This window comes from Tenrec ecaudatus, chromosome 18 (genome assembly GCF_050624435.1).
Source record: "Tenrec ecaudatus isolate mTenEca1 chromosome 18, mTenEca1.hap1, whole genome shotgun sequence".
In the NCBI taxonomy this organism is placed as follows: Eukaryota; Metazoa; Chordata; class Mammalia; order Afrosoricida; family Tenrecidae; genus Tenrec; species Tenrec ecaudatus.
Genome location: NC_134547.1, coordinates 18,616,346 through 18,847,611, shown reverse-complemented (window position 1 = coordinate 18,847,611; position 231,266 = coordinate 18,616,346). Strand labels below are relative to the sequence as shown.

Genomic DNA, 231,266 nt, shown 5'->3' with positions numbered 1-231,266 from the left:
CTCGCAAACTCAAGCACCTTCACCTTTCAGAATCCGGGTGGGGTCTGCGCTCAAAGCCTGGGTTCAAATCCTGCCGCCCGGGTCACTCGATGTGTGGCTTTGGCAGAAGGCTTGACCTCTGAGTCGCGCACAGTTGCTAAGAGGGACTTGTCCCGCCTGCCTCCTGGACTAAACTAGGGCTTAATTTGCAAACGCACTGGAGCCCTGAGCTCCAATCGGCGAGGACCTGTGTGGCCTTGAGCAACCATTTTAATTCCTCAGCGTCAGTTTCTTCCTCTGTGAAACGGGAGGAAAGGACAGCGTCTGGCTCCTAAGAGGGTTCAACTGTGGATGGAACAACTCGTGGCAAATGCCCCGAGTGACATGCAACATGTCCTCTGAGTATGTTTATTTTCCCTCCGCTGCTGGGGAGTGGATGCCCACTCAGTGACCCTGTCGGACAGGGTGGAACTGCCCCTGTGGATTTCCGAGAATGTCACTCTTGGCTGGAGTAGAAAGCCCTCCGTTTCCTCCTGCCGAGCGGCGGGTGGTTTCGAACTGCTGCCCTGGCAAACCTTGCAAATCGCAGCGCAAAGGGGTCACCACCATCACGCCACCAGGGCGGTGGGCTGTTCACCGAAAGGTCCTCCGGGATTCAAATCTATCAGCTTCTCTGGGGGAGAAAGATGAGGGAGTTGGCTTCCAGAAAGATGAGAGCCTTGGAAACTCCGTGGGGCTGTTTTCCGTCTGGCGACGCGGTTGCTGAAGAGAGTTGCGTTTTTCCTTTTGGATTTTCAACTTAGCACTGTGATTCGGATGAAAGTTTTGCAAACCACACCCCATAGCGTGTTTCTTCTCATCCATTGTGCCCCCGCCCCCACCCCATGATGTGCCTTCCCCGACTCCGCTTCCTCCCTGTTTCCTGTTTCGATTCTTCCTCCTTTCCTGTCCTCCGTCTTGTACTCTGTACTTTGCCCTTGGGTCAACGCTGCCCTTGTCACCTTAAATGGCTGATTATTCTGACACAGGTGAGTTTGGTTCAACCCTGAAAGGGGTTCCACCAGTCTCTATGCAAATCAGGAAGCCTGGTCTCTTTTTTATGACTTTGAATATTCTCCTACAGTTTTTCTGCAACTCTTCCCCAGAGCTGCTACTGGGTGCCTTTTCAGAGCTGGGCACCATCTACTGCTTCTGGTTTCAGGATGGTGGGAACTGATGTTTAGTGGTCTGTTAACTCATTAGACTATTTCCATATGTCTTTCGATTTTCTTCCTTGTTCTTTCCCACGGACGGCGAGACATCAGTAGGTGCACCTTTTACGTGGCTGCTCCAGAACTTCAAGACTCTAGCCACACCAAAGTAGGATGTAGAAGAGTGCGTTTTTGTTTGTTTGTTTGTTGTATCATTATATATATATAATGAATTTTTTGTCATTAAAGACTCCAAGTCCGCTTCAGTTTTACTTTTCCTCCTTTTAAAAATTTCAGCCTCCCACATATGGACAAATGTGCTTGACACAATGGGTGGATGTGTGGATTGTGATAAGAGATGTAAGAGCCCCCAATAAAATGATTTATAAATTATTTTTTAATTTTAGTCACCCAGACTAATCATTAGGTTTGAGAGGTTAGGAACCCGGAAGGATTTTTGTTTTGTTTTAAGAGGGATACACTATATATTTACTTAATCTATCTCAAGAAGTGAAATCAACAGGCATATCCTGTTAAACCCTCCATGTATGTGGCTTGGTTTCTACCCCTCCCAGCTTCCCCGCCTCCTCAATATCCTATTTCCCTCCTGCCTCCCTGTTCCTGCCCCTCTCCCTGGGCTCCTCACAGCCATCAAAGTCTTGTCTTTGCGTGCACAACCCACGTTTCATTATACTAATGGTGAGAGAACATTCTCTTTATGAACTGCTTTGCCAGTTGACCTTGGGACCCCCAGAGCCTATGGTCCTGAGACCCCAGGTAGAGCGACTCATTTCGTCAAGGTGTTTCATTATGCCAAAGATGTTTTCTTAGGCATTGTTATGCCTAAGATGTTCTCGTGACTGCACCTGCTGTTTGCTCCCTCACATTCATGGGTATATGTACAGCAGAGGGAAATAAACGCATGCGGATGTGCTCGGTCACACCTAGACATATTGATGAGTAGGCTCCCATTCGCGTCTCCTATGCCCATCAACTTGCTGGTCCATTCCAGCACCAGCTGGATGGATCCCCACTACTGCAGGAGTGTGTGGGTAATAGTATTGGCCTCTGTTGCCTTTGACTCTCGCCCTCCTCCTAGGGTCTCTCCCTGCCTCTGCCACTTTTGCCTACACTCCTCATACTGTATACGGCTTTCTCCTTCACCCAAGTTAACATTTGGCCAACCTGTAGTCCATGACTTCCCTCCCTCCCTCCCTCCTTTCCCCCTACCACCTCTGATACCCATCAAGAAATGGGTCTTTTCGTTTGAAGATCTTGTCTTGACTTTTGACGATAGTGGTCTCATACAATACGGCCACAGAGAGCCTCATCTTCTCCCCACAGAGCGCCTGGTGGGTTCGAACTGCCGACCTCATGGTTAGCAGTTCAATGCGTATGTAGCCCACCGTGCTACCAGGACTCCAATTTGCTAGACGTTTCCCTGTAATCTTAAGATACGGATAGCACATGTAAATAGTCTACTTGTACTATATTTTTTCACCTATTAGTTTACTGTGATGGAATTGGATGGGGTCTGTATGGTGTGGTACAGGCAGGGCGGGTCCATGGTGGGGTGGTGGTGACGCTGGGTAACCACATTGGGTAACACCAACCCTAGGGATGCCACTGCCTTCATCCCATGCTGAAACTCGGCATCCCTGCTAATGGGACACGTGAAGCTGGGTACCACCTGAGTGGATGCACCAGGGAGCCCGTAGCATCCTCTGTGAAGCCTCCTTGCTGCATTGAATTGTATGCATTGCATCTTAGTCTCTAGCTCCCACTTCCAACTTATAGAAATACAGCTCACTGCCATCGAGTTGATTCCAACCCAGAGAGAGGACCAAATGGAGCACAGGCCCAATCGAACCGAGCTAGACTCTGGGGTGTCCTACAGAACAAGGGGCTGCTCTGCCTATCATTTATAGTCAAGAAGACCCAACAAGGCAGTGGTGAGATTGTTCTAGGATAAAAGGAAGATAATATTTACTTTCGTTTTTAAAGATCATTTCTTTGGGGGCTCTTACAACTTTTATAACAATCCATACATCAGTCGCCTCAAGCACATTTGTACATATGTTGCCATCGTCATTTTCAAAATGTGTTCTTTCTACTTGAGCCCTGACACTGGCTCCTCTTTTTATACCCGCCCCCATATGTACTTTCCTTCCTCCCTCCCTCCCTCCCTTCTCTCTTCCCTTTCACCCTTCCTTGTTTCTTCCCTTCCTTCCATTGTTGAGAATATAAACAGCAAAACGTACACCGGTCCAGCAGTTTCTACCCGGGCGATCCAGTGACAGTGCCGAGAGTATCTGTGTTGTGCCGCCTTTCCCACCTTCCTGGTCTTTCCTTTTCTCAGCAGTTTTAAAAATCATTTTATTGGGGCCTCACACAGCTCTTACCACAGTCCATCCATCCACTGTGTCAAGCACACTTGTACCCCTGCTGCCATCATGCGTTCTCAAAACACCTTCCCTCTACGTGAGCCCTTGGTGGTAGCTCCTCCTTTGTTTCCCCTCCCTCCTGAACCCTTGAAAACTTATAAATTGTTACTACTTGTTCATGTCTTAATGACCGATGTCTCCCTTCATCCCCTTTTCTCAACAGTTTTATTGGCGTATAAATCACATGTCATATAATCCAATAGTTCATTCGCACCTAAGAGTTGTACAATCATGACTACTATCAGTTCGTGAACATTTTCTTCATCCTTCTCTCTCTCTCTCTCGTTTATTTTTCATTTTCTTCATTCTTGTACTCATCGTTATTAACTCCTCACTTCCCCCGACCTTCCCTGCATCCCCACAGGGAACCCAGAAATCATCCAGTTACTGTCCCCATAGAGGTGCCTATCCTGAGTGCCTTCCTATCTCTTCCCATCATTTCATGGAGAAATCATTCACATATCGCATGCTTTCTTAGTCCACTTGTAGACCCACCCACTTTTCTGAGTCGTTCCCCATCACCTCTGTAACATAGACTCCCTGTGCCCTAACATTTCTATCTACTCATTGGAGATACCCCAAATTGTGGACTGCATTCCTACATGCCCCACGGTGAGTTGCCTGTGAGTCCGTTCCGACTCCTAGCAACCCTGTGTGCAACACGACGACGTACCACTCCACCTTCACAGTCATTGTCAGGCTCCAGCCCACTGTTGCAGCCACTGGGTCAGTCCACCGAGTCCAGGCCTTCATCTGTTTCCCTGCCCCTCCAGTTTACCAAGCGTGATGTCCTTCTCCAGGGACTCGACTCTCCTGATAACCATCGAAGAAGTCTCTCCATCCTGGTCTCTGAAGAGCATTCTGGCTGGACTTCTTCCAAGAGAGATCTCTTTTTTCCTTTGGCCGTCCGTGGTACTTCCAATAGTTTTTTCACCAACACCCTAGTTCAAAGGCATCGATTTTCCTTGTATCTCCCCTAGTCAACCTCCAACTTTCCCATGCAGGTGAGGCGAGTGAAAATACTGTGGCTTGGGTCAGGCACACCCTAGTCCTCAAAGTAGCATCCTTGCCTCTCGATGCCTTAAAGCGGTCTTGTGCAGCAGGTTGACCTAATGCAATGCGTTGCTTGATCTCTTGAATGCGGCTTTCAATGACATTGATGGTGCAGCCAAACAAGAGGAAATCCTGAACAACTTCAGTCTCTTCTCCATTTATCAGGATGTTGTCCACTTACGAGGATTTGGGTTTTCTTTGCATTGAGTTGTGATCCACACAGAAGGCTGCAGTCTTTGATCTTCGTCAGCAAGGGCTTCAAGCCCTCCTCACTTTCGGCAAGCAAGGTTGTAGCATCTGCACATCCCAGGTTGTTAACAAGCCTTCCTCCAATCCTGATGCCGCGTTCTTCTTCAAATAAGCCCGCTTCTCTGATTATTTGCTCGGCACACAGATTGAATAAGTACGGTGAGAGGATACAACCCTGACTCATGCCTTCCCTGAGTTTAAACTGTGCTTTACTTCCTTGTTCTGTTCGTGCAGCTGCCTCTTGATCCATATACAGGTTGTGCACAATGAAGTGTTCTGAAATCCTCTCACTTTAGAGCTTTAGTGGCCCTTCATCCACATATCATACAATTCAGTAGTTCAACCACACCAAGAAGATTGTACAATCTTCACCACAATCAATTTTAGAACATTTTCTTTCCCCTCATACTCATTGTTATTCGTGTTATTTTTTTCAATTTTGGCAAAAATATACACAACAGACCATTCTCCAGTTCACCAGTTTCTGCATGTATAATTCAGTGCCATTGATCACTCTCTTCGTTTTGTACAATCAATATGGATATCCCTCTCCAAATTGTTCCAACATTAAAATCAGTTCAATGCCCCTCCCGCCCCCCAAACCAAAAACTCTTCCTCCTTCGTCCGTGGTAATCATAGGTCAAGTTTGATTTCTTTCTCTCTTCTTTTTAGTAGTTTTCTTGATATCGAAAGATGGAATATCCAAAATAATAATAATTTATAACTTATCAAGGGTTCATGAGGGAGGGGGGATCAGGGATGGAGGGGAAAAATGAGGAGGTGATACCAAGGGCTCAAGTAGAAAGAAAATGTTTTGAGAATGATGATGGCCACAAATATACAAATGTGTTCAACAAATATACACATGTGCTTGACATAATGGATGGATGGATGGATTGCGATAAGCGTTGTACGAACCCCCAATAAAATGATTTTCAGAAGAAAACAAAGATGGAATAGTTCATACTTGCACAGGGCCCGTGCTAATCTTCCAGGTATCACTTCAATGTTAGCGTATGCGCTGCCAAAGCAAGCACGGAAATTCTCATTTTCCACAAGGTTGTCCATAGTTTGTCATGACCCACACAGTCGAATGCTTTGGCGTAGTCTGTCAAACACAAGTAAACATCTTTCAGGTATTCTGTGCTTTCAGCCAGGCTCCCTCTGACGTCACCATTCCTTTTCTAAATTGGCCTGAACCTCTGGCAGCTCCCTGTCAATGCACTGCTGCGATCATTACTGGGTGTTCTTCAGCAAACGTTTGCGAGTGTGTGATATCAATGATACTGCTCTATAATCTTCACATGCTGTTGGGTCACCTCTCTTTGGAATGGGTACACATATGGATCTCTTGCCGTCAGTTGGCCGAGTAGCTGGCTTCCAAATTTCTTGGCATAGACAAGGGAAGAAATCCAGTGCTTCATTGTTTGTTGAAACATTTAAATTAGTGGTCCATCAATTCCTGGAGTCTTGCTTTCAACTCTCTTAAGGACTTACGGTCTTGGAAACCCACAAGGGCAATTCTACGCTTGTCCACTAGGGTCGCCGTGAGTAGAATGGAATCGATGGCAGTGAGTTTAGTTTTGTTGAGTTTGGTTTTGGGCTAATGTTTTCAGAGTTTTGACCCCATGGGTCACTCTTAACTGGAGTAGAAAGCCTCACCTCTCTCCCTCAGAGCAGCTGGTGGTTTCGAACTGCTAACCTGCAATTAGCAGCCTGTGGTAGTTATATAATCGTTTGTCAATTTGAGGATTAAGAGTGTAAGGGTAGAATATAGACTGTCAATCAGATCATAGCCAATGAGGCCTCTGTGTGGGCATGACCTTCCCCTGAGCATTCTGGGAAATCCGGTATTTCTTCCTTAGACGTGGGAGACACTTCTCTCTCTCTCTCTCTCTCTCTCTCTCTCTCTCTCTCTCTCTCTCTCTCTCTCTCTCTCTCTCTCTCTCTCTCTCTCTCTCGGCTCACTCTGTGTGAGACACTCTACTGACAAGGCTGACTCCCTTCGAGACATCCCTGAGGAGAAGCCACGTGGACCCACCCTGATGCAGCCCTGGAAGCTAGAGAAGCCACGTGGAGACCCCAGCGCTGAGATACTTACAAAGCCACTGGATACAAAGACCTTCTAGCCACTGGCCTGTGATCATCCTGCATTCAACGTCATTGCATGTGTTTTGTGAGTCTGAAGAGGACTTTATGAATGGGTATCAGACATATGGGCTAATATCGGACTTACTGGCTTGGATTGGACTCAGTTGGGATGCTTTCTGAATGTACAATTACCCTTTATATAAAACTCTCTCCTATACACATGAGTTTTTATGGTTTTGTTTCTCTGGTCTACCCGGACTAACACATTATGGTGCCTCGGGAATGGGGTACTAGAGATACAAATCATAAAAGATGGAGAGTAGATGTTTGTTTGACTTCTCCCTTGTGGTAGTGTTCCGTCTTTGGTGAGCCAGAGGTCAGATGTCAGCATGCAGTTTACTGGGCTGTTTTCTGGAAAGAATATGGGAAGTTAAAGTTTTGATTATTTTGTTCGGTTGTAGTCTTTGGTTATTCCTGTGTGAAACGGTAAAAATGAATGTTGATAATGTATATTTTGAGCTCAGGTGTAGAAATCGCCATTTGAATTTCTCAGAAACTGCTGCTTCAGGAAGTGGAGAATCCTTAAGGGCAGGGGCCTGAAATGACAGAAAGCTTGGCTCTGGTTTGGTGCCCTCAGAGGCCTAATCCCATTCTTTGTATCAATAGAATAGTTTAGATAAGGATTTAGATAAGCTAAATAAGGATTGACCTTGACTGTTTCAAGAATTGAGTTGAGTATCTGATTCTACTTTTTTTATATACTGATTTCTGCTTATTCTTGATATAAAAATTGGTAGAAATGTTTATTGGGAAGTATGAAAATAGAGAGCTTGTAAGCCCACTGGCCTCAAACCATTAATTTGATCATTAGATGTGTTTGGGACACACCTGGAAAGAAGGCTCTGAAGGTAAGCCCCACCCAATGCTTTGGAGTACTCAGGACATTTGCATTCCAAGAGATTTGCCTGGGGGCAAGATTGACAGCTTCAAGAAAGAGGAACTCTCTGGAAGGTTGAGAACCACTGGTCTAAGGCAAGGCGACCACTGGAAACCCTGGCAAGGTGAAGTGTGGCAACCCACACAGAGTTGCCCAGAACCCAACCAGATGAAGAGCTTTTTGAGCCTGTGAACCGATGCATATTGTTGCTGACTTCATGGGTGGCCTGTCCGGATTTGACTTTGCTTATGGATGTGGACTTCACAAGGTTCCAACTGGAATGAGGACTCTTCACGTTGAAAAATATGGCCAAATAAGAGCTGTATGAGCCCCCAATAAAATGACAAAAAAAAAAAAAAGAAAAATATGGCCAAATCCTCAGAGCACTGGGTTGATGTAAGTAGGCAGTATAGCAATTAGATACCCAAAATTGGGGGGATAAAGGCATGAAGTAGTTGGGTTACCCACTTTTATAGGTCGGGGAATATTATTCATAGGATTATAGGATTCAGGTGTAGGTGCTACTTAACTGCAGTTGTTAGGCATAGGATATTTTTGTTTTGTTCCCTTATAAAATGTGATGTTTACATGAGGGTGGCACATATTGAACTGTGTGCATTTTAGTTTTATCCTGTTAGGTACAGATATGATTGCATTATTGTGTGTTTGAAAATTAATTATGTATGAATACAGAGTCATGTGAAAGTATCAAATTGACGAGGGGTGGCCTGTGGTGGCTTTATAATTGTTTGTCAATTTGAGGATTAAGAGTGTAGGGGTGGAGTCTAGCCTGTCAATCAGATCATAGCCAATGAGGCTTCTGTGTGGGCGTGGCCTTCTCTTGAGGATTCTGGGAACTCCTGGATTTTCCTCCTTGGAGTCAGGAGACACTCAGGAGTCTCTCTCTCTCTCTCTCCCCCCCTCCCCCCGCCTCTCCCCACTCCCTGCAAGACACTATTTACGAAGCTGACTCCCTTTGAGACATCCCTGAGGAGAAGCCACGTGGACCCACCCTGATGCAGCCCTGGAAGTTGGAGAAGCCACGTGGAGACCCTTGCCAGTGCTGAGATGCTTACAAAGCCACTGGATACAAAGACTTTCTAGCCACTGGCTTGTGATCCTCCTGCATTCAGAGTTATTACATGTGTTTCACGAGTCTGCAGAGGACTTTATAGATGGGTATCAGACATATGGGCTAATATCGGGCTTATGGGCTTGGACTGGACTGGGTTGGGATGCTTTCTGAATGTACAATTACCCTTTGTATAAAACTCTCTCTTATACACATATGAGGTTCTATGGTTTTGTTTCTCTGGTTTACCTGGACTAACACACAACCCAATGTGTAACCATTACATCACCAGGTCGTCTTATAATTAAATTAGTGTGTGGTTTATTGGATCCTGGTTCATGGTGTAGGGGGTGGATGCCACATGTTGTAGGGGGTGGGTGCTCTGGTGCCACAGTGGGCTCCAACCGCAAGATCAACAGTTTGAAACCACCAGTTGCTATAGAGGAGAAAGGTGAGGCTTTCCACTCCCATAGAGAGTTACAGTCTTGGAAACCCACAGGGGCAGTTCTACCTTGTTTTACAGGGTCACTGTGAGTTGGCATGGACTCAATAGCAGTGAATTTTGTTTTTGGTGTGGGGGACAGGGAGTGGGGGAAACCAGCAAAGATTATTGGAATAACTGGTGACATTTGGATAGGTACTGATTGATACGTGAGTGACTTCATGGAGTTGCTAGTTTTCTTGTTCTTGTTGTCAGGTGACGGTACGTCAGAGCTGACTCATGGTGATGCTCTCTACAACAGAACCAAGCATTGCCCAGGTCCCAGCCACTACTGTGATTTGTTGGTAAATGTCCTTGCGCTTAAGAACTGCCTTGCCTGTTGATCTCTCTCGGGCAGGCCATGGGGGTATCTAACATGTACTGTCCCATGGTTCAGCTAAAACAAAAAAATGACACAGACCTACGGATACATTTGTAGCTCAAGCCGACATCCAAATGTTACCCAGGATCGCATCTAGGGAGGAGGGTCACTGATTAATTGATTTATTCAGGCGCCCAGTCTATTCACACACTCCCATCCTCTCTCCCACCTTTTATTTGGGCTTGAGTACTTGTTTTAAAAATCACATTTAATTGTATTGTTGGTGAACTGTTGACACAGCAAATTAGATTTCCATTTAACCAGTTGTGCAGTGAAGTTGGTTACATTTTTTAAAGAATGTATCAACATTCTCCTTCATTCCATTCTAGATGTCTTATCTCCAATAATCTGGTTTCTTTGTCCCCTTCCCTAGTCATCTTTGCTTTAGAGTCTGTTGCTGACCATTTAGTCTCAGGTAGGTGATTTTTTTAAGGTTGTACTTGAAAATTCTCATCATAATCATAATTTTATATATATATATACATATACTTTTAAGTGTAAAATATTCATTAGAACCAGGTCTCTGCTAGTTAAACTCACAAAATCCCTCAAATCCATTTTTTACAACCTAGGTAAAGGAAACAGAGACTTTCCAAGTGGCTTCTTTCAAGGCATGGCGGTCATTTGCGCAACATATATTTATTGATCCCTTTCCTGTATTTTGGGCAGTTGTCTGGGGAGACCAGTCACTGGAGAAGGACCCAGTGCTTGGTGAAGTAGAGGAGTCCTCGGCACGGTGAATCAATACCATGCTCCAATACTGGGTGAGGATGATGTAGGACCGGGCAGTGTGCCCCTTTCGTTTTATTGTGAGTTGGAACCATCTCAAAGGCACCTGACAACAACTACATCTGGGCAGGAAGGAGGTCTGATAACCTGGTAGGTTAGGCGTTGGGCTGCTAACCCAAAGTTTGGTGGTTCAAACCCACTGTGGTAGTGATCGAATCTGTTGTCAATTTGAGAGGATTAAGAGTGATGGGGGCGGGGGGAGGTTTACCTGTCAATCAGGTCACAGCTTGATGACCTCATTTGGAGGCACAAAGGAGATAAATAGCTCGCTGGAGGCGGGACACTTACTCAGTCCCTGCTAGGCATTCTTGTTGACAAGCCACATGGAGACAGGCTGATGGCAGCCAGAGCATCAAAGCTGGAGAAGCCACGTGGTGACCCCTGCCAGCGCTGAGATACTTACAAGGCCACTGGATCCACAAGACTTCCCTCCCAGTGGCCAGTGATCTTGCTGCCCTTAGTGTCATTGCATGTGTTTTGTGAGTCTGAAGAGGAATTTATTGATTGGTATTGGACATATGGGCTAATATTAGACTTGATCTGGACTGGCCTGGGATGTTTTCTCAATAGTCAATTGCTCTTGTATATAAACCTCTTTCTTTTTTTATACACATATGAGTGTTTCTATGAATTTGTTTCTCTAGTCTACCCAGACTAATACACCCGTCATCAGCTCTGTTGGAGAAAGATGAGGCTTTCTGCTTCTTTAAAGATTTACAGCGTCAGAAACCCACAGGGACAGTTCTACTTTGTGGCCGTGGTCAGAGCTGAGGGTCCGGAGGGAGGGAGTGACTATGTGCTGGTATTAATGTAGACCATGGGGGGAGAGTCTGGCCTCTGTGGGCCTCTCTCCCTCCCTCTCTCTCAACATCTCGCAATAGAGTGCAGAAAGGGAAAGCGGATATGATAGGCAAAATCCAGGCACACTCACTGCTTCCCAGGAGATTCTAACTCATAGTGACCCTGTTAAAAAAAATATAACTGCCCCATAGGATTTTTCAAGGCTGTACATTTTTACGGAAGTCATCGCTTTCCCCTGAAGATGACTGCAGATGTATTCATGTATTCCCCAATTATTCATGGATTAGGTACCTACAGTATTAGAGATCCCTTGGTATGCTGAGAAAGGGGTGGGAGCTGGATAAAGATGTGTCAATCTGCAACTTTAAAGATGCCAACACACACACACACACACACACACACACACACACAAAATCCAACCAACTGACCCCACTGCCATTGAGTCTCTCCCAACTATCCTGTAAGACAGAGGGCAGAAATTCCCTTTTGGTTTCTCAGGCTGTAACTATGGAGGTCCAAAAGTCTCATCTTTCTACTGCTTAGCAGCTGTTGGGTTTGAACTACAGACCTTGTGCTTGGCACCCACCTCCTAATAGACTCTGCCGCCTGGGCTCTCGGCCTCAGAAATGTGGCCTTGGAAACCCCCAGGGCTAAGAGTGGGCATGGACTGAACCCAGGTTTGGGAGTGTCAGGCACTGTTCTTGGGAGTTGAGGATAGGAGCGAGAAGTCCCGGGGAGAGAGCACAGCCTTTAGAAGGTGGTTCCTTGGAGCCCAAAGCCAAGAGTACAGGAGAGGAGAGGAAAGGGAGGGAGGAGAGGGGGTGAGTGTGTGTGTGTGTGTGTGTGTGTGTGTGCAGGTTTGCAAGGGTTGGTGGTCCTTGGTGGGATTCTCTGCGGTGACACTTGAGACCTAAGGAAAGGACAGAGGTCGCTGGGCTCAGGAGGAGGCTGCCCCGAGGTGACACCGTGACTGCCGAAGGTGGGGCTCCGAGGTTTTAATTCTGAGGACCTGCGCTCCCCACCCCCACCCGTCCCCCCCCAAAGCACGAGAAGACCCTGGAAGCTGAACAAACGTGGCGGGGTGGCGGGGCGGAGATCATTTCTGCCTCTGGAGAAATGGGGGCTCAGGACACAATAAGTGGGCACGGGCTGGGAGACGGAGGCTCGGGGAGAGGGCCCTGTGGCCAGGCTGGTGCGGGAGGGGCTCCCCGAGGGCCTGACATTAAAGATGAAACCGGAGCGAGGGAGCCAGGAATTGGAAGGGCTGGGGGAGGAGCGGCCAGCCTGGGAGAAACGAAAGCGGAGGTAGCCGGCAGGCCCGGCCGGCCCGGGGCGGAGCTCCGTCCGCTGGGGCGGGGGCCGGGGGCAGCGGGGTGGGGGTGAGGGTGCGGGCGCCCCGCCCCGGGGGAGGGCAGAGGCGCCGGGCAGACTCCGGGCTCCGGCCGCGCTCCTGCAGGTCCGCACCCCGAGCGGAGGGTGGGCAGGTGGGCGTGGCCAGTCCGGCCACGCCCCTCGAGGCCTGCGAGCCAATCGCCCGGCGCAGGTCCGCGGAGGCGGCCAGGTTGGGGAACTGGACTCTGCCCGTAGGGGCCCCGAGCTCCCGTGTGAGCGCAGGCCTGTCCACTTTCCGGGCTAGTTCTTCCAACAGGTGCCGGCGCTCGCCGCACCTTGGGGCGCTCCGGTGGCGCAGCGGGCTACCAGTTGGGCTGCCCACGGCAAGATCGGTAGTTCAAACCCACCCGCCCGGCGCCCCGCGGTACAAAGAAGCACTCCTAAGAGGAGCAGCTCTACTCTGGGGTCCGTGTCAGTGGGGGGTGGCCCTGGAAAGTAGGGGTGCCTACTGGGGCTCATGTGGCACCAGCAAGCTATCCTCAGAGCAGCCAATGTTGCGTCAGGTCATGTTCCTCCTCTGCCCCATACCCTCCCTCTCAGCTCACTCAGGACAAAGCTGAAGGCCCCCAGACCCTGCCCGCCCCCCATCCTTCACCTCAAGTCCAGCCACAGACCTTCCTGGAACACTCTGCTCGACCCCCAACCTCAGGGAAGCTGGCACAATTTGCTTATTTCTTATGTTTCTTTCAGCCCAGACCCCTCCGCCCTCACCCCATGATACTTCCTAAGTACAGGAGTTATCTATTTCACAGGACACACAGTAGCCAAAAGCACACTCTGCCATGGTCACTCCTAGGGACCCTGTGGACCTCTCTCTCTCTCTCCCTCTCTCTCTAACAGTTTTATGGGCACTTACTTTCTCCACCTATATCACTCCATAGTCCATTCATATCCAGAAGAGAGCTCCATCTTTCTACAGAGTGGATGGTGGATTTGAACTGGTGCCTTATGGTGAGTAGCTCATTGGGGGGCCACTGTGCCACCCGAGCTTGGTTTCCTTGCAGTAGGAGCTCAATAAATTCGTGATGCCTAACCCCCCTGGTTTGTACCAAACTCCAGTTGCTCCAAGAGACTGATTTACTGTGGTGGTTGAGAAATACAGCAGAATCATCGTGTTGGCTGGAGCATCCCCGTGAGCAGGGGGAGGGGGGAATTCAGAGAGGTGGGTGGGATGCCTGTGATTGCAAGGTTTGGAGTTCATTGTGGTTTTTTTTTTAATCAAGAAATATTTTGGGAGCTCCTACCTGGAACACGCACTGTGCTAGCCAGGGTAGGGAGACAGCTGGGCGAAGTTAAATACCACCTCTCTCTTAAGAGTTTCCAGGCAAGCAGGAGGCCAGAGATAAACAAGTATCGTCCACATTGGATGGGTGCTATGAAGAAAAGCAAACAGAATGTGATGGAATGTAGGGGTGGAGGGGCCGGTGTACCTGGGGGGAGGGTCTCGTGGATGGCGTCGTCATTAGCAAGTGTAGAGGACTTACCTGAGGTGGAGTGAGTTTGAGGGACGTAAGCTTGGTGCTATCAGAGGGCTCTGACCTTGTCTTCCTTCAAGGTCAAAGGCCCCAGGCTGGTGTCTGGATGGAGGTCTGACATGCACACAGATCTCACAGCCCACGCTCAGCGTTATGGAGTTTATTAGGGAAGCAACCAGGTTACATGCAGGATCAGGAACAACTCAGAATACAGTTCTCTCATCGGGTGCTCAATTCTCCTGCTCTGTGGGTCAGAAGCCCCCTCCTAGGGTCCAAATGAAGCGCTCTGATCCTGTCTCTCCTTGGTGGTCCTCAGTCCCCTCTACTCTGAGGTTGACTCTCTGTTAAACTTAGAAGCATGGCAACAGTGCCCAATTTCTTCATTGGTGTGTTAGTCCGGGTAGACTAGAGAACCGAATCCAAGGAGACCAGGTTACGTAATCACCACAATTAGGATGTTGTGCACCTCATTTGTTTGATCCTGCCAGCACAAGGGGGCCACACACCTTACTTTTGACATGAGCAAGCCATTCAATCTCCTTGGGGGCCACAAGCACCTATTTGCATAGTCCCACACAAGGACTTGGTGGTGCTTTAAGACCACCCAAAAGGAGCCCATCCTACCAAGTGCTGAGGAGGCCAAGGTCACTGGAGTTGAGTGAGAGAGGGGGACAGCGGAAGGCAGGTCTCTCAAGCTGGAGCGGACTTTGATTTTGAATGTGATTAGAAGCCACTGAACTCTTCCAGAAGGAAGACATGATCCAATTTGCCTTCTATATTTTCTTGAGGTGCCCTGGACAACTCCCCCACCTCTCTCTCTCTCTCTCTCTCTCTCTTTCTGGATGGGTGTACCATGCGAATTCTCTCTGTAAGCCGTCCTGAGGTTTCCAAGACTACAGAAACTCACCTGCCACCCCGGCAAAGGTCTTTGTACGGACAGAGCCTGTACAGTAGCATTGAACTTTGTATCAATTGCATTGAACCTGGTTGCCCTGCCTCCCCTCCCCCCCCCCATTCCCTCCTGCTAGCCAGGTTTGTATCTTCCAAATAAAACATTCGGCTCTGCTTCTTAAGCCAACCTAGCCTCCTACAAAGATCTTTGAGTCCTGGGAGTCTCTGGGCATGTGGCTTCCCCTCTAGTCTCAGCAGAGCATTGTGTGGCATAAGAAACGGACAAATTCTTAAGTGCCAGTGAGTCAGACTCTATGACCCTCCATGTGACAGTTTCTCCCTCAGGTGGGCCTGTGGGCCTCCGTCAGGAGCCCAGGTGCCTTAGTGGTTGGTTATATGTTGGGCTGCTAACTGCAAGGTCATCAGTTCAAACCACCACCAGCTCCACAGGAAATGATGAATCTCTCTACCCTCTGTAAGGAGTTACGGCTTCGGAAACCTATAGGGTCAGTTCTTCCCTGTCCTATAAGTTGCTGTGAGTCAGAATTGACTCCACAGCAGCGAGTGTATGGGGTCAACCTAGGAGCCCTGGTGAGGTACATATTTGAACTGCTAACTGCCAAAGTCAGTGGTTTGAAACCACCACCTGCTTGGAAGACTAAAAAACCCAAAAAAAACTTGCTTCCATGGAGTCAATGCTGACTCCTAGTGACCTCCTGTGGGTTTCTCAAACTGTTTCCAGAAGTAAAAAGCCAAGTCTTTTTCCTGCAGAGATGGTAGTGGTTTTGACCTGCTGACCTTGCAACTCTCAGCCCATCTTATATTAACCACTGTCCCTCCAGGGTGTGGTGAAAAGGTTTCCTACTCCCCATATATACTCTTGGAAACCCAGAGGGCAATTCTCTTTTCTATAGGGTCACTGTGAGTCAGAATTGAGTCAGCGTGTTTGTTTTGTTTTAATATGGGCTCAATACAGTTGGCTTGGGAGTCCAGATCCACCACGACACAGCACACGTACATTCCTTAGACATGTACGCTCTGGAGACAGGCTCGAGTTGAGCCCTGGCTCCCTGTGAGGCAGTGACTTGGCCTCTGTGAACCTCAGGCTCCTTCACTACCAATCTTGTCCTGTAGTTAGAATGCTCCTTAGAAGGCCTAATGGTGAGACTTGGTCTCACGTACTTTGGTCATGTCGAGAGGCCAGTCCTTGGGAAAGGTCACCTTACGCAGTAGCCACGGTCAAGGAGGAGGCGCATGAGATGGAGAGACCCCATGGGTGCCCACAATGGGCTCAGACGCTCACAACTCTTAAGGAGGACTGGGGTGGGACACTGTTTCCGTCTCTGGTGACGTGGGGCTTGCTATGATTTGGAGCCAAATGGACGATGCCTACCACCACCACTTCTGCCCATGGAGAACAAACGGGCTTCATTCGTATCTGGTGGTTGGGACAGCCGGGGTCAGAATGAACACAACTGGACATCTCATGTTTCAGCTTGGTGGGGCAAGTGTGCAGGTGTCCAGAGAATGGACCAGGCCCCTCCGGTTTGCCCAGGAATATTTACAGACTTCAGGTAGCAACACCACTGCCAAAAAGAAACTTTTATTAAAAAATAAAATTACAAACCATCAAAAAAAAAAAAAAGCCACCACAAAACCCGCCTTTTCTGTTAAATACCGCGGCATGGGACAGTTTGGTTTCCACCTATTGCACGTGATCCGGCCTGGTTTTAGGAACAGAGGTCCTGCCCAGGAAGTGGGATTCTGTCTGTAGGGAGGAGGCCAGCCTCTTCTGAGTCCCTTCTTGTGGAGGTGCAAGAGGCCGAGCTTGGGTTTCCATAGCAACCAGGTGGCACGGTCAGGCCATCTGACCCTGGGCCACATTTCTCTTCCCTGAGGCCCCAGTGGTCACAGGAGGAGGGAAAGGCAGAAAAATATGGGGAAGGAGCAATGAGACACCCCTCCCCCGAAACAGTCTTGTTAAGGCATTTGGAAGAGATAAATTAATTCCAGAAGACCCACCTTCACAGAAGGCTGGGGTCACCAGACACACACACACATGCAAAACGGTTGGTGGAACCCTGAAATTGGGGGGAGGGGAGCCTTGGTCTATGGCATGCCCCTCCCAACAAACACAGAGGAGCACCCGGGGAGCCAGCCAACCAAGGCCGAGATGAGAAGGGTCCCCCGCGCCACCCCCAGAGTTTTAGGACCCAAGAATGATCTCCATGATGTGATCTAGTTCATTCCACTCCCAGGATCCGGGGGCACAGAAGAGGTTGTGAGGGGCCTCTGGAGGGGCCACCAAGGGCTCCTTCTCAACTGCTGACGTGTCAATGTCCGGAAAGAAGTCATCCAGGCCAGAGTCACTGGAATCGCCCAGGTACCTGGAACTCAGGGACTCCAGGAAGACAGGATCGACCTGGGGCAGTGCTTCAGCCTGCGGGACTGGCAGGACCGCTGGGCTGGGAGGGCACTCAGTCTCGTCCATGGAAGTTTCCAGTTCTCTGAGGATGGAGCCGATGGTGGCCGACAGGGAAAAGTCTTCTTCCCCCAAGAAGAGGGGCTCTGGGGGCAGGGCAGGGGCCGGAGTGAGGCGCAGAGCAGCCTGGAGCTGCTGCAGGGTGTTGTGGATGAGGACATGTCTGCGGAGGCTGGGTGCGCGGGGGCCTGGGCTGTGCTGGACCTTGTCTAGGGAAATTCGGAGAAGGGCTTGCTGATAGCTCCTAGGGCCAGCCGGGCCCCAGCCCCACTCCTCTTCTTCCTCCTCCTCTTCAAAGTCCGGGTGTTTCCTTTTCAAGCCTCCCATGATGCTCTGTGGAGAGGAGAGAGGGCAAGTCAGACCCAGCGGGCCAGTTCAGACCCACTTTCTCGCTGTCAGCTTGTTGATGCCTTTAATGAGCTCACGTTTCCTCATCAGTAAAACGGAGCTCGTGTGAACCTCACAGGGCTGGGGAGAGGAAAGATCTGCACATGGTGGGGGCTGAATCTTAACCTACTTGCCTGAGTGGCCTCAAAAAAGTGGCTTTACCTCTCTGAGACTGGTTTCCATCTGCAAAACATGGCTCCTAACTCTGAGTCTTACAATCTGTTCTTCCCACGACATTCAGTGCTCTAGAGACCTGGACTGGAAGCAGAGAATCCTGGGTATGAATCCTGCCTTTGGACACTGCTCAGCTGTGAGATGGAAGTGATATGACGTCACCCCTGTGGGCCTCAGTTTCCTCATCTGAAAAACGGGGATTGGAAAAATACTTTTCATCACCTTGTCAAGGACATTGTACACGGAGTATGCACACAGCCTACTAGCCCTTTATTCCCTTCAGTTCCCTTTGGGTCAAGAACTTTTAGAAGCTCCCTCGGACCGAGGTTGCAGAAAGCCCTGCCGGTGCACAGGAATCTCTTTTTTCGTGCCCTCTTCCTTAACTCACTGGGAACGCTCCCCCAAACTAGAAGAGGCCGCCTTCTGCCCAGCCCCCGCCTGAATTCCGCCCTGGAGGAAAACTGGTTAGAACGAAAGTCACGCCAAGCCCCACCCACTCGGACACACCCAACCAGACCTCGCCCCGCCCCGCCCGCCCCGTGGGCTTCTGGGAATGTGGACCTTTCGCCAGCAGGCACAGGGAGTGACGTGGAGCGCGCACTACAATCCCCAGAGGGCTCGCGGAGGAAACGCCCCCGCCCTCCCGCAGGACATGCGCACACGGACCTCGGGTGGGTGGGGGAAGGGAACCCGGACGTCCAGCTGCTGGGCGCCCCGCCCCGCCCTCCACCACTGCCTCCCGGGCGGCGGGTCGGAACTCACGCCCGGAACACCCATCCCCCACCCGAGCTCCCAAGCTGCTTTCTCTCGGCTCCTCCGACCCCAGCAGGTACAGATCGCTTCTCAAAACTCGCTCTCAGATTCGGAGACACCCCCCCCTCACGCACTTTATCTGCAAGACTATCGATGCTCTTTGGTCCACTCCGTAGGGAGAATAGGTGTTCCAAGTGGGAAACCTCCCCCCTTAACTTTTGCCCCGACAGCCAGAAGCCCCCTAGACTTCACCTCCAAACTACCCCGCCGGCCCGGAGACCCGAAGTGCTGATGCTCCCGGCCACTGCGTCGGGAAGACCGAGATTCATTACCCTGAGGTCGGAATGCCTGGGATCCCAGCTCCTAAATCCCCCAGTCCCAAACACCTCGCACCGTTTTCCGAATAGTAGGTTCCCTAATTCCACCCGACCAGGAGTCACCAATTGCCCTAATCTCCAGATGACTTGGGCGCAAAGTTCCTTCCCGCAAGTTTTCTCACTTCGCCCCAAATCCCCGTGACCCCTGCTAGAGACTCCTTCCATTTGAAGATCCCGCTCCAACTTTGCCCGCCGTTCCGGATCTCGAACTCCGTTCCCTGTGCGCAGATCTCCCAAACCACTGTTACTCTGCGCCCCCACGCCCGCCCAGACCCCGTCACCCCAATTCCAGGGCCACGCTTCCACCTCCCTCGACCCTCGGTTGGCCTGCAGCCGGGCACCTGACCCCTCACCTGAACTGCCTTGCTGCGCAGGGACCACCTCTCGGAACGTCGGCAGCGTTGGGACCCACCAGTACAGGGCTGGTGCCTCGCTCACCTCCCGGGGGCCTCTCTGTCTGGCCTTGGGCCCAGCCAGCTCCGCCCCAGAGCGGAGCCACGGGCTTGATTGGCTGGAGCATTGCCTGCCGCGAGGCGCCGATTGGCTGGGCGGAGACTCCCGCCCCGCCTTCCCGTCCCCGGCGCTCGGAACCATGTAAAGGATTCCGACTCGCTAGGGGCGTGGCTTCGCATCCACAGTGGAGCGCGAGAGCATTTAAAACGACTTTCTGCAACTTATTTATCCTTCTCTCGCCCGGGTCATCAGCTTTGCTTTCGGAGGCCCCTTTATGCCAGGCCAGGATCGCATCGGGAGAGAAGACCCGCTGGCACCCCATCCCGCTTCCAGGTGGGCGGGGCCGCTCGCTCTCGGAGACCTCGCCCCCGGGGTTCCGAGGGTTGGCAACGCTCGGCGGGGAGGATGACGCAACTGAGCGCTAGCCAATGGGATGCCGCGACCCGTTGCCTGGGTGACCGAAGTCCCGCCCCCTCATCGCCTTCACTCTCCGGCTCCCCCTCGCTTTACGGAGCGTCCAACCCCCCCCGTTTTTTTTTTAATCTTTGGGACTTCTCGGCACGCCCCCTGAACCTCCTTCCTGGATTCCCCTGCCGCCCCATCTTTTCTCAGAGCGGTTCCTTTGCTGCTGAAAACCCGTTCGTGGCTCCCTCCTGCCCCGGGGACAAAGTGCAAACTCTGCTTTCGCCACCAGTCCCCTGCTGTCCTGGCCGGAGGCGCTCTCCTCCCACGCTGTCACAGTGATTCAGTTTTTCTAAAACGCCCGTCAGCGCCCTCCCCCCACCACGGACGCAGGCGTTTTGTCTTTTCTTCGACGGTCTCAGCCCCACTGCCGACTTTAATGCCGGGCACGTCATCCATCGGATTCCGACTCACAGTGACCCGAGAGGGTAGTGTTGAACTGCCCCACAACCTTTCCAAAGACCTGAGCCTCACGGGGCGGTGGGGGGGGGGGGGTTGCCGGCGGCGGAGCGGTGATGCGTTGGGTCAGCGGTTCGAAACCACCAGCAGCTAGCAGCTAGCGGCGCGGGAGAAAGACAGGGCTTCGTGCTAGAGTTACAGTCCGGTCTCGGAAACGCACGCAGCAGTTCAGACCTCCCCTATGGGGCCGCAGCTCACCACGACCATGGCCACGGCCATCAAGAAAAGTTTCTTTGGTTTGAAGTTGTACTGAAAAGCCGACTGCCCGATCTTTCTCCCTCCGAGCTCTCGGCCAGCGCTCAATCCCGGTCACCAGGGCTTCCCCATATCCGCACACCCTCCATTCTGCTTCATTCACCCCAGAGGTTCCCGCCTCGACACCCCAGACTGGGTGAACAACCCGTCCAGGACCCCACAGCTTCCTGCACCCCTGGCCGCACCTCATCAGTCACTGGCTGGAGCGTGGGTCCCCTAAGGACAAGGATCAGGGTGCTCTCAGCCCCTCCCTGGGCACCCACCCCGCAGAGGGCTGGTCACAGATCATCCTGTGCAAAAAGTGCGTTGCGTGTGCGCAGGCTGCGAGGCACAAAGAGGGAAAAACCGAGCCGCCCGGCCCCACCCGCAGAGCAAGGCGAAATCTCACCCGGGATGGGGGCGGGGGCGGGTTTTCTCCAGTTCACCTTTGGGAGCCGGAGCTTTCCAGCGCCTCAGACCGGTTCCCACCAGTTGGAATTTGTCAACCTGCTATTTGCATACGCAGCATTGGGCTGTAATGGGTTTTTCAGGGGCGGTGGGATGGAGGTGGGGGCGGGTGCCTCCGGCCGGCCTGGAAAACGGCGTCCCCTGGGAAAAAAGCCAGAGGACAACGGATTCCAGGGAAAACATGCTTGGAAAGAGAGGCAATGTACACCCCCCCCCCTTTTTTTTTCCCCTTCCAAACTTGTCCCTCTTCGTGGGCGGGGGGCACTGTAAACCTGTCACCAGATCACAGCAGGAGGCCTCTCCCAAGCTGCCTGCCACCCCTCCTCCACAGGCTACGTGCTCAGGCTCCTCCCTGGCGGCCTCCCCTCCTCTCCCTGCAGCCCGTGCCCTCAGGCGATCTCAGCCGCTCCTTCCAGTTCTGACCCCTCAGGTGCCCCTAACACCATAGTAACCAGAGGGAAAACAAACAAACAAACAAACAAACAAAACACGAAATCTCACTACCATCTAGTGGTGGTATGCACCTACCCAGTAGGACAGGGCAGAACTGTCCCTTGAGTGTCCAAGATGGTGGTAGCTCTTTACAGGAGCAAAAAGCCTCATGTTTCTCCCAAAGAGCGGCTGGGGGTTTCTAACTGCTGGCCTTGCAGTTAGCAGCCAAACACCTAACCCAGGATGCCACCAGAAGCGACCCCAGGGGACTGAAAAAAAAGGAGGTACTCAGCTTATTTTGGATTGTGGGCTTCCTAGCTGCCATGAAGTTTGACGCTGACTCGCAGAGAGCCTATAGGATAGGATAGAACTGCCCCTGTGGGTTTCCAAAGCCATAACTCTTTACAGGAGTAGAAAGCCCTGTCTCCGGGGGAGTGGCTGGTGGTTTTGATCCTCTAGCCTTGCAGATGACAGCCCAACACACAACCACTATGCTACTGAAATACCCACCCCTAACTCCTGCCTCCACTTGGGGCCCCTCCTTTCATAAAATCCGATTTAAGCTCATTTAAAAAATTACTATAAATGATGCTACACAACTTGAGCTCCCTGTCACCCCCACCCCCCAAATCAGTGGTTGACAACCCCTACTTGAGTACAAGTATTAACTGTCCACCCTTTATCATAAACTCCATTCTACTCTGGAAACTCTATAGGACAGGGTAGAACTGCCCCAGGGGGTTCCCAAGGTTGTGGTCATTCCAGAAGCAGATGGGTTGGTGGGGGTACACCCTTCTGTTAGCAGCTGAGAGCTTAACCACTGTGCCACCAGTGCTCCTGGTATTAATGATAGGGCATCGATTTTTAGTTCTTCAAAGGCCCACCTGGTCTTAGCTTCTGTGGGTTCACGGTCAAGAGTGCTACCTACCTAACCCTTCCCTGTGCTCATGGCCCAACCTCTAGGCTTCTGCTCAGACATGCCCCTCTTCCAGAAAGCCCTCTTTGTTCCTCAAGCTGGGTAAGGATCCCCCTTCCATGGGGTTCCCAGCTCCACTGTGGTTTCCCCAGTAGCTCCCTGGCCTCCCTGGAAGGCTAGACTTGTCTCTTCAACAGAACTCTGGGGTCCCTAGTTCAGGGCCAGACAAAACAAACAAACACTAATCCCCCGTGTTTGTCAAAATGGAACTGAGCTCCACTGGGTTGTTGGTGGCTGGTTTTTCAGGAGTGGATTGCCAGGCCTTTCTTTCCTGGTGCCTCTGAGTAGACTTGAACGACCAAACTTAGCAGCCAACCGAGTATGTAACCCTCTGAGCCACCCGGGGATTCTGACACAGAGAACCAAAATCCCAAACTCACTGCCATTGATTCGATGCTGACTCCTAGCAGGCCTCTAGGGCAAGGTAGAACTGCCCCTGTGGGTTTCTGAGACTGTAGCTTTTTATGGGAGTAGAACACCTCCTCTTTCTCCTGAGGAGTGGCTACTGGTTTTGAACTGCTGACCGTTAGGATCCCAGCTCAACAAGCAAACACTATGCTACCAGGGTTCCTCTGACACACAGAGGAAGACAGTGAGTGAGTGAGTGAGTGAGTGAGTGAGTGAGTGAGTGAGTGAGTGAGTGAGTGAGTGAGTGAGTGAAGACCCAGCAATTTTAACAGAGGCAGAGACACCCAGAGTTACTAGAAAAAGAAAGCATCACAGAGTGAGGTCTTTTTTTTTTTTTTTAATAATTTGAAGCTTTTGGCTCAAGATGTATTGCTCCTGGACTCTCTGGCGGGTGTTACCCATTTTCCAGCATGCCCTCCTGCTCGATGGGGTACAGCCCTATTCGTACTGGTGGGAGGGGTAGGTGTTGTGCCCATCATACTTGTCGGTGGTGAGGCAGCTCAGCATGAAGTGGCCCAGATCATGTTTGGAGATGACCCGAGAGGGGCCTCGTCCATCTAGGGTCACTGAGTAGGCTCCCGTCAGAGGCTGGTCCCCTGTGAGGCAAAGACACAAGGGCCAAGTGAAACAAATTGTTCTTCCCACCTCCCGAGATGCGTGATGAACTTCGTGACCCTCCCAGGATGCCACCTGTGTGGCCGGCTGTCGTTACAACACCCAGCCATGGATGAGCCCCTTCCCATGTGCAGGGTGCTTGCATGATCCCTTCACACCATTCATTCAACACGTTCTTATTGGTCACCTACCAGCTGCAGGTGCTGGGCACAAAGCAAGGGACAACAGAGACAGGAATCCCTGCCTGCAGGAAGCAGATAGCAAACCCAAAGATGCTCACTACCACCAAGGTGATTCTGAAACATAGCAACCCCACAGAGGGTTTCTGAGACCATGAATCTTTATATGAGAGCAGACAGCCGTGGAGCACCACTAGGTCTTTCCGAGACAGTGGGTATAGCAGAATGTTGAGAGGGCATCTCATGGACTGCTAACATCAGGGACAGCAGTTCGAACCCACCGGCTGCTCCTCGGGACGCAGACGGAGCTTTCTCCTCCTGTGAAGAGTTACAGCCTCGGAATCAACCCGAAGGCAGTGAGTTTGGTTTTTGAGAGTTTCTCTTCATTCCTGGGAGCTGTTTATTGAGCAGAGTGAGGTGATATCTGCAACCGCTCCGACACTGATCAGAAACAGACGTCCACCTATCTGTATGTCGTATACGAGGAGGCTATGGTGCAGCGGATTCTTTGACATGGCTCTTCTAACCATAGCCGCTGTTACTGCCACCTTTGTTTTCCTGATGGATCTGGGTGAGAAGGTGGGGGAAGATACTGATTGGGTTCTACGATTCAGCTGTGAGTGATCCTTAACGGGGTTCATTGTGATTGCCGTTTAGCTAGGTATAAAACGAGCCACCTGGGAAGCAAGAGAAGGGGCTTTTTGCTCCCAGGAAAAGAGAAACATCAGAATGGAACGCATCCCATGAGCCCCGAGATCCCCAGGCAATAAAGCTCCTTGATCCAGCAGCCAGCTTTGACTCTACAGGAGAGCCAGGAGTCAGAGCAGGCAGCAGAATGGCTCACAGAAGTCAAGCTGAGTGCTTTGGGGCAGGAGGCTGACTTGTGGAGTGGGGGTGCCTCTGCGCACTGAATTGGGGGAGCTGGGTTTGCCGGCCCACAGTGTTGGAGCTGAGTGCCTTCCTGCTGAGGCTTCCGGAGGAACGGCCTGACCTTTGGGCCTTCGTTGGCAGCCCCAAAGAACTGAATCTGGAGCATTTCTCAGCTGAACTGTAACCTGTAAATCCTCTCAATCAACCCTGATCAGTGCCTCTGAGTTCTGTGTAGCCACCTGAAGTGACTTCTAGATGGAACACCTGAAGTGCTGACATGCTCCTGTCAGAGGCCCCACAAGGTAGAGAGCGAAGCAGAATGTTCTTCCAGCGAGCAAAAAAAAATGCAGAAAAGATGCAAGCATGTGCCTCAGGGCCTTTGCACTGTTACTCCCTCTGTCCAGCCTTCCCTCCCCTCAACAGTCACCTGATTGGTCCCTCACAAACAGACTGCACCCTGCCGTCTCTCTGGCCATCCTTTATGGTTGCATTTGGCTCATCACTAGCTAACATTAATACGATAGTTCCAACGCTTGCCTCTTCACTAGCAAGGTCAGCCTCCTGTGAGCACAGGCTAGAACATCAGTGTGTACACAGTGGGACTTGTGATTTCTGGGACTGCAGCAATTCTGTACCTCTGTTTCTATCAACATGGCTGGGCCACGATTTCCAGTGGTTTGGCAGTTAAGACCTAGAAGTCACCTACAATGATTTCCTCCTTGAAGGTGTGGCCTGCTTCCAATATCAGTGGATGCTGTGGAGAAGCTTGCTTGCTTCTTGTTTGGGACTGGATCATGCATCTCTCTGGCCCATCCTCTGACCTTTGCATCTTTGGACTTGAGCCAGTAGCCTGCTTTATAGCCTGTCGATCTTGGGGGTCATCAACCGCCTGCCCTTTTAGCTGCCCACCTTGTATCCATTTGCCTCTGCAGCCGGAAGCCTGCTATCTGATCTGCCAGATCTTGGTTTCATCAGCCCCTGCAGCTAGATATGGGTCAGGAGAAATCTCCAGCCTGGTATCTGACCCACGGACTTGGATCTCGCCCATCTCTACAACTGTGAACAACCATGTCTTTCATATCAACTTCTATTTACATAGATACGGGAAAAATGTTTTAGAAATAAAGGGAAAAAAAGTTTTCCACTTTGACAGGGTACAGTCTTACCATGTTCCTATCACTCCCTGCAGAGCAGGAAATCCCTGTATTTTCCTGCTCTGACAAGTTTTCGCCTTAGCCAGGTCTGGCTTTCACAGGTTGTGCTGTCAGGGCAACGGCCAGGATGCACCTTCGAAACGAGGGTGACAAGACTTCGCCTCACATGCTTTGGACACATAACCTGGAAGGAAGAGCCCCTGGCATCACCTCGGTAAAGCCAAGCATCAGCAAAGGAGAAAGACAGATTGGCGGCGGCTGCAACCATGGGCTGACAGAGCTCGCTGTGAGGCTGGCACAGGTGCCCGGGGGTACTTTCTTCTATGGGCTGTGGGTTCGCTGTGAGCTGGAAGTGACTCTGATGGCACTTTACAGCAACAGCAACTGTGATGCTGCACACCTACACCGCTGACGTGTAAGAAACACTCGCCGAGTGAATGATGCTCTCCCTGGGTCTGATGCATTGAGAGGGAGTCTAAGTGTGGTTTCCTGGTGCCCTCCAAAACACCTTTGCAAGGGATGTTTGCAGGTATTAGTTCACCCAGCAAACACACACTGAGCACCTACTACACTTGTTAGCACCAGCGTCTAATAAATAAGGGTATAAGCCAGAAAAGCCACATTCACTGCCAGGGACTGGGTGATGACTCATCACGATGCTACAGGACCTGCTCCTGACGGCTTCCAAGACTCACTGTTTACCGGAGTAGAAAGCCCTGTCTTTCTCCCTTGGAGCAGCTGATGGTTTTGAACTGTTGACCTCGCAGATTGCTGCCCAACCCATAGCCACTTCACCACCAGGGCTCCTTGTGTCTCCTGAAGACAAGACACAGATCATACAGCTTCCACAAGGTTCTTCTCCCCCCCCCCCCCCGGAGTCTGCTCCTTGGAACCCAGCGCCAGCCGCTCCACGGGAGAAAGATGAGGCTTTCTAGTCCCATAAAGAGTGACAGTCTTGGAATCCCACAGGGACACTTTTACCCTGTCCTGTAGGGTCGCTCTGAGTCGGCATCGACTCGATGGCAGAGAGTGTTACATAGATACAACTGGGTAGTATGTTAGAAAGCAGGGGAACATGGGGAGTTGTAGGGGGGAGGTTTGCAAGTTTAGGATGACCAGGGAAGGTCTTGTGGGTCTCCTCAGAGAGCCAGGCTGGTGGCACCTGGGCCTCCGGATCCCTGCCCGACTCACCTATGTGGGGTGGCATCACAGCGACATACTTCAGGCCTGACTCCTGCAACACCTTGTGCATCCGAATGTGGTCATCGGTCACGTCCTGCAGCCGTGCGGGCACCTTGGTTGGGTCCCACAGCAGGAAGGCTGAGGGGGACAGGGCAGGGTCAGCTGATTTCAGAACGAGCTGGACAGGCCCACAGCTTCCTGGCCCTAGCTTCCTGCCAGCCTTTCCTGTCCTGGGTCATGACAAAACTACCATGCGGTAGCTCCCCAAGGCCTTCTGGGTACTCAGGCTAACAGGAGGCATCTTCCCAGACTCCCCCCTTTCTCTCCCACCCCACACACATCAGTAAAAGCATGCTGATTCCAAATCTGACCACAGGCCATCTGGTCTTCTCCATGGTTACAGAAGCCTCTCCCCCTGCCCCTTCATCATCACCATACACACAGCCAGAGGGACCTCGTGGAAACCTCAGTGAGACCACCGTCCTTGGGCTCCATCTCATTCAGGAGAAAAGCGAAACTCTCATCATGACCCCCTCACCCCAGGACTCTGACATCACCTCGCACCGTGCCTTCCACTCCACTTTGGCCTCAGTTTTCCCACGGCCAGTCCTCTGCCCACTCAGCTCTTCTCACTCAGTCTCATCTGCTCACCAGCTTTGCTTAAAGCAGCGGTTCTCAACCTGTGGGTCTCGACCCCTTTGGGGGGGTCGAACGACCCTTTCGCGGGTGGCGGGGGGTTGCCTGACTCGGAACAGTAGCCAAGTGACAGTGATGAAGTAGCAGGAACATAATTTGATGGCTGGGGTGGGGGGGGGGGTCACCAGCACATGAGGAAGTGTATGAAAGGGCCTGGGCACGAGGAGGGTGGAGGACCGCTGAAGAAAGGTTGCCCTCGAGCAGGGTCCTCCTCCCCATGTGAAATACAGACACGCTATCTTTGGGCACCAACACTCATTCTCCCACTGAAACAAAACAGACCCAACATCCCAGGCCGGTTGCCATCGTTGACTCCAGCTGAGGGTGATCCCATTTTTGTCCCAGCGGGACGAGGTGGTGCCCACTGATAGGCCGGCTCAGCTGCCAACCGAAAGGTGGGCAGTCTGCCTGCTCCCAGAGGCTTCTGGGAAGAAAGGCCTACAGACCCAATTCCGAAGAATCAGGCACAGCCAACCCCGTGGAGCTAAGTTCTCCATGGACACTCATGGGGTGGCTGGGCTTCCGCGTGGGAATGTCATCTCTCTGACTCCTCAGGCCAATCCCAGGAGGTAGAGAGCAGTGTTCTCTTTACAGAGCACGAACCAGAGCCTCAGAACCCCACTTCCATGCCTTCTAATTCCACACTCACCAGCAGAAACGTCCCTGTGGGTTTGGGGAGCGTAACTCTCTAAGTAGAAACCGCATTCTTTCTCCCTCGGAGCAAGGTGGCTTCGAGTTGGACTTGACTCGATGGCCATGAGTAATCCCACATGGTTAGAAGATCCTGTCTCCAATTTGCTCTGGGTTCCAATCTAATTCTTTTGGGCATCTCCTTAAAATCAACCCTCCTCTGGCTCTTAAGATCAACTCCAAGCTCCTTAGAGAACAAAGATCTAATCCTTTCTGTGAAATTTGAATGTGGAAGGAATAGTATACGCTAATGATTACAGGATAGAAGGGAATAGGGCTTATTTTCTCAGGTGTCATAAGGATATTGTACTTCCAGAAGAGGAAATTCAGTTCCTTTCTTTAAAAACAAAACAAAGCCCAAACCCCATCGAGTCGACACCACCTCCCAGAGACTCTGGGGGACAGAGTAGAGCTGTCATGGTGGGCTTCCAAGAGGTACCTCTTGATTGGAGTAGAAAGCCTCCTCTCTCTCCCAAGGAGTGGCTATAGCAGCCCATATTCCCATATGGAGGGAATAGGATACCCTAATGAACAGAACTGTCCCACAGGGGAGGCTGGACATCTTCACCGAAGCCGGCCCACGGCTTCCCCTTCAGGTGCAGCTGGTGGGTTTGCGCCCACTGACCTTCTGCTTGGCGCTCCTCCACCGACCCAGCAAGGCTCCCTCTGTTTCTTTACTGTCTTATTGTGATCTGGGCCAGAGGTCACAGGGCAACCTGGTCTCTCAGTCAACAGCTTGTACACTTGTGTTTGGTGACTTTGATTGCAATCCCACAATGCAACACTTCCTCTGGGCTTCTGGTTCCCATTCCTCCTCCTCCTGCTTCCTGCAACCCTCCCCCCACCTCAACTTGAACTTTCTTCCTGGACAAATGCTGCCTTTGGGATTTCGGTTCCTTTTTCTTTTTTCAGGAAAAACCAAGGGGTTACAATGTCCTGGGGGGTGGGTGGGTGGAGTTAGAAGCATAAATGTCCAAATACGTTTGCAAAATAAAAACCAAAAACCATTGTGTGTGTGTGTGTGTTCATAGATAAAACACTTGTGAGCCGAAAACGCCAAGTTTTGAGTGGGCATCGAGGGAATATGAGTTGTTACTACTCGTTCAACTTTTCGGCTTGAAAGTGTCAATAATAAATTGATTAGAAATGTACGTTAGCCAAGTGCACCTTGAAGAGAAAGGCCACAAGGGATGACAACACAAGCTCTTTGTCCTCTAGCCAATTCTGACTCCTCAGGACCCCAGGCCTCAGAGTAAACGGCACCAGTGGGTGGTTGTTGGCTGGGTTTAAATTGCTCACTTTCAGGGTTTGTAGACAAGCACACACCTGCTGTACCACGCAGGGTCCCTCAGAGGAGCCGGTGAATTCTATTTTATGTGTGCCAGAAAAATCAGGATGAACCATGATTGTTCAGGAGACTAAGCATTGGGTTACTAAACACAAGGTTTGGGGTTCAAATCCACCAGCTCCTCTGAGGGAGAAAGAGGAGGCTTTCTACTCCTGTACAAATGGACAATCTCGGACACCCACGGGGCAGTTCAACTCTGGTTTGTAGGACTGCTATACATCATGTTGGAATTGACGTGATGGCAGTGATGTCTTTTTTCTTAAATTTTAATACAGAGAAAGAGGAAGATGGATAGAGTGAGGGAAATGGAATAATTTAGGACTACTTAGTGAATCTGAGTGAACGAGATGGGCATTCTTACAACTTTTCTGTAAGCGTGAAATAATTTCCAAATCACAAGTTGTTTTTGTTTTAAATGAGAAAAAGAAACAAACCCTGACACACAGAACTCAATTATTTTAAAACAAAACACAAAACCTCAACAAAAATGTGAAAGAGAATCACAAAAGATTCGATTACCAGTACAGTCCCTATCATAAAGGGAGGAGACCTGGTGGGGTAGTGGATCTCGAGTTGGAACGCTAACCAAAAGATCGGAAGTTCAAGCCCACTGACCGTACCGAGGGAGAAAGTTGAGGTTTGGGGGTGCTAACTGCATGCATGGTGGTGTAGCCCCTCCAGCCTGTCCTAGGGAGAGTGGTGAGGCTGTCTGCTTCCATAAAGATGTGCGGCCTCGGGAACTCTAAGGAGCACTGGTCTACTCCGTCCCGGAGGGTTGCTATGAGTCAGGACGGGGTTCGGGCTTTAGCAGAGAAGCAAACATTGTTTTTACCTCTCAAACTGGCCTTCAAGATAGAGATAGAAGCTATGTAGAATCACGTGCAGATCACTCCCAAACAGCAGGTTCTGTCCTGTTCCGCTCACTGCGGAGCCGTGAGAGAACATCCCTAACTCACTCTGCTTCCTTCCCCGCAGCCGCTGACTGGCAGCCAGGCCTTTCCACTTGGGCTCTGCCTGGGGCCTGGCCCCTCTCAGGGAGGCAGGTTGAGAAAACAGAAATGAGACATGGGAGCCCCGGCGGAGCCAGTCTGGGGTCACCCAGCTTTGGCAGCCACACGCTTTGTTTCCCTTAGCTGCACAAAACCCAAACTCCCGGCCATGAGCCCCTTCTGACTGACAGCAACCCTACAGGGCAGAGCAGATCCGCCCCGTGGGTTCCTGAGCCCTCACTGTAGCATAGGGGCGCTAGGAGGCAGGATCAGCTTGATGGCAGCGAGCTGTTTTGGTGTCCCCGTGGGATGCAAGGCGCCCGAGTGGCACCGTGGTTAAAGTGCCCTGTTGCTAGCAGAAAGATCAGTGATTCAAACCCACCAGCTGCGCCTGGAGAGAGAGAGGTGGCACTCTGCTCCCATCACGTGACAGCGTGGGAAACCGCCGGAGCAGGTGCAGCCTGAACTGGAGCTTGTTCTTGGCACTGAGTCGACCAAGAGTCACAACCCCCCTAGGTGAGATTTCCGGGATTCCCGGTAGTGTCGTGGTGTATGCGTTGGGCTGCTAACGGAAAGGTCAGCAATTCAAAGCCACTAGCTGCTCTGTGGGAGAAAGAGGAGGTTCTCTGCCCCTGTAAAGAGTTAGAAAGCCACCGGGGGGTGGGGGGGGCAATTGAATCGCATCGCCTCAATGCAGTGAGAAAGTTACAGCCTGGGAAAGCCACAGGGGCAGTCCCACCCCATCCTGTAGTGTTGCTGTAAGAATCAACTCACTGGAGCGAGCGAGTTTCCAAGAAGCTTCAGCCCTCTCCCCAAGAGGGAGAAAGGGCTGTGTGTGGGGTGTGTGTGTGTGTGTGTGTGTGTGTATAACCACCGAAGTCCTTGTTAGCAGCCCAGGGCCAAATCCACAGGGCTGCTATTTGCTGGGATCCCTTTTGATGGTGGCGGTTTGGGTTGCGTAGAATCCAATAGGAACGCTGAAGGCACTGTGGGTTAAAGTCCTTTCTACTCTGACCTATAGGGTCTCCAGAGTTCAAAGGTCACGATGGCAGGGTTGGTTTTTTTTGGGGGGTGTGTGTAGGATTCTAAACTGCCTCTGGGAGCTCCCTGAAAATTAAGTAGCAACCACCCCTAAGGCGCTTTTGCCGGTAGAACTGCCTCTTGGCACCTGTCTCCTTCCTGTGGGGTGACTGGGGCACTCGTTTAACGCCCACCGCCCCACAAACTGGCAGACACCTCGTCGGTCGTGTTTTTTAGCGCTATCATTTTCATCCAAGAGGCCAACCGCGACCTCTTTGCAGAAAGGGCTTCCAACCTCCTCCGGGGTCCCAGAGGCCTTTCCACTTCCCATCACCGGGTCCCCCTGCAATCCCTGCCCTGCAGGTTCCTCCCTGGCCACGCCCTCCCCTGGTCCAGCCCGAGCCCTCCCGGGCTGTCAGTGTCTGCAGCTGCGTCCACCTCCCTCCCATTGGACCACCACCAAGCCCCCAGCCAAGTGCAGGCACAGTCAGTGCTCAATAAATGCCCAGCAACGTGGAGTGGCTCCGGAGGCCCTGGGCGTCAGAACTCGGCCTTTCCAGCATCCACCCGCGCCCGGCGTGGTGCCCCCCGCGGACCCCGCCACCCACCCGAGGTGCAGGCCACGACCTTGTCCACGCCGTGAGCCTTCATGGCTGCCACAATGTTCTGGGCGCCCTCGGACATCACTGTGGTGGGACCTTAGAGAGGGCAGAGAAGGGCTGTCACTCGTGGGAGGTGGGGGAGGCTGGGGTGGTAGGGGCGGGGCGGGGGGCGGGGGCGGCGCTGGGGGCCTGGGTGCAGGGGGAGGCCGCGGGCAGAGGGGGGGCTCAGTACTGAGGTCATTGCCAGTGCCCAGCAGTACGACAATGGCGTCCTGCCCAGCCACGGCCTTGTCCACGTCGGCCGCCTTCCGAACGTCGCCCACAATCACGTGGGCCGGCTGGGGCCCCTCGGTGGGCAGCCTGGAGGAGTCTCGCACCAGCACGGTCACTTCGTAACCTGTGGGCAGAGAAGGGCAGAGAGGCGTCAGTGGGCGTGGGTGCCGGCATCCCACGGACAGCTGACATCCAGCTGGTGGTTAACAGGGCAGAGTTTTCATGCCGGCAGGTAAACAGGATGCAAGGGCACCCCTCCAAAGGTCGCCCCAGAATTCCCCCATCACCTACAACTAAATGACATAAACACCTGGCAGCGCACCGCAACCGGGTCCCCTGCACTGCACAGAATGTGTCCTCCTCCCAACCACCCCCTCCAAATCCGGAAAAATGAAGAGTATATTGAAGACCTAAACCCAGGACCTGTGAGGGTCTTTGCGGATGCCCTTGTTTCCATGGAAACACGGCCAACAAAAGCAAACACAGCGTGGTCCTGCGCCTCCATCACCATTGTTCTTAGACCTGCACACATTGTTGCAGCGACCGTGTCAATCCACCCTGTTTTTCGCTGCCCCTCCACTGCATGATGTCCTTCTCCAGGGACTGGTCTCTCTGGACAATTATGGCCAAAGTATGTAAGACAAAGTCTCGCCATCCCTGCCTCTAAGGAGCTCTCTGGCTACAGTTCTTCCAAGACAGATGGGTGTGTCTTCTTAGCTGTCCATGGTACTTTCAACAGTCTTCTCCAGCACCGCAATTCCAATCCATCAATTCTTCCTCAGTCTTCCTTATTCAATGTCCAACTTTCTCATGCATCGGAGGCACCGGGAAGACCATGGCTTGAGTCGAGCACACCTTAATCCTCAAAGTAACATCCTTGAATTTCAATACACCAAAGGGGTTTGGCGCAGCAGATTTACCTAATGCAACATGTCTTTTTTAAAAAAAGTTTTATTAACACGGTATTCACATGTCATACAATTCAGTAATTCAATCATATCAAGAAGAGATGTAAAATTGTCATCCTATTCAATTCTTGAACATTTTCTTCTTCCTTGTAGTCATTGTTGTTCTTGTAATTATTTCTTCTAATTGTGGCAAAAATATACACAACAGAACGTTCTCCAATTCGACAACTTCTACTTGCAAAACTCAGCGTCTTTGATTATACTTATTCTGCTGTACAGCCAACTATTGATATTTTTTCCAAATTATTCTACCACTACTGAGATAAACGCAATGCGCCCTACGCAACCACTCTTTCCCCTTCACCTATGTCAAGTTTGGTTTCTTTTCTTATGGTTTTCTTGATATGGCATTCACCTATGTGGTAGTTACATCATCCGGTGTCAATTTGGGACTTGAGAGGATTAAGCGTGAAGGGGTGGAGTCTAGTCTGCCAATCAGGTCACAGCCAATGAGGCCTCTATGTGAGCATGGCCTTCTCCTGAGGATTCTGGGAGCTCCTGGATTTCTTTCTTGGAGGCGGAAGACACACTCCCTCACTGCTCATTCCCTGAGAGACTCTACTGAGAAGACACATGGCACTATGCTGATAGACCCCGTGCCCTGGGAACTGGAGGACCCATGTGGAGACCCCTGCCAGCGCTGAGATACTTCTACTGCCACTGGATCCACACAACTCTGTACCCACTGGCCTGTGGTTGTGGGATGCAAAAGGGTTTTTCCCCAGGTTGTGTCCCCCAAATATATGCCAAACCTAAGACGCTGCTTGTTACACATGGCGAAGACTGTACACTTGGAGGTCAACGCAAGCTAATTAGAGGTTATTCTCCTTCAGGGTTTATCAGCCATCTGGAGCAATCAGACTGTATAGTCTGTCCCACCTAAGTAGGGCCCCCTCCCTTCTGATAAGGGTAGTGGATGGTTTCCTTGAAGGAGAGCCTAGAGGCAAGGTCAAGCCCAAGGATGGCTCAATGACCAAGGTTAGGCTGCCATCTTGAGTCTAGGGTCCACCCATCTTATCACATGTGTACCCCAAGTCCCTCCCCTTCCAATGCGTGTGAACCCCTAGATCATCCCCTTCCTGTGACGCATCTGCCTATTGCACAACCCCTTCCTGTGATGTATGTGGTTGCCTGTAATCAGGGGGCTTGCACGCCCCTACATATATATAGGCCTTGGTCAGAAATAAGAACATACACACTCTCTCCCCTCTTCTTCCCCCAGCTCTCTGCTCAGACCTTGCTGAGATCATGGCCTTCTTGGAGGTGAGCGTGCTACAATGAAATGTGTCAGACTCCTTTATTTTATCTTCTTTCCAATCTTTTATGACTTTACTATTATCTTTCTAGCTTATAACCGTACAATTGCTCCTATGGACCAGTGATATTGTCAGGGGCTGGTTTACCCTAACATGTCATTGTCCTGCATGTGTCACCTGAGTCAGAAGAGGACTTTATCGATTGGTATCGGGCATATTGGCTAATATCGGACTTATGGACTTGATCTGGACTGGGCTGGGATTTTTTTCTTTTTTTACATTTTATTAGGGACTCATACAACTCTTATCACAATCCATACATATACATACATCAATTGTATAAAGCACATCCATACATTCCCTGCCCCAATCATTCTCAAAGCATTTGCTCTCCACTTAAGCCCTTTGCATCAGGTCCTCTTTTTTTTCCCCCTCCCTCCGGGATGTTTTTTCAATGTTCAACTGCTCATGTATATAAACCTCTTTCTTATACAGGTGAGTGTCTATGAATTTGTTTCTCCAGTCTCTTTGAACTAACACAACATATCATATACTAACATGGTTAGTTCGCTCTTAAAATGAGTCGTATAATCACAATCAATTCTAGTTATCCCTCCTCACTCCGGCACTCATTATTTGCTCCCCAAGTCCCCTCACCCTCCCTATGTCCCACAGCCTATCCCTCCATCCCCTATAAACCTTTGCATCAGTTATCTCTATGTATCCACTCCTTCTGTGCTTCACACACTGGGAAAACCAACAGAAACAATAAAAAACAAAAACAAGATAATGTCGTAAGATAAAAATACAAACACAAGAAAGAAAAGACCACCATTAATATTTAAAAAGCTAGGGAAGAGTTACAGCTCTTTTAGAAGCTGTCTAGCAGGTTTTCTGGTGTTTTTTAATTCCTGGAACCCCTCCCCCCAAAAAAGAAAAGAAACTTTTGTCATGGAACAAGCAAGGCATACTTGTGACTAGAACAAATTCAGGTTGGGTTAAAAGGGAGGTCAACCGATGCAGTATTAGGTTCGATCCAGCATAATCAAGTCCATAGTAACCTAAATCTGACAGTAAAACTGTTGGAGACCCTTGCCTGTGTCTAGAGGGGATCTGCCAGCGGCTTCATCGGACTAGATCCTCTGCAGATGGGTTTTGGCCTCCTGTTGTCCTCCATAACTGTCTACAAATTGGGTGTTCACAATAGCAGCTTTCCCCTTCGTCACACTTGGATTTTGTTATTGTCGCCTTTGGATCACACAAGCTGGTGTTTCTGCCAAGTGGACTTAGCTCACTCTTACATTCAGACGGCTGCTCGTTTGAATACAAGCCTTTAAGACCCCAGACACTATTCTGATTGACAGCCGAGCACCATCTGCGTTCTTCACCACACGGTGCTGCAGCACCCTCATCTTCAGTGATCTGTTCGCGAAGGTGAGCTTCGAGCACTCTCATGCTATCAAATTGGATCGGGTCAAGACTTCAGTGGGAGCCCAGAATCCATCTGCTTGTCCTTGGGATATGTATGACTCAGGTTTACTTTGGCAGTCGAATTATGACAAAAATCAAAAGCCTGACAGGGCCAGCTACACCATTGGTTCTCAACTTGTGGATCTCGACCCCTTTGGGGGGGTCGAATGACCCTTTCACAGGGGTTTCCCGATTCATAACAGTAGCAAAATGAGTGATGAACTAGCAATGAAAATAATTTTACAGATGGGGGAGAGGGGTTCACCACAACATGGGAACTGTCTAAAGGGTTGTGGCATTAGGAAGGATGAAAACCACCGGGAACCTTAAATACACGTTGTTATGGAAAAGATCAAGGATTGCAGTCTTCAATTTGGATTGCGCCTCAACGTAATGAGGAATCAAATCCGCACAACTGGACCAGTAGGTTCAAGTTGTCAAGGATGCTGTCTTGCTCGGGTCCACAATCAGTGCTCATGGAAACACCAGTCAAGAGACCCAAAAATGTATTTCATCAGGTAAATCTGCTGCACAAAACCTTTAGGGTGGAAAAGCAAGGACTAAGATGCACCTGCCCCAAGCCATGGTATTTTCCATTGTTCCTTAGGCTTGAGTTAGGTTTCAGCTCCGGACAGGAAGGGGTGGTACACCTAGGTGGGCGTTACACATGGATTGGCCCATCTAGGCCAGGTGAATTTCATTCAGCCAATGGGATCAACCAGTATCATAGACCACGCCTCCCAACGTGGGCTGGGGCGGGGCTGAAAAAGACAGAAGTTTCGTCTCTGGTTCTCTCTCCTAGCGGCTGCTATACAATGCAGCACGGAAGGGCTGCGGTCCCACAACCATGCCTTGGACTGTCTGGCTTGAGTTCCATTTACTGTAAAACCTGAAACTGCTTCTAACTTTCATCAAACTCACTTGGATCACAACCTGAGCTTTGGCGTGAATTCTTTCTCTCCCGAAGCCAAGGACTGAGGTCTGTCTCTCCCAGGAGAGATCTAATACTTGTGAGAATTGGACACTGATTGGTTGAAGGGAGACGTCAGACAGTGTAAGACATGACAAAATAATAACAATGTATTAATTATCAAGGGTTCATGAGGGAGGGTGGGGAGAAAAATGAGGAGCTGATACCAAGGGCTCAAGTAGAAAGCAAATATTTTGAGGATGATGGGGGCAACAAATGTACAAATGTGCTTGACGCAATGGATGAATGGATGGTGATAAGAGTTATCTGAGCCCCCAATAAAATTATCTTAAAAAATAAATGAATATATATTGATTAAAAAAGAAAACTGGACATTGAATAAAGAAGACCTAAGAAGAATGGATGCATTTGAACTGTGGTGCTGGAGAAGAATTTTGGAAATGCCAAGGTCTGCTAAAGGACAAACTGATGTGGTGTGGGGAGATGTGCAGCCAGAGGGCTCCTTCGAGACAGGAGGGCCAGGCTTTGTCTTACCTTCTTTGGACATTGTCAGGAGAGACCCGTCCGTGGAGAAAGGACATCATGTTTGGTCAAGTGGAGGGGCAGCGACAAATAGGAAGGCCCTCAACCAGATGGATGGACACCGTGGCCCCAACAATCGGCAGACGCACGGACAACTGTGAGGAGGGGCAGGACGGCGCAGTGGTTTGTTCAGTGGCGCATGGGGTGGCCCTGGGTCGGAACCGGCTCAATGGTGCACCACAACATGGGAAAGAACCAGTCCAAAAAGGCTCCCTAAGGCACGAGTCCAGCGATACAACGTTCTGGCAAAGCCAAGGCCACAGAGGCAGTACAAAGATCAGCGACCGGCAGAGATTTGGCGTGAGTGGGAGCGGGATGAAGGGGTGGGGCATGGGGTTGTGTAGGGCAGTGGAAAGATTGGGTGCACACAAACACAGCAGCACAGCCAACAAAAACCCAAGAACAAATCACAAAACCCAAGCCAAATAAAAGCAGGCCAACAAAACCCAGAGAAACAAAAAAAGTCAAACCTTGTCAATCATGCCCCAGGGGTCTGAGGTGACTGCAGAGACACAGCCCTCCAGGCATGTTGGTGTGGACAGTTACAGGTCCCACCCTGAGCTTTGAACTCCTGGCGATTGGTGCCAGGAGGAGAGCGACAAGTCTTCTGATCTCGACTGCTACTTTCACGAGCTTGTTGGAAAGTGGTGACATGTGTAGCTCTTTCCCTCCCCCCGCACTGCAAAATATATTTTTTATTCCGCATTAAACAAAACTGTAAACTCCAAACAAGCTCGGCTCGTAAGCTCCAAGGGCGTGATTTTTCACAATTCTGTGTGCTCAATAGCTGCAGGCAGGTCTGAGTGACCTTACCTTTGTCAGTACGTCTGGCACGTGCTCAGGAGAACGACAATGTTGTCACAACAGGTGACGGCTATGTGACTAATGTGTGCACCTGACAGCACCCGGATCCTAAAGCGCCCCCCCTCATAAAAGCACCAGTAGCGCTTTCTGGAGACAAAGAAAATATGGATGCAGAGTCTCAAGACAAACTCAGGTCCAATGAGGTTCAAATCAGAGACTCAGGTCAAATACAGCTGGTGGAAGCGGAAATCCAGTCAGGCATTTTCATGAAACATCTACCCTGCTCGAGGGACGCTTTTAAGAGTCTACCAGGTGAAACCTGTCCCGCCTCCCCACTTTGGCTTTGTCCTCCCCGCCCCCACACCTCGTTTTTCCGCTCTTTGCCTTCACCTTTTTTCTCTGGCTTGGGTTCATCCACCCTGGGTACTGTGCGCTGCTCTGAAGGCTCTTTGTGTTGATCTTAACATCAGTCTCCATTGTCCTGCCATCTTCCCCCCTTTCTTTACTCCCCTCACATTGCCTTTTCTCTTAGCCATGCTTGGGTATCACCCCAGTTGCTCTCTCTTAAATATGTTTCTGTAAAAAAAAGTCAATTTATTGGGGGGCATGTACAACTCTTATCACAATCCATATATCCATCCATTGTGTCCAGCACATTTGTACATTTGTTACCATCATCATTCTCAAAACATTTGCTTTCTACTTGAGCCCATGGTGTGAGCTCATTTTTCCTCTCCCTCCCTGCCAGCCCCTCCCAAATGAACCCTTGATAATTTATACATTATTATTTTGTCATGTCTTACACTGTCTGACGTCTCCCTTCACCCACTTCTCTGTTGTCCGTCCCCCAGGGAGGAGGTTATATGTAGAACCTTGTGATCGGCCCCCCCTTTGCATCCCCCCCTTCCCCTCTTGAACATCTTTCATGAAAACATCACCCTTTACTTTGAAAATGTTTTTAGGTGTGTGGAGCTCTTTGGAGGCATTTTTTTTCCTTTTTCATCTTTTCAGCACGTATTTTCCCTTACCTCATACTGTCAGCTTTGAGCCCTGTTTCACCCGGGCAAGCATTCTGTCTGATCGCACGGGGCACGGCCAGTAGACCCTGTGTACCTTTCTAGAGGAGTAGAAAGTCTCATCCCTCCCCCTTGGAGCGGCTGGTGGTATTGAACTCCGGACCTTGCGGTTAGCAGCCCAAGGCCTAACCCACGACACCACCAGGGCTCAATATGTGCATCCAAACTCCAACCAGAACAACGGCCATGCGTTGAAATGCGTAAAAGATGTACAGAGACCTGTTGGGGTCCTGATGATGGGAAAATAGGAATAGCCTCACTGGTCATCAGGGCCAACGCCCAGAGAAACACAGCGAAGGAAAGGGAAAAACACCATCTTTGGGGGGAGGGGCGTAAAGGGGAGCAGATATCAAGGAGTTCCAGAAGGGAGGGAGTGCTGTGAAACGGATCGGGTGGAACTGTGGACCGGTACGTCTGATCTGTGCATTAGCTCCCAATAAAATGGTTTTGGAAAACGTAACAAACCAAAAACAAAAAAAGCACACCACCTTTGTACACTTAGTCCCAGCCGTCGCGAGAATGCAGCCGCTTCTCAGCAACCAGACTGTCCACATTCCAGAGAAAGCTCATGTCTCTCTAAAGGGAGCCATGGGCGATCATCGGGAGGTGACTGGCCCCACAGATGCCTTGGCCTCCCTAGAGGGGGGGGGAGTCATCTTTGAGCTGACAAGGGGTGGGGAGATGGAAAGGTGCTATCGCTGACATGACCGTGGTCACGTAGCGTTCATAGTCAAGGGCATTCCGCCGGGTTTCCTGCATAAGGTCAGGTCTGTGTGCTCGCTGAGTCTTGCCCCTCGATTTCAGGAGTCAGGATTTCACGTTGAAATCCCAAGTGTCTTGGGTGAAGCACAGTCCCGCAGGGTTTGGATGAGGCCAGGCCTTGCTTGTTCAGTAGCTCAAGTGCAGGAAATCTCACAAGCCACTGCCATCGAGTCGATGCCCACTCACAGGGCATAGCGACCCAACAGGACAGGGCAGAACTGCCCCGCGGTTTCTGAGAGGTGTTTAAAAATATATATTATTAATTGGGAGTTAATACATTCCGTCGTTCCATCACGTCCGGCAGAATTGTACAATCGCTACCACAATCAGTTCCCATGCAGCTGTTTTAATTCAGGGAGCTACCAGAGTTCCAAACAAGGGTCTCCAATTATTTTTGGACAGTACCTATGTCTCCTGAAAAAGCGGTGCACAGGCTGACACGTCTGGCCTAAGGGTTGTCCAGCTATGGAAACGAGGCTGGTTGACAACAAAGACCGATGGGCAGTGTTTTTTAAAAAGACAATAAACTCCTACCTTAAAAAAGGAAAGCACCCAAGTAGATAGTGTAATATAGTATCCACCATCTATTTCAAAAGCCATGGGCATGTGTTTCATCTTCACCTGTACTCGAAAAATAAACCTTAAATGACAGCTTGTCACACTCTGGATCAATGACAATGAGGATAAAAAACGTTAGAGCCCCCCTCCCCCAAATTAAAACAAAACAAAAACGTTTAGAGCAAATAAATAAATAAACAAAACAAACAAACAAAAATCCCCGTTTAGAGCACCTCAGCCTTGTGGGGTGATGGTTATAGGTTGGGCTGCTAACCAACGAGGTCAGCAGTTCGAATCCACCAGCCGCTCCATGGAAGATGGGGCTTTCCCTTAAAAAAAAAAAAAAAGATGGGGCTTTCCCGTTAAGCGTGACAGTCTCAGAAGTCCCCGGGGTGTTCTCCCCTGTCCGAGCGGGTCGCTGTGAGTCGGTGACGGGGAGTTTAACTTTGGCACTCTGCACCTTCGTGTTCAAAGCGGCCTCGGATTGCATCCCGCGGCTGTCATTTGCTGAGACAATTCCTGAACCTCTCTCTCTGCGCCCCCTCGCTGAGTGGTGGCCTGGAGTTGGCTGGTGGCCGGGGAGCAAGTGGGGGATATCTGGAAGCTTCTTTTTCAGTGATGAAAACCGCCCAAAGCTGATGGTAGTGATGGCGGCACAACTCTGAAGGCGTTCCAAACTCTGGAGCTCGAAATGCAAATGGTGGGAGCGCTAGAAGAACACAGAAGATGGACTGGGGGACGCTTGCGCGGCGCTGCTGATGAGCATGGGCCCCCTGAGAATCGTGTGCCTATCGGACAGTTTAAAGGGAATAACCCGATGCCTGCCTTGTATTGGTATGTGAATGTGACCTTCAGGAAGCTGGTCTAAGAGATGTGAAGACAACAACAAAACCCATCAGGGAATGAAAAGCGAGGGCGAGGCCAGGCGCAGGGATACGCAGCCTGGTGCAGGGGGGCTCTGCTTTGAGCTGTCTTTGCATCAGCCCTGCCTCTGGTCCACTCAGTGCTCTCTTTCCCGCCTTGGCCCTGGCTCCTGCTTCCCTATCCCCACCCCTCTGGCCCATTTCCCACAATCCATGGTCCGTGGTCATTTTTCAGCACCCTGGCTCAGGACCCCTGGTGCCAATGAAACCCCAGTCTCTTCACTCTAGCTTTCTAAGCCCCTCCCTTGCCTGCCTGCAGCCCCTGCTGGTGCCACGACCCCCCCTCCCCGCCCTGCCCCTGGTCTAGTTCCTCCTGGCACCAGGCTGGTTCCTGCCCTTTGGCCTTTGCACAGTCTGCTGAGCCTGCAACACCCTTTCCCTCCAGTGCCCCCCAGCCCTTGTGCTTCCTGTCACGGGCTTTGTCGTGCTGACCTGGAAGAAACCAGGTGCCCTGCGTGCCCAGGGATGGGCAGATTCCTCACCATCGCCCTGGCCCTTTGGACGTGGAAAACCAAGGCCCGAAAGCCTGAGGGGGCCCGGCTTTCAGTCTTCGCTCAGCCACGCAAGCACTGGCTTGAAGCTCCTCCTGCAAACACTTTCTGTTTCTGCATCCAAGCCTCTGCCCAGACGCAGGCTTTGCTCCCATTCCAGGGGGGTTAGCTTTTCACGCACAAACATTTTTAATTTTTGCAGCAGCCGCTGCCTCTCTTAACATGCACATCACCATCCCGAGCACGCCCTCATCTGTGATGCCTTTGGATAAGGGAATGGCACATGGGTGCAGGTGGGGAAGGCAAGGGTGGCCAAGGAACCCATGCAGACACTCGTTGGCACCTGCCACCCCAAACCAGACCCACGGCCCTCGAGTCTGTTCAGAGGCCACAGAGGGTTCCCGTGGCTGCACATCTTGACGGAAGCAGACAGCCTCAGCTTCCTACCCGGGAGCCGCTGGCGCTTTTGAACTGCTGACCTTGCGGTTAGCCTTCCAACTCCTAACCCCCCTCGCGCCCTCAGGACGCCTCGGCATCTGCCAGGGGTGCTGATGAAAGCGGACTCGTATCTCTTTCTTGTGCATAGGACTTGAGGTCCCTGGGTGGGCGCAGGCTGTTCGGGGCGCGGCTAATGGGCCCTGTGGTAAGCCTCCCCGGCAGGTGTCAAAGAACTGGGCTCACAGGGGTTCCAATGGCGGGGTTTTCAGAGGCGGATCCCTAGGCCTTTCTCCCGAGGCACCCCTGGGTGGACTTGAGCCCCCAACCTTTTGGTCAACAGCCAAGAATGTGAACTATTTACACAACCATCACCCACGAACCTCCATCTTTCCGAAGGAGGCTCCAGGAAGTTTCTGGAAGGATTCATTGATCTTTAAATCCCACGTTGCCATGAACTTTTGGCAGTCCTCTCATAGACACTATTTGACCCACAAGTTTCATAAAAGCAGTATTTAGCATGTTGCTAAATTCTGATACCATTGGAACTAATTAAATATAGCTAGAGCTTGTTATGACTCCCAGTTTGAAAGGAGCCAGATTCAAAGAGTGTACCGATGTGCTTTATACAATTGATGTAAGTATGGATTGTGATAAGAGTTACATGATCCCCTAATAAAATGTTTAAAAAAAAAAAGAAAAGAGCCAGATTGCCCGACAAGGTATGTAATATTCTTTTTTTTTTTTTTGGAGGCTTCCAAGAACAGACATTTATTTTTCCAACAGTTCTGGATGTTAAAATCAGTGTCTTAGCTCTCTCAATTCCTTCCTTCATTTGTCTCTTCATCTGTGCTGTTCTTTTGTTTAAAACATTTTATTAGGGACTCATACAACTCTTATCACAATCCATACATATACATACATCAATTGTATAAAGCACATCTGTACATTCTTTGCCCTAATCATTCTCAAAGCATTTGCTCTCCACTTAAGCCCTTTGCATCAGGTCCTCTTTTTTTCCCCTCCCTCATGAGCCCTTGATAATTTACAGATTATTATTTTGTCATAAGGTATGTAATATTCTTATGACACACCCTACCCCCTGCCGCCAGGTCAACAGTTCTAAACCACCAGCTGCTCCATGGGAGAGGATGGGTGTTCTACTCCCTTTAACAGCTTCGGAAATGCACAGGGGCCGGTCTATCCTGCCCTATACGGTTGTTGTGAGTTGGCATCGACTCACTGGCAGTGAGTTTAGAAATCCAACAGAGCCCTGGCAGTATAATGGCCTACGCATGACGCTGTTGACCGCAATGTCAGCAGTTCAAATGCACCAGCCACTCTTCAGGAGAAAGATGAGGCTTTCTGCTCCCATAAGAATGTCCAGCCTTGGAAACTGTCCTACTCTGTCCCCACCAGACCCGGTTCTGAGCGCATAAATCAAGTGCACTTAATCGTTCCTTACTAGAGCCCCCCCAGGGTCGGCGCTATGAGCTCCATCCCCATCTTTCAGAGAGCCCAGGCATCCTGTTTCATTCTGCTGTGCATAGGGTCGCTATGGGTTGGAACCTACTATGGGTTGGACACCCACCTCCACCACCAAGGCACCCTGGAGAAGAGCATGGCACTTGGTAAGGTGGAGGTGCAGCGCCGAAGAGGAGGAACACCAAATGGGCGGATAGACACTGCGGTGGCAACACTGTGAGGATGGGGCAGGGGCAGGCAGGATTTGGGTCTGTTTGTACGTAAGGTCCCTGTGAGTCGGAACCAACTGGACAACGCCTGATGAGAACAGGATGCCAACAATGGCAAATTAGAATCCTGGCTATTTCCGGACCTCACGGAACCACGGAGGCAGCTAGAGCCCCAGCTCGGTCAGGGTCAAGCCCTTCCTTCCGGGGAGAGTCACAGACCAGGAGGAGATGAGTGAAGGCCTGGCTCCCTTTTCCAGGGGCGTGCAGTTCCAGGGGTGACCAGCAGGGTGGACAAATGGAATTCTGGGTGGGTAGAAACCAGATTCTGAAATCCCAGGGTGACTCAGCACCTTTCAATTTCCCTTTTTCCCTTTCTTCTCCCCCAGACATGCTTATCAGCAAATCTGCTGTCCCCTTTCTCCTAGTCAACACCCTCCAGAGAGCTGCTGGGGGGGGGGGCCTGAGCCGTGGACCTAGGGTGGGGACTTTCAGGCAGGGCTTCTCCAAAGGAGGGCTTTTGGGGTGCCTAGATAGTCTTTATCTCTAGAGTCACCACGGAGGCCAACAGGGGTGGAGCCCGTATCTGCAAAGCCCAGGCCTACAAAAGGTTAGTGAAGTCTGAGCCGTTGGAGTGGGGGGCGGGGGTGTTGGGTGTTTAGCCGGTAGGGACTTTTCCCTTGCCCTGTCCCCTCTCCTGTGGCTGATCCAAATTTTCACCCCTCTTCAGGGGCCCCAAACTCATTCTGGAATTCACAACAGACGTCCCCTCCCCCTTTAGTTTTCAACCCCCACCTCCCCACTCCAAGAGTCAAACCAAAACTCCAACACACTGCCATAGAGTTGATACCAACGCATAGCTGAGTTCAAATCCCAGGGCTGGCATTTGTTTGTTTGTGAGGAATAGCTACTCTCTGGGCCTCAGTGTTTCCATCCAAGGGGGTGGTGTGGTGTGTGTAAGCTCATCCAAGGGGTGTGTGTGTGTGTGTGTGTAAGCCTAGGGACCCTGAGAGCACTCACGTGAAGGGCTCTTCTCTCACCGCGGGGGGGAGGGCTGAGCCAATTCCGACTCATAGTAACTTCATTAGGATGGGGTAGAACTGATCCCGTGGGTGAAAACACCGGCACTGAGTCCATGCAGACTCATAGCCACCCTACAGGACCGGGTAGAACTGCGCCTGTGAGTTTCTGAGACTGTCCTTCTTGACCGGAGCAGAAAGCCCCGTCTTTTCCCCAAGGAGTGGCTGGTGGTTTTCAACTACTGACCTTGCGACTGAAGTGGTAACCCCGCCGGCCCCTAGTGGGAGTAGTACACAAAAGATTGGTGGCTCATGCCCACCAGCAGCACGGCGGGAGAAAGACCAGGCAATCTGGTAAAGATGACACCTTCTGGGGCAGTTTAATCCTCCACAGGGGATCACACCGAGCTGGAAGCGTCTGGACCAGCAGCAGCAGCCCCCCCTGCGAGCGCTCCAGAAGAAAGGGCGGTAGGAGGCGGTGCTGGTCTAGTAAGCCCTCTCTGGGGTGCTAATAAGAGAGGCTAAGCGTGGGGCTGCTAACGGCAATGTCTGAGGGTCAAGCCCACCTGCTGTCCGTGGGAGAAAGATGAGGCTCTATATACATGCTCCCGTAAGGATTTTCAGCATCGGACACCCTAGTATACAGACTAGCAACTAGTTGGAACCGAGAGTTGGCAGCTGCAACAATGTTTCACAACGGTCTCTAGCCTCCCCGGGACGATGGCTAGGCCATGGGCTCAAGAAGTTGGGTGTCCTGGTCTCCCTCGTGGCCACTCGCTTTGCTCCTTAGGCCCTCAAAACCAGCACAGCTCCGCTACATCCCTCCGTAGGGCTCTGCGAGACCCCCCACCCCAACCCTGGCTCATACCAGCTTGCACCGCCTGCGCCAGGGTGGTGAGCCCAGTCCGGCCGGTGGCGCCGAAGATCGCGATCTTCTTGATGGCCATGCTGCGGGGTGGTGGAACGGCGAGCCCGGGAGTCGCAGGACGCGCGGGAAACGACTGGGTGCGGGCGACGCTCTCAGCTCTTCTCTAACCGGAGGCCCGGGGCGGGGCCGGGCGCGGGGAGGGGCGTGTCGTGTCGAGTGGGCGGGGCAAGCGTCCGCCCGGATTCGCGGGCTCCTGGTCCCTGCCCACTCCTGGAGCCACTGAGAACGGGAGGCGGAGCCAGACGCGGTCACGCCTACACCAAGGGCGGGGCGGGAGGTGGGCGGGACTAAGGGAGCTATTTGCCTAGTACCCCGCCCCCTCCTCACCTGCTCACGCAGCACTGGGCGGAGCGAGTGCGGGCCACGCCCACTGGCCTCCCGCTCTTGCTTGGTCTCCCAGGGCACGGAGGCTGACCTGTGACTCACGGGGGATGGCGGGGGTGGGGGGTGGAGGGGGTTAAGGCCGCCTTGTAGCTCAAGGGCACCAAGTGAGGGAAGAGGGTGGAGGGGCGTGCGTGTCACTGTGTAATTGCGTGTCTGTGTCTCCGTGTGACTCTGCCAGTAGCCCCAAAGAAGAGCAGGGCTGTGGGTGACCCCAGGTGTCGTGCTGTATGGAACACCGTGTGACAGTGTGGGACTACAGGACACCACGTGTGGGGGACACTCATGCTGACCTTGCGGTAACACTGACACGGGACAGTCTGTGGTCCTGGAGGCATCGCTGTGACGCCGTGTGATACGGTGTGCGTGACCCGTGTGGGTGCGCTATGTGGGCCCGCGTGGCTCCATTAGACGGTGACAGTGGACGGTATCGCGCGTGTCACGTACGTGTGGGACGCCGTGCCCCTGTCTGGGGATGTTGCTGTGGGTGCTAGGTTACTGGGATGCTGCTTGGGACCCAGTGTGGTGGGAGGGCGTGTGCTAGTGCTGAATGTGTGGCCCCCGTGCGTGTGGCTGGCGAGGGCGTGTGAGCGGGTTTGACAATGCGATTGCGAGACTGTATGTGGGAGTGTGGCAAGCACGTGACACGCGTGTGGTTGCGTGACAGCGCGTGGATGCTGGTGACGCTAGGGGAGGATGTCGCCGTGAGAGCCCCTCGGGCTGCTTCAATGAAGGACACGTGAGCGAGTGTGACTGCGTGTGACAGCTTGGATGTTCGACTCTGACCCTGTACGAGTGTGTGCACGTGGGTGTTTGCGACGCCGGGTGACCCCGCGGGCGCGAGTGTGTGCACGCGCGCGCGCGTGTGTGTGTGGCAGTGTGGGAGAGCGGGGCTGCGTGGGATGCAGCCTCCGGCGCCCGCGGGTGCCGCTGCGTGGGTCGCGCCGGGGCCCGGTGGGTGACGGTGGCCACGCGTGGGCCCGCGCGCGAGCGGCAGGGCGGGAGGGGGGTCCCGGGGGCGCGCGGAGCGCGGCGGCCGCGCGGGCGGGGGGAGGCGCGGCGGCGGCGGCGGCGGCGGTGGCGGCGCATGCGGATCTGGCCGAGCCGCGGGGCCGGTGGGGCCGAGCCGAGCCGGGCCGGGCCGGGCCGCGGTCGCTCACAGGGAGGGTGGCCGGCGCGGCGAGCAGCAGGGACAGCGGCCCCGGCGCCCGCGGGCCCAGGTGAGCGGCCTTCGCGCGGACAGCCCCTCCCCGCAGCATCCCCCGCCCCACCTGCCTGAGCATCCCTGCCTGGCGGGCTCGGGGTGCAGGCTGAACCCCGGGGCCCCCTAGGCTGTGGGGGAGGCGGAGAGTCGAGGGCAAAGCGAATGCCCCCGCCAAACCCAGTGCAGCCCCCGCACCTTGCACATAGCGTCACAGCGTGGGTCCTTCCGCCAGGCCTTGTCCTTCATAGGCCCCCTCCTTGGGAACCGTGACTGGACTGAGGGGCAGAGGCTGGGCGGGCCGGCCTCCCAAGGGTTAAAGCTTCTGGTCCTGCATCCCAGTCCTCCATATCCCCCCACCCCCCAAGCCGGCCACCTTTCCTCAGCCTCCCCACCCTCTGCACCACTTTAGTTCCCTACCTCTGCTTCGGGCCTGAGCTGCACCCTGGCCCGAGGAGCCCTCACGAAGTGCCAAGAGCCTTCACTTCCTCAGCGCCTTCCATTGATAAAGCAATCGTGATCCCCACAGAGCAGGGGGAAGCCGAGGCCCAAAGAAGCCAAGTTAAATGTCCTAGGCCAAAGGTTGAGAATCACAGCAGGACCACACAATCGGAGAGATGAGAAGGGAGGTTTGCTGGATTATAGGGACCACTTTAGCATCCTTATACGCTCACTTAATTGTCAGGCACCCCTAGGAAGCCCCGGTACCCAATAATTCCCTCTTTACAGATAAACAAACCGAGGCAAGCCAGAGTGGACCGCAGTCACACAGCACCCCGGTCACGTGTACCCGCAGGGGAGAGGGAAACTAGCTTTTGTCTTCTCCCCGAAGACCCGGGCCCTGCCCGGGGAACATCCAGTGGGTTGAGAAAGGGCCATATTGATCTCCAATGTTTTTCTTTCTTAGTTTCAAAATGAGGTGTGGGCTGAGTGGGGGAGCCCAGGAGCTGTACCGGATGTCACCCACTTCCTTAAGTTCACAATCTAGTAGTGCCCTAGGGGGAAGAAGACGAGGCTCTCCACACCCCTAAAGCGTGGCAGTCTGGAACTCTGTGCTATAGGGTTGCTAGGAGTCGCAGGGCTTTGGTTCGGCTTTGAGGGCTCGAGAGGAACCCCTTGGTGACTCAGATGGTTAAGCACTCCCCTACAATTGGGGGGTTGGTGTCTGGAAGCCACCCAGAGGTGCCTTGCAAGAAAGGCCTGGTGACACGCTTCTGAAAAGACTCGTCCGGAAAGCCTGATGCGGGCCAGTTCTTGTCTACACTCCTGGGGTTGCCCTGCATAGGAATGGCTGTGACTCTGGAGGGAGCTGCTGGCACACAAAGGCTGCAAAACAGACAGACACCCCCACCCCCAAACTCAGCATCTTCTCTTAAGACCCAAAGCGTTGATTTAACCCCTGAGCCTGAGGTTTAGGCTGGGCCCAGCTGGGCAGTTCTGTTTCTTCCAAGCTCGCTCAGATCTGGGGAGTCGCGTGGGGACTGTGGGCTGCCCCACTGGCCTTGGCGGGAATGGCTGGGTCTTGGGCTCGGGCGCACCCAGGCAAGGGTCTCTCCTGGCCATAGTTGAGTCCGAGCAGCAACGTGCGAAGCCTCCTGAGTCTCAGCCTAAGGCGGAGCACACCGTCATGCTTATGAGTCTAGGACATGTCCCCACCACTCCTGCGCCCTCTCCAACTTCCCTGTAAAAATGAACTTGACAATGACCTGTACTTGGGAACTTAGATTTGTGGGGATTGAGATAAAAGGAAGTCCTTAGTGCAGTGCAGGTGTTATGTCCACCAAAGTTCATTCTCGCGATGACTGCACTGGCGAGGCCTAGTGACATCACTGTGTAATGATAATACCAGTGACCCTCTGCGCGAACAGGGCAGGGTGACTCTCCCTACAACGCACACTCACTGCCATTGAGTCCATTCGGACCCGTAGTGACCCTCTAGGACAGTGGTTCTCAACGTGTGGGTCGAGACCCCTTTGGGGGTCGAATGATCCTTACACAGGGGTCATCACCTAAGACCACCGGAAAACATGGTCTTAGGAACCGAGACACTGCTCCTCTACCCTCCACCAGGCAGGTCCGTCACATGCAGATACGCCCACATACAAGTGCATCCCGCCAACCCCATCACATGCACCCACTACAAATACAGGTGTATGTGACAGGGTTGGCGCCGTCATGGACTTATGCGGACCAGTCACACATGCAGCAAAATGACAGTGATGAAGTAGCAACGAAAATAATTTTATGGTTGGGGGTCACCACACATGAGGAACCGTATGAAAGGGTCACGGCATCAGGAAGGTGGAGAACCACTGCTATCGGGCAAGGCAGAACTGCCCCTGTGCATTTCCGAGCTTGTAACGCTACATAAATAGCAAGCCGTATCTTTCGGCCAAGGAACTGCTTGCTGGTGGTTTTGAACTGCTAACCTTTCGGTTAGCAAACCCAGTTGGTAACCACAATGCCATCCTAACTCTTAGGTCCTTTTTAAAGGCAGGGAAACCAACGCTCAGAAAGACAAAGTCAAGCGGAGGGCCTCTGAGCTAACGGGCTTCTCTCCCCTAGGCCGAACCTTCCTCGATGGCGCAGGTACCAGGGGAAGTGGACAACATGGAGGACCTGCCCGCCCCCAACAACAACAACCCCTCGGCCCGCTGGGAGAGCCCGGATCGGGGCTGGGAGCGGGAGCAGCCTGCTGCTGCAGCAACTGCGGCCGCCTCGCTCTTTGAGTGCTCTCGGATCAAGGCCTTGGCAGGTACCCGGGAGGCGAGGGCTGGACAGGGAGTCGGGAGACAAGAGTAAACAGGGTGGGGGGGGGTCTTCTGGGATGACGCCTGTGTCCCTTAGTGCCACAGAAATTTGGTGGCCTGGAGGGTGGGCATAGACGTTGCATCTCTAATCCCGCCTTGCCCAAAAGTACCTTCTGCGCTGTCGGGACTCAGGAGCTGTGGTGTCTGATGTGGTAAGCGCTAAGCACATGTGGCGGGTGAGCCTTTGAAATGTGGTCAGTGCATCTGAGGTTTCAGACCATTCCTTTGATTTCATTTGGGCTCATTTACATTTAAATGGACTCCCAAGTCTTGTGGCTGCTATATTGGGCAGTGCAGCCTTGACCAAACTAAACTCACTGCCATCGAGTCAGTGCTGACTCGTAGTGACCTCCTGTGTGTTTCCGAGACGGTAGCTGTTGATGGGAGCAGAAAGCCCAGTCCTTCTCCCTCGGAGCTGCTGGTGGTTCCGAACGGCCAACCATGTGGATCGCAGCCCAATATGTAACCACTGCACCACCAGGGGTCTTAAGAAATATAATCTCCGATGTGAGACTTCATATGTATTAAAATCCACTGCCATCCTGCCAATTCTGGCTCTCAGGCCAATGGTTTTTTAACAGTATAGAGAGGGGAGGGGAGGGGAGAGAATGACAAGGGGCTGGGGTTAGTCCTGTGCAGGGCTGAGGTCTCGCTGCCCCCCGACCCCCCAGTAGTTGTAGACCTTGGTGCTTATGCTTCTTGTTGGTTGTAGCCTTTGGAATTCAACTGAATGTCAGTGGAAATGATCAGGTCAATCCACGTCCCTCCTTTCCCCCGGATTATTTTTCAGACAAGACAAGTTCCAGCAGTTAGTTAGGACTCATTCTTTTTTTGGTAATAATTTTATTGGGGGCTCATACAACTCATATCACACTCCATACATATATCCATTGTGTCAAGCACATTTGTTGCCCTCATTCTTAAAACATTTGCTTTCTCTTGAGCCCTTGGTACCAGCTCCTCAAGGACTCATTCTTACCCTGGGGGCCCTCTACGGACTTTCTGAGGCTGCAGATTTTTGCAGAAACTAGACAGCCTCACTTTTCTCCCGAAGAGCTGCTGGTGGGTTTGAACCGCAACCTGGCGGTTGGTGGGCAGTCCAATAAGCATTCCCACCGATGCCACCCAGCCTCCTAAATGAAAAACATTTTGAACGTAGGACCTCGGACCATTCTGCTCCGACAGTCTTCGGACCCGAGACTTTGAGAAACGGAGACCCTCGGAACACATAGATGTGTACGATCATCCACAAAACACAGATTCTACAAACTCCTTTTAATGTGCTTGAACTGCCGAATTGCGTGATGTGAATTATATGCCAATAAACCTTGTATTTCTATGTGAGCATATAAAAATTATGTGTTCCAAAGGGGGGAGAGAGAGAGAGAGAGAGAGAGAGAGAGAGAGAGAGAGAGAGAGAGAGAGAGAGAAAGGAAACACATAAACCATCCAACCCATTCCCATTGAGGGAGTCTCACTCACAGTAATCCTGTAACCCAGAGGAGGATTTCTGCATAGGGTTTGCCAGGCTGGAATGTGTATGGAAGCCGGCTCCCACATCTTCCTCCCGTGGAGCAGCTGGCGGGTTCGAACTACTGACCTTTTGGTTTGACGGCCGAGGACTGGGCCACCAGGGCTCCTTATGAAAATCGTCGTACCATGGGGCTGATGCTGACTCAGTGGGTTGCTGAGGCTGAAATCTAGGGGAGCAGACAGCCTTACCTGTTCTTCTGAGGAGCTGCTGGTGAATGAGAGCCACCGACCTTGTGGTCCACCCTGCAGTGTTGACCCAACAGCACCACCTCCGGTGTTTCTGAGAAACTGTACTCTTTGGCCGTTCCCATCTTTAGTCCTCAGAAACCTCAACTCTAATCTACAGAGATCCTCACGGATGCCCTTCGCTCCCACGCAGTCTGAAGCCTTGGTGATGACCACATGCCCAGCCGAATGCAACACGACACACAACACACACGCAACAAGCTCCTTCCAGGCAGTCTCATATTTTTTGTTATACATTATTTTCATTAGCAAACGATCACATGACAATGGATCATGTAGAGAAGAGCATTAAGAGAAGGAATTATAGTGAGGATTTTTTCTCCTCTAGTTCTTTTAATATTTGTTGCTTTTTCATTTGTTTGTTTTATTCATTTTATTGGGGCTCATACAACTCTTATCACAATCCATTGTGTAAAGCACATTTGTACATTCATTGCCCTCATCATTCTCAAAACATTTGCTCTCCACTTAAGCCCCTGGCATCAGCTCCTCATTTTTTCCCCCTCCCTCCCCGCTCCCCCCTCCCTCATGAACCCTTGATAATTTATAAATTATTATTTTGTCTTACATCTCTCTTCATCCACTTTTCTGTTGTCTGTCCCCCAGGGAGGAGGTCACATGTAGATCCTTATAATCGGTTCCCTCTTTCCAACCGACTCACCCTCTACCCTCCCAGTATTGCCCCTCACACCCCTGGTCCTTAAGGGATCATCTGTCCTGGATTCCCTGTGTTTCCAGTTCCTATCTGTACCAGTGTGCATCCTCGGCTAGACTCCTCCCTGAAACCCTTCTGTAAGGGGATGTCCAGTGGCCTACAAATGGGCTTTGGTTCTCCACTCCGCACTCCTCCTCTCGTTCACTATGATATGATTTTTTTGTTCTGATGATGCCTGATACCTGATCCCTTCGACACCTCGTGATCACACAGTCTGGTGTGCATCTTCCATGTGGGCTTTGTTACTTCTGAACTAGATGGCCACTTGTTTACCTTTAAGACCCCAGACGCTATATCTTTTGATGGTTGGGCACCATCAGCTTTCTTCACCACATTTGCTTATTCATCCGCTTTGTCTTCAGCGGTTGGTTGTGTCGAGAAGGTGCGCATCATAGAATGCCAGTTTAATAGAAGAAAGTATTCTTCATTGAGGGAGTACTTGAGTGGAGGCTCAATGTTCATCTGCTACCTTAGTACTAAACCTATAAATATATGCACATAGATCTATTTCCTCATCCTCATATAAATATATTAACACATGTACATGCCTTTGTTTAGATCTCTACAAATGCCCTTTGCCTTCTAGCTCTTTCCTCTATTTCCTTTGATTTTCCTCTTGTCCCACTATCATGCTCAGTATTCATTTGAGTTTCAGTAATTCCTCTTGGTTACACTGCCCTTGATCAAACCCTACCAGGCCTCCTATACCCTCCTTGCCATCAGTTTTGGATCACTTGTTGTTCCCTTGCCCCTGGGTTTGTTAACATCACTACCTTTCCCCCCACCTCCCCTTCTCCCATGTCCCCCGAACTGTAGGCCCCGTTGTTTTTTCCTCCAGATTGTTCATGCAGCCTATCTTATTTAGACAAACCTGTGGAGATAATAACATGCACAACAACAAGACAGAGCAAAACCAAGCAACAGTATACAACAAAACAACAGCAACAAATCAATGACAAAAAAACCCAAAACATAACAAGAAAGAAAAGCTTGTAGTTAGTTCTAGGATTGTTTGTTGGCCTTTAGGAGTGTTTTCCAGTCCAGTCTGTTGGGGCACCACACCCTGGCACCGAAGTCCACCTTCACATTCCCTGGGGACCTTGCCACTCCATTCCCTTGCTGTTCTGTTGCACCTCCTTAGTGTTTTGCCTCGGTGTGACGGGATCAGATCGGGCGCAATTCCCACACTGTGTCTCCGGTGTTGTCCCCTGTAGGGTGATGGGTCAGTGAGGGGCGTCATGTCTCATAGTGGGGCCAGCCATGTGGTCTTCTCTGGACTGGCTGTTCTAATTGGGAACATCATCCTCAAGGCCTGGAGGGCCAGGATGTGCTCCACTCTCTCCTCCTCCCCCTTCATCTGCTCCCGTGTGCTCCAATCAGACATGTCCCTCTCCCGGAGCTGTAGATTCATGCTGTCTTTTGAAATAAATTATTCTGCGGGCAGGGACAGGAGTCCACATAGTTGGAATTGAGGCCGGCCCCTCAGACCTCTCCACTGGTTCCCTACTCCACGCCGGCATGTTGCATTCACATCTTGGAGCACTGGGTTGAAGTCTGGTCCCTCTTTCCCTGGAGATATAAACAATGCCCTCCCCTTGGGTGGGTTAGTGCCCTGTGCCCCCGCTACCCATTTCTTTTTTATTATTTCTTTTTCCTTTCCCCCCTCATTTTTAGTTGTCTACCATGTGTATCCCTGTGTTTGGTCTGGCACAGTCATACATTTTTAAACTTAATTTCCCCCAAACTTTCCCTGCCCACCACCACAGAGGGATCTCTTTTAAAAAAATATATTTTACTGGGGGCTCTTACAGCTCTTTATCACAACACATACACACATCTGTTGTGTCAAGCACATTTGTACATCTGTTGCCATCATCATTTTCAAAACATTCTCTTTCTACTTGAGCCCTTGGTATCAGTTCCTCCTTTTCACGAACCCTTGATAATTTATAGTTATTTTTTCATGTCTTACATTGACTGATGTCTCCCTTCACTCACTTTTCTGTTGTCTGTCCCCCTGGGAGTGGGGGGCATATGTTGATAATTGTGACCGGTTCCCCCTTGTTCCCCCTTCCCCTTCCCTTACTACCTTCCCAGTATCGCTACTCCCCTTATTGGTCATGAGGGTTTATCTGTTCTGGATCCCTGTGTTGCAGGCTCTTATCTGTACCAGTGTCCATGCTCTGGTCTAGCCAGATTTGTAAGGTAGAATTGAGGTTATCATAGTGGGGGTGGGGGGGAAGCATTAAAGAACCAGAGGAAGGTTGTGTGTTTCGTCGGTGATACACTACACCCTGACTGGCTTGTCTCTTCCTTGTGACCCCTCTGAGAGGGGATGTCCAATTAACTATGGATGGCCTGTGAGTTTCCACTCTGCCCTCCCCCTCATTCACATCGATATGATTTTTTTGTTTTGTTTTGTGTCTTTGTTGCCTGATACCTGATCCCATTGACACCTCATGATCACACAGGCTGGAGTGCTTCTTCCATATGGGCTTTGTTACTTCTCAGCTAGTTGGCCACTTATTTATTGTTAAGCCTTTAAGACCCCAGATGCTTTATCTTTTGATAACTGGGCACCATCAGCTTTCTTCACATTTGCTTATGCGCCTGTTTTGTCTTCAGTGATCCTGTCAGGGAAGGTGAGCATCATAGAATGACAGGTTATTAAAACAAAGTGTTCTTGAGTTGAGGGAGTACTTGAATGGAGGCCCAATGTCCATCTGCTACCGTAATACTTTATAAATAAATATATGTACATAGCTCTATTCCCCTGTCATTGTATGTAAATGTATTCACATATATTACATGCCTGTATTTAGACCTCTATCAATGTCCTGTGCCTCCCAGTTCTTTCCTCTATTTCCTTTTACTTTCCTCTTGTCCCACTATCATGTTCGGCCTTCATTTGGGTTTTGGGAATTCCTCTTGGTTACATTGCCCTTGATTGAGCCCCCAAGCATCCCATACCCTCCCCACCATCAATTTTAGATCACTTGTTCTTCCCTTGTCCCTGGGTTTGTTGGTATGCCCCTCCTTTCCCCATCTCTCCCTCTCCCGTGTCACTCCGGAACCATTGGTCCCATTGTTCACTCCTCCAGATTGTTCATCCCACCTATCGTGTCCAGACAGACATACACAGACAATAATACACGCAAAAGCAAAGCAAAGCAAAACTTAACAAAAATTAATAAATAAAACGGCAACAGCAAACACAGAGAAGCCCTCCAACAGTTCCAGACTGTCCGTGACCTTCATGAGTGTTTTTCAGTACAGTCTGCTGGGAGGCCACGCCCCGGCTCCAAAGTCCACCTTTGGCATTGCTTTGCTTCCTCTGCTGCTCCGCGCAGCTCGTCCTTAGTGTTTCACACCTGTGCGGTGGGATCGGATTGGGCACATCAACCGCACCGTACCCCCAGTGCGGCCCCCCATAGCGCTGTGTGTCTGTGAGGGATGTTGTGTCTGGTGGTGGGTCCAGCCCTAGCTGGACTATTGCCCTCAGGGCTTGGTGGGCCGGGATGGGTTCCACTCTCTCTCCTGCCTTCTTCGTTTGCTCCTGCTCAGAGGCAGCCCTCTTCCTGAGCTGCAGCTTCAGTGCTGAACTCTGCAGTGGGGGTACCCACGTAGTGGGGATTGGGGGCCGGCCCTACATGCCTCTCGACTGGATCCCTCCTTCATGCCTGGATGTTGCGTTCATGTCTTGGGGCACTTGGGTGGAGTTGGGTCCATTTCTCTCTCTCCCGTGGAGATATAAACAATATCCTCCCTTTGGGTGGGTTAGTGCCCGGTGCCCCCGCTACTCCTGTCTCTTTTTGTTATTCTTGTGTCCTCCTGTTTAGTTGGCTGCCAAAGGTATCCCTAGGTTTCTCCCCAAAACTTTTCACGGTGGATTTTTTGCGAATCTGATGTTGTATCAGATCATTGATTTTTTTTTTTTTACATTCAACAACTGACTGTATCAAACCTCCCAATGTCTTAGTCTGCCTCCTGCCCCACCCCCTCGGTCTCATTTTTGTTGCGTCTTATCTCCCCCTTCACCGTGGCTGCAGGGAAGCTCGTGTGGTGTAGTGGTTATGAGTGGGGCTGCTAACTGAAAGGTCGGAGTCTGGGAAACCAGCCCCCACAACTCATCACGGGTTTGGTAGGCGCAATTGTACAGTTAAGATATAGTAAAGTCATCGAGAGATGGGAGAAATAGAGTAAAATGCAGAAATCAGACACATTTCATGGTAGCATACTCTCCTCCTGGACGGCCATGATCTCAACAGCCAGGTCCACGCACAGCGAGGCCTGAGAGGGCAGAGAGTCTCCCTTTATTTCTGCCCAAGGTCCACATATACTTAGGGGGCGTGATTACAGGTAACTGTCACAGTAAGGGGCTGTACAATGGGCATAAGTGTAACAGGAAGGGGTTGAGCTAGCGGTGTACATGTAATAAGAAGGGGAGGGACTAAGGGTATACACATGACAAGATGGGCGGACCCTAGGTTCATGATGGTGGCCTAACCTTGGTCAACTTAAAAAATTTTTTTTCTATTATTTATTTTAAATCATTTTATTGGGGGCTCATACAATTCTTATCACAATCCATCCATCCATTGTGTCAAGCACATTTGTACATTTGTTGCCATCATCATTCTCGAAACATTTGCTTTCTACTTGAGCCCTTAATATCTGCTGCTCATTTCCCCCCTCCCCATTCCCACTTGCTCATGCACCTTTCATAATTCATAAATTATTATTATTTTGTCATATGTTACACTGTCCGATGTCTCCACCCGCCTTCTTCTCTGCTGTCCATCCCCCAGGGAGGAGCTATACATAGATTTTTGTAATCAGTTCCCCCTTTCTACCCTACATTCTCTCCAGCCTCCAGGCATCGCCACTCTCACCACTGGTCCTGGAGGAGTCATCTGTCCTGGATTCCCTGTTTCCAGTTCTTATCTGTACCAGTGCACATCCTCTGGTCTAGCCAGATTTGTAAATAGAATTGGGATCATGATAGTGGGGGAGAGGAACCTTGGTCCCCCTTGAGTGGACTTGACCTCTCTGGGCTCTCCTACAAGGAAATAGTCTACTACTATCTGTCAGGGGAAGCCAGCTCCTAACGCATCATTACGGGTCCGGTAGGCGCAATTGTACAGTGATAATAAGTAAAGATCATAGTAAAGTTATAGAGAGCATGAGAGATAGAAGTGAAGTATTGAAGTAAATGGGAGTCAGACACGTTTCATAGTAGCATGCTCACCCTAGCCCCGCATGATGGTCCACGTGGAGGGAGAGATTTTAATGCTAGCCCAGGCCTTTTATCTTCTCTGAGAACATGCAAGCCCCCTAATTACAGGTGAGGACATACGTCACAGGAAGGGGTTGTGCTATAGGTAATACAGTAATGAGAGGGGGTGGTCTAGGGACATACATGCAATAGGAAGAAGAGGGTTTGGGGGTATACATGTGACAAGATGGGTGGATCCTAGATTCAAGATGGCCGCCTAACCTTGGTCATCCTTGGGCAGGTTTGACCTCTCTGGGGTCTCCTACAAGGAAACAGACAACTACTATCCTTATCAGAAGGGAGTGGGCCCTACTTGTTGTGGGATAAACAGTGGTGCCTGCTTGCTCTAGATGGTTGGTAGCTCTCAGGGGGACTAACCCCTGACCTACTTCTGATGACCTCCAAGTATAGTCATTCCCAAGCAGCTGTCTGGCATATATTTGGGGGAAACAGCTTGGGAGAAATCCTTCTGTATCCCACAACTATCCTTATCAGTAGGGAGTGGGCCCTACTTAGGATGGGGCAGACTAAACAGTCTGATTGATCTAGATGATTGATAACCCTTAGGGAGAATAACCTCTGACCTACTTCTTTTGACCTCCAAGTATATAAACATTCTATCGCTTCTCGGCCTTTTGGCTAAGATCAAGTGTAGTGTATAATCAATCATTCACTATGTGTAGCAAACAGCTAGGCTTGGCACATATTGGGGAGACAACTTGAGAGAAATCTTTCCATTTCCCACAGGTCCGAAGTTCAAAACCACCAGCCACTTCTCATGAGAAAGACAGGGCTTTCTACTCCTGTAAAGAGTTACAGTCAGTCTCAGCAACTCACAGGCGGCAGTCCTACCCTGTCCTGTAGGGTCACTGTGAGCTGGTGTCAACCTGAAGGCAGTGAGTTTGTTTTCTTGTCACTAAAGTTAAGAACTCTCTACTTTCTTGCTCGCTGTTTCCCAAAGTGGGCGACAGCACCCCCTGGGAGTGCTGGAACCACACGGGAGCGGGTGGAACTGCAAAAGCAGATGCCTCCGCTTTATGCGGGGTTCTGGGCTATGGTACAAATGTTTTCGGTGGCCAGTGTTTTAACGGCCAGTGGGTAGTATTTTTTTTCTGCAAAGGGGGTGGCAGGCTAAGGTGTGGGAAGCTATGCTCTAGCTTATTGCTTCCATGCCCCTCTCCCTCCTTCCCGCCCCTGATGACCTTTCACGTCTGTTTCTGTGAGCAGGGAAACATCTTTTCTTCCGTTTTAAAAAAGTAAGGCTTTGCCCTTTTGTACTGGATTAACTTCACTCGGAAGAATGTCCTCCAAGTCTGACCATGCCTTGAGGTGTTTCACAGTTTCTTCCTGATTTTTAGCACACCATTGGCAGGAGACCTGGTGGCTTTGCAGTTACACATTGGGCTGCTAACCACAAGGCCGACAGTTCAAACCCGCCTGATGTGTAGCAAGCAGCTAGGTTTGGGCATATATTTTGGGGAGACAGCTTTTCTGTTTCCCACAGGTCCGAAGTTCAAAACCACCAGCCACTTCTCATGAGAAAGACTTGGCTTTCGACTCCTGGAAAGGGTCATAGTCTCAGAAACCCACAGGGGCAGTTCTACTCTGTCCTGCGGGGTTATCATGAGTCACCAGGGACTCGCAGGTCTGGTTTTTGAGCATCCCATTGTGTGATTGTGCTGGAATTCTTCCACCGATGGGCCTTTCGGCTGTCCTCATCTTCTGCCCTACTGCGAGGAGCCTGGGGGTGCTGCTGGCCTGTTGGTGCTAAGCATCATGCACTTTAGAAGCTCAGATGAGAGAGAGAGAGAGACTGATAACTTGGACCTGCGTTGCCTGGGACTGCCCAGGTCTCCTCAGATTTAAAGCAGGGGCAGGCGGAGATGGAGTGAGTCTCATGGACATTTCCAACCTGCCAACCACTGATTCCTTGACTCAGAATCAGTGCTGTGGGCCTCAAAAGACGCCGCAGGCGTAGACAGACCGGACTGGTTGGTCGCTCAGCTTTGATGTCTTAAGACGGTAGAGCACCCTGCCAGATGTGAAATGCAGCCCCCAGACAGGCCACTGGCCATGTGCACAGCACAGCAAGACGCAATGGGCCCCACTCCAGTATCAAACACCCCCCCCCCCGCCCCCGACGGCTGTGCTCTCACTTCTAGGAACTAGGCAAGTGTAGGAAAGTGGACGGTTATCTGTGGTTACTAGGAGTGCCGATAGTGTAGTGGGTTACGTGTTGGGCTGCAATCCTGAGGGTTAGCAGTTCAAAACTACCAGCCAACCCGAAGGAGAAAGATGAGACTCTCTATTCCTCGTCGTGGAAACCCACAGGGCCAGTTCTTCCCTGTCCTAGAGAGTCCCGGCAGTGTGTTTGGGTTTTTTTCTTTTCCCACACCATCAGCCTTACATCATTTATTGTTAAACTTGATTAGGAAGCAAAAAACCAAGGAATAAACCAGATTATTTGCCAATAGAAGTTCAAGTCATCAGATGGGGACAAAATTTGAGCCTGGGAAAATGCGGCCATGCATGCTGCCCTTCAGGGGGCTCCTTACAGCCCCAGCCTGGTTCTTCTCCAATGTCTTCTCTTGGAGTTGTACCTGATTTTATTACCGGTTTTCATTCGAATCCATTGGGGAATGGGCCGATTCTGCTTCTGTTTCTTGGCCAGGAAACTCTTGATCCTGAAAGTCTTATGAGACGACATGGTGAAGTCGGAGCACCACCGCACTCGGGGTGGCAGAGAAACGGAGAGAGGGTGTTTGGGTTTTTGAGGCAGTTCAGAAAGGTATCTTTTGCCTAAGGGCCGTGGTTGAGTTGGTCTTGGTGGTGGTGGGAGGCTTAGGAAAAGGTTGTGAAGTACTGGAGAACTAGAGGAAAGTTGTAAGTTTCATCGGTGCTACACTGCACCCTGACTGGCTCGTCTCCTCCCTGTGACTCTTCTGTAAGGGGATGTCCAGTTGCCTACAGATGGACTTTGGGGTCTTTAATGCCCCCCCCCAACTATCATCATCCCATTTCTGCCTTACAAATCTGGCTAGACCAGAGGATGTACACTAGTACAGGTCGGAGCTGGAAACACAGGGAATCCAGGACAGATAAATCTCTCAGGACTAATAATGAGAGTAGAGATACCAGGAGGGGAAGGGGAAGGTAGGGGAGAAAGGGGGAACCAATCACAATAATCTATATATCATCCCTTCCTTGGGGGATGGACAACAGAAAAGTGGGTGAAGGGAGACATCGGGGTGTAAGACATGACAGAATAATAATAATTTATAAAATATCAAGGGTTCATGAGGAAGGGGGATGGGGGAGGGAGGGGAATAAATGAGGAACTGATACCAAGGGCTCAGTGGAAGGAAAATGTTTTGAGAACGACGATGGCAACAAATGTACACATGTGCTCGACACCATGGATGGACGGACGGATGGTGATAAGAGTTGTACACGCCCCCAATAAAATGATTTGGAAAAGAAAAAGAAAACAGGTCAGTGAGCCTGGTAGCCTCACTGGGACCTGGGAGAAGGCAGCAGTGCCGTGGAGCGGGACATGGGGACACTGTGCGTGGATGCTCTGCTTTGTGAGGCATGTCTTCCCCAGAGTTGAGGGGAACGGCCTAGGACAGGCCGGAGCACCTCACTGTCACATGTGCTCTGCGGGCGCCCAAATCCTGGATGTGGACGGTAGCCCTGTGGCTTTGAGCACTTTTCGACTCACGGGACTTTAACCAGCGGCGTGAAAACTTTCTCACCATAAACCTCAAGAACCTTAGTCCCTCAGAGTCTGATTAAAGCGTCATGATCAGAGGCTGGTAAAGCAGTAGACCTGGAGCCTCTTGGGACCCTAGAAGGTGAGAAAGATGGAGCCCAAGAATGGTAACATGTGGAGACTTAGAACCGTGAAATCAATTAAAAAAAAATTTTTTAAACGGTGGGAAATGATACATCCCACCAGGAGTCTGGTACCGCAAGAGTTAAGCACATGGCAGTTAGCAGGAAGGTTGCCGTCTCCACCCCCACAGCTGCTCCGGGAAGAAAATCCTGTGGGGCAGCTCTGCTCTGTCCAGTGGGGCCCCCGTGTGGCACCAGCCGCAGAACAGCACACTGCGCGCAGCATGAAGCGCTTCGGCCATTTCCAAGGCTGCAGGACCGTGGGAGGAAGTCGCTGCAGGATGTTCCAGAAAACTTTACTCAGGCTAGACAGAAACTTGGTTCCCATTCCACAGCTGCTCCCATGTCCCCCTCCCAGGAGGAGCCAGTGGCTTTATGTCTCTTATGTATTTGCCTCGTGGTAGTCTGGGAACTTTAGAGAAACAACCCCACAGAAACTCATGTGTTAGAGAGAGTTTTATATAAAGGTTAAGCGCGCATCAAGTAAACATCCCAACCCAGTGCTGCCCAAGCCCACAAGTCCAACGTTAACCCATTGATCCATATGTCCAACACCAATCCACAAAGTCCTCCTTCATCTCACAAAACACACGCAATGATGCCAAATGAAGCTGAGTCAGTGAATGTGTAAGCATCTCAGCGCTGGCAGGGGTCTCCACATGGCTGCTCCAGTACCCAGGGCTGCATCGGGGTAGGTCCATGTGGCTTCTCCTCGGGGATGTCTTGCAAGAAGCGAGCCTTGCCAGCTGAAGCAGGGAACTGGCTAAGGCAGCTGCACCCTGGTCCGACCATCAGAAAGCAAGAGACTCGAGAGGCGAGGCTCACCAAGCCATTTATCCCTCCGCCCTTCAATTAACCCCACATGCGTTTATTGGCCAGGTTGGCACAATAACCTAACTACCTCAGCCTCATCCAGCAGCTCCCATCCAGGTGGTGTGCCTCGTGGTGATTCATGGCAACCCCCCCCCCCTGCCCTCTGACCCATGGGCCAGACTAGAACTATTTCGATGTGCTTCCAAGAGTGGATTTTTACGGAACACGATTTCCAGGTACCCTCAAAGGAACCCGTCAGTAAGCAGGTGAGCCCTTCCCTGTTTGCCTCCCTTCCGTCATTGATTTAAGCACCCATTTGGGCTCCTGGGCACCCTCGAGGACAAGTTAGACCTGCCCCCTGGGGGTTTCTGAGGCTGTGGCTCTTGGTGGGAGTAGCAAGACCCTCATCTTCGTCTTCGAGGGGTCCTCTCTGGGTGCAGAAGCCCTGGAGGCGTGGTGAGAACACGCGGGCGGTCATCACCAGCAGCTGCCCCTCGGCAGAGAGGCGGCCTTCCCACTCCAGCAAAGAGCTGCAGTCTCGGAAACCCACGGGGCAGGTCCACCCTGTCCTGGAGGGTCGCCCCGACTCTGTGGCAGTGAGGGGTTTTGCTTCAGGCGTGGGTGTCTGCTGGCTGATTTCACGTCGCCCCGTCTTTTCAAGGCTCGTCCACACTGTGGCAGATGACAGGACCGCGTTCTCTTTCCTGGTGAATCATAGTCCACTGTGAGGAAATGGCCTCTGATTGGGAATCTCGCTTTCAGTTCTTTCCATCATGGGCGTGGCACATTTTTAAAAAAGGCTTTTTGTTGTGAATGAGGTGTGGGTGTGGGGGGTGTTTGCATTTCAGAAGATCATGTTTTGTATTCAACCATGTAAACAACTTATCAAGTCTCCCAATAGCTTACCTGGTACACGTTTCTATGGCTTTGTGGACCTTGAAAAGAAGACAATCTTCTCGTACCCCCACTTTTTTCTTCTCCCTTTTACCTGTCACCCAACTTAACACCTGTCTAACCCTCGAGCCCATTCCCCCTACTCCACCTCCATCCCCAGTTCTGGTGCCAAGACTGCTTCTTTTGGTATATGTGTTAGTCCGGGTAGACTAAAGAAACAAATCCATGGAAACCCATATGTGTATGAGAGAGAGTTTACAATAAAGGGTAATTGTACATGAAGAAAGCACCCAGATCAAGTCCATACGTCTGATATTAGCCTGTCTGTCCGATACCAATCTATAAAGGCCTCTTCAGATTCACGAAACACACACAGCACGACCAGAGACCAGTGGGCAGAAAGTCTTTGGATCCAGTGGCACTGTAAGCATCTCAGCGCCAGTCTCCTCGTGGCTTCTCCAGCACCCAGGGCTACATCAGAGTAGGTCCATGTGGCTTCTCCTCAGGGATGTTTTGCAGGAAGTGAGCCGACAGTCTCTCCAGCCTCCAAGGAGGAAATACCGGAATTCCCAGAATCCTCAGGAGAAGGCCATGCTCCCACAGGTCATTGGTTGTGACCCGAGATTGACAGACTAGACTCCACCCCTTCACTCTTAATCCTCTCAAGCCCCAAATGGACACCAGCTTATGGAGCTACCACAGTATGGAAACCTGTCTCTTAACTTTTTTTACAACAATACGTTCATACAGTTTGGGTCCTTTGTGATTGATGAACCGTGGCCCGCACAAAGTCTTCCAAATCCACCCCCGCCATGCGGTGTTTCCCAGCCCCATCACAATTGCGGGGCGGTGCATCGTGTCCATTGTGTGTGTGTGTACCGGGGACTGTTCCTCCGTTCTTCCACGGACGGACAGTGGTGCTGGAGAATACTGACAATCCAGGACCCGTTAAGAGCACAAATCCATCTTGGAAGAGGTACAATCAGAGAGCTCCTTAGAGGCAAGGATGGCAAGACTTGTCTCAGAGACGTCGGACATGCTGTCGGGAGAGACCAGGCCCTGCAGACACCATGCTTGGTCAAGGTGAAGGGCAGCGAAAGAGGAAGGCCCTTGAGGAGGTGGATGGACGCCGAGGCTACCACAAGGGGCCCCAGCCTCCAGCACGAGGACGGCGCAGGGCTGGGAGCGTCTCCTTCCGTGGTGCTTAAATAAGGTCGCGATGGGTCAGAACCGACCCGATGGCCCTGAAGGACCGCACCACCGCCGTGGTTTGTATGGCCATTTTCCCGCTGACGGGCATTTAGAATGTTTCCATCTTCTTCCTTTTGCAAGTGGCGCCGTGATGGACGCGGGTGTGCAGCGACCTGCTCGTGCGTCGCCGGTCTGCAGGGTGCGCCCTGCGGGAGGGATTGCGGGGTCACGGGGCAGTTCTGTTCTCCGTTCTTTGAGAGGGTGGCACGCCGCTTTACATGCTGGTTGTGCAGTTTTCTGGTCCCACCAGCGTTGTATGAGGCGCCCAAGCCAGCTACACCAGCGGTTCTCAACCTGTGGGTCGCGACCCCTTTGGGGGGGTTCCAACGACCCTTTCACAGGGGTCACCTAAGGCCATCTGGAAACACATCTTTCTGACTGGCTTAGGAACCTGGACACTGCTCCTCTATCTGTCTCCACATGCAGGTCCGCCCACCTACGCGTACCCAGCATGAAGACTTACCCATGCTACACCATGCTTCAGGACAAAATTTCATTGATTTGCCATTAGAAATAAAGATCTTGTTTAGCAAGTGCCATGAAATGAGAGGGGGCTGAGGCCTTGGCTCCTTAATGCCTAAAAGATGGGTCGAGGGGACAGGTGGGCTTACAAAAAAAAAATAAAGAACTTAAGCTCTCACAATAGATAATGACATTGTTTTAGTGATGAATCACAATGCTTTAATGATGTTCAATTTGTCACAATGAAAATACATCCTGCCTGTCAGCTACTGACATGACAATTCATCACAGTAGCAAAATGACAGTGATGAAGTAGCAAGGGAAATAATGGGATGGTTCGGGGGTTGCCACCACATGAGGACCTGTACGAAAGGGTCGCGGCGTGAGGAAGGTGGAGAGCCCCTGCTGTACACCCTCCCCAGAAGCAGTCATGTGCTGATGTTACTTTGACTTTGCTTTTGGTGCTGGTGTGAGGTGTGTCTCACTGCAGTGTGGCCGGGCATGACACCAGTGCTCAGTGAGCCTGGGCGAGCCTTCACGTGTTGACCTGGCTGTCTTCTTTGGCGAACTGCCTGTTCGTGTGCTCTGCCCATTTCTTGGATGGATTGTTGGTCTTTTTTGGGGGGAGGTGTTGGAGATTTCTGTAGATTCGAGAGACGAGTCCCAGGGGGGATAATCCAAAGCTGGTTGGTCTATTTCTCCTTCATGGGCAACTTGTGTTATTTCCAGCTGAAAATCCTCAAGTCAGACTCAGTTTCCACGGAATCTCAGAACATGACTCATTTGGCATTTTGAAGTCCAAAATTCTTCGATACTAAGATTTTTTTTTCCAATTTCGACACAGTCATAGAAATATTTATCAGACAAAAATCTCAGAATGTGAAGTTACTGTTTTTTTAAAAATATATTTTATTGAGAGCTCTGACAGCTCTTGTAATAATCAGTTACATCAGTTGTATCAAGCACATCTGTACGAATGTTGCCATCATCATTTTCCAGACTTGTATTTTCTGCTGAGCCCTTGGTGCCAGCTCTTCCCCCTCTTCCCCCCCCCCCCCAGACCCTCAAGTTATTGGTTCTTGAGCTGTCTTCTCTCTAGCATGACACACTCCTGAGGACAGTGTTTTCATCTCTCGAATCCGCCCCAAAGAATCCGCAGTGTTCATTTTATACTATGTCCAAAGAACACTCTCCAGGGACCTTAATGATGCCCTTATGAATATTCATTGAGTTCGGGAACAGGAGTGTAGCATGGATGGAATCAAGTTTCCCAGTAAAATACCTGCAGGATCGCCCTTGTGACACTTACAGACTGAGCAGTGCCTTGTCCTGTCAGCAAACACTCCCCGGTGCTACCTTCCTGGCCTTTTTTCTCACCAATGCAGTGTCCCATGTCCTTAAAACTTCTTCACAATAAGCCCCCGTGATCCCGCCGTGTCCTCTTGGGGGAACAAACATCGAAGAATTCCTTCTGGGATCCTAAAAGTCAGTCACCCTAGATACTGAGATTCTTAAAACTTTCTACCTCTTCGCTGCCGAGCAGGGTGTCCCACTTGATTGTCTCTGGCCCGGCAGATGATGTGGGTGAGGACCTTGACCGTGGACTTTGTTGGATCAGAGAACAACCCCTCGGTCTCCAGCCCCGGCTACAGGGGGCTGTGCACCCAGAGGGACGAGTTCTGATTTTCATTGGAAGTGTTCTAATTGAGACAGAAAAGGATCGGGATGTATCACAAAGCATGAGGCAGATGAATACCCAGTGTTCACTGATCTAGAGACTTCGAATCAGATACATGTACATTTACAGAATTACGGAACCTTAAAAATGCAAGGATGCTTAGCATTCTAGAAATTCTGATTTTATCCGCAACCAAGTCCCTGCTTGGTGCCTGGTCTTACTGAACAGGGTGGGAGACAGGAGGGTGACAGATCAGCCCTTGGTCTGCCTCTAAGGGCCTCCCGTTCCAGGGAAGAGTCAGACCCAATAGACAATCATGATCTACAGGGGTTAGGGAGGGGACAGGGATGGAAGGGGGAGACACAGGTAGAGGGGTTGAGCCAAGACCCTGAAGCATGTCTGACCCAGCGTGGGGCATTGGCCGAGAGCTCCAGAGAGGGGTGATGCCCACGCTGAGGTCTAAGGGAGGACGGGGAGTGAACCATGAGGGGAGAGAATGGAATATTCTAGGTTTGGGCAAAGACGGCAGCCTCACTGGAGTTGTGGTGTCTCCCTCAGCCCTGCCCCCTTCCCTCTGGACCTCCTCCTGTCTCAGCCCATGCTCATGATGAAATTTAACCATAGATAACATGGCAGAATATGTATAAATTAACATGTATTACAATGTTAACACTTACATGTTAATATGCACGAATGCACACACATATATATGTTCATACACACTAATATGTCTATTGATATGTTCATACACATTAATATGTCTATTTATATGTTCATGCACAATATGTCTGTTAATATGTTCGCACATATTAATGTGTCTGTTGATATGTTCATACATATTAATATGTTGATCCCCCCCCCCTCTGATGCATGTGGGACCTGATTTGATTTTCAACATTTTCTGTAATTTTGTTGTTTGTTCGTATTAGGGTCTATCTTAGAGGTGTTATGTCACTGGGCGTCACCCTCTTGAAGTGTGGGATCTGCTTTTCTGTGTTTCGGTCTATGACACACAGGAGTGGTGAACCTATAGAGACAGCAAGGAGACTACGGGTATCAGGAGTATGTGGGGGGTAGAGTGGTGGTGGTTGGAGGCAGGGTAAAGGGGGGACGATGTCAAGGAGTCCAGAAAGAACAAGAATGTTTGGAAACTGACTGTGGTAGCAACTGTACAAGTCCGCTTGATACGATTGAACTATGGAATGATATATGTATTAACTCCCAATTAGTATAAATGTTTAAACTAGGGGGGGGAACCTAATACATAGTAACATACACTAATAATCACAATAACATGATTGTAGGAACATTACCAACAAAAATTGTTTTGAAAAATCTTTCTAGAATCGATATTGCATTACATCATTAGTTATGACTTGATTAGTCCCTGAATGGAGGGCTTTGAAATTTTGTTGTCCTTTTTTCCTTTTAATTGATACTTCATTCTCAAAAAAAAAAAAAGTCCTTGGTGTGTGTCTGTCAGTACAAATGCCACAGCATTGTAGCCAGAACATCGGCAGCAGATTTGGCAAATGTCAGTGACTGTGGCAAACACCACCAGCAAGGAAAGCAGCCGCACATGCTCCTCACATGTGCGACGACACCACGTGACCCGAAGGGACCTCGTCATTGGGTAACCGTGGCAGCTCCAACTGGAGTACATCGGACATTCACAAAGTGAAATAACATGGAGCTTTAGCCATATCGGTGTATTGATACATGTAGGCTGGGTTTGTGTGTATTGAGGTTTTGCGTGTTTCATACACCTACACGATGGAATGTTGCGAGACCAATGACTTCTTCAAGGCAAACCTCCGTTTTCAACGACATGGGGGGGGTGAGTCTGCATGGGGACCTCATCTCCAAGTTCAATCTCACCAGTCAGGACAAGACCGTCAGTTGCTCGTATGCACATTCAGGTTGAAGCTAAAGAAAATGAACAGAAGTCCATACGAGCCAAACTAGAGCCCTGAGCACACCCCACCTCAAGATCTGAGTCACTGAAAGGAAGGTAATGGCAGTGGCAGACCAGACGAGTTGTGAGAAGACATCAAAGACATCTTGCGTGAAGAATGTGAAAGGCCATCAAAAAACTGAAAGAAAGAAAAGACCAAGATGGAGGTCAGAAGAGACCCTGAAATTTGCTCTTGAACTAACTAACGCAAACAGAATAACTAACGCAAACAGAATAACTAACGCAAACAGAGAGAAGGAATAAAGAAGGAAATTTCCAAGGGCAGCTCTAGATGATGAAGTATTGTCATTAAATGCACAAAGACATGGGATTTAAAAGCCAAAAGGGACGGACATGTTCAGCAATTTTCAAGCGGAAAGAACTGAAGACACATGTAAGCTTCGAGTTGCAATACTGAGGGATTCTATGGACAACATATTGGATGACACAGGAGGCATAAAAGGGAGATGGAAGGAATACACAGAGTCACTGTCGCAAAAAGAACCATTTCAAGAGGCAGTGTGCGGTCAAGAACCAATGGGAAGGAAGGAAGAAACTGAAGCTGCACGGTGCTGAAGGCATCGGTGAGAAACAAGGCTCCGGGAATTGATGCAATACCACTTGAAATGCTTTAACAAATGGGCGCAACTCTGAAAGCATTCACTTATCTGTGCCAAGAAATTTGGAAGACAGCTACCTGGCACGCTGACTGGAAGAGATCCATATTTATGCCCACTCCAGAGAAAGTTGACTCAACAGAATGCAGAGATTGTTGAGTTACATTCCCGTTACATACAAGTACAATTTTGCTGTAGATGATGTGACCATGGCAGAACATTGACAGGGAGTGGCCAGAAATTGAAGCAGCATTCAGAAGACGTGGAATGGAAGACATCAATCTCGATGTTTGCTTGTCAACACATCAACCCATCAATCCTGAAGGATCTTGGCTGAAAGCAGAGAAACTCAGAAAGGTGTTTACCTGTCCTTTATGGATGAAGCAAGTAAAGATTTATAACATAACTTCCTAAATGGTTAAGAGTAAACCAGCCCCTAACAATATCATGGGATCCGTAGGTGCAATTGTACATCGATAATATATAAAGATTATAGTGAGGTCATCGAAGTTAGGGAAGGTAAGGGAGAAGATAAAATAAAGGAGTTAGACACATTTCATAGTAGCATGCTCACCTTCAGGACGGCCATGATCTCAGTAGCCAGGTCAGTGCAGAGAGAGCGGGAGGAGAAGAGAGAGAATATATTTTTAACCAAGGCTTATATATCCTTAGGGGTGTGGAAGCCCCCTGATTACAGGCGACCACATACGTCACAGGAAGGGGTTGTGCCATAGGCAATACAGCAATGGAAGGGGGAAAATCTAGGGGTGTACAAGCAATAGGAAGGGGAGGGACTAGGGGTGCACATGTGGCAAGATGGGTGGACCCTAGATTCAAGATGGCAGCCTAACCTTGGTCCTCCTTGAGTTGGCTCAACTTTGTCTCTGGGCTCTCCTTTAAGGAAAAAAAAATCCACTATCCCTATCAGAAGGGAGTGGGCCCTACTGAGGATGCAGTCTGATTGCTCTAGATGGCTGGTAATCCTCAGGGAGAATAACCTCTAAGTAGCTTGCATTGACCTTCAAGTGTCCAGTCATTTACTGTGTGAGGCAAGCAGCATCCTAGGTCTGACATACATTTTGGGGAGACAACCTGGGAAAAAAAATCCCTTTGCACCCCACAGCTAAACTATTGATAACTTGGTGGCGAATGGGAATTTCAGAATACTTGGTTGTGCTCATGGAAAACTTACACATAAACCAAGAGAGAGGAGATGTGGCCTGGGTTGAAATCAGGAAAGGTGCGTCACGGTTGTATCCTCTCATCAGACTCATTCGTTTCTAGGCTAATCAACTCATCCGAGAAACTGGACTCTGAGAAGAACATGACATCAGGGTTAGAGGGAGGCTCACTAATGACGGGCAATATGTAGGTGAAGCCATGTTGCTTCCTGAAAGCAAAGAGGACTCGACGCGCTGACTGGTGGAGATCAAAAACTACAGCCTTCAGAATGGCCGACCCCTCAACCAAAAAAGCATAAAAATAATTCTCACAACTGGGCCAATAAGACCCAGAAAAGAGTGAAGTCGTCAAGGATTTCATTTTACTTGGATCCACCATCAGCAGCCAGGGGGGCAGCAGTCAAGAACTCAAAAAACATTGGGTGAGCCTTCTGCAAAGACGTCACGCTGAGGACCAGGGTGTGCCCGCACCAAGCCATGATATTTTGAACGGACTCCTGTCTCCACAAAAACTGGACCACGATTATGGAAGACTGGAGAACTGATCCCTCAGAATGATGGTGTTGGTGAAGAATAGTGGTTCTACCATCAATGGCCAGAAGAACGAACCCATTCATGGTGGAAGATGGAGAACCAGAATATGTTGTCTTGAGAAGTGAGGATGGTCAGACTTCGTCGCACATCCTCTGGACACGTGATCAGGAGGGACCCGTCCCTTGACAGGGGTCATAGCTGGTCAAGTAGAGGCTTATTGGAAAAGAGGAAGACGGGCCTTCAGTGAGATGGGTTGACCCAATGGCTAGAACCATGGGCTCAAATATCATCCTGAGGATTTTGAGGGTGGCCAGGGACCAGGGCGGTGTTTCCTTCTGTTGTCCCTTGAGTCAGAAGTGACTCATTGCCATCAACAACAAAGCTGAGCTTCAGGAAAACATTATTGTTGTTGTAATGAACTTCAGGAATATTTTACTTAGAAACAAAATGAAGCAAAAAAAAAAAAAAGAGGAGCTGATCCCAAGGGCTCAAGTAGAAAGCAAATGTTTTGAGAATGATGAGGGAAACAAATGTACAGATGGGCTTGACACAATGGATGGATGGATGGATTGTGATAAGAGCTGTACGAGCCCCTAAGGGAATCATAACGAACCTCGGCCAAAACAGAGACATTGTATCAATTCATTTTGCTGTCACCCCCTCTGATAATGTCTCTGGTCCGGGTAGCACTTACCTAGTAACGCTATTGGACCAAGACCTCCAACAACGGGCAAGGGCCGAAGTGAGGAGATCACAAGAGAAGATCATTTAAGAGAGTCAGTGGGAGAGCCAGACCCTGAAAGGCCACGTGGTCCGTGTTTGAGGGTACCGGGGGACAGTGGAAGGGGTGTATGCAGAGACGGTGTGTGACCAGAAGGGAATCAAGCCAGTTGTAGTCAGGAGATCCAGACTCCTGTGTCAGAGCAGAGCTGTGCTCCGGGTGGATTTCTGTGGCTGGTTTTTCTGAAGCCAAGTGCCAGCCCTTTCTCCCAAGGTGCCTCTGGGTAGACATGAGCAACTTTTTGGGTTAGCAACCCACTGGGTTAACTGTATGTACCATCCACCACAGATTCTAATGTGAATTAAACACACACACACACACACACAAAAGAGACACGTGAGTTTGGACACATGGTTTCCAAGCCAATTCAGACTCCTATGGACTCTTGCCGAGTAGAACTGCTCGGAAGAGTTTCTGAGACTATAATCAGTGGTTCCCAAAGTGATACTGCCCCCTGGGGGTGCTGGGAGGGTCCAGGAGGCTTCAAAAACATCTCTACCTACATTTTACCCTGCATTATGGGTAAGAGTACAGCTTTTTAAAAAATTGCCTGGGGGGCATTGAGTCATTTCCCACCCCCCCAAAAGTAGACAATGGACCAAATGAATTTGGGAACTTTGAGAACACAGCCTCGGCTTTCTCCCAGAGAGCAGCTGGTGGGTTTGAACCACTGCCTTTGTGGTTAGCAGCCTAATGAGTAATCCATGGAGCCAGCAGGGCTCCTGGCTGTGAATGAGGGACTCTTCAAATCTTGGGACCGCTGATTCAGAGAACAGGCGGCCTCAGAGGGCCTCTTGTTGACGTGTGACATCGTGTCATCTGACTTACAGTCACCCTACGTCGCAAGGTACAGCTGCCCCGTGGAGCTTCCTGGGCTGTAAATTTTTTTTAATTTCTTATTTGATGAGAGCAAATCACTGGGTCTTTTTCCCACAAGGCAGCTGGTGAGTTTGAACCGCTAACTTCTCAGTCAGCTGCTGAAGAGGTCAGCCTTGGGCCACAGGACCCTTCTCACCCAACTCACTGCCACCGAGAAGATGCCGACTCATAACGAATGACCCTGGAGGATGGGGTAGAACGGCCCCCTGTGGATTTCTGAAACTAACTCTTTACAGGAGTCGAAAGCCTGCACTTTCTTCCAAGGAGCGGCTGGTGGTTTCTAACGGCTGGCCTTGTGGTTAGCAGCCCAACACATAACTATTACGTCGCTACCAGGACTCCTACAGATACCGTTAGCCCACAGCAAGGCAGGGGCCCCTTTTGGGGAAAAAACAAAAAACAAACAATTCTCCTAGCCTTTCTATGCTTATGTATTTCACTGCCATGAAGCTAATTTTGACTCGTTAGGACAGAGCAGAACTGTCCCTTTGGGTTTCCGAGACTGCAACTCTATCCCGGAGCAGAAAGCGTCCTCTTTCTTCTGCATGGTGACTGGTGGGTTCGAACCGTTGATCTTGAGGTTAGCAGCCCAACACGCACCCCACGCCACCTGGTTGTAAGTAGACTTTTATATCAATGCACACCAACGCATAGCTCGGTGTAATTCTCTCAAGTTAGTTCCCAGACAGCTTGACAACTAAAGTCCACGCAGGCGACACAGACCCAGCCGCATGACCAGTAACACGCAGATGAACGGGGCTGCCAGGCTTCTGCGGCGCTGCTCCAAGGGCACACACCTGCCAGACGGGGACCCGCAGGGCCCACCTGGGTTTCCTGGGCCTCATCGGCTCTTTTCTACCAGTCAAAAAGATTGGCGCCCTTCCTTCTTTGTCAGGTTTTGCTGTCTGATGGAGGTGGCTCTTGCTCACTGCCACAGAGTCAGTTCTGATTCCTAGCGACCCTGTAGGGCAGGGTAGAACTGGCCCTATGGGAGTCTGAGACTGTCACTCTTCGGCCATTCGAAAACACCGGCCACTCTGAGGGGGAAAGGCTGAGCTTTCGACTCTGGGAAACAGTGACAGTCTCAGAAACCCACAGGGGTCGCTAGGAGTCGGCATTGACTCGAGGGCAGTGAGTTTGTTGTTTTGTTTTGAATTTCACAAGAGCAGAAAGCCTCATCTTTCTCCTGAGCAGAGTCTGGTGGTTTTGAAAAGCTGACCTTGCGGTTAGCAGTTCAACTCATACTCCAATATGTGCCCAGGGCTTCTTGTAGACTGCCCTAGTGCATTTTTTTAAGGACCCTCCCCCTCTTTGTCCAGTTTTCTCAGTATTTTACTTTTTTGTTGTTGTTCAAACCAAGGCAGGACTTTTGATCTCGGTCGTCCACAACATGCTTCCGTATGAAGATATTTTACAAACTTGCAAAAGCCAAGGGTGAAATGACAAGCGCCTACATAGCTACCTAGGTGCATCCCACACAAGCATTGACGCATTCACAGTTACCACGGTTTTTAAAAAGGAGAGTACCTGCGGAGACTGCCCCCCTGTCAGCTTGTCATGTGGCGGTGATGCTGGGAGAACGTTGTTACAGGTATTTGAAATACCAGTAGGGTCCCCCAGGGTGGACAGGTGTCAGCTTACTGTTGAGACTAGGAAGACATGCCTGGTGATGTACTTCTCAACATTAGCCAGCAGAAAGTCTGCAGATCTCGATAGGACAGCGTCGGCTAATTAGAAATCATGTTATAAAAAGATGAGTCCCCTCGGCTGGGAGGCAGTCAAGCGACACAGGGACTGGACGGATGGACTCAGCACAGAGACGATGGAGAACGGGGTGCGGGGCTACGCAGCCTTTCTTTCTGTGGGACGCAGAGTGGCAGTGGCTCAGAACCCGGGGAGTTGTAATCTCAATTGAGGCGGACTGGGCCAAGACATGGAGAAAGGGTCCAGAGCTCCAGCAAGGGCGGCAGAGAGCCCCGGAACTAGAGTAGGGGTGAGCGTGGCAAAGTGCGGGGAGCAGTTTCTTAACAAGAGCTTTCTTCTGAGCTCCACAGTTCAAATGCTGGAGGAGAACACTGCAAAGGGAGGGCTGAAAGGACAAATTGCTCTCTTGGAAGGAGGGTCCCGAGGAGGGGGTGGGGGCGGCGCTTGTCTTGCATTCCTTGGACACACGGTCTGGAGAGCCCTGTCCCTGGAGAAGGTCGTCATGCTTGGTAAAGTGGAGGTGGCAGCGAAAGCAAGATGGGCCCACCGATGGCAGCAAGATGGGCTCAGGCATAGGCAAGGGTGGTGCCGGGCTGGAACCAACTCGGTGGCATCGAACAAGAGATCCAGAGAGGGGCAAGCCACTGCCGAAGGCTGTTCAGCCAGGGAGGGAGTAGGAAAAGTAAGCCCCTTGACCCAGCCCCCTCCTCTTCTTCTTGCCCAACACAACCGGCGCCGGAAGCCAGGACTCCAGAAGCCAGGACACCAGAAACCAGGGCTCCAAAAGCCAGGACTCCAGAAACCAGGGCTCCAGAAGCCAGGAAGCCGGAAGCCAGGACCCCAGAAGCCAGGACCCCGGAAGCCAGGGTGCTGGAAGCCAGGGCTCCGGAGACCAGATGTGGAAGAGTGATTGGTGTCTTCCGAGGGGCCAGAAGGAATACACCCTACATTGCAGACAGACACGTTCACCAGTACAGCCCAATTCTGTGCCATGCTGGGTTAGAAGTGCCAAGAGACAGGTGTGGTGTCAATTCCATTGTATTTTATTAAACTGTGAAGCCGCTGTGCACACTGAACAGCAGGGAGGTTATTCACGATGTTGGATTCCCGGGACCTATCACAGGAGATGGCCGCCCTGGGCCTGCGCTCCCCAAAGGTGTCAACAGTTAGGAGGCCTGTGTGGCCACTGCCCGTTTTTCAGAGGCATCGGGTCCTCTGAGTGAGTTGGTGGGTTAGCCACTGCACTGCTAACCACAAGGTCTGCCGTTTGAAGCATCCGCGGCTCCGCAGGAGGACGATGAAGCTGTGTCCTCTCACAGAAAGATGTACAGCCTCTGCAACCCAAAGGGAAAGTTCTACTCTGCCCTACAGGGCCGGCCTAAGTTGGAATCCACTCCATGGCTGGGGGTGGTGGGTGGGCTGGTGATGGCTGTCTTCCGGGGGATTATGACTCATGGGGACCTGGGTGTGCCCAGTAGAACTTCTCTGGAGGGAGCTCCAGGCTGTGACCTTCAGAAGCTGCCCAAGGTTCGATTTTCCTAAGAACCTCAGTGTGAACGTGAACCACCAACCTTCCAGCTCGTTATCGACCTCTTCCCTTTCGGGATCACTCCAGGAATCCTTCCTTCCCGGCAGTACTTTGAAGCACTCACACTGCCCCCCACCCCCACCCCCCTCTCCCCCAACCCAAAGGCCAGCAGTCTGCAGCCACCAGCTGCAGAAGAATGTGTGGCAGATGGGTTCTGTGAGGATTTACAGCCTAACGCGAACCCTCTGGGGCAGTCTCCTTGGACAGCAATGGCTTAGTTTTCTCTTAATTCAACTGACCTTCCCGGCGGCCTCTGTGGTCATTTCAGGTCTTCCCCACGGGTTCACACCATAAAGGCTGTCATCTCCTGAAATCACATGGCATGTTTCCTTATGAAATCCCCCTCCAGCTGGGGCAGAATATGATCTATCCCTTTTCTTTGGGCATTGTGTTTGTTCCCCTCGGCAGCCGTATGATAGTCACTAAACCGAGTTGTGGCGAACAGTCCTGTTTACGCTCTCCGTTTTGGAGTCTGGAAGTCTAGCATCAAGGGCTCAGAGGGGTGTGCTCCCTTGGAAACCTGCGGGGGAGGGAGCCTCCTTGCCTCCTCCAGCTTCTGGGAGCCTCCCGGTCGGTGTTCCTTGGCTTGTGGCTGCCTCCCTCCAGTTTCTCCTCCCATCTTCATTCATGTCCGTGTGCCTCTTCTCCCTTTCTTAGGAAGACACCGATTATACTGGGTAGAAAGCAGAAGACAAAGCCGACTTGTTGAGCTGACTCTTACTTCCGGGGACCCCGTGTGGTGACCCGCTAGTCAGTAAGCTGGGCTCCGAGGGATTTCAGAAGTCGAGAGCCAGGCCTTTCTTTCAAGGTGTCTCTGGATGGACTGGAACCTCCAACCCCTTGGTTAGCAGCTCAACCCCGGCAGGGATTCCCATTGGGATTTGGAAGTGCTCAAAGTGTGACTTCATCTGAACTGGATTCGATGTTCTAAGACCCCAGTTTTAGTAGAGACCTACCCATCTTTTTATTGAGGGGTGGGGTGGGGTGGAGACACAGGCTAACCCATAACAGGTATTGAAATAAAACTAGAAAGTAAGCATTATTCTCTTGGACCCTTGTTCCCCAAGCTTGAATTGTCAGGGTCTCCAAGCCACTTGAGAAGAAGCCCGAATCAGTCGTGCAAGCCCCTGGTTTGACAAATGGTGACTGATGGCCTAGTGAAGGGACAGGACCTGGGAGAGTCACAAAGCTGGCAGGTGGTCAATGAAGTTGCCCACGTGTGCTCCTTCCAGGCCTGTGTTCCAAATAGGCACTCAAGATCCCTTGGGCGTCAGACATGGCCAAAATCAGGGTCTTGGCGCAGGCACCGGGTGATGGCGAGCAGAATTACTCAATGTTCAACTCAACTTCTTTCCTCTCATCCCTTCCTTACGTTGGATCCCTGACCGGGTGTTTGCACAGATCTCTGTCTTACCTAACCTGCACAAAACCCACCTTTGAACCTTTGCCTTAATTGAGATTTACTGGAAGTCTCTGCAAGGTCACGGCCAAACTGGAGGTCACCTTTCCAAGTGCAACTTGAAGACACCCAATACAGACCAGCATCGGTCTCTGGGTCTCTGGGGTGCACAACGTGTACTTTCTACCGTAAGAGGGAGATACTGCTGCTCTACTGAATGCTCCCGATAGTCGACATTTTTCTAAAAACAAAATCATTTACTGAGAGATTCTGAATCGTGAGAAAGGGACATGGACTCGCCACGCAGCCCCTTGCTCGTGCACAACAGGAAAGTTAAAAACAAACTCGCTTCCATCAAGTCCGTTTCTGATGAGGGGACGACTGCCACGTTTCCTGTTGAAGCTTGAATCAGGATCAGGCAGGCCACAAGAAATACCATGACGTAAAGGAGAAGGAGGGGTCTAGAGGGCAAGGAGGGACCCCTCCAAGGAATCATGGGAGATCGGGGCCACCTCCACCCATCCCATGCCCTGTGAACCCGACGGTCCAGCCTGGGGGAGATGAAAAGACTGGGGGGAGCAATGTCTCTCCTTATTAGGTTCAATTCTGTCTTCCGTCTCTTCCCTTTGTGGTTTAATTATCACTGAGTTGATTCTGATCCACGGTACCCTCCACCCTCTCCCCACCCCCATGTAACACTGAGTCAAACTGCTCGCTCCATAGGGTTTTCTTTGCTCTGCTCTTAACTGAGGCAGGTCGCCTGCCAGACCTGTTTCTGCAGCCCCCCTGGATGGGCTGAAGTCACCAGCGTATCCGGAGTCCCTCTAACCAGCTATGCCACCTAGAGACCTCAGCTTTTAATTAGGAAGTAAGGACACACTCACAGACATGGGAGTCACTAAAGATAGCGCAGATGCAACTCAAAGACAGAAAGACAATGCCAAGTTTACAAAACGGGCAAAGGACTGGACTAGCCATTTCTCCAAAGAAGACACACACACGGCCGACAATCACATGAAAAAGGTCCTCGATGTCATTAGTGACTGTTGTTGGGGGCCATTGGGTTGTCTTCCATCTCTGGCGGCCCTATGTGCAGAAGTGCCATGTTCTGCCAGGGCTGGGGTCACCCTGCCCATCTCTGCTGGTTTGAGTTGGTCGATGCAGCCATTGTATCAATCCGGCTCTTCCTTCCTTGACACGGACCCTCTACTGTACCAAGCATACGCTTTTTCAGGGTACGGTCTCCCCTTCCAGGTACGGTTCTCCCTGTGTATATGTTCCACGTTCACCCGCTTGCCTTTCATGAAGCACTCTTCACCCAGCAGCCAGAGACCAAAGCAAACATGCTGCCGCTGTATCTATCCCGACTCAGAGTGAGGACCCTCTGGAGGCTTTCTGAGGCCGTGGGTCTTTAAGAGAGTACGTAGCCTCATCTTTCTCCCTGGGAGCAGCTGGTGGTTTTGAACTGCTGGCCTGCGCAGTCTAACGTGTATCTCACAGAATTGCCAGGCCTCCTTAGCAGACAGAGAGATACCTGGAATGCAAACTTCCTGCTGTCTTCTGCCGTTGGAAACCCCCCACAGCTCCCCAGGACTCCCTTGTATATTATCAGTGCCCTCCACTTCATCTGAGCTCTGTCAGGGAAGGGGACTGTCTCTATTTACAGAGCCCTGGTACTGGAGGCACGGTGGTTACATGTTAGACTGCCGCCGTGGAGTCAGCAGTTTGAAACCACCAGCCACACCTCAGGAGAAAGAGGCGGCTTTCGACTCCCATAGCTTGACAGCCTCAGAAGCCCACAGAGGCAGTTCTACTCTGTGGTTTGAATTGTGGGTGCCAGCCCCCCACCACTAATCACGGGTTCAGTAAACACAATTGTACGGTTGAGATACATAAATATTATATTAGAGTCATCGAGAGCATGAGAGAGACAAAGAGATATTGCAATAAAGGAGTCAGACACATTTCATCGTAGCATGCTCACCTCAGCCCCGCTTGGTGGTCCATGTGGAGAGAGGGGGGGAAGGGGAAGAGGACAAGGGGAAACAGGGGAGGAGGGAGCCGAGGAGAGCAGGGGAGAGACCAGCGAGAGAGGTCTCTATTGCTAACCCAGGTCTATATACCTTTTGGGGGCGTGCAAGCCCCACTGATTGCAGGTAAAGACATACATCACAGGAAGGGGTTTCACTATAGGTTATACAGCAGTGAGAGGGGGTGGTCTAGGGACATACACGCAATAGGAAGAGGAGGGATTGGGGGTACACATGTGACAAGATGGGCGGATCCTAGATTCAGGATGGCAGCCTAACTTTGACCTGTTCTCTGGACCTCCATAGGAACCATTCTCAGTAGGGTGTGAACCCACCTACAGGAACCAAGCTAATGGTTGCAAGCTTCAGGGAGAAATAGTACAGCAGGGAGCAGGCCCACCCCTGTGATGGAGACAGCAGTCTGGCAGAGATTGCCTTCAGGGAGAATGTCTGTAAGCATCTGACCTCCCCCCACACTGCTCTGGGCTATGAGCTGGCATGACTTGATGGCAGTGAGCTGCTTTGCTTGCGTTAAAGTGGTCAGCTATTAGCCCACAGGAGGTGGTCTGAACCCAGAAACACCGGCAACCTTGGAAACCCTCTCAGCGGTTGCACTCTGCCCCACAGCAGCGGTTCTCCACCGTTGGGTCGAGACCCCTTTGGGGGTCGAACGATCCTTTCACAGGGGTCGCCCAATTCATCACAGTAGCAACATGACCGTAATGAAGTAGCAACAACAATAATTTGATGGTTGGGGGGTCACCACCACATGAGGAACTGCATTCAAGGGTCTCGGTATGAGGGAGGTGGAGGCGGCTGCCCTACAGGCTCACCGTGAGTTGGAATCCACTGAACAACAGCCTTTTTTTGCTGGGGTTTTTTTTTTTTTTTGGTGGTGGCATGTTTTTAAGGCGTTGGCTGCTAACCAACAGGTTGACCGTTCGAATCCACCCTGGGAAAAGGAGGTGGCAGTCTGCTGCTTAGAGATTTCAAGCCTTGGCAGCTCCCTGGGCAGTTCTGCTTTGTCCAGTAAAGCCGCCATCACAGTCAAAAGAACCTCCCTGCCACTCGATCCATTCTGACTCATCGCGACCCTATAGGACAGAGTAAAACGGCCCTGTAGTCGGGGGAGGGGAACCGATTACAGGGATCTACGTATAACCTCCTCCCTGGGGCACGGACAACAGAGGGGTGGGTGAAGGGAGCCGTCGGACAGTGTAAGATATGACAAAATAGTGATTTATAAAATATCAAGGGTTCACGAGGGAGGGGGGAATGAGGAGCTGATGCGGGGGGGCTTACATGGAGAGCAAATGTTTCAAAATGATGAGGGTAACGAATGTACAAATGTGCTTTATACAATGGATGGATTGTGATAAGAGTTGTATGAGCCCCCAATAAAATGATTTTAAAACTAATAAAATAAAAACAAAAAAAGAAATGTGCCCCATTAAAAAACCCCTGTGGGTTTCTGAGCCTGTCAATCATCCCTGAAGTCAAAATAAAACGCCTCATCTCCTGTGGACTGGCTCGTGGTTTCAACTGCTGACTTTGGTGAGCAGCCCCAAAGCGGAGCCCACCATGCCTCCCGGGCTCCTTGGCACTCAGTAGGAACTCCCTAAATATTAACGGCCTGTCTGGGGAGGGTCCTCGGGAAGTGGTGGCAGAAGAACTTGGATGACGAAGTCCAGGTAGGCCGCAGGTGAGAAAGCCTCTGGTCGGTGGAGCCCAGCTATCCCCCAGAGCTGGACCTGACCTGGCCTTGGTGGGGGTGGGCCGGGCTGGTATGAGGTTGGAAGCAAGGATGGGCCCCCTGTGGGGGCCGGGCATTCGAGTGTGTGTTGGGTGGGTGTCGGAGTGTCGGGGGACTCATCCTGACCCACCCGCCCTGCAGATGAGCGGGAGGCAGTGCAGAAGAAAACCTTCACCAAGTGGGTGAACTCGCACCTGGCTCGAGTGGCCTGCCACATCGGGGACCTCTATGCCGACCTTCGGGATGGCTTCGTGCTCACCCGGCTGCTGGAAGTGCTGTCCGGGGAACAGCTGGTAAGGGGGCCCCTGGGAGCCTGGGGAGAGGCGGGCTAAGGGGCCGGGGCTCTGCGAGGAGGGGTGGTTGACCATCGCTGGAGGCTTGGGCCGTAAGTGGGTGGTGGGCCTTCCCAGGAAGGACATGGAGCGTGGTGCCTGCCTGTGGCTGAAACTTGGTTGTGGGGAGCCTCAGTCAGGAGGGGATGTCGAGAAGGGAATCTGTTAGCGTTCAGGGGTGGGGTTTTCTCGGGAGAGGGTGGAGCTATTGGAGAAGGGAGGCGCTTGCTTAGAAGCAAGGGGAGTGGTCATGGAAATATGAGGAACTCTGGCAGGAGGCTGACTGTTGGGGCAGGTCTATTGGAGGGGTGAGGCTTAGGTCCTGCAGATCTGGGGTGCGCTACAGAGGACAATGGGGTTCAGATGGGGGCGTGTTTCTCCCTTGGAGGGGACTTCAGTGTAAAAGATGAGCCAACTGATGGAGCGCTGAGCTCATGGACTAACTACGGTGGGGGGGGGGAGCGAGGGGGAGGAGTTGGCTGTCTAGAGCAGCGGTTCTCACGGCATGGGTCGCGACCCCCTTGGGGGAATGAAGGACCCTTTCACAGGGGTCACCCAATGCATCCTGCATATCTGATATTTACATAACAATTCGTAACAGTAGCACACTTGCAGTGATGAAGTAGCAACGAAAATCATTTTATGGTTGGGGGGTCTTAAAGGGTCGTGGCATGAGGAGGGTGGAGAACCACTGGTCTAGAAGAATTGTGTCTTGATTCAAATGGGGGCCCCACCCCTAAAGACAGTGAGGGTGTGGCCATGGACTTGGAAGAAGCTGCGCTATGACCTCAGTGTATGGGGCGGAGCTTCACGATAAGGGGCGTGGCAAGAGCGGTGGGGGGGGAAAGGGGAGGGGCCAGGAATTTGAAAAGGTCACCTTACTAGGGGAAGGGGCGGAGCTTCTTTCCAAAAGGGCGCCAGGGTCTTGGCTTATTCCAGTGCAGCAGGAGAGTTGGGGGAGGGGCAGGTCTTGACATTGAGGTTCTAGGCGTGTCCTTGAAGTAGACAAGCCGGGTGAAGATCTGGGACTTAGCTTCTCCGACGGGGCTCCTTTGGAAGGGGTGGGTCTTGGATCATCTGGGGCGCCTGTGTGAGGGCTGGGCCTGATTGCCCAAGGCCTCCCCCACCCCCCAGCCGAGGCCCACGCGCGGCCGCATGCGGATCCACTCGCTGGAGAACGTGGACAAGGCGTTGCAGTTCCTGAAAGAACAGCGGGTGCACCTGGAGAACGTGGGCTCCCACGACATCGTGGACGGGAACCACCGGCTGACGCTGGGGCTCGTCTGGACCATCATCCTCCGCTTCCAGGTGACCTCAAGGGACCTGGCCCCACCTGTGACCCACGGTGGAGCCTTCCCTCACCCACTCGCCCTTTTATTTCGTTATTAATTTATTTCCACCTCCCCAAATAGTACTGATCACCACCCAGACCCATTTTCTCTCCGTGTCAGACACTCGGTGTTGAACTGACACGACTCTCATAGTAACGGCAATTGTGACTACCACAGGGGGGCTTTCCTGGCGATGTCGTGGGTTACACGGTGGGCGGCTACCCACAGGTGAGCCCACCTGCTCTCCAGGAGAAAGCTGAGCTTGTCGCTGCTGGTAAAGTAGCAATCCCACAAACCCACAGGGGCAGTTCTACACTGTCCCGCAGGGTCACTATCGATCGGCATTGACTCCATGACAGTGGGGGACGGGGATTATTCCCAGGAGCGCTGGGGTGCTGTAGCCCTTAGCTTGGCAGTTGAAGGGTTCAGTCCCAGTAGCTACAGGCAAGCAGCTCGGAGCACGGAAAGATTACAATTTTGGACTGGGTACTTCTCCACTATCTTGTAGGGTCTCCAGTTGGAATTCATGCAACCCCCCCCCCCATTCTCCGAATGAGGAATAGAGGCCCAGAGAGATGAAGGAATGACCCCCAGGTAGTGGAGGCTGCACCTCCAGCCCAGGCAGGCTGGCCCCCCCGCACAGAAACTACACAGACCAACACCCTGCCTTTCTCGAGTTAGTACCATGGGGGAGGAGATGGGCAGCCAACAAACACAAGCCAATGAAGGGCCGGCTCCAGGCAGAGAATGGAAAGGGCTAGAAAAATCTTTCTGTTGTTGGCTCGTGGGCAGTCAGCTCTAACTCAGGGCCACCTCATGGACAGGATGGCATGAGGGTGTCGTGTCAGCCCAGCTCACTGGACACAGCCTGCCCTCCTCCCCACTGATGCCCCACACACAGCCGGCGACAGGTTTAGGTTGGGTGTCGGGGTTTCAGGCGCTGCAGCAGCCTTGTGGTCTGCATTCCACACGGTTTGATTCCGATTGAGATGGGGAGGCCTTGGGGAGTTTCATCAAGGAGAGAGGCACACTCAGATCAGGAAAAGATGGGAGAGGGGTCCGGGAGTCCCCGGGGAGGCTAGGACTGGACCAGGGGAAGGCTGGGGGTGGGAGGGCTGATGGGAAACCAGGACAGTCAAAGTCGGCAAGCTGGAGGGGCAGAGGAGGGAGGTGTCCAGGGCAAGACTGGGGACCAGGGAGTTGGGGGGCCACCCTGAGCTGGGACTGGGGAGGAGGAGTAGGTCTAAGGGCAGATGCCAGGGAGGGAGGTCAGGAGAGGGGTGGGCACCGGGTACTGTCAGTGCAGGAAGAACCAGAATGAGGCTGGGGGGTTGGGAGCACCTGGAACCCTGGCTGGATTCTAAGACTTCCTTGGAACCTGGTTCCCTCCCTTGGACGCTGCCAGAGACCTGGGGCCATTCACACCTTTAGTGCGGGGTTGGGGAGTGGGGGGGGGGAACGTCCAGCCCCTGGTCTGTATAAGGCCAGAGGGGTCATCAAGACCAGCTCATACCACCCCCCTCCTCACCCAAGCTACAGCTCCTGCTGTCACACCAGGGGTGAGAGAATGCAGCGGTGGGCGAGTCCGGCCCAGAATGATGTCATAAATATCCAAATGGCCCTGGTGGGACAAAGGTTCCCCTGTCCTGCTGTAATAGGTCCTTCGCTACTTGGGGATCAGCAGTGAGCAAAATCCACCCACATCCCTGGTCCCTGGCCATCAAATCTGTTCAGACTCACAGGGACCCTCTGGGACAGAGGAGAGCTGAGCCTTGGGTTTCCAAGGCTCCAGTCGTTGGGAACCAGCCTGCTTGTGGGTGCAAATGACAGCCCGTCTGGTCAGTAGCCGCACACGTAACCACCGGAGCGATGGTAAAGCCTGGACTCTCTGCCGTAGGGTGTCCTGACAGCATCGTGGTTATACGTTGGGTTGGGAACTGTCAGTCCAGCAGTTCAAAATCACCAGCTGCTCTGCAGGAGAAAGATGGGGCTTTCTCCTCGGTTCTACCCTGTCCTAGAGGGCTGCTGTCCGTGGACATCAACTCCCTGGTAGCGAGTTTGGTTTGCGCTGGTGCCCCTCTGCCACAATCCACTAGCACCGAGTGGCTTCCAGCTCACTGTGACCCTGTGGACAGAGTCGAACTGCCCCGAGGCTGTGAGTCCTTGATTGGAGCAGAGAGCCTTCTCTTTCTCCCTCGAAGTGGCTGGTGGTTTCAAACTGCCGACCTTGAGGGTGGCAGCCCGATGCATAACCCACCAGGGCTCCTCTAAAGACAGGACAGGGGGTGTGAAAGATGGGGGCGCAAGTGTGCAAACAGGTGCTTGAGGAAAAGGTGACGCACCGACAAGGTGACGTTTCAGTGCAAACCTGAAGGAGGGATGCAGCCCTGGGGACATGGAGGGAGCGTGGAGATTAGAGGGGGAAACGGCTGTTCCAGGCAGTGTGAACAGCCAGTGGGAAGGTGGTGGGGTGGGTGGGTAGAAGGAGGGACCAGCAGGTGTCGCCAGTGGAGGGAGTAATGGAGGAAAGCTGATGGGAGAATGGCAAGGACTTCCGTTTTTGCCCTGAGACAGAGCCACGTGGAGGGACGATGGGATCTGACTTGGGTGCACCCTCAGTCCCTCTCTGCATGGGGACAGGAGCAGGGAGAGCATGGAGGCGCTGCAGAAGCCCAGAGGAGAGTTGGTCCAGATTTGGACAGCTCTGGAAACTGACACCCACAGCCACCATGACCTCCCCTTGTTCTGGAGTGGGCTGCCCCGCCCTCCTCCCTCATGGACCCTGGAGCCATCTCCTCTGCCCCTCAGGACAAGATTGAGGGGCAGGCTTTCCCAGCCTCCAGCCCTTAAGGCCCCGGCGGTCGTTGCTTGTCCACTCACAGATTCAAGTCATCAAAATCGAGACCGAGGACAACCGAGAGACCCGCTCGGCGAAGGATGCCCTGCTCCTGTGGTGTCAGATGAAGACGGCAGGGTGAGCCCCCTCTTGCCTCAACAGCCCCCCCCTCTCCAGGCAGCCCCCCTCTGGCCCTTGGGGCTCCAGAACAAGAGGACCAGGGGCAGCCACGTCACCAAGTTCCATCTCAAGCTGAAAAAATGGGCAAACGAACCCCCAAATCATCCACGGCTCAGAAGGTCCACGTGTGGCTCCTCGGTCTCCTCCCCCACCGCTCCACCCCTGCCTCTCAGGAGGCGTTACGTGCACCTGAGTGGACTCCTCCGCCCACCACCTTGCCACCTGTGGGTGCCCAGGTCTCGGTCAGGGAGGGCACACACCAGGGGGTGGTCTGCCCAACCTGGCGGTGGTCTCGAGGACCCGGACACCCCCGGGTGTGACCGAGAACTGTGCTCTGATGGGCATGATTTGGGTCTCTAACTCCGTGTCCTATAGGGAAGGACGCAGCCTGAACTCCAAATGCCCTCAGGAGGAAGGAGGCTGGGAGAACAGCCATGGGGGACTCATAATTTCTCTTTCTGAGTCAGCAGTGTGGCTGTCTGTCAGTGATGTCTATTTCTCTGTTTCTCCAGTGTCTACACCTCTCTCTCTCTCTCCCCTCCTGCTTTTCTCTCTCTGTGTTCTTGTTTCTCCCAGTCTCTCTCTCCCTCTGTCTTCTCTCTCTTTCTCTCCTCTCTTGTTTGTCTCGCCCCCTCTCTCTCCCTCTGGCCCTTCCCACCTCTCTCCATCTCCTACCTTTCCTCCCTGCCACTTCCCTTCTGACTCCCCACCTCTGCCTCTGTCTCCCCCAGTTACCCGGAGGTCAACATCCAGAATTTCACCACCAGCTGGCGCGACGGCTTGGCCTTCAATGCCCTCATTCATCGGCACAGGTACCACTAGAGGGCCCTCGCCTAGCCAGCCCCTTCCCCCATGTCCCCTTACATGTACCCCATCCCTGTAGGTGCACACACTCACACACACACACACAGGTGGATGCAGGCACACACTTCGAGGCCCCTGGGGGCCACTCACCCCCTGGACTGCCCACTCTGGTGTAGTCACAGCTGCTCCCCCCATCAAACATCCTTCCTCAAGGTGAGCCCCCAACTTTTCTCCTGTCCTGTTACACATTCACCTAGCATGACCTCATTGTCACATCTGTACCACACCTATGGGCATTGAGACAGATGATACCCATGTCATGTCACCCCGCCTCTGGGAAGGGCCAGCTCTGGTGGAGCTGGAGGTGGAGCCTGGCTCTTTCTGCCACATCGTCTGCCACCCCTGAGCTGCCACCCAGGTGCTCCCAAACCTGGAGGCACAGCTGGAGGGGATGTTCACAGAGCCTGTGCTTCTGGTCAGACTCGGTTCACAGTGGTCCCTGATAAACCACCTCGCACTCCAGCGACCTCTGGGGCCAATGCGGGACTCAGCCCCGCTGTGCACAGGGAAACACTGAGCCACCAACAGGCAGTGGCAGGGCCAGCCCTCACACCGCTCCCTCCTGGCCATGCTGCATATAAACAGCCAAGATGTGTGCCCCTAGGTCAGGCCCACACACCCCACACACGCCACACTGGGAGATGTGCACACACCAAGCATGCCGGGCCAGACCCAGCCTACCGCCCTCAAGTCGATTCTGACGGCCCACAACCCTACAGCACAGCGCGGAGCTGCCCCTTTGGGCTCTGAGACTGGGGCTCTGGGAACAGAACGCCTCATCTCTCTCCCGAGGTGCAGCCGGTGGGTTTGGATGGCCGGCCTTGTGGTTAGCGGTCCAAAGGTCAGCCCATTGTAGAACCGGGCTCCTTTAGAACGGGCACACATCAGCAGCTTGTCAGTGTCACAGGGACATGAGGGGCATGTCCCTAACCCATGATCATGGGGGCTGAACTCTTCAAATCTCCCACAGACTGTCGCCCCCGCCGCACATCTGTGCACCCAGGCCGGCAAACATGTACACGTGTGCACATACAGATGCGTGTGAGCACGGGGCCGGACCCTGGTCATCACAGACCCTGGCAGATACGCATCAGCACACCTGGTGTCCCCATCGACTGTGTCTGTGCCCACAACCCCCATGCCCCCGCCTGCCCCTGGCCCTGGGTGGGGGCTCACAGAATGTTTCTCCACCTGCTTGCCCACCCTCTCTGGAACCTGCCTGCTGCCCACCCTGTGGCCCTTCCCAGGCCTGAACTTGTGGACTTCAGCAAACTCACCAAGTCCAACGCCAACTACAACCTGCAGAGAGCTTTCCGCACGGCTGAGCAGCACCTGGGACTGGCCCGTCTGCTCGACCCCGAGGGTGAGCCTTGCATGGCCCCGGCCCAGATTCCCCCAGAATTCTCAGCTCAACTCCACGTTCACGCCAACACCATCCCCAGCCCCCTCCCAACGTCCTCACCTCTGATGCCCCTCCCTCCCGGACTCAGTCCTCTAGGGCTGCTGTCGCCACAAGCCCACACGAGGGTGGCCGATGCAAGCAGATGTTGGCTCTCGAGATTCAGGGGTCTGTTGCTATGAGGTGCCACGGGGTCGGCTCAGACTCAGATGCGACAGGATGGACACCCTGCCCAGTGCCTGCCCATCCTCACCGCCGTTCCTGTGCCCAAGCCCATTGTTGGAGCCACGGTGTCCATCCGTCTGGTCGCGGGCCTTCCTCTGTCTCACTGCCCGTCAACTTTAGCAAGCATGATGTCCTCCTCCAGGGACTGGCTTCTCCCAAGAACACGTCCTAAGCACGTGAGACGGAGTCTTGCCCTCCTTGCCCCTCAGATGCACCCTGACTGTGATTCTCCCAGGACGGATTTGTTTATCCCAAATTTGGGAAGCCCAACGCACCTGCAGTCTTCTTCACCAGCACCACCATTCAAACAGCGAGTCCTCTTCTCTCTTCCTTCTTTGGGGTTCTAGAAGTTCTCAGTCCAGTTCTAGGGGAAGGCTTCCTCGCTCTCTCTTCTCGGGAGCAAAGGGCTGTCTCTTCTATGAACTTCTGCTCCTCCATCATCTTCCTGTGGCCCGACTCTCTCTTCCCCATGTGACCAGGACTTCCGTAAGCCAGGGAAAGGTGTCCTCTTGAATCACACCCTCTAGTAAGACAGGAATTCAAGATATGGTCCGCTCTCATCCTACCTCATTACCGTCATGGTCAACTCTCTCCAAAATGGGACCGTGAACCTCAGACGTGTCAACGTCGTTTTGTGGCTAGATGCCCCCGAGTCCTCTGTCCTTCCAATATGCTTTACCAACACCACAATTAAAATGCATCGACTCTTCCTTGGCCCTGCTTAGTTCTTGTCCCGCTTTCGCGTGCATAGGAGACAGTTGAAAATACCTTGGTCTGGGCCAGGTGCACCTTAGTCCTTCCTCTTTACCCAGTGCAATCCATTGTTTGATTTTTTTTTTGACTGCTGCTTCCATGAGCATTGAACGTGTAATTGAAACAAAATGAAATCCTTGACCACCTCAGTCTTTTCCCCCTTTTTATCATGGTGTCTGGGCATAGAGGCGAGGAGTTACAATATATCACAAAATGAGAGTTAATTACATCAGGTCGCACATGGAGGATAACTAAATGATACTGGAAACTATCCCATTCACGCTGATACATATTTTGGGGAAAATAGCTCAAGTAATAACATTCACCATTAACCTTACACAGTTGTGGGAGACTCTGGCTAGAAGAAACTTAGGAAGTAATTCACTGCACCGCACCCCATGTGTTTGCTCGCTTGCGTTTTCGCTTGTATCTCTCCAGCAAGACTGATTCAAGACCCTGCTTCATTACCATAAGAAAGACAAAAGAGCTCTCTCTCTCTCTCTCTCTCTCTCTTTCACACACACACACACACACACACACACAATTAAATCCATAGTATTTGGTGTTAGTGATACTCAAAACCAAACTCACTGCCATCAAGTCAATTCCCACTGAGAGTGACCCTAGAAGACAAAGTAGAACCTCCCCCATGGGTTTCCAAGGCTGTACATCTTTACAGGAGAAGGTCTTAGGAGGACTGGAGAGAAAGAAAATAAAAATAAAGAAAAAGAGATTTTGGCACAGGGGACTAAAAGTTAGGGTTTGCAACATAGATCCTGGGGGGACACAATTCACTCCACGGCATCCCACCCTTTAAAAACGCTACACTCCCTCCATTGAGGCTATTTCAAGTCGCAGCGCCAGAGCAGAACTGCCCCTGGAGTTTCCGGGACTTTAACTATTTATGACCATAAATAGCCTCATCTTTCTCCATGGAGCAGCTAGTGGGTTCAAACTGCTGACCTCGGGGTTAACAGCCCAATACACAACCCATCACTCCACCCGGGATGCTTTCCACTTTTTGACCCCCCTCCAAATTTCATATCCTGTCATAAGCAAAGCCCATTAACCACATCATATCACCCCAAAAGTCTTTAATCAACTCCGAATCCAAAATCTCACCTTCTATATCTCATCATCAAAATCTAAATCAGTGGTTCTCAACCTTCCTCATGCCACGACTCTTGAATACAGTTCCTCATGTTGTGGTGACCCCTCCCAACCATAAAATGATTTTTTTGCTACTTTATAAATGTAATTTTGCTATTATTATGAATCAGGTGACCCCTGTGAAAGGGTCGTTTGACCCCCCCAAAGGGGTCGTGACCCACAGGTGGAGAACCACTGTTTTAAATCCAATATTGGTGAAGCTAGAAGTGTATTCCATCCTGCGACAGAATTCTTCTTCATCTGCAAACCTGTGAGATCTAGACTACAGGTAATTGGTTTCTGGATACAATAGTGGAACAGGCACCAGGTAGCTGTTTCTATTACAAATGGGAGAAGTCGGAGGGAAAGGAAGAGCAGCAGGCACTGAGAAAGCCCCAAATCGAGCAGAACAATGTACATTCACTTTTATTTTTTGGTGGTTTTATTGACATATAATTCACATATCACAATTCAATGGTCTAACCATATTCAAAGTTATGCAGTCATCACCAGAGTCATTAGCACATTTTCTTCTTAGACTCATTATTAATAGCGCCTCATTTCCCCCTGCCATCCCTTGTCATCCAGTGGGTGGAAAGTCTTGTGGATCCAGTGGCGGTGAAAGCATCTCAGCTGGTGTGGGTCTCCATGTGGCTCCTCCAGTTCCAGGGCTCTGGCTCCATCAGCGTAGCTCCATGTGTCTTGTCAGCAGGAATGTCTCACAGGGAGTGAGTGTGTGTCCCACCTCCAGCGAGCTATTTATCACCTTAGTGCCTCCAAATGAGGTCATCAAACTGCCACCTGATTGACAGGCTAAATCACACCATCCCTTCTCTCATTAGTCTCAACTTGACAACAGATTATGTAACGACCACAAATCATATCAAGAAGATGTGAAAACATTACCACAATCAATTTCAGAACATTTTCTCCCCCCATGATTAAATCACCTTTAAAATGAGTTGTGTAACCACCTTCAGTTCTACTGTTCACCCCCCTCCCACCTTCATTGTTTACTCCCGAAACCCCCTCACTCTCCCCCTCTCCGCCCGCCCCACCCCTGCGCAACCTAGCATCCGTTATTATCTCTGTGCATCCACTCCTGTGCTTGACAAACTGGTAAACCCCACAGAAACAATAAAGAGCCCAAACGAAATGAAGTGGTGAGGAGAAACCAATAGTAGCAGAAAGATAAAAAAACCAACAAGGAGGAAGAAACAAGGATCACCATTCATATTTTAAAAGCCAGGGCAAACCAAGAAGGTCTTGCTTCCCGTGTGGCTGTCTGCAGGCTGGCTGCTCTCCAAGTTGCTCGGGGAACTATCCTTCGACAACTGCTGGTGTCCCTTTGCTCTGCTCCCTGCCTCCAGAATTCCAAGCGGCAGACGATGCTCTTGCTCTGTCCCCTTTGCGCTTACGCTATGGTAGTGGGTTAGATTCATCCATAACAGACTTCATCTCCCCCACCAACAACTGCGTAGCTACCTCCTTGGTGAAATATCCCAGCATACTGATTTCTTTGCTTTACGTTTTTTGTTTTAAGCTTGCACAGTGCATTTGTAAACCTATCTCCTTTGCTCTTGCATTTTGCTAAAATCGCAAAGAGAGACTAAATGGTCCCGTGGAAGACCCCCGTCTCGCAGTCTCCTCAGCCAGGTACCCAAGTTCATCACGGAACAAGTTTGACCTTTCACCCAACACCTGAGCACCATTCAGATGATCCACTGCTCCAACCACATGCTCATCATTCCTCTTAACGTCTCTCCAGTAAGAGCGTTTACCTTTCAGAGTCCCAGCAGCCTTGGGGTTGTGCATGCCTTCCTCATTTCGAAGACTTTCTCTGCACCTCTCATTTCTTTCTGAGCCTTCACCGGGATTGCTTTTGACATTCATAATTCTACCAACCATCTCCTCAAGCCAATCTAGACTTGCTGTGTTAGGAACCTTCAAACTCTTCCAACCCCCACGTACTGCCCCATTCCCCCAAAGCATCCTCATGTCAGGCACCTGTCTGGGGGCCATTCCACTGGCTTCCCCAAGGTCCGTCTTGGTGGTCTGGGTTGGTGGAGGGCTTTACCAAGAAGACATTGTTCTCTTAGAGTTTAGGAGGCTCGAAGTCCAAATTCAGAGCTCCAGCTCCAGGGGAGACTTTTCTCTCTCCATTGGCTCTGGAGAAGGGCCTTGACCTTCTGGCTTCCTGGGTTCTTGGAGAGCTCCATGTGTCTTGGCATGCATGCATGCATGCATGCATCCATCCATCCATCCATCCAGTTATCCATCCATCCGTCTTATCCCATCTCACCTCCACTTGCTTGCTGGTTTAATCGCCTTTATGTTTCAAAGGAGATTGACTTAAAGACTTAGATCCTGCCTCATTCATAAAAACAGCTCATGTCCCAATGGATGAGTGCCACCAGTATAAAGGTTAGCATTTGCCAGACATATTTTGGGGATGGGGGACACAAGTCAGTCCATCACTCTCTCTATCACCAAACCACAACCCCTCTGCTCACCCCCAACTCCACCTCCAACCTCATCTTCTCCAATATGCATCCTTTCTTCTAACACTAAGCCCCACATCATACCCAATCCCAACTCTACCCCCCCACTTCAATCCTCTTCCCCTCCTTAACTACAACTTCCATACTGCCTCCAATCTCGATTCCATCCACAATGTCATCCCTGACCCTCATCCTATCCCCAAACCTCTCCCTTATCCCAACTAGCTCTCTGTCTCCAACCCCAACCCCAACCCCAGCCCCAGCCATCTCTCCCCAATCCCATCCCTATCTCCCTTCCCACCCCAACTCCACCCCTACCATCACTCCCAATGGTAACCACATCTTTATCGCCGACTCCCTTCCTGCCTCTATCTCCAAGGCCATCCACAACCTCATTCCTATTCCCCATGGCCACTCTTTCCCACACCTCCATCCTCATCCTCAGCCCCTTCTTATTTTCAGCCAGCCCCATCTTTCATTGTAACTTCATCCCCAATCCATACTCATCCCAGCTCCATCCTTCCGTCTAGAATAGCAGCTCCTCCCTTTCCCAAGGACTGGCTCCATGCCCAGCTCAATGCTGAAACCAAAAGAGCAAACCCCCCACCAGGGAGGCAGCGTCAACTCACGGCGACCCCGCTGGATGGGTTGAATTACCCCTGTGAGTTTCTGAGACTGTAGCTTTCTAGGGGTAAAAGTCCTGTCTTTCGACTTTCGGGAAACTGCCACAGAGGGCTCCTTTCATCCTTTCTGACCTGGTTATCCATCGTGTTTTAAAGTGGCGGGGACGGAGACAGAGGTGAGGCCATTTGCCCAGCCTGAAAATTGAAAACCAGTACGTGCCTTTCTGATGCCATGAATACGTGGTCAGAATCAGTGCTTCCCAAAATGGGTGATACCATCCCCTGGGGGTGCTGGAAAGATGCAGAGATACCCACATTTTGCCCTGGATGATGGGCTATAGTACAAAAGTTTTTATTTGCAGGGGACACTGAGTACATTCTTTTCCCCCCTGAACAGAGGATGGGATGGTAAACCAAATAAGCTTGGGAACCAATGGTCCAAATCACTCCTCTCTCTGGACCCTTGTAGCTCCATTCTATGATCGTGCCAGACACACCAACACCTACCCCCCCCCAAAAAAAACCCACTGCCATTGAGCAAAAAAAAACAACCCCAAAACGCACTGCCATTTTGCCAATTATACTCAGTCGTCTTATGTAAGGTTTCCCAGACCATAGATCTTTTTTTATTTATTTATTCCTTTTTATTTATTTTATTTTATTTAATTTTTAATTTTAACAATTTATTGGGGCTGATACAATTCTTTTCACAGTTCATACATATACATACATCAATTGTATAAAGCACATTTGTACAGTCTTTGCCCTAATCATTTTTTTCTCTTTTCTTCTTTTACATTTTATTAGGGACTCAAACAACTCTTACCACAATCCATACATATACATACATCAATTGTATAAAGCACATCCACACATTCCCCGCCCCAATCACTCTCAAAGCATTCGCCCTCCACTTAAGCCCCTTGCATCAGGTCCTCTTTTTTTCCCCCCCTCCCTCCCCATTCCCCCTCCCTCATATGCCCTTGGTAATTTATACATCGTTATTTTGTCATATCTTGCCCTATCCGGAGTCTCCCTTCCCCCCTTCTCTGCTGTCCCTCTCCCAGGGAAGAGGTCATATGTGGATCCCTGTAATCAGTTCCCCCTTTCCAACCCACTCACCCTCCACTCTCCCAGCATCGTCCCTCACACCCTTGGTCCTGAAGGTATCATCCACCCCGGATTCCCTGTACCTCCAACCCTCATATGTACCAGTGTACAGCCTCTGTCCCATCCAGCCCTGCAAGGTAGAATTCGGATCATGGTAGTTGGGGGGAGGAAGCATCCAGGATCTGGGGGAAAGCTGTGTTCTTCATCGATACTACCTCACACCCTAATTAACCCATCTCCTCTCCTAAACCCCTCTATGAGGGGATCTCCATTGGCCGACACTTGGGCCTTGGGTCTCCACTCTGCACTTCCCCCTTCATTTAATATGATATATATATACACATATACACATACATATATACATATACACATATATACACATACATACACACACTTATATCTTTTTTTTTTTTTTTGCATGATGCCTTATACCTGGTCCCTTGGGCACCTCGTGATCGCACTGGCCGGTGTGCTTCTTCCATGTGGGCTTATTTGCTTCTGAGCTAGATGGCTGCTTGTTCACCTTCAAGCCTTTAAGACCCCAGACACTATCTCTTTTGATAGCCGGGCACCATCAGCTTTCTTCACCACATTTGCTTATGCACCCATTTGTCTTCAGCGATCCTATCATGGAGGTGTGCAGTCAATGATATGATTTTTTGTTCTTTGATGCCTGGTAACTGATCCCTTTGGGACCACTCGATCACACAGGCTGGTGTGTTCTTCCATGTGGACTTTGTTGCTTCTGAGCTAGATGGCCGCTTGTTTCTCTTCAAGCCTTTAAGACCCCAGTCACTATCTCTTTTGATAGCCGGGCACCATCAGCTTTCTTCACCACATTTACTTGTTCACCCACTTTGGCTCCAGCCGTTGTGTTGGGAGAGTGAGCATCATAGAGTTCCAATTTAATAAAAGAAGGTATTCATGCATTGAGGGAGTGTTTGAGTAGAGGCCCAAGGTCCTTCCGCCACCTAATACTTGACCTATAAATATAGACACATAGATCTATTTCCCCATCCTCCTATATATATTTGCATGTACATGTCTTTGTCTAGACCTCCATGAATGCCCTTTGAATCCTAGCTCTTTCCTCCATCTCCCTTGACCTTCCTCCTGCCCTACTACCATGCTTCATCGCCACCTGGGCTAGAGTATACCTCTTCTCTAAGCAACCTTACCCTTGATCATTTCCCACCAGGCCTGCCACTCCCCCTTCTCTACCATTTGGGGTCCCATGTTTTTCCCTTGTCCCTGGGTTTGTTAACACCACTTCCTTACCCCCCCTACCCCCCCACCCCAAGTCCCCCCGGAACTGTCGGTCCCGTTGTTTTTCATCCAGATAGTTCATCCAGCCTGTCCTATTCAGACAGACCTGTGGAGTCACTAACATGCACGAAAACTAGACAGAGGAAAACAAAGCAACAGTATACAACCAGACAACAAAACAACCAAAACAAACCACTGAAAAAGAACAGAACAAAGCAGTTCACAAGAGAAAAGCTTGTAGTTAGTTCAGGGATCGTTTGCTGGCTCTTAGGAGCGTTTTCCAGTCCAGTCTGTTGGGGCACCACGCCCTGGCCCCGAAGTCCACTTTCAGCATTCCCTGGGGACCTTGCCACTCCATTCCCTTGCTGTTCCGCTGCACTCCCCCAGTGATTTGCCTCGGTGTGGTGGGATCAGGTCAGGTGCAATTCCCACACTGTGTCTCCGGTGCTGTCCCCTGTATTGCCCTTAGTCACTGAGGGGCATCATGCAGACCATAGATCTTTATGGGACAGACTCATCTTCGTCCAGCAGAATGGCTGGTGAATTTGAACTAGCAACTTTGCTGTTAATTACCCACGCTTAATCACAAAAACCAAACCAATCTATTCTGACTCATAGGAATCCTATAAGACAGAGTAGACCTGCCCCTGTGGGTTTTCAAGGCTTTATGAGAGCAAAACAGCATTTTCCCCCCACCCTCTTAGAGAAGATGGTGAATTTGAACTTCTGACCTTGTGGCTAGCAGTCTAACATGTAACCCACTGTGCCACCAGGGCTCCCTAACATCCTGACCCCTCCCACAGGAGATGTTTAATTGGTGTCAGTTTCATGAGGTAGTAAGGAGGGAGGGGCAAGTAGAATGTGAATTCAGTGGATCGTGATGAAAGTGATGAATGGGATGTGTTGAGCGCCTTCTCCGTGCTGGGCGCGTCTCTCTCCAACGCTAACACTCGGTTCCCAGGAGGCAGACACTATGCTCTTTACTGTAGAAATGGCCCAACGGAGACTCCAGGAAGTTAGAGAGTGAGTGAGGGGCTAAGCTGAAGCCTCCATACCACACCTCCCACCCTTAGGAACTATGTACGTAACTCCTACTCTTTGCTGGAGCCCCTGGGCTGTGCAGACAGCGAATGCTCTGGACTTCTACCCAAAGGGTTGCAAGTTCGAGCCCACCCAGAGGCACCTCGGAAGCGAGGCCTGGCAGTCTGCTTCCCCAAAAGTCAGCAGTCGGAACCCCCATGGTGTGCAGTTTGACTCTGACACCCCTGGGGGTGCCGTGACTTGGAGTCGCTGCTACAGCAGCTAGAGAACTCGGTTGCTCTGTGCTTGGCACGCATGGGCCAGAGACAACGATAAAGGTAGAGCAGTCACATCATATCACACACACACACACACACACACACACACGTTATTACAAATTGTTCCGAGGCTGGGAAGAAAATGGTAAGTTGCTTTGAGGGAGAATAACACTAGCACCCCCACTCTAGACGGAGAGGAGGGGGAGGAAGCTTACCTAAGAAATGAAGGCTGGGTGGGAATCAGGCAGACAGAAGGGGCCCGTGTTGCAGACAGTGAGGACGGTGTGTGCAAAGGCTCCGGGGTGGGGAGCACAGGATGTGCTTGAGAAACAGATAATAGACCATTCCTTGACAGTCTATCTGGGCCCAGGGACTTCAGAAGGCTCAGGCAAAATGGAACTCAAGGATGATGGAATTTCCCACCAGCTCTCTCTGAAGCCCACTATTGAATTGGAGAGGGAGCCCTGGTGGCATAATGGTTACAAATTGGGCTGCTAACCACGAGGACAGCAGTTCAAAACCACTAGCTGCTCTGTGGGAGAAAGAAGAGGCTCTCTACTCCCATGAATAGTCACACCACGGAGGGGTGGCAGTTCTACCCTGCCCTGTAGGGGTTCTATGAGGCCGAATGGACTTATGGCAGTGAGCAGTCGAATCGCAGGTGGTGCTGTGGGTGAAGGCATTGGGCTGCCAATCGTGAGGTCGATGGTTCAAACTCACCCGCATCTCCTTGGGAGAAAGAGGAGGCGATCTACTCCTATAAATATCGCCAGCCCCGGGAACTCTAGATAGGGCTGCCATGAGCTGGAACTGACCAGTGGGTTGGGTTTGGTGTTTTGGTATGAAATCCACGGAATACAGCCCCGCCCCCGCCGGCCATTTGGCAGAAACAAAATGGAGGCACAGAGAGGTTGAGGATCTTGCCCCAGGTCACACAGCTCCTTAGTGTGGGATCCCCTGCCCGCTAGCCAGTGCTTCAGCCCCTCCCTCCATGAGCGCACCCACCAGCGTGCCCCGCCCCGCCCCCTCCTCTCCAGACGTGAACATGGAGGCTCCTGATGAGAAGTCCATCATCACCTACGTGGTCTCCTTCTACCACTATTTCTCCAAGATGAAGGCTCTGGCTGTGGAGGGGAAGCGGATCGGGAAGGTATGGGGAGCCCGGCAGGTGCAGGGGGAGCTACGGGAACCTGGGGATCACCTGGCGGCACCTGCTGCCAGAGTCTGAGTTGCCCCCTGCTTGGCCGGCGCAGGTTCTGGACCAGGTCCTGGAGGTGGACAAGATCATCGAGCGCTACGAGGCTCTGGCGGCCGAGCTGCTGGCCTGGATCCACCGCACCGTGGGCCTCATCAGCAACCAGAAGTTCGCCAACTCCCTGAGCGGGGTACAGCAGCAGCTGCAAGCCTTCACGGCCTACTGCACGCTGGAGAAGCCCGTCAAGTGAGGCCCGGCCCTGGGAGGCTGGGGATGCCCGGCTGGTGGGCAGGCGGGCATGCGGGCGGGCGGGCGTGGGGGCCGGCTTCCTGAGCTCCAGGCCCTCCAGGTTTCAGGAGAAGGGGAACCTGGAGGTGCTGCTCTTCAGCATCCAGAGCAAACTGCGTGCCTGCAACCGCCGCCTCTTTGTGCCGCGGGAGGGCTGCGGCATCTGGGACGTCGACAAGGTGAGGTGCTGGAGATGCAGGTGGTACAGTGTCCCGGGGAGTCCGGCGGAGGTGGACATCCTGCCAGACGGTTCCCTGGCAGCCCCCCCTTCCCCCACCCCCCAAGCCCACCCCTCTTTTATATGAATGCAGGAGGAGGGTTAGGGGTGGCCATGAAGCAAGGGGCAGGGGTTGGCGTCAGACTGCCTCCGGCCCTCTCGCAGGCCTGGGGCGAGCTGGAGAAGGCCGAGCACGAGCGGGAGGCCGCTCTGCGGGCCGAGCTGATCCGCCAGGAGAAGCTGGAGCTGCTGGCCCAGCGGTTTGATCACAAGGTGGCCATGAGGGAGAGCTGGCTGAACGAGAACCAGCGCCTGGTCTCGCAGGTAAGAGAGGGAGATGGGGGGTGGAATTGATGGTACTGGAGATAGGGACTCCCGACCACAGGGAAGACTGGAATTTGTCTCCTCTGTAACAAATGAGGAGGGGAAGGACAGAATGTGTCTCTTGGGTGATAGGTGGGTGAGGGGACTGGGCTTGATTTCCAGGGTGACTAGAAAGGGCAGGAACCATCTCTTCAGAAGTCGGAGGAATGAGTCCTAGGTGACAAAGGAGGTGGGATCTAGTGTCCTGGTGACTCAAGACGGGCTTGGTTCCCTAAGGAGGCCTGGTGCCCAGTCTCCAGGGTAATGGGAGGGAGAAAGGGAGAGGTGGAGTCAAGAGGAAGGGTGGGGCTGGTCTCCTGGTTGACGGAGTTAGGACTGATGGTGGAGGAAGGCAGTGCCGCTGTCCTGAGTAACACAAGGTAACAGGGGATGAGGGGCTGGTCTCCAGGGAAACAAGAGGGGACTAGTGGGACTAGTTTCCAGGGTAACAGCAAAGGATGAGGTTGGCCTGTAGAGTGACAGTGGGTGGGGCTTGTTTCCAGGGTAACCAAAGAGGATGGGGTTAGTCTCCAGGGTGGCAGGGGATGGTGGGGATAATCTCCAGGGTAACAGGAGGATGAGGCTGGTTTCCAGGGTAACCAGGGAGGATGGGTTGGTCTCTAGGGCAAGTGGGCATGATAGAACTGGTCTGGGCACCAGGAGAGCGTGAGGGGTGGTTTCCAGGAACAGGACCAGGGCCGCAGGTGGATGGCTGAGGTAGCACAGGTGTGTGTGCATGTGTGGCTTGCTCTGCCCAGGACAACTTTGGGTACGAGCTGCCCGCAGTGGAGGCGGCCATGAAGAAGCACGAAGCCATTGAGGCCGACATTGCTGCCTATGAGGAGCGTGTGCAGGGCGTGGCGGAGCTGGCTCAGGCCTTGGCGGCTGAAAGCTACTACGACGCACGGCGGGTGGCCGCCCAGCGAGACAGCGTCCTGCGCCAGTGGGCCTTGCTGACCGGGCTGGTAGGCGCCCGGAGGACTCGCCTCGAGCAGAACCTGGCCCTGCAAAAGGTCTTCCAGGAGATGGTGTACATGGTGGACTGGATGGAGGAGATGCAGGTGTGAGCGCCAGAACCGGGCAGGGTGGAGGTGGCGGGCAGAGACGGGAGGAAGAGGTACAGACACCAGGTGACAGGTGGAGGTGGAGAGGGGAGGGACAGAGCAGGACACGGAGACAGAGACAGTGAGCGAGTGAGAGCGATGGACAGAGAAAGACACAAAGAAGAAGCGAAGCAGAGACATGGAGAGCGTGTCTTGCGCAGGGATTGGCAAACGGTGCCTCTGGGGCCACGTGCAGCTCTTTCGGGGGCACGTGCGGCTCTGAAGTAAAATTGAAATGACAAATGAAACTTCTGAAGGGGTTTATTCAGATACCAGTGGTTTCCTTTATAAACCATATTTGTGGCTCCCGAATCATTTTTTAAATGCCGCGAGGGACAGGATTGGCTCTTTTGCCTCAAAAGTTTGGGGACCCCAGGTCGAGAGAAACAAAAGAGGCGACACCAATAGTTGTACAAGGAAGACTTCATCTCAAGAAAGAATCTTACATGGAGAAGGCCTCCCAGCCAGGCCAGCTGCCATCCTGCATCTAATGCCAGCGGAGCCCTCTGCAGGCTCCCGCAGCTGCAGGCTGATGACGCCGAAAGGGGAAGTGGGAATCAGGGAGATCACAGGCTGGTGGGTTCAGGGCCGAGTGGATCCAAAAGAAAACATGGCAGGGTGCCAACAGCTCTCAGGGTTGGATGGCCAACATGGGACCACCCCTGGGACAGGAACAGAGCTCCAGCAAGCAGGAAGGCAAAGAGAATGAGGCGGGGGTCCTCTGTGTCTCTTTTATAAAAAGGTCATGCCCCCCAGGAGGCGTTATCAGGCTGTGACCTGATGGACAGGTTGGACTCCACCCCTCCACAGGCGAGAGCTGACACCAGACCTACCTGCAACAGAGAGAGAGAAAGGGACAGAGAGAGACTAGAGACAGACCAAGGTGGAGCGATTAAACCAGAGGAAGATGACGACAGTTTGAGGGACAGAGAAAGTGTGTTGGACAGGATTCTCTAGAGAGAAAAAACCAGGACACTTATATATTTATACAGCATGAAGAAATATATTAGCTAATTAGTCCACACAGCTGTCCAGAAGGCTCAATTCAACTCACTTCTGTCCAACAGTTAATATACTGGAAGTCCTTCAATCCACAAAGGCTGCTGGGTCCAAGGTCAAGGAAGCAGACAGCTGAGTCTTCCCTTGGGCAATACAGGCAGTCTGGCCACAGGCAGCAAACAGCAGGGTGGGTCACCAACAGTCAGCAGCTCAGGAGCTTAGTGAAGTAGGCTTGGATGGGATTAACTACCTCAAGCAATGCAAGACAGGATCCACCAGCCTCAAGCTCAAGTGATGTGCACACCAACAGCATGGAGAAGCAGCTCTCAAAGGAACCTCAAGCTCTAGTGACACGATCCACGGGTTGGCTGTCCCACAGGTAGTGTAGTTCACAAATTGAGGCAGAGAACTAGTTGAAGCATCCACAGACTGGTCCAATAACCAGAGAGCAAGAGAGGGGCAGGCCTTGCTGAGTAATGTATCTCTGCCCTCCAATCCCACCGTGACCTTATTAATCCCACATGTTCCTATTGGCCAAGTTGGCACAATAAACCTACCTGTCACAGAAAGAGAGGAGGGAAAGGTACAGAGGAAGGGATGAAGTTAGCCATGGAAATCTACAAGTGTCCTGGGAAAGACATGGAAGAAGAGGGGCTCCATTAGGGGAGCAACCCACCAGGGACAGAGACAGAGAAAGATGGAGAGAGATATATAAGAAAGAGATGGGTGCACAGAGATTGACACCGAGCCCAGGAACGTGGAGACAGAGTTGGAAATATTGAGGGATGTGTGCGGGGAGAGCCTGTTAACAGGGGTAGGGGATTGTAGGGTAGAACAAGTGAGCAGAGGGTGGTCCATCTGCCAGGCAGGGAGCTGCCAGGCCTAAGGGCATCCTGTGTCTCCCAGGCTCAGCTGCTGTCCCGGGAGTGTGGGCAGCACCTGGTGGAGGCAGAGGACCTGCTGCAGAAGCACGGGCTGCTGGAGGGGGACATCTCAGCCCAGAGCGAGCGCGTGCAAACACTCAACGCTGCTGCCCTGCGCTTCTCCCAGCCGCAGGGTGAGTCTGGGGCTGGCGAGCAGATGGCCAAGGTCAGGGATGGAAGAGAGGAGTGAGCTCCCTGCCTTGGAAGCATCCAAGGAGAAACCAGTATCACGATCGGTCAGGAATGGGGTGTGTGTGCGCGCACTTTGAGGGGAGGTTAGACCTGAGGCTTCCTTGTGTGTTGACTTTGCAGCCACACCTCACAGTCATGGAGCCATTGCTGGGTGGGAAGCCTTCTCAGCCTGCATGGTAAATACATGCGCACTCACAGACACACACACCAGCCAGTGTGAGGTGGTGCATGGCCAGAGCCCGAGCAGCAGCCAACAACGAGCCAAACCCAAGTGGCTTATGTCACTAAAAAGTCCAGAGGGTAGATTTGAAGTCAGGCACAGCTGGATCCAGAGGTGGTTCAGGGGTGCTATTAACTCTCTCCATCCTGGGTCTTGTGGGGGCCACTACTGGGCAGCCCTCCCATAGTGGTGTACACCTGGGGCAGACCATCAGCTCTTCTGTGTACACACTGTGTTAGTCTGGATGGACTAGAGAAACAAATTCATAGACACTCATATGTGTATAAGAAAGAGCTTTATATAAAAGAGCGATTGAATATTGAGAAAACATCCCAGCCCAGTCCAGATCAAGTCCATAAGTCTGATATTAGCCCATATGTCCGATCCCAATCTATAAAGTCTTCTTCAGACTCACGAAACACATGCAATGATGCCAACTCACAGGCCAGTGCATGGGAAGTCTTGTGACTCCACTAAGCATCTCAGGACTGGCAGGGGTCTCCACGGGGCTGGGCCAGCTCAGGGCACTAGCTTGGTTCCATGTGTCCTTTTTTTTTTTCCTTGTCTCCCCCACTCCTGCCTCTGGCTTTTTTTTTTTTTGTTCCATATCTCTTGTCAGCTGCAAAGGCTCCCAGGAAGTGAGCAGAGAGAGAGAGAGAGTGTGTGTGTGTGTCTCCTGCCTCCAAGGAGGAATCGAGGAGTTCCCAGAATCCTCAGGGGAAGGTCAGGCCCACACAGAGGCCTCATTGGCTATACAATGATTGGCAGGCTAGACTCCACCCCTTCACTCTGGATCCTCAAATTGACACCAGATTATGTAATTACCACCTCCACCCCACCCCCAGGAGCCTGGTGGCTTAGTGGGTTGTGAACCCACTACCCTGGGCTTCAAGCTGCAAGATCAGCAATACGAAACGTCCAGCTCCTCCGCAGGAGCAAGAGGAGGTTTTCTGTCCCTGGGAGAGTCGCAGTCCCTGGAACCCGCAGGGGCAGCTCCCCCCTGTCCTGTGGGGTCACTAAGAGACTTGATGGCAGTGAGGCTTTGAGCTCATGTCCCTGCAGCTTAGTAGACCCACTGGGAGACAGAGCCCCCCTCCCACTCCTGACAAAACCTAGTACCACTGAGTTGATTCTGGGCCCTAGGGACCCTGTAGGACAGAGTAGTGCGGTCTGCGAGGGTTCTAGAGGCCCATGAGGCAGAGAACTGTCCCAGGAGGGCCCCGAAAGCTGAAATTCTCACAGAAGCTGACCACCACATCTTTCCCCCAGGTTCAAACTGCTGAACTTGAGATTAGCACCCATCACTTTGACCACACCACTCCCACTCATTCTGACGCACGGTCCAACCAAGGAAAGCCACTCGGGTGTCCATCCCCGGTACTCCAGCCAGTCGTGGTCGCCCCAGAGGTATCACCGGCCACATCCTGATGACATGCCCACTCCAGGCTAAGAGTGGCAAATCGGCCCACCATTCTCAGAAGCCGAGGGCACGGATGCTGATAGGCTCCGCTAACGGAGCCCCCTTTCAGGGCGCGGTCTCCACACAGGTCCACAAATGGGAGGCGGAAAGCAGAGCTCTATTGCCTCACCATTTGAGAGACTAGAAAGTCCAATGTCCAGGCATCAGGGGGCGAGACACTGCCCGTTCCTGTGCCATCCTCACCATCTTCCTGGCCGTGGCCGCGATTAGAGTCACTGTGTCCGTCCATCTTGTCGAGGTTCTTCAGGCCCTCCTCTTCTTCATCCCTGTGTTTGGAGGGGGTGTGCCCTGTGGTGGAGCGGTTCAACCGTGGGCAGCTAACTGCAAGGTCAGTGGTTTGGAACCCACAGCACCTCTGCAGGAGGAGGCAGGGCTTGCTACCCCCATTAACAAGTACTGTCTTGGAAACTCATGGGGGTGGCTCTGCTCGGTCCTATGGGGTCGATATGAGTCTGCAGTCGGCATTGCCTCGATGGCAGTGGATGTTCTCCTTTGCGTTTTGGGAAGAGTTACAGTCTCAGAAACTCACAGGAGCAATTCTGTGTTGTCCTACAGGGTCCCTATGAGTCGGCATCGACTCAGTGGCTGTGAGTCTGGTTTCCTTTGTTCCCTACAAGTCCACCCATAAGAGCCCTCCAGGCAAAGGATGGCGGGAGCTTCCGGTAGCCAAACAAAGATAGGTTCTTTTTTTCCCTCAAAGATAGGTTCTTCTTCTTCTTTTTATTAAAAATCATTCAATTGGGGGCTCATACAACTCATCACAATCCATCCATCCATTGTGTCAAGCACATTTGTACATTTGTTGCCATCATCATTCTCAAAACATTTGCTTTCTACTTGAGCCCTTGGTATCAGCTCCTCATTCCCCACTCCCTCCCTCCTGAGCCCTTGATAATTTATACATTACTATTATTGTGTCATGTCTTACACTGTCTGACGTCTCCCTTTACCCACTTTTCTGTTGTCCGTGCCTCAGGGAGAGGGTTATATATAGATCCTTGTAATCGGTTCCCCCTTTCTCCCTCACCTTCCCTCCACCCTCTGGGTATTGCCACTCTGACCACTGGTCCTGAAGGGAACCATCCGTCCTGGATTCCCTGTGTTTCCAGTTGCTATCTGTACCAGTGTACATCCTCTGGTCCAGCCAGATTTGTAAGGCAGAATTGGGATCATGATAGTTGGGGTGGGGGAGGAAGCATTAAAGATCTAGAGGAAAGTTGTGTGTTTCATCGTTGCTACACTGCATCCTAACTGGCTCCTCTCCTACCAGCTCAAAGACAGGTTCTTATTGGCTCTTTGCGCTGTGGGAGTGCCCAATCGTGGAGAAGGATGGGACACCTCAGGAAAGTATTCTCAAAAACAGCACTGCCTGTTGATTTGATTCTGACTTTTGACGACCTTCTCGGACGGAGCAGAACTGCCCCTGTGGGTTTCTGAGACGGTCACTCTTTAATAGCTGAGATAGCCTCATCTTTCTTCACCTGAAGCAGCTCGTGATTTCGAACTGCTGACCTTGGAGTTAGGAGCCCATTACACCACCAGGACCCTCCACCTCTACTCCAATATCAGTACGCTAAGTCCCTTATCTAAAATATAACCCACGCACATCCTCCAAGCCCAAGCTCGCTGCCATCCAGTGGATTCCCGCTCCTAGCCGCCTTCTAGGACAGGCTAGAACTGGCCCGGGGGGGGGGGGGGGGTTCTGAGATGGTGGATCTTTATGGGAGTAGAAAGACTCACCCTTGTCCAGCGGAGCTGCTTTTGAACTACAGATGTGGTCCAACTGTCACCCACTATGCCCTGGGGCTCCTCTCTGGAAGGTGTTAGGGGCGCCGTGTGCCGGGCGGTTTGGGGGATGAGTCAGTGACGTCTGGTTTGGCTGGGCATCGCATGCTGTGAATGGACTTCCTGCCCTTTTAAATCTGGGGTGGGAGGGACAGCCAAGGCCTCAGGTGGTTGAAGCGGTGGGAATCCTAAGGGCAGCGAAGCACAGGCCAGGGATGGAAGCGGGAAGTGGGGGGCGCAGGCAGAGGGGTAGCCTCGGGAAAGGGGTGAACTGGTGCTAAGGCCGGATGGGGTAGCTTGCACCCCTTCCCCATTTCTTGGGCAACGCCCCCTCCCTACCCGCCCTGGCGACCCTTCCGATCTGCCCCTTCTTCTGTCCCAGGCTACCAGCCCTGCGACCCTCAGGTCATCTGCAACCGCGTGAACCACGTCCACGGCTGTCTGGCCGAGCTGCAGGAGCAGGCGGCGCGGCGGCGCGCCGAGCTGGAGGCGTCGCGGCGCCTGTGGGCGCTGCTGCAGGAGCTGGAGGAGGCCGAGAGCTGGGCGCGCGACAAGGAGCGGCTGCTGGAGGCGGCGGCGGGCGCGGCGCACGACCTGGCGAGCACGGCCCGCCTGCTGGCGCAGCACAAGATCCTGCAGGGCGAGCTGGGCGGGCGGCGGGCGCTGCTGCAGCAGGCGCTGCGCAGCGGCGAGGAGCTGGCGGCGGCCGGCGGCGCCGCGGGCCCGGGCGCGGAGATGGTACAGCTGGCCGGCCTGGCGGAGCGCGCGGGGAGCGCGCGGCGGCGCTGGCAGCGCCTGGAGGAGGCGGCGGCGCGGCGGGAGCGGCGGCTGCAGGAGGCGCGCGCGCTGCACCAGTTCGGCGCCGACCTCGACGGGCTCCTGGATTGGCTGCGCGACGCCTACCGCTTGGCGGTTGCCGGCGACTTCGGCCACGACGAAGCGTCCAGCCGCCGCCTGGCGCGCCAGCACCGCGCGCTCACCGGGGAGGTGGAGGCGCACCGAGGGCCCGTGGGCGGCCTGCGGCGCCAGCTGGCCACCCTGGGGGGCGCCAGTGGCGCCGGGCCGCAGGTGATGGCGCTGCAGGTGCGAGTGGTGGAGGCCGAGCAGTTGTTCGCCGAGGTGACCGAAGTGGCGGCGCTGCGACGCCAGTGGCTGCGCGACGCGCTGGCCGTCTACCGCATGTTCGGCGAGGTGCACGCCTGCGAGCTGTGGATCGGCGAGAAGGAACAGTGGCTGCTGGCCATGCGCGTGCCCGACTCCCTGGACGACGTGGAAGTGGTGCAGCACCGGTGAGCGCGCTCGCGCTCCTGTGCGGCGGGGAACGGGATCCCCCTCCCTCGCGCAGCCCAGTCTCGCCTTCGCGGGTTCAGCAGTCCCGTGTTCCTCACTTGCCGTCAGAGGTTCCAGTCTCCCTGCTTCATCCGTCCCCAGTTTGGGGACATTCCACAAAGCGCTGGCCTTACCTCTCTGAACCTCAGTCTGCCCAGCTGGAGAATGGGTGTATTAGTCCCAACTCCACAATGAATGAATGAGTTGGTAAGTGTAGGCACTTCACACACCGCCTAGGACTACAGAGAGCATCCTGGGAGTGTTCACCTGACACGTTTGACACATTAGCTCCTTTATGACGCTCCGCCCCCTCTCCATGGCCTCCCAATGCCCCTGAGCAAACATGATCGCAGAGTAGATGTTCCTTGAGTGAGCACGTGGGCCTCATGAGTCACACCTCCTTAGAGAGTAAAAATGATTGACAGTCTCCTGCTGTTGGGTGCTCGCTGGGGATTGGTCTCAGGACCCCACTCCCACCCCAGACTAAAATAACTGAACTCACTGCCAAAAAGTGGATTCTGACTCAGAGAGACCCGAGGACAGAGTATAACAGCCCTGTGGGTTCCTGAGACTGTAACACTTTATGAGCACAGAAAGCCTCATCTTTCAAAAAGGAAAAAGAAAGAAAGAAAGCCTCATCTTTCTCCCACGGCGCACCTGGTGCTTTGACACTGCTGCCCTTTCGGTTAGCAGCCCAGCGTAACCCAGCACGCCACTGGGGCTCCGCACAGCCTCCAGTCTACATTAAATTGTACACTGCTTACCCTCCAGGTAGGCAGTTCAAACCCACCAGCCCCTTGATGAGGGGAAGATGAGGCGGTTTGCTCCCGCCAAGATTGACATCTCCGGCAGCCCTGTATAGGCGGCTCTGACTCAGAATCGGCGCGATGGCAGTGGTTGGGCTTGGTTGGTAGATTCGTCGAAATACCCATCACGAGGTGGAGTCAAAAAGGCTCCCCAAAGAGGTCTTCGCAACCCATGTCATCTCTGGAGTTGCTCCGGCCACTTGATTCCTCTCTTACTTTCTTCTCTCAAATAGTTTCCACCTCCGGGGTTGACTCCAGGGTTGGGGAACCCCTGAATGAGAAGGGCCAATTGGACTCATTTGCTTCTGTGGCCATCTTAGTAACCAACCAATTTCACCATCATCCAGCTGATTCTGACTCATGGCAATCCTACAGGACCGGGTAGAAGTGCCCCTCTGGGTATCTTACAAGGGAGTAGACCACCTCACTTTTCTCGCAAAGAGCGGCTGGTGGTTTCGAACTTCTGACCTTGCGATTAGCAGCCTGACTGGTAACACCATCAGGGCTCTTCAACGTAGTAAGGAGCTGCTCACTGAGTGGCTAGGGGATGGCCTCCACCTCTCTTTCTGACCATCTCCGCCATCCTCCCTGCAGTCCCCGGCTGCTGAGGGAGGGCCTGCTTGGTCCCAGCGTGTCTGCTGGGCATTTCTGGAAGCACAGGGCATGTTGTATCCTTCATCCTCTGGAGGTTATCAATTTTACAAGCCAGGCAGGATTATGGTCACGTTAGAAATTCCCTCCCTATGGGGCTTGGAGGGTGTGAGAATGGTGACTGGGAGGCCCGAGGGGCAGCTGGGTGGGGTTCCAGGTGGGAGGGCTGGCTGGACCAGGGCAGGGCTCTAGGCAGAAGGGAGAAAGACAGAGGAGGTCCAGTGAGTGGCCCCGGGGGTGGCTGACAGAGTGAGGTGGGACTGTCCACATGGAGGCCCAGGCCCAGGCTGTTGCTGGGATGGAGACCCAGGTGCTGAGACCAACTTGAGTTACGGTAGGCGTGAGGGGCCTGGAGGAACCAGACAAAGAATGTGCTTGCTGTTGGAGATAGGGTCAGAGAGAGAAAGGTTGAGTCTGGAGACTGAGATCTTGGGGAGCCATGAGGGCACAGACTGAGTATCAAGGTTGGGGGTGATGGCTGAGACAGTCAAGGGAGGGGTCGAGGGGACCCCCAGGAAAGAGCTCCCCAGAAATGAACGTTAGGAGGCAGATAGACAAGAGGACCCCGAGAGGGTGAAGTTAGAAAGTTTGGAAGAGAACCAGCATGCAGTTTTCTAGAAGCCAAGGAAGTGGGCCGGTCCCCAGGGTCCAGGTCTCTGAGCATCTCCAACTTCCTGCTGCAGCTTCGAGAGCCTGGACCAGGAGATGAACAGTCTGATGGGCCGTGTCCTGGACGTGAACCACACGGTCCAGAAGCTGGTGGAAGGAGGCCACCCCAGTTCTGATGAGGTCCGTTCCTGCCAGGATCACCTCAATAGCAGGTAGGTGGGGCCTGGGGCGGGCAGGAAGTCCTTCCTGGTATCTGACACCACTTCTCCATCATTCCCTCCCCCAGTCATTGCCTTCCTTTTTCAGTCACTCAGCAGTGGAACCCAGAGAGAGGCAGTCTCAGACCCCTGAGATGATAGCAGTCAGCCAGTAAACCAACCAGATCTTGGGGGTGGGGGTCAAAGCTAGTCCTGGCGATGAGGTAATAAAGTGAGGCTACAACACTGTTCAATGGGCTCTTCGCTGGTGTACTCAGAAGCTGTTGAGTCTCTACTATCCCCCAAAGACTTTAACAAAGACTTGCCTGATGTCATCTCCCAATAGCTCAGTTTCCCCAGGAAACTCACTAAGAATGGTAACTCACGCTTTACCCACCCACCCACTGCCAGCAGTCCTGGAATACTGCCAGCTGGTGCCCCCCACCACAGTGTGGGTAGGGTTCACAAATGAAGACATCCCCCATCCCCACCCCCCACCCCCTGAGAGATGAAATCCAGATCCCGGAGTCCTCAAACTAGTCAGTAGGCATCAAACGCGGCTCTGCCTGAATCCAAGATCCAAGACTGGGGCTCAGCCTTACATATTTTAATTCAGTTCTTCCCAGAAACCCAGTGGGTTAGGAACTGGGGCCCAGGGAAATGAAGACACACAGCAAAGCAGGAGCTGGAACCTAGACTGGAACCGAGTTTGCCTTACTCCCAGGACTGTGCGGGGCTCTAAGTTTCTAATACCTGCAACTTCCAAGCCTCTGCACCCTCCCCTTAGCCATGAAGTCTATTCCAACTCACAGCGACCCTATGGGCAGAGTGGAACTGCCCATGGGGGGATTCCACATCTGTCATGCTTGATGGAAGCAGACAGCCTCCTCTTTCCCCCACGAGGTGGTTGGTGGTTTCGAACTGCTGAGCTTGCAGTTAGCAGCCCAATGCGTATCCACTATGTTGCCAGGTGTCCTCAATAAATGAGTTAGGTGCTATGATTGGGCCCATTTTACTGGTAGGGAAATGTAAGGTTCAGAGAAGGTCAAAGGTCGAACAATGAAGAACTACCAGAGTTCACCTTGACCACACGCATTGCCTAAGGAGGAGCGCTGGGGCCCAGTGAAGGACTGCCACCCTCCCATGGCACAAGCCATCCCTCGTTTTCCCCCCCCCCCATTCATTTCATGTGAAATAAAACAGGCTGGCCTTCGTGCCTCCACATCCCCTGCCCTCTGCTCATGGTTGTTGCCTCATCAGGAGTTGCTGGACCCACCGTGGTGTCCGATGTTCAAAGCAGCTTCTGATGCTTTTCAAAAACGAGAGACCTCGACAAGCTGTTAGTTTTGCATGGAGATCCCTCAACAGCTACTCCACCAGAACTCAGATGACAAAGATTTCTAAATCACTAAAAACAAACAAACAAACACTAGCAAACCTACGGAAACTCCCAAATTCACTCCCAGAGTTGATGCCGACTCATGGCGACCCTATGGGGCAAGTAGAACTGCCCATAGGAATTTCTAAAACTCTTCCCAGAGGGAGAGAGTCTGGTCTTTCTCACAATACATCTATTACAACCTCACTTTTTTTTTTTAAGTGAAAATATCTTCCCAACCAACAGCGGTAGGTTGAAGAGTGGCATTGTTTTGCATGTTTGCAAAGCACTTCATTGTCTGGCCTGAGAGAAGGCAGCTGGCCTCCCAGAGGCGCTTCTGTGGCATCATTGCTGGGTAACTAGCCATCCTCCTGGGAGAGAATCAGCCAAAGGCAGATGATGCTTTAGTGCTACTGGGAACTCCTGGTGGCCCAGTGGTTAGGAGTTGGGCTGCTAATCTCAAGATCAGCGGTTCAAAACTACCAGTCACGCCAAGTGTGAAAGATGAGGTGTTCGGCTCCAATAAAGTTGCACAGTCTGGGAAACCCACAGGGGCAAATTCTACCCTGCCCTTACAGACTCACTATGAGTCCCTGGGCTTGACATGGATTACAACTTTAAGAACCGCTGCTCTGCACACATGGGCCAGATTCTAGTTCCATTTTACAGTCTAGAAATCGGGACTTGGTGAACTAAAGTGACTTTCCAGGATCACTCGGTGCCCAGGTGGCCAGGCTTTGGGTTAGCCCTCGTCTAGGCCCCCTCCTTCCCTTGGCGTAGGTGGAACCGAATCGTGGAGCTGGTAGAACAGCGCAAAGAGGAGATGAGCGCCGTGCTGCTGGTGGAGAATCACGTGCTGGAGGTGGCCGAGGTGCGCTCGCAGGTGCGGGAGAAGCGACGGGCCGTGGACAGCGCGCCCCGCGCGAGTGGAGCCCTGCAGTGGCGCCTCAGCGGCCTGGAGGCGGCTCTGCAAGCGCTCGAGCCTCGCCAGGAGGCTCTCCTGGAGGAGGCGGCCCTCCTGGCCGCGCGCTTCCCCTCGCAGGGGGCGCGGCTGCGCCAGGGCGCCGAAGAGCTGGGCACCGATTGGGGCGCACTGGCGAGCGCGGCGCAGGCCTGCGGCGAGGCAGTGGCGGCGGCCGGGCGCTTGCAGCGTTTCCTGCACGACCTGGACGCTTTCCTGGACTGGCTGGTGCGCGCCCAGGAGGCGGCGGGAGGCGACGAAGGGCCCCTGCCGGGCAGCCTGGAAGAGGCGGACGCGTTGCTGGCGCGCCATGCGGCGCTCAAGGAGGAGGTGGGCCAGCGCGAGGAGGACTACGCGCGCATCGTGGCGGCCAGCGAGGCGCTGCTGGCGGGGGACGGCGCCGAGCTAGGCCCGGGTCTGGCGCTGGACGAGTGGCTGCCGCATCTCGAACTCGGCTGGCACAAGCTGCTGGGCCTGTGGGAGGCGCGCCGGGAGGCGCTAGTCCAGGCGCACGTCTATCAGCTCTTCCTGCGTGACCTGCGCCAGGCGCTCGCCGTGCTTCGCAACCAGGTGCCCGCCAGCCGGCCTGCTCAGGTTCTTGGGAGGCTGGGGTGGGGGTGGGGGGCCGCAGGAAGCGGATGGGTGAAGACGTATTGGGGACTGGGGACGGAGAAATGCATCGGTGTGGGTGAAGGGGTGGGAGTCTGCGAGAACACTTGAGTTTGGGGCTGAACTGAAATGGGTGGGAGCTGAGCTGGATTCTGGGATGGGTTCCAGCGTTTATGGGGCTCTTGGGGTGAGTGTGCGGCCGGTGTGTGAAGAGAGTGTGCGGATGATGGGCTCTCAAACTCACCACCATCCCTAGCCCATCCTGATTCATGGTGATCCCATAAGACAGGGTAGAACTGGCCCTGTACGATTCTGAGACTGGCTCCATGGAAGCCAATAGAAAGCTGCGTCTTGCTCCCGGATGGTGTCTCAGGTGGGATGGAAGCCTTTGAAAGCTTCCTCCCAAGTACGGCGTTTAACCCTTACCGGCATGGCTGGTTGGGTTTGTGGCGTGCCCAGAGTAATGAATATGCAGTTAATCCATGATAAGATTCCCAGAAGGTCTTGGGGTGGGTCGCTGAACCTAACCTGATGGCAGCGACCCAGAGGTGAGGAGTCGGTGGGTGATAGTGTGTGAGGTGGCCGTGGGACATGACATCTGAAAACTGTTTTCTGTCTGGGGAGGGGGTGGCATGGTTTGACCTGAGAGACCAACTGTAATGGCTCGGTGGGAACCAGCGATCCAGTTTTGGAGAGTGTTTGTTTGGGGAAGGAATTCACAAGGCCGGCAGTTTGAACCCACCAGCTGCTCCCAGGGAGAAAGATGAGGCTGTCTGCTCCCTTCCTGTTGGACAGTCTTGGAAATCAACAGGGCCAGTTCTACTCTGTACTCCAGGCTCGCTGTGAGTCGGAATCAACTTGATAGCAGTGGGTTTGGGGTGACTCAGTTCCTCCATTGGCAGACTCTATGCTGGGCCTGGGCACATGGCAGGGCACCAGACCACTGGAAACCCCCCCCCCTCTTGTGACTGCCAGTCTAATGTGTATGTGGTGGGGGGGGAGGGGAGAAAGAATAAATGTATATCTAATATTGAGGGGCAGGGAGCCCTGGTGAGGTAGTGGTTTCCACGTTGGGCTGCAATCAGCAAGGCTGGCAGTTCGAAACCACTGGCCGCTCAGCCTGAGAAAGACAGGGCTTTCTCCCTGGTGTTCTACCCTGCCCTTATAGCGTTGCTGTGAGTGGGTATTGGCCCGATGGCAGTCAGAATGAGTCAGAAATACGCTGCGGAGCATTCTGAAGCAGGCTGAAGGAAGGTGGCAGGGGTGGGTTGAGAGGTTCGGGCAAGACGATGAGAAAAGGTCTCTCTGAGAAGGTGACATGTGAACTTGTGAAAGGTGACATGAAGGACGGGGAGGGCTACTAGGAGGAGAGGGACCGGCCGGGCAAAGGCCCTGTGGTGGGCTCGCGCCTGGCCTGTCCAGTGCAAGCGACCAAGGGGGCCAAGAGTGGTGGCAAGCCGGGCGGGCAGTCCCTTCCCGGTCCCCAGCGGAGAGCCACTGACCCGTGCCCTACTGGCCCTTTCCAGGAGGTGGCGATGTCGGGCCCCGAGCTCCCGGGCACCGTGGAGGCGGTGGAAGAGGCGCTGAAAAGACACCGGGATTTTCTCACCACCATGGAGCTGAACCAGCAAAAGATGCAGGTGGCGGTGCAGGCTGCCGAGGGCCTGCTGCGGCAGGGCAACGCCTACGGAGAGCAGGCCCAGGAGGCCGTGGTGCGGCTGCTGGAGAAGTAGGCCCCCCGGACCCCGCGGCGCAGGGGGCGGGGTCGCGGCGCCGGGGGCGGGGCCGGGAGCCCCCCCGGGAGTCCCCCGGGCCACCGGGTCTGCATTTCCTCCAGGCTCCGTTGTAGATAGTTCTAGATCGAATAGGTTTTTCGGTGAAAGAGTAGCATCGTTGTAAATTCAGAAGGATCAGAGGACTGGACCGTGCCAAGCCCCTTGCCCTGCGCTTTACCTGGGAGGACAGAGCGGCAGCCTGCACCCCCTGCTCTGGCCCCTCCCCAGGACCCCGCCCCTAAAGGTGAGGCACAACTTTTGTCTCCGCCCCACTCCCAACACACCCCTAGTTCCCCTGCAGAGAGCGCAGGGTGGGTGACGTCACGAGTGTGCCTCGCTGTGGCTCTCTCCTGCTTCCCCAGTCGCCATCTGTCTCTCCGGCTGCCCCGTGGCGGAGTCAGCACGGATATTTCTGGTGCCGCATCCCAGGCTGTTGGCTAGGATTCCTTCCCGTGGTTCTGCTGCTGTCCTTGTGTCTGTCCCTCGCGGGGACCCAGCTCGCTCTTCTCTGGAATGGTCCCGGCTGATCTGGCCCCTCCACCAGCAGCAGCCCCAGCCCCTGTGATCCGTGGTGGCCGCTCACCTATTCTTAGCTGGCTGTGCTGGACAAGGGAGTTCTCCTAAACAGGACCCGCAAACAGCAAGCCCACTGCGGTGGAGTCGATTCCGACACCCCGGGACCCCCCAGGACAGAGTGGAACTGCCCCTACCCCACAGGGTTTCTTGGGAAGCCCATCTATATAGCCAACTGCTCACATTTCTTCCCAGGAGGGGCTGCTGCGTTCCAGCGGCTGACTTTTCAGTTAGCAGCCTGGCGCTTCACCCATGGCGCCACCAGGGGACTTTCAAAATGGACCTCCCCGTCTCACTCTTGCCCATAACCTCTCAGTACTTACTAACTGCCATCCAGTCCAAGCCGACTCATAGCAACCCTGCAGGACCGGGTGCCACTGCCCCTGCAGCAAGAGTGGCATTCAGCTGTCCACCACGACCTGTTTATCAGAAAGAAGGTTATCTTCCTAAGAAATCCACCCAGGCCAGGCGCTTCCGTTTCCCAGGGGGTTCCCAGAGGACGCGGGGTTCAGTGAAGGTGCTGAAGCTACAGTGGCCCGGCAGCTTCCACAGCCTTGCAACCGGCTGTCCTGGTGACCCTGTGGGGGCTTGAGTGACAGCAGACACCTTGTCACACCCTGGAGCTGGTGTCAATTTCCTGGCATGCCATGCCAGGTCCCTTCCCCAGGCTCTGCCTGGTGTCGCAGCCTCTGCAGCTCTTTGATTTGGACAACCAGCGCCCCTGTTTTGTGGATGTGCTGACCATGTTTATGGGGTACCCCGTCCCTCAGCTCAGGGATTCTTTTCTCGGGGTTTGGCTGGAGGAAACGCATATGGTGTGTGTGTGTGTATATATATATCCTGATTCTGAGCATGCACACTCCACACCTAGTACCTCCAGCGCCAGCCTGGATGTAGCTTCGTCTCGTACCTGCTGATAGGTACTCAAGAGTAAGGAGGGGCCTGTTCATACCATGATTCACTTTCCTTCCACAGCCATTTATTAAGTGCTCCTTTCATTGTCTGTTCATTTATCCCTCGCTCCTTGAAACATGTGCGGAGCCCGTGTGGGTCGGTGCTGGGGACACAGCAGTGACCAGGGCAGACGGAGAACCCAGAGGGTACAGGCTGGGGCTGGGGAGCTGTAGGCACAGGGGCGGGGCTGAGAGGAGGGAGCCCCAGACATCTGCTAGGTGATGTGAAGACACATCAGGGGTTTCGACAGATCTGATCCCTGTGTTAAGTCTCAGGTCCATTGGGATTCATCTCGGGACAGATTGGAACGGCTGACCTTTTGAATAATAAGGGCTTCACTGTTTGCTTTGCCCCCACTATTTTGACACGTTTTTTTCACCCTAAGGGTGTAATAACAGCATCCACCACTCGGGGGAGAGCTACCCACAGCCAGGCCCAAAACCCATCGTCACCAACCACTGAGGACGCCTGGCCACTGGGACAGTCTAGGACTGCCCTGGAGGCTTTCCAAGGCTGTAAATCATCATGGAAGGGACGGACATGTCTTCCTCCAGAAGAGCCACTGGTGGCTTTGAACTGCTCACCTGTTGGCTGGCAGCCCAGTGCTTAAACACTGAGCCACCAGGGGTCCCATTCCACGCCTACCATTGGTAGTGGGTCTGACTCCCAAAACTAGGGTCTGACTCCCTGGGGCCAGACAGACCCAGGGCCCAATCCCAGCAGCTGCCCTCCTTCTGTGAGATATGGGGACCTCACTTGCCCTCTGTGCCTCACCTGGCCTGGAACCTGGCCAGAGGGGTTGGGGCTTTCAAGGTCAGGGTCAGGAAGTGGCCCTGCCTTGATTTGGATCTTGTCTATTTCCTGCCCCTGCGGAAAGTGCCTGAATCCTCCTCCGAGGCGGGACAAGGGGGCTGGGATGCATTTCTCTGTCCCAAGCATTTCCCGGCACCTCCTGGCCTCCGTGGGGCAGAGGGAGTCAATATACTCTCTCTGCTCGCCTCTGACCCTTCTCTACCCTCCACCCTCTCTCTCTTGGCCTTTGTCTGGCTGTGTGTGTGTGTGTGTGTGTGTGTGTGTGTCTGTCTCCAAGTTCCTGTTTGCTGCTTTCTCTGTGTGTGTTTTTCTCTCCCTCTATCCCCGTCTCTCTCCCAGCAGTGTAATGGTTATACATTGGCTGTGATCTAGCCGGGTCAGCAGTTCCCTCCTCCAGAGAATGACCGGGCATTCCGCTCCAGCAAACAGTTACAGTCTCAGAAACCCACAGGGGCAGCTCTGCTCTGTCCTGTAGTCGGCATCAACTTGATGGTGGCGAGTTTGCTTTTGTGGTACCTCCCTCTCTCGAAGAGTCCTAGGTGGCCTAGTGGTTTCCGAGTTGGGCTGCTAGCTAACTACACAGCAGTTCAAATCTACCAGCCTCTCCAGAGGAGGAAACAAAACAAAAAATCCAGTTCACTGTCCACGAGCCCATCCTGCCTCACGGCCACCCCGTAGGACAGAGTAGAACTTCCCCTGTGGGTTTCTGAGGCTGTAACTCGTTATGGGGGTACAAAGCCTTGTCCTGTCTTTCTCCCATGGAGAAGCTGGTGGTATCGAACTGTTGACCTTGCAGTTAACAGCCAAACACCAAGACTCATTCTTGGAGAGAAAGACAAGGCTTTCTGCTCCAATAAGGAGTGACAGTCTCGGAAATCCACAGGGGCAGGTCATCCCTGTCCTACAGGGTCGCTGTGAGTTAACATGGACTCAATGGCAGGGAGTTTAATTTGGTTAGCCCCCTCTCTCTACACACACTCTCTGTCTCTCTCAATGATTTCTGTCTCTTTTTCTTGCTCCCATCTGTTTTTCAGACAGTTTTGTTTCTTTCGTTTCTCTTTCTCTTGGCCTCTATAGCACTCATTGACTCACTCCCCTCATTCATCCATTCATGTTACAAATATGCACCAAGCATCTACGATGAGCTAGGCTGCTTTTGCTAGGCATCAGGGATCCAGCTGGGAACAACACAGACAGGACTGGCTACCCTTCTGGAATGACATCATAGTTAAGAGTTCAAAACCAAAGTCGCTGCCATTGAGTGGATGCCGACTCATAGCGACCCTGGAGGACAGGGTAGATCCGCCCCTGTGGGTTTCCAAAGACTGGAACTCTTTCTGGAGTAGAAAGCCTCCTCTTCCTCGCCCCCCCTGCAGAGAAGCTGGTGGTTTCAAACTTCTGACCTTGCGGCTACTAGATTAGCACACTACCAGGACCCCTCCAGCCAAGATAAGCCAGATAGAGAGGGGGCTAGACAGCAAGGAGTCCTAAAAAGAAATGGAGAGCGGCCTGGCGGGGCCTCACTGAAAAGGTGGCATTTAAGTGAGGGGCTCTCTATGGGGGACCAGCCTTGGGGCAGAGGGGACATCCTGTGCCCAGCCCTGAGGTGGGAGTGGTGCAGACCAGGGCGGTGGTCAGAATGTGTGAGAGGGAGGAGGGCTGGGATGGGGGAGCCAGGAGAGCTGTGGCGATCCTGGACTGTCTCAGAAGGTGTCCTGGCAGGACAGGGTCTCACCAGCTCTTTCTTCTGAGACACCCCCACCGCCACCTCTGGCCTTCTGGGCACTTTGCTCACACTGTGGGCAGGGGACTAGCTGCCTGTGGCTTTGATTCCATTGGTTCTGCAGATCAGGGGGAGGGTCTGGGTCCATTCCGGCCTGTTCCCCGCTGGCCCAGGGCCTGACTCCCTGCCCACCCAAGCTCCCCCCTGCCCCCCTGCTGTTACTCTCATCCCATCCCTCCCCACACCCTGGGGCCTCTTCCCTCTCTCCAATACTGTTGCATCCCCCACCTTGGCCATCTGTCACGTTGTATCTTATATGGGCTAGGTCTTGCTCACTTCTCTGCCTGGGCTGTCCCCTGGGCTGTCCCCTGTATTTTCTTTTCTCTGTCTGCACCCCCTCCCACCGATTCCTTCTGTCTTGCTTTGTTGCGGCCCCTTCCTTCCACTCTCTCCCTCTTGGTGTCTTTTTCTAGCCCACTGGCTCTATCTGTCGTTCGATCTCTGTGATTTCCTGTTTATCGCTTTGTCTCTGGACCAGCCTGTGTCTGTGTACGCAGCTCTAAGATCTGTCCATCTATTTCCCTCTAGGCCTGTGTCTGCCTGTCTCTCCCTCTCTGTGTCTGTGGCTCCCTTTAAGGCCCTCTCTCTGTCCCTGGTCCTGTGTCCCTCTGAGTCTGTCTTATCTCTCCCCCCTGCCTCATTCTTTGGCCCAACTAGGTCTGTCCCTCCGGGTCAGACCCTCTCAGACTGCCTCTCCCCGCTACTCCCACCCTTGACCTCCACCCCTCTTCTCTATTGCGGGTGTTCCAAGCTCTCCTATCTCTGCCCAGCCCAAGGCCCTCGCTGGGCACTGCCAGGGGCCCCAGGCAAAGGCCTCCGCCCAGCACCTCTCTCTCTATCCCCAGGAGCCAAGAAAACCAACTCCGGGCTCAGCACTGGATGCAGAAACTACACGACCAACTGGAGCTGCAGCACTTCCTCCGAGACTGTCACGAGGTAGGACTTCAGCTGTCCTGGGGTAGTGACGCCCTTTGGCCTGGGTGGGGAAGAACTCCCAGTCAGATGCCCAGTGGGGGCTGGGGCGCCCCGTCTAAGTGGGTCGCGGAGCGCTGCTGACTCTGCGTCGCCAGGAGGCGCGCTAAGCCTCGCGTCAGCGCGCATGCTCCGCAGTGCTCCCCCACCCACGCGGGCGCGGGGGGGGGGGGCGGGAGGGGGCCTCCTCCGGTGCCCCTGGCAACGGCGCGTGCGCGCGCCTAGGGTCCCGCGGGGACGCACGCGGGTCTTACCTTTCCCTCTGGAGATTTGAGCTGGTCCCTGACTAGGGAGGGGTGGGGAGGGCTGGGCCAGATGGGGATGGACCAGAGCCCCGGAGAGGGTCCAGAGCGGGACCTTTGTCCCTCTAAAGATGTCTAGGGATCGAAATAAATCAGAGGTGGTTCAGAATACCCCGTTCTAGAGCAGACAGGAGGCCACCCCTCCTCTGCATTCCATCAGAAACGGGTTTGGACTCTGGCCATGTAAGGGAGGATCCGATTAGACGGGCCCAGGAAACAGTGCTCTAACTCCGAGTTGGTCCGCTCCAAAGTTGTTAAGATACAGGACCACCCTCTTCCCACCCCGCTGCTGGGGATGAGCTGCTGTGCCCCCAACCAAAGAAGATTCTGGAACTGGGCCCTTGCCCCCACCTCCATTGAAGATGCTTTGGCCTCGCCATCCTCAGTGCCCACGGGGTGGGGGGGGCAGCCGGCTAACACGCAGACCCATTCTCCCGCCCCCCCATCCCCTTATGCCCACGTGCCGGAGGTAGACCATCAGATCTAGGTCTCCGTCAGTATCCGCCACCTCTACATAGGTGAGGTAGCCGGGATCCAAGCCCTTCCTGATGGGACGTGGGTCAGAGCCCACACCCCTCCCCCATCAACATCCCCCATCCTCACGTAGCCCCCCCCCCCCGCCCGGCCCCATTAGAGACGGTCCAGGTGCGCCCTCCCTGGTGTGTGCAGGGTTCTGGAATCCAGGCTCCAGGGTCGGGAAGCGCTCCCCTCGGCCTCCCAGCACCTCTACCGGGGCGCCCCCCCCACCGCAAAGAGGCGGGCATGGAGGCAGGCAGGGGGCGCGCGCGGGCGGGCGCGCTGCCGCGGAGCGGGGGCGGGGGCGCGGACGCGGGCGCGTGTCCGCGGGAGCCGCCGCCGCCGCCGCCGTCGCAGTGGAGGGGCGAGCGCCCGCCCGCGCGCTGCAGGGACGCCCCGCCAACGCCGCCGCCGTTCAGGTCTCGGGGGCGCCCGGGGGAGGGGGCTGGCGCGCGCCCCCGCCAGCGCGAGCGCGGGAGGGTCTCGGGGCGCGTACTCGCGCGCCGGGGCCGCGGGCGGAAGGGGCGCGGGCGGCGCGGGCGCGGGCCGGGGAGGCGGCGGGACCCCCTTACTGGGGGCGGGGGGGGGGCCCGGGGCGCCGGGGCGCCGGGAGCTGTCCGCGGTGCTGGTGAGGGCCAGCCGGAGGGGCCGGCCCCGGGGCAGGAACTTCTGAGGCTACTCTGGGGAGGAGTCCGACTTGGCTTTGGGGTCCAGGGGGCTCTCCACCTTTTTAGGGGGCTCTACTTTGCATGGCGAGGGACCGGGATTTTCCCTGGCCTTGGCGGGGGGGGGGGCGGCTCTCAGCCTTGTGGGGTTTTTCCGTTGGTTCCTGCGGGATCTGAGCTCGCTTTGGCTCATGGGGGTGCATCACTTCTTGGGGGGCGGGCTCTGCCTTGGTGAAGGCCCTGGGTGTGCTGGGGTGTGGGGTAGCTCTGACTTTGGGAGGGCTCCTTCGTAGTTGTTGGCCTTTGCCCTCAGTGATGGGGCAGTCTCCTTCGGGGGCGCCTTTCCCAGGACAGGTCGATGCGAGTCAGAATCCCACCCCCCAGGACGGCCGTGGGTTGAGGTTGGCCTTTGCCCTAAGGCTGGGGTCTGATTCCCTTTGGGTGGGGGCTGGCCTTGCCAAGGGCGGCCTCTTGCAGCACGCTGTGGGGAACACCGCAGACTTGAGTTGGGGGGGGGGGGCTCAGCATTTGCCTTGGCTCTAGCAGTGCGTGTGAGGGGGTCTGGCTCTGCCCGCACCCCTGGAGGGCTCACCCTCAGGGACGCGGGGCGGAGTCTGGCCGGCTCGGGATTTGCCCTTGGCCATGGCGGCATTTGTGCCTCCTGGGACCGCTGAGCCTGGAGTTGGTGTTTTGTTTTATTTATTTATTTTTTTTGAGGAGGACCTTGTGACTAGGCTGGAAGAGAGGGCGGAGCTAACTGGCCCAGGTGCCAGGCTTGAGCCAAGGGAGGAGGCTCTGGTTGGTTTGGGAGTGGACAGTTCTCATGGGGGCAGGGCAGGTTGTTGTGAGGGGGGCCAACCCTTGGTGCCTGCATCCTGGGCAGCTGATTTTGTTGGTGGGTAGGAGGAATTGAAGTAGTTTTATTATTTTTTTTGCATGGGGAGGAAGCAACCTGGGAGGTCTGTATTGGGGAGTCTGGGACTAGAATTAGGAGTAGGCTAGTTTGGGGAGCCAGAAAGCAGTCTGTGTTGGATTTGGGGGATTGGCTCTGGTCAAGGGTTAGGGCTGGTCTTGGTTTGGGAAGCTATGTGTTTGGTGCCCCAGGGCTGGGGTGGGGTGTGGGGGAACTGGGATGTGGAATCGGGGTTCTACCCCCTAGATAGGGGGACTAAGGCGGGAGCTAGACTTGGCATTAATTGGGAGTTTGGCTCTTGAAGGGGGTGGGGTGGGGGACAAGGTTTAGGTAAGGTGATATCATTCGAAGCCCTGGGAAATGGGGCAGGGTCATCTTGAATAGCCATTACTGTGGATGGTTAAGACAGAATTGGAAGTGTTGCTACTAGGCTCGGGTTGGGACTGAATTACGGATGACTGGATCAGGTTTAAGGCCTTGTTTGTTTTTGGAGAAGGGGGGCACTTGGCTTGTCCCTGGCTGGGCAGAGGCTGCTTGTCCCAGGAGCTGTCCATTGGGGGCTTGCGGGGAGTCAAGAGGTCCGCCTTCAGGAGAGGGGAGTCAACAACTGGGCATTCTGGGGTCCCCTCCCTCCTTGCTTCTCCCCTCCCCTCCTCAGGCAATAGCCTGAGCTGTCCCTTCACCCCCAATACAGGCCTCTCCCTTTCTTCTTCCTTCCCCATCACACACACACAGGAGGTGGGAGGTGCCGGCACTGGCACCTCCTGGGAAGGGCTGGGCTGGGGTGGGGGGGTCCGTGGCTGAGCCCCTCCCCGTCGTCGTGCACAGCTGGATGGCTGGATCCATGAGAAGATGCTAATGGCGAGGGACGGCACGCGGGAGGACAGCCACAAGCTGCACAAGCGATGGCTGCGACACCAGGCGTTCATGGCGGAGCTGGCTCAGAATAAGGAGTGGCTGGAGAAGATTGAGAGGGTGAGGATGCTCCAGGCCCCCCCTTGGAGCCCCCACCTGAGTGCCTCTCCCCCCACCCCCACCCCAAGCACACACCCCACCCCCGAACCGGGTCAAATCCCCTGGGTATCAGCTCCTAGATTCACGTGGCCTCTTGGAGCCTCAGTTTGCCCACCTGTACAATGGGTCCCTGCCATCATCTCTTCTGAATGGTACCCGTGGTGGATCCTCCGGGTTGTCAGTGGTCCCCCCAACCACCTACACCCTTCCCCCAGGGCAGGCTTCTCCCCACCCCACCCCCAATTTGGAACACCTAAGATGGAAGATTGTGGAGACAAGCAGGGGGGCCGGCTCTGAGAAGGCCAAGGTCAGAGTGAACCTAGGATCCCTCCCACCCTGGGGTTTGATGGGAGCCTGTACTGTTTCAAGCCTCAGCTTGCTCATCCAGGAAATAATCAATGTAGCTACTTTCCCCGGGCTCTTGAACTTGCAAAGGACTGAAACTTAAAACGAGGCACCTACGTCCAGCATTGCCCTGCTATTGTTATTAGGAGCCCTGGGGGCCTAGTGGTGACACATTGGGCTGCTAACTGCAAGGTCAGCGGTTTGAAACCACCAGCCGCTCCTTGGGAGACAGACAGGAGTTTCTACTCCTGTACAGAGTTTCCGTCTGGGAACCGCACAGGGGCTGTTCTACCCTGTCCTACAGGGCCGCTCTGGGTTGGCATTGACTGCATTGACTGCCGGTCAACAAGTTAATTGTTTTGCTCATTATTATTCATATAGGATGTAATGTAAGTGTCCTGGGGCCAGCAAGCTGAACTTCCGTCGTGGCTGATTATTTTCCCCCTCTGAGCCCTCAGAACTGTAATACTATGAACCCCTGGACTTGCCTCTCTGGGTACCCACCTCCTGAGTCACATGGGATCTGCCCAAGCCAATCTCAAGCCCTTCGATGTGGGTGTGGGGCCCAGGCAGCGTTCTTGAGCCTGAGTTGAATGGAAATTCATTCTCTTCTCCCTCTGCCTCTCTTTTCTCTCTTTTCCCCTCTCCTCTCTCTTACTGCCTTTCACCCATGTGCCTATCACTCTGGGACTGCCCATCTCTCTCCCCTTTTCTCTTCCCTACGTCTCTGTTTCTCTCCTCGCATCTCGCTTTCCCCCTGCCTTTGACTGTTCCTCTGTTCCTGTTGGTCTCACTCCTCCTTGTCGGTCTGAATCTTCCTCCTTTTATTTCTCTTCCCATCTCTTAATTTGCCCCATCTCCTCCCATGTCCTCGTTCCTTCCGTCCATTGGCCTGTTTCTGCCTCTGTTCTCTGTCTCCAACTCTCCACCGCGCGCTCTCTCTCTTCCCACATTCCCCGCTGTGTTCTGGGTCGCTCCTCTTTCTCTGTCCCTCCGCACCGACCACCCCTCGCCCTCCTCTTCTGCTTCCCATTCACCTGGAACAGGAGGGCCAGCAACTGATGCAAGAGAAGCCAGAGCTAGCGGCCTCCGTGCGGAAGAAACTGGGTGAGATCCGGCAGTGCTGGGCAGAGCTGGAGAGCACCACCCAGGCCAAGGCACGGCAGCTCTTTGAGGCCAGCAAGGCTGACCAGCTGGTGCAGAGCTTCGCGGAGCTGGACAAAAAGCTCCTTCACATGGAAAGCCAGCTGCAAGACGTAGACCCTGGGGGGGACCTGGCCACCGTCAACAGCCAGCTCAAGAAACTGCAGGTAGGGCCTGGGTGGGGGTGGGGGGGCGGAAGGGCTTGGGTCAAAGTGGGACCTCGCGCGAGGTATTTCAAACAGAGGATTTAATATAGGAATTCTTTTGTGGGCCAGAAGGGTTGGGAAGGGAGAAAGGTTAAGACGGAGGCAGCCGAGCTATGAGGAATGGTTAGAAGCAACCAAAAGCCCTGGACAAGGTTACAAAAGGAAGAAGGGATTCGAAGTGAGAAATCGGAGGTCAATAAGCAGCACACTGGGGTCCAGTCTCTGAGTTCTGGATGAAGAAACCCAGGTCCAGAGGCAGGGGAATGACTTTGCCGGAGTGATAGGAGCCATTTCCCTGAGTCGGTCCTCTACCCGGCTCGGGGTGGAGTGGTCCGCGACTCCACCCAGCAGCCCTACGCGATCTGATCGGTGCTGGTTTGCTGACCCTTCATTTTACCGAGCGGGGAGCAGAGTTCACAGTCCACGAAGCTCCCGGCCCCAGGACGCGCGCAAAGCAGGGCCCTCTGAGGGAGCAGTGGCCAACCTGTCTCGACCCCGAGTTTGGCATCTGCCCCCACGCAATAGCCAGCGTGGCCTGCTGTTGACATAGCGTGGCTGGCCGTGAGAGCTTGGGTGCTGCTCTTGACCTTGCCAGCCGTGACAGCTCCTGCCCGCGCATGCCAGGGACAAACCCCCCAACGGTGGTGAGCCGCCTTTCACCGGTGGGAGACTGAGGCTCCGGGAGGGAACCGCCTTGCCCAGATAGCACGTGACAGAGGCCCTTGACCTCTTCGACCCTCCTTTATGCCACACCGCCTGCGTGGGTTGGCTTGTGAAGTACGTGGCACGGTGTCCAGCAACCACCAAGTCATCACCGGGCCACGTCGTGTATAGCCCTTCGTTTGTGCCTCCACTGTGTATGGGGCGCCTACTGTGGGCCTGGGCCGGTTCTAGGTGCAGGGACTCAGTGGTGGGCAACACATACACACACACACACACACACACACACACACACACTCACTGTCCTTGTGGGTAAATCGATAGCAGTGGAATCACCAGGGACCACACGACTTTATCGGCACCCCCGACGCGCACGTGTTTTGAACTCCTTCCTCACCGTTGCTGGTGTCGGAGGCCATGGAGTCGGCTCCAACTTAGTGTCCTGCAGGATGAACGACAGCCCGTGCCTGCCCCATCCTCACAATGGTTGTTCGGTCCGACTCCACTGTGACAGCCACTGTGTCCATCCCTCTCACGGAGGGTCATCCTCTTCTCCACTGACCTTCTTACTTTCCCAGGGGAGGGGGTGGCCTTCCCCAGGGATCGACTCTGCCCAACCGCTGGTCCAGAGTATGTGAGAGGAAGTCCCAGCATCCTCTCTTCCAAGGAGCATGCGCTCCGTTCCTCGTCCAAGACAGATGCGCTTGTTCTCTGGCAGCTCACGGTACATTCGATGGTCTTTGCCATCACGGTCATTCGAGAGCATCGATTCTTCTTTAAACAAGCCCGCAAACCAAAATCACGGCTCTCGAGTCGATTCGGCCTCTTAGTGACCTTACAAGATAAAGAATAGAACTTTCCCTTAGGGTTTCCAAGGCTGTAAATCTTAGGGGAGTAGAAAACCTCATCTTTCGCCCTCTGAGTGGCTGGTGGATTAGAACCACTGACCTTCTCATGAGCAGCCAGTGCATAACCCACTCTGTCACTGGGGCCTCCTAATGCTTCTTCAGTCTTCCTGGTTCATTGCCTGGCTGCATCTGAATTAAAGCAACAACAACAACACCAAACCCCAAGCCCCTCCTTGCCATCGAGTCGATGCCAACTCACGGTGGCATCAGGAGTAGAAAGCCCATTCTTTCTCCTGAGGTGTGCTCAATGATTTCCAGCTACTGACCTTGGGGATCACAGTCCACTGAGGAAGGAACCCCCACACCACCGGGGGCCCCACCCCACGCACATAAGATGATGGAAAACAGCGTGGCCTGACTCCGCTGCACCTCAAAGGGCCATCTTTGCCCCCTTAACACGTTTAGGTCGTCTACGGCAAATGGGTCTGGCGCTCTCTTGACTGCCGCCTCCTTGAGTGTCGGGTGTGGATCCCAGAAGCATGAAACCAGGAAGGATGTCAGTGTTGTCTCCAGGGATTGCTGGTCCCAAAGAACTTCCGTTCCCCTTCCGGTGGCTCATTCCCATCAGTGTTCATTGTATTAAAAATTAACCTGGAGATAGCCTTAAAGTTTCAATCCCTTAAAATGATAACAAGAGCAAGCCTCTCACGTATTGAGACACACAGCATATATATATATATATATATATATATATATATATATATATATATATATATATATATATATATATATATAAATGAAGAATAATTGTGTGCTCCCCAAGCAAACATTAGCAGGAAGGCTGGCCTTGCTTTTCCGTGTGGCCGCTCCTGTCTGGCTGGAGTCTCCGTTCTGCTCCTGTGCCTGCTGCTGCCCCAGGAGTCCCTGAGACACGCCGTCCTGCCTCGACGTGACAGCTTAGCATTTTCATAGGAATCCCAGTGACCTCCCCAGGGCCTCTGGAAAGTCCTGGGAGCTGCCCAGGGACTCCCCAGACCACACTTTGAGAACCGAGGGTACACACTCTGGGCCTGCGGTTGTCTTCTCCCTCCTTCCTACAGCCCCTCCTGGGAGGGGTTCTCTCGTCCTCCCGCCCGTGATGAAATCACAGCCCAGGGTCACGCAGTCACCCAGCAATCCTGCCCAGAATCTGCTCAGGCCCTCTGATCTCCGTCCACCCTCCTCCCTGGAGCCTCTCAGACCACACGGAGAAAGGGGACACTCTCCACTGGCCTCTAAGAAATCCATCCTTGTCCAAGGTCCGGGGCCGTGGGCTGGGCAGGCACTGAACCCATCGATGACTCAGCACCAGGCCGACTTTGAGGTCTCTCAGGGACTGTCCACCGAGACGAGCAGCAGGGGGCTGCAGGAGGAGGGTTGGGGCCCAGGAGGCAGTGCGATTGCGGTTCATTCCCTCTCTGGGCCTCTGGCTTCCCATCTTTAAGTTAGGATCTAAAAGCCTGGGCTTGCCAGGACCGAATGAGGTTGTACAAGGAAAGGATCCAGTTGACACGGGGCTTGGGACAGGAGGAGCAATCAGGACTGATCTGGTCCCAACCAGGAGCCCAGGGCCTCTCAGCGGAGGGGTGTTTGGGCGTATTGCTGTTGAGAATCGGCCTGACACACAGTGCGAGGGGCTGCCGCCCAGTCCCGCTTTACCCTCGTGACAGGGCGCAGGAGACAGATCATGGTGGTCTGCAGCACTTCCTTTCTTGGGCCTGTTTCAGTTCATTCCGTGGTGCCGAGACTACGCAGCGGAACCTAACAGGCACGCGACTGTCACCACATGTGCCGTTGGGCGACACGGATGGTGGCCTTCAGGCTGTGCAGGGATTCTCACCCTCCCTTCTCTGTCGCTCCCCCCGCCACGGACATAAACTCCCCCCTCCCCTGTAAGGTGCTTATCTAACCTTTCAGGTTGCTCTGGTCACTTCGAGACCAAAGACCAAACTCCCTGCGTGGTTTCGATATTCTGACCCTGCGTGAGTGAGCGGGACAGGGTAAAGCTGCCCCTGTGAGTCTCCGAGGCTGTGCATGCTGATGGGCTTCCGCTGCGGACCGATGGTTAAGCAGCCCAATGCAGAAGGCTAGACTGCTCTGCCAGGACACCTTTTGTTTCCACATAGACCAGCGGTTCTCACCCTTCCTATGCCGCAAACCTTTCATACAGTTCATGTATGAAATTATTTTCGCTGCTACTTCATCACTGTCATTTCGCTACTGTTAGGAATCAGGCGACCCCTGTGAAAGGGTCGTTTGACCCCCAAAGGGGTCATGACCCACAGGTTGAGAACCGTTGTCATAATTCTTAAAATCTTCATGCTCAAGGAAAGATAGCCCCCCCTTTTTTATTTTTCCCAGTTTAAGGTTTAAAGATGACCTCCGGGCAATAGTTGTGGGGTTGATCCTGCCCCCTTGCTTCCAGAAAGACTGGATCCCAGATCCACAGGGCTTTCATTGGCTTAGTTTTCAAGGATTGATCTCCAGGCCTTTCTGCACCCCGTTGTGCATCAATCCACCCACCAGTCTCTGCTGGCACCTGGCTGTGCATGTGGGAGACAGAGAATCAATGCCAGGTTTCCCATGGGGAATGCTGCACCCACCCACCACTGCTCTCTTGGGGCTAAGAGTCATTTAAGGAGGTTTGGAGATCGTCTACATGAATGTCTGGCCCTGGTACTAGGGAGCCAGGAGAGAGTCCGCTGCAGGGGGCTGCTGGCAGCAGGGAGGCTGGAGAGGCAGAGAAGGAAGGGACAGCAGCTGGGATCTCTTGCCTGGAATGGCAACTGGCCAGGGCTCTCCTGCGGGGTGCCTGGCCTCTCGCTCCTCTCCACCAAGCCTCCTGCCAGGCACCTCCCAGCCCAGCCAGGCCCAGCTTCATGGCTGGGCGGTGACATGCCCACAAGGCCAGCACACAGGCCCCAGATGGTCTCTGTGCCCCATTTACTGCTCTGCTGCTGCCACCTTGAGAGGTTTCAAAGATTATTTCAAAGAAAAAATCTATTATGGTAAAAAATGTTTAAAAATGGTAAAAAAATATATCTGTTTTTGAAAGTTGGCCGAGTGCCCCATTTTCAGTGTATAATTCCACGCTGGGTTCCTTGTCTGTGCTTTCGGGTTGGCAGAGGGCCTCCTAGTGGGACACCTTTACCTATGGGCCCATCAGTGATGGAATTTCTAACGGCCCATTGACCCAGGGTCCCCCCTGGCACGTGCAGGGTAAACCATTGAGCCCGTTGCCTTCAAGTGGCAACACCACATATGTCAGATTTCAGTGGCTGATTTGGGGGCACCGTTGGCCAGGCTTCTTTCCCAAGCAGCCGGAGGGCAGGGCAGGCCCCTTCCCACTGGGGCATCGAGGGACTCTTGGAAGGGGGGCCAGGGGGAGGTGTAAGGAGAAGACATAAATACAGAGCAGCCGTTGTCAGTCACTGTCGAGTTCATTCTGACTCACAGCGACCCTACAGGACAGAGGAGAATCGCCCCTGTGAGTTTCTGAGATGATGCATCTTTACTAGAGCAGACAGCCTCATCTTTCTCTTGTGGAGCATCTGGTGGGTTTGAACCTCGGACGTTTCGGTTGGCAGACCACTGTGTGAACCACTGAGACTCCTTCCTGACTCACAGCGACCCTACAGGAGAGCGCGAAACTGCCCTAGTAGGTTGCCAAACCTGTACGTCTTCCTGGGAGTTGTAAAGCCTCATTTTTTCTCTCTTGGGCCAACTGGTGGTTTTGAACTACTGACCCTGTGCCTAGCAGCCCAGTACATAATCTACTATGACACCGGGGCTCTTCAGACAACCTGAGAGTTACTATTGTACCCAGAACTGAACTCTTCCCAGCGTACTGTGGTAGATCATGTCCTGGACTCAGGATGCAGGCAGGCCTGGCGGTGAATCATAGCTCCATCACTTACCAGGTGCGTGATGTTGGGCAAGGGAATGTGCCTCTGACGCTGAGTCTCAGGTAGCTCCCCTGTGACACGAGCTGGCCCCCGCAGGCCAAAGTATCATTGATGGCAGGAGTGTGGGCCGCCTGCGTGCACCCCTGGCTTTGTGACTTAACCCCCTGGATGACCTTGAAAGCTGACCTCTCTCTTTGAGTCTCAGTTTCCTGCTCAGTCGACCTTATCTGGACTTTGTGAAGGTTCAAGGACAGAAGGCTGAATGTCGTTGCAGACGGGCAGTACCTTGACAATGAAATCTATTACGTAGGGCGCTGTATTTGTTTAACGTGCTGGTGGCTTTTCAGCCCTCTTAACCTGAGGACACACTGTCATCAAGGGCATATTGTTTTGAGACTTACTTGGGTTCAAACCCAACTGGAGTCAATGATCATCCCATGGGCCGAGAAGAACTGCCCCTGTGACTTTCTACGACTTTACAGGAGCAGACAGCCTCATCTTTCTCCTCTGGAGCAGCTGCTGGGTTCAAACCACCGACCTTGAGATTAGCAGGCAGATGACTAGCCTACTATGCCACCAGGGCTCCCTTAATTACCTAGCCACCTGCGCTTCTAGTCACATTGCACGCTGGGCGGTGCCGCCTCATCCCCGTCGATTTCTCAAAAACGCGTTATTCAGAGGATGGGACATGATCCATCGTGCCTGGTGAGACAGACAGATGGTCAGCGAAAAGGGGCAAGGTCAATCCACTCAATGAGGTGGCTGCCGCAACGATTGTGAGGATGGGCCAGGGCCTGGCGGTGTTTCCTTCTCTTAACCGTGGGTGGCTCTGAGCCACAAGCCACTCAGCACCACCCAACAACACTAACCTAGAAAGCACCGAGGAGCTCTGGTAGTGCGGTGGCTAAAGTGCCCCGCTGTTCACCAAGAGGGCTGCGGCTGGAACCCTCCAGTGGGGGGGAAAGCTGACTCACTCACCCCCATCGAGGGAAGTCTTGCGGATCCAGTGGCTTTGTAGGCATCTCAGCGCTGGCAGGGTCTCCACGTGGCTTCTCCAACTCAGGGCTCTAGCAGAGTTCCATGCGCCCTGTCAGCTGCTTTGTCTCCCAGGGACTGAGCAGAGAGAGAGAACTGTCTTCGGCCTCCAAGGAGGAAATTCAGGAGTTCCCAGAATCCTCAGGAGAAGGCCACGCCCACACAGAGACCCCATTGGTTATACCTTGATTGACAGGCCAGGCTCCACCCCTTCACTTGTCATCCTCTCCAATTGACACCAGATTAGGTAACTACCACAGAGCTGCTGGTGGTTTTGAACTGCTGACCTTGTGGTTAGCAACCTAACGAACAACCGCTATGCCGCAAGGGCCCCTCCCTAGATAAGCATTCGTATGTAGGGTTCCCCAGGCTGTCAGTCATTACTGAAATAAAGAGACAGCTTCAACTTTCTCTCCAGGAGCGGCGGCTAGTGGATTTGAATCACCGACCTTGCAGGTAGCAGACCCTGCGCTTGACCACAGCACCACCAGGGCTCCTTGTGAGGTCCAGATGCACAGTGTTAAAAGTTAGCACTGTCTTATATTCACACGATCTCACCAAACAGCCTGCCCGAGATTTTGTACCAATTTTGCACCATTCTCTCCTCTGGAGCGCGAGTTCCCATTTCCTCACCAAGACTTAGTGTTGTCCGACTTTTTAGATACCTCCCCCCAAACTGATACATAGACAGAGAGATTTCACGTTTTTCCTGTCTGCATTTTTTGGGGGTGACTGGTGAGTGCACCCTCTGCGTATCTTCCTCTATAATGACCATTTAGGTCTCAGAAGGGGCCCCCTGTTCTGAGGGTTCCAAAGGGGGGTTCAGACTGCTCTCCCCTCCCCTTGCATGGTTTCGCCCCCACCCAGCCAAGGAGATGCCAAAGAATGGACCCAATTGTTTAAGGGGGAGGCTGAGACCCAGGGGTACAAAAGACTGGCCTGGGGCCATGTAGCTGTTTGTGCCAGAGGCCACAACATAAACATCACTACCCCTCCTGGGTCCTCACCACAGCAGAGGGAGCCCAATCAGAGCCTGGGCCATAGTTCCCAGACTGAGGTCAGCTGCCTGAGAACCCAGGCCCTGAGCATGTGCAGGAGGGAGGCCGGGACAGCTGCCAACAGCCTGGCAGTCGCCTGCCTGCCCCACCCCTCAGGCCAACAGAGTCCTTCGGCTGGGCTGGGGGCGGTGCTGGCTCTGGGTCTGGGGTGCGTGGCTGTGTGAGCTATCTGTCCCCATCTCTCAGCTCCTCAGGCCGCCTCTCTGCCCCCGTGCCTATTTCCCTCATGTCTGTCTTTCCTCTCAGTTTGTCCCTGCCCCTCTCAACCTCTGTCTGCCTTCTGCCTCCAGTGGGCCTCTCTCTCCTCCGTCCTCCCCCTCCCCATCGCTCACTCTCTTTTCTCTCTTTCTCTTGGTGTTCTCCGGGTCTGCCTCCCTCCCATGGTCCCTTCCCAACTGCTCCCACTGCCCAGGCGCCTGGCCAGGTCACCCAGAGCCCTCTCCTGCCCAACTGTCGTTCCAGCTGAGGGACCAGATGGTAGGCTCTCAGGCCACCCACCTTCCGCTTTAGCAGCCCGTAGGGTCTCAGCCAGCTGTGGTCTGGTTCAGCCACTGGCTCGTGTATGTGTGTGTGTGTGTGTGTGTGTGTGTGTGTGTGTGTGTGTGTGTAGAGCTGATCTCCTGCCCGCTGAGGGGAACCAGCACCAGCAAGAGGAAAATGCTGGAGACTGAGTCTCTGGGGGCCCTGCACCACCTACCTCCACCTCCACCCTGAGCAAGGACCTTTCCTTGAATAAGCTCTGTGGAACTTTCTCCCCAACGTCCCCCACTCCCAACCCAATTCCTTCTCCAGCCATTCCCTCTCCCCCCATTCCTTCTCCGTGGAACCTCTCAGCGCCCGGCTGAGCATGGCCTGGGACTTGTCCAGGGGCAGGACTGAGTCCCGCGCCTCGGCTGTGTGACCACAGGCAGATGACCCCAAACATCTAAGCCTCCCTGTGCCTAGTTATGGAGAAGCAGCGTGGGGGAGAGTTAGGGGTTGGGTGGTCCTCTCACCTGAGTTCAAGTCCTGATCTGGCTGTTGGTGCTCTGCACCGGTGGCTGGTCCTCTCTGCACCCTAGTTTTCCCAACTGGAAAATGGGAAGGCATGGAGCAGGGAGAGGATCAGAGCAGGAACCAGGGCCGCCTCAGGCCAGGGACTTGCTCTGCCGAGGATTATAACGTGCCATGCGGCTAGTGGCTCGGGAGTATTCTGTTTTATTGTATTTTTTGAAGTGAGTGCCTCTGTTTTGTGATGGTTTTATTTGGACCTTTGATGTCTCTCTGGAAAGACTTGAGATGGTATTCAGACCACATAGAAGGCGTCGTTGTAAATGGCGAGCTCCTTCGCGAAGTTCGAGTCCCCGTCTTAAATGGGGTCGCTGTTGGCATACCCACAGGGGTGAACGGCCTCCACTCCGCCCTGTCCCAGCACAGGCTCCTCGCCCACAAGGAAACCTCAGGTCCAGCTTGGCCTCCCACTTGCTCGCTCCCCTGGCCCCAGGCCACCACCGACCGGCTTCCGGGCCCTGCTGGCTGGACACACGAAGGACAGACCCTTGCTGTCGGTGGGCTGGTACTGAGCAGGGGGCCTTGGTGACCGCTGACTCAGGAAGCCATGTCATCGAGGGCCACCCATGTTGTAACCTATATTGGGGCCTGTGGTTAGATGGTTTAAAGCGAGTTTCTTTCCCCCCAATATGTTGAAGAAAGCTCAACAAAGAGAAGTAACGGCAGCATGGTGGTGCCGGGCTGCTGACCGTGAGGTTGCCAGTTTGAACCCACCGCCACTCCTTGCAGGGAGGGCTATGAGGGTTAGAGCTGGCTCTCCACTTTCCTCATGCCCCAACCCTCTCATACAGTTCCTCATGATGTGGGGACCCCCTGACCAGAAAATTATTTTCATTGCTACTTCATCACTGTCATTTTGCTACTGTTATGAATCAGGCGACCCCTGTGAAAGGGTCATTTGAACCCCAGGGGTCGCGACCCACAGGTTGAGAACCCTTGAGCTAGCGTCTCAGAAACCCTCAGTAGGGCTGCTATGGGTGGGAATGGAGGGGGGGCATCAACCGTTGGGCGGCTGATCACGAACTGAGCAGTTCAAACCCACCAGCTGCTCCGTGGGAGTCAGATTCGGCAGTCAGCTCCCCTCAAGGTTTCCAGCCTCAGACGCCCCAAGGAGCAGTGCTTAGGGTCCACCTGAGCCAGAATTGACTCAGTGGCAGCGGGTTTGGTGCCGGATTAAGGTAGGATCGGGTCCTGTGGAAGTGAGGGCCGGGAGCAGGGGACCCTGGAGGGACATCACTGTGACTAATCCAACCACAGAATTCAACAGATTGTAACAGAACGTGGGCTTTGTGCCAGGCAGCTGTGTGGGAGAGGGACAGGACAGGCGGCCTGTCTGCCCGACCTCCTGTGTCGCAGGGAGCAGAGGTGAGGTGGCCCGGGCTCAGAGGTGGGCCCGGCACGCAGCAAACACTCGCAACGTGCCCTCATGCACACTCATGTTGTTACTGCCAGGTGGTCAGAAGTTGAAGCCCTATGACATGGAAAACGTCTCCCTCTCCCTGGCTGGGTCCCCTTTAGCTCCTTGTAGAGGGCTGGCGGTGTGGTGGTGACGCAGGGCTGCGGTCAGCAGGGCCTGAAGTTCCAAACCACCAGATGCTCCTCAGGAGAAAGACCGGGCTTTCTACTCCCATAAGCAGTTACAGCCCCAGAAACCCACAACGAAACCTCAAGTCAGCATTGACTCTGGCAGTGAGTATGTGGGATTTTTTGGTGAATTTTTCTGCACTTCTAGAAGCATCTCTGTGTGAGTCCGGGTAGGCTAGAGAAACAAATTCATAGACACTCGTATGTGTATAAGGAAGAGCTTTATAGACAAGACCAGTGTAATATTGAGAAAACATCCAGCCCAGTCCAGATCAAGGCCCTAAGTCTGATATTAGCCCATATGTCCGATGCCAAGGCATAAATCCTTCTTCAGACTCATGAAACACATGCAGTGACGCTGAATGCAGGAAGATCACAGGCCAGTGGGTGGGAAGTCTTGTGGATCCAGTGGCTTTGCAGGCATCTCAGCGCTGGCAGGGGTCTCCACGTGGCTTCTCCAGCTCAGGGCTCTAGCACAGTTCCATGCGCCCTGTCAGCTGCTTTGTCTCCCAGGGACTGAGCAGAGAGGGAGAACTGTCTTCCGCCTCCAAGGAGGAAATTCAGGAGTTCCCAGAATCCTCAGGAGAAGGCCATGCCAAGGGTCATATTCAAGGAGAGGCCTCAAAAAAAAGGAGAGGCCTCATTGACTATGACCCGATTTTGGGGGGAAACCAGCCCTCACAACTAATTGTGGGTTCGGCAGGCATAATCTTATGGGGATGATGTATAAAGATGATAGGGAAGTCATAGAGTAGAGGAGCGATAGGAGAGAGTAAAATGAAGGAGTCAGACGCAGTTCATGGTAGCATGCTCACCTCCTGAACCGCCATGATCTCAGCAGCCAGGTCCGTGCACAGTGGGGGCTTTCGGTTGTATGGCTCTTCTTCTGGGTCCCTGTTCATGGCCCGCTAGGCATCAGCTCCTGGCGACTCTGTAAGGACAGGGTAGCACTGGCCTCTGTGGGGCTTCCAATACTGTGACTGTGTACGGGAGTGGGAAACCTTCTCTCGCTCCTGAGGAGTGGCTGGCAGTTGCGAACTGCCGACCTTCGAGTTAGCAGCCCCGTTCAGAACCCACGACCCAACCAGACGGCTGGGAGTCAGCATTGAAGCGATGGCAGGGAGTCTTTTATTTTTTTAAAACACTTTATTAGGGACTCATACAACTCTTATCAGAATCCATACATCCATCAATTGTATAAAGCACATCTGTACATTCTTTACCCTTATTTTCAAAGCATTTGCTCTCCACTTAAGCCCTTTGCATCAGGTCCTCTGTTTTTTTTCCCCTCCCTCCCCGCTCCCCCCTCCCTAATGAGCCCTTGATAATTTATAAATTATTATTTTGTCATATCTTGCTCTGTCCAGCATCTCTTCACCCCCTTTTCTGTTGTCCATCTCCCTGGGAGGAGGCCACATGTAGATCCTTGTAATCGGTTCCCTCTTTCCAACCCACTCTCCCTCTACCCTCCCAGTATCACCCCTCACACCCCTGGTCCTGGAGGTATCATCCGCCCTGGATTCCCTGTGCCTCCAGCTCCTATCTGCACCAGTGTACATCCTGGCAGGGAGTCTTTTGAAGGGTCAGCGAGGAGGCTTGGTGGCCCGGTAGGTTGTGTGTTAGGCTGCTGGCCGCAATGCTCTTTGGGAGAAAGACGAAGCTTTCTCCTCCCATCAAGGGAGACAGTCTGAGAAACCCAGGGAGGCAGGTCTACCCTGCCCTTCAGAGTGACCGTGAGTCAGAGTGGACTCGGTGGCTTTGAGATGGCTGTTTGAAGCATCCACTCTCCTGTCCTCTGCCTTCTGGGCCCTAGTGGTCAAACCCACAAACGCCAACTTGATTCTGACCCATATCAGCCCCGTAGGACAGAGCAGAGCCTAGAACCTCTCGCTTGGTGTTCTGCTGCCTGAGAAGTGAAATCTTTCTGAGAGCATCCAGCCTCATCTTTCTTCCCCAGGGTAGCGGGAGGGTTCAAACCAGTGAACTTCCAGTTAAAAACGCAAGGCGTAACCCACTAGGCCTCCAAGTCTCCTGCTCAGCCTTGGTGACCCCTCTCTTCAAGGGACCTTCAAATACTGTTTTAAAAAAATCATCTCATCCTCTCTTAATTCCATTTTCTATCAACGCCCACGAGTGTTTTGAGGCCCCTTTCTATTGGCTTCTTCACTATCGGTGAGCTCACATGTCAAAATTCACCAGAGCTCACATGTCATTTGCTTTCCTGCTGCTGACTTATTCCATCCACTACGACGTTTTCAAAGTTCACCAGTGCCGCGACCCGCGTCCGGACTTCATTTCTCTTCCCAGCAGGATGGCATGCCACGGTGTGCTGACTCTGTTGACGGGTGTCTGGGTGTCGTCCACAGTCCTGCGAATCCCTTTGCTCAGCACCCATGGGAAAGATGGTCATCATGTAGACACGCCCCTTGCCTTTGCTTCCTCTGTTTCCAATCCTTCTTTCACCTCTGGGACGTACCCAAGACTAGGCTTGTTGAGCTCGTCCCCTTTTGTATTGTTTTGGGGCTCATCCATCGTCCCTGAGCCTAGAAAGTCTGGATGCTGTGAGAATTTGGAATTTGGCAGCACACCTTTTTAGGAGCCGATGGGACTTGTTCTCTGTCTCGTTTCCCATTTGCCAGAGGGGGTGTGGCAGTCACGAGGCGGGATGGCGCTGGTCCCTGTACGTGCTCCGTACACTCCCTTGCTGGAGACGCGGCGTCGGGGTCTTAGTACTAATGGGGGACTGAACTGACAACCTTGGCATTTCAGGCAATGCTGAAGAGTTTCTTAGATTCCATACCCTTCTGATCTTTCCACACATCCTACAACGGGTTTGAAGACATTGAAGATTCTTTTAAAAAAATAATTTTATTGGGGCTTGTACAGCTCTTATTACAATCCATCCATCCATCCATCCATCCATCCATGGTGTCAAGCACATTTGTACATTTGTTGCCATCATCATTCTCAAAACAGTTTTATTCTACTCGAGCCCTTGGGATCAGCTCCTCGTTTTCCCCCTCCCTCCCTTACGAACCCTTGATAATTTAGAAATAATTATTTTGTCATGCATTATACTGACCGCAGTCTCCCTTCACCCACTTTTCTGTTGTCCATACCCTGGGAGGGGGTTATATGTAGATCACTGTGATCGGTTCCCCTTCCCCCCCCCCCCGCACCCACCTTCCCTTTACCCTCCTGGTATGGCTACTCTCATTACTGGTCCTGAGGGGTTTATCTGTCCTGTATTCGCTGTGTTTCCAGTTCTTATCTGTATCCTTGTACGTGCTCTGGTCTAGCCAGATTTGTAAGGTAGAATTGGGGTCATGATAGTGGGGGAGGGGAGGACATTGAAAGATTTTGAATGAAGGAATCTCTGGATTCAGGGTGACTAAGCACACACACACACAACTTGTGATTGTTCCCTATTTATTTCCATTTTACCTGGGTTTGATGTATTACAAACTTTGCTATTGTCCCATGTTTGAGGTTTTTTTATTTTATGATCCCCTAGAAATTCTGAAGACTCTCTGGGCAAGTAGTTACCACGCTCAACTGCTAACTGAAAGGTGGGGCGTTGGAGGCCACCCAGAGGTGCCTCGGAAGAAGGGCCTGGCAAACTGCTTCCCTGAAAACCCTCTGGAGCTCTGATCTGTGCTGACATACACGGGGGTTGCCCAGCCAACTCCACAGGCTGGGTCCACCTGGTCAGACGTCGTGCATTGGTAAAGCGCAGTTCATTAAACCCCAACCTGACTGGATTTAGGTTACAAGGGGGCTTTATCGGCTTACAAAACTGAAAAATCCCGGTCCTGTGCAGCGTCTGGTAGTCTGAATCACACCACCCCATCAGGAATCTCTCCGTCTCTGAGCCCTGCTCACCTTTGTGTTGGTTTTTACCACCTGAGAACGTCCTCCCGCGTGATGGCGAGAGGAGCCCGGTTCTACAGGACAGCAACTCAGGACGCCTGCTCTTCGCTGCACATCCGTTTGCTCAGCAAACACGGGCAGGATTTTCACAAGTTAGGCACACCACGCGCCTGTTCCAAGCCAATCACATAACGAGCGGGAGCCAGTATTCTCACTGGCTGGGCCTGCTCACATGACCTCCCTGGGAATTCTGCCTTTATCCAGGCCCTCGGGAAGGTAGGGCGGTTTTCCCAGGCCCGGCTTCGGCCATGTGAGCATACTGGGCCCAGTCCTTGTGGCCAGGGTGACTCCGGTGTTCTGATTGGCTGGGCTGGGGCCATATGGAAACTGTGGAACTCCAGGCCCATCTCTGGACTGGAGAGAGGGATTGGGGGACTGGGTGGAATTTGGGGGGGCGGGGGGAGATGACCAAAGCAACAGGCCTGTCCTACAGACGCTTGGAACAAAGGGCTTGGTTCTGGAGTTTGAGTTTGTCCTCATCTGTTTCCACTTAATTCCATCTTGACTTTGTTTTCTCCTCTGCTGACTTCCCCCCATCTGTTTAGAATCCCACAAGGAATACATCAATATAATCGTTTGGTAAAGATCTAAACAAAACAAAACCTAACTAACCCCCAGTGTCTGCAGAACAATGAATGTCCCCCTTCAGCTGGCTTCCTAGCCCCACACCCCAAAAGGACCCCCACCGTTTTTGGGACCTATCTTTCCTGACCCCCTTCTGTGTATTATTCACAATGATAGTTATATGGATTTTTAAAAATATGTTTTATTTTGCTTTTCCTGTGCTTTTCAAGGACTTGAATAAAGAAACATTCACGGCTCAGACATTAGAAACGATACCCCCAAATCGCTTTCATTCCCATGTTCCCCCCGTTCACTAACTCCACAACCCCTCTTACCAGGTGCCACCTGATTTTCTTGTGTGCTCCAGACTTACTTATGCACGGCCACGCCAAGACACCTCCCACTCGCATATCAACGACCTCATCAGCTGATCGTTTGCACCGAGCACAGTAGTAAACCCGAGCCCCTAACGAACTCGCCTGCCCGTGAGCCACATACATCTGGCGGTCACAAACACAGGGGTGTGAAGAAACGAGGGCTTGATGCTGACAGAGGTGCTGGAGGTGATGTGTCCGCTCAGCCGAGCCGCGCTTCTCGGTGCTGCCGGCATGGAGCCATCGGCATTTTTCGTGATCCGATGTGATCATCCTCCATTTTCACACGATCCCAATCTCAAATGAGGATCTGCTCTTTGGGGGCTCCTCCTGTCGGCGAGGAATATATCTACAAATAGAACATGATCTTTTGATCTGCAATTGCTTCTTCCTCATAAACGTTCGCCTTGGCTTCTCTCCCAGACGCTGTATATCCACCGCCAGTGAGTTGATGCCAGTGGGCTGGAAGTGGGAAGAGGCAGGCTGAGTTTGGCCACCGACACCCATGAACCTGGTGTACAGGGAAAAGAGAAGACCAGAGCGGTTGACTGGTCGAAAGTTCTTGACCTAGCACGAGCGGGCCAGACTTGTTGAGTTTGTATCTCATCATGAGAGTGGGGTACCGGAGAAACAAGTCATAGATGGGGAGTAGATGTGTGTTTGATCTCTCCTTCCTGGTAGTTTTTCTTAAAGCCACGCTGTTTACTCGGCTATTTTCGGGAAAGAATATGGGAAGTTAAAGTTTTGATTAGTTGGTGTGGTTGTTGTCTTTGTTATTCCTGCGCGAAATGGTGAAAATGAATGTTGTTAATGTATATTTTGAGCTCAGGGGTAGAAATCGCCATTTGAGTTTCTCAGAAACCATGGTGCTTCAGGAAAATGGCTGAGTAGAACTGCCCCTGTGGACGTCCAAGACTGTAAAATCTTTGAGCCTCGTCTTTCTCGTGAAGAGTGGCCGGTGACGTGGAACTGCTGACTCTGAAGAGTCAGCACCCCAGCGTGTAACCTGTACACCACTAGGGTTCCCGTTGTCACTGACTTCTGGATTTGTTTAACTTTTTCATTCCGCCTGGGTATGCAGTTTGTCAACGAGCATCTTTCGACAGGCATCTAGATGCCAGTGGGTTTTTAAAAATTTTTTTATTGGGGGCTCAGGGTTTTTTTTTTGTTGTTGTTTAAATTATTTTATTGGAGACTCTTACAACTCTTATCACAATCCATCCATCTATCCATTGTGTCAAGCACATTTGTACATTTGTTGCCATCATCATTCTCAAAACAGGTTCTTTCTACTTGAGCCCTTGGTATCAGCTCCTCATTTTTTCCCCTCCCTCCGCTTCCCCCCCTCCATGAACCCTTGATAATTTATAAATTATTATTATTTTGTCATATCTTACACTGTCTGACGTCTCCTTTCACCCACTTTTCTGTTGTCAATCCCCCGGGTGGAGGTTATAAGTAGATCCTTGTAATTGGTTCCCCCTTTCCACCCCACCCTCCCTCCACCCTCCTGGTATCGCCACTCTCACCACTGGTCCTGAAGGGATCATCCACCCTGGATTCCCTGTGTTTCCAGTTCCTATCTGTACCAGTGTCCATCCTCTGGTCTAGCCAGATTTGTAAGGTAGAATTGGGATCACGATAGTGGGGAAAGGAAGCGTTTAAGAACTAGAGGAAAGTTGTATGTTTCATCATTGCTACACTGCACCCTGACTAGCTCCACTCCTCCCTGGGACCCTTCTGTAAGGGGATGTCCAGTTGCCTACAGATGGGCTTTTGGTCCCCAATCTACACCTCCCTCTCATTCACAATGATATGATTTTTTGTTCTTTGATGCCTGATACCTGATCCCTTTGACACTTTGTGGTTACACAGGCTGGTGTGCTTCTTCCATGTGGGCTTTCTTGCTTCTGAGCTAAATGGCAATTTGTTTATCTTCAAGCCTTTAAGACCCCAGACACTATGTCTTTTAATAGCTGGGCACCATCAGCTTTCTTCACCACATTTACTTATGCACCTGCTTTGTCTTCAGCAATCTTGTCGGGAAGGTGAGCATCATGGAATGCCAGTTTAATAAAACACAGTGTTCTTGCATTGAGGGAGTACTTGAGTGGAGGCTCAATGTCCATCTGCTACCTTAATACTAAATCTATAAATATATGTACATAGATCTATTTCCCCATCATCAGTTTACATATGTACATGCCTTTGTTTAGACCTCTATAAATGCCCCTTGCCTCCTAGTTCTTTCCTCTATTTCCTTTTACTTTCCTCTTGTTCCACTATCATGCTCAGCCTTCATTTGGGTTTCAGTAATCCCTCTGGGTTCCGTTGCCCTTGATTAATCCCTACCAGGCCTCTTATACCTACCCTCCTTGCCACTGATTTGGATCACTTGTTGTTCCCTTGTTCCTGGGATTGTTAACACCATTTCCTTTTCCCCACCTCCCCTCTCCCATGTCACCCCCTCCTGAAACCATCGGTCCCATTGTTTTTTCCTCCAGATTGTTTATCTCCGCCTATCTTATCTAAATAGATCTGCAGAGATAATATGCCCCTCCAAAAAAACGATTAAAAAAACAGAGCAACATAAAGCCAAAAAAGAAAACAAAATGACAACCACAACAAAAAATGACCAAAAAAAGAGAAAAGCCTGTGAATAGTTGAAGGTCTATTTGTTGACCTTTAAGAGTTTTCCAGTGGCTCTGCTCCCCTTGCTATTCTGTTGCACGCCCTTAGTGTTTTGCCTCCGTGTGGAGGGGTCAGATCAGGCACAATTCCCACACTGTGTCTCCAGTGTTGTCCCTGTAGGGCTATGGGTCAGTGAGGGATGTCGTGTCTCATGGTGGGACTGGCCATGTGGTCCTCCCTGTGCATTGGCCGCTCTGAGCAAGGATATCGCCTTCCAGGCTTGGTGGGCCAGGATGTGCTCCACTCTCTCTTCCGCCCCCTTCATTTGTTCCCGTGTGCTCTGATCAGACGCCAGTATTTTTTTTTTATGTTTTCCTCGAAGTGGAAGTGATGTTCTGGACTAAATATTGTGCCTATTTTCCATCGTGATGGGACCTGCCAAATTGCCTTCTCAGAAGGCTGTGCCATTTACACCACCGACGGTGACTGTGGCCAGCTCGCCGAGTCTTTGCCGGTATTAGATAGTATGAGTCTTCCCCGTGTCTGCCGGTCTGGTGAGTAGGAGAGTCCATCTTCTTTCCCTTGCAGTTTCTGGCTGATTGTGGAGACTGGGGACTTCCCGTGTGCTTGTTTCTCTTTGCGTGTGTTGCCTGCTCCCTTCTGGCGCCCATGTCTCTGTTCTTAGCCGTTCCTGCATTTGTTTAACAAATCACAGACGCTCTCCTAGATACTTGGATGCAACAGTGGATGTGAGGCAGCCCCTTGTGGCCAGGACATCAGGAACTAAGGGGGAGGAAACCAATACAAAGCACACACATCGAGACAGCCTTGTCGGAGGGTGACAAGTGCTTTGAAAGCTGCAGAAGCCGAATAGATGGGGCGGGATCATTCGATGTCTAAAGAAACACGTTCCTGATTTTCTTTTACTTTCCTCTTTTTCCCACTATCATGCTCAGCCTTCATTTGGGTTTCAGTAAATTCTCTCGGTTACATTGCCCTTGCTTTATCCATACCAGGTCTCTCACACCTTCCTTGCCACTGATTTTTGGATCACTTATTATTCCTCTGTCCCTGGGCTGGTCAGCATCACCTCCCTACCCCTGCCTCCCACTCCCGTGTCCCCCCGGAACCATTGGTCCTGTTGTTTTCTCCTCCAGACTATTCATCCACTCCATCTTATCTAGATAGATCTGTAGAGATAATAACATGCACCAAAAATCAAGCCATAGCAAGATAGGCGATGAGTGAGAACACAGCTAGGACAACAAAAAAGAAAACCAATGACCAGTTGAAAAATAAATTAATTAAAAGAAAAAATTTTAAAAGGAAAGAAAAACCTGTAAAAAAAAAGAAACACGTTCCTGACTCTGATGTGTACCCCACACCAGGGGGCTTCACACAGTTCATGGGAGAATGGAGTCAAAAGAGCATGAACCTCCTCTGCAAACTATTTAAAGCCCCACCAGGTCCGCGGTTCAACCCCACCAGCTACTTTGCAGGAGGCAGATGAGGCGTTGTGCTCCCATGAAGATTTACAGCCTGGGAAGTCCACAAATCGAAACCAATTCGCCCCCATAGAGCCCATGCTGACTCATAGAAACCGTATAGGACCGGACGTGCTGTGGGTTCCTGAGACTAGTCGTTTATTTACCGGAGTAGAAAGTCCCCTCTTTCTCCCAAGGAGCAGCGGGTGGTTTCAAACTGCTCGTCCTGCCGTTAGCAGCTCAGCAAGGAACCACTCCACCGCCATTCAGGGTCACTGTGGATCAGAGTGGACTGAGCGGTAGTGGACTTGGGTTTGCAGGTTCTTTGGTTTGGTTTTGTGCTGAGGTTTAGCTTCTTTCCACCGGCGAGCCCCACTATGAATTTGGGTTGGCACGGCCTTTTTATTACCGTTATGAAGTCAAACTGAGAGTCCCTGTGATTTTTATGTTTGTAAAGGTTCCCTCTACTGCCTTGGGACTTCTTATTCCCTCGAGGCTTCCAGTTCATCTAGAATTAGAGAGACCCGGCTAACTGGATAGTCAGTTGTTTCGGGCTCAGCAGCATCTTTCCCAGGCGGTTGTGCAATGGCGTATGTAGAACCTCTGGATGCCCGTGTGCATTTGGTCAGTTTTGTACTCTTTCTGGGCCCCCTGGGCCCATCCAGCATTTCGATCACAGTGGCTCTGTGTTTTCTTTTGGCTTCTGGCCATTTGGGCAAATTCCTAACCCCCTGGAGCCTCGGTTTCCTTCTTTGTTAAAATGAAACACAAAAAGAGCCACCTTGCAGTGCCCTGCTCAGAATGAATGACGGAATGGACTGCTTCAGGTCAGAGGGTCCTGTATAGAAGCCGCACTGAAATCTGATGGGCAAGGAAGAGCCTGCTTGGAGGAAGGAGCGGCACGAACAAAGGCCCTGGGGCAGGCAGTGACCGAGTGTGCCACCTGCTCAGCTCCGGAGCAGATGGAGCCTGGGTGGATCGGGATGATGCTGAGTCTAACCATCAAGGTCTCTAGCGGAGCCCTACTGGCGCATGGAATGCACTTGGGCTGCCGATGGGCAGGCCAGCCGTTGGAAACCACCAGCTGCTCTGCAGGGGAAAGACAAGGTTTTCTTCTCCCATACAGTGTGGGTCTCGGCACCCCACGGGGGCAGGGCTACCCTGCCCTCCAGGGCGCCTATGCGTCTGAACGAATGAACTCGCTGGCAGCGAGGAGGTTTTGAGTTGGACGGGTGTGGGGCCAGCCGCAGGGCTAGGGAGGGAAGGGCGTGGGGTGAGTGCGCCCCGCTGACCCTGCCCCTGTCCTCGCAGTCCATGGAGTCGCAGATGGAGGAGTGGTACCGCGAGGTGGGGGAGCTGCAGGCGCAGACCGCGGCGCTGCCGCTGGAGCCCGCGAGCAAGGAGCTGGTGGGCGAGCGGCAGAGCGCGGTGGGCGAGCGCCTGGTGCGCCTGCTGGAGCCGCTGCAGGAGCGCCGCCGGCTGCTGCTGGCCTCCAAGGAGCTGCACCAAGTGGCGCACGACCTGGACGACGAACTAGTGAGCACGGGCACCGCGAGGGTGGGGCCGGGGGCAAGGGCGGTGCCAGGGGGCAGGGGGCTGAGAGAGCCCCCCCGGGGATCCGTTAGGCACCTTGTCTTATCCTCCCTTCCATCCTTTACGCTCATTGACTCAGCTCGCCCTTGATTCGTTGATCCCCTCATTGCCACTCCTGTGCTCACTCACCAGGAGCCCTAGAGGCTTAGTGGGCTACGCATGGAATTGCTTACCTCAAGGTCGGCGGTTCGAACCCGCGAGTCTCCCCGCCGGAGAAAGACGAGGCTGCCTGGTCCCATAAAAATGTATAGTCTCAGAAACCCACTGGGGCAGCCCTCTGGGGTCGTTTTCCATCGGAATAGACTCCATGGCAATAAGTTGTGTGTGTGTGTGTGTGTGTGTGTGTGTGTGTGTGTGTGTGAATGACCTGGGGCGAGTGGGCATCTGCCTCATCCAGAGAGGGCTCAGAGCCCCACGGAGGAAAGGCTGGTCCTCAGACAGAGAAGATGGGGTGGGGTCGGTGGGTGGCCAGAGAGGGCTTGTGTAGGAGGGGGGTCATCGGGGCTGAAACCAGGAGAGGATGACCCGGCAGGCTGAGCTGCGCTGCGTGTGCAGGGCCAGCAAGGAAGCATGACCCTGGCAGGGTGCAGAGGGCATGGCAGGGCAGGTCCAGGGGGCCGTGGACAGGCCCTGGGGACTGGAAGACCAACAGAGATCCTTGGGAGCACACCCCCCTGATCTGCGCCCCACCCGTGTCTTCTGCAGGCCTGGGTGCAGGAGCGGCTGCCACTGGCCATGCAGACAGAGAGGGGCAGTGGCTTGCAGGCGGTGCAGCAGCACATGAAGAAGAACCAGGTGAGCTGGGCCCCTGGAAGGGCGGGCCTGGGACGCAGCGGGCTGCCCCTCAGAACGTGGTCCAGTAGTGGTCATTGGAGGGCTGGCGGGTCAGCAGCTCTCCACTGGTTGGTGCGCTGGTTTCCATTCACTTGGTCCACGGTAGAAATCATAGAGCGGAGCAGGAGGTTGACCAAACTCAGAAGCAAAACCTCACTTCCCTCACTAGTCGATCATGACCCCATGAGACTGGTGAGGACCCACCTTTTACCCCAAAATATTATTAATTATTATAAATTCATATATCATTCCATAGTTCAGTAGCATCAAGCAGGATTGTACAATTGCTCCTACAGTTTCCAAGTCTTCTGTTTCTTCCTTGATGTTGTCTCCCTTTTACCCCCTCACCACCACTATACCCCCTGCTCTCCAAAACCCTGATTCTTTTTTTAAAAAATACTTTTATTGGGGGCTCTTACATGTCTTATCACAATCCATGCATTCCTCCAGTGTGTCAAGCACATTTGCACATATGCCGCCATCATCATTTTCAAAGCATTCTCTTCCCACTTGAGCCCCTGATATCTGCTCCCCATTTCTTTCCCCTCCCTGCCTCCCTTGATACATTCTGGATTATTATTTCCATAGCTTACATCGTCCTCTGTCGCCCCTCACCCACTTTCCTGTGACACCGCTCCCTGGAAGGGGGTTCTAGATTGCCCATAGTGACCGTAGGAGACAGGGTAGGCTGTCCCTGTGAGTTCCGAGACAGCAGCTCTTCACACTAACGGTTATCAGCCGAAAGAATCATCCCCACGCCACCAGGGCTCACAACGAAGTCCTAAATTTCTCCCCAGTAATGTCAGGCGGACACCTAGGACTGACTCTCATTGGTGCATCTTGGCTCACAGGCCCACCTCTGAGCCAATCAAGGTAGACGGGGATTTGGACTGTTCTAATTGGCCAGGCCCAAGCCCACGGGTCACCCCTGAAGCCTCCTGGTGGGGTTTGCTATCACATAACTGCCTAGAACAGAGATAGAGCCCTAGGGCTCCTCACCTCCCCCACCCCCACCCCACAAGAAAAAAACAAACAAACAAACAGAAGTGGCGAAGTCAGGTAAGCATTGCACTGCTAACTGCAAGGACAGAAGTTCAAACCCAGCAGTCAATCAATGGAAGGCTGTCAGCTTCTGTCAAGATTTACAGTGTCCGATAAGGTGGTTCTGAGTCCTAACAGACTCTGGGCAGTAGGTTTGGCTCCAGTGACTGAAACTAAGGACTACAGGGACAAAGACAAGCAAAAGGAACAAACAAAAAACTCCAAGCACCTGTGGAAGAAAGAGAGGGGTGCCACTCCAAGGGTCTGGGCCCAGCGAGACCAACTGCGCCCCTAAAATCTCAGCTTTGAACTCGAAGCAAGCAGAGGACTTTTAGAACAATAGCGGCCAAATTGCTTAGCAGAGGGGTCTTTGGTCTGAGCAGCCCTTTCTCCAAAGTTCAGAGTAAAATACATAAAAGAAGAAGAGGCAGGAGACATGGCTAACCCCAAGGTCAGTGGTTCGAACTCACCAGTCTCTCTGAGGGAGAAACAGCTGGCAATCTACTCCTGTACGAAATGTACAGCCATGGAAATGGTCAGGGGCCAGTTCTGCGCTGTCCCACCGGGTGGCTGTGAGCCCCATCAACTGGGGCCATGTACCAAGTTCCATTTTCAGGGCGCATGTCTCTGATGTAGTTCCACCCCCACAATAACCCGAGGGGAGAGAGATGATCCTGTTTCATCAAATAAAATGCATCAATAAACCCACCTTGGGAGACTAGAACTTGGAAGGATGTTGGGGGTGGGGGCAGGGCCCCCCCGTTCTTGAAAGAGCCTGGAGTTTTGCTTCCACTTTGTCTTCTATCTGGATGGAAGCGCTCTCGGCCAGCCAGCATTTCGCAGTCAAAGGATCCAGGTCAAACATGCCTCATCCTTCAGATGGGGGTGCTCAGCCACCTGTGGGACCAGAAGGCCGGGGCCCAGGAGCCCAGTTAGATGTATTTGGTTCCTGCCTGAGAGTCGACTGGTGATGGAGGAGTTCTGACAGCACCAGAAGAAGCACTTGGGTATTCACCGAGAGGTCGGTGGTTTAAACCCACCAGCTCCTATTCTGCGGAAGAAAGGACCTGGAGTTCGTTCCCAGGGAGAGGAACATGGAGGAAACTGCAGAACAACTCTGCCTTGTCCCAAGGGATTGCTCAGTGTTGGCAACCACTCAACAGCACTCCCACCCCACCCACCCACCCATACACACACACACCCTGCTACACACCCAGGTACACGTAGTTGAGCCTCACTGGGTAGCAGACACAGCTAAGTGTTCTACTGGGTTTGTCTCCTAACAGACCCGCTAGCCAGGCATCAGCGGCAAGCTTCTCAGCCTCAGCTTTCCCGCCTGTAGAATGAGCATGGTAATGACTCCGGGTTCCGGGAATGAAACTGAGACGTAAACGAACGGCTTCCTTATATCAAGCCCATCCTTACCCAGCAAGGTAGCCAACCTGAGGGTGGGGGAGGGGAAATCCATAAAACATGTGACTGCTATCGAGTCCATTCCAAGTCCATTTCAGCTCAGAGCGACCGCGTCCACCATCAGGGCCCCCAGCAAGGTGGCGGGCTTTCCACAGGTACGGGCTGTCATGGGTCAAATCTGTCTTGGAAAAAGTACAGCCAGCATGCTCCTTGGAGACAAGGACGGTGAGATTGTCTCACGTGGTCAGGAGAGATTATTCCCTGGAGGGGGACATCATGCTCCGTAGAGTAGAGGGGCAGTGAGAGACAGGAAGGCCCTGGACCAGATGGATCGACGCAGCGGCATAAGACCAGTTGTGAAGACGGTGCCGGGCCGGTGGTATTTCTTTCTGTTGTGTGAGGCAGAACCCACTGTGTCAGGCTGTGGACTTTAGAGAAACAAATCCACCGAAATGCATATGTATTAGGGAGCGTTTTCTATAAAGGTTAAGTGCACATCAAGAAAACATCCCAACCCAGTGCTGCTCAAGCCCACACGTCCAACATTAACCCATGTGTCCAACACCAATCCACAAAGTCTCCCTCCATCTTACAAAACACACGCAATGGTGCCGACTGCAGGAGGAAAACTAAATCAGTGAGCCTGTAAGCATCTCAGCGCTGGCAGGGGTCTCCACACGGCTGCTCCAGCACCCAGGGCTGCATCGGGGTAGATCCATGTGGCTTCTCCTCAGGGATGTCTTGCAGGAAGTGAGCCTTGCCAGCTGAAGCAGGGAACTGGCTAAGGCAGCTGCACCCTGATCCGACCATCACAAAGCAAGAGACCCGAGAACTCGAAAGACGAGGCTCACCGAGCCATTTATCCCTCCGCCCTTCAGTGGACCCCACATGTGTTTATCGGCCAGGTTGGCACCACAATCTACCTCAGACACCTAAAAACAATCACATTATCGATCCACAGGCAGTGTGGGAACAGAATGAAGGCAGGCTACATGGTTTAAAAATCAAGAAGGGTGTGCGTTGGGGTTGCATCCTTATTCAGTCTGTATGCTGAGCAACTAATCAGAACGCAACATCACGTTTAGCATTAACAGCCCTGCTTGCTGAAAGTGAGGCGGACGTGCAGCCCTTGCCGATGAAGATCAAGGAGCGCAGCCGTCAGTATGGATGACAACTCAGTGCAAAGCAAACGAAAACCCTTACCACCAGCCCATCCTGCTAAAGACAAAAGGTTGACGTGGCCAAAGAATTCGTCTTGCTGGGGTCCACATTCAATGCTCATGGAAGCAGCGGCCAAGAAATCAAAAGACACCTTGCATTGGTAACTCTGCTGCACAAGACCTCTCTAAAGTAGTGAACAGCAAGACAATTACGCTGAGGCCCGAGGTCCACGTGACCTGAGACATGGTATTGTCAACTGCCTCATAGGCAGGTGAGAGTTAGATCTTAAACAAGGAAGACTGAAGAGGAATCGGTGCGTTTGACTGACAGCGCCGGTGAAGACGATTGAAAGCAGCGGGGACGACCACAAGAACACACTTGCTTGGGAAGCAAGTACAGCCAGCATGCTCCTTGGAGACCAGGATGGTGAAACGTTGTCCTCTGGACCTGTGGTCAGGAGAGATCAGACACCATGCTTGATAAAGTAGAGGGACAGTGGGCAAGAGGAAGATCTTTGAGAAGATGGATTGATCTGGTGGCTGCAACCCGGGGTTCACACATCGCCCCCACGGTGAAAGTGACGCAGACCGGGCAGTGTGGTGTTCTCTGGTGCGCAGGGTCACGATGAGTCAGAACCACTCGGCAGCACCAAACAAGAACATTCTTCTCGTCCCTCTTTGCGACGGAAGGAAGAAACGGAGCCCCTACCAGAACCAGCTCTCAAACTCACTGCCATCACGCGGACTCGACTCAGAACTACCGCTTGGGATTTTTGAGAGTTCCAGTATTTACAGGAGCAGACAGCTAGCGGGTGGGTTTGAACCACTGACCTTGCAGCTCAGTGAGTAGCCCATTACACCCCCAAGGCCCCTCCACAGACGCCCACCGAGGCCGAGTGAGTCCTGCAACGCCGTGGGCGTCTTCTGGGGGGATACCAGCAACTTCAGGACATTGGTGGAAACGTGGCATTAGAAGGCAACGGCATTTTTCCCGGGAACTTGCTGAAGCCCCCCTCTCTGGAGCTAGGGAGCGGCCACGCGGGTATGTGGAAATGTGCCGAGCTGCGCACATAAGGCACGGCAAGTCTGTAGGACTTGTCCCTGGGTGTCCATCCTCCTGAGAGTGCAACTGTCACAGAGTTGGCATTTGAACCAAATCAAACTCAGGAGCCCTCGTGGTGTGGTGTGTTAAGTTCACCACCAGCAGCTCAGTGCCCAGACTGACTTGGCCCCTCCAGGGGAGAGAGTTGGGTCATTTCACTCTCAGGAACACACCCAGGGGGCAGTTGTGCTCTGTGCTCTAGGGGGGACCCACCCACCCTATGGTTCAGAATGGACTGCTCGGCCAGAGTTGAGAAGGCAAAGCCATCGAGTTGATGCCGACGCATAGGGACCCTGGGGGGACACCGTGGAGCGGCCGAGACTGTGAATCTTTACAGGAACAGAAACAGAACCCAGCTGGTGGGCTCAAACGGCTGACCTTGTGGTTAGCAGGACTCAGTATACCCATCCCCTCTAGGTCCTCTGGGCTCCCTAGCTGCTCCACTGTCAGGCTGTCCACACGCTGTTCACACAAGATTTGTGTTCTTTGTTCAAATCCCATCACTCCTGACTCTAGTTCTCGGACACCTTCCCTGTCCCACTTGCAGGGTGACTAGACCAGACGTGCCCTGGTGCCTGGCCCACGGCCTAAGGATGCTCGTTCTGATTTCGGGGTGCGTGCCCATCGCGGGGGGTTCGCGGGATCTTCCTAGGCCTCCGAGCCACGCTCGCATCCCTTCCCCCGCCAGGGCCTGCGGCGGGAGATCCAGGCGCACGGGCCGCGCCTGGAGGAGGTGCTGGAGCGCGCCAGCGCGCTGGCGGCTCTGCGCAGCCCGGAGGCCGAGGCGGTGCGCAGCGGTCTGGAGCAGCTGCGGGGCGCCTGGGCCGGCCTGCGGGAGGCGGCCGAGCGGCGGCAGCAGGCGCTGGACGCCGCCTTCCAGGTGGAGCAATACTACTTCGACATGGCCGAGGTGGAGGCGTGGCTGGGCGAGCAGGAGCTGCTCCTGATGAGCGAGGACAAGGGCAAGGTGCGGCGCCCGCCGGCACTGGGGGGGGGGGGGGGCGCACCTTGGCGGGTGGGGGCGGGGAGCTCCCTCACCACGGGCTCCTGTGTCCCCAGGACGAACAGAGCACCCTGCAGCTGCTCAAGAAGCACCTGCAGCTGGAGCAGGGCGTGGAGAACTACGAGGAAAGCATCGCGCAGCTGTCGCGCCAGTGCCGGGCGCTGCTGGAGATGGGACATCCGGACAGGTGGGCGGGGCCGGCGGGGCGGGGCCAGACGGACTGGACGGGAGGGCGGCAGGGACGTCGGGCAGGTGGGCTCAGGGGTGTGCGTGCTTCGTTGCAGGGGTGGGGACCGATGTCTCAGACTGAGGAGGGGCCCAAGTACACGGAAGGGTTTATTTCCTCCAGGCTGACGGAGGACAGAGAAGCCTGGACCCCCGGGATGAGGTTGGGGGGCTGGGGCAGCCTCGCCTGTGGTCCAGAGCAGGCGGGCCATGGGAGAGCTTTTGGAGACTTGGACTAACAATGAGATGTCAGAGAGGCACAGAGCGGACTTGGGTCCGGGAGCTAGGAGATGAGGCTCAGGAAGAGGGAAGGGGGGAGGAGAACCGGGACCCCCCAGGCTCTGGATATGGAATGGGGAGGGCTGTGGAATGAGGGCCTCACGCATTGAGCTCACAGCAACCGGTGTGAGCCTGGGAAAGCAGGGGCCATCCTGAAGGAATCCATAGGGCACCACCCCACCTGGGAGGTCCCGAGGGTCTCCATCTGAGTCCCCGTCCCCCCCCCCCCCAGCGAGCAGATCAGCCGGCGGCAGTCTCAGGTGGACCGCCTGTACGTGGCGCTCAAGGAGCTGGGCGAGGAGCGGCGCGTGGGGCTGGAGCAGCAGTACTGGCTGTACCAGCTCAGCCGCCAGGTGGACGAGCTGGAGCACTGGATCGCCGAGAAGGAGGTGGTGGCGGGCTCCCCAGAGCTCGGCCAGGACTTTGAGCACGTCACGGTGAGCATTGGGCGCAAGAAGAAAGTCAGTGGCCACAGGATGGGTGACTCAAGCCCTCCCGGCCTCAGTTTCCCCGTTCATGATACCAGGATAACAACTGCACTCACCTCGTGGCTCTAGTGCCGTGAGAAGTGATTTTCAATACTGCCGTTCCAGGCACAGGGAACCCTGGTGGCCTAGTAGTTTACAAGTGGGGCTGCTAACTGCAGGGTGAGCGGATCAAGATCACCAGTCACTCTTCATTACAGTAAAAAAAACCCACTTTCTCCACAATCCAGTCAAGAACACCCTATGGGGCCATTCTCTGTAACACACCGGGTCGCTCTGAGTGGGCATCAGTTCTGCACCACAGATTTGGGTCGACTTTGAAAAAGTGTTTTTCAGGCCGGTTTTCAGCACATACAGTGTGGGTGGTGCTAGCTGGTAGGAAACACCACTGCTGTGCTTGGGCCCACTGTTGCAGCCGCTGTGTCAGTCCATCTCGCTGACCCCCAACCCATCATGAGGTCCTTCTCCAGTGAGCAGTCCTTCCTACCATTCCTGTTATCACGCTGCTAGGATTCCTACAGTGCTCCGTACTATTGGGGTTATTTATATGATTGGGGGGATAGGTACAAGTTTGCCCCCACCCAGTGCTTTCAATATACTTAAAAGAGTGTACAATCACCACCAAAATCTAATTTAGAACATTTTCCCGTCCCGCACCCATGATTGTTAACTCCCCGTGACCGCACCCCCACAAGAGCCCAGTCATAACCCCAAGGAACTATCACTCTGCTTACTGTGTCCACTCATCCACCCCTCCTGGACTTCATACCAAGAAAATCATACCCCAGCCTCCCCCCACAACAATGACTACAAAATAAAACACGGATAAACATCAATCCATGATCAAGCAGAAGAGAGCAGAAACCCAGAACAAATTTAAGATGGGTGGAAGGAGAAACAACTGATACATTTTCAAACGTTAAGCTAAGGATACCTGCAGTCATCCATCATCCAATGCTCTCTGTCTGAAGGCAAGACTGTTCACATCTCTGGTCACTAGCCCACAGGAACCCAAGGGAGGTTTAGTCCCCGTAGGGATTCTGCAGATGGATTTTGGGCTTTCACTGTGAAACTCTGCAAACTGAGTGCTTACAATCTAAACTCCAACACAATTTCCTCCTCTGATCTTGGACCCTACCGTCCACAATCCTTGGATCACATGGGCCAGTCCTCTCCCTCTGTGTGGATCTCACTGATGCCTCACTGCCTGTTTTAAAACAAGTCTTTAAGACCTCAGATTCTATTCCTGCTGATAACCAGGCACCTTCCGATTTCATCACCACACCTTGCTATATAGCACACATTGATCACCTCATGGGGCAGGCATTGAGCAGGACCATGTTGTCAGAACTACCTGTGCCCAGATTAGGTCTCATGATGAAATGCAGGCTCAAAACCCATCCAAATGTCTAAAGTATGTGTGTGTATAGATATCTGGTCCACCTTCAAGACCGTATTATAAGCTGGTTGAAAAATAATTTAAATAACCTCTATGAGATGTTTGGCAATTCCAACAATAGTATCAATCTCTCCAATGGTCCAGAAGCAAACGTACTATTGAGAAAGTACTTCAAAAAAAGTACATACAGGAACGATTTTTAGACAAACACATATGGGATAGTCGTCACACAGGTTAAGAACTTAAACTGAATACTGCTTAATGAAGAATGCAACGAGGGTTAGACACAAGGCAAAGATTTCACTCATGGTCACTCACTAAGACACACTTATGTCTGCCGGATGAAGATGTGTCACAAAAGGCCAGGGAAGTATGAATTCGCAGGTATAGCCAAGCCTTCCATCGCTGATTATTGGGCGACCTCAAAAGCAAGAGATTTCAAGCAAAGTCTTAACTCTCCTGATAACCACTCTTACATGCCCCAAGATGATGGGTTGGGGGGTGTGTGTGGCACCATTGGCACCTCTGTCCCCTGTGTAACCCTGGTCTGGTAACAGGTGCTGCAGGAGAAATTCTCGGAGTTCGCCAGTGAGACAGGCACGGCCGGACGGGAACGGCTGGCAGCGGTGAACCAGATGGTGGACGAGCTGATTGAGTGTGGCCACACGGCAGCAGCCACCATGGCCGAGTGGAAGGACGGACTGAACGAGTCCTGGGCCGAGCTGCTGGAGCTCATGGGCACCAGGGCCCAGCTGCTGGCCGCCTCCCGAGAGCTGCACAAGTTCTTCAGCGACGCCCGGGAGCTTCAGGGACAGATCGAGGAGAAGCGGAGGCGACTGCCTCGTCTGACAGCCCCTCCGGAGCCCAGGCCCAGCGCCAGCTCCATGCAGCGGACCCTGCGCGCCTTTGAGCACGACCTTCAGCTCCTCGTGTCCCAGGTGGGGTGGGGCAGACCTGAAAGGCAGGTGGGATGGCCTGGACCCCATGGCCAGGGGCTGGGGACAGCTGAGGGGGCCCAAACCAGGCCGTGGAGCAGGGGGGGGGGATTCAGTTATGGTACAGATTAAAAGTCAAAACCAACCATGCAGCTTGAAGGCATTGGGATGATGGCAAAGAAAATGATTGTCTAGTGCTGAGAATCTAGGCAGTGGGCAACAGTACGAGCAGTGGGTCTGATAGAAATTAGGAGTGGGCAAAAACTTGAATGGTAGGTCTGGTGGAAATTAGGCAGTGGGCAAAAAGTCAAGCAGAAGGTCTGATCGAAATTAGCACAAACCAAAACCAAACTCACTGCTTTTGAGTCAATGGCGATATATAGGGACTCCTTAGGCCAGCTTAGATCTGACCCCGTGAGCTTCTGAGATGATACCTCTTTATGGGACCAGAAAGCCCACCTTTCTCCCATGGAAGGGCTGGTGACCCACTGACCCTGTGGATTGCACCTCAAGTCGCAAGCACCACACCACCAGGACGCCTTAGGACTTAGTGGACAAAAAGTGTGAGCAGTGGGTCGAAGAGAACTTAGGCAGTTAAACAAAAACTCGAGGTCTGAAAGAAATCGAGCAGTGGGCCAGCACTCAAGGGGCTGCCATGATAGGAACAGGGACTTTGAACTGGCTCATCTGGGTGGGAAGCCCTGAATAGAAATTAGGCAGCGTTTTGAATGGAGCTTGGAGGGCGGGTCTCCTGGCCACGAAGCGTGAGGCTCTTGGCCACCCAGGGGCAGCCTCTGAAAAGGGACTCAGGGGAAAAGGTGGCTGTGGGGCAGAGAGAACGAAGACGATGGTCACTGATAAAGGTAGCATGGTTTACCCGGAAGAAATGGTGGCTGTCGTGGAAATGGCCAGAGAGAAGAGAAACCAGGCAGCGGAAGGAATGAGTGGGTGGTGGAGGCCGGGTCTGCAGAGACCAATGGCAATGATGCCGTGCGTGGGTCTAACAGAACGAGCGTCCGCCGGAGACTGCAGGGAGATGGGGCTGCAGCTGTGCCAGAAGGGAAGGCGCCCTGGTGGCCTGGTGGGTTAAGCACTAGGCTATTAACAACAAGGTCAGCTGTTCAAAGCCACTCACTGCTCTGCGGGAGCAAAATGGGGCTCTCTGCTCCCATAAGGATGGACAGTCTTGGTTGCTCTGCATCAGAATTGACTTGCTGGCAGTCTTGGTTGCTCTGCATCAGAATTGACTTGCTGGCAGTGACTTTGAGTTGATAATACTTGGCAGTGAGAGGGGGGGTGGCTTCCAAAAGTTCACAGATGAAATGGAATCGGAAGATAATGGAGTTGTTCCACAAACTTTTTGAAGTACCCTCCTCTTCGAAGCTAGAAGCAGGCTCTTCCTCTGGATCACACAAGCTGATGATTAGAAACTGGGCTGAGAACTGACAGTGATGAAGTGGTGGGTCGGAGGGGAGGGCGTGTCAACTCTGAAAGAAAGCCAGCGATGGAACCAACCGTGGAACACGGGCCGCGGGTCTGCTAGACCGTGGAGGGATTGCCCCATAGGAACCAGACCAGCAAGGTACCCGTAATGGAGCAGCTCTTCTGAAGGACATTAGGTAGCAGGGAGGGAGGCTGAACCAAACTGGGGTAAGAAGGACGGAGGGACATGGGACAGCAGGTCTCACAGAGCTCAGATGAGAAGATTTAGGAAGGAAATGAGAAGCTGAGTAAAGGGAACTCGAGTGTAGGTGCCTCTGGAAAGGGGCGATAATAAGTCATAGGTGCAATAGAAATAAGGCCCCAATTCACGGAAGAAAGCAGGCTGGAGACTAAAAGAAACGCAGGAATCAGGCAGTAGACAAGTCTACGAAAAGCCAGCCGGCAGACATGGAAGAGAGCTGCTGCCTTTTCTAAGAAGTCATTTGAAAAGCGCTGGTAAAAAGAATGCAGAAGCATCCGAGAGCAATCAGGCTATCAGTTATGGGGTCTCCGCAGCCCAGGTTCCTTACCGCTTGTGGCTCTGGGGCTAACCAGCAAGTCGGGGTGGGGGACAGAGCCCGGGCCCCACGGAGGGCCCGTGGCGGACCCTGCATGCCCCTCAGGTCCGGCAGCTGCAGGAGGGGGCGGCCCAGCTGCGGACGGTGTACGCAGGCGAGCATGCCGACGCCATCGCCAGCCGGGAGCAGGAAGTGCTGCAGGGCTGGAAGGAGCTGCTGGCAGCCTGCGAGGACGCCCGCCTGCACGTCAGCTCCACGGCCGATGCCCTGCGCTTCCACAGCCAGGCCCGGGACCTGCTCTCCTGGATGGATGGCATCGCCAGCCAGATCGGGGCAGCGGACAAGCCCAGGTACTCCTCACCCCTGCTCGGGCTGCCTACCTGCCTCGGGGGGCAGCCTCTGCAAGCCCTGACTATAAGAAACTGGCAGCCAGTCCCAACCTGACCGCTCAGAGGGCAGTCATGCCAGTGGCCACTTGGTACATTTTTTAGGCTCTGTGTACCTCATTTTGCCCAGCACATGCCAGGCACTCTTTGAGATGGTTTGTGTGTATTAAAACCTCTTACTTGGGTCACCGGAGGCTCTCAGGAGGGAATATTCTCCGGCCCTCTGTCCTTCCTGGTTGCCTGAGTCCTGGTGGCTCAGTGGCTGAAGCACTCAGCCGCTAACGGGAAGGTCAGGGGCTGCAATCCACCAGCCCCTCTGCGGGAGAGAGATGAGGCAATCTCGCCCGATTCTGGAAAGGTCGCCGCCTCTGGGACTCTCTGGGCCATTCTCTTCTGTCCTGTCGGGTCACTCTGAGTCAGAATCAACTTGAGGACAAGCTTCCCCTGTCCACGGGCTGTCCCAGAGCTGGACGGGCTGGAGTCAGGATGGGGGTGGGGGGGTGAGGGGTGGGGAGGGCTGTATTAGGGTAGGCCAACACAGGTAGCAAACAGTTTTAACAATTCGGTGACTTCACCCTGTCGCGTGTGACTTCGTGTCTACACCGTGGCTCCCCGGCGGGGGTCCTGCAGGACGATGAGAATCAAGCATCCATCCTCCCATCACAGGCCCTGGGAATCCATGGCTGAGTCCACTGCACATAGTCACAACGAGAAAAGAGGGCAGGGAGGGTCACGTAGAAGGTTCTAGGCACCAAGCAGCGTCCGTAGACATTCGCCGGCCAGGTGGCTCTCACCTGTCTGCGCAGAAGGCTGGAGGTAGAGTCTGATGGGGAGGGCCCGACAGTGTTGGATGTATAGCATCATTGCTGCGACCTCAGGGCCTTGGCCGGCATCCGTTTACTCCACGAATAGGCACCACAGACTGAGTCCCTCTCAAGGGCCAGGTGGTGGCCAAGCCCTCGCCCTCATCAGCTGACCGTCCCGTCCTAGGGTGGAGGCAGGCAACGCCTAAGTGAGCCAACAAACACGTCTGTAACTCCAGACACAGATATGTGCTATGTAGGCATGGGGAAGCAAGGGGAGGGGAGGGCAGGGGGTGACCTAACTAAATGAGGTGTGGCATTGTGAGGGGAGACCTGAAGGAAGTGAGGGGTGCATCAGGGACATTTGGGGTGGGGGTGCTTTCCAGGTGGAGGGAACAGGAAGGGCAAAGCCCCCAAGGCGGGCTGTAGTCCGTATGTTTGGGGAATAGTGGGGAGAGGATGGAGCGGGTGAGATGGAGGAGAGAGTTAGGGGCAGGGGAAGCTAGGGAGAGGGTTGGGCCCTGAAACCACGTGCCCGTGCAGAGCAAGGGGTCCGCTTCTCTTGGAGTGAGACCCTTCAGAGTAAGGCAGTGTTGTGATCGGACAGACTGTGGGAAGCAACTACTCCAGATGCCTCCCAGGGACAGTGGAGGACAAGGGCGGACACAGGCAGCCCGCTGGGGATCGGGGGGTGGGGGGAGAGGGGGTCTGGACCAGGGTGATGACTGTCGAGAAGAAAAGCAATGTGATTGGTCTCCAGAATTGAGGGGGGAAATCATTTCATGGCAAACCCCTTCAAACCTTCCCAAAGGTGGAGGTGACAGGAGACTCTCGCCTGGCGCTAATAACCCGCCCCTCGGAGTTGTGTCACTTCAGTGCCCCAACCCTTCCCGTCCACCGAGTTAGTTTCTAACAAGTCTCAGCTTTCTGACCCACTGGGACGTGGAGTCTGTTCTAAATGGTAACTGTTTCATTTAACTGAGGGCAAGGGGACATGCAGGGCTGAGGGGCAATTGAAATTTGAGAGATGAGAGGAAGGCAGAGTGAGTCTTAGAGGTGATTCCACGGGAACCTTCAGGAACACGCTTGGATGTACCAAGCCTCAGGAAATAACAATCCCTCTCCAGTGGAATCTTCTAGAATTGGGAATGAGTCTTCAGACATACGAAGGCACGGGATAGCGCTGGGTCTTAAGCAAGCCACAACTGTGAGCCATCTTTCTCTCACGCCAAGCCTTCTGGCAGCGATATTTACACAGCCAAAGAGAAGTAAGCCAAGTCCAGTCCTATCCTCAGTGGAACGCGGTCTGTCCAGAAAGAACCATTTCCGCATGTATTCGGTTTGATGAGCGTGAGAGCTCTGTCTATTCCATCTTATAGCCGATGAGCTCTTCAGAGCCTCATGTGTAAGTGGCACCTGAAGATAGCTTGGCAGTCGCCAGCCACATTTGGATTGCCAGGGGTGGCTCGCCCACAGGGCAGTGCAGGCTGGGGTGCGCAGACTCATGGGCAGGTGGGGCCCTCAGAGTCCTGTTGGTGGTGGTAGGTGCCCTCAGGCCCATTCTGACTCATGGCGACCCTCTGGACCACAGAGTGACGCACTGCCTGGGCCCGAGCCAGCTTCACAATTGTGCTATGAGCCCACTTTTGTAGCCACTGTGTCCGTCCATCTCGCCGAGGGCCTTCCTGTTCTTTGCCGCCCCTCGAACTTTACCAAGCACAGGGTCCTCCTCCAAGAACTGGTCTCTCCTGATGACACGTCCCCCGTCTTGGATTGTTGTACTGAAAGTAGGGAAACCCCATGTCGGTGTCCTGGACGGTGATCTAGCTTTAGCACTCCGGAAAGGTGGAGTCATTGAGCTACTGCAAGACCCCCTTGGGCCTTTGGAACCTGGTGGGAAAGGTGGGTGGGACTCTGTGGTATGGACCAGCCCCCCCCAGCCTCATCATGAGTTGTATCTGTGGGGTGGGCCGAGGGACTCAGAAGCCACCGCCTGCCGCCTGCCACAGGGATGTGTCGTCCGTGGAGGTGCTCATGAACTACCACCAGGGACTGAAAACAGAGCTGGAGGCCCGGACGCCGGAGCTGACCGCCTGCCAGGAGCTGGGCCACTCTCTGCTGTCCAACAAGGGAACCATGGCTGATGAGGTGGGGAAGAGCACCCCAGAGCCTGCTCTGCTCCCCCTCCGGCTGGTTGGGGTGGGAGCCAGGGGCCACACCGCCCTGATGCCCACCCGCCCCTCTCAGATCCAGGCACAGCTGGACAAGCTGGTCGCCAAGAGGGAAGACGTGTCTGACAAGTGGCACCGCCATTGGGAGTGGCTGCAGCAGAGTGAGTGGCCCCGCTTCCCGGATGCCCGTGGCTTGAGGTACAGGGACACAGGCTGCCCCCTAGGGGCAGCATCCAGAGGTGACACTGGGTTTCATGTTCTTCAAGGAAACCTGTGGGTGGAAAGTCACAAGAGCCGGAGCAGGGGTACGGGAGGCTGCCTTGCCGCTGAATGAGTGGCAGTCACCTTGGGGCTGAACCCGCACCCCAGGCTTAGCCCACCTGCAGAGCCCAGCAGGGTCGGCAGGATGAGGGGTGCTTAGAGTCACTAGGCATAGTGGGTTACATGTTGGGCTGCTAACTTCAAAGTCAGGAGGAGTTCAAAGCCAGGGAGAAAGACAAGACTGTCAACTCCTGTAAGGATTTCTCGTCTCCGAAACCCACTGTGGCGGTTCTACCCTGTGCTGTAGGTTCCCTGTGGGTCGGAACTGGATGGATGGCAGTGCGTTTGGGGAGAGGGCTCTGAAGGAGGGAGCTGGCAGGATTGGGGCGTGGGGCGTGGAGGCCCAGACCAGAGAAAGCCACTGCCCCAGGGCCCCCAGCCCCAGCGCCCTCACTCACCTGTCTCCCCTCAGTGCTTGAGGTGCACCAGTTTGCCCAGGAGGCGGTGGTGGCGGACGCCTGGCTGACGGCCCAGGAGCCGCTGCTGCAGAGCCGGGAGCTGGGCAGCAGCGTGGACGAAGTGGAGCAGCTCATCCGGCGGCACGAAGCCTTCCGCAAGGCGGCCGCAGCCTGGGAGGAGCGATTCAGTGCCCTGCGGCGCCTGACCACGGTCAGCGTCCCAGATTCTGCCCCGCCCCTCCCTCTCCCCCTCCCCCTCCCCGTCTAAGGCAGACAGACTCAGCCGCTGGGCAAAGCCTTGGGCTGGGGACAGACTCTCAGCAGGCTCTGGGCCCAGAAGAGGGGACAGGCCTGTGGCCAATGACGGTGCAGAAGGCATCCTGGCTGGGATGGGAGACTATGGAGGCATCCTAAAGAGTGGGTCCCCCACCTGGGTTTGGGGGGAGCATCTGATGAGAGGCTTGGTGAGTGACGAAGGATGATTATAATCTAAAGCAGTGTTTCTCAACCTTCCTCATGCGATGACCCTTTCATTACAGTTCATGTTGTGGTGCTACTTCCTAACGAGTTTTGCTACTGTTAAGAATCTGACGACTCCTGTGAAAGGGTCGTTCACTCCCAAAGGGGTCGCGACCCACAGGTTGAGAACCGCTGATCTAAGGCAAGCGCTGTCTTAGGATGGTGATAAGAAGTTAGCCCAGGGCAGACCCCTACCTGTAGGCCATCAGGCTGGTGGTGAGGCAGCCCGGCCTGGCCTGCCCGCCCACCTGACCTCCCACCTGTACCCCCTCCATCCTCAGATTGAGAAACTCAAGGCTGAGCAGAGCAAGCAGCCCCCTACGCCCTTACTGGGGCGCAAGTTCTTCGGGGACCCCACGGAACTGGCGGCCAAAGCAGCGCCCCTGCTGCGGCCCGGGGGCTACGAGCGGGGGCTGGAGCCGCTGGCCCGCCGGGCTTCGGACACGCTGTCCGCCGAGGTGCGGACCCGGGTGGGCTACGTGCGCCAGGAGCTCAAGCCGGAGCGCCTGCAGCCGCGCGTGGACCGGCTGCCCGAGGTCCCGGTGCGCGTGGAGCCCGCCTCCCCGCCGGCCGCGCCGGAGGACGTGGTGGTGACGGTCCCCAGAGCCCCCGTGGTGGCGGTGGCGGTGGCGGCGGAGCAGGAGCGGCCGCGGCCCGAGCGCCAGGAGTCCGCCGATCGCGCCGAGGAGCTGCCCCGGAGGCGGCGGCCCGAGCGGCAGGAGTCGAGCGAGCAGCCCGAGGAGGCTGCGCGGAGGCGGCGGCCCGAGTCCGCGGAGCTCGAGGCTGCGCACAGCCTCACCCTGGGCCGCTACGAGCAGATGGAGCGGCGGCGCGAGCGGCGCGAGCGGAGGCTGGAGCGGCAGGAGTCCAGCGAGCAGGAGACGCCCACCAGAGGCGACCTGGTCAAGGGGTGAGGCCCCCTGGATCCCAGCGGGGATGGAAGTGGGGGAGAAAGAGTTGGGGAGCTACAACGGCCCAGCCCAGGAGGCTCGGAATTGCCTCCTGCCCCCAGTCCCAGGATGGTACCCACTTCGCAGAGGGGCAACCTGAGGCTAAGGTTAGCTAGGAGATGCGCTGCTCGGAGCGTCCGGGTTGGCAAATGTCTTCCCTGCCCCTCAGTTTCTAGGCGGGGCTCACGTGGGCACATGTCCCCACCCCCCACTCCAGGTTGGAGATCAGACCCTTTATCATCCTCTCTGCAACCCTGAGGTTTTAGAGATGAAGTAACCCAGGCACGGAGAGGGCGGATTGCTGGGCCTGTCCCTGAACGCAGGCCTCTCAGGCGCCCAAGTTCATGGCATGTGCTGTGCGGATCCATCCAGGCAGGCGTGCCCCAAGAAAGACTCCTTCGGTCAAATATTTCTTAGAGACATGATGTCATCTTCACTCCCTTTGGACAAAATATGCATGTGACCATTTGCCGAGTGCTCATCCATCCGGGTGTGTGCCGGGGGACAGCCCTGCCCCTGCTGCGTGGAACTCACAGTCCAAGGGGGGCCAGCACCTCTCACCAAACAGTAATGCCCCAACATGGTCAGGGCCAGCCTGGGGGCCAGAGGAGGGGAGAGAATTTGAGGCACCCATCCGTTGGGACCTTGCTTTTAGTGACATAGTGGGCTGCAACCAGGAAGTCAGCACCTCGGAACCATCAACTGCTCCTCAGGAGACAGATGAGACTCTGTTCCCGTAAAGAGCGACAATCTGGGAAACCCACAGGGACAGTTCTGCCCTGCCCCATTTGGTCGCTATGAGGCAACAGACTGGATGGCAGAGAGTGAGTTCCTTGGTGTTAGTTAAAACTCAGGGTTTGCCCCTCCATTCGGAAGATGGGTGGGGGATAAGATGAGCATCTCAGAGGAGGCCCCAGAAGTAGGCAGGGGCCTGGTGCTTCTGGAGAAGGGGTGAAGGCTGGTCCCCGAGAGAAGGCACCCCAGTTCCATTGAACCTTTGTCTCCCCTGGACAGGAAGGCCACCCTGGCTGACATTGTAGAACAACTGCAGGAGAAGGAGGCCAGCCCTGGGCACACTGCTGGAGTAAGTTGGGTTTGGAATGGGTGGGGCTGTGGGGGTCCCCTCTCCTCAGAGGCAGGGGCCAGGGTCTCCTCAGAGAGCAGCAGAGACTCCCAATGGGTGAAGAATGTCCCGATGCTCCCGAATTCGCCGCCTTTAGGAAGATGTCTCCATAGACATTCCCATCCCACCCCCAGGAGCCTCTGCCTCTAAATGGAGCAATCATCCAGACACCTCCCACAAATGTCCTGGACCCCCGTGTGTCTCCCTAGCCCACTGGGCCCCACGTTTTCCCTCAGACTGATGGGGGGCAGACTCCTGGCCCCCCACAGAGAAGAAAGCCCCAGATTCCTCCCACAAAGAGCACGCCCCCTCTCTCAACCCCTCTCCCAAAGATTTAGCACCTTGCCCCCATTCTCAAAGGATTTCGAATAAGAATCCTGACATTTCCAAGAAGGTGGGGAGGAGCCCGAGGTCTTCACAGACTCACTTCCAAGAGAGATGACCCCCCACCTCAGGCAGACAGGACAGACCTGTGACACACCTCCCCTTTCCTTGACAAATGACCCCTTCACCTCGTACGGACAGCACCCCTCTCGCCCCTCCCTCCACACAGCCGTCGCTGCCCCAGCCTCGCGAGCTTCCCCCCGGCCGTCTACCCAACGGGCTGGAGCCGCCCGAGCGGACACCTCGGCCTGACCGGCCGCGGGCGCGGGACCGACCCAAACCCAGACGGCGGCCGCGCCCCCGAGAGGGAGGCGAGGGCGGGGGAAGCCGGCGCTCGCGCTCCGCCCCTGCCCAGGGAGGCTCCGCCCCCGCGCCCCCGCCCCCGCCCAGCCACACCGTGCAGCACGAGGGCTTCCTGCTGCGCAAGCGCGAGCTCGACGCCAACCGCAAGTCTTCCAACCGGTGAGAGGGCTGGGCGGGGTTTTTGGAAGGCGGGGCTCAAGTTCAGGCTGTCCAATGAATGAGCGAACGGGCCTGGGGAGGCGTGGCTACGAACTTCGAGGCGTCCTACCCGCGTGGTGGGTGGGGCTTGACGAGGGGGCGGGGCTCAACCTGTGCGACCCCAACCAATGATGGGAGGAGTGGGGGGGGGGGTGTCTACGTTTTAAGTGTTCTGTCTAGTCACAGGTGGAACTAGATGCGGACTGGATCTGGCTGGAAGTGAATAAATTGATACTTAATCTCAAAGCAATCAACCCAGGACTGTAGTCAACTGGAGGCGGAGCCTGAAGTGATCATCCAATTAAAGAGTAGGATTGGGCCAGCTTGAGGTTACAAGGGTGTGAAAAGGGACAGAACCCAAACTGAGCATCAAATAGTTAAAGCTACCCGTGAGGCACCTTGTAATAGTCCAAGCTGGGGCTGGGCGGTGTTGGTGAGCGGAAAAACTAACGGTGGTGTGTTTATTCTTGGGGTTCAGCCTCTGGTTGTCCAAAACCCACCCACCCCTTATTTATTGATCTATTTATTTATTTATAATCATTTTATTGGGGGCTTGTACAATGCTTATCACAATCCATCCATCCATTGTGTCAAGCACATTTGCACATTTATTGTCATCATCATTCTTGAAACATCTGCTTTCTACTTGAGCCCCTGGCATCAGCTCCTCGTTTTTTCCCCCTTCCTCTCCATTGCCCGCTCCCCCAAACCTTTTTTGTCCAAGTAAGAGACAATCTGGATAGAGCTGAGCTCAACAGGGAAGCACCTATTGACAAATGAAGCAAGGTCTAGACAGAAGACTGGAAGTGGGCAGAAAATGTACACTTGGGCGGGGGTGAGGGAGAGTGAGAGGACCTACGGTGGGGGGTGTGGCTAAGGAAGGGCAACCCCAGCAGAGGCTAGCCTGGACCGGGCCATAGTGCTGGGAGATTTAGACCCTTCTCTGAACTCAGTGGCATAGTGGTTACTCATGGGACTGCTAACCTCAGATCAGAAGTTCAAGGCCGCTCCTTGGGAGAAACAGGACTTTCTAGTCCCATAGAATTACTGTCTAGGAAACTCACAGGGGCAGTTCTGTTCTGTCCTGTAGGTGGCTATGAGTTGCCACTGGCTCAGTGGCAGTGGTGGTGGTGGTGGTGGTGGTGTGTGTGTGTGTACTCGTTGGAGCCAGGCACTGGGCTGCTAACTGCAAGATCATCAGTTCGAAACCACTAGCTGTTCCACCAGAGAAAGAGAAAGATTTGCAGTTTCAGAAATCCACAGAGAGGGCAGTTCTCTTGTCTTATAGGGTCACTAGGAGCCGCAGTCAGCTTGAAGGCAGTGCGTGAAGAGTGTTTTCGCTCAGTGACAGCCATAAGAAGAGCACTGGGCCTCCATGAGAGCCAAAGTCCAATGATGGGGAGGCTCTGCACCACCCCCACACACGCACACACCAGCCAAGTGCTGGGCTCTGATTCTAGCCCTGTCTCCTCCCCCTAGGTCCTGGGTGAGCCTGTACTGCGTGCTCAGCAAGGGGGAGCTGGGTTTCTACAAGGATTCCAAGGGACCAGCATCAGGGGGTACACACGGCGGGGAGCCACTGCTCAATCTGCATAAAGCCACCAGCGAGGTGGCCAGTGACTACAAGAAAAAGAAACACGTCTTCAAGCTCCAGTGAGCCCACACCCACCAGTGGGCAGGCGGGAGGGCCTCCTGAAACCCAGCTTCCCCCACCGGACAGCCCTCTAATCCCCCTGGAGAACTTCAGTCTGTGGGTGAATCAGGCCTTTGGCCCAGTTCCTCCAAGCCCTTTGTCCTCTCTTTCAGGACCCAGGATGGTAGCGAGTTTCTGCTCCAGGCTAAAGACGAGGTGAGATCCAGGGACCATTCCCTCCTCTCTGTGAGCCCCGGGAGTGAAGGAGCTGTGCTAGGGGCTCCCCCAAGCCAGAGTGATAGGGTCTGTGGTGGGTAGCTCCTGGGACATGAGCAGAGAGTGCAGAGAAGGCTGGAGGTCCCCTGGCCCTGGCCTCTTAAGTTGGAAAGGCACTGAAGAAGAGGAACACATCTGAAAAAGAGGTACAGGGGTCATGGAGGCAGAGAGAAGCACAGATGCAAAGGATTGGAGGTGAAGAACGGGGCATACGGGTAAGGCTACAGGACAGTGTCCAAAGAAGGAAAGGGCATTCTGGAAGGCCCCCAAGGCTGGATGTTTCAGGGCACTGTGGGCCATTTGGAAGAGTTTGGGATGTTATCCCATGGGCACTGAGGAGCCCTGGTGGGTTGGAGCCAAGGAGATTTATAATAGTGAGTAAGATAGATCCTGCTGGCTGCCCTGTGCAGGGTACATTAAAGAGGTTAAGAGTTGGTGGTTGGGAGTCCAAGAATCTGCTAGGGCAGAGACCCAAGTAAGAGAGGGTGTAGCTGGACCCAAGGTGAGCCTGTGGGGGGAGGAAGAAGTGAGACAGGAGTGTGAGTGGATCTCATGGCTGGGGCTTGGGGGAGAAGTCAGTATGGATTGGTTGGAAGATGTCCAGAATAAGAACTACACGTACTCAATCTGTCCTCCCAAAAGATGGCGAGGCAGACCTTTATTCACTCTGCCTTAGTCAGGCTCAGAAACAAGGGGCAGGTCTACCCTGTCCTATAGGGTCGCTATGAGTCGTCATGAACTCCATAGCAATGAGAGCTACCTAATTTTGCTTATCTGTAGAGATAAAAATAGTTCCCCCTAAGAGGATTGCTGTGGGAATTTAAGGACTCAGTACAAAACCCCAGCAGGCATCTGCGATGATGTTCCTTGGGCTGTGTTCTTTAGCTCTGTAGTGGCAGCATAGTGGATTTTATCTTGGGCTGCGTAGCTGAAAGGTCGGCAGTTCAAAACTACCGAGCACTCCTTGGGAGAAAGGTGAGGTTCTCTGCTACAGCAAAGATTTACAGCCTTGGAAACCGCAGGGGCGCGGTGAGACGGAATCGACTCGGATTTGGTTTTGATTACGTAAGGTTAATCTATAAAAGCGCTCAGGGACAAGCGTCTGGTACAAAAGCCCCCCACAAAACCAAACCCTCTGCCATCAGGTCGATTTCAACTGATGTATTACTATTCACATGATTGGTATTTTTACGGTCCTCATTTAATAGATGAGGAAACTGAGGTGCAGAGAGGGCAGTTTGATTCCAGATTTCTTCTCCAAATATAGACTGGTTTCCATTTCTTCCCCCACCCCCCAGGAGGAGATGAACGGCTGGATGGAGGCCCTGACAACCTCTGTGACAGAACACGCCGAGATAGCTCGCTGGAACCAGACACTCCCCACAACCTCATCCACAGATGAGGGCAACCCCAAGCAGCGGGAGGCAGGGGAGCGCAGGGCCAGCGGGCGCCGGAAGTGACTCCCCTGTCCAGGGGCCTGGCAGGGGCCTCACCGGCCCCCCCTCCTCTCCACTCTGTGGGCACAAAGACACTTTCTCTTTCCAAGGGGCAGGAGCCCCCTAGTTCCAACACAGAGGACTTGGCATGACCGGCACTGGAAAAGAAGGGACTACTCCTGCACCCCCAAAAGTGGTGGAGGAAGAGCTGCCCCTATAGCCATATCTCCGGCCCCTTCCTGCTGGCCACCTCCACCCCAGGTGCTGGGGCTCTATTATTTTTATGCAATAACTGAGCTTGAGGTGGGGCAGGGAGGGGACCAGTTGAGCCAAGTCCTCTGTCCCGACCCCCAGATCCTGACCCAAGAAGCTGGGGTGGTGGGGGCAAAAATTCCTGCCCCCCCTCCCCACCCTAGGGATGGGAACGGAAAGGGGGCGCTGGTGAGGTCCCCTGGACCGTCCAGGGTGCTAGGGGGTGGGGAGGGGACACCCCCTCCCTGCCTTTACCTCACTTCCAATGCTGCCTTGATCTCTGTCTGGGAGGGGTAGGTGGGGGGAGCCCTAGCCCCCACCCCTCACTGCATCCCGCCGCCACTTAGTTTATTTTTGCAAGATGTCAATCTTCCCCCTCCCCCCGCCCCGCATCTGCGAAGGCTTTCAATGGGAGGGGGCGTCAAAGCTCAAAATTGTCTTCCTCTCTCCTCTCCCCCCTGCAGCTGTAAATGACCTTCCGTGAGGGGTGGGGCGAGGGGGAGCCCTCCCCCTGCATGCTTCTGGCTGGAGCACGTCCCTGGGGGGTGCGTGAAGGGCTGAAGGGGTTGTGGGCAGCCCCCAGGGCCTCCAGGAGAAGCCTCTGGGGTCCAGGGGTGTGGGGCGGTGTGGCGGGCGCACACTGTAAGTACCTGTAATAAACCCTTCGGCTTTGACGGACTGTGCTGGCTGGTGTGCGTTTTATGGGCCGCGCTTGGGGGACCTGGGGGAGTGGCCGAGAAGCTCTAAATGTCACTTGTGCTGTGGACTGAACTCGGGCTGCCAAGCACGCGGTCCGGGAGAGGGACCTAGACGCCAGACTTAAAACGGAGACCCTGGGAGGGACGGGGTGGGGGGGGACGGAAAAAGGTTTGTTATTCCCGGGCAGCCAGTTCGCTCCGTCTAGGTAAGGAAAGCTTAGCCCCTTTAAGAAGGCGGGTACGTCGGCTGTGAAGGGCGGGCGCACTGACCAATCGTTGGCGGCCTCGGAGCCGCCGGTCCAATGAGAGGAGCAAGGGAGGGGTCTGTGTGCACACCCGGAAGTGGGCGCAGCCGGCGGGCTCGCCTGTGGGCCATGGCCGCAGTGGCGACTGCAGCCGAAGGGACCCCCGGCCGGGGTCCCCCCGGGGAGGTGATTCATCTGAACGTGGGAGGCAAGAGGTGAGCGCAGAGGGAGCCCTTGGAGTCGGGGAGCGGAGTGGGAGTGCCTGCCCCTCGGGGGTGGGGGGGAACCCCTGTCCATCAAGACTTGCTCCGCCTCCGGCTGGAGGCGCGAGAGCCTGGAAAAGTGCGGGGGAAACTCACCGGGTCTTGGGGAACAAGTCGCGCCCCTTCTTTTTACTGCCTCTTCCCCATCATCTGACGACGGGTCCGCTTACCCTCCCCATCCAGATTCAGTACCTCCCGGCAGACTCTTACGTGGATTCCAGACTCCTTCTTCTCCAGGTGATGCATTAGGAGAGCGAGCTTAGTTAGGGGCGTGGGTGGCTGGAAGAGCAGTGTTGGGAAGCCCCAAACTCACCCCCCTCCTGACCCCGCCCTTGACACTTACTCTGCGGATCCTCCCCGTAGCCTGCTGAGCGGACGCATCTCCACGTTAAAAGACGAAACCGGAGCGGTGAGTAGCAGCAGGGCAGGAAATGGTGGGTCTGCACCTGGAGGGGCAGGACCCCCCCCCCCCCCCGCCCCTGACTCGGTCCTCACCTTGCCCTGTCCACTCTCTGTTGTCCCCCTTTCTCGCAGATCTTCATCGACAGGGACCCCACCGTGTTCGCCCCCATCCTCAACTTCCTCCGCACCAAAGAGCTGGACCCCAGGTTAGCATGGAGGTCAAAGGGTCTCCCAACTTCTTCGCCCCAAGAGAAGGCTCTTCCGTCCCTCCCAATGTTCACGTAGGCTTCGCTCTATTAGAATTCTCATTCAGAATTGTGATTGCAGTAAAAGTACAACATGCCACCAAGCCTCCCACCGCCCGCCCGGTAGAATCTTGACCCATCAGAATACCACGTCCCAGGGACACTTTTTGACACTTCCGGTGGGGAGGGGCTTTGGAGTTGGGTTCCCGCTCATAGCAACCCTTGTGCAGAACAGACAGAAGGAAGCACGGGTGGGTGGGTCTTGTGGTGCCATCCTCACAATTCTGAGCCCATTGTTGCAGTTAGGAAACTAACCCCCCCCCTGAATTCTCTGCCTCCTCTCTCAGACAGTGACTTAATGATTCTTCCACGCAGGGGTGTTCACGGTTCCAGTCTCCTCCATGAGGCCCAGTTCTATGGGCTCACTCCTCTGGGTAAGTGGAAGGCCTTGGTTAGCAGTCTCGTTTACCTGGAAACCCAGCCTTCCAATGGTGCTCCCTGCCTGTGCCCTGCCCCTCTCTCCTGCCTCCTGAAATAAGGTTGGGTTACAGCTGAGAACTGGATCTGACCTTGAGTCCAAATGGAGTGATGGCATTCTGTGGGGCAAAGAGCTAAGGAGGGGGAAGGGGCTCATCTCAAATCCTCCCGAAGCCCCAGCTATAGAGTTGTTCTCTCCCAGTCCGGCGCCTGCAACTTCGAGAAGAGCTGGATCGATCCTCTTGCGGAAATGTCCTGTTCACCGGTTACCTGCCTCCGCCAGGTGGGCACTCCTAAATGAAGGAGGGGTTGGTGAATTAAAGACTCTATTTCCCCTGGGCCCCCAACCCTTCCTGGGGGCCTTGCTTGGGCTATGAGTCCTGAGACCATAATGGGAGTTGTAGTTCTGCTTCAGATGCTTGGGGAGGAAGTAAGAAACTGCATTTCCCATGAGGCAATGGGGCACTCCGTGTACTCTGAGCCTCAGATGTGTGCCATAGAGACTGATGGGAGTTGTAGTTCCTCTCTGATTGCCCAGTGGGCTGCCTGAGACGCTGGGGTCCTTTGCCTGGCAGAGAGAAATATTAAAGAGGAGTTTGACAATGATCCCCTTGAGACCGGAGCCATTAGCCTACGAAACTTAACACAGTGCTATCGAATTGTTTATGACTCATAGTGACCTTGGACAGATTATTAGGTTTTCTGAGACTAAATCTTTACAGGGTATAGACAGCCTCCTCTTTCTTCCACAGGGCTGATGGTAGGTTTGAGCCTGGGGCCTTTCAGTTAGCAGCCCAATGCTTGTCCTGTATAACTGCTTTAGAAATGCTACCAAGGAGGGGGGGAAACGAGGTGCTGATAACAATGGCTCAAGTAGAAAGCAAATGTTTTGAGAATGATGAGGGCAACAAATGTACAAATGGGCTGACACAATGGGTGTATGTATGTATGGATTGTGATAAGAGTTGTACGAGCCCCCAGTAAAATTATTTTTTAAAAATATTCAACCAAACTCACCGCCATCAAGCGGATGCCAACTCAAGGTGACCCTATAGGTCAGGGTAGAGCTGCTCCTAGGTTTCAAAGACTAACGCTTGATGGGCGTAGAAAGCCCCATCTTTCTTCCTGGGAGCGATCTGTAGTTTCGAACCGCTGACCTTGCCGTTAGCAGCTCAGCTTGTAACCACCATCGAAACCACCAGCAGCTGGTTCCATTGAGAGAGACAAGACTTTACAGTCTCCCGATGGGTCGGAATGGACTCAGAAGCAGTGAGGCATCGTCGTCACGGAAAATTTGTCCCAGGAGTTATTGGGAACTGCACTCCACTGCCTTTGCTAGTTGAGAGAAAGAACCAAGTAGGGAAATTGTCATTTATAGCTGTATTTCCCTAACCTCAACCGCTACTGCCTTCTTGACTTGTCCCAAATATGAAGACCGACGTCATTATCTTGGGAACTTAGGTTTACTTGCGTTACAAAGATTTGTTTAGATAGGGATCTTGTATCAGGACCTGTCCACCACAGGCACGAAGTGGACACGGAAATTCAACCCAAACCCGGTTGCCGTCTGTTGCCATCTGAACCCTGGCAGAGTCTCCTTCAGTTCAGCAGAGCGAGAGGTGGCCTGGTCCGCTCCATCTCTGGGAGAGGCTCCATAGCTTTCACTGTCCCCTCTTCAGACCGTAGATTGCCAGGCCCTCCTCCTGCTTCCTACACCGACATCATGCTGGCATTAAGCACCAGCGAGGTTCTGTTCCCTACCCAGGGCTTCCTTGGCTCCCATGGGTTTCAAAGGAAATCTTAGCAAGTGTTCAGATGCGCTCATGACAGAATGGTTAAGTGCTGTCCTCCAAAGGGCAGGCCGTTCAAACCCACGCAGCCTGCCCTTCTGCAGGAGTAAGATGGCTGTAAAGACCCCGAATAGTCAAACCAGTGCCCTGGGGTCCAGTCTGACTCTTAGCCACCATACCACCTTGGAAACCCTGGGGTAGTTCGCCATCCTCTCTGGGCTGGCACTGATCCCAGGGCATCTCGTTTGGGTTGGTTGGTTTCTCTTGTTAGTTTCAGTTATTGCAAGCTGTGTCCAGAGAGCCTTCCTCCGTGGCCCCTGCAGGAGGAGTAACTCGCGGTGGGTGGGGCTTTATTCAATAGAAACGTTTACGTTAACAATGGGGTTAGCGTGGAAATTCAACTCAATGTGTGGTGGTGGTCAGCTGCCACTGGCGCTGCCTGAGTTCTAAATTGTTGGCACCGCGTCCTGGCACCGCCTAAAATGGGCCGGGTCAGCATGGGCACCACCAGGGACAGGCAGGGTTGTCCTGATTACAATCACTAAATCCCTGTCCCGCCCCCAACTCCGCCTCTGTCCCCCAGTGTTCCCAGTGAAGAGAAGAAACCGACACAGCCTGGTGGGGCCCCAGCAAGCAGCGGGGCGCCCAGCCCCTGTTCGCCGGAGCAACACAATGCCCCCCAACTTGGGCAACGCCGGACTGCTGGGCCGCATGCTAGAGGAGAAAGCTCCTCCACCCTCAGGTATGCTTCTTTCTCCATCTGTGGCTCCCCCCGCAATGCCAGGGTGATCCTTGGGGGCCCCGGTGACCCTACCCTGACCCCGACTCTCCCCTGTCCCCTCCTAGGGCTACCCGAGGAGCCGGGCATGGTGCGGCTGGTGTGTGGGCACCACAACTGGATTGCCGTGGCCTATACTCAGTTTCTTGTCTGCTACAGGTGCTTGGGGGCCCCGGGGGCAGCGCCTTTGAGCCCTGGTGGCAGGGGAGGACTGGGGGTGAAGGTTGACGATGTGTCATCCCCACTCCCACCCCCATCCTACAGGCTGAAGGAAGCCTCTGGCTGGCAGCTGGTGTTTTCCAGCCCCCGCCTGGACTGGCCTATCGAGAGACTGGCCCTCACGGCCCGAGTGCCCGGCGGGGCTCTGGGCGAGCATGACAAGATGGTGGCAGCGGCCACGGGCAACGAGATCCTGCTGTGGGCGTTGCAGGCCGAAGGCGGTGGCTCTGAGATAGGTACGAGTCCCAGGCGCCTCAGGCTTCCCCTGGGAGACCCCATACCCATTAGACTTTTACACTCACCTCTGCCTCCTAGAGCCATGGACCCATCAGAATCTCCTGTCCATTCAGATATCCAGCCCCATCGGCACGCTGTGGATGGTAGAACCAGCTGCTTGTTAGTTACTGTGGAGACTGCCGGGACCAGGGCCACCTTATCTATCCAAACTGCAGCTCACAGCCACGGAGTCGATCCCGACTCCTAGCGACCCTGTAGGACCCGCCCCAGTGGGGTTCCGAGAATGTAAGCCTTCACAGGAGCAGGCGGCCTCATCTCCCCCCCACGTGGCGGCTAGCCGTTCCACACTGCCGACCATGCGATGGGCAGCCCAGTGCTTACTCGCTGCCGTCACCAGAGGCGCGTACCGTCTCCGTAACCGTTGCTGCTGCTGCTGTGGGGGGGCCTTCCAGCCTACACACGGCTTTTGTCTTCCAGCACGACTGTCAGACAGGGTCGGGTCGTGATCCACAAGGTTTTCGTTGTTTGGTGGTTGGCCACAGATCACCAGGCCTTTCTGCCTCATGTCTCTCCGCCTGGGAACTGCAGCCAACGCTGTTGGCCTTGGGTGGCCCAGCTGGTGTTTGAGAATCCAGTAGGAGAGCTAGCTTCCAGCATGGCAGCCAGCACGAAGCCGCCACTGCGTGATTGGCGGGTGGTGGGTAGAACTCTCTCCCCCAGTAGAACTTTGTAGCTGTTCAAATGGTCCACCCGGTGGAATTCCAGAGCCATCAGGATCTCTGCCCCGTTAGAACCCGCTGCCTTACCTGAAGCCCCGAACCCTTTAGGATTCTGTGGCCTTCTAGGAAAACCCACCCGTGGACAGTGCTCTGCCCCATCAGAATTCCTGGCCCCGGTCAAGGTCTACCAGGAATACTCACTGGGCTGCGAACCACAAGGCCAGCAGTTTGAAACCACCAGCCACTCCGAGGGAGAAAGACTAGGCTTTCTGTTCCTGTCCTGAGTGACCGTCTCGGAAACCCACAGGGGCAGGGTCCACCCTGTCCTGTCGGGTCGCTGTGAGTCGGAATCGAGTCAGGGGCAGTGGGAGTCAAGTGGATTCTCCACTGAGAATGCTCCTTCCCTTTCCGACACTCTGGCTTATTAGAATCATCTGCGCCCTCACACGGTTCTGTGCTCCAGAGCGCCCTCCTGCAGCCACAGAGCTTTTCAGTTTCCGGTTTCATCCGGACCACAACCCCATCCTCCAGGTGCTCCTGTGAAGGGTCCAGGTCCACCCCAACCCTCTAGCCTCTGGGGTTTTCCCCACCCCCTGCTGAGCCCTCCCTGCCTCTGTAGGAGTCTTCCACCTGGGGGTGCCTGTGGAGGCCTTGTTCTTTGTGGGCAACCAGCTCATTGCCACCAGCCACACGGGGCGCGTTGGGGTGTGGAATGCCGTCACCAAGCACTGGCAGGTGAGTGCTCCCATCAGCCTGGCTTCCTGCCCCCTCAGTGGCCAGCCAGCCCACGCAGCAGCTCCAGGGCAGGTTTCCTTCATCCCTCTCCCTACTGGGGAGCAGCAGGGGCCACACAGGACCCAGAGCCTGGGCATGTGCACTAAAGGGTTAAGGGGCCTCCTGGAGGATGAAGCTGTGCACGCAGAAGGATAGGCAGGGTGGGTTTGGAGAGGAGAGGAGAGGAGACACTGGGTAGGGGGCGGGTTGCAGGGAGATGGTGCAGGAGGCAGAGACCCAAAGCGAGAGACCAGCCGACATGTCCATGCATGGTGTTGCTTGTTTCTACTAAAGTGTGAGTGTTGGGGAAAGAAAGAGATAAATGCAAACACAACAGCAAAGAAAAACAGCAGGAGGCAACACGAGGAGAGAGAGAAAGGCAGACAGAGAGCAGCCAGGACTGCATGACCAGGACAGTTGAAGGGACAGAGAGGAAGGAGAGATAGAGAAGCGAAAACCAACCCAGCCTCACTGCCTGCCTGCAGGGCAGGGTCGGACTGCCCCTGGGAGTCCCGAGACTGTCACTCGTTACGGGTGCACAGAGCCTCGTCTTGTGCCCGTGGAGTGTCTGGTGGTCTCAAACTGCCGACTTGACGTGAGCGTCCCATGTGTAACTATTACACCACCAGGGCCCCCTACCAGAGCTAGAGAGAAGCAAAGTCATATCAGAAAGACAGTGTGGAGGAGAGGCTGAGAGACAGGCAAAGGGTAGCCAGAGGGAGAACTGACCCAGACAGGGAGCGCATAGGTGAGACCGGGGAAAGATGGGTCAGCAGCTGTCTGTGGGTTCTACAGAGAGGAGAGGAGCAGGGGGGGCTCTGGGCTGGGGCTCGGTGGAAGCAAAGGCCTGAAGGTGACCGTGGCCACGGCCTGTCCTCGTCCCAGGTCCAAGAGGTGCAACCCATCACCAGCTACGATGCAGCAGGCTCCTTCCTCCTCCTGGGTTGTAACAACGGCTCCATCTACTATGTGGGTGAGCAGCGCCCCTTGCTGCCCAGGTGCCCGAGAGCCTCCCCAGGATGGAAGATGGGGAAGGGACGGGCTGGGGCACCTTGCCCAAACCCGCTCCACCCCATCCCCACCTCCCCCGCCCCCCTAGATGTGCAGAAGTTCCCCCTCCGCATGAAGGACAATGACCTCCTTGTCAGCGAGCTCTACCGGGACCCGGCGGAAGACGGGGTCACCGCCCTCAGCGTCTACCTTACGCCCAAGACCAGTAAGCTGTGACCCCCGGCTTCCTCCACGACCCTCCCTGTCCATCCGTCCTCCCCCACATCCTCAGCGTCCTGGGAACGTGGCTGAATGGGATTCATTGGGATGGGGGATGGACTCACAGGGCTCCTGTTTCTGAGCGCCCCCACAGTGGCAGACCGGACCCCAAGTCATCAGTCTTTTGGTGTCTTTCCCATCTGGGTGATTAGGGTGACCTGGTGTTGCTGTAACCGAAATACCACAGTGGGGCTGGTTTTCAAGAACAGAAATTTAGTCTGGCACAGTTTGGGGAGGCGAGCAGTCCAAATTCCAGGCCCTGGCTCCAGGGGAAGGTCCTCTCCCTGCCTCGGCTTGTGTGATTCCATCCTCACCCCCCACCCCGGCCTCACACACACACCCCGTGTTCCTCAGTGCCTTGGCAATCTCCACGTGGCCCTACTTCTCCTTCAATTCAACCTTCTGTTTCAGAACGGTTTTTTGGTGTTGCGTTTGTCTGTCTTTGTTGGACTTCAAGTGCCGTGTAACAGGCCGATTGTTCCCGTTCATTTCCGTTGGGATAGAATTCACAGACTGTCAAGTTCACCATTTAGACATGCACACTTCAGTGGGTGTGAGTGTATTCACACGTCGGTGGAACCATCACCACCATTTAATTCTAGAACATCTCATCAACTCAAAGAGAATCCCATTAACAGCCTCTCCTCCATCTCAATGGAATTTTTAAAAAATCATTTTATGGGGGGCTAGTACAACTCTTATCACAATCCATCCATTGTGTCAAGCACACTTGTACATCAACAGAACTTTCATGTGTAGTGTGAGGTGGGGATCAGGCCAATCTTCCCACATGTCTAGATCAGTTGTTGTAGCAGGGATGTGTTCCTAATACATCTAATATCCCAGCAAAGGTTGGCTCTCCCCTGTCTTCCTTATTTATTCTTTTTTCTCTCCATCTCCCTCCTCTCACGTACCACCATTCTGTCCTGTTTCGCATTCGTCTTCTCGTTTCTGTGGACCTTTCCAAACGGATATTGTTCTTTCTGACTTGTTTTTATTCTCATAGTGCCGGCTGTGTATCTCAGACTCCCAGTGGACTTTTTCCCGACCGCACCCTCGATGTAATACCTGTCCATATTGCAGTGCGGATCCCTAATCCATCCTCATGCCCGCTGCACTCACTACTCCAAGTTTTACCGGCTCATGTTACTGCGGATATTCCTCTAAGTTTCTCTCCCCCCTGTGGACAGTGGGCAAGGGCTTGAGTCCCTCAAACACACAGGGCTACATGGTCTCGTTTCCCTCTCTCTATCTGTTTATATGTCTCTGGGCATTTCTGTCTCTCGAATCCCCTCTTCCCCTTTGTCGCTTTCTTTATATCCGGTGTGTGACGCAGTATCCCCTTTCCCTATGCCTTCTGTTTTTCTTTCTCTCCCCTCTCTTAGGAGCCCTGGTGGCGTAGTGGGTTTTGTGCTGGGCTGCTAACCAAACGGCCAGCAGTTCAAACCCACCGGCCACTCCATGGGAGAAAGATGAGGCTGTCTGCTCCTGTAAAGATCTACAACCTCGGAACCCCCAGGGGGTGGGGGGCAGTTCTACTCTGTCCTGCAGGGCTGCTGTGAGTCAGAATCGACTCAATGGCAGTGAGTTTGGCTTGGCTTACCCCCCCCACTTATTTCTGCAGTCTCTCTCTCTGATCTGCCCTTCAGTCTCCCTGTCCCTCCAGCCCCTGCATGTCCTCTCTAGTTGACAGCACTTCTGTGTCAGCCCCTCTCTCTCTGTGTTGACTTCTGTCTTTGACCCACCCCTCCCGCCGACCGCCTGGTCCCGCCCTGGTGGCTTCTCCGCAGGTGACAGTGGGAACTGGATTGAGATCGCCTACGGCACGTGCTCAGGCGGCGTTCGGGTCATCGTGCAGCACCCCGAGACGGTGGGCTCGGGCCCGCAACTCTTCCAGACCTTCACGGTGCACCGCAGCCCCGTCACCAAGATCATGCTCTCCGAGAAGCACCTCATCTCAGGTGCGCCCGGCGCTGCCGCCTGCAGGAGAGGCGTCGGGAAGATGGCAGAGGAGGCTTGGCCCTGGGGAGACACATTCTGGGCTGGAGACCTGATAGGGGCGGGGCCGGGGCCGGGGTTGAGACCAGGAAGGACCCGTGGGAACAAGGGAATTCCTGGAGGGAGATCAGGCCAAGGAGCATGAGTCGGGGGTGTAGCAGGGACTCCACAGATATTTGCCGAGGACCTACTTGGTGACTTGGCCGTTTTGAGGAGGCCCTGTGGACGGAGTGGAGTAGCAGGGGGTGGAGAGTGGAGGCACTGAGGTCAGGGAGGGAGAGGACAGCTGGGGGAGGGGGTGGCAGAGGTCAGTTACGAGCAATCACCTGGGTGACTTTGGAAGGACGGCCCCAGACCTTTCAGGGATCAGAGAATTCTCAGAACGTGAAGAGGGCCCAGCAGCCGGGCCTGACCTGCCGGCCCCAACCCCCCTGACCCCCCACTTGCAGTCTGTGCCGACAACAACCACGTGCGGACGTGGTCAGTGACGCGGTTCCGGGGCATGATCTCCACGCAGCCTGGCTCCACCCCACTGGCATCCTTCAAGATCCTGGCGCTGGAGGCTGCGGATGGCCACGGGGGCTGCAGCGCAGGCAACGACATTGGTGCCCACCTGCCCCAACCCCACTGACCCTGCCTGGCCTCTTCCCCACCCTTAACCTCCACCGCTCCCCAGCGGACCCTAGTGGCCTCGACGGACCCACCCAGCTGACCTAGCCAACCCCCTTTGACCTTCACCTGGGCCCTCCACAAACTGACTGACTCATGATGCCCACCCCACCCCACCCCTGCTCCCTGATGTTCCCCAACTCCAGTGACTGCTGCTAACCCCTACCCACCTCTGAGCCCCCAGGAGGGGGCTGTGGTGGGGCAGCGGAAGGGGAGCAGAGCTATGGGGACCCGGGCGGGCCCTGACCACCACCTCTGCTGGCCCAGGTCCCTACGGAGAGCGGGACGAGCAGCAGGTGTTCATTCAGAAGGTGGTGCCCAGTGCCAGCCAGCTGTTTGTGCGCCTCTCGTCCACGGGGCAGCGGTGAGCACTCCCCCCAGCGGGTGGGGAGCAGGAGCACAGCTGGGTCTGGGGAGAGGGTCCCAGGCAAGGGACCCTGAAGGGCAAAGGCCCAGAGAGAGGACAGGCCTGGGGGTCTGGAGGCTGGAAGTCCCAAATGTGTGACAGACAAAGAGGGGGACCAGGCCAGGGGCGGGCTGGGGGCAGTGGCAGGAATCTGACATACATAGCCGCCGCCGCCACTGCTTGCCCAGCTTGGGAAGGGGAGCCCAGGGGGCTGAGCAGAGTCCTGAGGGATGTACAGGAGGAGGAAGAGGAGGGAGGGGAAAGGGTCCTGGGGGCAGGGGCAGGGTGGGTAGAATGTGCACAGCCTGGGAAGGGTCCAGTTGGGCCATCAGCCCAGTGGGGTGTCGGGGAGGGGTGAGCCCTGGGAGGAGGAGGAACCAGGGATGTAGCGTCACTGAGGCAAGCTGGAGTGGGGGTGGCATAGCTGCTCAGGAGGGGCAGTCAAGAAGAGGGGAGTAGCCAGGGGAAATGAGTTGGGGGGCGGCAGTCAGGGCAATGCAAGGAGCTGGCTGTGGGAGGAGGAGCCAGAGGGAGGGCCCGTTGTGAGGGACCTGAGCTCAGGAGAGGGCAGAGAAGGAAGCAGGTTGGGCCCTGGGTGGCCCCTCACCAGCTCTCCCCCACCCCACAGGGTGTGCTCTGTGCGGTCTGTGGACGGCTCCCCTACCACCGCCTTCACGGTGCTCGAGTGCGAGGCCTCCCGGCGCCTCGGCTCCCGGCCCCGGCGCTACCTGCTCGCCGGCCAGGCTAACGGGAGCCTGGCCCTGTGGGACCTGACCACCGCCATGGACGGCCTGGGCCAGGCCCCTGGTATTCCTTGCCCGCCCCCTGCCCCCAACTCCCGCCCTCAGAGCCCAGGTTCTTGCCCTTTGACCCCTTTCCACCGCTCCCTTGACCCTTTTGGACTTTTGACTCTAGTCCCTTGCTTTTCACCCCACTGGCCCCTGCACCTTGCCTCTGAGCCCTTTGTCCCACCCAGACCCCTGATTCTTGTGCTAAGACCTCTGTCTTGTCCCCAGCGGGTGGCCTGACGGAGAAGGAGCTGATGGAGCAGCTGGAGCAGTGTGAGCTGGCCCCCCTGGGCTTCTCCCGGAGTGTACCCCCCAGCCCCTCACCCCGCACGTCTCTCACCAGGTGACTGGGACACCATGTGGCCTGGCTGGAGGGGGCGGCCCAGCGACCTTGCACTGACCCCTCTACCCCTCTCAGTCTCACAGCCTCCAGCATCGCCTCCCTGTCCAGCCGTCGTGGGAGCCCAAGCCCCCCCCAGGCTGAAACCCGGCGCCGAGGGGGAGGCAGCTTTGTGGAGCGGTGCCACCAACTGGTGCAGAGTGGGCCCGAGCCCCGGCGGCCACCAACGCCCGCCCCTCGCCCATCCACCAGTCTCGGGGTGCCTCCCGCCCCGCCCAAGGCAAAGCTCAATGAGACGTCTTTCTGAACAGAGCCGCCACGCTGCCTTTGCAGGCCCTGGTCCTGGTGAACGGGCACCTCCCTGCTTCCGGTCAGAGCCCTGGATTCAGGGCCAGGGCCTCCCTGGAGTCATTGTTACTAAACCTTTACAGCTCCTCTTTTCTAGAAGCCAAAGTCTCCCTCCCCCCAATAAAGTCCTTACTGCCAACACCACGTGTGCATTCTTAGGGGGCCTGGGGACTTCTGAAGAGGCGGTAGGAGAAGCTCTGGGGCCTAGCCAAGCATCTGGCTCTAGAGTCCTGAGCTTCTGCCTCTCCTGGTTTAAGCAAAGGAAGGGGAACCGCTGGTTTATAGTCCGTGCTCGGTTCAGGCACAGCTAGATCCAGGGGCTCCAGAATCTACCTTCCCATTTCTCAGCTTTGCTCTCCCTGGGAGGTGTCATCCTCAGACTTTCCCCCTATCTCTGTGCCAAGAGGACTCCCGCTTCCTGTTAGTAACTTCCAAAAAAAAAAAAAAATAGTATTGGCAGCAAAAGTCCCAGGGCTGGTTCTCATTGGCTGGATCTTGGCATAGGCCCGATCGTTATTGACAGTGTGCCAACGGGTCTCCTTGGTTTTAGCCTGGACCACACAAGCCAGTAGGTAACGCCAATCCCAGCAGGGAGGGAGAGGAATTCCTCAAAGGGGGATTTCAATGCTATTTCCGAGGTTGGCAGAAAAGCGGATGGCAAATCCATACTGCTCCTGCCCCCAAACACTTTGCCCAGCACCCCCGGTGCCCTGGCCCTTTGCTCTTGTTCTGCCCAAACCAAAGAGGTTCAGCTCCCCACCCAACCGGCCCAGACATTCTTGAGACTGGCCCTTCAACAGCACCTGTGACTTGGACACACTTTTGAGAGGCTGCTGTGTTTTTCTTGAGCCAGTGAAGAAGAGAAGAAGGCAGGTCAATCTAGGATCAGAGGACTCTAGAACGTTCGCCTTTGAGAGCTGGAGGGGCACTCACCTGGAACATAGTGTGGAGAGGTTGAGAATGCGCCACATTTAGGACCAAGGAACATTCTAGAGTACTCATAGGTTGACCGTATAAGGGGTGGTCTTCCCTGCATCTAGACAGTTCAAGGTGTCTGCCAAAAGGACTTTGAAAGGACAGAGTGGGCTCTAGAATGGGCGTGTTCTAGAATGCCAGGGAGTTTCCACCAGGAGGAATCATTTGCCGGCTGGGGGAAATTCTGGAAGACGGAGAATTCCGGGACCCAAGGAAATCCGAACTGTCAGGTATTTTGGAATCACCCCTGCCCTTCTCCAGCTCTGGGTGTGATTTCTAAGACATGCACCGTGACAGGAAGTTCTGGAATGTATGAGGATCAAGAGATGGGGGGAATGAAGAGGCTGAGTGATTCTGGAAACAGCCTTCTGGATTGGCTGTGAGTCTCCCACTGGCATGAGCTAGCCAGCCAGGGCCCGTGGAACATTGGCATTTCCAACTCTTCAGGACTCTAGACATAAAGCAGTTCAAATCATGGGGGCTAGTTTTGTATATTTTCATGGTCATTATATCCCTCCCAGGGAACCGAGAGCACACGTGTTTCTAGGACACTGACAATTCTAGAAAACGGTGGGAGAAAGCTCTAGAATGAAGGCTCTGGAATGCCAGGAGTCTAGCATGCGGAGGCCTTCTGGAATTTGAGAGGAGATCCAGGTCCTACGAGGTAGCAGTCATCCCTGGGAGATGGTGGGAAAGGATCAGAAAGCTGGGGACTTCACATTCTGGGGGGAGGAGAGGATGAGGACGGCGCTCTCCCCGGAAGTTGCGGTGGTGAGCGAGAGACTGTTGCCTGGCAACGAGCATCGAGGATGCCCTGGTTCCCGGGCAGAAGAAAGAAATTCCTGCAGCACCCAGAGCAGATGCTCCGGCCACAGGGTAGGCAGGGGAGAGGGAAACGGTGGCACGGGCAGGTTGCTCTTCAGGGTCACACTGGCAGGTGACTTGGGGACTACGCATACCCAGGCACAGGGAGCACGTTGGTGAGGCAGACGTGGGCACAGTGACTTGCGGCTCCCCACTGCCATGCTACAGTAACCCATCAGTGGCCCTGGATGGGTGGGGAAGGGGTGGACACTGCTCCCGGGTGGGTGGCGGGAGGCTGTGCGTCCTTGCAAAGTGGATAAGGCCGGATGGATTTCAGGGTGTCCGGGTGGGTGGGATGGAGGCGGGCCTTCCTGTAGGTGGTGGTAATGGTGAAAGCGCCACTGTGAGTCAACCTGTGTGTCGCGCTGCAGGGGCGATTGAAGAAGGGGGGCCCTTCCCTCCTTACCGCCCAGCCATCTTGCACACCCGCTGCAGAAAGAGGGAGTGGGAGCAGGGGACAGGGCATGGGGACAAAGCATGATCTGTTGCTGGTCTTAGGCTGGCTGGCCCCAGATGGGCCCTTGGCCTAGTACCCTTTGTGGGCGGAGGGTAGCGGACAGCAGGAACTGGAAACCATAAAGAGCTCCCTGCTAGGAGAGGTGGAGCTGGACCCCCTCAGAGGCGGAGCAAACGTGAAAAGGGTGGGGCTTGAGGAGCCCTGGTAGCCAAATGGGTGACTTGTGGTGGGCTGCTAACCGCAAGGTCAGCAGTTTGGCTCCGCCAGCTGCTCCGTGGGAGACAGACGAGGCTGTCTGCCCTTGTAAATAGTTACAGCCTCTAAAACCCAGCATGGCTGTTCTGCCCTGCCCTCCCAGGTCGATATAAGTCGGAAATCAACTCGATGACAGTGGATTTGGGGGATCTTGGGTGGAGAGCCAGGCCAGCCCCAATTATCTATGAGAAAGGGGTAGAGGCCGAACCTCTAGGGAGAGGGACAATGGGGTGTGGTCTCTCAAACTCAGGGGGCGGCCCCTTGAGATGTGGGCGTGTAATGCTGAAGAAAGAGTGTAGGGTCCTTGAAGGCAATGAACAGGAGGGCTGGGAGGTTTATGGCAGGACTTGAAGGGCCCAGGTAACGCTTCAGGCTGACCTGTGCCTGGGGTCTTCTGATGGCCGAGGGAGGGGAGGGGACTGGGATTCTCTGAGGCACCGTCTGGATTCCTGAGCAAGGAAGGGGTGCTCTTAGGAGCCTTTAGAGATATGAACAGGAACAAGGAAGGAGCTGTGAGATTGGAGGTCCAAGTCTAGCCAAGGAGGCCCATTACAAAGGCCAGGCAATCCATGAAAAATGGAAAACAAATGTAGCCACTGACACCAGTTGTGCCCTGGCACCTGTGGGGTGATCGTGAGCCCTAGTGGAGTGCGAGGGGCGCAAAGGTCCCAAGAACTTGATCTATGAGTCTAGCCCAGAGCCTGGGCCCTCGGGGGGACTGGGATGCAGCCCTTTGAGGAACTAGCTTTGTGCAGGCGGTGAGGCTGGACCCCCTGGTCTCTGTTCTGAGTCGCTCAGGGACTTGGGCACCATCCCAGCCTTCAGCAGACAGGATGCCAGTCAGGAAGCAAATTCTCCCACAATCATAGGTGGAGGGGTGAGACCTGGGAGCAGAAGCCTCGCTTGGGAGACCTTGCCCACCACTTCTGCATCCCTGCGAACTCCTGGGTTCGTGTGGTCCTTGCTTCCCGAGAGAGGAACCCAGAACCGCCCCATTCCTGAGTTCCTCCCCATACGGCAGGGGGAAAGAATCTCTAGGCCCAGTGCCCTCCTGTCCCGCACCTGTCCCTCTAGCCCCGCCCCTGCCACCTCCTGATTGGCGCGCGGGGTGTGCCGCCTGGTGGCGGCAGGCTCTCATTGGTGGGAAGTTCGTAGCCCGCGGCTGGAGCCAAGGAGAAAGTGAGTCGGCCCCGGGAGAGGGCGCGGGGCGGGGCGGCGCCGAGCTGGACCTGCTGGACAGACGGCAAGCCTGGAGGGGGACGAGGCTCCGGACACCATGCAGCAGCCTGGCCCCAGCAGCCGCCACCCCCTCCTGATCCTGTTCCTGTCGCTGTTCTTTACAGCCACCGCCGCAGCCACCGCCAGCCCCAGCCCCAGCTCCAGCCAGGCCGTCGAGGTCGCGGTGGTCACCGACCGCCCGTCTGGGTAAGCCCCGCAGAGGTCCCCTCTCCCTCTTGCTTCTTCCACCCGATAAATGTGGAGGACTCGGGAGAGCCAGATCTTCCAGCTTTAGGGGGTACGAACTCAGTCCCATGGTTGGGGTGACAAGGCCAGGACCCTGGAGCATCTGGCCTCCCTATTTGGGAGGAGCAGGAATTCCAGAAGGCACTGGGATTTTGGCGGCAAGAATTTCCTCAAAAGGTTTCCACTTGATAGGAGTGAGGCTTGGAGTTCTCCTCGGATGACAGGGAGATGGGTGGGGCGCTCTGGGCGGGATGGGGTTCCCCAAGTTTTCTGGGTGCTATAAGGAGTAAGACTATGGAGCGGTTTTCTTGAGGGGGGAATTTTATGGGGGTTGAGAATTTCTTATTTATCCGGGTTTGGCGATGCCTGGAATAATTCAAAGAAGACCCTTTTTTCCCTAAGAGGTAAGGAAAACGTGGACCCGTGCGTTGGTGGCAAAAAAAAGTTTGTGGGGAATTGGGGGATCCTTGGGTTTCGCGACAGTTGGGGAGCCTCTAGTTTCTAGAACTAGATGACTCCGGGATTGAATGAGCTGCCAGGGATTGTGCGGCAAGAGATCCTAGATTTCCTAGAGACCTGGGGGTTATAACCGCCCCCCACCCTCCGCCGCCTGCCTGGAGGGGATGAGATCGCAGGAAACAGGCTGCCCCTCACCCCCACACCCCACCCCCGCCCGAGCTCCGCTACAAAGGCCTGGGGCTGCGCTCCCGCCTCCGGCTCTGCGAATGCGCTTAGTAATTCGAGCCGCGCCGGGGGCGGGGCCGGGAAGGGGTTAAACTGAGCAGAAGGCGGGAGGGAAGGCTGCAGGTTGGGGGAGTCTCGGAGACTCCCACCGTGACAAGTCCCACCCCCCTCCCCGGGCCCCACCCCGGTGGAAAGCGCCCAGGAGTTCGAGGTCCCCTTTGCCTCCCTTCCACTCCCCTTCTCATAGAGCGTGCTCCCGCGGCTTCGTCCCTCGCCCCCCTCGGTCTGGGGATAATGGACTTGTCTGGGGGGCCCCTGGGTTGAGACGCACTGGTGCAGGAAGCTGGGAGCTCCGACGCCCACAATCTGCGACCCTCTCTGGGGGAGGAGACTGCAAGACTGAGGCCCAGGGACCAGGAGACGCTGGCTTCAGGACACACAGCCTGGAAGCACGGGAACGCACTCAGGTCCCTAGCTGTGGCTTCTTCTGCACCCCCTCCACCCCAGCACCCTGCTGGACCCACCGTGGAAGCGGAGCCCCCCCCCCCCCGCCGCCTCTCGGTGCCGCGGAGGCCTGTAGAAATGCCACCACCTGCTGGCCATGCGCGGGGTGGCAGCTGAGATCAGGACTGGGCGGGCCCGAGGGGCGGGGTTCTCGCTTCTGGGGCCGCGCGGCTTGAAAATTACGCTTAGAAGTCGTCTTTTTGAGTTTTTCATTGAAAACAAAAACAAAAGAAAAAGCATTGGGGAAAGGCTGTAAGGTAAAAAGTTACAATCCCATCCATTCCTGGAAAAGGCATAAAACGAGGCTTCCTGGCGACCGTGTCCCGAGAGAGAACCTCAGCCAATGTATCTTCCATTGCACGAATGGGGAAACTGAGGCCTCTGAGCGAAACCTCTCGATTCTCTGGCTTGCCCTATCCCTAGTGGCCCCCTTGGGGTTTTCAGGGGCTCTAGGTGACCTCCACTTTTCTCCTTATAGCCTTGCTTCTTGCTGCTGTCCAGGCAAGTCACCCAGGAGGACCGGCGACAAACGAGGTGGGTCCCCCCACCAGGGAAGTGGGGCGGGGGGATGGGGGAGTGTACAGGGGCTGGGGGCTCCCTCCTCCACTCCCCCAGAGCCGGAGATCGGGCTGCCTTCTTCCCTCTTCCTCAGCCCCTGGCTGTCTCCACAGCTTCCTGCAGGATAGGGAACTGCCCACCGGAAAAGGGCGCAGACCCTCAGGGTTGCCTGACTTCGGGGGCCCCTGGACCGAGCCCCAGCCCCAGCCCTAGCGTGAGGAAGAAGCAGGTCTCCCTTAACTGGCAGCCACTGACGTGAGTGTGCGACCCCTGCCCCTACCAGATGCCCCAGTTCCCGGGTCTACCACCACATTCTGGCACTTTCTGTCTGTCCGTCTGTCTGTCTTCATGGTCCTCTGTCAGACACTTGCTCTGTTTTCTTTCCCTCGCTGTCTCTTCCGCTGCCTCTGTCCTGTACCTGCCTCCGTGCCTGGTCCCCGCGGATGACTCTGTCTCTTCTCATCTCTCTATTTTCTAGAGAAAGGGCGAGGGGGGTCTTTGTCTCTCTTTGGCTCCCAGAGCCCGAGAAGAACTCTCGGGTCTATGTATGGGGACAGGGGCAGGGCCAATAGTGGGACACCTTAATCCCCCACCCTCACCCCCACCCCCGCGCGCACAGCGGCAGCGGCAGCGGCGGCCCTTTCCCAAGGAGGGGGTGGGGGTGGTTCGCCCACCCAGCAGCGGGGTGACGGTTCCTTCTCGGCCCCCTCCCACCCAGGCTGCAGGAGGCGCGGGCGCTGCTGCGGCGCCGGCGGCCTCGCGGGCCGGGGGGCCGGGCACTGCTGAGAAGGAGGCCCCCATCGGAGCGCGCCCCTGCCGGCCAGGCCCGCGGTAAGTACACCCGCCCTTCCTCCGCCGCCGTGGGGCGGGGCGGTGTATGTGGGGGGGTTCCGGCCCAGATAAAGCCGTCTGGTTCCCACGGTCTAGCTGCCCCCTACCCGCCTCCACCACAGCTCAGCCCCTCACCTCCCCCCACCCTCCAGGACGAAGCCCCCTCCAGGGACCCCGGCGTCCGGCCGCGCGAGGTGAGCCCAGGACAGGGCCAGACGCTGGCCAGAGGCGCTGACCCGTGGGGGTGGGGCCGGGAAGCCAGGCGTCCGGGCCCCCAGCGGCTGAAGAGGGGGGTGCTGGCCGGGCAGAGAGCGAGGCCCGAACCAGTCCAGACAACAAAAGCGATTGTGCGGGTTGGCGCCTGCCCGGGCACCGAATGCCCATGATTTCAGGCGACTGGGGACCAAGCCCACCCCCTTCCTCCTCTGGCTCCCTCTCGGGCCCTGGGCAAGCACACACACCCCCACCCCACCCCCAGTCTTAACCACCCTCCAAAGTCCCCCTCCTGCTGTGGCCTTCAGCCCAGATGTGTCCTCTCCTTCCTAAAGCCTTCCAGATGTGGGCCTCGGGCCAGATGTGAAGACCCCGGCTCACCATCTCAACCCAGTGCTTCCCCTCGCCACTCAGGCTTCTCCCATCAGGTGTGGGGGGTCCTGGCTAGATGGGAGGACCTCCTCCGATGTGGTCCCTGACCCCGGCCTTCTGCTCAGCACTCCACCCTCAGTCTTTTCATGTGCCCAGATCCGCCAACCCACCTTCTGTCCCCAACCTCCACCCCTGGGCCACCTGGCTGCTCTCATGTACCACCCCAGTCCCCCATTCAGATGAAGTTCCCGGTGTGTATGCAGAGAGCTGAGGGCTGGCCATTAACTAGCCGTCTCCCTCCACGCGGGCCCCCCAACTCTTTCCTTTTCACGGATTTAGTTCTGTCTGGGGGGAAATCCGCCTGCCCCCACCTGTTCCCTTCCTCGCCGCTCCCCAGAGGGCTCCGTTCACTTGTTGATGCGAGCAGGAGGGGGCCGAGGGGCGTCCCCTTCCCCCCGGCGAGACTAGCGCCCAGCCTGCGCGCCTCTGGCTGCGCGCCCAGCCCCACGCGCCCCCGCGCGGCCGCCCGGGAGGGAGCGGTGGGGAGGGGGGGCCGGCGCGGGGGCGCGGCCGCCCTCCCCCGCGGGCGGGCGGGCGGGCAAGCGGGCGCGGCCGGGCCCCTCGGGCGGGCTGGGGCGGCGGCGCGGCGGAGCGCGGCGCTGCAGCCATGGCGGGAGGCGCGCGGCGTTGGGTGTCGCTATTGGCGCTGCTGGCGCTGCTCTGGCCCAAACCCGGGCTGGGCCGGCCGCGAGAGCGCCTCCGCGTGCGCTTCACCCCGGCCGTCTGCGGCCTGCGCTGCGTCCACGGGCCCACCGGCCCCCGCTGTACCCCGACCTGCGCGCCCCGCAACGCCACCAGCGTGGACAGCGGCGCGCCCGGCGGGGCGGCCCCGGGGGGACCCGGCTTCCGCGCCTGTGAGTGCGGGGAGGTGGTCCCGAGGGAGGGAGTCCCTGGGGGAGGCGGCTCTCCGGGGATGGGGCTGACAGTACCCCCGGGAGAGGGAGACTAGAGTCCAAGTGCAGGAATGATGTCCTGCGGCACTTGGCGAAGCCCGCCCTCCCACCTCCTTGCCCCTGATGGTCCCGACTTTTTCAAGCCAGGCGGTCTCTCGGGGACGGGAGGCGACCCACGTGAGGGGAAGGTGGACTGGAGAATTCAGGGACTTGGGAGCATTTGGGAAGTGGGGTGGTTAAGGACCAAGGGAGGGTTTTAAGGCCGCATGGGGGAAGGGTGTTTCACTTTCTGAGTCTTTGAGGTGCGTGCGGGGAAATTAGGGGAGTTGGGATAAGGGTGCCTGAAAGATGGGGCACGGGATGAGTCAAAGTTGAACCTCGAAGCTGAGAAGAAAAGGGTCCGAGAGGAGCGCGGGGGCGACGGGTGGGGGAGTCTGTGTAGGACCCTGATCTACGAGGGTCTCACCCGCGGGAGAAATCCAGATAGAAAACCGAGGGGAGAGGCGCCCTCTGGGGGCGGAGGGGACCTAGGGCGCACAAGTACCAGTCACCTCCGGAGATGGGAAGACTCCTGGGTGGGGGGGGTTTCAGGTGAGGCGGAGAATGCGAGTCACCTGTTGACCCAAGGGCCCAAGGGTGGGTGGATCTTCCAGGGTCAGGACATCCCATCCCCCACCCTCAAGCCCCTTGGAATAGGGAGTGGGGGCCCCCGGCGCCAAAAACTCGACCAGCCTGGCCCCCAGCCAGTCCAGCCCCGGGGCCGGCGTGAGCTCATCTCCCGCCCGGGGCCCCGCCCACTGCCACGCCCTCTCTCCTCCCCTTCCTCTCTCCATCCTCCACTCGCTCCCGCCCAGGCCCAGCGCGCCCGCGCCCGTGCCCGTGCCAGGCGTCGTGCCCAGGCGGGTGCCAGGCCTCAGGAGGCGCAAGGAGGGGTATGTGAAGTGGGGATGACCTTGGCAGAACCCCGATGTCCTCAGCTCCCCGTTCCTCCAGGGACTTAGGAATCAGAGTTGGCTGTGCCAGTTTAGCAGCTTATCTGGCTGTGGGCATCCCCAGGGAACTGGGCTGGGGACTTGCATTCAGGCCAAGAGTAGGCGAAGAACGGCCTTTGGAGACGGAGAAATGCCCTCCAAGCCTGGCTAGGTTCCCAGGACCTCCAGCAGAGACCCCTCCCCGAGTATTGAAATCCTGATTGTGGTTCCATCAACCAGCTAAAAATCCCCCCATTGGTGCACCCTGGCCTTCTGTCCTTACACCCTTAGCTGAGGGCCTGTGGAGTCCCTGCCTCCAGTTCCAGAAGTCTGAACACCACTGACCACAGACTTCAGAGAAGTTCCATTCTTCGGTAGCCCTCCCAAGCGGTGCCCCTCACCACAGAGCTCTAAACCTGGCAGGCGCGCTCCACCTCCAGCGAGAACACCAGCCGTACGCAGTGGAAATCTTCCTCTCCCGTTGAATTCATGTCCCACAGAAGGCTCTCGTTTTCTTAGATCACCAATGAAGAGTTTAAACCGATTCTGGTGTCCGGCCGAGGGCCTTTCCAGGGAACCTCGGGCCCAATCTCTTTAGAGGACTCCAGACATAATAATCCGCGTGCGCGCGCGCCATTAACCACAAGATGGCCCCCAAGCGCCCTCGCCGGGGGGGGGGGGGGGGGAAATAAGCTTCTCAACATAGGGCCATGCCAGGTAGTTAGGGCCAACTCCTAGACTGGGGGTTCCCAAGAATTCGCATTTGCTCATTTCAACCCCGTTCCCAAGAGCACCCTCAGACTGGCCATCGCTTAGGCGGGTCTCGAGTTCTGGCTTTAGGTACCGTGCCCCTAAAGGATGAGTTCTCTCCGTGGCTGATCTCCCAGGCCTCCAGCCTCCTTTCCCTTCTAATTTCAGGGCACCCCTCCCCACACCATCACCACGCGTTCCTCTGTGGCTCACAGCCTCACATACGCCTCCCTGGACGGCCCAGCCGCCTGCCCTCTCCCTCCCGTCCGCACAGCTGTCTCCAGCTGTTTTCCAGCGGCCCCAGGGGAGGGAAGGGGGGCTGGTGCGCTCTCGCCGGACGCAGACGGCCTCCTTTGGCTCTGTGGACCTGGGGCTCCCCAAGGGTCCGGAATGTGGAGCCGCCGCCCTGCCCCCGCCGCACCCCTCTCTTTGTTTACCCCGCCGGACAGCTGGCAGGGCCCCGCCCGGAGGTGGCTGGGGGCCCAGCGAGGGCGCGCAGAGGGGAGAGGAGGCGCGTTCTCGTTCAATGGAGGGGGCGCGCGCCCCGGGGCTACTGGAGGCGAGAGGGCCGGGCTAGAACTCCGAAGCCGGAGCCAGAGGAAAGGTGGGCGGGGACACAGCGCGGTGGACCGGGCTAAAGCGCCCCGAGAGCAGCGAGGGCGGGCTGGGAAGGGTGGGAGTGAGTGAGCTCCAGCAAATCTGAGTGAGGAACGGGAGGTGGGCGAGGCCCAAGGCTAGCAGGTTAGACGCCCTAATGGGCGGGGTGTAGAGTCACGTGGGTAGAAGGTGAGGTGGGCGGGGCCAGAAGAGGGCCGTTAGCCAGTGGGCGGAGCTGGGACCTGGTGGACCGGGCCAGCAAGGATGTGGGCGGGCCTACAATGCTCCAGAGACAGAGTGGGGACCGGGGAGTCTTGCACGAGAGAGGCTAAATTGTGGTTTGAGTCCATGGAAGTGGCCAGCATTCGATGGGCTGGGATTGGAACAGCCTGGCGTCCTGGCCACTGCGGGGTGGGCGGGGCTAAAGCGCCAAAGAACCTGAGAATTGGCAGGATCGCAATCAATGGGCAGGGCAATGCTGTCTGGGCGGGGCAGGAAGGTCTGGCACTCAGCCAAAAAGTGGGATCGGGCTAGACTTGCGGGGGCGAGGGAGGTCAGAGCGGCTGGAGAGAGAACGAAGTTTAGGGCGTGGTGAGCGACCCGGAGAGCGGGACGGCTGGGCGGGGCCAGTGCAGGTGGCCTGAGTGGGGGCAAAACCAGAAGAGGCGGAGGGACTGAGAATCGAAATGCAGTGGTTTACACGCCCGGCAGCTTACGGTAAAGTCGGCAGTTCGCACCCAGCAGTCACTGTATAGGACAGTGATGTGGGGTTCAGCTTCTTCAGATTAAGACCCGAACCCCTTAATATAAACTCATTGCCTTAAAATCCATTCTGACACGTGTCTCTAGGGGACACGGAGCGCTGGTGGCGTCGTGGTTACACGTCGGGCTGCTAAACCGCAAGGGTAGCAGGTGACATCGATTCCTTTCCGACCCATAGCGACCTTATGAGACGCAAGGGAACAAAACACTGCCTGGTCCTGCACCATCCTCACAATTGTTTCTGTGCCTGAGTATTGTTGCAGCCCCCACGGTGTCAGTCCATCCTTAAGGGCCTTCCTGTTTTACACTGCCTGAGTGTCTCTGTCCCCCTCCCACCCTGCAGACCTCTGCCCCTTAATCTGTCACAACGGTGGTGTGTGCCTCAAGCCGGACCGCTGCCTCTGTCCCCCGGACTTCGCGGGCAAATACTGCCAGCTTCACTCCTCGGGCGCCCGGCCTCCCGCCCCGGCGGAGCCCGGGCTCACGCGCTCGGTGTACACCATGCCGGTTGCTAACCATCGCGACGATGAACATGGTGAGCATGCCACCCGATCCCCGCCCACCCTCCGATCCCCATAGTGCCCGCCCCTGCGTCCTGGTCCTAGCTGGCCCTTGTCACATGCCTGGCCTCAGACCCTAAGAAGCCGGGTAGACGCGCTTGTGCCTCCCTCCAGGCGTGGCGTCCATGGTGAGTGTCCACGTGCAGCATCCGCAGGAGGCGTCGGTGGTGGTGCACCAGGTGGAGCGCGTGTCTGGGCCTTGGGCAGAGGCGGACGCCGAGGCCGTGGCGCGGGCGGAGGCGGCAGCGCGGGCGGAGGCGGCGGCCCCGTACACGGTGCTGGGTCAGAGCGCACCCCGGGAGGATAGCTACTCTGACTCTTCAGGCTACGGTTACTGCTTTCGGGAGCTGCGAGGAAGAGATGTGAGAGGTGGCCTGGGGGAGGGGCCTGGCATGGGGCCAGCGCACGGGGTAGGGGGTGGGGGGTGCTCACCCCACCCCCATGCTTCCCTGCAGTGCGCGTCCCCGCTGCCCGGGCTTCGGACACGGGAGGTTTGCTGCGGAGGGGCCGGCTTGGCCTGGGGCATTCACGGCTGCCAACCATGCTCAGAGCACCTGGGTAAGCCCTTGGAGGTCGCAGCTGGGCCAGGGTGGGAGCCAGGCCTGCACCCCTTCCCTGGTCCATATTGCTACCACGTGCACACGATCTAGAAACGCCTACCCTGCCCAGAGGGAAGCAACTCCCGTCTGGACTCATCTTTGACTTTCGGGGACCAGTCCTGCCTCCCCGAGACCTGCTGACCTCCCTGAGACCTGCCACTCTGTCCTCACCCCTGCTGACCTATGCCACTCTGTCCTCACCTCACCCCTGTTAGTTTCTGGGATCTCCCGGGTCCCCATGAGCTGATTGTGCATTTGCAGACACATCCAACACTGCCCCTCATCTTCCTCTCTCCTTAGGGAGCTCCAACCGAGTGGGAGCCCCGGATCGCCCATGTCCAACAGGCTTTGAACGGGTTAATGGGTCCTGCGAAGGTGAGCCCTGAGTTGGGTGGGCGAGGAGGTGGGGGCTGGACTGTGTTTCCGGGGCTCAAAGCTACCTCCTCTCCATCCTTTTCAGATGTGGATGAGTGTGCCACCGGCGGGCGCTGCCAGCACGGGGAGTGTGCAAACACACGGGGCGGGTACACCTGCGTGTGCCCCGAAGGCTTCCTGCTTGACTCGTCCCGCAGCAGCTGCATCTGTGAGCCTCTCACCTGTCCCCAGATCCCATCCAGAGCCCCCAGCCTCTCAGACACCCCCAGCCCTTCCCGCACTCCTTCATAACTTCTCAGACGTTCAACCTGCCCTCAGACTCTCCAGCAGATTCGCCGCAGAACCTAGGAACCTCTCAAAACTTGTTGGATTCCCTCAAAAAAGCAACAACTATAAAACCAAGCCCACTGCCATGCAGTCGATTCCCACCGATAGTGACCTTACAGGACAGGGTAGAACTACCCCGTGGGACCGAGACTCTTCATGGGAGTAGAAAGCCCCATCTGTCTCCTGCAGCCCGGCCGGTGGTGTCCAACTGCCGACCCTCGGGCTAGAAGCCAGTGCTATCCCAGACCACTCAACTATCTTCATGACCTCGTGCCCCTTCTCAGACCCTGTTGGCCTCTCCTAAACGTCCTGGATATCCTTCATGCCCACAGCCTCCTGGGCCCATCTCCCTGCCCGTTTGCTCCCTTGGCCTCGATCCCACCACCTCTCTTCTGCTTCCTATTTCTCAGCTCAACACGTGATCTCCGAGGCCAAGGGGCCCTGCTTCCGCGTGCTTCGCGACGGCGGCTGCTCGCTGCCCATTCTGAGGAACATCACCAAACAGATCTGCTGCTGTAGCCGGGTGGGCAAGGCCTGGGGCCGGGGCTGCCAGCTCTGCCCACCCTTTGGCTCAGGTGATCACCTCCTGCCCTCGTCTGACCCCTGTTATGACCCAAACTGGCATCTCCCAGGCCCTGAAGTGGTCACTCCTCCAGCCTGGACAGGAAGTCCAGAGGCTCCTCCTACTCCCCCACCCCCTAACCTTGTCAACTCCCATCTAAGACATACCACCCTACCACGTCTCCAGTTTTAGCCTAGGCTCCGCCCCTGGCCCCGCCCCACCCCAGGCACTGACCCTGATGGGGACACCTCTCCACTGGCTCAAAACTGCGAGGGGGTCATTCCGACTCACAACAACCCGATACCAGCATGGTAGAACTGCCCCTGTGGGTTTCTGAGACAAACTTTACAGGAGTAGAAAGCCTCATCTTTCATCCACAGGGAGGCTGGTGGTTTTGAACTGCTTACTTTGTGGTTAGCAGCGCAACCCGAAACCACTATACTACCAGGGGTGTCTCCAGCTTCAGACCCAAACCAAATCCTAGAACAGAACTGTTTCCTGACTTCCAGACCAGCCCTGATGGGCCCTCACCCAGACCTCCCCTGTAGGCAGGATCAAGGGAAAGGGGGAAAGCCTTGGCCCCGCCCTTAACCTATGGGGTCTCTGTTTTTTCAGAGATCTACCCCTTCCCAGTGTCCAACCCAAACCGCAGACCTGTCCCAGGCCAAGCTCCGCCCCCAGATGCTCCACCCTTTGCTTCTCACGCCCACACCTCACTCTCCACCTGTTTTGCCTCCCTTCTGCCCGCAATCCGTTCCCAGAGGGGTTTCGTGAGATCTGCCCAGCTGGCCCTGGCTACCACTACTCGGCTTCCGATCTCCGCTACAACACCAGACCCCTGAGCCAGGAGCCACCCCGCGTCGCCCTCAGCCAGCCTCGGCCCCCGCCGGCCACCTCTCGGCCCCCTGCAGGTATTCTAACTTTCAGAAGAAAGAGACATATGGGGACACCCTGAGACGGTGCCCCCATTCACCGAGAACCCTCCCTGACCAGGCTTCGTGTCCACACTTCGCCCTGACCTCCGGTCGGACCGCAGACCAGAGTCCCGACCAGAACACAGACTCGACCCTGGGCACAGGCCCGAACTACAACCTGAATACAGCCCCGAGCCCCAGCCAGACCGTAGACCAGAGCTGCGCCCCGAATATAGACCTGATTCCCAGCCTGAACGCAGGCCCGAACCCCGACCAGGCCCTGAACGGCCCGGGCCCAGCATCCCGGCCTGGCCTGGTCCTGAGACCTCTGAGTCAGGTACCGTCTTTGGCCTCGATGGGGTGGGGTGGGGGATGGGTATACACACACACACATACACACACACAGGTAAAAGGACAGAACAAAGAGGTCTCTTCAGAGGCCAGAGTGACAGAATGGGTGGGAGGAGTTTTGAAAAGGTTTGGGGGTGGGGGTCGCACAAGGTGAAGGACCAGCGTCCAGGTCCGCTGTCCATTGGGCTTGGCCTTGAAGCTCCCAGAGCTTCCGTTTTCTCGTCTGTGATTTGGAGTTTACTGTGAGGGGTCAGAGGTGCCTGGCACAACGGCGGGTGATCAAAACTCAGACTCTCTGCTAGCAGCCACGTTTGACTCAGCCAGACCCTTCCTATAGGACTGAAGAGACAGGGGAGAGGGGGGGTGGGTAGGAGGGGTCAGAGGCTGCAGACCTGAGGGAAGCCTGGATCACGGGACCCCCCTAGGTCGCTCCATGTGTCAGCGTAACCCCCAAGTCTGCGGCCCAGGACGCTGCATCCCTCGCCCCAGCGGCCACACATGCGTGTGCGACGCTGGCTTCCGGCTCAACCCCCAGGGCACCCACTGTCTAGGTGAGTGAGCTGCCTGAGCAGGTGGGCGGGGGTGGGGGAGGTGGAGAGGTTCTGCCCGGATACCCCCTGACCAGCATGCCCCCATGCCCTCAGATATGGACGAATGTCGCCGGGTGCCTGCGCCCTGTGCTCCTGGACGCTGTGAGAACACTCCGGGAAGCTTCCGCTGCGTATGTGCCCCCGGTTTCCGAGCCAGCCCGCGGGGCACCGAGTGCCTGGGTGAGAAGCCAGACTGGGCCTGTGACCCCAGCCTCCCCCCTTTCCTGTGCCCCTCCAGCCCTGCTCCTGCCGCACCCCTCCCAAGTTCATGGCACCACCCCCAAACAGACCCATGACCCGCTTGCCTGCTTTAGGAACCGAGTCTTGGCCCACCCCTCCCCTGTTCTGTCTTCCCTTGGGCCCCCCCCCGCCCCCCCCCCCGCCACAACTGCTGCAAACCACCTCTGGACCTCCACCTAATTCTGCCCGGTGCCAGACTCTGGCTTTCTCTTTGACCAGTTTCCCTCCTGCCCCTCAAACCTGCCCTTTCCACCCTGGCCCTGCTCTCTCCCATTTGCCCCTCTCACGCCCCCCCCACCCAACCCCCTCCTCCTAGCCTGCTCCTGGCTGCCTCTGGGCCCTGCCTCACGCTGATGGCGGGGACCCAAGCTTGGCCCTGCCCCAGGTGTCCTGTCATCTCTCTGGGGAGTGTCTACCCAACCCCAGCCACCCGCTTTGTGCCCGTAGACGTGGACGAGTGCCACCGTTTGCCAGCGCCCTGTGACCGCGGGCGCTGCGAGAACACACCAGGCAGCTTCCTGTGTGTGTGCCCCGCCGGGTACCAGGCCGCGCCACACGGAGCCAGCTGCCAGGGTGAGGGCCTGGAAGGGCCAGAGCGGAAGGGGTGGTGGTGCTGCTGGAGAGACTGTGCCAGGGGGCTCAGGGCCGCTGGCTGATGGCAAGCAGATGCCCCGCTGGCGGCGTCTGGTGAAGGCTGTGGAGGCAGCGCCATCACCATGGGGGGGAGGGGTTGGAGTGGTGGGAGAGAGTCAGGCTGAGGCTGGAGAAGTGGGGTGGGGGCTGGTGATGCTGTGTTCCGGAGCATGGCAGAGAAGGGCCTCCGGAGCTGGGCAGTGAGGGGAGGGGGACAGGTAACTTAGTCAGTATGGAAGGGTGGAGGATGGAGGGTCAGATTGCTGCCACGCCGGACCGGAAGCAGAAAGGATGGAGGCGAGGTCACACACAGAAGGATGGAGGATGGAGAGGCAAAAGTGATGGTATTCCAGGGGCGGGGGGGAGGGGTGGCTAAGAGGAGACCCTTCCTTCCCCGCCCCCCCCCCCCCCCCCCCCGCAGATGTGGACGAGTGCACGCAGAGCCCGGGCCTCTGTGGGCGAGGGGGCTGCGAGAACCTGCCCGGCTCTTTCCGCTGCGTTTGCCCGGCTGGCTTCCGGGGCTCGTCATGTGAAGAAGATGTGGATGAATGCGCTCAGGAGCCACCGCCCTGCGGGCCAGGCCGCTGCGACAACACAGCCGGTTCCTATCACTGTGCCTGCCCTGCAGGCTTCCGCTCCCAAGGGCCAGGGGCCCCCTGCCAAGGTGAGGCTGCTGAATCCAACAGTGGGCTGCAAAGGGGAGAGAGGCAGGGAGGCAGAGGGGTGGGGGAGAGGGGCCGTGAGAGGGCTCCCCATTGCCCCTCCTGTTTTGGATGGGACTTCCACTTGCGGAAACTGATGGAGCAGGTGACTCTTGGGCAGGGACAGTGACCTGGAAGAGGGACAGTGGAGAGGTGAGGGAGGGGGTTAGCTTCCCAGGAGGAGAGACGATTTGGGGAGGCTGCTTTCAAACTGAACCATTAAGGGAGGGATGGGGGAATGGGTCCAGGCCCTGTTCTCAACCCCACCACCCCTGTGCCCCCAGATGTGGATGAGTGTGCCCGCCACCCTCCGCCCTGTGCCTACGGGCGGTGTGAGAACACAGAAGGCAGCTTTGAGTGCGTCTGCCCAGCGGGCTTCCAACCCAACGCAGCGAGTTCCCAGTGTGAAGGTGAGACCAAAGAGGGAGGCGTGGGGGTGACTGAGGGCAAGGCTGGGGCGCTCCCTTCAAGGCCACCCTCTCCCCTGCCCCCCCAGATGTGAATGAGTGTGAGAACCACCTGGCTTGCCCTGGACAGGAATGTGTGAACTCGCCTGGCTCCTTCCAGTGCAAGGCCTGCCCAGTGGGCCACCACCTGCACCATGGCCGATGCATTGGTGAGACATGCCCCCTGGCCTTGAAGGTGACCTCTGACTCTCATCCAAAGCAAAACGGCTTCCTGCTATCGAGTCAATTCGGAGTTATAGCCACCCTAGAAGACTAGAACAGCCCCTTTGGGTTTCTGAGGTGGTCGGTCTCTATGGGAGCGGAGAGCCTCATCTTTCTCCTGCGCAGCCGCTGGTGGTTTCAAACTACTGGCCTTAGCAGTCCAGATCATAACCCACCACATTCCCAGAGCTCTTCCTTCCCCTTTGGACGGCCATGCTCAAAGGCCAAAGCAAGCCCACTACCCTCGAATCCATTCAGATCCATCGTGACTCCCGCTTTGAAGGAGCAGCCTGGCTCCTCTTTCTGCAGTGTGCCTGCTGGGTTCACACTGCTGACCGTGAGGTGCGTGTGGTCCAGTGCACCACCTCTGTGTTCCAGGAGCCCTGAAATCGACTGTGACATGTGACCCTGTGGTGCCAACCCTGATTGCACTCATAACCCTCTTGACCTTGTCTGTCTCCTGGCCCTGGAGGTGACCTGTCACCCGCAAACTGTGATGTTTGACCCCAGCCTGACCATTGACCTTAACCCTGACCATAACCCCAGCCCCTGAGTCTGTGATCCCTGATTTTATCTTTCTCACTGCCCACCCTCTTCTCAGAGTTCCTTCCCTGGCATCTGATTGGGTTCATGCCCTCTGATGTCAAGCAGAATTCTGGATCCTGATTTTTAACTAGACCCTAATGGACTGACCTGTGATTAGTCACAGTCCAAAAGCCCTGGTCTAGACTACCTGGCCCCTTAGTAATTTCTGACCCTTGTCCCAATCCAGTAGGAGCATTGGTGGGGAAGTGCTTACTCATTGGGCTGCTAACCTCAAGTTCAGCAGTTCAAAACCACCAGCCTCTCCACAGTAGAAAGAAGAGGCTTTCTGTTCCTGTAAAGAGTTAGTCTCAGAAACTCACAGGGGTACTTCTGCCTTGTCCTGTAGGGTGGATATGAATTGGTATCAACTCCATGAGAGTGAGAGTGGGTTTGGTTTTGGTTTTTGGCCCTGATCCAGAATCCCATCCCTTGACCTCTGGATTATGGTTGAGGGAGCTCCCAGAAACTCAGCCCCCTAGGGCTCTCTATCAGGACCCCAAGACAGCAGTGCCTGGTCTCTTTGACCCCACCCCACCCCGGACCCCCACAGAGCCCTTTGCCCCAAGGGGATCCATCTGGCTAGCGTGTTCCCAGATGGACCTTCTGCTGAAATAAATCCCCCCTCCCACAGATGTGGATGAATGCAGCTCTGGCGCTCCCTGTGGACCCCACGGGCACTGCACCAACACAGACGGCTCCTTCCACTGCAGCTGCGCACCAGGCTACCGGGCCCCTGCCGGTCGACCAGGACCCTGTGCAGGTGGGCAGGGTGTGGATGGGGCCCTAAGGTCTGGGAGACCGGCTTGGATGAAGTCGTCTCCCTAATCCAATGCCCTTGAGTTCATTCTGACTCATAGCGACCCTATAAGGCACACCCAAACTGCTCCTAAGAGTTTCCAAGACGAAATCTCTAGGGAAGCCACGCCCACGTCTCCCTTCCACAGCGAAAACGGTGGGTTTGAACCACTGGCCTTAGGAGAGCTCCTTAAAAGTCTACTCCGCCCACGATTCCAACTCCTAGCCGCCCCCCAGGAAGCCCACGCTCACCTAGGGGGCTGTGGGTGGAGCTTGGAAACAGGCTCCCTGGGGTAGGGTTTGGGGAAGGGGCTTCAGCTTTGGGGCGCAGGCCCAGTGACCCCACTCCTCCTCCCACGCCCCAGATGTGAACGAGTGTCTCGAGGGAGACTTCTGCTTCCCACACGGAGAATGTCTCAACACGGACGGATCCTTTGCCTGTACCTGTGCCCCTGGCTACCGGCCAGGACCCCGCGGGGCCTCCTGCCTAGGTCAGTACCTGGGGAGAGTCTGAATTGCTCGGCCCCGGGGTCCTAAGCCCCGCCCCTCGGTCCTAAGCCCCGCCCCTCGAGGCTGGGGCGTGCAGGAGTTGGGCCGTCCTTCGGGGGCGGGGCAAAGCGGCGGGCGGTGATAGGCGCCCGCCAGTCGGGAGGCGGGGCCTCAGGCAGGCGGGGCGGGGTTAAGGGTCCTGATGCTGGGAGGAGGGGTCCAGGTGTGGGAGGCGGAGGCGTGTGCCCGGGGACGTTACGCGGGCGGTGTCCCGCAGACGTGGACGAGTGCAGCGAGGAGGACCTTTGCCAGAGCGGGATCTGTACCAACACCGAGGGCTCCTTCGAGTGCGTCTGTCCTCCGGGCCACCGCGCCAGCCCGGACCTCGCCTCGTGCCTGGGTGAGAGAGAGGCCCCACCCAGCCCTAGGCCCCGAGACCTACCTGCTGCTGCCCCTCCCTTCCCTCTACATGCCACCCCACCCCACCCACGTCAGCTCCCCATTTCTCCACCCTCTGACGACCCCTCTCCCCATCTGCCCCCCCAGATGTGGATGAATGCCGGGAGCGGGGCGCGGCCCTGTGCGGGTCCCAGCGCTGCGAGAACTCCCCCGGGTCCTACCGATGTGTCCGCGACTGTGACCCTGGTTACCACGCGGGCCCCGAGGGCACCTGTGACGGTGAGAACCCTGCCCCGCGGGCAACCCTGCCCCGCGGGCCGCCCTGCCTGGCATCTCATCTCCTCGTGTCTCCACGGTGGATATCAGTCACTACCGTGTGCTTGAGTGTGTGTGCGTGTATGCTTGTGTGTGTGTGTGCGTGTGTGTGTGTGTGTGTGTGTGTGTGTGTGTGGTGGGCGAGGGCAGTCCTCTGAGGAGCCAGGTGAACGTTGCTCCCCTCTGCAGCCGTGGCCCCTCTGCAGCTCCAGCGCAGTCCACACTCCGGGCGTTACCAGTGGGCTTCAAAAAGTTCCCAGATGAAGTCCATAACCCTTTTGTGTCGTTGTTTCCTTATCTTTTCATTGTTTTTCTCCCCGCACCTATTTTTTGAAGTCCTTGGCTTATCCTAAGAAGACACATACAAAGTGGAAACCGGTTAGGCCCCGCCCCTGCCAGTCTTCTGTCTTAGTTGGACAGGTGGGGGGCCCCACCCCCCTTTCACAGCTCATCTTGCTTCCAGCTGTGCCTCCAAGGTCCAACCCAAACCTCCTTCCCATTATTCTTTTTCTAAATCATTATATTGGGGGCTCGTACAACTCATGAGCCCTCCATACCCGCCTCCCCACCCATTCCCATTCTTAAAGTGAATCTCCCCACTTTGCCCCTTAAGTCCAGCCCTTCCACTTCCCATTCATCTCTCCGGACTCTGCCATTTTAACTTCTATAATCCCATGGGATGCAGAGGCCACACCCCCTTCTCCAACTTCTGACCCTCCCCCAGACCTTGAGGCTGGCTGCCTCTTTCTCTGACCACCCAGCTCACTGCAGGCTGCAGCGGGGCACTGAGAGGACAGGCAGCTGGCTGCCAGCAATCGGAGGGGTTTGGGGTCGGCGTTTTGTGGAAGAAATTACACAAAACAGTGGTGGTCTGTGCTTGGTGCTCCGGTTGACTCATAGTGTCTCTGTCCTTAAGGATTCCATAAGCACCTACTGTGTGCAGGGAACTGGGAGATACGACAGGACCCAAGTCCAGCAGAAACCCCTGTCTTCCTGCAGTTGCCCTTCTGAGTGGAGCCAGGCAGCAGTGAAGGCAGCTGTCTGAGAGTTGTGGGGAGCAGACACTGCCCTAGTCCCAGGGACTAGTGCTCGGGACAAGACAGATAGAAACCCCTGCTGTAGAAATGTGGGTGTTCTAGTGGGGGCGATCGTGGGCCTACCGATACTCATGTGACCATAGGCAGAGCAGTAGCTTCAAGACGGACAATAGAGCAAGATAAGGGGATGGAGTTGGCAAGGCAGTTGTGTGTATGTGTCTGGGGGGTGGGAGGTGCTGGCAGGACTTGACCCAAGCCCTGAATGAGGGGAGCTGGGTGACTGGGAGCTGAGGGAAGAGGGTTGGGGTACAGGGAATAGCCAGTGCATAGGCCTGGCCATGGAACCAGGTGTGGGTTGTAGGAGAAACAGCCACAGTGTTTTCAACACCTATTCATCTGTAGTCGCTCAGAGCTCTAGAACATTCTGTGCACAGAGACTTTTACAAGGGAGAATTAGAATCGGGGTCCGGAACCTGTGAATCCAGGCTGGTAACTGTGTGCCCCGACCCCGATCCTCTCTCGTGCAGATGTGGACGAATGCCAAGAATACAGCCCCATGATTTGCGGAGCCCAGCGTTGCGAGAACACCCCCGGCTCCTACCGGTGCACCCCAGCCTGCGACCCTGGCTATCAGCCCACCCCAGGGGGCGGGTGCCAGGGTGGGTGGCCCATGGGGGCTGGCTGGCTGGGTGGGGTGGGGCAAGAGCGGGCCCAGCACTGGCCTGACTGTCTGACGGTTACAGATGTGGACGAGTGCCGGAACCGATCCTTCTGCGGGGCCCACGCCACGTGCCAGAACCTGCCGGGCTCCTTCCAGTGCTTCTGTGACCAGGGCTACGAGGGGGCACGGGACGGGCGTCACTGCGTGGGTACGGGGCTCCAGAGGTCGGGTGGAGCAAGACAGCGGGGGTGGGGTTGGCCCTGCCCGGCTCCTCTCCATCACCGAGTGAGTCTATGCCTACTCATAGAGAACCTATAGGGCAGAGAGAACTGCCCCGGTGGCTGGCCGAGGCTCTTACCTCTTCACAGGAGCTAGAAGCCTCAGCTTTCTCCTAAGGAGAGGCTGGTGGATTTAAACCGTTAACCCTTGTGTGGTTAGCCGTCCGGAAACTCACTACAGCAGCAGAGCGCCTGTCCCTCTCCACAGACCTGGGCAGACCAGCGGAGCTCGATGGTTATGGCCTTTGGACCTTGGACTAGAAGCTCCTCCCCTTATTAACCAGGATCCTCTGGTTGCAAGTGACAGACGCCCTACTGGTGTCCTGGCTTGGGTGCTTTAAAGAAAAAACAAAACTTTAACATTGTATTCCCAGAGTCCATAAAGGAACCCTGTAGGTGCTCTGGGTTAAGCACTGGGCTGCTAACTAACCACAAGGTTGGGGGTTCCAACCCACCCACTTTCTGAAGAGAGAATGTTGAGGCGGGCTGTTCCTCATCTAGACTGACAGTCTCAGAGACCCTACGGAGCCTACTACCCTGATCGAGAACATTGCGATGAGCTGGAACCAACTTAATGGTGGTGGGTTGGTTTGGGTTGTGTTTTTAGTGTGTGCAAACAGCTTCTATTTATCCCAAGGAAAAACATTTTTTAAGCGGATAGCAAATGGAAAGTACTGTAGACCGATGCCTGTTGACCTTGAACTTGTTGCTGGGTGCCGTTGAGTCACCTGGATTCCTCGGGACTCCGCACACAACAGCCAAACACGACCCGGGCCTGTGCCAGCCTCATAATTGTCGTGCCGGGGCCAGTGTGTCCATCCGTCTTGTCCAGGGCCTGCCTCTTTTTCGCTTCCCCTCCACTTTACCAAGCATGATGTCCTTCTCCAGGGACTGGTCTCTCCTGGCGACATGTCCCAAGTCTGTAAGACGAAGTCTCCCCATCCTTGCCTTTAAGGATCATCCTGGCCGTACTTCTTTGGGCAGCCTGGGGTCTTTACATGGTCTTCACCAGCGCCATCATTTGACCGCCCCGAGGCTGCTTCCATCGTCTTTCGGGGTGCAACTGTCACGTGCGTGTGAGGTCCCTGGAACGACCTAGACTTAACAAAAAGAAAGGAACTACCAAGCTGGGCCAGGCATGCCTTCTTCCTCGAAGTCCTTGCTTCTCAGCACTTGAAAGAGGTCTTGTGCAGCAGATTGGCAGATTTACCCAATGCCGTGTGGCATCTGATCTCTTGGCTGCTGCTTCCCTGAGCACTGACTGTGGTTCCTGGCAAGACAAGTCCTTGACAACTCCCGTCCTTTCTCCAGGGATCATGATGGGACCTCTGGGTCCGGTTGCCAGAATTTTGGTCTTCTTTACATTGAGTTGTGATCTACCCTGTGGACTGCTAGATTCTATTGGTATCCAATTACTGGCTTCCAGGAGCCCTGGTGGCACAGTGGTTAAGCACTGTGCTGTGAACCAGCAGGCTGATGGTTTGAATCCACCAGCGGGTCTGTGGGAGAAATAGAGATCACCATCTAGGAAACCCTACGGAGCCACCACTCTGCCCTGCGGGGTCTGTGGGTCCAAGTCAGATGGATGACACAACAATCATGGACTGGGAGCCCTGGTGGTGTAGTGGTTATGCATTGGGCTGCTAACCACAAGGTCAGCAGTTCAGAACCACCAGGGGAAATGCAGGGTGTATACCAGAGCGGGTGGGGGGGAAGCAGATGTAATGTGTAGCTGGGGTTTCTAGCTCTCTGAAGTTCCAGCCACTTATTGAGAACCACGGCTTCCCTCTCCCCGTTGTCTCCTGCTCACAGATGTGAACGAGTGTGAGACGCTGCAGGGCGTGTGCGGTGCTGCCCTGTGTGAGAATGTGGAGGGCTCCTTCCTCTGCGTCTGCCCCACCAGCCCGGAGGAGTTCGACCCCATGACTGGACGCTGTGTTCCCCCTCGGACTTCTGCTGGTGAGATGGATGCCAGTGTGCACTGACCTGATGGCTGCTGGCCCTATGGGGAAAGGACGTGGTTGAACAACCTGTGACGTGGCCATCAGGTTGATGTGATTGTCAGTAAGGACAGAAACCTTTAGAAAAGGCCCTGGGGCTGTCAGGAGAACTAGTCCCTGACCCTGCCTCTATCAATGGTCACCGGGAATCCATAATCCACAGGGGTGTGACCCAGGAAGACTGACCACACCCTCTCCTCAAAGCTGTTCCAATCCAATGGTGGCATTGCCAGGGATGGAGGGGATGGAGCTGGGATGAGGAGCACCCAGGAGATTGGGGATCCAGAAGAGTGCTGGAGGGCTGCCTGTAGGGAGCGGTGTCTGAACTAGGAGCAGTAGGTTGTGCAGACATGAGGCAGGCCCAGCAGGTGAGGGAGGGCATTCTGGGAAGAGGTCACTGCCAGGGCAAAGGTCAGGCCAGGCAACAGGGTACCTGACATGGTTGAGAAAGGACCGTGAGCTCTGTGTCCCCTGATTGGGAGCGTGTGGGGAGGAAGCGGGTGGGGTGCGGGGAGGAAGCTGGAGGACGCAGGGTTAAGCAGATCTCCAGCATTGTGTGGCCCACATATTGGGTGTTGTCCCAGGACACTGGCACTCTGGCAGGGTCTATAGCAGGAGAGGAATAGGATTTATTCTGAAGTCTCACTCTATAAACGCTGATCTGAGGGAACTGGGGAGAGAGTGGGTGGCCAGGCTGGGGTGCTGGAAACACCAGAGAGGCATCCAGGAGGCTGCAGTGATGGGTGGAGGTGCCTGGACAGCGAGAGGTGGGGAGGCAGGAGATGGAGAAGTGGTAGGGACGGCAAGGGGGAGAAAGAGGGATAGTGACCCCCAGAGGGAGGGGGGAGATGCAGGCTCCTGAGCTGGGCTCTGCTGACCCTGTAGCACATGGAGGCTGGGCAGTCTGCCCTCACTGGGCTAAGTCAGCCCCTTTTCTCTGCAGGCGTGTTCCCAGGCCCCCAGCCCCACGCACCTGCCAGCCCCCACCTGCCAGCCAGGCCACCTCCACCCCCACCCCCACCCCGCCGGCCCAGTGCCCCAAGGCAGGGTCCTGTGAGCAGCGGGCGCCGGGAGTGCTACTTCGACACCGCCGCCCCAGATGCATGCGACAACATCCTGGCGTGGAACGTGACGTGGCAGGAATGCTGTTGCACCGTGGGCGAAGGCTGGGGCAGTGGCTGCCGCATCCAGCAGTGCCCCGGCACCGAGACAGGTGGGCATGGGCTGGTGGGTGAGCACAGAGCCAGGGCTGGACTAAGGGATGCGGGAGCCTAGGTCGGATGATGCCGCCTTCTCCTTTGCGTCCGCATTCCAACGGGATGTGTGTGTTATCGGTATGTGTGTGCGTGCACACACGTGTGTGTGTGTGTGTGTGTGTGTGTGTGTCTTAGCCATCCTTGATGTTCTTTCTTACTAAATAGGAACAGGATTCAAGACTGAACACACCAGTTGCGTATGCCAGTTAAGCAGAATGACTCGAGGCAGAATTATGAGTGGATTATAGCAATTTTAGTTGGACACGAGGGGCTAAGACTTTGACAGTCAACTGCCATTGAGTCAGTGCTGGCTCATAGCCAGTCCCCTGTATGTTTCTGTTTATGAACGCCCAATCATTTCTCCCGTGGAGCTGGTGGTGGTTTCCAACTGCCGACCCTGTGGATCGCAGCCGAATGCATAACCACTATACCATGACCAGGGCGCCTAAGGCTTTGCCTATAGACCACACATCCCACATGAAATACAGTGATCCAGTGAAACTCAGCTCTCCCAATATGCTGTGTAAGCTTCTGTCGACCTTCCCTCCCCAACATAAAAAAGGGACTTTTCTCCGATTTTGCTTTAAACAGCCCCTCCCTTCCATTTTGAGGCTGGTTTTGCAACAAATATGATAGCGAGCATTTAATCTTTTTATTTTATTTTTTTAATTAAAAGATCATTTTATTGGGGGCTCTTACAGCTCTTCTGACAATCCAAACATCAGTTGTATCAAGCACATTTGTACCAATGTTGCCATTATTATGTTCTAGCATTTCAGCTTTTTAATTTCTGAAAGGGAAGTTTGATGATTCGGAAGCAAGTACACCAACAGGCTTCCCGTGGTGTATCGTTCGACAGAGTTAGATTCAACAACCCCTCCCCCCTATTAATAGAGCCCCACCCGGTTTCAAACTGCTGACCTTGTGGTTAACAGCCCAACTGGTAATCATTACGCCACTAGGGATCCTAAGTAGAACCCCACCTGGATGGAGACGTTCACCTTCAGAGAAAGATGTCCAAAAAAAGGCGTTGACGCACTATGGGCCTCCTGGCTCAAACAACCTGTCTCTCCTGTGGGTGCCCTTGTGACCCCGCGTGAACTGTACTTCCAGCCTCCGGTACATCTGGCGTGCGTTTCCTGGGGTGCTCTGCCAGGTCCTTCCTGTGAGCTTGCTTTGTCCTGTCTGCTTGACATCTACAGTCTTTGCTTTGGGCAACTCGCCCCCACGTGAACCCCATTTTGTTGATGCCCTTAGCACATGCTTACCTTGCCTAATGGGTAATCCGTCTCTACCCAGGAGTAAGGGCTTGAGCAGAGACAGGTAGGCAGTGGGGCTGGGTTGGGGGGCACATTTGGACATAAGAGCTAACAGGGCAAGAGTCAGCTGCCAGGCAGGTGAACGTGGGCAGGTTTGAGCTGAGCGCTGGTCATACCCAGGCGGGGGGTCTGAGGCCTGGATAGCGGATGGGCATGGGGCCTGGGTAATCCCGGTGGGTGTGCGCCTAGGGCGGGGCTGGCACACGGGTGTCTGAGCGCAGCCTTGTCTCTGTGCTCAGCTGAGTACCAGTCGCTGTGCCCGCACGGCCGGGGCTACCTGGCACCCAGTGGAGACCCGACCCTTCGGAGAGGTGAGGCCACATTTGAACTTGCCCCTCCCCTCCGCCTCACCCGGGCTCTATCTCCGTTTTCTTTCTCGCTCTCCATCACCCAGTTTCTAGCTGCCCGGCCCCTCCGGGAGGTGGGGGCTCTACCTCAGTGGACCTTGGGGGCCTCTACCGGGGCCTGGTCAATCCCGGCCTGGCCCCCCTCTCCGGACTCCCTCCCACCCTGACCCGCCCCCCTTTCTCTTGCTGCGGCCCACCACTGACCACCCTGCCCTCAGACGTGGACGAGTGCGAGTTCTTCCAAGACCAGGTGTGCAAGAGCGGCGTGTGCGTGAACACGGCCCCGGGCTATTCATGCTACTGCAGCAATGGATACTACTACCACGCGCGGCGGCTGGAATGCGTGGGTAGGTGCCAACCTCCCCCCCCTCTTCCTCCTCCTCCCCCTCCTCCCCCTCCTCGGTGGCCACTGCCCGCGGGAAGTCCTTCCTGCAGTCTCGCTGGCTTCCATCCACGGTGCAGGCGGGGAGCGCCGGGCCAGGGGGCTTGAGAGGGCTGCCCCCGACGGTTCTCCTCCCCGCCCCCCTAGACAACGACGAGTGCGCGGACGAGGAGCCGGCCTGTGAGGGCGGCCGCTGCGTCAACACCGTGGGCTCTTACCACTGCACGTGCGAGGCCCCACTCGTGCTGGACCGCTCGCGGCGCCGCTGCGTCACCAACGAGAGCCAGAGTCTCGGTACGCCTGCCTGCTAGGCCCCGCCCCGCCCCGGCTCGGCTCCGCCCACGCGGCCAGCCCCCGGCTCCGCCCACGCGGCCAGCCCCCGGCTCCGCCCACACGGCCAGCTCCCGGCTCCGCCCACACGGCCAGCCCCGGCTCCGCCCACGCAGCCAGCCCCGGCTCCGCCCACACGGTCAGCCCCCGGCTCCGCCCACACGGCCAGCCCCGGCTCCGCCCACACGGCCAGCCCCGGCTCCGCCCACACGGCCAGCCCCGGCTCCGCCCATACGGCCAGCCCCCGGCTCCCAGGGTTAGGTCTCCTGCCCGGGCCACGCCCCCGAAATCACCACGCCCCTTGATGACCACGCCCCCAGACCCCATCCGGGCGCCTGTGAAGGCTGGGGATTAAACCCACTGCCAGCAAGTTGATGCCGGCTCATCGGGACCCTGTAGGACAGGGTGGAACCGCTCCCGAGGGTTATGTGGCTGTACATCTTCAAGGGAGCAGACAGCAGCCTCATATTTCTCCCTTGGAACCGCTGGTGGGTTTGAACTGCTGACCGTGCGGGTTCGCAGCCCATTGCTAACCTACCATGCCACCAGGGCTCCACGGGATGTTAAAGGAGATGGTTTCAGTGACGGGATGGTTTCAGAGGCACCCTGCCACTGACTGGCCCAGCACACACGTGCGGATTGCTGATCCCCGTGTCCCCAGCTTCCTTCCTGCATCCTCAGTGATGACAGTCGTCCCAGCATTTAGGAGGGGCTGGGAGGGATTTTCAGGAGCCCTGGCCACTCAGTGGTTACCGAGATGGGCAGTCAGCAGTTCAAAACCACCAGCCCCTCCGAGGGAACAAGACGGGGAAGAGTTCCAGTCTCAGAAACACACAGCGGCAGTTCTGCCCTGTCTTCTAAGGCCGCTGTGAGCCGGAGCCGACTTGATGGCGCTGAGTCTGGAGTTGTTTGGGGGGTAGGAGCCTGGTGGTCCCGTGGCTGAAACATTAGGGTCTCTATGAGTCAGAATCTACTCGCTGGCAGCAGGGTTGTTTGTTTGTTTTTTGTACAATGGGTTTGGTCTCCCTAAATGCTAGGGGCTATCATTGTGTGTGTCTGCCTCTCTCCACCTTCCTGGAAATTTGTATGTTTCGGTCTTTCTCTCAATCCTTGATTCTCTCTGTTCGTGGTCCCTTTGTCTCTGGGGAGCAGCACACACACGGTGACCTCTCTTTTTGTCTGGCTCTCCCTCTCTGGGGCTCTGCCTCTCCCTCTCTCTCGCTGCCCACTGACCCACCCTCTCACCTTTTCACACTTCCTCTCCCAACAATTTCTTCTTGGGCCCCTGAGACTTCATTCACACCAGAGCCCAGGAAGACAGGTGAGGAGCCCAGGCCACACAGCCGTCGCTCAGCTGGGCCTGGGGAGCAGCCTATCAGACTCCATGCCCCTGCAATAGGACCCTTCTTCTGCCCTCCCACTGTATGCCAGTCTATGCCAGGCCAAGTCTGTCCTCGATCCAGCTCCCTGCCGGGACCTTGGGACCTACCTCAGAGGGCGGCTGGGGGCCTGAAACCCAGCGATGGGCGAGATGTGATGTTGGACAGAGGCTGCCTGGGCCTCCCCAGCAGGGCAGGGACTGGGGGCATCGGGAGGTTCCCCAACACCCCTGATCTTGGCCTCCGCTCTGCCCTCAGATGACAACCTGGGCGTGTGCTGGCAGGAAGTGGGGGCAGACCTCGTGTGCAGTCGCCCCCGGCTGGACCGCCAGGCCACCTACACAGAGTGCTGCTGCCTGTACGGCGAGGCCTGGGGCATGGACTGCGCCCTGTGCCCCGCCCAGGACTCAGGTACAGCCATCCCCGAGCGTAGAGGCACTGTCCCATAGAGGAACCTCCCAGCTGCCTCCTAACTTGCACCCTAAGATCCAGGCCTAAATCTTCATCCCTTTCACCCCAAGGCACATCCATCCCAAAGGGCTTTCATGTCTCAGCCACAGAAACCCCAAGGCCTGGCTCAGCAGACCCCAGAGTTCCTGCCCCATCATCCCCCACCATTTGGTCTCCCCAATTCTCATGACACAGCCCACACAGTCCCCTCCCCAAAGCCCCAGTGTTTAGACTTGACATACCAGTGGCTCAGATCCTGCCATTCTGGCCCCAAGACTCCCTGTTCAGGCCTCACAGACCTCCACGTACTAGCCCTGTGGACAGCCACTCCGGGTGCCCAGGACCCAACACTAGCTCAGAGACCCCCAAGCCTTAGCCCCTAGGCCCCTGCATTCCAACCCCAGAGGCCCTTATCTTCAGCCCTTGGGAATTCAGTCCCCCAAATCCTGGATCCTCAAATCGCCAAGGCCCATTGCTCAGGTCACCTGTCCATCACCCTGGCCCCTGGCACCCTGTGGTTCCTTCTTCCCAGGCTAAGAAACACCCCTTTCCTTCAGACTCCTAGCCCTAGCTCTCTAGAGATGCCCAGGCCCAGACCTCAGCCCCTCAATCGAGGAGCCGGAAAGGCATGCTCCTGACCCAGCCCCTTCCCAGAGTGGGGACAGGAATGGCGGGTGCGGAGGCCATAGCGGCTGGCTCACTGATCTCGCTCTCCCCTCACCCCCAGATGACTTTGAGGCCCTGTGCAACGTGTTACGGCCCCCGGCCTACAGCCCCCCGCGGCCAGGTGGCTTCGGACTCCCCTATGAGTACGGCCCGGATGTAGGACTGCCTTACCAGGGCCTCCCATATGGGCCTGAGCTGTATCCACCCCCCGTGCTCCCGTACGACCCCTACCCACTGCCCCCTGGGCCCTTTGCCCGGCGGGAGGCTCCCTACGGGGTGCCCCCCTTTGACTTGCCTGACTTTGAGGACGACGGTGACCCCTACGAAGAGTCAGAGGATCCTGCCCCTCCGGGCCCGGACCCCCGCTGGAGCTACCGGTCTCGTGACACCCGTGGCTCCTTCCGGGAGCCCGAGGAGCTGCCCGAAGGTGGAGGCTATGCGGGTGAGGGCCAGACACCTGGTAACACAGGCTCTGGAGGAGGGCAGGGAAAGTATCCATGGAGACCAACAGACACAGGGTTAGGAACCCAGAACAGAACCAGGGAGAGTTAGGCCAATGGCGTGCGAGTTAGGACAAGCGTGGGGACCGGAGTCTGTTAATGCATTCCAAGGGAGGTAGAGAGTTGGGGGGGGGGGCAGGGCGCCACAGAGGAAGATGGGGAGGGGAAAGCCAGGTGCAGAGTGAGACAGTCCCCCTGTCCCTGCAGCTCCCCCGACAGCCCTGGGGAGGGGTGGGCAGGAGGTGGGGACCCTGAGACCACAGACCATGCATTTCCTGCAGGGGCCTTGGCGGGGCCCTATGAAGGTCTGGAGGCGGAGGAGTGCGGGATCCTGGATGGCTGTGCGCACGGCCGGTGCGTGCGCGTCCCCGAGGGCTTCACCTGTGACTGCTTCGATGGCTACCGCCTGGACATGACCCGCATGGCCTGCGTTGGTGAGTGTGGGCCTAGGGCCAGCGCACGCATGCGTAGAGAGGTGGGGCTAGACCAGAAAGTGAGGACCCCTGCGTAAGTGGGGGTGGGGGTTAGGGACTTCCTAAAGGAGTGTGAGCAGTGGGCAGGGCCAGCAAGCATAGAAGGCAAGGCTTGGTCAAGGGCAAGCTCGGAAACAGGAAACCCACCATCATCGCAGTGATTCTGGTATATGGTTGCCCTGTAGGACAGAGGAGAGCCCAGGTGGCCTAGTGGTTACACACTGGGATGCAATCTTCAAGATCAGAAGTTCGAAACTACAAGAGGAGGTTTTCTATTCCTGTAAAGCCGTGGTTCTCAACCTTCCTAAGGCCGCGGCCCTTTAATACAGTTCCTCACGTTGTGGGGACCCCCAACCATAAGTTTATTTTCGTTACTACTTCGTCACTGTCATTTTGCTACTGTTCTGAATCGGGCGACCCCTGAAGGGGTCGAGACCCACCGGTTGAGAACCGCTGCTATAAAGAGTTACAGTCTCAGAAAGCCACAGGGCAGTTCCGTGCTGTCCTATGGGGTCACCATAAGTCAGAATGGACTCTGATGGCAATGACTTTGGGTTCGGGGTTTTCTAGGACAGAGTGGAACTATTCCACACGGTTTCTGAGACCCTCGCCCTTCACGGGAGCAGCCGGCCTCAGCTTTTTCTAGTAGAGTGGCCGGTGGGTTTGAACTGCTGACCCTGGGCTAGAGCAGCCAAGGTCTAACCCATGGGGCCAAGAGGGCTCCTTCTGACCCAGCTAAACTTGCTGCCATCGAGTTGCTCCTGACTCGTAGTGACCCTATAGAACAGGGTAGAGGGCAGTAAATCTTGATGGAGCAGAAAGCTTCATCTTTCTCCCATACAGCAACTGGTGGGCTTGACCTGCCGACAGTGGAGTTAGGACCCAGTGCCTAACCCTCTAGGCCACAGGGCTCCTCGTGAACCAGGAGAAAAGGGCAGCTCTGACTTCTCAGGGGTCCCGCCTTGGGCAGTTGTGTTCACATCTCTGAAACGCGTCAGCCTTCCCGTCTGTTCAGTGGACACATGCCAGAGGAAAGCGGCCTCTGACATGCGAAGGGCCAGTAGACGCAATTGTACGGCGATGATGTATAAAGATGATAGTGAAGTCACAGAGGGTAGGCAAGATAGGACAGAGAATAAAACAGAGGAATCAGACACACTTTATAGTAGCAAGCTCCCCTCAGCCCCTCTTGGTGGTCTGCGTGGGGGTGGGAGGGAAGCGAGAGTCTTTACCGTCTTGGGGCATTTACAGGTAGCCATGACACATGCATATACCCCCTCAGGACCAACAATGAGAGTGGTGACACCAGGAGGGGAAGGGGAAGGTGGGGGAGAGAGGGGGAACCGATCACAATGATCTACATATAACCCCCTCCCAGGGGGACCGGCAACAGAAAAGTGGGTGAAGGGAGACATCGGTCAGTGTAAGCCATGAAAAATAATTTATAAATTATAAAGAGTTTAGGAGGGAGGTAAAAAAATGAGGAGCCGATACTAAGGGTTCAAGTAGAAAGAAAATGTTTTGTGGAAATGATGATGGCTACAAATAGAAAAATGTGCTTGGCACAATGGATGGATGGATGGATTGTGTTAAGAGCTGTACGAGCCCCCAGTGATTAAGGAAAAAAAAAGACATGCATATTCAGTAGCTGCATGTCACAAGGTGGGTGGAATCTAGAGTCAGGACCCTGAGCTCACAGGTGAGGAAACCTAATACCTGCATTAGGGAACAGATGAGGGGGTTGGGCGTCACAGCAGGAAGAGAGCGCCAAAGGGTCATGTCTGCTTCCACAGGGAGACAGAATCAACCACGTGCTCACTTTAAGGCAGCAGGGCTGTTAGGGGAGAATCTGTGGGAACGATATTTAACGCAGGATCATGGACTTGGACTTTATCTCTAACTTACCAAAGCGGAGGCTTTCCTACCGCGGATAAGTTAGGGAATAGCGTCCTCTCCTATTGCCCTCAGTGGTAGTTTCAATATGCATATTACTGTGTGTGCGTGCGTGTGAGGGGCAGAGGGGATATGACTTATGCCTGCCTGTTTTCAACAGCACAGGAGCGCTGGTGTGTAGGGGGGTCATGAGCAGAACTGCTAACGGAGTCAGCAGTTCGAAACCACCAGCAACTCTGAGGAAGATCCTTGTCTCAACGGCTTGGGTTGTGAGCCTATTTTCGGATGAGAAAAGGGCCCTCCTGGTGTTGTGTGGGTCAAGGCTTTAGGCAGCTAATCAACAGAGAGCTTTTCACTTCAAACCCACCAGCTGCGTCCTGGAGGACGCAGGAGACTGCCTGCCCCCGTACGCTTGGCCTTGGACACCCACAGCGACAGTCTACTCTGTCCAATAGGGTGGTTGAGTGCCAGGATCCACTCGAGGGAGTTAGTTTGGAAGTTTTCTGTTTGTTTGGGGTTTTCTTGAGACCAGAATGAGGCCAGCCAAGTGCTTATGCCTTGAGCTGCTAACTCCAAGGTCAGCGGTTTGAAAGTACCAGGCGATCTGTGGGAGAAAGATGGGCCTTTCTACTCCCAAGGAGTCGCCGGCTCAGAAACTCACAGGGGCAGTTCTACCCTGTCCCATAAGTTGGCACCTACTCCATGGCAGTGAATGAGACCGTGCCCCCATTACAGAGCATGCAGCAGAAGCACAGAGAGGGTCATCCACCCGTCCAGGCTCACACAGCGCAGCCAACAAGTAGCAGAGGCCAGATGCCGGCCCAGCAGCCCCTTCAACCTCTGTCCTCCTATGCCCCGGGGACCTCAGGGGCCTCAGGGACCCAGAGACGGCCTTCAGGTCCCCAGCCATGAGCAGCACCCCTTGTCCCCCCCACCCCAGACATCAACGAGTGCGCTGAGGCTGAAGAGGCTGCTCCCGTCTGCATCAACGCGCGCTGCCTCAACACCGACGGCTCCTTCCGCTGCCTGTGCCGCCCGGGCTTCGTGCAGACCCCGCAGACGCACCACTGCGCGCCCGCCCGGCCCCGGGCCTGAGCCCGCGCCCCTTGCCCCGCGCCGGGAGATTGACAGACAGATGGAAGGAGGGACGCCTGTTGTCGCTCCAGCCGCCCCCTCCCCATGACAACGCTGCTGGCTCAAGCCCAGCCCACGGCTCCCTTCACACGCCCCCTCCCCCCACTTTTTATAAACATTTCAATAAAAGCACCTATTTTGTATTTTGGGGCCCGCGTCTGTCTGTTTCTCCAAGTCCGACCCCAGTGCGCCACTCAGCTATCGCAGCCCCTTTGTGTCCGTCTATCCCCACTGTCGGGAGGCTGAGCCTGTCTCATCTCTGCCGCTCCCTTTTCCCCCTTTCCCTGGGTGGTCTAATCTCGCCAGAGATCTGGCCCCTGTGGTGTTCAAGCGGATAGGATATGTCCTCCCACAGCCTGCCATCCCCCAGGCCCCCCCCACCGCCCTTCCGTGGGGGTGCCCTCCTTCCTCAGTGGCGCCTAGAGCCACTTGCTATCCCGTGGATTCAGACTCCTGGCGACTCCACATGTGTCAGAGGAGCACTGGGCTCCACAGGGGTTGGAGATGCGTCCCACTCACATTCTCCTGAGTAAACGTGATTCCCCACGATGTCCCCCCAGAATGATGCCAAATGGAAGGTGCTGTTTGCAAACACATGCTCACTGACTACACACTTGGAGGTCGACTGCGTGAAGATTATCTGCCTGAAGGTTGTCAGCCCGCTAAGACATCGGACTCTATTGTCTGTCCCACCCTAAGTAGGACCCACTCCCTTCTGATCAGGATGATGGATTGCTCCCCTGATGGAGAGGTCAAATGCCTAAGAACAAGCCAACTCGGACAGATGGCCAAGGTTAGGCTGCCAGCTTGATTCTAGAGCCCACCCTTCTTGTTACATTTGTGCCTGCCTGTCACATGTATGTCCCTAGTGCCTCCCCTTCCTATTACGTGTATACCCCTAGCTCATCTCCCTACTTTTAGGTGTATTATCTACTGTCAATCCCTTCCTGTTACCATGCCTGCCACGGCCTGTGTGCCCGAGATTATATACATTTGTGAGATTACATTACTTGCTCTCTGTGCAGACCTGGCTGCTAGAGTCATGGCGGTCCCGGAGGTGAGCCCTTGCCTGCTCTCTCTTGCCTGTTGTCTCTTTAATTGACCCCTCAATCACACAACCGACCCTTGGACCCATTCGGTTGTGGGGAGGCTGGTCCCTATGGACAGGGAAGAGGATGTTCCCATTTTGAATAATATACAAATCTAGTTTGAGGTCCCAAGGTAGTGAAAATGGCTTGCACTCTACTACCTAGAGGTTAGTGGTTCAAACCCACCCTGAAGGACCCCGGAAGAAAGCCCTGGCAATCTGCTTCCATAAAGATTAGAATCAAGACCACCCTATGGAGCAACCACACTCTGTCCCACACAGGGTCCTCATGAGTCAAAATTGGCTGGAAGGCGATGGAGTGTGTGTGTGTGTGTGTGTGATATCTGGTCCTAGTTTTCATCTTCCAAGTACTGTTCAAATTTGCAATAAAGGGTGTATGAAGGGATCCTTTTGATCTAATCCTGAGCTTCAGGAGGTGGGTCCCATTCCCAAGAGCTCCCAGTGCAGGGATTTGGGTGGGGCTACATGAAAGGAAGTCAAAAGTTTAGAACCGCACCTATGACATAGCAAACAGGCTCTCAATAAAGAGGAGCCCTCAGCCGGGGCCTTGCAGGAGCTCCATCGGTGCAGGCAGACAGCTGGGCCTTAGCTGCTCCACTCCCACTCTTACCCTCCCAAGCGAAGAGGACGAGAAGGGGCCAGCCTCCCACCCCTGGAGAGGTAGCACAGGGGTGTCTTGGTGGAGAGGGGGTGTGTGTCAGACCTCGAGGGGTCCAGAGTTCAACCAAAGGGGGAACCTGGCCCCAGTCCTGCCCTTCTCATTCCTTCACCCCTCACACATTTCCACGAACCTCTTTTGTCCTAAGTGGGAGCGGGTAGGAACTGAGCCCCATCGTGGGGGTAGGGGAACGGGGGTGGGGGGATGGGGGGGGATGGGGAACCTCCCTGGAGGAGGAGGTGTTGCCGGGCCTGGGGAAGCTGGTGCCCAGGGACAGAATAATCTCCAGGAAGGTAGCCAACAGAGCTGGCAGGAGTGGAGGTGGAATTTCACCAGGGTGCACCGTGGAGTGGGAACTGTTTTCTGAAACTCTCTTTCCTTCCCCACCCCCCTCCTGGCTCCTACCCCCACCCCAGCCCCCATTTCCTCCATCCCTGGCCAGTCTCAGTCCTCGTTCTGTCTCTGCAGCTCGTGATAATCCCCAGTCCCAAAGCGGGGGGCCCTTGGCACCAGACGGACGCCATGTTCTCTCCTGGAATGTCCGGAGAGATAGCCTCCTGGCGGCCACGGCGCTGGCGGGCGGGCGCTACAGCGCCCCCTGATGGCCACGGCGTGCTGGCGCAGCCCACGCTGGCAGCGCCCCCTAGTGGCCGGCCTCCCTGTAGGCGTTAACGCACGCTGCGTGTTGACGTCATTGCAGGCGGCTATTGTCATAGCGCGCGTGCATGTGGCTCCTCGGGCATCCCAAGCAGCGCGCTGGACGCTTTGCATAGATCACATGGGTTCAAGTGTCATCACCCGTTTCCTCACCCGAAGCGCAGAGGAGGAAGGCAACTTACCCAAGGTCACACGGGGCCAGAATCACACCGAGGCAGCCTCTCTCTGGAGTCCCTCTTCTAAGCCAGCGGCTTCTGACGACGCCCGCAGGGCAGCACCTGGGCCCTGATGACGCCCGTCAGCCGGCACCCTTCACCCCTGGGACGGGAGGTGAGAGAGAGAAAGGAACTAATTCTATTTGAGTCTCCGTAGTTCGAAGCCTCCTTGGTTTCCAAAAAGCCAAACCAAACTCCCTGCCGTTGAGTGGATTCCACTCAGAGTGACCAGTCCAGGACAGGCTAGAACTGCCCCTCTGAGTTTCCGAGGCTGTAACTCTCTGCATGGGAGCAGACAGCCTCATCTGTGTCCTCCAGGGTGACAGGTGGTTTCCAACAGCTGAGCCTGCAGTTAGCAGCCCGATGCATAACCATTACCACACCACCAAACCAAAAAAATCCTCATTGCCATCAAGTGGATGCAGACTCTGAGCTTCCCTAAGGCGGGGTAGAACTGCCCCTGTGAGTTTCTGAGACTGCAACTCTTGACAGGAGTAAAAGCCCCGTCTTGCTCCCACAGAGACTGATGGCTTGGAACACTGGGGATGGCAGCCCGACTTGCAGCCACTTGCCCCCAGGGCTCCTCTCTGTCACAGCACTGAGCTGTCCCGTGCTGTCATGACTGTGACTAGCCAGCTGGTGCCAACAGACATCCTAAATTCTCCCTAGGTAGGAGGCTCACAGTCTGAATTCTGGGTCCTGGTTCTGAGGGAATGCCACATCTTGGCCTCAGACCTCGTCTCCACCAGGAGGGACCAGAATCCACATCAGCCCGCAGCTGATTCCTAAGAAGCGGAAGTGAGACACATCTCAGCTCGACTTTGTCCTCATCTGACACAGCCACCCTCCCCAGCCACGCACGGTACTCTTTGCTTTCACTGCTGGGTGGAGACTTCGTTTCAACAGCCGCGCTGGACTCACAGGCCAGTTTCAATAGGCAGTCTCTCTCTCTCTCTTTCTCTCTCTCTCGCTCTCTCTGTTTCTTTTAGAAAGGTAACAGTACACAACACAGGAGAGAGGAACATTTTTCAGTCAGGACAGCATCCACGCAGGACGGCTCACAGCTCCTTGGCTGTGCCCAAGGACTGGCCCTTCCCCCAGCTGATGACCCTTTTTCGAGTTTCTCTAGCCAGCAAGCCCTTTGGGTTAGGCTGGGTAGACTAGAGAAACAAATCCAGTGACACTCAAATATATGTGTAAGAGAGAGTCTGACATTAAGAAGTAATTAGATAGCAAGCAAACATCCCAGCCCAGTCCAGAGCAAGTCCATAAATCCCTCTTCTTTTTCAAAAAATCATTTTATTAGGGGCTCATACAACTCTGATCACAATCCATCCATCCATCAATTGTACATCTATTGCCCTCATCATTCTCAAAACATTTGCTCTCCACTTAAGCCCTTGTATAAGTCCCTCTTCAAACGCACACAGCCGCACGCAGGAACATCACTGGTCGGTGGGTACAAAGTCTTGTGGATCCAATGGCAGTGGCAGCAGCCCAAGGCTTTGGTGCAGGTTTCAGCATAGCCCCGGCAGGTTTCCCAGTGACTCAACAGCCGAAAGGTAAAGGTAGAAAGAGAGAGAGCGAGTTCCCAGGATCCTCCTTATGAAAAGGTCATGCCCACACGAGGCACCATCAGGCTGTGACCTGATTGACAGGCTAGACCCCACCTGTGTTAGTCCGAGTTGACTAGAGAAACAAATCCATGGACACGCATATGTGTATAAGAGAGAGTTTTATATACAAGAGCAATTGAATATTGAGAAAACATCCCAGCCCGGTCCAGATCAAGTCCATAAGTCTGATATTAGTCCATATGTCTGATACCAATCTATAAAGTCCTCTCCAGACTCACGAAACACATGCAATGATGCCAAATGTGGGAAGATCACAGGCCAGTGGGTGGGAAGTCTTGTGGATCCAGTGGCGTTGTAATTATCTCGGCGCTGGCAGGGGTCTCCATGTAGCTTCTCTGGCTCCAGAGGTCTTGTCTTCTGCACAGATATCTCTTGCAGGAAGTGAGTCAAGCGAGAGAGTGTCTCCTGCCTCCCAGGAGGAAATGCAGGAGTTCCCAGACTCCTCAGGAGAAGTCCATGTCTGTCAGGGGAAGCCAGCCCCTAACATCATTACAGGTCCGGTAGGCGCAATTGTACAGCGATAATAAGTAAGAATCATAGTAAAGTTATAGAGAGCATGAGAGATAGAAGTGAAGTATTGAAACAAATGGAATCAGACACGATTCATGGTGCATGCTCACCTCAACCCCGCCTGATGGTCCACGTGGAGGGAGAGAGCGGGCCCTTTAATGGTAGCCCAGGCTTTTTATATTCTCTGGGGACGTGCAAGCCCCCTCATTACAGGTGAGTAAATACTTCACAGGAAGGGGTTGTGCTATAGGTGATACAGTAATGAGAGGGGGTGATCTAGGGACATACATGCAATAGTAAGAGGAGGGATTGGGGGCATACATGTGATAAGATGGGCGGATAACTTAACTTTGGATGTCACAGAGTCAGTCTGGCCTGTTCCCTGACTCAACTGATGGAGATCATTATTGGTAGGGTGAGAACGCTTGGTTGCAGGCCTCAGGGAGGAATAGTTTATTGTCCCCAGTACCAGGGAGTAAGGCCCGCCCTGTAGACTGGTGACTAACTGCCCTCGGGGAGGATGTCTGTAAGCGGCTGACCTCTCCCCACACATGCCCTCACAGAGGTCTCAATGGCTAGATCCTGATTGACAGGCTAGACTCCACCACTACACTCTTAATCCTCACACTGACACCAGGTGATGTAACTCCCACACCACCCCTTCATCCCGATAGCTTCAAGCTGACATGAGATGATGTAACTGCCACATCCTTCCTCTCTCCTGCCACTAACGGTCTTCTCTCAGCCTTGTCAGGCTGAGCCTCTGCCCTGCTCAGGCAAGTGTTCCATCCCTTGCTCTCCCCGATACCCCTCTGTCCCTCCGTGGACCCCCAAGCCCACCACAGGACCAGCAAGTACCGCCCTTACAGTCTGCTGGTCCTGTTGCTTGCACTGCTATTGTTCTCTGACGTGGGGTTCTGTTTAGTTGCGTCATTTCTCACCGTCTGTGGTCGTCCCATAACTTCATGTCAAGTGTAGGGGTGGAGTCTAGCCTGTCAATCAGGTCGCGGCCTGATGATGCCTCCTTGTGGGCGTGGTCTCCTCATGAGGATTCTGGGAACTTCCTCTTTCTCCCCGGAGGTGGGCCACACACACACTCTCTCTGCTTCACCTTTCTGGAACCTCGCTGAGACCTTGGGTGAGCCGTGCGGAGGAGACCTGTGCCAGCCCTAAGACGCTTCCACTGCCACTGGAGCCACAAGACTCAGCCACCGACCTGCGATCTTCCTGCATTCTGCATCGTTGCATGGGGCTGTGTGAGTCTGAAGAGAGATTGATGGGCAAGCATCAGACTTATGGGCTAATAGCAGGCTTAGGGACTCGGTCTGGACCGGGCTGGGATGTTTTCTTGATATGCAATTACTCTTTGATATAAAGCTCTTTCTTACATCTGCATACATCAGTGTCCCTGGATTTGTTTCTCTAGTCAACCCGCTCTAACACATTATGTAACTAGCGAAACAAATCCTGAAGCTGGAGCGTGGATGCTTGGTTGACCTCTGTCTCATGGTAGTTTTTCTTCTTTGACTAGCCAGGGGTAAGACAGGGCCACGCTGTTTACGTGATTGTTTTCTGGAAAGAACACTTTTCAGTATCACGGTTGTGTCCCTCATCTCTTGAGTCTAGGAGGTTCTCAGCACAGCACCCTGGGACGCCAGGACTGCCTCTACTCAGGCTCTTCTTGATGGGAGTAAGGTCCCGCCAAACCATGGTGCGATCAATTTTAAGACATGACCTTCTCAGTCAGACCATGAACTGACTAACCTTCTGGCTAGGTCACTGTCAGCAATGGAAACATCAACCCACCACCCTCACCAGGCCGTCCTACTGGGTAGACTTAGGAGCCCTGGTGGCTTCCAGGCTATGCATCAGGCTGCTAAAAACACGGTCAGGAGTTGGGAACAACCAGCCGCTCTTTGGCAGAAAGGCACCGTTTTCTTCTGTAAGGAGTTACAGACTCAGAAACTCACAGGGGCAGTTCTACCCTGCTCTGCAGGGTCTCCGTGAGTCAGAACCAGCTCCAAGGCGGCGAGTTGGGTTCTTTGGGTTTTGATAATTATTTGCACAAGAAGCCCAGGGAGTGAAGGTACACCTTGGGCAACAGTTTGTAACCACCAGTCACGTCTGGGGAGAAAAACAAGCCTTTCTGCTCCGGTAAAGCGTGACAGGCTGGGAATCACACAGGAGGAGCCGTTCTGCCCTGTCCTGCAGGGTCAGCATGTGCTGTGTCAGAAGGGACCAGGTGGCAGGGAGTTAGAGTTTGACTTCACCGCAGAGGGTATTTATCAGTCCCGGGCAACATTGCAGCCTGCCAATTATTTTTGGCAGAATCATCCAGGAAGACTCTCTCTACGGTGAAGCCCACTGCACGGCAGGGCAGGCGGGTTTGTTCTGGCAGCTTTCGAGGGGCGTGGAGGAGTGGGTCTTTATCTCTTTTCAGGGCCCGTTCCCCAGGTCCGTGGTGATCTTCATGCAGCCTCGTTGTCGACAGCCTTCAACCCCTGCTTGGAATCCGCTCGCTTCTCATCTCAAAGATGACGGGTTGGTTGAAGACACACTCTACATAATAGGGGCCTCGCTAATAGAACCACAAGCGCCCGATTCCCAGTGGGATTACAGCCACAAGGATAAAGGCTAGTGTTTCCTAAGGAGCTTCAAATAAAAGTTCTGGAAAAGTCAAATTAAAAGGTAGTGGGCTAATGACAAGAGGACAAGAAACAAAAGGTTCTAACATTGGCTGTGGTGGTGATTGCCCAATGCTTCTTAAGACGATCGAACTATTGAATTATACGTGCAAATTATATGCCAATACAAGTTATAAAGCAAAGATCATGGGATTTTCCCACAATTTTTTCTTCTGCTCTTTTTTATTGATTTATATTTTAAAAATAAACAGTTGTATTGGGACATAGTCCAAATATCATACAAATCAACAATTCAGTCATCTCAGGAAAAGTTATTCAATCATCACTGCCATCCATTTGATTCCAACTCATAGTGACCCAGAATTGCCTCTTAGGGTTTCTGGGTCAGTCTGGGTAGACTAGAGAAACAAGTTCATAGACACTCTTGTGTATAAAAAAGAGTTTGATATACAAGAGGAATTGAACATTGAGAAAACATCCCATCCCAGTCCCGATCAAGTCCATACATCCGATATTAGCTCATATGTCCCATCCCAATCTATAAAGTCCTCTTCTGACTCACGAAACACAGGCAATGATACCGAATGCAGGATGATCACAGGCCAGTGGGTGGGAAGTCTTGTGGATCCCGTGGTGCTGTAAGCATCTCAGCACTGGCAGGGGTCTCCACGTGGCTTCTCCACGTCCAGGGTTCTGGCTGCATCAGGTAGGCCCATGTGGCTTCTCAGGGGTGTCTTGCAGGGAGTCAGCCATGTCAGTAGAGAGTCTCCAAGGGAGTGAATAGAGAGAGAGAGAGAGAGTCTCTCCTGCCTCCAAGTAGGAAATCCAGGAATTCCCAGAATCCTCAGGAGAAGGCCATGCCCACACAGAGGCCTCATTGGCTATGACCTGATTGACAGACTAGACTCCACCCCTTCACTCAATCCTCTCAAATCCCAAATGGACACCAGATTATGTAACTTCCATCGTGTCTGAGACTGTAAATTTATTCCGGGCCAGGCAGCCACCTCTTTCTCCCTTGCAATGGCTGGTGGGTTGGATCTTCCGACCTTGTGGGTTAGCTGTCCAGCACTTACCCCACTGTGCCCCAGGGCTCCCGGTAGACACACACAGTGGAGAGAAAGAGGGAGGGCGACCATGACCAAGCAAACGGGGTAGACATGTAACCACTGGTGCATCTAGAGAACATGCCAATGCTTCCAGACCATTTGTAATTTTGCACTGTTTCTGTGCATTTGAAAGGATTTCTGAATAAAAGGATAGTTCTGTAAAGGAGACATCTGAAACTCTGTCCAGTTACAGCTCCAGTTGGAGCATGGGAGTGCTCCCAGATAAAGTGCTCTGTGATCCAGGAGCCCTGGGTGGTGGTGGTGGGGAAGTGGTTACCCGTTGAGCTGCTATCTCCCCCTGAGTCAGCAGTTCGTAACCACCAGCTGCTCGTAGGGAGAAAGACGAGACTTTCTACTCCCATTCATTAAGTGACCGTCTCAGAAAGCCAATGGGGCAGTTCCACCCTGCCCGGTGGGATTGCCACGAGTGGGAATCCACTTGGTGGCAGTGAGTTGGAGTTTGGTGATCCAGGTCTTATTGGATAGGAGGATTCCATTATGAATTCAACTTTACTCTCCCTGCCTTTTTTTTTTTGTTTTTTAGTGTATACAGCCAATGTACAATATAGGGAAGAATAGGCAGATGGTGTGGCGATTCCAAACTAGATGTGATATCCTGGTGGTGTCGTGGTTCCGCACTGGGCTGCGCCAACTGAGATGTCAGCGGTTTAAAGGCACCACTTGCTCCCTCGGAAAAAGACAGGGCTGTCTCCTCCCAGGAAGAGTGACCATCTCGGGACCACAAGGGCAGGTCTACCCTGTCCTGAAGGTTGGCGATGAGTCAGCATCCACTCGATGGCAGTGAGTCTTTATTCCAAACTAGTAGAGGGAAAAAAGTAAGAAAGATATCAGACAAAACCACCACAAAAAAACAGGAGACTGAGACTGATGGAATCACAAAAGAACACGTCAGAAGTAAATAGACGTCTTCTTCATCCATTAAGCACATTCACACATACAATGTCCCCAGAGTCCAGCCATTTCTCACGACCCCCACTGCTTCAGCTTCTTCCTATCTGCAGGCCCCTAGGTGGCCCCCTACCTGCCGCCTTGCCCCTCCCCTCAAATCTCTTCCCAGCAGCCAGTTGGGAACACTCCACTCAGACCCAGTCCCTCTTCTGCCCAGAAACTCCTGGTGGCTTCAGCTGCAGGGTGAAAGCTGAAGGCCTCACTGTGGTCCACCAGGCGGCACCATCTGCTTCCTGTTTCCTCTGTGACCCCTCTCCTCCCACTCTCCTCTTTCATCCCTGTCCAGGCCACCCTCTGTGTTGCTTCTCAGAAGTGATCAGGCACATTCCGGCCCCAGGGCCTTTGCACTGGTGTTTCCGCTGCCCAGCCCTCTCTGTCTGTACGGCCCCCTCCCTCCTTCCCCAACCACCGGGATAAATAATCCGGATCAGCCACACTGGAACTGCATCCCGTCCCTGAGAATCAACTGCAGTGACGCCCAGCAAAGAGAATGGATCTCCAAGTGGGATGGGGGGTAGAGGGGGTACACAGGATACCAGAGAGGATCACATTTGCTGATTCTATGTCAATGAAATTCAAACCAGACAGGCAAAAGCAGTGTCTGCTGTCAGAGGTCAGGATGAGCATGACCTGGGTGTGTGTGTGTGCATGTGTGTGTGTGTGTAATAATCAGAGAGGCCTTCCCCTCACTGCCAAAGAGTCTATTTATTTAGACTCAAGGAAACCCTGTAGGACTGAATAGAACAGATCCCGTGAGCTTTCAAAGCTGTAAATCTGTCCAGGATCCAAAGGAACTATTGCTGGATTCAAACTAATGACCTTGTGGTTACTAGCCCAACTCATAATCCACCACACTACCAGGGATCCTTTTGCATGCCCTAGATCAGCGGTTCTCAACCTGTGGGGCACAACCCCTTTGGGGGTCGAACGACCCTTTCACAGGGGTCGCCCGATTCATCACAGTAGCAAAATGACAGTGATGAAGTAGCAATGAATATAATTTTATGGTTGGGGGGTCACCACCACATGAGGAACTGTATTCCAGGGTCTCGGCATTAGGAAGGTTGAGAACCACTGCCCTAGGGACATACCGAGGTGGCAGGTTGCCTCGTTTTATTTCCTGAGATTGCCTGGTAGGTAAACCGCTCCCCACCTTCCTGGTCAAAAGCCCAATGCTTAACCTGCTGTACCCCAGGGGGCCTTCAAACACACCCACAGATGCACCCGCTTCAGCAAGCAAGCAACTTATCTCTATCGACATTAAACTTATTACTTATTACTCAGACTGTCACCCAAAGAGTCAAACTTTGGATCTCCCTAGCGACTTGGAGTAGCTTTGTGTGTGTGTGTGTGTGTGTGTGTGTGTGTGTGTATTACTCAGACTGTCACCCAAACGACTTGGAGTAGCAGTGTGTGTGTGTGTGTGTGTGTGTGTGTGTTGTACCAGCAGTTATTTCAGCGTTATTTTTTGACTGGCCAGTCTGTTGACTATATGAAGAGAAAGAAACGTTGAGTTTGCATTTCTCTCCTGGCCGGTTCCTCTGGCCCTTTCATTTCCTGATGGTGTCGGGGACGGGAAGTCATTTTGCTGCAGAGAGCGGGGAGGTTGGCAGGTCTCTTTGTTTTCCTGGCAGTGTGGCCTGACAGCGGAGGCACTCCCCATCGCCTCCTTTCCCTCAGTGGGAAGGGGCTGAGGAGGGTGGGCGTCTGGGAAGCTCAGGTAGGACCTGGAGTCTGCTGAAGGTTAGGTCTAAGGGATGGCTGGTGGGAGGGTGGGGGACAAGGAGAGGGAGTGGAGGACAAGGAGAGGGAGGGCTCTGTGTAGACCTGAACCAGGACATGACTCAGCCTAAGGGCTCCTAAGCAAAGCAGGTCAGTCAAGAGCTCCCCAGATGCCATTCTGAATCCATGGAGCTTCACTCTGTCTTCAAGGTGGAGTGGATGGCGACATTGGGGGACCCCAGGTGATTCAGTGTGTTAAGAACTGCACCCCACAGGATTTTCCATGGCGGTGTTTTCCAAGCCTGTCACCCGAGGAACTTGTGGGTGAGTTCCAGCCGCCACCCCCTGGGCCTGGGTTTCATCAGCTGTGTACACGTGTGCCTCTCTGGGCTTCAAACCGGCTTTCAGGGGTTCCACCGTGGCTCAGGGAAACAAACGCCGCGTTTGTGTGCCATGGCAACCACGTCTCTAACGCAGGCTTTGACTAGAGTGGGTAGGAGGCACTGGTTCCCCCACCACGAGGCTGGCCGACTGCCATGTTGGATTGGGCCTGTTTTCCCACAGGCTCACGATGACTCAGAACCGACTGGGTTGTTTTGTAGCATGTATGGTGCTCTGGTTCCCCTCAGACATGACTGAACCATTTCCTACTCGAAGCTGCTGAGGTGTGTGTGTGTATGTGTGTGTGTGTGTGTGTGTGTGTGTGTGTGTTGCAAAGTGGTAAGGAAGGGTCCCCGTCCTCAAGCAAGACTCAGCCCAGATCTCCTCAAGGTTTGCTGAGGCACCAGCGATCTTCGCCAGGGTGTCTGTCAACCCCATCTGACGATGGTACTTCCTCCACCGGAAAAACAACCACAGAGACATACACATCTAATGCACTTGACCACAACGCCTGCTGGCTTTCTAGGGTTCTAGAGTGAGCGGCAGAGTGGTTATGCACTGGGCTGCTAACCACAAGGTCGGGAGTTCGAAACTACCAGACACTCCCCGGGAAGAGAAGGCTTTCTACTCCCATAGAGTTATGGTCTCAATGTTTAAATAAATAAATAAATAAATAAATAAATAAATAAATAAATAAATAAGGGTGACTACTGAGAAGCATTGGCAATAAATTAAAAAAAAGAGTTAGTCTCAGACACAGACGGGGGTGGGCAGTACTACCCTGACCTAGAGGTTAAATTTCTGCTAATTTTGCTATATATGATCATGACATTGCATCTCTTCCTTTTTGTTTTGTTTTTCGATGCTTAATTAAATGCCCAACCATAAAACACCATGAAGCTTATCATTTGTAATTTTAAGACCTAATTTCTTTTTTAGTTGAAAATCAGGGAAGGGGAAGAAATGAAAATTATATGGCAAAATGTTGACGGTTCTTGAAGCTGGGTGCGGGGACTCTATGGGCTTTCTATTTCTTTTTTTTTGTGTGCGTCTATTTAGAACTTTTCATAAAATGAGTTCATTGTTCATTAAACACTTCGGGAACTATAACAACCCCAGGAGTAGACTTGGGCCTCCCTCCCCCTGTCCCACACCAGGACGTTGTTACCATTTCCATGTATTTCCATTCAGCCTTTTCTATTCTCTGCGGGGGTTTTAAATCCCCGCCCCGCAGCGGTGTGAGCAAATTGTTTATACAGTTCTGCTTTTTCCCCTCTTAAATGTAAGCTGTTCCCCTGTTAAAACGTCCTTGGATAAACACAATCTCTAATGTTTGCGCTATATTTACTCAACGGGGCAGGGTTGCCAGACACTGAAGCTGTTTCCAATTTCCTCCCATTATAAATAAGGCCGCACGCCACATCCTTGTGCGTCCAGAGGCGGGATTCCTGGGCCAAAGGGTGGGGACCCTTTGGCAGGGCCCGCTCCAAACCTGGGCAGCATTTCTGCCTGACCCCACACTGAAATGACCTCATACAGCCAGAGCGAGATTGTGATTTCCTAGAGGCTTGGCCGGCGGAGGATGCCTGCTTCTTCCCCCTCGGTCTGCGTCCACTCGCAAGAAACGGGACCGACTCTTCATGTCCGAAGGAGGCGCTGTGTATGGCGGTCAATGGCGCTGCCGATCGATCGATCGATCGATGGTCAAAGAGGGGCACACGCCGATGGTTGCCAGGTGCCGGAGTGGCTGCTGTCCTCGTCCGTGCGCCACCACGCGCTCACTCCGCAAGATCCATCCCTTCACGGGCCGCCTCGGCCGTGGTCACCAGCTGCCCTGTCCGTCTGCCGGACTCCCCACGCGGAGCCCGCCTGCTGGGCCGGCGGTGAAACCCTCGCGGCCCCGGCGGCGGGCTGAGTCAGTGCCCGGAAGCCCGCCCGTGGGCTGCCCTCCGCCCGAGCCGCGGGACGAGCCGCGAAGGCCGCGCTCCGCATCCCAGGGGCGCCCGCGAGGGGCTCCCGCCTCCGCTCCTCCAGGCCCCGCCCGCCCGGATATGGGCGCGGATTCCGATTGGCCCGCGGAGTCACGTGCTGACGTCAGAACCAATCGCTGTGGCCTGGGGGTAGCGCGCCTTACTGACTGAACCTCGTTCCTGTTCCGGATTGGTTATCGCGGGCACACACACACACACACACACACCACGCACCACACACCACACAACACACATACACACCACACAACACACACAGCACACACAACACACACACCACATGTACCATACCACACACCACACACACCGCACACACCACACAACACACACAACACACATACCATACCACACACACCACACAACACACATACATACCGCACACACCACACACACCGCGCACACACAACACACACACACCACACAACACACATATATACCACACCGCACACACCACACAACACACACAACACAACACACATACACCACATACACCGCACACACCACACCACACACGCACACACAACACACAACACACATACATACCACACCACACACACAGCACACACCACACAACACACACACCGCGCACACACACCACACGCACACACCACACGCACACACCACACAACACACACACACCGCACACAACACACACACACACATACACCACACACACCGCACACCACATACACACACCACACACACTAAACACACACACCACACATACACACACCACACACCACACACAACACACACCACACATACATACCACACATCAAACACCACACACACCACACAACACACACCGTGCAGACACACACCGCATACACCACACCACACACACGCACACACCACACACACCGCACACACACCACACACACCACACACACATACACCACACAACATACACATACACCACACACACCGCACACCACATACACACACCACACACACTAAACACACACCACACACCACACACACAAACCCTCACACCGCACACCACACACACACACCACACATACACACACCACACACACACAAACCCGCACACCACACACACCACATACACACCACACACACACACCACACACACATATACCACACACCACACATACACACCACACACACCGAATACACACACCACACACACTCCCACACACACCACACACACACACCGCACACACACCACACACACACCCATTTGAAAATAGGGGCATTCTTTTGTTATGCTAATAAGAGATCCATACCAGTGCCATGTGGATCCTAAACCTAATCATT

At 54.5% G+C, this 231,266-nt stretch overlaps 5 protein-coding genes and 1 pseudogene across 6 annotated transcripts; 4 read left to right on the top strand and 2 right to left on the bottom strand.

Moving 5' to 3' along the window:
* Nucleotides 1-16,813: 16,813 nt before the first annotated feature.
* On the bottom strand, nucleotides 16,814-20,187 carry SERTAD3 (SERTA domain containing 3). Of its 2 annotated transcripts, XM_075537292.1 has the most exons (3): nucleotides 19,753-20,187; nucleotides 18,258-18,455; nucleotides 16,814-18,041 (listed from the first exon to the last, which is right to left on the bottom strand). In XM_075537292.1, the coding sequence occupies exons 2-3, from the start codon at nucleotides 18,330-18,332 to the stop codon at nucleotides 17,433-17,435; spliced, it is 684 nt and encodes a 227-aa protein (XP_075393407.1). In that variant the 5' UTR covers nucleotides 18,333-18,455; nucleotides 19,753-20,187; the 3' UTR covers nucleotides 16,814-17,432. The 2 variants fall into 2 exon arrangements, with proteins under 2 accessions (XP_075393407.1, XP_075393408.1); XM_075537293.1 differs by lacking the exon at nucleotides 18,258-18,455 and having other exon boundaries at nucleotides 19,753-20,182.
* A 3,414-nt stretch (nucleotides 20,188-23,601) lies between these two features.
* BLVRB (biliverdin reductase B) lies at nucleotides 23,602-46,930 on the bottom strand. Its single transcript, XM_075536270.1, has 5 exons — nucleotides 46,744-46,930; nucleotides 32,869-33,033; nucleotides 32,643-32,732; nucleotides 27,301-27,429; nucleotides 23,602-23,887 (listed from the first exon to the last, which is right to left on the bottom strand). Exons 1-5 carry the CDS (start codon nucleotides 46,820-46,822, stop codon nucleotides 23,730-23,732), a joined length of 621 nt encoding a protein of 206 aa, XP_075392385.1. The 5' UTR covers nucleotides 46,823-46,930; the 3' UTR covers nucleotides 23,602-23,729.
* Nucleotides 35,989-36,055, top strand: LOC142432891 (U7 small nuclear RNA; annotated as a pseudogene).
* On the top strand, nucleotides 45,342-169,973 carry SPTBN4 (spectrin beta, non-erythrocytic 4). Its single transcript, XM_075536271.1, has 36 exons — nucleotides 45,342-45,466; nucleotides 50,951-51,140; nucleotides 82,518-82,669; nucleotides 83,843-84,016; nucleotides 86,922-87,013; nucleotides 87,787-87,867; nucleotides 89,167-89,282; nucleotides 99,281-99,393; nucleotides 99,497-99,684; nucleotides 99,788-99,905; nucleotides 100,109-100,267; nucleotides 101,065-101,367; nucleotides 103,315-103,465; nucleotides 107,391-108,297; nucleotides 110,478-110,615; nucleotides 112,759-113,509; nucleotides 115,075-115,277; nucleotides 120,292-120,382; nucleotides 123,643-123,789; nucleotides 125,220-125,483; nucleotides 145,996-146,220; nucleotides 146,983-147,072; nucleotides 152,516-152,794; nucleotides 152,887-153,017; nucleotides 153,567-153,771; nucleotides 155,776-156,156; nucleotides 158,259-158,503; nucleotides 161,352-161,490; nucleotides 161,590-161,674; nucleotides 162,247-162,443; nucleotides 163,033-163,661; nucleotides 164,716-164,785; nucleotides 165,378-165,670; nucleotides 167,189-167,362; nucleotides 167,516-167,558; nucleotides 168,917-169,973. Exons 2-36 carry the CDS (start codon nucleotides 50,966-50,968, stop codon nucleotides 169,076-169,078), a joined length of 7,671 nt encoding a protein of 2,556 aa, XP_075392386.1. The 5' UTR covers nucleotides 45,342-45,466; nucleotides 50,951-50,965; the 3' UTR covers nucleotides 169,079-169,973.
* Nucleotides 169,974-170,341: 368 nt separating this feature from the next.
* On the top strand, nucleotides 170,342-182,112 carry SHKBP1 (SH3KBP1 binding protein 1). The gene is made up of 18 exons (XM_075536995.1): nucleotides 170,342-170,464; nucleotides 170,696-170,749; nucleotides 170,876-170,921; nucleotides 171,047-171,120; nucleotides 171,535-171,593; nucleotides 171,839-171,919; nucleotides 174,010-174,168; nucleotides 174,273-174,363; nucleotides 174,469-174,659; nucleotides 175,999-176,114; nucleotides 177,039-177,126; nucleotides 177,253-177,369; nucleotides 179,213-179,383; nucleotides 179,870-180,025; nucleotides 180,357-180,453; nucleotides 181,124-181,302; nucleotides 181,512-181,626; nucleotides 181,702-182,112. Exons 1-18 carry the CDS (start codon nucleotides 170,379-170,381, stop codon nucleotides 181,928-181,930), a joined length of 2,109 nt encoding a protein of 702 aa, XP_075393110.1. The 5' UTR covers nucleotides 170,342-170,378; the 3' UTR covers nucleotides 181,931-182,112.
* A 5,630-nt stretch (nucleotides 182,113-187,742) lies between these two features.
* LTBP4 (latent transforming growth factor beta binding protein 4) lies at nucleotides 187,743-216,485 on the top strand. Its single transcript, XM_075536644.1, has 31 exons — nucleotides 187,743-187,987; nucleotides 188,451-188,563; nucleotides 193,525-193,716; nucleotides 193,856-194,103; nucleotides 194,197-194,299; nucleotides 194,641-194,715; nucleotides 194,801-194,923; nucleotides 195,453-195,617; nucleotides 196,366-196,515; nucleotides 196,598-196,855; nucleotides 197,295-197,420; nucleotides 197,514-197,639; nucleotides 198,147-198,272; nucleotides 198,754-198,996; nucleotides 199,318-199,443; nucleotides 199,530-199,649; nucleotides 200,918-201,046; nucleotides 201,447-201,572; nucleotides 201,848-201,970; nucleotides 202,117-202,248; nucleotides 203,849-203,980; nucleotides 204,065-204,190; nucleotides 206,073-206,219; nucleotides 207,204-207,473; nucleotides 209,075-209,146; nucleotides 209,401-209,529; nucleotides 209,712-209,858; nucleotides 211,532-211,684; nucleotides 212,451-212,831; nucleotides 213,171-213,323; nucleotides 216,196-216,485. The coding sequence occupies exons 1-31, from the start codon at nucleotides 187,743-187,745 to the stop codon at nucleotides 216,348-216,350; spliced, it is 4,914 nt and encodes a 1,637-aa protein (XP_075392759.1). The 3' UTR covers nucleotides 216,351-216,485.
* The last annotated feature ends 14,781 nt before the right edge of the window (nucleotides 216,486-231,266 follow it).

Bases quoted from the DNA above. Each gene is read 5' to 3' on its own strand.
- SERTAD3 (XM_075537292.1), bottom strand. From the start codon at position 18,332: ATGTCGTGGGAAGAACAGATTGTAAGACTCAGAGTTAGGAGCCATGTT. The intron at 18,042-18,257 runs GTAAAGCCACTT...TCCTCTCCACAG, and splicing joins TGGAAACCAGTCTCAGAGAG to AGCATCATGGGAGGCTTGAA.
- SHKBP1 (XM_075536995.1), top strand. From the start codon at position 170,379: ATGGCCGCAGTGGCGACTGCAGCCGAAGGGACCCCCGGCCGGGGTCCC. The intron at 170,465-170,695 runs GTGAGCGCAGAG...CTCCCCATCCAG, and splicing joins CTGAACGTGGGAGGCAAGAG to ATTCAGTACCTCCCGGCAGA. The intron at 181,627-181,701 runs GTGACTGGGACA...TACCCCTCTCAG, and splicing joins CCCCGCACGTCTCTCACCAG to TCTCACAGCCTCCAGCATCG.
- SPTBN4 (XM_075536271.1), top strand. From the start codon at position 50,966: ATGGCGCAGGTACCAGGGGAAGTGGACAACATGGAGGACCTGCCCGCC. The intron at 99,394-99,496 runs GTATGGGGAGCC...TGGCCGGCGCAG, and splicing joins AGGGGAAGCGGATCGGGAAG to GTTCTGGACCAGGTCCTGGA. The intron at 167,559-168,916 runs GTGAGATCCAGG...CCCACCCCCCAG, and splicing joins TGCTCCAGGCTAAAGACGAG to GAGGAGATGAACGGCTGGAT.
- LTBP4 (XM_075536644.1), top strand. From the start codon at position 187,743: ATGGGGGAGTGTACAGGGGCTGGGGGCTCCCTCCTCCACTCCCCCAGA. The intron at 198,997-199,317 runs GTGAGGCTGCTG...CTGTGCCCCCAG, and splicing joins GCCAGGGGCCCCCTGCCAAG to ATGTGGATGAGTGTGCCCGC. The intron at 201,573-201,847 runs GTCAGTACCTGG...GGTGTCCCGCAG, and splicing joins CCGCGGGGCCTCCTGCCTAG to ACGTGGACGAGTGCAGCGAG.
- BLVRB (XM_075536270.1), bottom strand. From the start codon at position 46,822: ATGGCCATCAAGAAGATCGCGATCTTCGGCGCCACCGGCCGGACTGGG. The intron at 33,034-46,743 runs GTATGAGCCAGG...CTCTGCCCACAG, and splicing joins GGCGCAGGCGGTGCAAGCTG to GTTACGAAGTGACCGTGCTG. The intron at 23,888-27,300 runs GTGAGTCGGGCA...TTTGCCTCACAG, and splicing joins TGTGATGCCACCCCACATAG to GGGACCAGCCTCTGACGGGA.